We start from the raw sequence: 288,358 nt of genomic DNA, 5'->3' as shown, positions 1-288,358 counted from the left end.
TACGTGGGAACTGGTGGATTCTGTGTGATCCATGGCAACCCTATCTGCAGTAAGAGTCTATGGTTCAAGAGAACTTTGGCTCAGAGTTAATTCGCCAGAGTCCAAGCTACAGGCACTGCAATGCATCAGGAGGGAGAAAACATTCTAGTCACTTTGTTCCAGAGGGCAGCAACACCCTTTTGTCTCGAGACTTCTGATGTGGTCCATGGTCTGAGACAGAAGGGTGCGACTGCAAGTGAGGTATGGGGATCCAGAAGATAGAAGGGGAGAGGCCTCAGCCCTTGCCATTGTCCCATACAGGTTTGAGGTTCTTGCAGCCTATATGGACAAGAGCGGACCTGCATGTAGGGTGAGTGAACTGACCACGGCACCATGGTGTAGGGAGCCATTCAGGCTGCGGGGAGTAAATAGAAATGTAATGGTAATGGTGTAGAGTACAGTCACGGGACAGTTGCAGTTCACAGCAGAGAGCCTGAGTTCAGATAGAGATTGTGTTGCCTGTTCACTGCCAGAGTTTGAGACATTTTGGGCTGGATTCTCCAATAATGGGGCTATGTCCCCACGCCAGCTTAAAAACGCTGGCGTTTCACTCTGGACTTTTCTTAAGAAAGTTCTGAGTGATTCTTCCATCTGCAGGGGGCTAGCAGGGTCCCGGAGTGTTCCTCGCAGCTCCGACTGCAGATACGGCGCCCCGCACTTCCGGTCAGGACTCCGCGCACGCACGGCCTGCAGCGCCCGTGCCGTGAGCGATGGCGGACTCGGACCACGGACCGTCATCCAAAATGTAGGCCCTCCCCCGGGATCGCGTGCACCCGCAGATCCGCGCCACCCGATCGTTCTCCTGGCCATCCATGAGAACACCCCCTCCCCCCCGCCGGTGATCGATCCCCCCGCCCCCACCAGGGTGGCCGCGGACTGAGACCGATACGTGGTTAGAACCACACCGTCAGGAACTCGGCCAGTTTTGCGTGGAGAATCGCGGGGGGGGGGGCCTCTGTCAATTGCCCCTTAGCCACGCTGCATAGCTTGCGCGCGAGTGATTCCCGAGCGATTCTCCGGTGACCTGAATCGTTCAGCGGCGCCGGTCCCGATTTCCTCATAAACAGCCATTCTCAGCCCCCGCGCCAAACGTGATTTTGGCACGAGGCTGCGGAGAATCCAGCCACTGCTCGGGGATGGAGAGGAACTTGCAGTGGGAGAGGGCGAATTCAGGTGCCATGACCCATGTTGTACCAATGATATAGAAAGGATTAGGAGAGAGCAGCAAGGGCTAAATTTAAAAGCAGAACCATAAGGGTAATCAGCTCTGGCTTACTACCTGTACAAAAAGTGGTGGTAGAGAGTAAATCAGATCAAAGAGTTGAAAACATGCTCAAAGGTTGTTGTGGGAGAAATGGGTTTTGATTCATGGTGCATTGGTGTCAATACAGTGGAATAGAGGGAGCTGTACTGTTAGGATGATCTTCACCTCAATCCTGGGGAGACCGGTGTTCTGGCAAGTTGGATAACGAGGGCAGCAGTGATGGGTTTAAACTAAATGGTGGAGATGGGAGGGATCACGTGAGGTGAGATGTGGTAAAGTAAAGAAAAAGGACAAGGCAATAGAGCAGGGTAGTGATAAGGGTAATGATAACCAAAGTGTGACAGGAAAGGGCAAAGCCTATAACAGTGTCATCAGCAGATAAAGCCTGAGTTTGCAATAATTTTTTTAAATAATCTTTATTGTCACAAGTTGGCTTACATTAACACTGCAAGGACTTCCGGGTGCGGCGATGACCAGCTAAGTTGCACGTTTTGGCAGCTCCCGGTGGAACGGACTTCTGGGCTCTTAATAGGAGCCCCAACGGCAATTTTAACGGCTAAAAACACTGTGCGGTAAACCAGAAGGGAATCCCCCCTGGACATGGATGGAAAAAGGAGAGGAAAGTGGCCGGATTGCGGTGGATCCTCTAGAGCAGCGGCAAGGAAGGCAAGCACAAAGCAAGATGGCGTCGGAAGGTGGCCGTCTAGTATGGGGCCCTGACCAACAAGAGTTCCTGCGGCGCTGTGTGGAAGAACTGAAAAAGGAGACGAAGAAGGAGCTGCTGGCCCTGATATTACAGGCGATTGAAGGACTAAAGGAGGAGCAAAAGACCCAGGAGCAGGAGCTACGGGTCCTGAAGGCAAAGGCCGCTGAAAATGAAGACGAAATACAGGGCCTGGTGGTGAAGACAGAGATGCACAAGGCACAACACAAAAGGTGTGTGGAAAGGCTGGAGGTGCTGGAGAATAATGCGAGGAGGAAGAATTTAAGGATTCTTGGTCTTCCCGAAGGTGCAGAAGGGGCGAACGTCGGGGCATATGTGAGCACGATGCTTCACTCGTTAATGGGATCGGAGGCCCCAACGGGCCCGTTGGAGGTGGAGGGAGCTTATCGAGTTATGACGCGAAGACCGAGGGCTGGAGAAATACCTCGAGCCATAGTGGTGAGATTTCTCCGATATAATGACAGAGAGATGGTCCTCAGATGGGCGAAGAAAACTCGGAGCTGTAGGTGGGAGAACGCGGTGATCCGCGTATACCAGGATTGGAGTGCGGAGGTGGCGAGAAGGAGGGCAAGTTTTAATCGGGCCAAGGCGGTGCTTCACAAAAGGAAGGTCAAATTTGGAATGTTGCAACCGGCAAGATTGTGGGTCACACACCAAGGGAAGCACCACTACTTTGAGACGGCAGAAGAGACGTGGACATTTATTGTGGAGGAGAAGCTGGAATAGGCGGGCCAGAAAAAGAACTTTTGGGACAAAGTGGTGGGGTGACTACGTGGGGTGAAGGGGGGAAAAAGGGGGAAGGGATGATCTCTCAAGTTGTTAATCTTGCGACCCTGTAACTTTTCTCTCTTCCCCATGTCGTGGGTGAGAGGGGGGAGGGAGGATGAGGAATTGTGGGTGCCGGCCATTAGGGGTGGGGCCAAGTGGGAAACACGGGCTTTGTTCCCGCGCTATGGTAATCATGGCGGGAACAGGGAAGCAGGAAGGAGGGGGCCTCGCACAGTGGGGGCCGAGGTCACGGGGGGAAGCCGAAGTCAGCCAGAGTTTGCTGACTTCTGGGAGCAACATGGGGGGTGCAATTACGCTAGAAAAGGATCTAGCGGGGGGGGGGTGTTAACTGGGTTGCTGCTGCTGGGGAGAAGGGGGAGCTGGTGCGGGGTGGGGTGGTCGAGGCGGGAGGGCGCCGTCGGGGGGAGATACGGCTACGTGGGAACCGGGTGAGGAGCTGGATTAAAAAAAGGGGATGGCTAGTCGACAAGGGGGGGGGGGTAAAGAGCCCCCCAACCCGGCTGATCACGTGGAATGTGAGAGGGCTGAACGGGCCAATTAAAAGGGCACGGGTACTCGCTCACCTAAAGAAATTAAAGGCAGATGTGGTTATGTTGCAGGAGACACATTTGAAACTGATAGACCAGGTCAGACTACGCAAAGGATGGGTGGGGCAGGTGTTTCATTCGGGGTTAGACGCAAAGAACAGGGGGGTGGCTATATTAGTGGGGAAATGGGTACTGTTTGAGGCAAAGACCATAGTGGCGGATAGTGGGGGTAGATACGTGAAGGTGAGTGGCAGATTGCAAGGGGAGGCGGTGGTTCTAGTGAACGTATATGCCCCGAACTGGGATGATGGCAATTTTATGAGGCGTATGTTGGGACGTATCCCGGACCTAGAGGTGGGAAAGTTGGTAATGGGGGGAGACTTCAATACGGTGCTGGACCCAGGGCTGGACAGATCGAGGTCCAGGACCGGGAGGAGGCCGGCTGCAGCTAGGGTGCTCAAGGACTTTATGGAGCAGATGGGAGGAGTAGACCCCTGGAGATTTAGCAGGCCAAGGAGTAAGGAGTTCTCGTTTTTCTCCTATGTCCATAAAGTATATTCACGGATAGACTTTTTTGTTTTGGGAAGGGCGCTGATCCCGAAGGTGACAGGGACGGAGTACACGGCTATAGCTATCTCGGATCACGCTCCACATTGGGTGGACCTGGAGATAGGGGAGGAAAAAGAACAGCACCCGCCCTGGAGAATGGACATGGGATTATTGGCAGATGAGGGGGTATGTTTAAGGGTGAGGGGGTGTATTGAAAGGTACTTGGAGCTTAATGACAATGGGGAGGTTCAGGTGGGAGTGGTCTGGGAGGCGTTGAAGGCAGTGGTTAGAGGGGAGCTGATATCTATCAGGGCACATAAAGGAAAGCAGGAGGGTAGGGAAAGGGAGTGGTTGCTGAAAGAACTTTTGAGGGTGGACAGACAATATGCGGAGGCACCGGAGGAGGGACTGTACAGGGAAAGGCAAAGGCTGCATGTAGAATTTGACTTGTTGACTACAGGTAATGCAGAGGCACAATGGAGGAAGGCACAGGGTGTACAGTACGAATATGGGGAGAAGGCGAGCCGGTTGCTGGCCCACCAACTGAGGAAGAGGGGAGCAGCGAGGGAGATGGTGGGGGTGAGAGATGAGGAGGGAGAGATGGAACGGGGAGCGGAGAGAGTGAATGGGGTGTTCAAGGCATTCTACGAAAGATTATATAAAGCTCAGCCCCCGGAAGGGAAGGAGAGAATGATGTGCTTTCTGGATCAGCTGGAATTCCCTAAAGTGGAGGAGCAGGAGAGGGCGGGACTGGGAGCACAGATTGAGATGGAGGAGGTAGTGAAAGGGATTGGGAGCATGCAGGCGGGGAAGGCCCCGGGACCAGACGGATTCCCGGTGGAATTTTATAGGAAGTATATGGACTTGCTGGCCCCACTTCTGACGAGAACCTTTAATGAGGCTAGGGAAAGGGGGCAGTTGCCCCCGACTATGTCAGAGGCAACGATATCGCTCCTCCTAAAGAAGGAAAAAGACCCGCTGCAATGCGGGTCCTATAGGCCCATTTCTCTTTTAAATGTGGATGCTAAGATTCTGGCCAAGGTAATGGCGACGAGGATAGAGGACTGTGTCCCGGGGGTGGTTCATGAGGACCAAACTGGGTTTGTGAAGGGGAGACAGCTGAACACGAACATACGGAGGTTGCTAGGGGTAATGATGATGCCCCCACCAGAGGGGGAAGCGGAGATAGTGGTGGCGATGGATGCCGAGAAAGCATTTGATACAGTGGTGTGGGATTATCTGTGGGAGGTGCTGAGGAGATTTGGCTTTGGAGATGGGTATATCGGATGGGTACAGTTGCTGTATAGGGCACCGATGACGAGTGTGGTTACGAATGGACGGGGGTCTGATTATTTCCGGCTTTACAGAGGGACGAGACAGGGGTGTCCCCTGTCTCCGTTATTGTTTGCACTGGCGATTGAGCACCTGGCCATAGCACTGAGGGGTTCCAGGAAGTGGAGGGGAGTGTTTAGGGGAGGAGAAGAACACCGGGTATCTTTGTATGCGGATGATTTGTTGTTGTATGTGGCGGACCCGGTGGAGGGGATGCCAGAGATAATGCGGATACTTGGGGAGTTTGGGGACTTTTCGGGGTATAAATTGACCATGGGGAAAAGTGAGTTGTTTGTGGTGCATCCGGGGGAGCAGAGCAGGGAAATAGAGGATTTACCGCTGAGGAAGGTAACAAGAGACTTCCGGTACTTGGGGATTCAGATAGCCAAGAATTGGGGAACCTTACACCGGCTTAATTTAACACGATTGGTGGAACAGATGGAGGAGGACTTCAAGAGATGGGACATGGTGTCCCTGTCACTGGCAGGTAGGGTGCAGGCGGTTAAAATGGTGGTTCTCCCGAGATTCCTCTTTGTGTTTCAGTGCCTCCCGGTGATGGTCACGAAGGCTTTTTTTAAGAGAATCGAGAAAAGCATTATGAGTTTTGTGTGGGCCGGGAAGACCCCGAGAGTGAGGAGGGGGTTCTTGCAGCGTAGTAGGGATAGGGGGGGGGCTGGCACTACCGAGCCTAAATGATTATTACTGGGCCGCCAATATTTCAATGGTGTGTAAGTGGATGGGAGAAGGGGAGGGAGCGGCGTGAAAGGGATTGGAGAGGGCGTCCTGCAACGGACCAGCTTACAAGCAATGGTGACGGCACCGATGCTGTTCTCACCGAAGAAATACACTACAAGCCCGGTGGTGGTGGCAACATTAAAAATTTGGGGGCAGTGGAGACGGCATAGGGGAAGGACGGGAGCCTCGGTGCGGTCCCCGATAAGATATAACCATAGGTTTGTTCCGGGGAGAATGGATGGGGGATTTGGAGCATGTCAAAGAGCTGGGGTAGTACAATTGAGAGATCTGTTCGTAGATGGGACGTTTGCGAGTCTGGGAGCGCTGACGGAAAAATATGGGTTGTCCCAAGGGAATGCATTTCGGTATATGCAACTGAGGGCTTTTGCGAGGCAACAGGTGAGGGAATTCCCGCAGCTCCCGACGCAGGAGGTGCAGGATAGAGTGATCTCAGAGACATGGGTGGGGGATGGTAGGGTGTCGGACATATACAGGGAAATGAGGGACGAGGGGGAGATCATGGTAGATGAGCTGAAAGGGAAATGGGAAGAAGAGCTGGGGGAGGAGATTGAGGAGGGGCTGTGGGCTGATGCCCTACGTAGGGTAAACTCGTCGTCCTCGTGTGCCAGGCTAAGCCTGATACAATTCAAGGTTCTACACAGGGCGCATATGACTGGAGCACGGCTCAGTAAATTTTTCGGGGTAGAGGATAGGTGTGGGAGATGCTCGAGAAGCCCAGCGAATCACACCCACATGTTCTGGTCATGTCCGGCATTACAGGGGTTCTGGGTGGGGGTGGCGAAGGTGCTTTCGAAGGTGGTGGTGGTCCGGGTCGAGCCAAGCTGGGGGTTGGCTATATTCGGGGTTGCAGAAGAGCCGGGAGTGCAGGAGGCGAGAGGATTTACCGCGTCCCTAGTAGCCCGGCGCAGGATATTGCTTATGTGGAAGGAAGCCAAACCCCCGGGTGTGGAGACCTGGATAAACGACATGGCAGGGTTTATAAAGTTAGAACGGATCAAGTTCGTATTAAGGGGTTCGGCTCAAGGGTTCACCAGGCGGTGGCAACCGTTCGTCAACTACCTCACAGAACGATAGAGGGAATGGAAAAGAAATAAAGACAACAGCAGCAACACAGGGGGGAGGGGGGGAGGAGGAGGATCCGGGCGGGCTCTTAGGGATGTCATTGTATATGTATAGACATTTGTTATAGGTAATGTATATTGGACTGTTGGATTGTATCTTTGGAGAGTAACTATTTTTGACAAGGCAGTTGCCATTTAGTTTTGTTTCTGTTTATATATTATTTATTTATTTGTTTAAAACTGGCCACTGTTATTTATATTGCTTTATTGTTGTTTAAAAGAAAAACTATGTACTGTTATGTTTGGCCAAAAAATCTTGAATAAAATACATTTTTTTAAAAACACTGCAATGAAGTTACTGTGAAAAGCCCATGACAAGAAGTCAGAATTAAAGGCTGTGCATCTGAATGTCAGCAGCATTCATCACAAATGAATTAACAGCAATTAGAAATAAATATGTATGACCTGATTGAAGAGAAAGGTTGCAAAATGACCAAGGCTGAGATTTAAATATTCAAGGTTAGAACAAAGAGAACAAAGAACAATACAGCACAGGAACAGGCCCTTGGGCCCTCCAAGCCTGTACCGATCATGATACTAACTTTGGTCAAAACCTCAGCACTTCCTTGTGCCGTATCCCTCTATATATTTGACACTCTAGAAACATAGGAAGCAAGGAAAAGGAGTCTGTAAGTGAAGGATAACATTAGTATTGTAGTGAGAGATTACTTTAATTCAAAAGATTGAGATGTAAAATGAGTTTACATAGAGAAACAAAATAGCAAAGATAAAGGGCGCAATTCACAAAAAATGACTTTGAGTGTTATTTTGGGCGAGTTTGGCGGAATGTTTGCGCCGGCTGTAATGGCGAGATCATGACCTGTACTCAGCAGTTGGAGGTCAGCTGGATCCCAGGACTCAGCTGACTCCCTGGTCCTCCGGGTATGTCGAGTCTCTGGGCAAGGTTATCCCAATGCTGATGCAGATGCTAGGACACGGCCATGAGATTAAGGAGGGGTTGTCATCGACATTCCAGTGAATGCATAGCCAATTGGAGGAGTCACAAAGGCTATAATCGCAGGAGTGATGAATGCGTGGCACCAAGACCAATACTGCTAGGATTGTGGCCGCAGTGGAAAGCCTGCAGCGTGAGGTCAACATCTTGAGTGGTGGTGTCCAAGGCCTGGCTCAGTCTGTCATGACCAAGGCTGAGGGCCTGACATCATGTCCCAGTCGATGAGGGGCATTTCCCAGATGCAGGTGGACTTTGCCGAGGCACAACAAAGTACGTCCCATTCTCTGAGGACCATCGCTGAGGGCGTCAACATCATGAGCCAGGCAATGAGGAGTCGCTAGAAGTGGCAGAGCCAGATGGCACAGAGGCCTTTGGAGCTCACACCAGCTACCCCTCTGTCTCAGGGACTCCACCAGGGCCCTACGGCACCGTCTGGGAGAATGAAGCGCTGAGCCGACCTGGAGCATGCCACCAAGGAGGTGACAATCGGTTCCAGTTCATCTGAATCCCCCCTCCTGACACTAGCACATCTCAAGGCAGTGGGCAAAACATGGTGGAACAGCGATGCCAGTAAGTTGGCCAAGGCAGAGGACATCCAACAAGGGCATCAAAGGTCACAGGGCGCAGAAAGCAGCAGGCTGCCTCCATCTCTGATCCTGGAAAACACCTAGATGTAGCAGTAGACCGCGTAAGATCAAGAAGTTGAGGATCACTGAGTGGGCACTGGGCAGGGGGGGAATTGGTGGTGTCACAGTCTGTAGGTAGGGGGAATTGAAATGTCCAATATTCACCATTAAATCCTCTCTCACGTAATCTTCACAGAGGGCCTGCCTGCACCACTGCCCCCTGCCGTACTCCGCATTTCCCCCCCCCCCCCCCCACCACCCCTTTACATTGGTCTGCTGACAGTGCTGCATAGGCCCATACCCCTGGGATGATGTTACATAGTCCTAGTCCCTTGGGGCATGGAATACGGTACTCGGGAGAGGTGAGTGGGTTAGAGAATGGGGGAGAAGGAGGGGCATGGGGGCGAGGAGGGGATGGGGGTGCAGGGGGTGAGCTGTCGGACAAAACCATGTCCTATGAGAAGCGGATGAGGATAAGGGCCTCCCTGGTCCTCCGGGTATGCTAGACACTTACCATCACATGTCCTCCGCCCTCCTGATCCTCTTGCGGCTCCTCGCCCTCCTCCTCCAGCATGCTGCTCCACTGCTGTGCCAGGTTGTGGAGCGCACAGCAGACCACCACAAATTGGGAGACCCTCTGGGGGAATGTACTGTAGTCACAACCAGACCGGTCAAGGCATCGGAACCACATTTTGAGCAGTCCAAAGCACCACTTAATGATAGCACAGGTCTTGTTATATCAGGTCTCCACCTCGTTCTCCGGCCTCCACCCTTGCTTTATCAACCAGGACCTCAGCGGCTACCCCTTATCCTGGGGATGACGAAGGTGCCCGGGATTTCTCAGTGTCCCACGATGTAGCTGTCATGCACACTCCCTGGCAAATGTGCACACATGCACATGATCCGGAGGTGGTGATCACACACAATTTGTACATTCAGTGAGTTGAACACCTTCCTGTTAATGAAGGGCACTCCCTGATGCCCTGGTGTGCGTAAGGTGACATGTGTACCATCAATTACCCACTGGGCCTGGGGCACCTCGGTGATGGCAGAGAATCCTGCAGCCCAGGCACCTTGATGGGTTTGATCCAGCTCAAAGTTGATATAGTCAGCTGCCTGGGCATACAGGCATCTGTGACCTCACAGATACACTTGTGGGCTGTAGGTTGTGGAATGCTGCACAAGTCCCTGCTCGAGCCTGGAACGAACTGGTGGCATAGAGGTTCAGGGCTACGGTGACCTTCACGGCCAATGGGAGCGGGTGTCCTCCTCCACAGGGTGCCAACTCAATGAGGACATGGCACAGGGGCCGCACTGACTTTTTTTGTGATGGAGTCTCCTGCGGCACATGCTGTTTGTCATCTCCTCGAATGACCAACAATGCCTGTACACCTTGGGCCATCGCTGGCCTCCCCCTCTGGGATTCCCCTCAGCCTGATGGCTGATGTGTGGTGACCCCCTGCACATGGTGTGTGCCTCCAGTCTGCGTCAACGCTGTGGCCTTCTCCAGCCGCCTAGGCTGAAAGCATCACCGCAAGGGCATCCTCTGCGAGACCGACACCACCATCCATTTTGGTGTCTGTAAGGAATTGGAGAAGGAGAGAGACCAACAATCAGTTAGGGGTTCCACCCCAGGACCCTCAAATCCCCCAAGCCTCCCCACTCTGACGTGTCCCACCTGCTGTCAGATTGCCATCCAGTGAGTCAGTTGTGCTGGAGAACCTTGATGTTTACACTCACCTCCAGCCACATCAGGAGCCCCAAGACACCGGCCCCCTGTCAGGACAATTAAGGAGACTGTGCTCAGGTGCCTTCCCTTGATCCACACACCTACCCTTGGCCGATAGGATATCCCCAGTGCTGAAGCCCAGCTCTTGAGTGTTTGATTATTGGCTTCTGTCTGTATGGTTATGACGCTTCCAGAGGCCAGGCAAGCAATTACTTTGGATCTGTCTTCACTAAGGAGGACACAAATGACCTTCCGGAAATACTAGGGGACAGAGGGTCTGGCATGAAGGAGGAACTGAAGGAAATCTTTATTAGTCAGGACATTATATTGGGGAAATTGATGGGATTTAAAAAACAGATAAGTCCCCAGGGCCTGATGTTCTGCATCCCAGAGTACCTAAGGAAGTGACCCTAGAAATAGTGGGCACATTGGTGATTATTTTCCAGCATTCTATAGACTCTGGAGGAGTTCCAATGGATTGGAGGGTAACTAATGTAACCCACTTTTCAAAAATGGAGGGAGAGAGAAAGCAGGGAATTATAGACCAGTTAGCCTGACATCGGTAGTGGGGAAAATGCTGGATTCAATTATTAATGATGAAATAACTGAACATTTGGAAAGTGGGGACAGGATCGGTCCAAGTCAGCATGGATTCACTAAAGGGAAATCATGCTTGGCAAATCTTCTGGAATTTTTTGAGGATGTGCCCAGTAGAGTGGACAAGGGTGAACCAGTGGATGTTGTGTATCTGGACTTTCAAAAGGTTCACCAGACTAATTCTCGGACTGATATATGAAGAAAGACTGGATCGACTGGGATTGTGCTCACTGGAGTTTAGAAGAATGAGAGGAGATCTCATCGAAACATATAAAATCCTAATGGGACTGGACAGTCTATATGCGGGAAGATTGTTCCCGATGTTGGGATATCCAGAACTAAGGGTCACAACCTAAGAATAAAGAGTAAGCCATTCAGGACTGAGATGAGGAAGAGCTTCTTCTCACAGAGAGGTGGAAACTTGGGGAATTCTCTATCACTGAAAGCTATTGGGGCCAGTTCATTGGATATATTCAAGAGGGAGCTGGACGTGGCCCTTGTGGCTAAAGGGATCAATGGGATATGGAGAAAAAATGGGAGTGGGATACTGAATTTGCATGATTAGCCATGATCATATTGAATGGTGGTGCAGGTTCGAAGGGCCGAATGGCCTACAATTGGAATTGTTTTCCATGTTTCCAAACTGTTCAGATTTCAAAGTTTGAATTGGAATGTGGTGCAATTATCATTGTCTGAGACAAGGCAAGTGTACCCATGGGAATCCATTAGAGTAATATTTTATTGGCGAAAACGGTCAACATTAACTAAGATTTGAAAATCAACTCCGTAACATTCCATATATCACACTAACCAGTAAACAACAAGGAAAAGTCACCATTCCATATTGGTACCAATACAAAGCAATATCAGCTAATTTTCACAAAAATAAACAAACTCACGGCATCACCCCTCACAGGTTCCTCAACAGAAATGGAAGATAAGCCTGAGAATGTGTTATCATGTCCAAAACCATGTTGTAGAAATGGTCGGTCCATCAATGTGTTCCTTGTTCCACGTATCAGTGCCATTCTCCATCCAGGAGCCACAGCAGTGCAGCCCCTCCCACACGGCCCAATCTCACCAGAACCAAATCCTGGTATCCACATATTCCACTGGTGCTCAAGGTGCAGTTGAACATCCTTGACTTCCAGCGTGTTTAACCCTCGATGGCGTGCAGCACTCACCACACCAGCAACAAAAGCATCAGCAATCTGCAAAAGCATTTCTTCAACAGCGCCATCAGGTGGTCCATTTGGAACAATGTCACACATCAGGTCCCGCAGCATCTTCTTGCTTCAACCGGATTGCCGCTTGGACGCATATGTCCCCCAGAGCCTGGTGTTCCAAGACCCACGTACCTTTGAAAAAATTGTCCTTCTTTCCGGCTGCAGAAAAGGAAGAAAACAGCAACAGCAGCCTCCAAGCATTTGCAGGCACAAGCAGGAGCAAGCAGCAAACACAACCTGCAGCTGTGAAGTACTCTCACAACTAACAAGGTTAATTCCTTATCAGCAATAGCCTTCAGCTGTGAAACTAGTGCCACAGTCAAAGGGAGTTAAAGCGACATTCAGCATATAACCAAAAACAGAGCTCTTTCCTGGAAGGACAAACAGGCAGCCACTGTAGTTGCCTCAGAGATGAGAAGCCCCTCAATGACCTCACCCCTACCCCCCCCCCCCAGCCCAGGGCCAACCCCCGATCTGGAACGGTTCAGCTCCCCCGAACAAGCCTGATCCTCTCTGAGGGGTCCCCTTCACCCCTCCAAGCACTGGTGCAGCAGCTCCAGTGCTCCCGAGCTGCATTCCGGAAAATGGAAATGGTTCCTCACCTCAGTTCCCCTCAGCAGCCATTGCGCCAGTTTTATGTTTTTAAGACAGAGTCCTAAACGATGCAAACGTGATTTCTCATTGGGGCGAATTCCCGGGAGGCTGTTACATTCGACTTCAATCTCGCTAATGAGATGGAAATTGATGCATATTGGGGTCAACGATATGCTCGTCATATTTGGGTGTGATCCGGAACTCGCCATCGGGAACCAGTTAGGTAGCAAACTGATTTGCACTGGTGCGAATCTTGATTTTGCCCTTTCCCGCAATTTAACCAGTGCGCACAGATCCACGCCTAGAGCAACATGGTGATTAAACTGTGCCCAAGAGCTTCTACATTATTCAAAAAGAAGAGAGTAACAAGAGTGTGGGAGGCCGGGAACATTTCCAGTGCCCAGGATCAGCATGTGCAGTGGAAGTGTCTCCAGCTGCAGCTCCTGGAAGTCTAGGTTTCGGAGCTGGCCATTCCCCTGCAAAACAGATGTACCGCTTTGGATACTGTTAAGGGGAATAACCTCTCAGGGGAAAGCAGCAGCAGCTAAATTCGTTACACTGTGGTTGGTTCTACTGCAAAGTGGAGGAATAAAAAGTGTGAGAATGCAATAGTTATAGGGGATTCAAATGTAAGGGGAATATATAGACATTTTGTGGCCACAAACAAGACTCCAGGATGGTATGTTGCCTCCCTGGTGCTTGGGTCAAGGATGTCTCGGAGTGGTTACAGGACATTCTGGAGGAGGAGGGTGAACTGCCAATGGCCATGCTACACATCGGTACCAACGACATAGGTAAAATAAAATGAGGTCCTAAAAGCAAAATATAGGGAGTTAGGAAGAATGTTGAGATCTCTAAAGTAGTGATCGCAGGATTACTACCAGTGTCACGTGCCAGTCAGAGTAGAAATATCTGGATATATCGGATAAATACGTAGCTGAAGAGATGGTGTGAGGGGGAGGGTTTCAGATTCCTGGGCATTGGGACCGGTTCTGGGGGAGGTAGGACCACTATAAACTAGACAGGTTACAACTGGGCAGGATGAGGACTGATGACATGGGGGGGGGGGGAGTATTTGCTAGAGTGCTTGGGGAGGGTTTATTAATATGACAGGGGGATGGGGACCTATGCAAGGAGTCAGAGGAGGAGGAAATAAGGACAAAAACAAAAGTCAGAAAAGGGAATAAGGAAAGTGATAGGCAGATAAACCAAGAGCCAGATTCAAAGACACAGTGAAAAATATTGGGAGCGGGACTAGTAATGTTAAAAAGACAAGTGTAAAGGCTTTGTTCTTTAATGCATGAAGCATTTTCAATTAAGTGAATGAACCAATCGCACAAATTTACGTGAACAGATATGATATAGTCAGGACTACGGAGTCATAGCTGCAGGGTGACCAGGGATGTGTACTGAATATCCCGGGGTATTCAGTATTTAGGAATCACAGACAAAAAGGAAAAGGCAGTGGGGTTGCATTGCTGTCTGTGAGGAGTCTGCACATTCTCCCCGTGTCTGTGTGGGTCTCCTCCGGGTGCTCCAGTTTCATCCCATAAGTCCCGGAAGACGTGCTTGTTAGGTGAATTGGATATTCTGAATTCTACCTCTATGTATCCGAACAGGCACCGGAGTGTGGCAACCAGGAACGTTTCACAGTAACTTATTGCAGTGTTAATGTAAGCCTAATTGTGACACTAATGAAGATTATCGTTAAATATGGTCAAGGAGAAAATGAACACAATAGTGGGGGAGGATCTTAGATCCAACAATGCGGATTCTGTATGGGTAGAGCTGAGAAACAGCAAGGGGCAAAAAACATTAGTAAGCATCATATATAGACCCCCAAATTGCAGTGATATTGTGAATGGCATTAAAAAGGAAATTAGGGGTGCATGTGATAAAGGAATGATTATAATTATGGGTGATTTTAATCTGCATATAGATAGGGAAAATCAAATTAGTCACAATACCATAGAGGAGGAATTCCTGGAGTGTATGCGGGATGGTTTTCTGGATCAATATGTTGAGGAACCAACTAGAGAACAGGCCATCCTAGACTGGGTACTGTGTAATGAGAATGGAATCATTGGCAATCTAGTTGTGCGAGAACCCTTGGGATTGAGCAACCATAATATGGAGAATGACTGTAAAAGTTTCCATGGCTATATGAAGAGAAATGATTGGTGACGACAAATGTAGGTCCCTTACAGTCAGAAACAGGGGAATGTATAATAGGGGACAAAGAAATGAGGGAGCAACTAAATACATACTTTGGTTCTGTCTTCACAAATGTGGACACAGATAAGATACCAGAAATGTTGGGGAATGCAGGGTTTCATGAGAAGGAGGAACTGAAGGTGATCAATATCAGTAGAGAAATAGTGTTGGGGAAATTGATGGGATTGAAGGCTGATAAATCCCCAGGGCTTGATAATCTACATCCCAGGGTACTGAAGGAGGCGACTGTAGAAATAGTGGGGGTCATCTTCTAGGATTCTGTAGACTGCGGAAGAATTCCTGCAGATGGAGAGTGGCTGATGTAACTCCACTATTTAAAAGGGGAGGTAGAGATAAAGCAGGGAATTTTAGATCAATAAATCTGACGTCATTAGTGGGGAACATTCCCGAATCCATTATCAAAGATTTTATATCAGAGCAATTAGAAAACAGTGGCAGGATCGGACAGAGTCAGCATGGATTTATGAAGGGGAAATCATTCTTGACAAATCTACGCAATTCTTCGGGGATGTAACGAGTAGAATTGATCAAGGGGAACCAGCGTATTTGTTGTATTTGGACTATCAGAAGGCTTTTGACAAAGTCCCGCACAAAAGATAAGTGTGTAAAATTAAAGTGCATGGGATTGACGCTAGTGTATTGAGATGGATGGAAAACTGGTTGGCAGACAGGAAACAAAGAGTAGGAATTAACGGGTCTTTTTCAAATTGGCAGGCAGTGACTAATGGGGTACCGCAGGGATCGGTGCGAGGACCTTAGCAATTCACAATATATATTAATGATTTAGATATGGGAATAAAATGTCACATCTCCAAATTTGCAGATGAGACCAAGTTGGGTGGGAGGGGGATGCTATCCCCCTGCTATGTGAGGAGGATGCAGAAATCCTTCAGTGTGATGTGGATGCAGAAATCCTTCAGTGTGATGCAGATAAATGCCAGGTTATCCAGTTTGTAGCAGAAACAAGAAGGCAGACAATTATATGAATGGCCATAAATTAAGAGAGGGGAACATGCAGCGAGACCAGGGTGTCCTCGTACACCAGTCACTGAAGGTAAGCATGCAGGTGCAGTAGGTGGTAAAGAAGACAAATGGTATGCTGGCCTTCATTGCGAGAGGAATCGAGTACTGGAACAGGGATGCCTTGCTGCAATTATACAGGGCCTTGATGAGGCCACACCTGGAATATTGTGTGCAGTTTTGGTCTCCTTATCTGAGGAAGGATGTTCTTACTCTAGAGGGAGTGCAGCAAAGGTTTACCAGACTGATTCCTGGGATAGCAGTACTGACATACGAGGAGAGATTGAATCGATTAGGAGTGGATTCGCTGGAGTTCAGAAGAATGAGGGGGATCCTACAAAATTCTAACTGGTCTGGACAGGGTAAATGCAGGAACGATGTTCCCGAAAGTGGGTGTGTCCAGAACCAGGGGTCACAGTCTGAGGATGCAGAGTAGACCATTTAGGAAAGAGATGAGGAGAAATGTCTTCACCCAGAGCTGTGAGCCTGTGTAATTCATTACCAAAGGTAGTTGAATCCAAAACAATGTATGGTTTCAAGAAGCAGTTTGATATAACTTAGGGCGAAGGAGATCAAAAGATATGGGGGAAAGCAGGATTAGGCTATTGAGTTGGATGGTCAGCCTTGATCATAAAGAATCGCGGAGCTTGACTTGAAGGGCCGAATGGCCTCCTCCTGCTTCTATTTTTTTCCAAGTTTCTATGTGCTCATGACACAAAGATCGGTGGTAAGTAAGTCGACAAGAGGTATAAAAAGCTTACAAAGGAAGTTAGATGGGTTGTGAGTGGGCAAAATCTGCCAGATGGAGTATGATGTGGAAAAGCTGTGAGCTTGTTCACTTTGGCAGGAAGAATAGAAAAGTAGAATGCTAATCGAATGGGCAGACTGCAAAGTTCTACAGTCAAGAGGGATTTGCTTGTCCTGGTACATGAAGAACAAAACGTTAGCATGTAGGGCATAGCAAGTGAACAGAAAGACAAATGGGGCGGGATTCTCCTTCCCACCAGACCTGTTTTCTGGCAAGGGGCAGTTGTACCCTCCGTCCCTGCAGCCGGTGAATGGGGTTTCCCATTGTGGCCACCATTACGCCTTCGGGAAATCCATCGGCGTTAGTGCGCTGCAGGCGAAGTGGAGGATCCCACCAACGGAGAATCCTGCCCATGGTATTAGGTGCAAGGAGAATCAAGTATAAAAGTAGGGAAGTCTTGCTGCATCTGTGCAGGGCCTTAATTCGACTGAATCTGGAGTACTATGATATAATAGCATTGAAAGCAGTTCAGAGAAGGTTCCTTCAACTGATTCATGGGACGAAGGAGTTAGTTAACGAGGAAAGGTTAAGTTAATCAGTTTCTGCAGAATTCATTAAAGGATAAATATTGGCCAAGGCACAGGAAAAACTCTTCTCTTCATCAAAAGTGCCCTGGACTTCTTCACGTCCATCTAACAGGCTGGCAGGTCTTGGGTTAATGTCTCATCCAAAAGACAGCACCTTCAACAATACAGCACTCCCTCAGTGTTGCACTGGAGTGTCAAGCTTGATTTTTGTGCTCAAGTTTCAGAGTGAGACTTGAATCCAGAACTCTCTGGCTCAAAGGTTCAAATCTTACTCAAATGGCAAAAGGCTAGGAACAGTGGAGGTCCAAAGAGAATGGAGATCCAGGTACACAGATCACTAAAATGACATGAATAGGTACAGAAAATAATTTTTTTTCAAGGCTAATGGAATACTGGCCTACATATCCAGAGGAATAGGATGAGAAGTGGTAGAAGTCATGCTTCAGCTATTCAAAGCCCTGGTTATAACGCATCTGGAATACTGATAGTAGATCCAGTTACAACACCTTAGGAAGGATACACTGGCTTTGGAGAGAGTGCAGCATAGTTATACCTGAATCACACCAAGGGTTAAGTTATGAGGAGACATTAGATAAACCACTGGAAGCATTTTCCACCCAACCAGCCACATGTTATGCGGAGGCAGTCCACCATTGGCTGGTGGCAGGATTATCTGATCCCACTGTTTCAAGGGGAGGGGGAGGGGCCCCTCACTGCCAGGAAACCCTTGGCAGGTTAGCGTCGACGGTGAGACAGGAAGATCCCGCCAGCACGAACGGCTAGAAAATTCCCACCTATGGTTGGGTTATTTGGAATTGAGAAGATTGAGGGATGATTTAATTGAAGTTTTGAAGACATTAAGGGAAATAGTTAGGGTTGAGAACGAGGGAAACTAATGTTGCTGGTTGGGGAATTGAGGAATAGGGACATAGGATGGAATTTTCCACTAGTGGGATTTTTTCGAAGCTTATCGATCCGGATCTTGACCTCACTGGACGGGATCCATATTTGCATATTTAAGTGAGCAGTTAGCCTCACTTAAATATGTCTGCACAGGAGACCTCCAAAGCCCGGATCGAACACTCACGCTTGGGAGACCTCGCCGTGGCAGCATTTAATACTGGTCCACACAAACGTGGACCAGGTATAACGGTACCTGGGGGTGTCTCCCAGGCCATCAGAGGACCCCGGGTGGTCGGGTCCAGGCAGCATGGAAACCTGGCACTCCTGCTGCCACCTGGATACCTTGGCACTGCCAGCCCAGCACCTTGGCACTGCCACCCAGGCAGTCTCACCCTGGCACTGCTAGGGTACTTTGGTTGCACTGCCAGGGTTCTATGGTGGTGGTGGTGCCAGGCTGACAATGCCAAGGGTCCCCGGGTGCCAGGTTGGCACTGCTAAGGATCGAGCCTGGGGTTGCCCTGCCCTTTTGAGGTGGGGTGAGGGGGGCTCGAGGACTCCCTAGCAGATAACGTAGGGAGTTGGGGGAGGGGGAGACCGGAGGCCGCGGTGGGGGTGTTCAGAAATCAGGAAGAATGGGGCAGCATTTAAAAATCGTGCACGATCTCAATCATCAGTGCAGGAAATGAAGCTAAATGTGGCCGCAGCGGGATATTCCTCGCCATGGCCAAAAAAAGAGTCCCGCCTGACAGCGGGGTTGTTCTCGGCACAGCAGGGCAGCATGGTAGCATTGTGGATAGCACAATTGCTTCACAGCTCCAGGGTCCCAGGTTCGATTCCGGCTTGGGTCACTGTCTGTGCGGAGTCTGCACATCCTCCCGGTGTGTGCGTGGGTTTCCTCCGGGTTCTCCGGTTTCCTCCCACAGTCCAAAGATGTGCAGGTTAGGTGGATTGGCCATGGTAAATTGCCCTTAGTGTCCAAAATTGCCCTTAGTTGAGTGGGGTTACTGGGTTATGGGGATCGGGTGGAGGTGTTGACCTTGGGTAGGGTGCTCTTTCCGGTGCAGTCTCGATGGGCCGAATGGCCTCCTTCTGCACTGTAAATTCTATGTTATTCTATGTAAACACCCCGCTAAATGTGCCCAAAACACGACTCTGTTTTTTTGTTCGTTAAATCGCGCCTGCAGTGATTCCCTATTGTAGTTGGGAGAATAAAAACTAAATAATTTCCTTGTGAATTACTTACAATATTCTAAATTATTATGTTGTAATTTGTGAGTAAGGCCTCATAATTATGCCATTTTGTGAAGCCGTCTTCTACTGGGTCCTATTAATTGAACTGTGTAGTTTTAATTACGCATATCATTTCCATATGATTCCAAATGTGAGAAATTGTTGGAAGATCTATGTCCTACATTATAGAAAGTCAAATATAGTCAGCTTAACTTGTGTAGCCAGGCAGAGTAAATAAGATTTGCCACAAGTCTTGTGCCTATGGTTCCTGCAATGATGAATAAGGGTTACAAACCGTTGCTGCTATATTAGGTTACTTATTAGACTAGCAACGTAGACAATTTTTCTTAGAAAGTTCCTTAATTAATATCACAATATTATTTTTTCAGAGCAAGAGTTTGTTACTACAACACTTCAATTTGTATATATTGAAATGCAATTTACATATTGTTCCTAATTTGTGCTTCTATAATAAAGCTGTGGTCCAATGCAAGCTTGACTATATTATGGAAGATAACTATGGCAAGCTTTGGAATATAAAACTATTAATTTCCCATGTAAATGTCTAGTATCACAGTGGCACAGTGGTTAGCTATACTGCCTCACAGAGCCAGGAACCTGGGTTCGATTCTGGCCTTGGGTCACTGTCTGTGCAGGGTTTGCACATTCTCCCCGTGTCTGCGTTGGTTTCCTCCGGGTGCTCCGGTTTCCTCCCACAGTCCAAAGATGTGCAGTTAGGTGGGTGACTGTGCTACATTTTCCCTTAGTCTCCAAAGATGTGCAGGTTAGGTGGCCATGATCAAAGCTTCTGGTTACAGGGATAGGACGGGGGAGCGGGCATAGGGAGAGTGCAGTTTTGGAGCACCAATACATGCTCGATGGGCCAAATAGCCTCCTTCTGCACTGTAGGAAATCTATGGATTCCATGGATTATGTTACTTTACATAAATGGCCAATCGGGAGTCTGTTATGAATGACATATTTTAGTTACCTTTGCCACAAGAAATAATCTGTATTCATATGATTACTCAGGAGTCCTATCAGATAAGACAACATAAAGTTTAAATTTCTGTTGGGTATTTGTGGAGCTGCTTCATTTTTACTTCCAAGGCCTTCCTTTGGCTACTTCAGCTGAGAAGGTGAAGAGATCTGGACCATGGATTCACTGTTAATGCTCTTCCAAGATTAGCTGACAGTAAGCAAGCTTCTGACTGGTAATGGTGCACCTTTAACGACCAACCAAACCAATGGTGTTTTGTTTCCAACATTATTAAAACGTATGGGGCTGGATTCTCCGCAGCCCCGCCGCGAAATCACGGCCGGCGCGGGGGCAGAGAATCCACTTTAACGGCGTAATCGGACCTGGCGCCAGTTCGGCGATTCTTCGGGACCCGAAAATCGGTGTGACCGCTCAGTCGGCCACGCCGTCGGGGGGCCATTGCCAAGGCCAGCTCAGCAATCGTCCGCTCCCAACCGGCTGAGTTCCCGACGGCGTGGAACTAACCACCTATTGCCAGTCGGAATGCTGCCCTGATCAGAGGCGGGGGGGATTGGGGGGTCTCATTTTTCTGTCTGCCTCCACGGTCCGAATTCGCCATGGAGCTCTGCGTCGCCGTGCGCATGCGCGGACTCCGAACCGGAAGGTGCCCGTATCCGCAGCTAAAGCTGCGAGATTTACTCCGGGTCCCTGCTAGCCCCCTGCAGGGCATTGAATTAGGTCAACTTTTTTATAGGAATCTCTGGAGTAAAACTCTACCGTTTTTGTGCTGGCATGGGGACATAGTCTCATTTTGGGAGAATCCAGCCCATGGCCTCATATATAAATCAGAGTTACAGACCACACCAAACTCTAACATGTAATTGAGAAGGAAGGTCACTATTTGCACGCCCATACCTTTCCCATTTCAATTTGATATTCATGTTTGAAAATTTTATAGGCTGAATCCATTTATTACTATATCGTTATAATAAATGACTCCATAATTTGATAGGCTTGTTAGTTCTTACCTGACTGTAATGAAAGTTGTTCAAATGTACATGAAATGAATCATTACTCCAGTAGTCGTTTTTTCTCTGGATAAAATAGCTAGAGTTTCTTTTTGGTTGTCAATGTTTTGCTGATAACTGTTAATGATTTATAATCATTAAATAGACTTGCAGTGTAGTGAGACATGCTTTAACCCTATTTTTATGATATAAATATGGAAAAGGAAATTAAGAAAATTACATAAAGTGTTTGTCTAGGTGTAATTTGTATAGACAGATGGTGGCGCTGTCATGCCACATAGGTACTTTTTCCTGTGTCTTAAACCTCTGCAAAGTTAGAAAGAATTAAACTGCATTTAAATAAAAAAACAAACCAGGGAGATGTTAAGGCAGATTCTCGTCCTCTGACCCATTAATCTGTGGCTTGTGGAATATGGTGACACATTCACACAAATCTACAAGTTCAAGAAGACATCCCATCCACTCCCTCCACCAGTGATGCACAGTAGCAGCAGTGTGTACCATCTGCAAGGTGTACTGAGGAACTCGCCAAGACTCCTCATAAAAATCGATCCAAGCCCATGATCACCTTGAAAGACAAGGGCAGCAGATACATGGGAACACCAGCAACTGGATGTGCCCTCCAAGGCACTCACCATCCTGACTTGGGAATATATCGCTGTTTCTTCACTGCCGCTGGGTCAAAATCCTGGAACTCTCACCCTCACAGCACTGTGGGTATACCTACACCATATAGACTGCAGCGGTTCAAGAAGGCAGCTCAGAGGGCGGCACGTGGTTAGCACTGCTGCCTACGGCGCTGAGGACTCGGGTTCGAATCCCGGTCCTGGGTCACTGTCCGTGTGGAGTTTGCACATTCTCCCTGTGTTTGCGTGTGTTTCGCCCCCACAACCCAAAGATGTGCAGGTTAGGTGGATTGGCCACGCTAAAGTGCCCCTTAATTGAAAAAAAAATAAGTAGGTACTCTAAATTTATATAAAAATAAAGAAGACAGCTCACCCCCACCTTCCCAAGTGTAATTAGGGATGGGCAACAAATGCTGGCCTACCCGTCGAAGCCCACATCCCAAGAATGAATTTTCTTTGAGTTGGAAATGATTGAAAATACACAGAGGGTAATACAATGGCTGAAATTGTTAACTTGCTTGCCAACTCCTCACTTTATTTGTTTGATGGCAAGCTGACGCATATTGTAAATTGAATGCTTCCATTTAAATGTATCAATAACATTTTTATATATTCACAGCGCTCAAAAGGGTTAGCTGTGTTTTTCTCACTCTTGTAACAGTTAACATATTGTAATCATCTATTAGTCATTGTGATATTAATTAAACACATGTGCCATTGATAGAATGTCCTTCTGTTTCACATTTATCCTCCAACTTACAAATCACTTAAAACGCCCTGTTCCAGAAACCTCCATTAATTCCCTTACAGTCTTTATTAATACTCATAATGAAGAAATGTGTTTTTTATTACATATGTTTGGCAGAGCAGAAATTTCATGGCTTCCATCCAACCAGCTTGACTTTGAGGTTTATAAATGTAGAGAGAAATGGAGTAGAGTTAATTAATTCAAATTCAATTGATCCATACACTGATTTAATTTGCTGTAAAAATTAGATTTAAGACTCCAGGCTAATTTTAGAATGACTTCATAATGATGTTTGACATACATCTCACTTAATTACTACCATTTAGCATTTGTTTCAGAAGGAGACTCCTCACAGCTCTTACTCTAATCAATCACTTTACTGCTACTAACAAATTATTCTGGTTTAATTTGCTAAGAACAAGACCAACTTCTTAAGTAAGAATTTGATGCAAAACCGTGTTTGGTGCTCAAAAAGAAAATAGTATTCACGGGGTGAATGATGAGAGATGTGGCTCTGCAATGGTGACATGGGGCACCATTTATGAGCTGGAAGGGATACCACAGCCTCTCCGACTTTGAGGAAGAGCAACAGCTGGAGTCATGGCTCCTCGGAGACAAAGGATACCCACATGGAGGTGGCTGATGATGCCAGCCATGGCCAAAAACACCTGCTGAGACTCACTATAATGAGGCTCATGCAGCAATGTGTGCGTTGATTGAGCAGGCCAATTGGACTGCTCAAGATGCGGTTCTGGTGCCTGGTCCGGTCCGGGGGGTGGGGGTGGGGGGGAGGGGGGGGGCGTGGGGGGGGGGGGGGGGGGGGGGGTTGGCGTGGGGGGGGGGGGCTGGCCTGCAGTACAACCCCCAGAGGTGTCCCACATCATAGTGGTCTGCTGCACAACCTGGTACTGCAGCAGGGAGAGCAGCTGGATGAAGGGGAGATGGAGAAGCGTCACATCTCAGATAAGGAGGAGGGCAGCGAGGATCAATGAGCGGATAAGGAGGAGGAAGGACCTTGGATGATGGCCAGGGCCCTCATGGGGTGAAGGGCTAGGGATGTCCTCACAGCATCTCCCACCATGGGTTCTGACATCGCCCCACACTGGGCGGCACAGTAGCACAATATTTAGCACTGTCGCTCCACAACGCCAGGGATCCAGGCTCAATTCCCGGCTTGGATCACTGTCTGCGGAGTCTGCGCATTCTCCCCGTGTCTCGATCGCTTCCCTCCGGGTGCTCCGGTTTCCTCCCACAAGTCCCGAAAGATGAGCTTGTTAGGTAATTTGAACATTCTGAATTCTCCTCCGTGTACCCGAACAGGAGCTGGAATGTGGTGACTAGGGGCTTTTCTCAGGAACTTCATTGCAGTGTTAATGTGAGGCTACTTGTGATAATAAAGATTATTATATTATATATATATTATATATAATTTGGTGCCTGCGGGATGCTCTCCTGATGGTTCCTACATTTATGGGCAGAGTGCTAAAACCATTGGCCGCACGCTGCAGGAAAATGATTAATACTTGCATTGAGGACAGAGCTCCTCTCATCCTCAGCGATATGTCTGACTCCTGTCTGACAGAGAGCTGAACGTGTCTTGCCAATGAATGGGATTATCAGGAGGCTCACAGAATCAAAGTATCACAGATAAAAAAGGCAGAAGAGGCCTTTCCTATTATGTGACAACCAGAATTGCGTACAGTACCCCAGCTGTGGCCTCACCAATGTTCTGTCCAGCTCCATCATGACATCCCTGCTTTTGTAATCTATGTCTTTTTCACCACCCTATTAACTTGTCCTCCCGCCTTCAGAGATCCATGGACAAACCCGCTAAGGTCTCTTTGTTCCTCGGAATTTCCCAGTGTCAGGCCATTCATTGAATACTTCATTGTCACATTACTCCTTCCAAAGTGTATCACCTCACATTTTTCTGGATTAAATTCCATCTGCCACTTATCTGCCCGTTTGATCATCCCCTCGATATCTTCCTGTAACACAAGACACGGAACATCACTGTTAACCACCCGGCCAATCTTTGTGTCATTCACAAACTTACTGATCCTACCCTCCACATTGTCATCTATGTCGTTTGTATAAATTATGAATAATAGGGGACCCAGCACTGATCCCTGTGGTACACCATTGGACACTGGCTCTCAGTCACTAACGCAGCCACCTGTCATCACCCTCTGTCTCCTACAATTAAGCCAATTTTGAATTCACTTTATCATGTTACCCTGTATCCCATGTGCATTTGCCTTGTTTATAAGTCTCCCATGTGAGACCTTGTCAAAGACTTGGCTGAAATCCATATAAACTACATCAACTGCATCCCCTTCATCGACACTTCTGGTCACCTCCTCCAAAAATTCAATCAAATTTGTTAGGCATAACCTTACTATGACAAAGCCATACTGACTATCGCTGATCAAACCTTGCCTCTGTAAGTGGAGATAGTCTCCTTCAAAATTTCCTCCAATAGTTTCCCGGCCAATGACGTGAGACTCACAGGTCTGTAGTTCCCTGGCTTGGCTCGACAACCCTTCTTAAATAGTGGAACCACATTACTGTTCTCCAGTCCTCTGACACCTACCCTGTGGCCACAGCAGCCTGGGACACAATTCACCCGGACCTGGAGATTGTCCACTTTTAAGCCGACCAACACCTCAAATAACTTGTCACCCCCTATTTGTTCAAGGCCCTCAGTCTCTCACCCTAAGTTCTATAACTACCTCCTCATTCTCTTGGGGGAAGACAAATGTGAAGTATTTGTTCAACACCCTACCAGTGTCCTCTGGCTCCATCCACAGATTGCCCCACTCCTTTCCTGGTTATTCTCTTCCCATTGATATGTTTACAAAGAATCTTGGGATTTTCCCGACTTCACTGATGCTGAATGACAAGTCCCAGCTACTACTGCCCCCTCCGAGGTCAGGGGTCCAAGTGTTTTTCTCCACCTTGCGTACGTGGCCCTTGGCATCCTCATCATTAGGGATGAGTATATTCGGGGTGTCGGACCAGCCAGGGTTGGAAACTGGTGCGGAGGCAGATGTTGTAGACTTTGCCTCGTTGATCGCCCGAAGGCAGATCCTGATGGGATGGAGAGCAACCTCTCCACCCTGTGCCCTGGCGTGGTGGGGGGACCTGTCGGAATTCTTGGCTCCTGAGAAGGTTAAGTTGGAACTGAGGGCAAGGATGGAGGGGTTCTACAATTCATGGACATTATTCATCATGCACTTTCAAGAACTGGATAACATCGAACATTAGTTGGGGGGGGGGGGGGGTTGGGGCGGTGTGTGTTAATGGTGGCTAGGGTGATTCCTGATTCCTTTTTGTCATTTATGTGAGCATGCGGGCGAATGTTTGGGGTTTGGTGGGAGGATGGGATCGTTGTTATTGATATGGGGATTGCCATATTTGGTACTGGTTATTGTTTATTGTTGGTGGGTGTAAATTTGGGAGAAAATGTGAAAAAGGAGGGGAATAAAGAAATATATATATTTTTTTAAATCATTAGGGATGAGTGGCAAACATGAGAGGCCTGAGCATTGATGTTATGGGTGAAGGTGGTACCTTCCATGGATGGAGAGTTGAGGAAGAGGCTGGGGAGGAGGTGGGTGGGGGTCACTGCCAGTAGCAGAGTAGCTTCACCATCATCAGTGTGAGTGGTGGGAGAGACATAGAGCTGCCCTTCTCACACTCTACAGAGATGAAGCACTAAATGTGCACAGGCACCTTGCGGAGCATGGTACCATGAAATTGCAGTGTGGTAATTCTGTATGCATTAACAAAGTGATGTGTAGTGCAAGAGCAACATTACAATGGTGACTTATCTGTACTAGTGCCTAGGCTCACCTGTGCCCACTAAGTGCTGATAATTTCTTACTCTCACTCCTCCGCCCACTACGTATGGGTGCATCCCTAGGATCCACAGCTGAGGTTCAGGTGGCCTGCTGTCTTCCACGCCCTGTTGCCTGAGATGACCTTGGCTGGTGTTCCTGGGGGGCCTGGATATTGAGGGCCCGGGCCGATTTTATCCCCACCCTGTTTCCTGTTAGGTATCCAATCCTCTATCCATGCTAAAGTGTGATCCCCTGCATCATGAGCTTTGATTTTGTGTAGCAGCCTTTCAGGTGGCCCTGTTTATTTTCCATTTCTCTCATGTGCTGTCCATTTCTGGCATTACCGGTGCTGTTAACTGCAGTAGCTAGCTTTCACTGCCATGTTGGCCTTGGTATCAAAATCACAGGGAAATTCGGTATCCAAAATGAAAGCTGTGCATCTGGACGTTTAGTCCTGTCTGACCGAGTGGGCACAAACAAGCCTACAATGAGCACTGAACTTGATGCGCCTGGTTAATTTCCATTTAAGCAAATGTTTGATGAGGTACAGCATACCTTGGGAGTAGATAATGTAAATTTAGGGCTAAATAAATTCTTCTTCACACAAAGTGTAGTAAAGCTGTTTCATCAAGAGCAAGAGAAATTACAAAGGCCTGAATTTTCACAAATATTAAGAAGATGACTTGAACGTTGTTTCTTTTTGTACTGAAAGAGGAGACATAGTTCAACCACAATCAGTAATTTATGCACAAATACTGACCGATGAATCTTTGAACCCAACCAAATTACAGAGATGTTTCATTACCAAGCATGAAATGTCAGAGAAGCAACATATGTTTTTTGAGCAAAAGGCTAGTTACTCAGTGCGAAAGCAGTAATGAAATCCACAATTACTGCAGATTTAAAAAGATCCTACTGCATGGCACAGGTAATTCATGAAGTAAAATAGAAATACATACGATGATTGTTGAGGATAATGCTGTGCGACATTGAAGTCATAAGGAGAAATGTTTGGAGAGCAGAAGGCCAAAGAACTGAAAAGAAATATACTGCTGGTAAATGAAACTGTCAAATGACAGATGGATTCAATGACAGAAAACATAGTCTTACAGTGCATTGATCGGTTGTATAACAATGACTTTGCTATACAACTCGATGAAGCCACAGGCATTTCTAAAATGCCCGATTTACTCAGTATCTGTGGACTGAGCAAATAAGAGTATTTGGTTTGCAAAAAGCTCAATTCACTAGCAAGGTCAAATAACGGACGCGATTCGCCACTGATTTATATCCGGCATGGATCTGGGCATGCTGTGTAAATAATGGGAAAGGCCAAAATCTAGATTCACATCAGGAGCTAACCAGTTTGAAGTTCACCCGGCCTGCTCCCGATGGTGAGTTCTTGATCACACCCAAAAATGGCGGGCATATTGTTAACCCTCATTTGCATTCATTTCTATCTCATTAACGAGTCTGAAGTCGAATGCAGCGGCCTCCTGGGAATTACCTGACTGGCCAATGCAGGCGACGTTAAGTACTCCTTTTCAAAAATGTGAGAGGGAAGGATCAATTTGTCTGCGGCTGCCCTGGTTGGGGGAGATCATTCACCAGGGGGGCCTCCAGGATGGCCAGGCTATCGATCAGGGGCCACCGATCCACGAGCGCACGCGATCTGGCGGGGGGCCTAACCTCTTGGTGCCGGTCTGTGATGTGGGTCGGCCATGTCGTGCAGGGTGGCCGACATTGGCCGCCGCCATATGCATGCGCGGACCCCCGACCGGAAATGCGGGGCCCCTCCAGAGTGATTTGCGCGCGTTTCTTTGCGGGCGTGGGGACATAGCCCCATTATTGGAGAATCCCGCCCCAGGTGAGAGCACTAAAGCTAAACTGCCATCCTCTGCCCCATCAAAGGTTTTAGCAGAGCTCACTGACATTTCAACAGCTCCCTCAGAACTAGGTTCAGTGAAATATCACTGATGAGACATTTTGGCACAAATGCTCTGATGAATACAGCAGTGCTTCTTCTGCAGCACTGAAAGTGTTGGTCCAATTTAATACCACCTCCTAACATGAATTTTCAGCAATAGCGAATTAAATCAAGTGGCAAACCAGGGTGAACATTGAGCCCACATGCACATGTAATCATCAAAGATAACTTCACATTTTGACAGAATCGTTGCCCAGCAACAGCAGGTTTACTATTAATCAGGTAATCAATAATAAATGCATGCTTTGTTGTATAAATAGGTTTTATGTAAAAACACTTGTTACAGGATTTTTTTATAACAGGGAGGCCTCCAAAGCAAAATGATTGAGAATTTTCTTTTTATTCTTTCAGGGGATGTGGGCCAGCATTTATTGCACATCCATAATAGTTCTTGAGAAGCTGATGTTGAGCATCCTTCTTGAATAACTGTAGTCTATGTGGTTCGTGCAGGTCCACCCACAGTGCTGTTTTGGAGGGAGTTGCTGCTGTGCATCTTACAGATGGTACACACTGCTACTATTGTGCATCAGTGGTGGAGGGAGTGAATGTTGAAAGAGGTGGATGAGGTGCCAATAAGGTGAACTGCTTTATCCTGGATGGTGTCGAGCTTCGAGTGTTGTTGGAGTTCACTCATTCAGGCAAGTGAAAAGTATTCCATCACACCCCTGACTTGTGCCTTATAGATTGTGGACAGGCTTTGGGAAGGCAGCTGAGTTATTCGCCACAAAATCCTTATGGTCTGACCTGTTCTAGTAGTCACAGATTTACATGGCCGGTCTTGTTCAGTTTCTGGTCACTGGTGACCCCAGGATGTTGATGGTGGTGGATTCAGCGATGGTAATGCCATTTAATGCCAAGTGGAGATGGTGGATTCTCTCTTGTTGGAGATCGTCATTGCCAGGCACTTGCGTTGCATGAATATTACTTCCCATTATCCCAAGCCTGAATGCTGTCTATGTCTTACTACTTATGGCTATGGAATGCTTTTGTGTCTGAGGAGTCATAAGTGGTGTTGGCCAATCATCAATGAACATCCTCACTTCTGACTTTATGATGGAGTAAAAGACATTGATGAAACAGATGAAGATGATTGTGCTTGGGACATTACCTTCAGAAACGAAGATGATTGATCTCCAACAGCCAGAACCATGTTCCTTTTTGCTAGGTATGGTTTCAATCAGTGGAGAGTTTTCCCCATTTCCCATTTGAGTTTTGCTATGGATTCTTGATGCCACACTAATTAAATGCTGCCTTGATCGCAAAGGCAGATAATTTCATCTCAAATTCAGCTCTCTTGTCCATGTTTGGACTAAGGCTGTAATCTGGTCAGGAGCCAATTGCCCCTGACGGAACCCAAACTGTTCATCAGTGAGAAGGTCATTGCTAAGTGTGTACAAGTTGATAACACAGTTGATGATCCCTTCCATTACTTTGCTGATGAACGAGAGCAAACTATTGAGACAGTAATTGGCCAGGTTGGATTTGTCCTACTGCTTGTGCGCAGGGCATGTCTGGGCAATTTTCCACAGTGCCAGGTAGATGCCAATGCTGTAGCTGCACTGGTGCACAGATAGTTGTGGAGCAAAAGTCTTCAGTACGATTGCCAGAATGTGGTCAGGCCCATAGCCTTTGCGGAATGCAGTGCTTTCAGCCATTTCTTGATACCACATTGTGTGAATTGATTTGGCTGAAGATTGGGATCTTTGATGCTGAGAGCATCAGGAAGGGGCCGAGAGGAATCATCCACTCAACACTTCTGGCCAAGTGAACTGGGTAAAGCTACTATATAAGGAGCTGAGGGCGAGTGTCCGAACAAACAACATCAGCTCGAGATACTTTTCTCTCCACCGTGGGACTAGGCAAGGATGTCCTATGTCCCCCCTGCTGTTTGCACTCGCGATTGAGCCGTTGGCCATCGCATTAAGAAGTTTGGGGGTATGGAAAGGAATAGGGGGGGCTAGATCATGGGGTGTCCTTATATGCTGATGACTGGCTGTTATACGTGTCGGAACCGAGTGTGTCGATAGGGGGAATATTGGAGCTGCTTTGAGCGTTTGGGTCTTTCTCAGGGTACAAACTAAATTGAGACAGGAGTGAGTATTTTGTGGTGTCTTGGCCGGGGGTGGGGGCAGGGGTGGGGGGCTGCCATTCCGTCCGTAGGGCAGGGACTCACTTTAGATACCTGGGGGTGCCGGTTGCCCGGGAGTGGGGGGGCTCCACAGGTACAACATCTCTAGTTTGGTGGGGAGAGTGAAAGCGGATCTGGCAAGGTGGGATGGTCTCCCTCTGTCACTGGCGGGTCGGGTACAGGCGGTTAAAATGAACGTGTTGCCGCGATTTTTGTTTATTTTTCAATGCCTGCTGATTTTCCTGCTAAACGCTTTTTTCAGAGAGATTGAGGGAAGGATTACTTTGTTCCTATGGGGAGGGAAGGTGGCCAGAGTTCGAAAGGTGCTGCTACAGAGGGGAAGGCAGGCAAGGGGTTGGGGTCTTCTGAACCTAATGTATTATTACTGGGCGGCGAATGTGGAGAAGGTGCGGAGCTGGGTCAGAGGGGTTGATTCCCAGTGGGTCAGAATGGAGGAGAGTTTGTGCAGGGGGTCGGGATTGAAAACACTAGCAACAGCACCGTTCCCGATAGCCCTGGGGATGTACTCAGGGAGTCCGGTAATAATAGCTTCATTGAGAATTTGGAGGCAGTTTCGCCAACACTTCGGGTTGGGGCCAGGGTCAAGGGAAATGCCGATTCGGGGGAACCACAGATTTGAGCCAGGGAGGTGGGATGGAAATTTTGGAAATGGGAGGAGAAGGTGATTAAGACACTAAAAGATTTGTTTCTTAGGGGTCGGTTCGCAGAATTGAAGGAGCTGGAAGCGAAGTATGGGCTGGAGCAGGGGGAAATGTTTAGATACATGCAGGTTTGAGATTTTGCCAGAAAGGAGATACAGAGCTTCCCGGTGGAGCCGGCGTCCACATTGCTGGAGGAGGTGCTGACGACAGGGGGACTGGAGAAGGGAGTAGTGTCAGCAGTTTACGGAGCTATTTTGGAAGAGGAGAAGGCACCACTGGAACGGATCAAAGCAAAGTGGGAGGAAGAGTTGGGAGAGGATATGGAGGAGGGGTTCTGGTGTGAAATGCTCCGGAGAGTGAATGCCTCCACCTCGTGCGCGAGGTTGGGGCTGATACAGCTGAAGATGGTATACAGAGCACACCTCACGAGGGCGAGGATGAGCCGATTCTTTGAAGGAGTAGAAGATGTGTGTGAACGTTGCGGGGGGGCCCGCTAACCACGCTCATATGTTTTGGTCCTGTCCAAAGCTAGAGGATTACTGGAAGGAGGTTTTTAGGGTAATTTTTAAAGTGGTGCACGTGAAACTGGACCCGGGCCATCGGGGAGCCATATTCGGGGTGTCGGACCAGCCAGGGTTGGAAACGGGTGCGGAGGCAGATGTTGTAGCCTTCGCCTCGTTGATCGCCCGAAGGCGGATCCTGATAGGTTGGAGAGCAACTAGGATTTTGACCCTGTGACAATGAAGGAATGGCGATATATTTCCAAGTCAGGATGGCTTGGAAGGTGTTGCCTGAGGAATTTTGATGAGTTCCTGCAGTGCATCTTGTAGATGGTACACAGGATTGCCACTGTTCATCAGTGGTGGAGGAAGTGAGTGTTTGGGGAAGTGATACCAATCAAGGGGCTGCTTTGTCCTGGATGGTGTCGAGCTTCTTGAGTGTTATTGGAGCTGCATTCATCCAGGCAAACGGAGAGTATCCCATCACACTCCTGACTTGTGCCTTGTAGATGGTGAACTGGTTTTGGGGAGACGGAGGTGAATTACTTGCCTCAGGATTCCTACTCTCTGACCTGCTCTTGCAGCCACAGTATTTATATGGCTAGTCCAGTTCAGTTTCTGGTCAATGGTAACCCCCAGGATGTTGATAGTGGGGGGTTCGGCGATGGTAATGCCATTGAATGTCAAAGGGTAATGGTTAGATCCTCTCTTGTTGCAGCTGCCATTGCCTGTTACTTATGCGTCCCCTTATGCAGAGTACATTATTTGCCCTTGCCACCCAAAGAACTTCCTCCAAGTGGTGATCAACATGAAGGAACAACTGATTCATCATCTGAGGTGATGGAGGGAGGTTGGGGGGGGGGGGGTGCAGGCAGAAGTAGTGAGCAGGAGATTTCTTTGCCCATGTTTGACCTGATCCCATGTGACTTCATGAGATCAAGAGTTAATGATGAGAACTCCCATGCCATCTCCTTCCTTACTATATACCACTATGCCACCAACTCTGCTGTGTCCTGACAGTGGGAGAGCACATATCCAGGGATATTGATGTCTGGGACAGTGTGTGTAAGGTATGATTCCATAAGTATATGTCAGGCTGTTGCTTAACTAGTCTATGGAACAGCTCTCCCAATTTTGGCATAAGCGCCCAGACATTAGTAGTATGAACTTTGCAGGGTTGATAGAGCTTGAATCCTCCATTAAAAACAACTCATTTGACTCAGTGCCAGGTTTAACGTCAGCCACTTGAAGAGGATTGAGGATATAGCCTGGTGGTGGAACATATTAGTATGCTGCACCAGTATGACCAGGTGTGATATATTTGTAACTCACAGTAAACAAGTTGGGTCCTAAACTTGGCTAAGGCAGATGCACTCAGTGCCTCACTTCAGGGAAGATAGGAAGAAAATAGCCATCAGAAATTAGTCATCATATTTATTCATTCAATACTTATGAGAATAGCTAAAAAGCAGAGGAAAAGTGCATTATCGAACTACCTTTACAGCTGTGAATGCATCAAAGTGGGTTTAATGGAAGAAACGATTCCTGGTCAAAAGGGCGACAGCTGCTGCTAAACATCTCTGAAAAGCTTTGTTGTTAGGAGGATAAACTTACCCTACTGATCTTCCCTCAAAAGAAGTGCTCGAATTGATGCAGACACTTTGTTAGTATGGTTCAGATTTTGGGTAATTATGGATGTAGTTGTGCACCTTGTGCAATTTGGGGAAAATTTCACCCAGAGTGTTGGATCAGACGAGAAAAGCTGTGTGAAACTGGGCAGCTTCACAGCTGTCTTTCCAAGCCAGGTAAAAACAGCACTCTGTGCAATTTCAAAATGCTGGCGAGGATCGCAGCCAGCTAGTGAGAGGGAGCTAACCCCACCTGCAAAGCCGGGATTCAGAAATCAGGGTGCCGATATCAAAGTAAACCTAAAGTCCCCCTCCCCCACCAACCACCCAAGAAGATCGGGACACCCCCACAAACATCAGGACCCCCGGCCGACATGGGGCACTGATGCACGATCAATTGCACAAAGACTAAAGTTGGGTACAACTGTGGCTTTATTACAGTCAGATGCGTGGCCTCCTGCTGCAGCTGGCGAAATGGCAGTGCACTGGAGGTCATGCATATTTATACAGTTCTCCCTGGGCGGAGCCAGCCGGCAGGAGCTACCGGCGAACCTGTAGTGCAGGTCCTACCTTACATCTCCTATTACAGTGGTTCACCACATTCACCCCCTGTTAAAATGAGTCCGGCGGGGGTGACGTGAAACTATACACAATTAGTGCAATTATGTGCAGTGATAGGGAAAGAAAAGTCCATGTTGACGGTCCGGAGACCGTCAAAGGTTCAGCCGGTCCGGTGCTTTGGTGCTTCGTTGGGAGCGGCGTAATGGTGGCGGCGAAGTCGGTGCTGGCGGTGGTGGAGGTGGCACCGATGGCGGTGGTGGCGGTGCTGATGCCGGCCAGTCATCGGGGAACTCCGGGAGCGTGCCAAAGTCCTCTTCGTCCTCTTGTGCAGAAAAGGGGAGGGGTGGGTTGGTCTGGTGGGGTCAATATTGGCAGCGCGGTGGGAGGTGGGGGGGGGGGGGGCGGCGCATGGGGGGGGATGTGTGTTGGAGTGGAACCTGACGGTGCCAGGTCCCTGAGTGAGACAGTATCTTGGCGGCCGTCGGGGAACTCAACGTAGGCATATCGAGGGTTGGCGTGGAGCAGGTGAATCCTGTCCACCAAGGGGTCCGCGTTGTGGAGTCAGACGTGCCTATGGAGAAGGACCAGTCCTGGAGCAGCGAGCCAAGTCAGGAGCGACACCCCGGATGTGGACTTCCTGGGGAAGGTAAAAACACGTTCATGGGGTGTGTTAATAGTGGCGGTGCACAATAGTGACCTGATGGAGTGTAGAGCGTCAGGAAGGACCTCCTGCCAGCGAGAGGCTGGGAGGTTCCTGGACCGTAGGACCAGCTGGACAGCCCTCCAAACCGTCCCATTCTCCCGTTCTACTTGCCCGTTTCCCCGGGTGTTGTAGCTGGTCGTCCTGCTGGAGGCTCTACCCCTGCTGAGCAGGAACTGACACAGCTCATCGCTCATGAATGAGGATCCCCTCTCACTGTGGATGTAGGCGGGGAAACCGAACAGAGCGAAGATGGTGCTGAGGGCCTTGATGACGGTGGCAGACGTCATATCGGGGCATGGGATGGCGAAGGGGAATCTGGAGTACTCGTCGACCACACTGAGAATGTACGTGTTACGGTCGGTGGAGGGGAGGGGCCGTTTGAAATCCACGCTGAGGCGTTGAAAGGGCCGGGAAGCATTCACCAGGCGCGTGCGGTCTGGCCGGTAGAAGTGCGGCTTGCACTCCGCACAGACCTGGCAGTCCCTGGTGACTGTCCTTACTTCCTCGACGGAGGAGGGCAGATTGCGAACTTTGACCAGATGGTACAATCGAGTGACCCCCCCGGGTGACAAAGGCTGTCGTGTAGGGCCCGGAGTTGGTCCACTTGTGCGCTGGCACATGTACCTCGGGAGAGGGCGTCTGGGGGCTCGTTGAGTTTACCGGGGCGATACAAGATCTCGTAATTATAGGTGGAGAGCTCGATTCTCCACCGCAAGATTTTATCATTTTTGATCTTGCCCCGCTGTGTGTTATTGAACATGAAGGCTACCGACCGTTGGTCCGTAAGGAGAGTGAATCTCTTACTGGCCAGATAATGACTCCAATGCCGCACAGCTTCAACGATAGCTTGGGCCTCCTTTTCGACGGATGAGTGTTGAATTTCCGAGGCATGAAGGGTGCAGGAAAAGAATGCCACGGGTCTGCCTGCCTGGTTTAGAGTGGCGGCAAAGGCGACGTCTGAAGTGTCGCTTTCTACTTGGAAAGGCAGTGACTCATCCACTGCGCGAATCCCGGCCTTAGCGATGTCTCCTCTGATGCGGGCGAAAACGTGTAGTGCCTCGGCCGCGAGGGGGAATTGGGTGGACTGAATGAGTGGGCGGGCCTTGTCCGCATAGTTTGGGACCCACTGAGCATAGTAGGAAAAGAACCCCAGGCAGCGCATGAGGGCCTTGGGGCAGTGGGGGAGGGGAAGTTCCATGAAGGGGAGCATGCGGTCAGGGTCGGGCCCGAGAAGTCCGTTTTGAACTATATAGCCGAGAATGGCTAACTAGGTCGTGCTGAACACACACTTCTCTTTGTTATAGGTCAGGCTGAGAAGAGTGGCAGTGCGGAGGAATTTATCGAGGTTGGCATCGTGGTCCTGCTGGTCATGGCAGCAGATGGTGACATTATCTAAGTACGGAAAGGTGGCCCGCAAACCGTACTGGTCGACCATTCGGTCCATCTCTCTTTGGAAGACCGAGACCCCATTTGTGACACCGAAAGGTACCCTAAGGAAGTGGTAGAGACGACCGTCCGCCTCGAAGGCAGTGTATGGCTGGTCCGACTTCCGGATGGGGAGCTGGCGGTAGGCGGATTTCAGGTCAATTGTTGAGAAGACCCGGTACTGCGCAATCTGATTGACCATATCAGATATGCGTGGGAGGGGGTACGCGTTGAGCTGCGTGTACCGATTGATGGTCTGGCTGTAGTCCACGACCATCCTGTGTTTCTCCCCAGTTTTAACCACTACCACTTGGGCTCTCCAGGGGCTGTTGCTGGCCTCGATAATACCCTGCTTAAGCAACCGCTGGACTTCGGACCTGATGAAGGTCTTGTCCTGGGTGCTGTACCATCTGCTCCTAGTGGCAACGGGCTTGCAATCCGCAGTTAGATTGGCAAAAAGGGAGGGTGTCTCGACCTTGAGAGTCGCAAGGCTGAAAACGGTAAGGGGGGGGGGGGGGGGTAAGGGCCCGCCGAATATGAGGGTGAGGCTCTGGAGGTTGCACTGGAAGTCCAGGCCCAACAGGAGTGCAGTGCAGAGATTAGGAAGGACATAGAGGCGGAAGTTATTAAACTCTACGCCCTGGACCGTGAGGGTGACTGTACAAAAACCTCGGATCGGGACGGAGTGGGATCCGGATGCTAGGGAGATCCTTTGATTGGCAGAGTGGACCGCGAGGGAGCAGCGCCTTACTGTATCTGGGTGAACGAAGCTTTCGGTGCACCCGGAGTCCAGCAGGCACGAGGTTGTGTGGCCGTTGATTTTAATCGTCGTCGACGCGGTGGCCAGGTTGTGCGGGCGAGATTGGTCCAGCGTCATCGAAGCGAGCTGCGGGTAGCCATCAGATGCTTCAGGTGGCGAGTGTGTGTGGTTCCGATGTCGGGATGTCCGGAGACCCTGTGGGGGACAAGGTGGCGGCGCCCATGATGCGCACATTGAGGGGTCGGGACAGGATGGCGGCGCCCATGGGCGCACGTGGCTGAAGAGGGACACGATAGTGGCACCCATTGGTCGCACATGGACCCGGGAGGAGAGGATGGCAGCTCCCATTGTGCGTCTAGCGTAGGTGACGGGGCGATAGTGGGTGCAATCGCAGTGACTGCGCGGTCCTGGCACACAGCCGCGAAGTGGCCCTTTTTACTGCCCGCTTTACAAACTGCAGTGCGGGCCGGGCAGTGTCGGCGGTGGTGCTTCTGCTGACCACAGAAGTAGCAGCGGGGACCCCCGGGGTGCGCGGATCGGCAATGCGGCACAGGCATATTGGGAAGGCAGGGCCCCGGCTGAGGAGGTCGTCGCCGGGGTCCAGGAGGGGTAGGAAGGAGTAGAAGGGTGGGCAGCGCGGCGGGAGGGGTATGATTGTACATTACGGGATGCAACCGTCATGGAGAGCGCCATGGTTTTCATCTCCACCAATTCAAGCGTGGCCCCTTCCAGTAATTGTTCTCGGATGCGGTCCGACGCAATCCCCATCACGAAGGCATCGCGCATGAGGAGATTTGCATGTTCGGCTGCCGTAACGGCCTGACAGTCACAGTCCCGGATGAGTGGAATTAGGGCCCGCCAGAAGTCTTCGATGGACTCACCAGGTAGTTGCGAGCGGGTGGCGAGTACATGCCTGGCGAAGAGAGTGTTCGCCTTCTGCGCGTAGTGTTCCTGAAGGAGTTCCATTGCTTTTGTGTAATTTGTGGAATTTTGGATCAACGGGAACACGCTGGAGCTCAGTCTGGAGTACAGAACGTTTATCTTCTGAGCCTCCGTTGGCGCAGGGTCCGCCGCGTTGATGTAGGCCTCAAAACATGCTCGCCAGTGAGCAAAGTCTTTCCTGGCGTCGGGCGAGTGCGGATCCAGCTCCAGGCGATCGGGCTTAATTCGGATATCCATGCTGTGGAAAATCTGACTGTAATAAATTGATGCACAATCAATTGCACAAAGACTAAAGTTGGGTACAACTGTGGCTTTATTACAGTCAGATGCGTGGCCTCCTGCTGCAGCTGGCGAAATGGCAGGGCACTGGAGGTCATGCATAGTTATACAGTTCTCCGTGGGCGGAGCCAGCCGGCAGGAGCTACCGGCGAACCTGTAGTGCAGGTCCTACCTTACATCTCCTATTACAGTGGTTCACCACAGGCACACCCTGACCCTTGTTCTCAAGGGACTATCCTCACCCCCCCTCCCACCACTGGAAGATCAGCTACCCTCCCCCCCCCCCCCCCCCCCCCCCCCCCCCACCACACCAAGTAAGCATCGGGGTGACCCAACTCCCTCCCCCACCTCTGATGGCACCTCTGTACCCCCCTCCACATGTAAGGGAATCCTCCCCCCCCCCCCCACAATGGGGCTACATAGGGCCCTCCCCAGCACTGCACGGTCACGGCCCTCACCCCGGGGGCTATACCCACTTCCATGCCCCCAGTATGGTCATCCCAGTTGTGATTCCCACTGGTGTGACATCACGCCGGCTGGTGGGTGGGGGTGGGAAGACACAAATCTTTTTTAAAATACATGTAGAGTACCCAATTCATTTTTCCCAACTAAAGGACAATTTAGCGTTGCCAATCCATCTACCCTGCACATCTTTTGGGTTGTGAGGGCAAAACCCACGCAAACACGGGGAGAATGTGCAAACTCCACACGGACAGTGACCCAGAGCCGGGATCGAACCTGGGACCTTGGGCCGTGAGGCAGCAGTGCTATCCACTGCACCACCATGCTGCACGGGGAGACACACATCTAATGCATCTGGAAGCAATGGCATCAAGCCATTTAATGATATTCAAATACATTTAAATTCATGGAAATCAGGAGCATGCCCTCTCGTGAGATTTAGCAGCCATTATCTGTTTTGAGCCCGCAGGATATGGGCACTGAGAATTGCATCCCTTATCTCCATATGTCTCACTACACTGTAACAATAAAGCCATTTGAAACTTTTCTTTTTGAGACCATAAAACATAGGGGCAGATGTAAGCCATTCGGCCCATTGAGTCTGCTCTGCTATTCAATGGAATCATGACTGATCTGATCTGATTACCCCCAACTCCACTTTCCCACCTTATCCCCATAACTCTATTTCCTTATTGATTAAAAATCAGCCTATCTCAGCCGTGAACATACTTAACAATCCAGCCTCTACAGCTCTCTGCAGTAAAGAATTCCAAAGACTGACTACCCTCAAGAGTAGAAATTCCTCCTAATCTCAGTTTTAAATCAGCGACCCCTTACTCTGAGATTATGTCCTCTGGCCCTAGGCTCTCGCACAAGGGGAAACAATCTCTCAGCAGCTAGCCTGCCAAGCTCTCTGAGAATCCTATATGGCTCAATAAGGTCATCTCTCATTCCTCGAAACAACAGTGAGTTTTGGCCCAACCTACATAAACCCTCCTCTTAACAAACTCCCACCATGCCCAGGATCAACCTAAAGAACCTTCGCTGGACGGCCTCCAATGCCAGTATATCTTCCCTTAGATAAGGGGGCCAAAATTGTTCACAGTATTTCCAGATGTGGTCTATCTACCTTGGTTTGTTTTGGCAAGATTTCCTTACTTTTATACTCTATTCCCTTTAAAATAAAGGCCAACATTCCTTTTGCCTTCCCAATTACCTGCTGAACTTGCATGCTAGCTTTCTTTGTGATTTATGCATGAGGACCCCCAAATCCCTCTGTGCTGCTGTTTTCTGCAGTTTTCCTCAATTTGAATACTATTCAGCTCCCTTATTCTTCCTACCAAAGTGCATAACTTCACATTTTCCTTCCTTATATTCCACCTGCCACGTTTTTGCCCATTCACTTTACCTGTCTTTCACTCTCTGTAGACTCTTTGATCGCAATTTTACACCCGCGTACACTGGAAATGCAAATGACGATGTCGACGCAAAATATTGCAAGACTCAGAAATTAAGAATCGTGCTGGCTAGATCTCACTTTCCAATTCTTCCCACCCTTCACCAGCGACATAACGAGATTCCCACTCAGGAAGGTCAGGAACATCATTTCAATAAATTTTAAAATAATTAGAATGCTTCACCGCCACATTGTCCCCCACATTTGGAATTTTCCCCTTGCGATGTGATGCTTTTTAAAAACGTAAACCAGGTGAAGGAAACCCACTGGGGGTGCACAGGTAAGTATATCCACCGGGTGATGTGGGAAGAAAAGAGGACATGCCCAGGCAGTACCTGGGCACAGCCCCCTAATCGCGATGCCTCGCTAGATTCCTTTGGATCTCGAGACGCTTTGAATGTCGCAATTCTCAATGGAGGTCTCTCGTGAGATTCAAAGACCATGGATTGGATTCTCCATTATTGGGACTATGTCTCCCAAGCCGGAGTCAAAATGGTAGAGTTTTACGGCAGAAAAACTGGCATCAAAGGGACACAAATTCCTCGCCCTGTAGGGGGCTAGCAGGGACCTAGCATAGATCTAGCAGCTTTTGCTGCAGATACAGGCCACCGCACTTCCGGGTCGGAGGCCGCACATGTGCACGGCGGCGGCCTCGTCATGCTCCATGGAGGACTCGGACTGCGGAGCTGGACCCAAAAAAGAAACCCCCCGATCGGCTGTGCGCCCAACCCTCAACACCCGCACAAGCATTTACTGGTCGCCTATAAGGCCCCCCTCCCCCACCTCCGATCGGCCCGCCCCTGACCAGGGCAGCCACAGACTGAGTCCACAGCCGCCACGTGAGTATCCCGACCGGCTGGAGCACATTAGTTCTATGCCGTCGGGACTTTGGCCGGTCGGGGGCGGAGAATGGGGGTGCGGGTCTCTGGCAATGGCCCCAGAAAGGTCCCAGGGGCCTGTAGAATCAGGGTACCGGTGCCGGTCCCGATTTCTTGCGGGAAAATGTATTCTCCGCCCCCTCTCCAGCCGCGATTTGGCGTTGGGGTGCAGAGAATCCAGCCCCTCATCCCATGTCGGGTGCGACGAGAACTTTTATTTATTCAGTGAAACCATGTCTGATCACTGAATAATTATAAAAATAGGATAGAAAATTTAAGAATTTGAAAGCAAGTATTTACATTCAGAAGTAGATCATTACTAATTAATCAATGCATTCGATCAATCAATTATTTATATACAAGAAAATGAATTTTTCTTGAAATCCTAAAAAAATTAAATTCTTTATTGACCAGCTTTAGTATGAAAAGGGAAATAGAACTCTACTAGAGGTTGAAGAAAAACTGCTAAGTAGAATTCAAAGGAAAATTAAAATTAGAGACTAAAAATGGATTAAATTAGATTATGCTAAGTACCGATCGGACATAATTCCCAATTAAACACAAGCTGTAAATCCAAGACAATTTATCAGATGGCATTTCCTTGGATGTATAATGCATTTAATTGGAACCAAATTATCAAACAAAAAGCAATTTAAAAATACTACTTTGCTGTATATTTCAAATTGATGGCTTTGAAATGTGGCTGAAAATGTATAATTGAAAATGGTTCCTGAGCGCAAGAGCTTTACAAAACCGATAGACTCATTATCAAGAGCTGTGGCGAACAAGTCCAATTGTGGGGGCCAGTGTCCTTGATTCCAACATCCTTGAGCTATTTTATAGGAAATCAACTGGCTACCTAAAACAGGCATTAGATCCCTTAATGTAAATAAATAAGGGATCGAATGCCAATTTTAGGTCTCTCGCAGAAAATGGGCTGCAATGAAAAAGGAATTAGTCAACCTGCCAACTAAATACAGCAAGATCCCACAAACAGAGAGATGAATAGTCAGGTAATCTGTTTTTGCTGGTGTTAATTGAGGGATAAACATTCACCAGAACTTTTAAAAAAATGTTTTTATTGAGTTTTTTGTGGTATACAAACAGTGGATAAAGAAACCTATTTAGGTTGGTTTCAATTATTTACATACATACTGATGCACGATCAATTGCACAAAGACGAGAGTTGAATACAACTGAGGCTTTATTACACTAAGATGTGTGGCCTCCTACAGCAGCTGGCGAAATGGTTGCTGTATGGGGAGTACACATATTTATACTCTGCCTACTGGGCGGAGCCAGCAGGCAGGGACTACCCCCGTACCTGTAGTACAAGGCCTTACCACACATCTCCTTATATATACAACAATGGTGATTACCACATTCACCCCCTGTGAAAATTGAGTCACGCGGGGGTGGCGGAGAACTATATACAGAACAAGTTTTAATATACAGAGGCAAAAACATTTTTGGAGTCCCGTACATGGTGCTTTAACAGTCCCAAACCAATTACAGGTTTAGCCGGTCGGGGGTCTTGATCTGACGTTGGGAGCGACGCAGTTGTGGCAGCGATTCCGGTGCCGGTCTGGTCCTCGGTGACTCTGGGAGCGTGCCAAAATCCTCCTCATCCTCAGGCGTGGGCAGGGGGAGGACTGATGGTCCCGGGGGGGTTGTTGCTGGGTGAGCCGAGGGAGGGGAGGGTGGCGCCGGGCCGGAGGGGTGTGTGTGTGGGGAACCTGCTGGTGCCAGGTCCCTGAGGGAGACAGTTTCCTGGCGGCCGTCGGGGAACGCTACATAGGCATACTGGGGGTTAGCGTGGAGTAACTGCACCCTTTCAACCAACGGGTCCGCCTTGTAGAGTTGTACGTGCTTGCAGAGGAGTACGGATTCTGGATCTGCAAGCGACACCCCGGATGTGGACTTCTTGGGGAAGGCGAAGAGATGTTCATGGGGTGTGTTGTTAGTCGCAGTGCATAGGAGTGACCGAATGGAGTGCAGTGCATCGGGGAGGACCTCCTGCCAGGCAGCACGGTAGCACAAGTGGATAGCACTGTGGCTTCACAGTGCCAGGGTCCCAGGTTCAATTCCCCGCTGGGTCACTGTCTGTGTGGAGTCTGCACGTTCTCCCAGTGTCTGCGTGGGTTTCCTCTGGATGATCCGGTTTCCTCCCACAGTCCAAAGACGTGCAGGTTAGGTGGATTGCCAAGCTAAATTGCCCTTAGTGTCCAAAAAGGTCAGGAGGGGTTATTGGGTTATGGGGATAGGGTGGAAGTGAGGGCTTAATGTGAGTCGGTGCAGACTCGATGGGCCAAATGGCCTCCTTCTGCACTGTATGTTCTAAGTTCTATGTTCTATGTAGGGCCAGTTGGACGGCCCTCCAGACCGTCCCGTTCTCCCTCTCCACCTGCCCGTTTCCCCGGGGGTTATAGCAGGTCGCCCTCCTGGAGGCGATACCCCTGCTGAGCAGGAACTGACGCAGCTCATCACTCATGAATGAGGATCCCCGTCACTGTGGATGTAGGCGGGGAAGCCGAACAGAGCGAAGATGGTGTTGAGGGCTTTGATGACGGTGGCAGATGTCATGTCGGGGCATGGGATGGCGAAGGGGAATCTGGAGTATTCATCGACCACACTGAGTGTCATGATATTCAGGTAAACACCATGGTGCAAACATACATACTGATGGACAGATCAACGGACCACTCAATACACACACAACACCACAGCCAATCACAGGCAAGAGCATAAACACTATAAAACGGGGAACACGACACTTCCGGGGGATTCCAGCAGGACACAGCTCAGGGCACAGAGCTCACAGCAAGCGACTCAGACATTCACCATGTGCTGAGTGCTTCTCCAAGTTAGCGTTCGGGCTTGGTCCACAGATTCAAGGGTAATGAACGAACCACAGTAACCAGTTTATCATTGTAAATATTGTTGGTAATAAAACTGAGTTGTACTATCCGCAACCGTGTTGGTTCGTCTATGGAGCAGAGAACACAACACGACACTGAGGAAATGCGTGTTACGGTCGGTGGAGGGGAGGGGCCCTTTGAAATCCACGCTGAGGCGTTCAAAGGGGCGGGAGGTCTTCACCAGGCATGCGCGGTCCGGCTGGTAGAAGTGCGGTTTGCACTCCGCACAGACCTGGCAGTCTCTGGTGATTGCCCGTACTTCCTCGACGGAGTAGGGCAGATTGAGGGCCTTGATGAACTAGTACAACCATGTGACTCCCGGGTGACAAAGGTTGTCGTGCAGAGTCTGGAGTCGGTCCACCTGTGCGCTGGCACATGTACCTCAGGATAGGGCATCGGGGGGCTCGTTGAGCTTACCGGGGCGATACAAAATCTCGTAGTTGTAGGTGGAGAGCTCGATCCTCCACCGCAAAATGTTATCGTTTTTGATCTTGCCCCGCTGTGTGTTGTTAAACATGAAAGCTACCGACCGTTGGTCAGTGAGGAGAGTGAATCTCCTGCCGACCAGGTAATGCCTCCAATGCCGCACAGCTTCAACGATAGCCTGGGCCTCCTTTTCGATGGAGGAGTGTCGAATTTTGGAGGCATGAAGGTTTCGTGAAAAGAATGCCACGGGCCTGCCTGCCTGGTTGAGGGTGGCGGCTAGAATTACGTCTGATGCGTCGCTCTCCACTTGAAAGAGTAACGTCTCGTCGACTGCATGTATCGCGGCCTTGGCGATGTCAGCTCTAATACGGTTGAAGGCCTGTTGAGCCTCGGCCGTCAGGGGGAAAAGAATGGACTGGATGAGTGGGCGGGCCTTGTCCGCATAGTTTGGGACCCACTGGGCATAGTAAGAAGAGAACCCCAGGCAGCGTTTGAGGGCCTTGGGGCAGCGGGGAAGGGGGGGTTCTATGATGGGGCGCATGCGGTCGGGGTCGGGTCCCAGAACTCCGTTCTGGACCACATAGCCGAGGATGGCTGAATGGTTCGTGCTGAATAGGCACTTCTTCTTGTTATAGGTGAGGTTTAGGAGAGTGGCAGTGTGGAGAAATTTGGCAAGGTTGGCATCATGGTCCTGCTGATCGTGGCCGTAGATGGCGACATCGTCTAGGTACGGGAAAGTGGCCGCAGCCCGTACCGGTTGACCATTCGGTCCATCTCCCTTTGGAAGACCAAGGGGACGCCGAAGGGAACCCTAAGAAAATGGTAGAGGCGGTCATCTGCCTCGAAGGCAGTGTACGGGCTGTCCGCCTTACGGATGGGGAGCTGGTGGTAGGCGAATTTTAGGTCTACAGTTGAGAAGACCGGGTACTGTGCAATCTGATTGACCATAGCAGATGTGCGTGGGAGGGGGTACGCGTCGAGCTGCGTGTACCGATTGATGGTCTGGTGTAGTCCACGACCATGCGGTGTTTCTCCCCAGTTTTCAGCACTACCACTTGGGCTCTCCAGGCCTCGATGGTGCCTTCCCGAAGCAGCCGCTGGACCTCATTCCTGATGAAGGTCCTGTCCTGGGTGCTGTACCGTCTGCTCCTGGTGACGACGGGTTTGCTACCGGGGTTAGGTTTGGTGGGTCGACCTTTAGGGTTATAAGGCCGCACACAGTAAGGGGTGGTAGGGGCCCGCCGAATTTCAATGTTAGGCTCTGGAGGTTACACTGGAAGTCCAGGCCGAGTAGCAGGGCAGTGCAGAGATTGGAGAGGTCATAGAGGCGGAAGCCGCTGAATTCTACGCCCTGGATCATGAGCGTGGCTATACAGTACCCTCGGATCGCCACAGAGTGGGACCCGGAGGCCAGGGAGATTCTCTGATTGGCGGGGTGTACCACGAGGGAGCAGCGCCTTACCGTATCGGGATGGGTGAAGCTTCCGGTGCTCCCGGATTCCAGCAGACAGGAAATCTCGTGCCCATCGATCTTCACGCTTGTCGAGGCAGTGGCTAGATTGTGCAGGCGAGACTGGTCAATCGTGAGGCAAGTCGCGGCTGGTCGTCGCTGGTGTTGGATGATGGGGTGCCCGGGGGGGCATGGGTCCTGGTACGATGGTGGTGCCCATGTGCCGTGGGGGAGACAAGATGGCGGCGCCTGGAGATCCTGAGGTGGACAAGATGGTGGCGCCCACGGGCCGCACGTGGCGGGGGTTGAAAAAGATGGCGGCACCCATGGGCCACACGTGGTCCGAGGAGGGGAAGATGGCGGCGCCCACTAGCCGCGCGTGGTCTGAGGAGGGGAAGATGGCGGCGGCCACTGTCCATACGTGGGGGGGTCGGGGCGATTGCGGCGACTGAGCGGGCCTGGCACACCGCAGTGAAGTGCCCCTTCTTGCCGCTGGCCTTGCAAAGGGCGCTGCGGGCCGGGCAGCGTTTGCGGGGGTGTTTTTGCTACCCACAGAAGTAACATCTGGGGCCCCGGGGTTGATTGGCTGGCGGGTGGCACAGGCATAGGATTGGCTGAGTGGGGTCCCCAGTGGGGCGGCCATCTGCAGAGTCCACGATGCATAGGAATGGGCCGCGCGGCCGGGGGTGTAGGCCTGGATATTGCGCGAGGCGATTGTCATCGATAGCGCCAGCTTTTTGGTTTCCACGAGGTCGAGCGTGGCCCCCTCTAAAAGTCGCTGGCGGATGTGGTCTGACCCTATGCCCGTGACGAAAGCATCCCGGATGAGGAGGTTCGAAAGTTACATGACCGTGATGGCCTGACAGTCACAGTCTCTGACCAGAGGAATTAAAGCACGCCAGAAACCTTCTACGGACTCACCACGGAGCTGACTACGAGTAGAGAGTATGTGGCTGGCGAAGAGCGTGTTCGTCCGCTGGGCGTAGTTCTCTTTCAGTAGCACCATGGCTTCATCATAGGTCGGCGTGTCATGGATAAGCGGAAAAACGTTGGAGCTCAGCCGCGAGTAGAGGATCTGGGTCTTCTGAACTTCCAGAATTAGGTCTGGTGTAGACCTGATGTAAGCTTCGAAACAAGCTAGCCAATGTTCAAAGTCCTCTTTGGCGTTGCTTGATTATGGATCTAGCTGCAGGCGATCCGGCTTGATGAGGAGGTCCATCTGCTGAAAACTTTAGTGTAATAAATTGATGCACGATCAATTGCACAAAGACGAGAGTTGAATACAACTGAGGCTTTATTATACTAAGATGTGTGGCCTCCTACAGCAGCTGGCGAAGTGGCTGCTGTATGGGGAGCACACATATTTATACTCCGCCTACTGGGCAGAGCCAGCAGGCAGGGACTACCCCCGTACCTGTAGTACAGGGCCTTACCACACATCTCCTAAGATATACAACACTGGTGATTACCACACATACATCATCATTCTTCTTGTATTATTTGCAGTGGTGGTTGCGATTTCCCGTTTTTCGATCCCCATTAGTTATTTGATTCCGGCTGTTTCCTCTGCTCCTATCCTTTCCCGTCCCCCAACTGTATCATTTATTTGTACTTGTACCCTTCTCCTGTTATGTTGGTGTGATACTGCTTCTCATATTTCTTTTGTTGAGAATGGTTGGTTTCCGTGCTTCCCTGCCCTCCCTCCCATTCCCCTTTCCCCCACCACCCCTTCCTTACTTTGTCATGGCTACTCTCTCCTGTTCTTTGACTTCTTAGTTGTTGGCTACAAACAGATCTTGGAACAACCGAGTGAATGGCTCCTGCGTTTCGTGGAAGCCCTCCTCAGACCTTCCGGTGCAAATTTAATTTTCTCCATTTGGAGAAATTCCGATTGGTCAGACAGCCAGCCTACAGTTTTGCTGACTGCCAGCCAAGCAGGATTCTCCAGCGGGCAATTAGAGAGGCAAAGGCAAGGGCGGCGGCCCTCTTCCCTATGAAGAGATCTGACTGTTCTGATACCCCGAAGACCGCCATTCTCGGCTTCACCCTCACCCCCAACACTTTGGACATTGCCTCGAAGAAGGCTGTCCAAACCCAACAAGTCTGAGCAAGACCAGAACATGTGGGCATGGTTGGCCAAGCCTCCTTGGCATCATTCACATCTATTCTCCACCTCTGGGAAGAACCAGCTCATTCGGGTTCTGGTTAAGTGGGCTCTGTGTACTACTTTTAGCTGCATTAGGCTTATTTATCCTTGTGCATGTGGAGATAGAGTTGACCCTGTACAATGCTTTGCTCCAAAGTCCCCACCCTATTTCAAACCCCAAGTTCTCCTCCCATTTTTCCCTCATTTTGTCCAACTGTGTGTTGGCCCCCCTCAGCAGTCATCCATACATGTCACCACAGTTTCCATTCCCTAGGATGTCTACATTCAGCAGGTCCTCTAGCAGTGATTGTCGTGGTGGTCATGAGTACGTCTTTGTTTCCCTTCGTAGGATGCTTTTGATCAGTAGGTACCTTAGTTCATTTCCCCCCAGTCAACTGGAATCTTTGTGTCAGTTCCTCGAGTGTTGTCAGTCTGTTGTTGGTGTAACAGTCCCTAATTGGCAGTGTCCCCCCCCCCCCATCCTGTCTCCATCTTTGAAGCCACCATGAAGCTGGCGTCCATAGTCGCAGGCGTGAAACTGTGGTTGTCGCAGATGGGGGCTTTGTCAGACATTTTGGTTTGTTCGAAATGCTGTCGAAGTGTTGACCGGAGTGTTGCTAACACCACTGGGCCCGTTGAGTATTGGGAGGGACTGGGAGTGCCGCCGTGGCTAGGGCCAGGAGGGAGGTCCCTCTGCAGGAGCCCTCCTCCATAAGCACTCACTCGGATTCTGCTCCATTATCCACCCCTTTACTCTCTCCGCAGTCGCTGTCCAGTGGTAATATTGCAGGTTTGGGAGGGTAGGCCACCCATGGATCTCGTTTTCTGCAGTACTCTCTTTGGGATCCTTGCGTTCTTCCCTCCCCACACAAACACCATAATCAGTTTGCCCAGTGAACTGAAAAAGGCTTTGGGGCTGTAGATCGGGATGGATCTAAACAGGAAGAGGAACCTGGGCAGTACGTTCATTTTGCTCGTCTGCACTCTCCCTGCCAAGGAGAGTGGGAGCATGTTCCCTCTCTGCAGGTCCTTTTTAACTTCCTCCATCAGGCTGGTCAGGTTGTGATGTGCTGGTCCAGAGGAGGTTCACATGAATGATCCCTGGTATGACGAGCTTGCCATATGAGGAGCGTTTGAGGACTCTGGGTCTGTACTCATTGGAGTTTAGAAGGATGAAGTGGGATCTTATTGAAACTTACAGGATACTGCGAGCCCTGATTAGAGTTGGCATGAAGTGGATGCTCCTACTAGTAGGAAAAACTAGAACCTGAGGGCACAACCTCAGACTGAAGGAACGATCCTTTAAAACAGAGAGGAGGAGGAATTTCTTCAGCCAGAGGGTGGTGAATCTACAGAAACCTTTGCCGCAGAAGGCTGTGCGGGCCAAATCACTGAGTGTCTTTGAGACAGAGATGGATAGGTTCTTGATTAATAAGGGGATCAGGGGTTATGGGGAGAAGGCAGGAAAATGAGGATGAGAAAAATATCAGCCATGATTGAATGGCAGAGCAGACTCAAGGGGCCAAGTGGCCTAATTCTGCTCCTGTGTCTTTATGGTGTTATGGTCCATGATAATGCTGCTACTCTTTTTAGCAGGTGGAATTGGGAGGTGCAGCCGGAGTAAGTCAAGTGAGTCACTGCAGTGCAAGCTGTATTTCATACTGGAATCACACTGTGCTGTTGGTGAAGGGACGTTGAAAATAAAATAAAATGCTTGGGCTTGAGTGGTATCAAGCTGAAGTGTTTTGACAGCTGTGTCCATCCTGACATGGGCCTAGAAGATGTCAGAGTGAGGGTTTAAATACATCAGAGGAAAACCACAATGCACTCATCCCCAACCCCACTGTCTCCCACCCATTGTAAAATACCCTACCTCTAGTCTGCTCTCATTGTGTTGATATAACCACTCCAGTTAAGCTTCTGGTTAGTGGTGACCCCCCAAGGATTTTTGATAGTTAAAAACTTGAAGGCGTGGGCTTTCTCTTGAAAATTGTTAATGCCTGATTTCAAGTGGCCTGAATATTATCTTCAACTTATCAGCTTAAACTGGATATTATCTTAGTATTACTGTAAGCTAATGTTACCTTCACTGTTGTGAACCGAACTTAACATTGTATAAATTCTGACCGTCCAGTCATTTCTGTCTTCGTCTCCAGAAAAGGGCAAGCTGTCCAGCATCAATAGAATATTGTTCAATGTCATTCACAGTAGGGAGAAATCAATATTGAAATTAATTCGTACTGCACTACCCCATGTTGAAATGTAAAAGTCCTTACAAACCAGATGCTTGAGCTTGCAAATGAAAACAAATGCATAAGCTATGTCCCTTTATTTTTGAAAACATGCTGCGGGAGTCTCCGTCAGCGGGGTCCTCCGCTTCGCCGGCAACGCACCCACTCCCGCTGGTTACCCGACTGTGTGGGTTGGCCAAAATGGGAAACCTCACTGGCCGGCTCAGGGAACGGAGAATCCCGCTGCCAGCGGTGGCATGGCGTATGGGAAAACAGGGCTGGCCAGATGGAGAATCCTGCCCATGATTTTTCACCTGACTGTAAATTTTGCAATTTGAAGTGAGACAGAGCAAATTGTTTAAAATGCAAGACCACATTCCACAGTGAAGGTGAGAAACAACCAAATTCCCCCTGGGAAATGTGAAGACAGACATTTTCCAAAATCCAGACACCCATCAAAACTCATAATGGTCGAAGGAAGAGACATTAAAAAGTATTGGATATTGAAACAGTGGGCAGAATTTTGCTGCCAATTGACAGTGACAAGTTCTCCCCAGATACACAGCCATGTTTCCATTCCACATCTTCAGGCGTTCTGTCAAAAAAGATCAGTGGCCGTGCTTTATGCCTTCATTCTGGCGGGACAGGGACTGATAGAGCCCACACACATGGCTCCAGGGAGATCAGGGCACCATTTTTAAAGGGCACCCCGATCTCAAAGGGGCTGGATTTTCCGTTTTGGGGGTTATGTTCCCACGACATGGTGAAAACTGTGGTCTTTTACGCCAGGAAATCTGGCGTCAAAAGGCCACAGATTCACAGCCTTGCAGGGGGCTAGCAGGCAGCTGTCGTGGAGCTCACAGCTCCAGCTGCCGATACAGCCCCCTGCACTTCCGGGACAGAGGCTGCGCATGTGCACGGCGGCGGCCTCCCGCGGCTGCGCCGTGCTCCATGGTGGACTCAGACCGCGGACTTGGACCACGAAAATAGTGCCCCCGATCGGCCGCTCATCCGGCCCGGACCACCCGCTCACATAGCCCCTAGTCCCGAATGAGGCCCCCCCAGCCCTCCGATGGGCCCGCTCCCGACTGGCGGCCAGACCGAGTCCGCAGCAGCCTCGCGAGTTTCCCAAACGACAGGACATTAGAAATACGCCGTTGGGAATTCGGCCAGTTGGGTCAGAGAATGGGGGGGGGCCTCAGGTGCTTGGTTCTCAGCACGGCGTACTCCGAGTACACTGCTTTTCGGGGGACAGAGAATCGCGGAACCAGCGCCGGACCCGCTTTCAGGCTGGAAAGTGGATTCTCCGCCCCGTCGCCGAACCCGACTTCTGAATTGGGGTGCAGAGAATCCAGCCCCAGGTCTCCCTTCCCCGTCCCCATGGATTGAGGCCCATGGCAGACAAGGAGAACACCCCGAACCCCAGAAGACAGAGGGGTAACCTCCCCCTTCACCTCTCAATGTTTGGATAACCTCCCCCCCCCTCCCATGGTTCATCAGCGCTTATCCGCCCCCCACCCCACCCCAAATGGCGTTCACTAGAAGTCCTGCCCCGGAAATGCTAACCTGGTCCCGCAAAGTTGGCACTGCCTGACCATGTTCCTCACCACGCAGGGACTGTCCTCACCCACGAGCCCCCAGCATGGTCATTACAACTGGGTTCCATTTTTGGAAACCAGTAGTGAATTCCGCTGCCGTGGGTATCTGGTGATGCCGGAAGCAACGGCATTAAGCCATTTAAGAATATTAAAATTTAGTTAATATCATGGTAATAAGACCATAAGACATAGGAGCGGAAGTAAGGCCATTCGGCCCATCGAGTCCACTCCACCATTCAATCATGGCTGATTTCAACTCCATTTACCCGCTCTCTCTCCATAGCCCTTAATTCCTCGAGAAATCAAGAATTTATCAACTTCTGTCTTAAAGACACTCAACGTCCCGGCCTCCATCGCCCTCTGTGGCAATGAATTCCACAGACCCACCACTCTCTGGCTGAAGAAATTTCTCATCTCTGTTCTAAAGTGACTCCCTTTTATTCTAAGGCTGTGCCCCCGGGTCCTAGTCTCCCCTGCTAATGGAAACCACTTCCCTACGTCCACCCTATCTAAGCCATTCATTATCTTATAAGTTTCTATTAGATCTCCCTCAACCTCCTAAACTCCAATGAATATAATCCCAGGATCCTCAGATGTTCATCGTATGTTAGGCCTACCATTCCTGGGATCATCCGTGTGAATCTCCGCTGGACCCGCTCCAGCGCCAGTATGTCCTTCCTGAGGTGTGGGGCCCAAAATTGCTCACAGTATTCTAAATGGGGTCTAACTAATGCTTTATAAAGCTTCAGAAGTACATCCCTGCTTTTATATTCCAAGCCTCTTGAGATGAATGACAACATTGCATTTGCTTTCTTAATTACGGACTCAACCTGCAAGTTTACCTTTAGAGAATCCTAGACTAGGACTCCCAAGTCCCTTTGCACTTCAGCATTATGAATTTTGTCACCGTTTAGAAAATAGCCCATGCCTCTATTCTTTTTTCCAAAGTGCAAGATGTCATAACTCTCTGGGCATAAACCTGAACTTGCCGCCGCAAATCCCGTTATGTCCCTCATAACGGGATTTGTGCCCGCAGCAAACAGGCCCAGAAAATCACAGCCAATATCTGCCAAATCCAGCTACCCAGTCACTAGAGATAAATTGCAAGTAACACAGGCGGTGTCAAGAAAGGCTTCAACAGAGGAAACAGGCTGAAGACTGCTCTCCTCCTCTCTTCTTTGGAATAAACAAGTTGTCTGGTTTAAGAAACCAATCCTACCAACAAACCAAGATCTCGTAATGGTTACAACACAATCTACATCTGACCACATCCAACCCAATTCATCAGCAATGTGAAAATCTACACCACCACGACAATCAAGGACACTTAACCGTACATGTTTTTACCACTTTTTATTTGGACTCCAACTAGCTGTATTTCTGATACTTAGTGTGCATGTGTGTAGGCCCTAATGACTGCATGAGGGTCGAATGCTCGATGTCACGTTTTTATTATTTTTCTCAGGTTTGGTGGTTCACAAATTTGCTCTTTAGACTCAAGAAAGTTTTGTTTGTTTGGTATCTTACCTCTCGCAGTTTAAATGGTTAAATACATTCCGATTTGGAAATGGCATATCCTTGCTAAAAATGCACTTAAATCTCTGTTTCGACTGACCAAGCAGGTTGAATAGAGGAGGGCCAGCTCACCCCTTCTCACCTGGTAGTAACAGAATATTCAGTGGGATTTTCTGGCCCAACCCAGTCAGCATCATCCAGTCCCACTGAAAGTCAACCTTCGGCTGGCCAGCCATATCCCCCACAGTAGATCCCACCACGGTGGGGCTGGGAAATCCCAGCCATTATATCATTGAATCGACAAAAGAATAAGATGGTTTAGCAATTTTGGAAATTAAACCCAAAGCCCTAGTCATTGGATATAATGAAATTATAAAAGCATTTTTCAACTTCTTCTGGGTCACATTTAATGAGATCAAGGAAAGGTGACTGAATTAATTCAAAAATTTTCGTAATTTCTCCTGAGAACAAAGATAGTGTAGATCAATCACAAGAGCTCAATTTTCTAATAGTTATGATCCCCAAAACTATCACTGAAAGAGAAAAAAAAGCTAATTTTCAAAAGCTTCAAAGTTGGCACAAGAGATTTGAATCCAAGTGAAATGTTTTTTACATAATTTTGATGAGATTGGCACTACATGCTAATTATGAATTAGCAAAAGAAGGTTCACAAAGTGGTAGAGATTTGATGCAATGTCAGATTTTTACAAAGATACTGGAGAGTGAATTTCCACCTCAACAGGGACAGTATCTGATTGAACGTCCAATGTACACGTTCAATTTTGCTTTCCATTAAAGTTAAACGTCATGCCCATTATTTTCACATGTGGTGTATGAACCTATGGGATACAATTTGGAAGCAGAAAACAACTCTTTAGCAGACAACTTTACAAAATCATACACCATGGACCAGATCCAACATACACTAGAGGGATATGTCTGTGACACTAATTTTGCAAAATGGTTCTTGTATATCAGAAGTAGAAGATACAATGGTCTCCGGCATAAAAGGTGACGTTTGGATCTATTGGACTGGAAATTGGATAACCCCAGGACTCACAAGGCATGACTCGAGGTGGTCAACACACAAGTTTGGTGTGCCCACCTCATTTGAATGGTTGTAGCAATGGCCAGTGAAGCTTCTTTTATTTGTTTATGGGATGTGAGCATTGCTAGCTAGGTGAGTGTTTATTGCCCACCCCTAGTTTCCTTCGAGAAGCTGGTTGGGAGCTGCCTTCCTCAACCGCTAGCTAGGTACACCCACCCACAGTGCTGTTCCGGAGGGAGTTCCAAGATTTTGACCCTGCGACAATTATGGATCTGATAGTAACCTTAAATCTGCATCCCGCCTACCCCATTACCACCTTGCTTATCAAGAATCTATCTATCAATGCCTTAAAAATATTCAAAGACTCTACTTGCACCACCTTTTGAGGCAAAGAGGTCCAAAGACTCAGGACCTTGTGAGAAAAAAATTCCATCTGTTTTAAAGGAGCAACGCCTTATTTGTAAACAGTAATCCCTGGTTCTAGATTCTCGTACAAGATGAAACATCCTTTCCACAATCACCATCAAGGCCCTTCAAGTATAGTTTCAGTCAAGTATAGGACCCATATTGTAGTCTCACACCAGGGAGTGATAAACAAGTACCTACATGGTCGATTTGGAATCTGGGTGTCACATCAGAGTGCGAGGGCAGCATAGCACTGATTCAATCTTCCAGTGTATGTGGGGCACACAACTGAATGCTTTCTTCTGCTGCAACACTGTAGTGCGTGTGGCCAGTGGCATATTGCTGCAGTGGTATGCCTCTACAGCACATCTGCGACTGAACTTCTAGCACATTTCTTCCTCAATACTGAACACAAGTTTAGAAAAAAAAATGTTTTCCACACCAACAGCATAAAAGAAAATCTGTATTCTTATGCTGCAACAGGAAGTGACTTTAAAGTACCAGATTAGGTAAAGTACTATTAGGGAAACTGTAATCACCCAAGGTGTTTCTTCTCTCCCCACAGCCATAATAATCAACCTTCTCAACACTTTGCAGTAACCTTCCAAACATTTACTAACCACACCTCCCTTGACACTCACTGCTTCTGTTCCATCAGACTGCTCATGTGGTCTTGAATAAACCGCAATTTCCTCCATTTAACATTATAAAAAAAACAAAGCTGCTACTTTCATCCCCCATCATAAATTCTACTTCCTGAATTCTATTTCCCTCCTCAACCATGATCTCTGTTTGAACCAGACTGCTTCAAACATTCGCAACCTGAACTTCTGACCTCAGATTTTCTCCATCATCTGTCTCTATCTAAACCACAGCTCTTCTGCTGCTATAACTTTCATTCCTGCCTTTTTCATTCTGCTTTATCAATCCTGACTGGCTCCCGATCCTCCACGTCATAAACCACAGCTCATATCCTGCATTTTGTTTCCCATATCTTCTCCCAAACCAAGCCCTGCTCACCCTTGCTCTCGCTGACATCCAGTCTTCCAATTTAAACTTGGAATCTTCACGTCAAAATTCCTTTGCTGCCTCACGCTTTCTAATCTGAACCTCCAGCATTACAATTTTTTTCCATCTAATCAGAAAATTAGATGCATCGTTAAAGCATCACTTTATGTAAATTTATATATATATATATATATATATATATATATATATATTCAACATTCACAGAGCATGCAACCACTTCCTATTGCTGGCAATTTTATACTGAATTCTGGGCACTGTTGTTCAAAGTAACACATGTGCATTCAAGGCTTACTAACCCTACATATCAGCAGAAAAGTCATTACAAGTTCCCAAAACAATAGAATTTAAGTCCCAGCCCCTATAGAGTGCCAAGTCGGCAGAGAGAAATGTTCCTATGAAAATCTAATTCATGACACTGTTTAGAATTCATGTTCAAAAAGCCATTTTAGTGCTAAAAGGTTGTCATTATTATATTTTGAACTATACGAAAGGAGGATGAAGATGGCAGCAGTAGACACATTGAAAATATTTTTTGTGGTTTTGCAGGTTTTCAGTTTCCAGCTCATCAGATATTTCCAGGTATCGTTTTTGTTGTTTGTGTTCCTTGACTTGTAGACATTGGGCAGGATTCTGGTTGGGGTTCTCCAGAGTCCACGTCGCTACCACTGCCAGCAAGGAGGGAGAATTTGGAGCTCAGCCAAATCTCCATGGGCGAGATTCTCCGACCCCCCACGGGGCCGGAGAATCGCCGTGGGCCGTCGTGAATTCCGCCCCCGCCGCCCACCGAATTCTCCAAATGGAGAAAAGTCGGGGCGTCAATCGCGCCACACGCCTTGGAGAATGGCACGGGTGGGCGTAAATCAAAACACCTTTCAATCGGCATCAACCAGTGCTCAAGGTTGACGCCGACCAGCGTGGAGGTGGGTGACGGCCTGGGAGGTTGGCCGCTGGAGATGACGGCGTGGCCGCAGTCTGTATGTGTGGGGGAGAGGTGTGTGTAGGGTTGTGTGTGTGTGTGCGGCCGGTGGGGGGGAGGGGGGGGGGGGGTGTTTAGAGTGGGCTGGGCTCCGGGGTAGTGCCGGGAGGGGGATGAGTGCCGGGGACGGGAGGATGACTGCCGGGGAGGGGGACGGGAAGGGGGACGGGGTTTAGAGTGGGGTGGGCTCCGGGGGAGGGGGATGGGGAGATGCGTGCCGCGGAGGGGGACGGGGTCCGTGCCGGGGGGGGGGGGTCCGTGCCGGGGGAGGGGGTGGGGAGGTGTGTGCCGGGGAGGGGGACGGGGAGGTGCGTGCTGGGGAGGGGGGATGCGAGGGCAAGTGGGTTGGTCCACCTGGCGAGGTGCCAGCCTCCAACAGTCGGACCCATGTGGTCCATTCCACCTGGCTGGGGAAGGAGGGTGAGGGTGTATGGGCAATGACGACATGTCGTCGTTTCCCCCCCCCCCCCCCCCCCCCCCCCCAACCCGTCATGTTTTCCGGTCAGCCAGCGATGTTGGCCGCCCTGGCGGCAGCCGCTAATGTTCATGCTGCCCTGGATGAGGAGGAGGAGCGTACCAGAGAGGCGGCGCAGGCTGCCGCAGAGGGGCAGGCGGCAGCCGACCAGGCTGGAGGACACCCGCCCGACAGGACGTGGAGGGGAGGGGGACGCCGCGGCCCCACGGCAACGGAGGCACCCGAGGACGTCCCGTGTGTACCGGCCCCAGCTGTCGTACCAGGACCTCACGGACCGGGAATGCAGGAGACTCCGGATGAGCCGGGAAACCGTGGCACACATCTGCCACCTGCTGGCACACCTGTCACTGCGTGGCACTGGCGGGGGACACCCTCTCCCAGTGTCCGTCAAGGTTACGGTAGCCCTGAACCTTTCTGCAACGGGGTCATTCCAGGCACCGAGTGGGGACCTGTCCGGCATATCGCAGACATCGGTGCACCGGTGCATCCGGGCAGTGACAGACGCCCTATATGCCATTGCGCACCGCTACATCCGCTTCCCTGTGGACCGGGCCAGCCAAGATGCCAGAGCCGTGGGCATTTCTGCCGTGGCTCGGTTCCCCAGGGCGCGATTGATGGGATGCACGTCGCCGTGCGGCCACCTGCAGATAACAGGGCCGTGTTCACCAATAGGAAGGGGACCTATTCGATGAACATACAGGTGGTCTGCAACCACCGCATGATGATCCTGCACGTCTGCGCCCGTTACCCGGGCAGTGTACACAACTCATACATGTTGTCGCGATCATACATCCCCGGCATGTACGAGGGACGCCATCCCCGGCTGAGGGGCTGGTTGCTGGGCAACAGGGGCTACCCATTGCGATCGTGGCTGATGACGCCTATACGGAGGCCACGCAATGAGGCGGAGAACCGCTACAATGGTGCCCATGTAGCGACAAGGGGAGTGATAGAGAGGTGCTTTGGCGTGCTGAAGATGCGTTTCAGGTGCCTGGACCTCTCTGGGGGCGCCCTCGAGTATCGGTCAGATAGGGTTGGCCGCATCATTGTCGTGTGCTGCGTCCTGCACAACATAGCCCAGCAGAGGGGCGATGTGCCGCAGGCAGAGGAGGGCAGAGTGGAGGAGCAGCAGGAAGAGGCGCAGTCCTCCCAGATGAGGGGGATGGGGGCAATGGTCAGGGCAGACAGAGCTAGACATGGGCGGGTGGCTGTCCACCGTTAGCGGCTAGGCCAGCGGGCATGGGACAGGCTGATAGACACCCGCTTCACTGACTAGATGGGCGTGGGAATCGGGTAGTATGGCCACAGACCGCACACCATGGCAACACCCGACCACCCACCCAGCACCCTCACCCCCCTCCCCAACACCACCCCCCCATTACCGATCCACCTGCGGCACAACGGCCGGGCTCACACAGTTGCCGGTGGACGCGTGTCTATTGCAGGCCATGGAGGATGATGACAACCCGCCCTGCGATGAGCTCCTGGCCCCACATCGTTGGACGATGTCTGATCCATGGCCACAGTACCACCATCCACCCGGACCATCCCTGCATGCGGCTGTGACACTGCAGCGCACGGTCCTGTCCTCTGCCCGGGGGGGATGTTGATGGTGGCCCAGGGGGAAGGGGACAGACTCACCTGGGGCTGAGGTAAGACCACCCCTCACACACACTTGCGGTCAACATACATGACACCCCCGCACGCTTTGGACAGAGCACAAAGGCAGCTTCTGTAGGTGTAACATTGACTTTAATAACCAAAGGAGTTCATGCACGTGCCCTAGCCCCTAAAACTCATCTGTGCCCTGCACCCGTGCCAACTTACTCAGTGTCTAATTGTTTGGCCTTCCGGGCCCTTTGACTACGTCTACGTGGTTCCCCAGACGGTACAGCAGAACTGGAGGTGGACTCCTGCGATTCCCGCCCTCTGACACGGGATTCCTTTGGCGGCCGTTTCCTGGGGCGTCCTGGCCTAGGTGGGCCAGGCTGCGGCCTGGGCAACTGGGATGGTGAGCTGCCAGCCTGTCCTGCCTGTTGCCCACCCGATGCACTTGGGACGGAAGGGGGGGGAGCCCGAGGTGTTGAGGCGTTCCGGGACCTCCCCTACAATGGGACCCGGAACGGGCCCCAGCACCTCCTCCTCCCTCGGGGTGCCCAATGGCCCCCAGGCCTCTACATGGGTGGAGGATGCGAACGGACTGGCCATCCGACGCCCCCCCCGACATCTGGCGCTGCCAGTCCTGGAGGCCCGTGCTGGTATCGACAGGGGTCTGCAGGTTTGCAGCCATGGAGCTCAGGGGGTTGGCATACCCGGTCTGTGACTGTGCGACGCCGGGTCGCACATGGGCAATGGCGCCGATGCCCTCAGCGATGGCCTGAGACTGGGCCATGGCCTGCAGAGACTGGGCCATGGCCTGCAGAGACTGGGCCATGGCCTGCTGAGACTGGGCCATGGCCTTCAGAGACTGTGCCACGGAGTTGAGCCCCTCTGCCATCTGCCGCTGGCTCATGGCCTCATGTGAGAGGGCAGCCATGTCCTGGGCCACAGACGCCGCCTGCACGGAAAGCCCCAGGCCTCGCAAACCGCTCCTCATGTCCGACACCGTCGTACCCATTGCCTCCACCGCGGACGCCACCCGTGCGGTGTCGGCCTGGGTGGCACGCATAACCGGCACCACTGCCAGCTCCTGGACGCGGATGGACTCCTCCACCTGCGACTGCAGCCGCCGCAAGCCGGCCGTCACCCTCTTCGCTCGTCCCAGGTTCGGTGGTTGCATCGGACCTATGGGTGGGTGAGGTAACGTCAGGAACCCGGGATCCATCTGGGTGGCAGATGTTCACATGCGCCGGGCTGCCCTCCGACCGCCCGGCCCCTCTGCTGCTCCTACCTCCACCTGCTGTACCGGGACAGCTGTGTTGTGCACACCAGTGAGTGTACCAGACGCCTCATCACTAAAGTGCCCAACCGAGGTGAGCGTCTCTGCGATGGTGGAGGGTGTTGGTGACAGCAGTGGCGTTGTGTCGTGTGCATCGTCCGACTCTGAGTCCATGGCACTTTGCGGTGGCGGTTCGTCTCCGCCCATCCAATCGGTGTCACTGTCCTGTATTTCAGTTTCCGGGGTAGGGGTGTCCTGGGTAGGGGTGTCCTGGGTTGTGGTTTCATAGCTCGGCTGTGACGGGGGCCTGTGGCTGCCCCTCTCGTCGCTGGGTGGCACACGCCTGCGTCGCCATATCCGCATGAGACGGGGGCGCCGTCTCCCTGTTGCTCCAGATCTCTCCGTCTCCCGTGGTCTCCGAGGGGCATCGTGCGGGCGTCGCATGCCAGAGGGTCCGGGTCTCTCCGTCTCCCGTGGTCTCCGAGGGGCATCGTGCGGGCGTCACATGCTAGAGGGTCCGGGTCTCTCCGTCTCCCGTGGTCTCCGAGGGGCATCCTGCGGGCGTCGCATGCTGGAGGGTCCGGGTCTCTCCGTCTCCCGTGGTCTCCGAGGGGCATCCTGCGGGCGTCGCATGCTGGAGGGTCCGGGTCTCTCCGTCTCCTGTGGTCTCCGAGGGGCATCCTGCGGGCGTCGCATGCCAGAGGGTCCGGGTCTCTCCGTCTCCCGTGGTCTCCGAGGGGCATCGTGCGGGCGTCACATGCTAGAGGGTCCGGGTCTCTCAGTCTCCCGTGGTCTCCGAGGGGCATCGTGCGGGCGTCGCATGCCAGAGGGTCCGGGTCTCTCCGTCTCCCGTGGTCTCCGAGGGGCATCGTGCGGGCGTCACATGCTAGAGGGTCCGGGTCTCTCCGTCTCCCGTGGTCTCCGAGGGGCATCGTGCGGGCGTCGCATGCCAGAGGGTCCTGGTCTCTCCGTTTCCCGTGGTCTCCGAGGGGCATCATGCGGGCGGTCTGCATCTGCGGGGATGGGTGCCTCGACGTTTGCTCCTACGATACACAATGAAGCATGCATGGTTAGACACGCAGGCAGTGATCAGGTGATATGGGGGAGGGGGGATATGGGGGAGGGGGGATATGGGGGCGGGCTGTCGGTGGCTCACTTGTTGGTGGGCCCCCGACCTCTGCATCAGCAACCTCCCGGTCCTCAGGTCCGCCAGCCAGTTCCAAGGCCCTTTCCTCATGTTTTGTCAGTGGCCTCTCATCAGCTGGGCCTCCTCCAGTCCTCACATGCTCCCTGGTGTTGTGTGCGCGCTTCTCCTGTGGGGGCTGGTGGCAGGGGTAAAAGGCAACAGTGTTAGACAGGTATATGAATGCATGCCATCGGTTGCGCGTGTATCGCAGAGGTTAAGGTTAGGGCTGGATTCACTTGGGGATATGGGGGAGGGGGCTCACCCTGGCTGCCCTGACGAGGTCGTTCACCTTCTTGTGGCACTGGGTGCCTGAATGTGGTGTCAGGGCCACAGCGGTGACGGCCTCTGCCACCTCCCTCCACAGACGCCGGCTGTGGCGTGGGGCGACTCTCCGGCCGTGTCCGGGATACAGGGCCTCCTTCCTGTGCTCCACTGCGTCCAGGAGCGCCTCAATATCGCGGGACTGGAACCTCGGGGCTGAGTGGCGGGCGGCCATCCGGTCGGGTCTTCTGGTCGGGTGGGGGGGAGCAGCGCGTCCTTAATGAGCCGTCACACCGCGCGGCGTGCATCACGCAGCACGGCGTGAACCACGTGAGCCGGCGCGGATAGCGTCACTTCGCTGCTCGCCCATTCCAGGCCGGAGACTTTGCGACGTTTGGGGCGGCGCGATGCAGGTGGGATTTGCGCCGTTTTGGGCGCCAGTCGGCGGACATCGTGCCGATATCGGAGAATCCCGCCCCTTATCTCCATTCAGTGCAGCAGGAATGGAGAATCCCACCAACGTGAAGGAACGGAGAATCAAAATCATTACCTGTTAAATTTTTTTGTTTAATGACGTGCTCTTTCAAAATATGACCTGTCCCCATGCATTTGAGTTCATTATCTAAAGTATGTAATTTGCATTTTTACTTGCAGAACCAATGGAAGTATCTACAAAAAGAACAGAAGTTTAGGACATGAAACATGTGACTGGTGGCAAGGTGTGTCAAGGTGTCTTTTTGCACTGAACTGATTTACTCCCTTGCACAACCATGGTGAAAATCAGATACATGTCCCCCTGAGAGTTGGCAACAGTTACTAATGCTAAAAACGCCCAAGATATTGAGGAGAAAGTACTACCTTAAGGAGTTTTAATTAAGGATGTAAAATATAAATTATATATTCACAGCAAGAATAACATCCATAAATAATAGTTTCTAAAAATCATATTGGAATTGTTGCACTAATGTGGAGAACAAACCAGTATTTTTTATAAATGTGTTATAAAAACTGGTTAAAGTCTCATTTTACAAATGAGACATCTTAACTTTGCCACTGTACAGGATCCAATTCACACAAGAATCTCACTGAATATGGACAAGTCAGTTAAAAGGGGATTGTCTGATTGAATGTATACTGCATATTACATTTAATGTTAATTTAAAATGCAACACACGACTAGTTAACCAAAGGCTCAATGATAGCACAGGGCTTTGATAAGGAAAAGTTCCTCGCCATGGATTCTACAGATAGGAAATTTTCAATATATTCACATAAAGAGTTATTTATTTTTCAGTTTTGGAAATAATCGCGGTTAGCTTTGGGTATTGTCTTCACAGCATGTCTTACTGCGTTACAAAAGTTTGTACCAGAACACAGAACTCAAAAGACATCAATTTGCGAGATAATGACACCAACGTTGTCTTCTTTATCTGCAGTACTAAGAATGTTAATCTAAAGAGTTTTCATTGAAATTACTTCGACATAACAAGAAAAAGCATTATTTCAATTTCAGTTCTTGTGTGGTAAACATAGCTTCATTTAAAACAAAGTCAAATGCTTCATATATTTGAGTTGAACATTGCCTTGTCAAATACTGCCATATATTAGCCACAAGAATATGCAAAACTGAACGCCACACAAACTATTAAAAGTTTAGTTTTAACATTTATAGCAGGATACATGATCAGTTAAAGATTATTATTGTTTCACTGGTTGCACTGTGCACTCCTTCACTAGTTAAAATGTGACAGAGATATCATTCAGATATTTTAGCAGAATGCAATATTCCATTATCATCTATCCTGTAACTTTCAGTTATATTCAACCATGAGGCCTTATTCAACTTGAAGCTTTTTCGTAACACCAGAATAGATTATTTTTTCTGTGGATAAGTAATTTAACAAAGATTCCCAAATGATCACGATGAATTAAAATAAGAATTACAGCTAAATTTAGTAGAAACTCTGATAAATTGCTCAGCACTTCAACTAACTTGGTTATAGTTTTGAGCTAATTCATCTGACAGCAGGACTCTGTCAACAGGATTAACAATGTATGTTTTGCACAACCAAATGGGGACGAAAAAGTAAAGTGAAATTAAAATAAATTAGCAGTCAAAGGAAACATAAAACAGTAAAACAGGAAATGCAAAGAATGGAGGAACAAAAGAATATGAACTTTTATATAGGCCGATTACATATTCAAAAGTTTAAATTCAGTACATTGAAGAAACATAATAATCTTTACATAAATGTCATGAGTTGAATTATCAAAAGTTTCAGAGATTCACTTTAAATTGTGTTAGCATTTTGCTTCCACTTTCTTCACATTCAGCTCACTAACATATTTGGAATGCAATTGCATTAAAAATGATTGCGCTTGTAACATTGTTTATCTTCAGCTGGATTTATATTTGGGACACACGGGTACATTCACAGTTCCACTGTCCGTTAAATAATGTACAAATGATCAAAGCTTATTGAAACTACGCATTATATAGAGCAATTTTACTAATTTAACACATTTGGCAACATTTACTTTAAAGCAAACTTCACAGTAAAGGAGGGCATTTCTGCAACAACTAAATTAGTACATCATTCAGGGGCAGATTGGTTTAATGTACAAGACTTTTCCAAACAATGCTGTTCAGACTAGTTTTAGTTTCTCATACCTGAGCAAATTCCACATATCACATTCATAATAGAAGCCCTTTCTTTTCGTAAAAGATAAATGCAAGAAATATATGTTCTTCCAGATGGACTTTAAATTTAAAGTAACTGCATTTTATGAAGCTCATCAGAAAATAACACTTCAAAATGTAGCATGCTCAGAAATAGCCAAATTAAACGATTGCCTGGGTAAAGGATAGGCCAACTGTCTACTTAAATCTTTGTAAGGACCGACAAACAATGCAGTTTTATTCAGTAATGCAGATAACCTTTAAGTCACACTGGTTTATCCAAGAGCAAACGTTTTCCTTTTTAATGCTCCTAAACCGCAGTATGTAGAGTCAGACTATTTCCAGCAGTTCAGAGTTAGCAAACACAAACTCAAAAAACTTCAGAAATACATATCACTATTAAATTATGTCAAATACATGACAAAATCTTTGCACCAATAAAATGTTTAACAAATTTACAAAAGGCAAATGCATAAGCAGTCTACAAAAACAATTATGTGAAGCATGGGGCACCTAAAATGAACTCTTGTTCTTGTGCATCAGCTCTTTTTTCTGGAATATTTAACAGGGCTATGAGAACAAGCCAACTGCCACAGCTGCTTTTCAAGACTGCTTTAATTATAAAAGGCAACACAAAACATGCTTTGTATTTGAAGGAGCAGCAGCTTCAGAAAGATCCATTTCTCATACAGTGGGATACTGTGGGTTCATTGTCTTCACCCTGTTAAAAGAGAATGGGACATTCATGCCTGAGAAATTCCATAGGAGAAGGTTCACTCTGTTCATTTGACTGATCAGACATATGGCATAAGAAAACAGTTCCAACATATAAGTGGAGTTTACCACTGTACTATTCCTGTCTGACAAATTACTCAGTACAATAATTTTATCTTTGTGCAGCCGAACTGAGTTTGAAACAATCACTGTAATACAATACATAATTCGTATTGGGCAAGATTCTCTGGCCTCCCTGAGGAGTGTTTGTCGGAGGCGGGGGTCCACCCTTGGCCGGCGATGGGATTTTATGGTCCTGCTGCTGTCAATGGGATTTCCCATTGAATCCAACCCATGCAACTGGGAAACCTGCAGCAGTGGTGCGCCGCCAGCAGCACCAAAACATCCCGCTGGCATGAACAGCCAGACGATCTCGCCCATAGCATTCAGGAGCTATGCATCACATGGCGTGTCAACACTTCCCCATCAGCTATGGATAAAATGGACTTCCAGTGGCAGCCATGGAGTGAGTGGTTGCACACAGGACAGCTCCAGCTCGAAGGTGTGGATTTGAGCTCTTTTTACCTGAAAATGGGAGAATTTTGACGGGAATGTGCAGTTGAAGGTGTGTGGAGAAGTTCCCCCCGGGAGTGGCATGTCTGCTGGTCATCAGACCTGGCAGGTGAAAGACCTGGCCAAGGCATTGGAAGAGATCTGTGGTGCAGCAACAATTGGAAAGATGGCGGAGGGGGAAGGGTCGCCACATGTTGGAAAACCCCAGATGGAGCAGCTGATGCCGATTATCAAAGAAGAGTTCCGCCAACATAGAAAGGAAATGCAGGAGGATCGATCGAAGGCCATCGAAGGAGCGGTTGTACCCCTGAAAGGCTCGATGGAGAGAGTCGAGAAGTGCCTGGAGGGGCAGGGGTCGCAGATCGGGAGATGGAGAGGGTGATATCTGCCTACAGTGATCGGGTGGTGGCATTGGAGGTGGAGATGGGGCTCCTGGGGTCCTTTACAAGTCGTTAAGAACAAAGGTGGAGGAGCAGGAAAACAGATCTAGAAGGCAGAACCTGCATATCGTCAGCCTGTCTGAAGGTGTGGAAGGCACGAGTGCTACGAGATACTTCTCGAGGATGCTGGCGGGGCTGGTGGCGGAGAGGGCGTTGGACAAGGCCCGAGAGTTAGATAGAGCGCACAGGTATTTAAGGCAGAAGCCAAGAGCGGGGGAGCTGCCGCGGGCCGTGATTGTAAAGCTCCACAAGTATGTGGAGAAGGAAAAGATCCTGCAGTGGGCCAGGGAGAAACGGAACTATGAATGGGAGGGGAACAAGGTCCGAATACACCTGGACATTGTAGCTGAGCTGGCAAAAAGTGTTGGGTGTAACAAGGCCAAGACGGCTCTCTATCGTCGGCAGATCAGGTTTGGGCATCTGTGCCCAGTGAAACTGTAGGTGAGAGGGGTGGTCTTTCTGCAGGCGACGCCCCTCCGGGTGATGGGTCGGTTAGGTTGAGAAAGGGATGAGTGGGTCAGGCATTTCACTCGGGGTTTGTAAGTGCGTGACATGGGTGGGAGATACGTGATGATGAGCGGGGTGTTCAAGGGGACGTCAGTGGTGTTTGTGAATGTATACAGACTGAATTGGGACAACGTGAGGTTTGTGAGGGGGTTGCTGGGAAAGATTCCGAATTTGATCACGCATCAGTTGATTATGGGAGGGGACTTTAATTGTGTGCTGGAGCCAAGGGTGGACAGGTCGAGCACCAGGTCAATGGGAAGGCTGCAAATGGCCAAAGAGCTTGAAGGGTTTATGGAATGGATGGGTCTGGTGGACACCTGGAGATTTAGAACCCGGGGAGGGCGAGAGTACTCCTCCTTCTCATACGTGTATAAGGTATACTCCAGAATTGATTTTTTGTGGTAAGCCGTGAAGTGGCGGTGGGGGGGGGGGGGGGGGGGAATAGAGTACGCAGGAATTGTAATCTCAGACCGCACGCCGCACTAGTTGGAGGTTCGACGTAGCCCAGGGCGGGAGAAGATGCCAGGATGGAGGTTAGATTCGGGGCCGTTAGCGGAAGGGGGTTCTGCAATAAAGGTGCGGTCAATGATTAAGGAGTACGTGAAGTTGAACCAAAATGAGGAGGTATCGGCAGTCACATTCTGGGAGGCATTGAAGGTGGTGGTTCGGGGGAGATTATCTCATTCAAGGTCCACGGAGATACGAAAATGAGAGAGGAGTACGAAGGATTATTGGACAAGATAGTCGAGGTGGATAGGGAGTATTCGAGGGCCCCCACCGAGGAATTGGCAAAGAGAAAGAAGTTCCAGGGGCAGTTTGATAGATTGATGATGGGGAAGGCAATGGGGCAGCTACGAGAGCGAGGGGGGTGTAGTATGAATATGGAGAGAAGGCGAGCCACATGCTAGCCCACCAGCTATGCAGGCAGGCCATGTCCAGAGAAATCCTGAGAGTACAGACGGAGAGGGGAGGTACGTCGGAGCCAGGGAGGATAAATGATGTGTTTATGGAGTATTATGAGGAATTGTACAGGGCAGATCTGGGGGGTGAGGAAGGGAATAGGGGCGATTTTTGGATGGGCTGGAGTTCCCACGGCTGGAAGAGGAGAGGAGGCAGGCTCTAGAGGAGCCTTTAGGGCTGAGAGAGGTGATGGATCGCATAAGAGGGTAATTCGGGGAAGGCCCCGGGGCTGGAAGGTTACCTGACAGAATTTTACAAGAAGTTTGCGGCGGAGCTGGGACCACACCTGCTGGGGGAGTTTAGCAAGGCGTGGGAGAAGGGGGAGCTGCCGGAGACAATGACACGGGTGACGATTACGCTAATACCAAAGAAAGGGAAGGACTCGGTAGAGTGTGGGTCATACAGGCCCAAAATCGCTGTTGAAAGTGTTGGCTAAGTTAGTGGTGAGGAGGATAAAAGAATGCGTTCTGGGGTTGGTTGCAGAGGATCAAACGGGCTATGGATGCTGAGAAGGCACTTGATCGGGTAGAGTGGCGGTACCTGTTTGAGGTCCTGGGTTTGGGTCGAACCTTGAGGCATGGGTGTGTCTGCTGCCCATGGCTCCGGTGGCAAGCGTTCGGACCAATGAGTTGAGCTCACGGAATTTTGGGTTGCATAGGGGAATGAGGCAGGGGTGTGCGCTGTCGCCGCTGCTGTTTGTACTAGCAATAGAGCCCTTGGCAATGGCCCTTTGGGGGACAGCAGAGTGGCAGGGGATTAGGAGGGGGAGTAGGGAGCACCAGGTGGTGCTGTATGCGGGTGACCTACTGTTATATGTGTCAGACGTGCTGGAGAGTATGGGGAGAATTATGGGCTTATTAGGGAGGTTCGGGGCCTTCTCGGGTTATCATAGAATAAAGCATCAAATTTACAGTGCAGAAGGAGGCCATTTGGCCCATCGAGTCTGTACTGGCCCTTGGAAAGAGCACCCTACTTAAGCCCACACCTCCATTCTATCCATGTATCCCCACGTAACTTTGTTTTTGAACATTAAGGGCAATTTAGCATGGCCAATCCACCTAACCTGCACATCTTTGGACTGTGGGAGGAAACCGGAGCACCCGGAAGAAACCCACGCAGACACGAGGAAAAGTGCAAACTCCACACAGACAGTCACCCGAGGTCAGAATTGAACCTGGGTCCCTGGAGCTGTGAGGCAGCAGCGCTAACCACTGTGCCACCCCAGTCATAAGTTGAACGTGCTCAAACGCGAGGTGTTTCCGGTGAATGAGGCGAGTTGCAGAGATAATTTAGGAGTGTTGCCATTTATCTAGGGATCCAGGAGACGGGGGAGTGGGCAACGATGCACAAATAGAACTTAACAAAGTTGATGGAGGGGGATAAAGGAGGACAAAAGCAAATTACTGCGGATGCTGGAATCTGAAACGAAAGAGAAAATGCTGGAAAACCTTAGCAGTGATTGTAAGGCTCCACAAGTTTGTCAGGTATAAAGGAGGTCTATCAGGTATATCGGGATAAAGGAGGACTTTAGGAGGTGGGATACTTTGTACCCGAGGCTGGTGGGGGGAGTCCAAGTGGTGAAAATGAACGTCCTGACAAGGTTCCTATTTGTATTCCAGACACTCCCGATTTTTATTCCTGTGGCATTTTTCCGGAAGCTGGACGTAGTTATTTCGGATTTGGTGCCAAAGGTAAGGAGAACTCTGCTACGGAGAACTCTGCTACAGAGACAGAGCAGAAAAGGGAGCTGGCGTTACCGAATCTGCGACACCACTATTGGGCAGCGAGTGTGGAGGAAATGAGGCGATGGGAAGGAGAGGGGTCGGAATGGATTAGGATGGAGAAAGAGTCTTACGGGGGATCTAGCCTACGAGCCATGGTGACGGCAGTGCTACCGCTGGTATCGAGGAGATATATGGAGAGCCCAGTTGTACAGCCCACGATTAGGATGTGGGGAGATTAGCTGAGGAGATGCTTTAGGATGGAGGGGATGTCGGTGTTAACACCGTTGTGTGAGTACCACGGGTTCTGGTATGTACAGGAGATGGAGAGAGGTGGGGTTGGTGGCGACGAGGGATTTCTATGTGGAGGAGAGTTTTGCAAGTCTGGAAGAACTGCAGGAGAGGGTAGAGCTCCCGAAGGGAAGTGAATTTAGGTAGATATTTACAAGTGAGGGACTTTGCACGGAAGGTGTAAAAAGGGTTTCCCAGGCTGCCAAAGTATGCCCTATTAGAACGTGGAAGGGGAAAGTAGGATTGGGGACTTATGTGGGTGGCTGGGGGAGCAGGGGGAAACAGGAGTGGTGAAGATCAAGGAGAAATGGGAGGAGGAGTTCGGAGCGAGAGATAGGTTGGGAAGCGTGGAGTGAAGCACTGCGCAGGGTGCATTCGATTTCATGTGCGAGGATGAGATTGATACAATGTAAGGTGGTTCACAGGGTACACATGACTAAGGCGAGGGTGAATGAGTTCTTTCATGGGGTGATAGACGCGTGTGAGAAGTGTGGGCGAGGACCAGCAAACCACGCACATCTGTTGTGGGGTGTGAGAAGTTGGAGAGATACTGGAGGGAGTGTTCGGGACGCTCGCAAAGATCGTGGGGGCAGAGGCCGGGCCAGACCGTGTGGTGGCAATTTTTGGGGTATCGAAATTGCTGGAGCTGATGGAGGGGAGGAAAGCCAATGTTGTGGCCTTGACCTCTCTGGTTGCCTGGTGAAGAATTTAGCTGGAATGGTGGTCGACAACGCCACCGGGCGTGGCGGCCTGGCTAGGGGACCTGTATGACTTCCTCCGGTTGGAGAAGATTAAGTTTTTATTGAGGGGGTCAGCAGATGACTTTGAGGCACGGTGGGGATTTTTGGGGCCATGTTTGAGGAGCTGTTCATCAAGTGGGGGAGGGGGGGGAAAGAGAAGGAGAGGAGTGGTGAAAATGGATAAAAACTTGTACAGACTGTAAAACTGAGTTGAGGAGAATGTTCCCCAAATTATTTATGTTTTTGTATTTTTTGAATATGTTTGGATAACATACAGTTTTCTTTTTAGCTATGGATAAAATGCTGTTTTATCAGTAAAATTAAAATTCTAAAACATTTTTCTCGCTTTAAGGGCATAAGAGCAATCAGGGTTGAGAAATTAGTTCTAACAATATTAAGAGCCGACCGATTCAACCAATGATACCTAGGACATGATTCAGTGGGCTTGAGTTGAAGTCCGCTGAATGGCACATTTATTCAACAGCACGGTTTATTTTTTTGACTTTGCGGAGATTCTCTCCGCTGAGGCCTCACCTGGGGGGATTTCCCGCTGGCGAGCTGAAGACCCCCCTCCGTCTCTCTGACCCGCACAATCTGTTTTTAACCCCCCCCCCCCCACAACCTTGAACCTAGGGAAGGACCTCCGAGAATCCTCCCACTACCTGATAAGGCCCCCCATGTCCAATCCCTGGCAGTGCCAACTGCTAGGGTGCTAGGCTGGCAGTGCCAAGATGCCAGAGAGAGAGCCAGGGTACCGCCCTGCCCTGTCCACAATCACCCGGGGATCTCCAATGGCCTGGGTGACCCCGCAGGTGCCATTAAAGCTGGTCCAAATTTCTGTGGACCAGTACTAAACAGTTCCCTGGCGAGGTCTCGCAGCTGCAGCCGCCGAGTCCCTGGTGCCGGATGAACCCGTGGAATGTATATTTAAATGAGTCTAATGGATCATTTGAATATGCTGATCTAGGGCATGATTCAACTACCTCGTTGGAGCTGGACGTGCCATGTAAATAGCGGGAAAGGGCAAAAATCGAGATTCGCGCCGGGCATAAACCACTTCGCAATTCACCCTGCCTGCTCCCAATGGCAATTTACAGATCACACCCAAAAATGGGGACCATATTATTAACCCTTATTTGCATTCATTTCAATCTCATTAGTGAGAGTGAAGTCGAACGCTGCAGCCTGCGAGGAATTAACCATCTCACCAGCGAGAAATCACACGGGTGCCATTTAGTACTCTTATTTTTTTAAAGTGAAGCTGACGCAATGACAACCGAGGGGAAGCGAGGAGGGCGAGTAGCTATTTCCATTTTCTGGCATTCAGTTCAAGGGCTGCAGGCCCGTGGCAGGAGCACATGCCCGTCTGTCCGACTAAACACTTCCGGGACAGAGTCTTGCTGTGGTTCAATACTGAAATTCAATTTCACTCCCTTCGACTGTGACCAGTCTGGCTGCACAGCCGAAGGTTATTGCAAATGACAAATTAGCCTCGTTAGTTGCAAAAGCAGTTCACACTCCGTGTCTCTCAAGTGCCTACTCCAGGGTACACGTGCCAAGCCTCAGAGGATGATTAATGCATAGCACCTTAGGAAGCTTTGACGCCTGAATACTGTGCCTGAACTTTAGAAGCTTCAGCACCATAGAGACAGCAGCCAGCCATCAAACACTAAAGAGCTCGGCTTCAGCACTGTTGATCCTCTTCTGAAAAGGGTAAGTGTGTGGATCAGGAGAGGGCACTGGAGCACGGCCTCCCTAATGTTCCCCTCAAAGCTGAAATTTCCATCCAGCGACGCCAAAATCGTGAAGCGCGATTGGGTGGAAAATTATACGGGAGCCGAAAATAGTGGTTGGCGCCAAGCGCCCAACGACATGCCATGCTCTGGTTCATAGAACAACATAGAACATAGAAAATACAGCACAGAACAGGCCCTTCGGCCCACGATGTTGTGCCGAATCTTTGTCCTAGATTAATCATAGATTATCATTGAATTTACAGTGCAGAAGGAGGCCATTCGGCCCTTTGAGTCTGCACCGGCTCTTGGAAAGAGGGGACCCGGGTTCAATTCTGACCAGGGGTGACTGTGTGGAGTTTGCACTTCCTCTCAGTGTCTTTGCAGGTTTCCCCCGGGTGCTCCAGTTTCCCCCACAGTCCAAAGGTGTGCAGGTGAGGCCATGATAAAATAGCCCGTTAGTGTCCAGGGATGTACAGGTTAGGTGAGGTTAGGGGGATAGGGTGGGGGTAGGGTGCTCTTTCAGAGGGTTGGTGCAGACCCAATGGGCCAAGTGGCCTCCTTCGCACTGCAGAGATTCTATGATCCTATGAAAGGAGCTTCAATGCATTCTGCTCCGCACATACAGTAAACGCCATTTGCATATCAATAACAGGCCCAGCCCGGTATTCTCCGAGACCTTCGCGATGCTCCACGTATGCCAGGGGGAATGGTGAGATTCACCTTGGTTTTAACAATCAGGAAACAGGCACCATGGCTGAAGGAGACAGAGAAGAGGTAGGACATGTTCCCAGAGTCGGGACCGTGGGCTGCCCGAGGGAGGGGGGGGGGGGGGGGGGGGAAGAGAGAGAGTGGGCGTCTGCCACGGCCAAGGGGGAGTAGCAGGAGGTGATCAGGTTATGGGCCATAGGGTCAGGGTGAAGCCCCCCCCCCCACCCCCGCCCTGGGGTGTCCAGGCAAGCACCGCCATTGCCGCGGCCTGCGAGGCAACCATCCTGTTGCGCGCCCCACTGGCCGTCCACTGTGTCCCATGGTAGTGCAGAGTGACTTCAACCATGTGGGTGCCCCCACCAAACCACCCCTGCATTCCACCCCAACACCCCAGTTCTCCCACAACCGGGTGCCACCAATCGGCGGGGCATTGCGCAGCTCACCCAAGGGGGATGCCCACAGTAGCCCCTACAAGAGGGTGCCGGACAGGGGCCACGGAACGTACTGCTGGCATGGGTAACACCAGCCACCAATACCCCTGCTGGCAGCGATGGGTGCCAGGTGGAACAGCCATGCGATGGCATGGGTGCCTGTTGAACCTGGTTGGGCACACACCATATAAACAGGTCTGCCTTTCACCCCCTGCAGACAATGGACTTTGGGGTCCAACCAGGAACGGTTGCCTTCATCCTGTGGGATGCATGGAGGCTGTACAAGCAGGAGCTGTTCTGGGAGGACCTTGCAACCTGCCCCACAGGAACAGGAGCCAGCCGATGAGGATGAAGAGCTGGCCACCCAACAGGCTGAGGAGAAGGTGGGAAGGAGGCAATGCATTCAGCCTTGTGGGTACCGGCAGCGCCTGACATTTGAGGACCTGCCGGAGCGGGCATGCCATCGAAGACTCCAGCTGAGCAACTGACAGTACGACATATCTGCCAGACCATGGCACACCTGGCACTGCGGGGATTTAGGGGAGGGCACCCGCTCCTGGTAGCCATCAAGGTGACGGTCACCCTGAACTTAAACGCCACGGGATCCTTCCAAGCGCCGAATACGAAACTTTCCAGGATCTCAACAGGATGCATGACATACACGGCAGGCGATCAATGATAACTTGCTGCTCCTCAGTTTATGCCAAAGTTTGACTCGTGTCTTTATGCTTTCAGTGGGCTCACACCCGTCCTATGAACACTGTCTGCATTGGGGGCACTTGATCTTGGACCATTGTGGCCACAGATGGGGGGGGAGGGGGGGGGGGGGGGGGGGAAAGAGGGTTGGTCAGGGAGGCCCCCTGTGAAGATTATCTTTCGTGGTCTACTACGTCGTCTAGGCATGTTCCCAGGCTGCACATCAGAGGTGGAGGCAGCCTGCTGCTTTCCATGCCCTGGGGCCTTTGATCTCCTTAGCGGACCGTCTTCTGGAGGGCATGGAGCCTGGTGTGTGTGTGTGAGGGGGGCGAGGGGCGGCGGCGGTAGCCGACTTACTAGTCACTGGTGTCGCCGTGACACCCTGTTCTGCCCACTGCGCTTCTCCCGCGGATGGATATGGCTGGCACGAGGGGACATAACTTTAAACTGAGGGGTAATAGATATAGGACAGAGGTCAGAGGTAGGTTCTTTACGCAAAGAGTAGTGAGGCCGTGGAATGCCCTACCTGCTACAGTAGTGAACTCGCCAACATTGAGGGCATTTAAAAGTTTATTGGATAAACATATGGATGATAATGGCATAGTGTAGGTTAGATGGCTTTTGTTTTGGTGCAACATCGTGGGCCGAAGGGCCTGTACTGCGCTGTATTGTTCTATGTTCTATGTTCTATGTTCTATGTGTCGGTATCAGGAGGAAGGGGATTCAGTGGTACTGAAGACTACAATCATCTCCTTTGTGGAAAGCTCCGGTTTGGACTCCAGCGCTTCCCTCTCTGATGGTGCCCATGGGATGGATGGCAGCTGCGGTGATCTCCAGAGGCCTGAGTTATTTGGCTTTGCGAAACCTGGTGGCTCCCCTTTGTCTACGTCATGCTGTTGACGCCTGCAGTGATGCTCCTCTGTGACTGGGCCACGCTCTGCAGTGCCTCGGCAATGTCCACCAGCAACTGGGACATATAGAGGACCTCAGCCATGGTCGCAGGATCATAGAATATGACAGTGCAGGAGAGGCCCCGATGCTTGAAAGGCCCTGACCTGCCCACCTAATCCCACTTGCCAGCATTTGACCCATAGCTTCGTTATGGCATGCAAAGTACTCGTCCAGGTACTTTATAAAGGCATCCCGCCTCTAACACGCACCCAGGCATGGTCATCACAGACTGAGCAATGCCTTGGACACTACCACTCAAAGATGCAGACATCATGTTGCGGTCTTCCTTGGATATTCCTGCCTCCAGCTCAATTACATCAGCAACTGTGTGGTGCTCACCCAATTGTGCCCCAGAAGCCTGTCCACCAATGCTGCCCACCAAGGTGTGTGCATCTCTCCACTGGTGAAATGTGGGGGGTGAGAGCTGTGACTTCTCACTGGTGTTCTCATCGGAGCCCTCCTCCAAGGTGGTCTCTTGGGGGGGGGGGACACGTCAACTCCAGGTGACCTGGCCTGCCTCATCAGATAGAGGTCCTGCGAGACAATGGACACGAGGCCATTGAGAGGGAAGGATCATTTTGTCTGACATGAACGACTCACTTGAGACAGGTCCTTTATCAGCAATAGCGTGGGCATCATGAATTGTTTGACTTTAGTGAATTGTGCTTCTTGTTCTGGGTCCTAATAAAACTTTGGCATCGAGCTTTGAGCATTGAGCTTCTGCAATGGTTCACACCCAGATGAAAAATTAGGCAAACATGGATAATTAGTTCACAAATCCAACAAATCATTGCTTTCACATCTGTTGGTTGCGACTACAGATCCCACCCGTCCAGATGTAGACAAAACCGTTTTGCTATCAGTACATGGTCTTTGTACTCCAGGAATCTTCAATTGCAAATGTTTCTTGTTCAGCTTCATCTGGTAAGTTCTCTCTAGCAGTCATATTAACTTCTAATCATGGTCAGCTATGGCCTCTTCCATTGTGTTTCCACATCCACAGACTAGTTGATCATTCACTATGGCTTCCACTCCAGGAAGATCTCTGAGTATTCTCATGCTGTCTGAGTTGATACTCTTCTGGAGCCGTTGAAATGCCAAAGGACATGTGAGACCATCTTCAAGTCCCAGTGAGATCTCTACAGCGGGATTCTCCGTTTCTGAGACTAGAGGCTTAATTTTCCGTTATATGTACCCACGCATGAAAACGATAACTTCATGGCGGACGCAGCCCGCGGACCCGGACCGCAAAAATATACTCACCCTTCGGTCAGCTCACGTGCCCCGGACCCGCCCCCACCTCCATAGTGCCCTCAGCCCCAAATAGTGCCCCCCCTGCCCACAGATCGGCCCTCCCCCGACTGGTGGCGGCGCTGGACTGAGTCCTCAGCCGCCACGCTGAGTTCCCGACGGGTGAGACCACACATGTTCCACGCCGTCAGGAACTCGGCCGGTCGGGGACGGAGCATCGAGGGGCGGGCCTCAGCCAACGTTCGGAGGCTGTGGATACGGCGTGCGGCGTACTCTTAGACAATGCTGCTTTTCAGGGGGCGGAATATCGTGAAAGCGGCTGTGGTGATATGCATCACTGTATATACACAAGGGGTTCATGTAAATACACTACAACTAAGTAAACACTAGAGGGAGCACCAGAGATGTCATGATATGCAGACATACAGCTAATGAACACTTAGAATAGGACACAACCAATGAGCAGTCAAGATACCCAGAGGTGACACTACCACAAGGGGGCATTACAAAACCCATATATAAAAGGACAGGGCACACATGCTCTTTCTCTTTCTACAGGCAACACTTAGAGAGAAGGACAAGGTCAGATCAGAAGCATCACATCCACCACGTGGCTTAGAGCAGACTGGTTAGTTAGACTGAGTTACTATAGTAAGATTAGCAGGAGAGTCGAACTCAGAGAACTGTGCTAATGGTTCAATAAATCACATTGAAATTACTTCAACGTCTGGAGTATCTTTTGGTCAAAGCTGCATCGAGTTGCAGCCTGTGTTATCCCAGAGTACATAACACAGTAGTGCCTGTTGAATCTATATAGTTCAACTCAGCAAGATCCGTGACTACCAGCAACAGCACCCAGGCAAGATGTTTGAGATTCTGGTTCCTCAGCAGCTCAGGTACCACAGCAATCTCAGTGCCAACTGGCGTGCATTCAAGCAGAGATTTGAGATTTACATGGTAGCATCCGACCTAGATGGCGTGGCCAATTCGGAGAAGATAGATCTTCTACTCACCATTGCGGGTGAAAGTGCAACAGAAATCTTCAACTCCTACTCCAAAGGGCAGGACAAGAGAGACTTCCAGACCGTCCTGGACAAGTTTGAAAACTACTGCGAGGTGAACACAAAAATTTTTTTTTTATTTTTTTTTTAAAATGGTAAAACTGGAGCCTATACTCACTATGAGGCAAAGGTAGGCTTGCAGCAGAGGCAAACAGCAGTTTTGATTGGCAGCCATCTTGCGCAAGGAGCCGCACATGCGCAGTTCCCTAGAAGACGCAAACCAGCAAAACAATGTTTTACGCATGCTCGAGAAGCCGTGCATGCGCAGTTGCGCAAAGAGCGCACAGTAAAGGAAAAGCGATTCGCGCATGCGCAATCCATTCCTACGCTCTACGTCAGAAGCGTCATGATGTCAGAGGCCCTGGACCACGCCCACTTCAAGGGAAAATGTCTAAAAATAGTGAAAAACAGTTTCAAAGCCACAAAATACAATTCTTTCACCTGGAAAGACAGCACAATGCCTGAACTTCGACCTGTAGCTAAAACTAACCTCCACAGAACCCTGCAACAAGCAGTTAGCACCGCCCTAAGAGATGATTTAGTCCTTGAAGACTACGACTCAGACGATGATTTAATCATTGGACGTGGCAACTGACGTACCATCAATTGACGACAGACGAGGAGTCGGGAGAATAACTGTGGCTTTAATCTGCTTAAAAATACCTGCTGGCAGCCGGTCCAAGAATGAGGGCAGGGCTGGAGGTTGGCCACCTTTATACATGAGCCCGAGGGGAGGAGCCACAGGCGGAGCCAGCAGGGACAAGCCCAGGCATGTAACAATACAACAGTACAATACAATAGTGGATTACCATATTCGCCCCCTGTTAAAAAAAGAGTCCGGCGGGGATGAAGTGGACGGGTTGAGTTATAGATCGAATCTGTCGGGGGCTTTGACTTTCCGCTGTGACCGTCTCAATCCCGGCTGTGGAATGGATATTGGTGTCGGATGAGGTGTTGAGGCCTGCGTGTCCAAGAGCGTGTCGTCTTCTGCATCTTGTAGTAGATGAGTAGCAATGGGGGGGAAGACAGTGTAGGGTCGGGGGTAGTGGTGATGGTCACTGGGGAACCTGCGGGTGCCAAATCCCGAAGGGAGACTGCGTCCTCCCGCCCGTCATGGTGTGCCACGTAGGCATATTGGGGGTTAGCATGGAGAAGGACCTTTTCGACCAGTGGATCCGACTTATGGCTCCTCGCATGCTTCCGGAGGAAGACGGGCCCTGGGGCCATCAGCCAGGACGGGAGCGAGACCCCGGAGGTGGATTTCCTGGAGAAAACAAACATCCTCTCATGGGGGTCACATTGGGAAGGACCTCCTGCCAGCGGGAGACAGGGAGACTTATAGACCGTAGGGCAAGAAGGACGGCTTCCCAGACCGTCGTGTTCACCCTCTCCACCTGTCCGTTACCCAAGGGGTTGTAGCTGGAGTCCTGCTTGAGGCGATGCCCTTGCTAAGCAGGAAGTGACGCAGCTCATCACTCATGAAAGAGGAACCCCGATCACTATGGATATAAGTGGGGGAACCGAACAAGGTGAAGAGACTGTGTAGGGCCTTGATGACTGTGGCAGAGGTCATGTCAGGGCATGGGATGGCGAAAGGGAAACGTGAGTACTCATCAATGATGTTGAGGAAGTATACATTAAGGTCAGTGGAGGGGAGAGGCACTTTGAAATCGACGCTGAGGCACTCGAAGGGGCGGGAGGCCTTTATCAGGTGTGCTCTGTCTGGCGGATAGAAGTGCGGTTTGCACTCCGCGCAGACCTCCTGGCAGTCCCTGGTCATGGTCGTGACCTCCTCGATGGAGTAAGGCAGGTTGTGGGCCTTGATGAAGTGGAAGAACCGGGTGACCCCTGGGTGACAGAGGTCATTGTGGAGGGCCCACAGTCGTTCTACTTGTGCGCTGGCGCATGTACCGCGGGATAGGGCATCTGGGGGCTCATTGGGCTTCTCAGGTCGATACAAGATATCATAATTATAGGTGGAGATTTCGATCCTCCACCTTAGGATCTTGTCATTCTTGATCTTGCCCCGCTGTGTGTTATTGAACATGAAGGTAACCGACCATTGGTCAGTGAGGAGAGTGAATCGCCTGCCGACCAGGTAATGCCTCCAATGTCGCACAGCTTCCACAATGGCTTGGGCTTCCTTTTCGACGGAGGAGTGTCGAATTTCGGAGCCCAGGATGGTACGGGAGAAGAAAAAAAACACGGGCCTGCCCGCCTGGTTGAGGGTAGCAGCCAGGGCAAAGTCGGACGCATCGCTCTACACCTGGAACAGGATGGACTAGTCTACTGCGTGCATCGCAGCTTTAGCAATACCTGCTTTGATGCGGTTGAAGGCCAGGCGGACCTCAGCCATCAGGGGAAAAAGGGTGGATTTAATGAGTGGGCGGGCCTTGTCCGCATAATTGGGGACCCACTGGGCATAGTAGGAGAAGAACCCCAGGCATCTCTTCAGGGCCCTGGGGCAGTGTGGGAGAGGGAGTTCCAGGAGGTGGCGCAAGCCCTAGGTCTGCGTCGGGCCCTAGGACTCCGTATTCCACAACGTAGCCACCAAGGATGGCTAGGTGGGTTTTGCGGAAAACGCATTTCTCCTTATTGTACGTGAGGTTAAGGAGCTTGGCTGTGTGGAGGAATTTTTGGAGGTTGGCGTCATAGCCCTACTGGTCATGGTCGCAGATGGTGACATTATCTAAGTACAGGAACGTGGCCCGCAGCCCATACTGGTCAACCATTCGGTACATCTCCCGTTGGAAGACCGAGACCCCATTGGTGACGCCGAAGGGGACCCTGAGGAAGTGGTAGAGGCGGCCATCTGCCTCGAAGGCAGTGTACTGGCGGTCCTCCGGGCAGATAGGGAGCTGGTGGTACGCGGATTTCAAGTCGATGGTGGAGAAGACTCGGTACTGCGCAATCTGGTTGACCGTGTCAGATATGCGGGGAAGAGGGTACGCATCGAGCTGCGTGTACCGGTTTATGGTCTGACTGTAGTCGATGACCATCCGGTGCTTCTCCCCAGTTTTGACGACCACCACTTGGGCTCTCCAGGGGTTGGTACTGGCCTCTATGATCCCTTCCCGTAGGATTCACTGGACCTCTGACCTGATAAAGGCCTTGTCCTGAGCACTGTATCATCTACTCCTAGTGGCGACGGGCTTACAGTCCGGGGTGAGGTTAGCGAAGAGCGGGGGTGGGGCAGCTTTAAGGGTCGAGAGGCTACATACAGTGAGGGGGGGGGGGGGGGTGGGCAGGGGGTCCATCGAACTCCAGGATAAGACTTTTGAGGTGGCACTGGAAGTCAAGACCTAGTAGCACGGCAGCGCAGAGTTGCGGGAGGACGTCGAGTTTGAACCTTTTGAACTCAACGCCCCGTATTGTAAGGGTTGCAACTCAGTACCCAGGGACTTCCACGGAATGAGATTCGGAAGCCAGGGAGATTTTCTGGGTCACGGGCAAGATTGGGAGCGAGCAGCGCCGTACCGTATCTGGGCGAATAAAACTCTGTGCTCCCGGAGTCGAACAGGTAGGTTGTCTCGTAACCGTTGATCCGGACTGCCATCATGGATTTGGCGAGGTGATGAGGTAGAGACTGGTCGAGGGTGATGGAGGCGATCTTCGGAAGGTGGGCGGGTCGATCGGATGAACAAGGGTTCCGGGAGGCAGAAATTCGGCTTGCGATTCTCCGGGGCGCTGTCGCCTCGTGACAAGGAGATGCCTAGCATACACCTCGTTGACTCCCTTAACATACTGTCCTTTCAACAGCGTTATCGCATCCTCGTACGAGTCAGCGTCCCTGATGATAAGGAATACTTGCGGGCTCACCCGGGAGTTGAGGATTCGCAGCTGGTGGGTCTCAGCGATGGCGATCGTGGAGGACTCGACGTACGATTCGAAGCAGCGTAGCCAGTGTTCAAACGTAATAGTGGCATCGGCTGCTTGGGGGTCCAGCTCCAGACGATCAGATTTTAGCGATGGATCCATCTGAAAATTTTATGCTGATTAAATTGATGTACTATCAATTGACGACAGATGAGGAGTCGGGAGAAAAACTGTGGCTTTAATCAGCTTAAAGACACCTGCTGGCAGCCGGTCCCAGAATGAGGGCAGGGCTGGAGGTTGGCCACCTTTATACATGAGCCCGAGGGGAGGAGCCACAGGCGGAGCCAGCAGGGACAAACCCTGGCATGTAACAATACAACAATACAATACAATACACAGTGGTTTACAACAGCGATCTCAGTATCAAATCCGAACCGCTACGAGATGTGTTGTACATTGAAGAATCTGACACAGTCATGGACAAGTTTTTCGGTTTTGAGGATCCTCAGCCCAGCATAAACGACATCCCGACCCATGAGTACAGGATTCTGTCTCTTGGCATCAGGCCGCAGCAGAGAGCGTACATGCACCATGAAGAGTCCCTGACTCCACACAGAGAGTGGTCCACGCACCACGAAGAGTCCCCGACTCCGCACAGAAAGCGATGACAGACTCCACAGCGAGACCACAGCACGACTCCGTTGAGAGCGCACAGATCGACTCCACAGTGAGACCACTGCAAGACTCCACACAGAGAGCGAGCAATACAAGCCTCCACAGCGAGCTCATTGACAGACTCCACGATGGAAGCAACACAAGATTCCAGAGCGCAGTCCTTGCATGAACAAGACCATGAGGGTCTAGCAACCTTATCTGAGCAACCAGCAGCAGACGATGCAAGTCTGCCACGCTCAAGTGCACAGCAAGACGACTATGACAGACTATCACGCACACGTGAACAACAAAAAGACTATGACAGTCTACCCAGATTATTTGAGCCACCAGGAGACTCTGACCCTCTACCCCTCATCTAACAGACAAGAAGACACTGAAGGTCTACCCACTGTATGTGCGACAAGTAACAAAGGCTTCACAATTCCCATACAAGATGTGCGACATCTCAGCGAGACGGACAGATCTCAGCTAGTCTGTACAGAGGCACCCGACAATTAAAGTGAGGCTGCTAGTGACTCCAGTGACACCACGTTAATTCAAACCCCGTCTACTCGAGCCTCTCCATAAGAATCTGAAATGACTCCAGATGGGGAGCATCAAGAAACCATAGGTAATTCAGGTGAACCAGAAAGGGCTCCAGATGGGGAGCATCGACAAGCCAAAGATGATTCCAGTGAACCGGACATGACTCCAGATGGGGAGCGTCGAGGAATCAGAGACGGTACGCTCAATGAAACAGCAGATGCCACAAAGGACACGGACACAAGTAACTTTGTGAAGGACTTGAATTCTCCACTCAGAATGGTCATTGAGCGCAACAAGCACAACAACAAAACCTACAAAAATAACACCGACAACAACAACAAGCGTACCAGAAGGCACCAAAGTCAACAACAAGCGTGACAAAAACAACAACACTGGAACAACGACTGGTACGACATGGTACAACTCTGCTAACGCAGGACACTGTGACAGCACAGCTCAAGACCATGGTAAGTGTGCAGACATACCATGGCATTATAATGCATCCTACAAATTCACGTTTGCTACACTACAAACAAGCAGACCCGCTTTCAAGGCAGCTGACATCCGGCATCAATACCGCAAACAGAGACACCACTCCAGGTCAGACAGGAAAGATGACATCAAGAATCGTTACCACAAGCATCGAAAAAAAGAGTCCAAATCAGACAACGAAGTGATTTGACCATTTGAACACCTCCTGATGACTTCTTGGTTCCTTAAGCACAGGGACGCTGACGCCGTTCACAAGGGAATGACGACGTCAACATCAAAACTTCCATAACAGCACAAGACAGCCACTCGACCATATAAATTCATGAACTTTGGACTCAAATATTATTTGATATTGTATAATCATCACTGTCATCATGACTTATACATGTCATCACTTATCTACCTATTTTGTTCAATTTTCTTTAACCAAGTACAGAAAATATGTAACACGAAAAAAGGGGGGGGATGTAGTGATATGCATCACTGTATATACACAAGGGGTATGTAAATACACAACAACTAAGTAAATACTAGAGGGAGCACCGGAGAGGTCATGACATACAGACATACAGCTAATGAACACATAGAATAGGACACGACCAATGGGCAGTCAAGACACCCAGAGGTGACACTACCACATGGGGGCAACCCGTATACAAGGACAGGGCACACATGCTCTGTCTCTTTCCACAGGTGACACTTAGAGAGGACAGGGGCAGATTAGAAGCATCATATCCACCACGTGGCTTAGAGCAGACTGGTTAGTTAGACTGAGTTACTATAGCAAGATTAGCAGGAGAGTCGAACTCAGAGAACTGTGCTGAGGGTTCAATAAATTACATTGGAGTATGTTTTGGTCAAACTGCATCGAGTTGCAGCCTGTGTTATCCCAGGGTACATAACACATCAGCGGTGACACCCCCAATTTTGTCATCATCAGTGATTCTCCGCCCCATCGCCGAACACGATTTCAGCGTCGGGGATCGGAGAATTCAGCCGTAGGTGTTGACGCCAACACAATGGACTTTTACGACAGCAAAACTCAGGAGGCTGACAAGCTGCAGCCGCATATATACACTTCGCTCCCCACACACACCAACCCAGCCAACAAGATGGCATGCTTCACGGTCACTGAGCTGGAGACCCTCCTGGACGCCATGGAGGAGAGGAGGATGATCCTATATCCCAGCCCGGGAAGGAGGCAGCCAGCCACCACCGTTCATTTGTCTGGGCGCAGGTGGCAGAGGTGGTCAGAGCCTTGAGCAACGTAGTCCGGATCAGCCAGCAGTGAAGAAAAGAACTGCACAACCTCATCAGGGCGTCCAGGGTGACTAGGCAGCACTGGGACTAATCGTCATCCCACATACCCTAACCCCCCAACCCGGAAGGAGGCCAAACCCCCACACTGCCCCACATGCCAGTACCCATAATGGCCGCAAAGGCTGGCTGCCCTGGTCACTGAGGCCACCAGCTGGCCACCCCCTGGGCTGCATGAGTCAAACACTGTTGTTTTATGTTCCTCCCCCAGCCAGGAAAAGGTCATGCACAATTGCCGGGAGCGGGAAAAGATGGGCCGGGAACCCGGTCTTGCGGCCCCTCGCTGTGGTTGAGCAGAGGGCCCTGGACGCAGTTGGCAGCCTGGAGGAACAGGAAATTGCCAAGGTGGAGCTCGGCTGCGGGTGAGGAAGTGAGACCCCGTTTAGTTGCGGATCCCCCTGACGCGTGATCCCACGCGTGTCAACCTCACCTCCCCGCCATACCACCCTCATGAGCCGAGCAGTGACGGGGAGAGCAGCTCTGACACCAGCCTCCGCCCGAGACTCAGGAGACCCCGGATATCGGGACGGAGGATGACAGTAATTTGACGTCACAGCTGTCTCCCACACCCTCCACCATCTCAGAGACACTCAACTCAGTCGGGCACTTTAATGGAGAGGCTCCTGGGATGCTATCTGGTGCTCACCACACAGTTGCTCCGGTACAGCAGGTGGAGGTAGGAACTGCCGAAGTGGCGGATGGTCGGAGGACAGGCAGACCCGAGGAACTAGATGCCGTCCAGGCGGATCTCAGCAATACCTCGGGTGCACGGGGGGTTTGAGCAGACCCGGTGGGTGATCTGGTCAATTACACCAGAGACCTGCAGAGGGGAACCATTATTGTGTTCCCAGAGGCCAACCTGGCAATACGAGGAACCCAAAATGATAATTTAAAAATAGAATTTCAAGTAGGGGAGGAGTAGCAGGAGTGCACTTTTGGGCCCCACAAGGAAACCTTCGCATTTCCTGGCCTGTGCTTTCCACCCGTTCTCCCAAAGCCTTTAGAAACTCCCTCCCAAGTATCAACAATTGCACATCCCAGGCTACCACTTCTTGCCCTTTGACATCTCATTACCACCTACTGGGTTCAATTGGGAGATTAATGAGCCAATGCAGATAATGTCCAGCCTCTGCTGGCATGATGCATAAGTCCATGGGTAAAATTGAAGCTTCTAAACATTTACAATGGGAATCCCTTAGCAATGTTCCCATTAAATACCCTATCTGCGGACTTCCGGGTGCGGCGATGACCAGCTAAGTCGCACGTTTCGGCAGCTCCCGTTGGAATGGACTTTTGGGCTCTTGATAAGAGCCCCAACGGCAATTTTAAACGGCCAAAATCACTGTGCGGTGAAATAGAAGGGAATCCCCCCGGATATTGATGGAAAAAGGAGAGGATAGCGGCAGGATTGCAGTGGATCCTTCGGAGCAGCGGCAAGGAAGGGAAGCTCGAAGCAAGATGGCGTCGGAAGGTGGCCGTTCGATATGGGGCCCGGAGCAACAAGAGTTCCTGCGGCGCTGTGTGGAAGAGCTGAAGAAGGAGGTGTTGGCCCCGATGCTACAGGCGATTGAAGGGCTAAAGGAGGCGCAGAGGACCCAGGAGCTGGAGCGTCGGGTCGTGAAGGCAAAGGCTGCTGAAAATGAAGATGAAATTCAGGGCCTGGTGGTGAGGACAGAGACGCACGAGGCGCAGCACAAGGTGTGTGGAGAGGTTGGAAGCCCTGAAGAATAATTCGAGGAGGAAGAACCTAAGAGTCTTGGGTCTTCCCGAGGGCGCAGAGGGGGCGGACGTCGGGGCATATGTGAGCACGATGCTTCACTCGCTAATGGGATCGGAGGCCCCGACGGGCCCGTTAGAGGTGGAGGGAGCTTATCGAGTTATGGCGCGAAGACCAAGGGCAGGAGAAATACCTCGAGCCATAGTGGTGAGGTTTCACCGCTATAATGACAGAGAGATGGTCCTAAGATGGGTGAAGAAAACTCGGAGCTGCAGGTGGGAGAACGCGGTGATCGGCGTATACCAGGATTGGAGTGCGGAGGTGGCGAGAAGGAGGGCAAGTTTCAATCGGGCTAAGGCGGTGCTTCACAAAAAGGTGAAATTTGTAATGCTGCAACCGGCGAGACTGTGGGTCACATACCAAGGGAAGCACCACTACTTTGAGACGGCAGAAGAGGCGTGGACATTCATAGTGGACGAGAAGCTGGAATAGTCTGGTGATAGAAAGAGATTCTGGGACAAAGTGGTGGGGTGACTATGTGGGACGAGGAGGGTGGGGGGGGATGATTTCTTAATTGTTAACTCTTTAATCCTGTAAATTTTCTCTCTTCCCCTCGTTTGGGGGGGGGGGGGGGTATGAGGAACTGTGGGCGCCGGTTGGTAGGAAGCGGGGCTGAGTGGGAAACGTGGGACTCGTTCCCGCGCTATGGTAATTATGGCGGGAACAGGGACGCAGGAAGGTGGGGGCCTCGCACAGTGAGAGGCCGAGGGCAAACGGGGAAGCAGAGGTCAGCCAGAGTTCGCTGACTTCTGGGAGCAACATGGGGGGTGTAATTACGCTAGAGGGGGATCTAGCGGAGGGGGGGGGGGAGCTAACTGGGTTGCTGCTGCTAAGGGGAAGGGGGAGCTGTTATGGGGTGGGGTGGTCGAGGCGGGAGGGCACCGTCGGTGGGATATACGGGTACGTGGGAACCGGGTGAGGAGCTGGGGTAAAAAAAGGGGATGGCTAGTCGACAAAGGGGGGGGTAAAGAGCCCCCCAACCCGGTTGATCACGTGGAACGTGAGAGGGCTGAATGGGCCGATTAAGAGGGCGTGGGTACTCGCACAACTAAAGAAATTAAAGGCAGATGTGGTTAGGTTGCAGGAGACGCACCTGAAATTGACAGATCAGGTCAGACTACGTAAAGGATGGGTGGGACAGGTGTTTCATTCGGGTTTGGATGCGAAGAATAGGGGGGTGGCTATTTTAGTGGGGAAACGGGTACTGTTTGAGGCAAAGACCATAGTGGCGGACAGTGGGGGTAGATACGTGATGGTGAGTGGCTGACTGCAAGGGGAGGCGGTGGTTCTGGTGAACGTGTACGCCCCGAACTGGGGTGATGCAAACTTCATGAGGCGTATGTTGGGGCGTATCCCGGACCTGGAGGCGGGAAAGTTGGTAATGGGGGGAGATTTCAATACGGTGCTTGATCCAGGGCTGGACCGGTTGAGGTCCAGGACCGGGCGGAGGCCGGCAGCGGCCAAGGTGCTTAAGGACTTCATGGAGCAGATGGGAGGAGTAGACCCTTGGGAGATTTATTAGACCTAGGAGTAAGGAGTTCTCATTCTTCTCCCATGTTCACAAGGTATATTCACGGATAGACTTTTTTATCCTGGGTAGGGCACTGATTCCGAAGGTGACAGGGACGGAGTACACGGCCATAGCCATCTCGGACCACGCTCCACACTGGGTCGATCTGGAGGTGGGAGAGGAAAAGGAACAGCACCCACTCTGGAAAATGGATATGGGCCTGTTGGCGGATGAGGGGATATGTCTAAGGGTGAGGGCGTGTATCGAAAGGTACTTGGAGCTTAATGACAATGGAGAGGTTCAGGTGGGAGTGGTCTGGGAGGCGTTGGTTAGACGGGAACTGATATCCATAAGGGCACATAAAGGGAAGCAAGAGAGTAAAGAAAGGGAGCAATTGCTGAGAGAACTTCTGAGGGTGGACAGGCAATATGCAGAGGCACCGGAGGAGGGACTGTACAGGGAAAGACAAAGGTTACATGTGGAATTTGACCTGCTGACCACGGGTAAGGCAGAGGCACAGTGGAGGAGGGCACAGGGAGTGCAGTATGAGTATGGAGAGAAGGCGAGTCGGTTACTGGCCCAACAGTTGAGGAAGAGGGGAGCGGGCGAGGGAGATAGGTGGGGTGAGGGATGAGGAGGGAGAGATGGAACGAGGAGCGGAGAGATGAATGGGGTGTTTAAGACATTCTATGAGAGGTTGTATAAGGCTCAGCCCCCGGAAGGGAAGGAGGGAATGATGCATTTCCTGGATCAGCTGGAATTCCCGAAGGTGGAGGAGCAGGAGAGGGCGGGACTGGGAGCACAGATTGATGTGGAGGAGGTGGTAAAGGGGATTGGGAGCATGCAGGCGGGGAAGGCCCCGGGACCGGATGGGTTCCCGGTGGAATTTTAGAGGAAATATATAGACCTATTGGCCCCGCTTTTAACGAGAACCTTTAATGAGGCCAGGGAAAGGGGGAAGATGCCTCCGACTATGTCTAAGGCGACAATATCGTTACTTTTGAAGAAGGATAAAGACCCGCTGCAGTGTGGGTCCTACAGACCCATTTCCCTTTTGAATGTAGATGCTAAGCTCCTGGCCAAGGTAATGGCGACGAGGATAGAGGATTGTGTCCCGGGGGTGGTCCATGAGGATCAAACTGGGTTCGTTAAGGGGTGACAGCTGAACACGAACATACGGAGGCTGCTAGGGGTGATGATGATGCCCCCACCAGAGGGGGAGGCGGAGATAGTGGTGGCGATGGATGCCGAGAAAGCATTTGACAGGGTCGAGTGGGACTACCTGTGGGAAGTGTTGAGGAGATTTGGTTTCGGTGAAGGGTTCATTGGATGGGTACAGCTGCTATATAGGGCCCCGGTGGCAAGTGTGATCACGAACAGGCAGAGGTCTGACTACTTCCGTCTTTATAGAGGGACGAATCAGGGGTGTCCCCCGTCTCCGTTACTGTTTGCATTGGTAATTGAGCCCCTGGCCATAGCACTGAGGGGCTCCAGGAAGTGGAGGGGAGTACTCAGGAGAGGAGAAGAACACCGGGTATCATTGTATGCAGATGATTTACTGTTGTATGTTGCGGACCCGGTGGAGGGGATGCCTGAGATAATGCAGACACTCGGGGAGTTTGGGGAATTCTCGGGGTACAAATTGAACATGGGGAAGAGTGAGTTGTTTGTGGTACATCCGGGGGAGCAGAGCAGGGGAATAGAGGATTTACCGCTGAGGAGGGTAACAAGGGATTTCCGGTACTTGGGGATCTAGATAGCCAGGAGTTGAGGAACTTTACATAGGCTTAATTTAACACGATTGGTGGAACAGATGGAGGAGGATTTTAAGAGATGGGACATGGTGCCCCTGTTACTGGTGGAGAGGGTGCAGGTGGTCAAAATGGTAGTCCTCCCGAGATTCCTTTTTGTGTTTCAGTGCCTCCCGGTGTGATGGTCACGAAGGCTTTTTTCAAGAAGATCGAGAAAATGTTATGAGTTTTGTGTGGGCTGGGAAGACCCCGAGAGTGAGGAGGGGGTTCTTGCAGCGTAGCAGGGAGAGGGGGGGACTGGCACTACCGAGTTTAAGTGAGTACTATTGGGCCGCCAATATTTCAATGGTGTGTAAGTGGACGGGAGAAGGGGAGGGAGCGGCGTGGAAGAGATTGGAGATGGCGCCCTGCAAAGGAACCAGTCTACAAGCACTGGTGACGGCACCGCTGCCGTTCTCCCCGAAGAAATACACCACAAGTCCAGTGGTGGTAGCAACACTGAAAATTTGGGGGCAGTGGAGACGGCATAGGGGAGCGACGGGAGCCTCGGTGCGGTCCCCAATAAGAAATAATCATAGGTTTGTCCCGGGGAGAATAGATGGGGGATTTGGAGCATGGCAGAGAGCAGGGATTGTGCAACTGAGGGATCTGTTCTTGGACGGGACGTTTGCGAGTCTGGGAGCGCTGACGGAAAAATATGGGTTGCCCCAAGGGAATGAATTTCGATACATGTAACTGAGGGCTTTTGCGAGGCAACAGGTGAGGGAGTTCCCGCAGCTCCCGACGCAGGAGAGTCAGGATAGAGTGATCTCAGGGACATGGGTGGGGGATGGTAGGGTGTCAGATATATACAGGGAAATGAGAGACGAGGGGGAGAACATGGTGGATGAGCTGAAGGGAAAATGGGAGGAAGAGCTGGGGGAAGAGATCGAAGTGGGGCTGTGGGCAGATGCCCTACGTAGGGTAAACTCGTCGTCCTCGTGCGCCAGGCTTAGCCTGATACAATTTAAGGTTTTGCACAGGGCACATATGACCGGAGCACGGCTCAGTAAATTTTTCGGGGGAGAGGATAGGTGTGGGAGATGCTCGAGAAGCCCAGCAAACCACACCCACATGTTTTGGTCATGCCCGGCACTGCAGGGGTTCTGGGTGGGGGTGGCGAAGGTGCTTTCAAAGGTGGTGGGGGTCCGGGTCGAGCCAGGCTGGGGGCTGGCTATATTTGGGGTTGCAGAAGAGCCGGGAGTGCAGGAGGCGAGAGAGGCTGATGTTTTGGCCTTTGCGTCCCTAGTAGCCCGGCGAAGGATACTGCTTATGTGGAAGGAAGCCAAGCCTCCGGGCGTGGAGACCTGGATAAACGACATGGCAGGGTTTATAAAACTGAAACGGATAAAGTTTGCACTAAGGGGTTAGGCTCAGGGGTTCACCAGGCGGTGGCAACCGTTCATTAACTACCTCGCAGAACGATAAAGGAAACGGGAAGGTAGCAGCAGCAACCCAGGGGGGAGGGGGGGGCGGAAGGGCTCAGGTGGGTCCTCAGGGCTGTTTTTGTAAAGATATTGGTACTTGGTTATGTATATTGAAGTGCTGATTTCATTATTTGGGAGAGCTATTATTTTTGTTATAGCAGTTGCCATTTAGTTTATATATTATTTATTTATTTGTTAAAATACGGTCACGGTTATTTATATTGTTTTGCTGTTGTAAAAAGGGGAAAAACCTTTGTATTGTTTTGTATGGCCGAAAAAGTTGAATAAAATATATATATTTTTTAAAAATACCCTATCTGCCTGGCATACTTGTGATGATATGCCTGTGCACAGTTTTGTATATAGTTATTGATGCAACCTCCAACCAACTTGTGGCAATAGAGATCTACCATGTGACTCGAGATATCCGGCAGTATGAAATGCTATTGGGGGGCAGGTTAGCATAGTAGTTAGCAATGTTGCTTCACAGCTCCAGGATCCCAGGTTCGATTCCCGGCTTGGGTCACTGTCTGTGCGGAGTCTGCAAGTTCTCTCTGTGTCTGTGTGGGTTTCCTCCCACAGTCCAAAGATGTGGGATTGGCCATGCTAAATTGCTTTTAATGTCCAAAATGGCTAGGTCGGGTTATTGGGATATGGTAGAAGTGTGGGCTTTAAGTGGGGTGCTCTATTCAAGGGCCGGTGCAGACTCGATGGGCCAAATGGCCTCCTTCTGAACTGTAAATATTCTATTCAATTGTTTTTGCGATAGTGACGAGGTGGTTACAAGGGGCACCCAATGTGCGCAGGACAGTGATAAATGTGAAAGCTCCAAGATGAAGTGTGCAGAGGCAATGACAGGTCACTCAGATGAGAGCAAATCAGCTGTGAACGGACTGGTAACTGAAGAAATAATCCCCATTCTGGAGAAACTGACTCCAGAGACGTACGATGAATCATCCTATGCCCAAGAAATGGTTGCTGCAGTGGATTCCCCAATATTCGAGGCCAGTCTACCAGAAGACTTGCAGGAAGAACAGATGGATACATCTTCGTCCAGTTCTCCAACAAAAGACGAGGCATGTGTCGTCATATCAGATGAGGATGAGCCGCCAATTGAGGCTGAAATGCAAAGTGCAGAAGCAACGCTCAATGTTGAGGACATTTAAGACACAGGAATGCAAAGGTTTGCAGATGATTCCTGAAATCGCAGACTTGCCTGCAACAGTGAAAGCATCCAAATGTATGCCGACAGTGGATTGCCTATCAGTTGAGGAGCATCCTGCAGTGTTCGAGCGCAAGCACCATGGTCAACCAAAACGCCTCAATTCAGCAAAGGCCCCAGAATTAGCTATTGTCAGAAAAGATCCAGAAGCAACCATTGCAACAAGGCATCCAGAACCGGCTACTCCTATGGCAAAGTCCAACAGCAAGAAGGATACCACTCGACTCAAAAAGAAAAGGAGACGCATTCAGTGGATCATTCAAATGAGAAGGAAAGGGAAGAGAAGAAGAATTGAGGACACAACAATAATAATCTTTATTGTCACAAGTAGGCATACATTAACAGTGCAATGAAGTTACTGTGAAAAGCCCCTAGACGCCACATTTCGGCGCCTGTTTGGGAACACAGATGGAGAATTCAGAATGTTCAAACTACCTAACAGCACGTCTTTCGGGACCTGTGGGAGGAGACTGGAGCACCCAGAGGAAACCCATGCAGGCACAGGGAGAACATGCCGATTCCACACAGTGACCCAAGCAGAGAATCGAACCTGGCGCTGTGAAGCAACAGTGCTAACCGCTGTGCTACCGTGATGGTCGACCGGGCAGCACCCGCAACATTGAAGGCACAAGCTTGGCAAGAAGCCCAAAATGCAAGAACATACACGGAGATGGAGTAGGAAGCATCACTTCAAAATATTTTTAAAAATTGGTGACGCAAAAAAAGACCAGCCAGAAAACTGGGCCGGGATTCTTCGAGCCTCCTTGCCGCAATCGCGCTCGGCACGGGGGCGGAGAATGGGGGTCAGACCCGCAGTCGACACGGTGCCAGTCGAGGGCAATTGAAAGAGGCCCCCGCAGCGATTCTCAGCCGACAACTGGCCAGGTTCCTGCCGGCATGGTTCACTCATGGTTCCACCCGATGGGAGCTCGGAGTGGCAGCTGTGGACTCAGTCCGTGGCCGCCCTGGTTGGGGGGCGGGGGGATCTGTTACCCTGGGGGGCCTTCAGGACAGCCAGGCTAGCGATCGGGGACTACCGATCTGCGGACGCATGTGATCTCGGGGGGGGGGGGGGGGGGGGGGAAGAGAGGCTATATTGTCGGGGCTGGCCCGCGGTGTGGGTCTGCCATGTTGCGCAGGACCTCCGCCGCAGGCGACGGCCGTGCGCATACACGGACCCGCGGCCGGAATTGCAGGGTCCTGTATCGGCAGCCGGAGCTGCGAGGAGCACTCCGGCGTCCTGCTAGCTCCCTGCAAAACGAGAATCACCCTGGACTTTTTCCAGGAAAGTCCAGAGTGATTCGCGCCCGTTTTCTCGGGGGCACGTGGACATCGCCCCATTATCAGAGAATTCCGCTCCTGGTCTTCTGAATGTTGAAACAAGATAGAGTATCCGGTCAAGGCTCAGGAGACAAACAGGATGCTGTCATAGTGAACATGCACTAAGCGGTGCACAAGGGTCACGTTTAAAATTGGCAGGCATGTCATGTTTTGTAAAGCACAGTTACATTTGTACACTTGACCTGTTTAAAATCATAAATCAGTTCATGTTTTGTAAAGCACAACTAAATTTGTATGTAAACGTTAACACCTCCAAAGGAAGGGGGGGATGTGGTGATATGCCTGTGCACAGTTTTGTATATAGTTGTCTATCAATGTATGTTGTTATCGATGTGACCTTCAACAGCTGGTGGCGTTAGAGATCTACCATGTGACTCGATATATCCATCAGTTGGTAGTAAGTCTGACAAGAGGATGGTGTGCACTAAGAGTAGCTCCAGGAGCATTCACCAAATTCATTTATTTTGTTACTGTCTGTATTATAGTTTGTTAGTTGTCTTTCTACATGCTTGTTAATAAATCATTCTACTAGTTAAAGAACTAGATGTTGCGTGTGCATCTGTACTACAGCCACAACGTAAAACATAACATAGAACATAACAATACTGACTGATTTTACAGTCAGTGAAGGATTAGCATTGGAAGTTTATTCCCCAGCTACCCACCTGTTTTGCAGTCTTTTGAGCATAGACTTTCTCAAATCCAGTTTATGATCCAGCCTTCAACAGAGCTTTTGAGGTGACTTTGAGCAGAGGAAGAAGCAATGAGCCTCGCAATTACACTTTGCAAGCAACCAGTAGCCAACTAAGGCCAATTATTTCCAGTTAAGGGGCCTATTAAGACATTGTTCCCTTTGGGGAGAATCACGCACAAAGTCCCCTAGCGAACGCATTTCGGCACACGTTTCCCGGCGCTTGCAGTGCCATGAAACACATGGCTATTCAACACGACTCGCGTTGAATAAAGGAGCCTGAACAATATGCAGTCGAGCCGCACATAGTCCCATTTTGTACAGTGGGGGGTTCTGCTCACCAAAGCTCGCAGGGTAATGAGAGATCGGGGCATCATTTTTAAATGGCGTCCTGATCTCCAAGGCCCCCAAAGCGATCCCCAACCTCCTCTTCCCCCCCAACCCCCCAGCCAGAACACACAATGGGAGGGTTCCCGGCCCATTCCGCAGCTTCCCGCCCCCCAGAATCCCACGCCAGGCAACCCAGGCACACAGAAAATGTCAACCTAGCATACTGCCAGAGTCCATGCCAGCTGAGTACCTTGCTGTGCCAGGATGGCACCCAGGAGGCATTGCCAGAGTTCCCAGGTGGCACTGCCAGGGCACCGCACTGCCCAAAGGGCATGCAGCTGGGGGCCTCCAATCCCTTGGGGACCCCCACAAGTGCCAATTCCCTCTAGTCCCCGTTTGTGGGAACAAGTTTTTTTTATTCAAAAAAATATACTATATTCATAAAATTTATCATAAGCATTACAGAGCATTTCGAATTGTCTTGACTGTACATTTCCGTCAGAGTTACACATTGCCTTGACTTTCTTCCATTCAATTTTGAAAATATTATACACATATCACTCTTTACGTTTCAACTCCTTCTTAAATATTTACATTGTCATGTTTATTTTATACATTTGAGTGTTGGTGGCCCAGACCGAGGGGGGTTTACACTGTTACCTGCCCCTCGGCGTACATTTGCTGGAAAGACCTCACACAGTGGTTTTTCCCCATTGCGCCTTGGCGGCCACTGCCCCAAGCTTGAGTGCGTCCCTCAGCACGTAGTCCTGGACCTTGGAATGTGCCAGTCTGCAACACTCGGTCAAGGACAATTCTTTGTACTGGAAGATCAGCAAGTTTCGGGCAGACCAAAGAGCGTCTTTCACCGAGTTGATGATCTTCCAGCAGCAGTTGATATTCGTCTCGGTGTGTGTCCCTGGAAACAGTCCGTAGAGTACAGAGTCCTGTGTCACAGAGCTGTTCGGGATGAACCTTGACAAATACCACTGCATCTCTCTCCAGACCTTCTTTGCAAAGGCACATTCCACAAGAAGGTGTGTGACCGTCTCATTTCCCCCACAGCCACTCCGAGGGCAGCGTGCATTGGCGCAGAGCCTTCGGCTGTGCATGAAGAATCTGACAGGGAGGGACCTTCTCACCACCAGCCAAGCTAGGTCTTGGTGCTTGTTTGAAAGTTCTGGTGATGAGGCGTTCTGCCAGATGACTCTAGCAGTCTGCTCTGGGAACCATCCAATGTCCTCCACGGTCTCCTTTTCCCTGAGGGCCTCGAGGACATTACGTGCTGACCACTGTTTCATTGCCTTGTGGTCAAAGGTGTTTTCCTTCAAAAACTTTTCCACGAAGGACAGGTGGTACGGCACGGTCCAACTACTTGGAGCGTCCCGCGGCAATGAGGCCAGGCCCATCCTTCGTAACACCGGGGACAGGTAGAACCTCAGTATGTAGTGACACTTGGTGTTTGCATACTGGGGGTCCACACACAGCTTGATGCAGCTGGACACAAAGGTGGCCAACAGGATGAGGGAGGCGTTGGGTACGTTCCGCCCTCCCTTCTCCAGAGGTTTGTACATGGTGTCCCTTCGGACATGGTCCATCTTGCTGAATGGCGCTCGCCTTAAGTGTCTGAGGGCGAAGGGGATGAATCCCAAAGCCTCAGGTAGTTCGGGAATTTGCACATTGAAGTGAGGCTTACTGCCTCGCTCTATTATGTAGATTTGCCAAAAAGTGACCCTGCCCATTGTGGGTGGGATTTACATGGCAACATCTAGCAAAATCGTGTTGGATCTCACGAGGCATGGTGAGCCGGGTAGTCTCAGGAGCGGGGTCTCCAGGCTTTCATTAGCCAAGCTGCGCTGAGCTGCTTTTCAGGCACATTGTGCCAGAGAATTATGCTCATTGTTCCAGAGTCAACTGATTATCCAGTTGACTAATCATGCAGCGCACATGGGCACAATACATAATGGTCACTGGCATTCCCTGGAGGAGCGGCCTCTCTGGGATCATGTGGCTTTTTGAAACATCAGGTGAAATTTGTCTTCACTTGTCCCTGCACTTTAACTGGCTGAAGCTTTGAAAATCTCCACAAGCATGCCTAAAGCAATCAGTGCAGGATTGGACCCAGAACTAGTTTCCATGTCCGGTTCATAGCTCAAGTAAAAACCCAGTCCAGTTTAAGGAAAGATTAACAGCCTGTCTATGAGATCACAGCAGTGCTTAGTACGTGGATATAGAATGAGTGTAATAGTGTTATGTGCTGAATTGAAAAGAACTTGTGTTGAACAGAACAATTTACAGCAAAAAGGTCAATCTCGCGAGCAAGTACCCAAAGATCCCAAATTGCATCAAATCTCAGTGAACACGATTATAATGCATCTGTGGAGATCCAAGTATCTCTGACAGCAATTTACAGATTTCCTTGTAACAAGCAAAGTGAATAATGCCGATCCTGTAGATGTAGTGTATCTGGACTTCCGGAGATGTTGATAAGGTGCTGCACAGAAGGTCAATTCACAAGATTAGATCACATGGGATTAGGGGTAATTTATTAGCTTGGATAAAAGACTGGCTGACAGACAGAAGACAGAGTTGGGATAAATGGGTCTTTTCCTGGCAAGATGTAACTAGTGGGGTGTCACAGGGTTCAGTACTAAGGCCCCAGCTATTAACAACCTACATAAATGACTTGGATACTGGGATAGAACGTTCTATTTTTGCAGACAAAATAAGAATAGTTTGCAATGAGGAAATAAGAACCTTACAAATAGATATAGATAGGTAAAGAGAGTAGGCCAAAATGTGGCAGATGAAGTTGAACGAGGATAAGTGTGAGGTCATGCATTTTGGTGGGAAAAATGGGAAGGCAACTTATTATCTAAATGAGGAGAGACTTCGGGGTGCTCCGTTGCAGAGGGATCCAGGGGCCCTTGTTCATGAGTCGCAGAAAACTAGCATGCAGATACAGTAGGTAATAAAGAAAGCAAATGGGATGATGGTATTTATAGCTGAAGGAATAGAGTATAATGGTAGGAAGTGTTATTGCAACTGTACAAAGCATTGGTGAGGCCACACCTGGAGTATTGTGCACAGTTTTGATCCCCTTATTTAAGAAAAAATTTAGCGGCATTGGAAGCAGTTCAGGCGAAGTTCACTAGATTGATTCCAGAGATGAGGGGTTTGTCATATGAAGAGAGATTGAACAGTTTAGGCCTATACTCTCTAGAGTTTAAGAAGAATGAGGGGAGACCAAATTGAGGTATGCGAGATGATAAAAAATATGGATAACGTAGATGTGGAGTGAATGCTTCCTTTTGTGGGGCATTCTAGAACAAGAGGTCATAGCCTTCGGATAAGAGATAGCAACTTTAAAATGGAGTTGAGGAGAAATTACTTCTCCCAGTGCAATGGATGCTGGGACAGTGAGTACATTTGAGGAATTAGACAGATTTTTAATTGGGTTGAAGGGTTATGGAGAACAGGCAGGACAGTAGAGTTAAGGCCAGGATGAGATCTGCCGTGATTGAATGGCAGAGCCAGACTCGATGGGTCAAATGGCCTAATCCTGCTCCTATATCTTATGAATTTATGAAATGTGCACATGTGGAGGCTGAAGGTTTACCATCCTATTTTCTCTATGATGCACGATCAGTTACACTCAAGACGAAGTGATTTCATACCTGAAGGCTTTAATCGACTAGAACTTGTTCCCTAGCCGCTTCGGTACAGAAAGTGAAGGCTGCTGGGATGGCACCGGTTCTTATACTCCGCCTGTCAGGGCAGAGCTACGTATCAACAGCCAATGGTAAACTCCTAGGTTTAACCAATGGTCATCAGCCTCTTAGGTAGACCATATCAGATATGCGTGGGAGGGGGAGGGGTACGCGTCGAGCTGCATGTACCGATTGATGGTCTGGCTGTAGTCCACGACCATCCTGTGTTTCTCCCCAGTTTTAACCACTACCACTTGGGCTCTCCAGGGGCTGTTGCTGGCCTCGATAATACCCTCCTTAAGCAGCCGCTGGACTTCGGACCTGATGAAGATCTTGTCCTAGGTGCTGTACCGTCTGCTCCTCGTGGCAACTGGCTTGCAATCCGCAGTTAGATTGGCAAAAAGGGAGGGGGGATCGACGTTGAGGGTTGCGAGGCCACAAACGGTAAGGGGGGGGTAAGGGCCCGCCGAATTTGAGGGTGAGGCTCTGGAGGTTGAACTGGAAGTCCAGGCCCAACAGTAGTGCAGCGCAGACAATAGGAAGGACATAGAGGCGGAAGTTGCATAATTCTACACCCTGGACTGTGAGGGTGACTGTACAAAAGTCTTGGATCGGGACAGAGTGGGATCCGGATGCTAGGGAGATCCTTTGATTGGCAGGGTGAACCGCGAGGGAGCAGCGTCTTACCATATCTGGGTGAACAAAGCTTGTGTTGCTCCCGGAGTCCAGCAGGCACGAAGTCGCGTGGCCGTTGATTTTAACTGTCGTCGACGCGGTGGCGAGGTTGTGCGGGCGAGATTGGTCCAGCGTCATCGAAGCGAGCTGCGGGTAGCCATCGGATGCTTCGGGTGGCGAGCATGTGCGGTTCCAATGTCGGGATGTCCGGAGACCCTGTGGGGGACGAGATGGCGGCTCCCATGGGGCGCACGTGGCCGAAGGGGGACAAGAGGCGGCGCCCACTGGTCGCACATGGACCCGGGAGGAGAAGATGGCGGCTACCATTGTGCGTCTGGCGTGGGGGAGGGGCGATAGCGGGCGCGATCGCAGCGACTGCGCGGGCCTGGCACACAGCCGCGAAGTGGCCCTTTTTACTGCAAGCTTTACAAACTGCAGTGCAGGCCGGGCAGTGTTGACTGCAGAAGTAGCAGCGGGGACAAGAGCGCCAAGGTTTTCGTCTCCGCCAGTTCGAGCGTGGCCCCTTCCAGTAATCGTTCTCGGATGTGGTCCGACGCAATCCCCGTCACAAAGGCATTGCGCATGAGGAGATTCGTGTGTTCGGCGGCCGTAACGGCCTGACAGTCACAGTCCCGGACGAGTGGAATGAGGGCCCGCCAGAAGTCTTCGATGGACTCACTAGGTAGTTGCGAGCAGGTGGCGAGTCCATGCCTGGCGAAGAGCATGTTCGCCTTCTGCACGTAGTGTTCCTTGAGGAGTTCCATTGCTTTTGTGTCATTCGTGGTGTCTTGGATCAACGGGACACACTGGAGCTCAGTCTTGAGTACAGGGCATTTATCTTCTGAGCCTCCGTTGGCTCGGGGTCCTCAGCCTTGATGTTGGCCTCAAAACATGCTAGCCAGTGAGTAAAGTCTTTTCTGGCGTCGGGCGAATGCGGATCCAGCTGCAGGCGGTCGGGCTTAATTCTGATATCCATTCTGTGGAAAAGTTGACTGTAATAAATTGATGCACGATCAATTGCACAAAGACTAAAGTTGGTTACAACTGTGGCTTTATTGCAGTCAGATGCGTGGCCTCCTGCTGCAGCTGGCGAAATGGCAGGGCATTAGAGGTCATGCATATTTATACAGTTCTCGGTGGGCGGAGCCAGCCGGCAGGAGCTACCGGCGAACCTGTAGTGCAGGTCCTACCTTACATCTCCTATTAGTGGTTCACCACAGGGTGAAGGTGATCAAAGGATATTGGGGGGGGGGGGGGGGGGGAGAAGTGAGATTAAGCTATTGAATCGGATGATGAGCCAGGATCATAATGAATGGCGGAGCAGGCTCGAAGGGCCGAATGGCCTCCATCTCCTTTTTTCTATGTTTCCCTAATCTCAACTTCCCAGTCAGAGGAAACATTTTCTCACCATCTATCTTCCAAAGCCACTTTAGAATTCCATATGTTTCAATTAGATTTCTATCTTTTAAACTGCAGAGAACATAGATCTATTTACTCAATTCTCTGTTTATCATAAGAATTTGTCCAGTGAATCTTTGGTGCATTCCATGTAGGGCAATTATGTCCAGCTTTGGGCAAGAAGAAACAGCATATACTCGGGTATAGACTCAACAATGCCCTGTTTAAATTGTAGTGAGATTTCTTTACTGTTGCCTTCCAATCCCTTATTTTAAAAAGCTAACATAGTATTTTCCTTTTTAATTTCTGGCGATTTAACTTTGATACATCTGCAAGGACATTCATATCATCCAGAATGCAAATTCTCCTGGTAATTCACCATTCCAAAAAAATCTTGCGTTTCTATTTTTCCTACAAAAGTGGATAGCTTCACATTTTACCTTTATCACATTGTGGTGATCCACTGTAATAGGAGATGTAAGGTAGGACCTCGCTGGTAGCTCCTGCCGGCTGGCTCCGCCTACGGAGAACTGCATAAATGTGCATGACCTCCAGTGCCCTGCCATTTCGCCAGCTGCAGCAGGAGGCCACGCATCTGACTGTAATAAAGCCACAGTTGTACCCAACTTTAGTCTTTGTGCAATTGATCGTGCAACATGCCCCAAGTACTATATCTAACTACTTCTTGAAAACAAGTTTTGGCCTCAACTACTTCCTGTGGTAACGAATTCCACAGGCTGACAACTCTCCAGATGAAGAAATTTCTCCTCATCTATCCAAAGTCACAGATTTAGAATAAGGGATCGATACTGAGGAGGGAGATGAGAAATTTCTTCACTGAAAGGATTGTGAATCTTTGGAATTCTCTATCCCAGAGTCCGTAGATGTTCAATCGTTGCCCAGACGTCGATAATATTTTGATAACTGGAGGAATTAATGGATATGGAGATGATGTGGGAAGGTGGAGTTGAGGAAGAAGATCAGCCAAGATCTTATTGAAGAGCTCAAATGCTCATTGGCCAACTCCAGCTTATATTTCTTGTCTTGTGTGGGATGAAGGAGAAGAAAGAAAAACAGTATAGCACTCAAACAGAAAGCCATTCCTGTGCAACAGTTAGCTCCCTTGGATGACAATATCCAGCACCCCCCACCCCCCTGTGTGCCTCTGGGATAGTGGAAGATGTTGGAGACAGCTGTGACAGGAAATCAGTGGCCACATCGGAATCAGTGGCCCACATCGGGGGTGGGGGTGGGGGGGGGGGGGGGGGGGTGGCAGTGCTGCCTACTCACCCTGGCCGCCCTGAGGAGGTCATGCAGTTTCTTCCTGGACCGAACTCTGCCACCTGCCGCCAGGCATGGCGAACGGCAGGACTGGCAGCCTCCTTCCCCGGCCCGGGTACAGGATGGCCTGCCTCTCCTCCACGGCATCCAGGAGGGTCTCAAGCTCAGTGTCTGTAAAACATGGGGCCGCGCATCTTGCTGCCATCTTGTTGGCTGCAGCTTGTTAGCCTCCTGAGTGTCAATGGCGAACCCGGCGGATCCCGCACTGTTTCTCATTGGAATAGATTGTGTTCCATGTGGTGCTAGCCCCTTAACAGTCACTGATTCTGTCCAGGTGTGGTGCCGTGGAAGTCCACGTATCCTGCCTTGATGTCAACGTCACCACCTCACACCACCCTCACCCCCACTTGGCCCACGATCTAATCATTGTTCTGTGTCTTCCAGGAACGGAGAATCCCGAAGAAATTTTCAGGGCTTAGCTTAATTGTCGAATTGTCTTTCAAAAGCGATGATTGAATCCACCTCCACAACATTCCCAGGGAGTGCATCATGCAGTGTTACTTCTTCTGCCAATCATCTTAAATCAGTGCTCTTGGTTCTCGATCCTTTCTCCCAAGAGTTTCTCCCTTTCTACTCTGTCCAGATCCTTCACAATTTTTTAAAAACTCTTTCAAATCTCCTCTTATCCCAATTTTTCCAGGATATCCACGTAATTGAAGTTCCTCATGGGGCTGAGCAAAATGGATCACCATCCAGTGAGGGTCCAATGGCTACTCAAGGTCCAGACAGGAGCAGGATGAAACATCTGGTGAAGATAAGAATCCTCACACACCTAGGTGCTGCAGTTGACTTATTTCAACTATAAAAGGTGTTTATACTTGCCTTTCAGTTGTCCCAGCACTAGGTGGAGCAGCTGTACCTCCAAGCTCTGACTTGCCGGTTCATTTATGTTGGTGACAACAACAACAAAAACTTGTATTATATAGCACCTTTAACACAATAAAATGTCACAAGGTGCTTCACAAGAGTACCTGTTACAAAAGGAGATATTAGGTCAGACGCCCAAAGATTTGGTCAAAGAAACAGATTTTAAGGGTTGTCTTAAAAGAAAGCAAAGCAGAGAGCCAGAAAGATGGAAGGAGGGAGTTCGAGAATTTAGGACCGAACTAACAATGCACAGCCACCAATTTTACTGTGGTTAAAGTGAGTGATACGCAAGAGGCCAGGAGTAAGATGTGTGCAGTTTTCGGAGAGTTGTGGGACTGGAAGGGATTGCGGAAATTGGGAAGCATTAAGCCATTGAGATTGGAATACAAGAAATGGCACTGCATATTTAAATATAATAATTATTAATAATCTTTATTAGTGTCACAAATAGGCTTACATTAACACTACAATGAAGTTACTGTGAAAATCCCCTAGTCGCCACACTCCGGCGCCTGTCCGGGTACACCGAAGGAGAATTCAGAATGTCCAATTCACCTAACAAACACATCTATCTGGACTTGTGGGAGGAAACCGGAGCATCCGGGAGGAAGCCCCGCAGACACGGGGAGAATGTGCAGACTCACCCAAGCCGGGAATCAAACCCAGGTCCCTGGCGCTGTGAAGCAACAGTGCTATAACATGCTCCTATCATGTTTCTAATGATGATCCTGAATCTTTGACGCCTGGTTACTGATTCACAATGAAAACATTTCACTCCTAAACTATTTAAAAGCTTTCAGAACTCTGAAAACTTCTATGCTGTTAACGTTCTCCATTCCAATGAAAATAATCTTTCTTCATAACTATATTCACTGATATCTAACAAAAGGTTAGTCATTTTTCCTGCATGCTTTAGGTTTTTTTAAATTTAATAATCTAACACAGAAAACCCAGAGTCCCATTTTCCTCTCTGTGGCCTTTTTAAACCTGCACTCCCACCTTCAATTTTAACCCATGGCAACCAATATAAATGAAACAAATAGTGGCCCATCACCTATGCCTTATTATGCTGAAATTCTAGCCACTATCCTCTTGTGCAGGGTTCTACAATGTATGCCTAAGCTTATGTCTGTTTCAGGCAGGAGGATATTTGTAATGTTCAAACTGGGGTCCTATGACATACACTGAGTATTTTGAAAGGAAGCCCTATAGGCTACTCAAACAATGTGCACATTTATAGTTTGGTGGAGCCAGAGGGAGGAATACAAGACATTCGGGTTCATTACCAACTATCCATGTCCACACACTCCCCAAGGTTTTATCCACTCAATGTCGGGACAGCATGTTTTCGAAATAAAGAGATTAGAATAGTACAACAGAGAAGGAAGCCATTCAGCCCATCGAGTCTGTGCCAAAATGTGAGCACTTGTGCATTGCTACTTGGTTTCCTCCCCTTACACAAGTGGTGGGATGCATTGGAGTCCCGTTTGGCCCCTGTGGCTGGCTGGAGGCATGTAAATCAATTGCATGCTCCAATGCACTATTCCGCTCTGTTTTGCAATCTTCCTCATGGAAAATCAAAAAACCAAAAATTTAGAACATTTCAATACATTATGACAACTATAGGAATGTATAGAACAAACCAAGGAATATAAATAATTTCATTATATCACACTCGCAAACCCCTGACACGGTGTCTAAAAGGACCAGAGCCACAGGTGCATGGGAGCATCACCATTTCCAAGTTCTTTCCAAGTTACACACCATCATTTTAGACACATGAATGGAAACATTTCGAAGTGTCATTTTGGTCGCGATTGGCAGGGTGTCCCTCGAAGCATGCGGTGCGACATCGCGGCCTGTATTTAATGGCAGTTAGTGCCGAAAATGAGCCCCCACGAGCTTCTTGCAATTACTGATGTTTTGCCATCTGATTCTTCAGACTTCCTCCTCAGCATCTCGCCGCTAATTAGGGGGATTTATTTTTAAGTGCTCGCTCACCACTCACTCCCAGTTAAACTTGCAGACCTGCTCCTTGCTTTGGCGATGCCAACCTGGCCAGGTTCCTCGACACCAATGAGAGATGGGGCAGTCTATTCCTCCGAGGGTGTTGGAATTTGGTAGGAAGTGACAGTGGCTGTCAGTACGAGCAGCATCACAAGGTGCACCAGCGTGCCATATCGGAAGACCACCCAACGACCTCCACCGAGATAAGAGGGTAAGTTACCATCTCTCTCCTGGCATCAGTTCCTCCACCCCCACCACAAACAAATCACTGGCTGACACTGCGCACCCTTCCCACATCCTATCTTCGTGCTTGTTCCTCAGCACCCCCTGGCACCCAGCAGCACAACCCCTTCACATCCAATTGCAGCGTACACACAAGCCACCTGCTATAGACTCCCCCCAATCCATCAAGCGTGCAGCTCAGAATGCCAGAGGGAGATGGGATCCACAGATCAGAGTCCTCAGCCCCTGAAAACCGCGGGTTGTTCAAGAGAGTAGTCACTGACAGCGGAGTTGGCCTGTGCAACAGAGGTGAGTATCCACTGCCCCTTCACCCAGATGACCTGTCTCAAGTGAGTTGTTCATGTCAGGCAAAATGATCTTTCCCTCTCACTGACCACATATCCATCATCTCGCAGGGTCTCCATCTGATGAGGCCGGGCCATCCGGATTTGTCCCCCTCTCTTGCCACCCAGGAAACCACTTCAGAGGACAGGTCAGAGGAGACCACCAGCAAGGCGTCACCACTATAGCCCCCACCTTCTACCAGCACAGAGACACACACTTCGGTGAGCGACATTAGTGGATAGGTTTTCAGGGCACAATCTGGTGAGCAACACACAGTCGCTGATGGTGGAGGCAGGAACATCCAAGGGAGTCAGCAGTCAGAGGTCTGCTGGATCCCAGCCTCCTCCCCTCCCCTCCCCCTCCATTGCCCTCAAGCTGCATACCTGAAAATGCAAATGTTTACTGAACTCAGTTCCCCTCAGCCGCCATTGCATCAGCTTCATGTTTTTAAAAAGGAGTACGATACAACACCCATGTGACTTCTCGTTGCGTGGCCAGTTAATTCCCGAGAGGCCGTTGCATTCGGCGTCAATCTCACTAATGAGATTGAAATTAATGCAAATTGGGGTTAATGATATCCTCGCCATATTTGGGCGAGATCCGGAAATCGACAGCAGGAACGGACCGGTTAGATGGCAAACTGAAACACGCCCGGTGCAAATCTCACTTTTGGCCTTTCCCGCTATTTAACGAGCGTGACCAGATCCGCATCAGTCGCAATGTGGTTAAATCGTACCAATATTATTTCTTCTTCTAACTAGCAACCTCCATGTCACCGTAATTAAAATATAGTGCAAAGTCTCCAAAAATATTAAAGTACTTCATGTACAATATGGATTACTTTGAGTGGAGTGACTGTAACTAAAATAATTGGCACGATTTAATGAACAAAGCGAGTCCCGTTTTTGACACGTTTAGCAGGGTGTTTCCCAGTTGAGAACGATACTGCTATTAAACGGCTGCACTTAGATTAATTTCCTGCATGGAGGAGCTCAGTTCACCATTGCAGGAAGAGATCACGGTGCCATTTTTAAAAATGGTGCCCCGATATCTCGACTCCACACCACTGTCTCCGGATCCCTTGCCGCTCTCGCCCCCCCACCCCCCACCCCTCTCAAATGTCCCAACTTACCAATTAGGGGTCCTCTAACACCTCGACCCACCCCCTCCCACATCTCAATACGGCAGGGCACCTCTGGACCCAATCACTGGCAGAGACAACCTGGCACCTTGGCACTGCTAGCCTGCCACTGCCCATGTCAGCCTGGCAGTGCCACTTGGGCATCCTGGCAGTGCCACTTGGGCACTCAGATGGCATTAGGAGTGTTAGGGTACCACCCTGTCCAGAGCCCGACCACCTGGCATCTTCTGATCGCCTGGGCGAACCCCTCTCCCAGTGCCATATGCCATGTCCATGTTTGTGGAAACCAGTGCTGAATGGCACCATGGCAGGGTCTCCGAGACAAAGCCATTTGATCCCAACTCCTGCACAGATATATTCAAGTGAGACGAACTACTCATTTGAATATGCAAATCTGGATCATGCCCATTGAGAGCGATATCCAGATTGCGACGCCTCGCAAGATCTAGTAAGGTTTCGGGTCCCGAGTCGGGTGCAACAAGGCCGGTAGATTACACCCATTTTTTACATCTGTAAAATTGTTTTTGTAAGTGAGTCCAGTGGACACAAGGTTAACAAAAAAATCTAGAGAACAAAGTCCCCTAGTGTATTTGGGATTTCTATTCATTAATAATCACTTTTTCTATTTTAATAACAATGCCCTGCTTTCCAAAATTGGGTAACATTCCCTCAGGACTGAATTACCTATTTAGTAGATGGTGGCAAAGGGACAAAAGCAGTGTGCAATTTATGTGCTCGAGATAAAATGTTCATGCAGAATTTCATGGCCATGAGCATACAATTAGCATGAACAACTTATGTGTAATGTTACAAAAGGCATACTGCTGCTCCAGTGTGCATAAAAAATGATTAATTTCAATTTATTCATACTATTTTAACAAAAGAAATATGGATTCCAAACAACAACTTTAGTGTATTTAATTCAATGCAACATCCCAAGCTCTTTCGTCGAGCCATTATGAAGTAAAATTGGACACCAAACTACATGTGTTATTCCAGCAGACAGCCAAAGGGTTTTAAGAAGCATGTTAAAGGAAGCAAGAGAGAGGAGCCAGGAAATTTTCTGGAGGGAATTCCAGAGCTGACAGATCGGGAAAGATCAAGAGGAATAAGTTACCTTTGTCACAGTCATAGATAGTACATAATTTGACTTTGGTAAAAGCATTTTCAGTCCTGAGGCAGGAACGGAAACCTGACTGGGGGATTGTTGTTGAGGTTTTCAAACATGGGAGTTCTGGAACATATGGGCACAGATTTTGGGAGACAATGACAAAATGAAGGACTTTGAAAAGGAAAGTTGGATATGGGTGGCAGTTTGCAAGGAAGGTGGGCTCAAGGGTTGATTTTCTTTGAGGAGATGGGCGATCTTGGCAGATGTGGGAAAGAAACAGTATCAGAAGAGAGAGAGAGAACTGTCAGCAAAGATCGTCCAACACTGGGACCAGGTAGGGAGGGTGTGTGGTCAGCAGTTTCATGGGAAGAGAGTCAGGGGGAACAGGTGGTGGGTCTCATGGACGAGATGAGTTCAAAGATGGCATGAGGGGAGACCAAGAAACTGAGAAATATGCAAGTTCACGATAAGGGTCAGAGGGATCTGTTGTGGCAGTATGGCTAGGGGGGCTAATGGAAAGGAGGGAAGCAGCAAAGGTAGCTAATCACCTGGTCTTGAGGTGAGTGACCAAGAGCTCCAAGTGCTCTTTGCACTGAGGTAAGGATGGATGAGATTTGTATGGGGTGGGGTTTAAGAAATTAGTTGACAGCAAGAAAAGTAGCTGATGGATGGGGGGATTTATCCATGAGGCTATTCAAAGAAGAGGAGCTATCCTGGTGTCCCTTTATTTATGTAGCCAATTTTAGCATTTTATTTCAGTAATTATTTATCCCTCATTCAACATCACGAAATGCAAATTATCTCATCATTATCAGATAGTAGTTTCAAAGAGTTTGCGGAGGCAAATTAGCAACCGAGCAATGTAGAAATTAATGTCCCCCATTAAAACAGTAATTACACTTCAAAGTACTGCATTGACTGTAAAGCATCTGAGATATTTGCTGGTCGTGAAAAGTGCTGTAAAAATGTAAGTCTATTGTTTTTTTTCCCCACAGGGTGATCTTGAAATAAAATGTATTGTTGCTTAGTTTAAAAGCAATCACGTTTGCGGTATGTGCATTCAAACTCATCTAAAAGTGCAAATCTTTTCAAAAATTGCAATAAATCTATAGCACGGCAGCTGCCACTTGACAGTTACATATTTATATGATCCACAAATTTTATTATTAGTCTGTTCATACAGCAGAAAGAAACATTTGACTTTATGATTACCTTAAATTGACTCTGTTCACTATTATAGTTTCTTATTGAAATGCAGCTCTGACGATTCGATCACTGAGAGGCTGTGTCGGTCTAAAATTGTCTCCTAAAATCCCATCGCATCCTTCAGGTAGTTCTGCTCCTTTTATGTGGGACCGTACCCTTCTAAACTCTTCTATCTAGGATGCAAAATAAAATTAGATAAGAAAACACAACTTTTATAAATGACTGGGTTATTTTAGGTTTGTTTTAATTTGCTCAGGGGATGTAAGCTGGCAAGGCTAGCATTCATCGTTCATCGCCCAACTGCCTTTTGTGGGCCAGTTGTAGCCCATGTGGTGTCAGTGCAAGCACAGGACTGTTCGGTCAGGAATTCCAGGATTTTGACTTAATGACCATGAAGGAGAGGTGATATAATTCATAGGCGCAATGGTGTGAAGTGAAGTGCGGTTGGTGGTGTTCCCATGCATCTACTATCCTTGCCCTGCCAGGGGTAGAGATCAGGGGTTTGGAGGGTGCTATCAAAGGAAGCTTGGCAAGTTGCTGCAGTGCATCTTGTAGATAGTACACACTGCTGCCACTGTGTGGTGGTGGAGGAATGAATGTTCAATGAACGGTTAATCGTGTTGAGTTTCAAGTGCTGTTGCAGTGCTCCATCACCATCCTGATTATATTTATTTTAAATTGTTGAAGAAATTTTTTAATAACAAAATACCACACTACACCACCAATACATAAAGATACAGTGCAAAAATAACATAAAAATAACACAATCAATGCTCAACAACCCTACTAAACACAAATCTTCAAACATATAACTATAAAAAAAACCCTAACAGTTGACGGTGGCTAACTCTTTGAAAAAAGGAAATGAATGGTTGCCATCTTGAGTAAAACCCTTCCACCGACCCCCTAATGATGTACTTGCCATTCTCCAGATATAGGAACTCCATTAGGTTCCTCCGGGCTATCAACAAGGTAAAGATGGGGACATCTGCCTTCACCCCAAAGATGGCCACCAGCAGACAAGGCTCCAGATCAATACCAAGAATCTCTGACATTGTGTTAAAGGAGACCCAAAATCTTTCAAGTTTAGGTCACGATCAGAACATGTGGGTATGATTCACCGCACCCCCCCCCCCCAACCCAAGAACAATCCTCGCAACTATCCTCCACCTCCAAGAAAAAAAACACATCCTCGCCTTGGTCAGATTTGCCCTGTGCATCACCTTGAACTGAATCAAGCTGAGCCTAGCGCATGAGGAAGCAGAGTTAACCCTGTGAAGAGCCTCACTCCATGTCTCCCCCATCCAAAACCGCACCCAGTTCACCCTCCCACTTCCTCTTCACCTCATCCAATGGAGCCTGCTCGGCTGACAGGATCTGGCCGCACGAACATTGGCCAGCGATAAGATCCTATTCAAGAGAGAGAGGGAGCAACGATGCCAAGGGGATTGAAGAAAACACCTTCCACAAGAAAGCAGAAACCTTGAGATACCAAAATAAATTAGCCCTCGGGAGTTGGAATTTGTCCAACAGCTGCTCAAAACCGATAAAACTACTCTCCACAAACAGGTCCCCAAATCTCCCCAGGCCACCCCTCACACACACCCCATGACCAGAACGGTGCTTAATAATTGATGTATATTGGCCGACATTGGCATTCAACAATGAGATGGGGTCAACCGCATATTTCTAATATAGCTTGACGGGGGACCCATCCAGGCCCGGAGCTTTACCTGACTGCATTAAACCAATACATTTCATCATCTCCTCAGGACCTAACAGGAATTCCAACTCTTCCCTTCTCTCCCCCTCCACCACTGGGAAGGATACCCCATCCAAAAACTGCATGGGCAAACTCTCCTCCGGGGGCTCCGATCTATAGAGATTAGATACAAAGGCTTCAAATGCAGTGTTAACCTTCAATGGGGTAGAAACAAAACTGCCACCTGAGTCCTTTACCTGCACAATCTCCTGGGAGGCAGCCTGCCACCTCAGCTGGTGCGCTAACCTTCAATGGGGTAGAAACAAAACTGCCACCCGAGTCCCTTACCTGCGCAATCTCCTGGGAGGCAGCCTGCCACCTCAGCTGGTGCGCTAAAAGACGACTGGCTTTCTTCCAGTGTTAATACAATGTCCACCTAGAACATTGCAGCTGGCTCGCCACACTATATTGAGTGTAACTCAGATTGCGTCTGCGGTTTTTTCCTACTCACCATAACTCCAGTGTAGGGGCAAGCGAATACTGATGATCCACCTCAAGGATGGAATCCATTAGCCTCTGTCGCTCCACCCTCCCAATCCTTTCCTGGTGTGTTTTCTGGAGATTATGTTGCCCCTCCACCCCACCCCACTAATGACCACCTTAATGGCCTCCCACAACATAGAAGGTGAGATAGAATCACTCTTATTCAACGTAATGTACTCCCTAATGGCAGAGGAAATGTGCTCGCAAAACCCTTTGCCTGCCAACAATTCGTGTCAAATCTCCACGGAGGGCATGGAGGGGGACCCGGCTCAAATACCAAATCCACAAAATGTGGAGCATGGTCTAAGATCACAATGGCCGAGTACCCTGCCCTCTCCACCCAAGGAGAGGCCTACCCACGACAAAAAGTCAATCCGAGAACAAATCTGATATATATGGGAGAAAAAAGAAAAATCCTTATCACTCGGATGCAAAACTGCCACAGGTCTGCCCCCCGCCACCCCTAACCAAATCTGCCACGTGAAAGTCAATAATGTCTTTGCAACCCCAGATTGGATCAGAAACTCGGGTCTAGATCAGTCCAACTGAGGGCCCAAACATAATGCACAATCACCAGGCAGGAATATTCCCTTCCAGTCGGGGAACACTTCAGCTGTCAGGGGCATTCAGCCTCGGATCTTTCTCCAAGATGGCCTTCAGGACGCGCGACAATGCAGAATCGCCGAGCAGAAATTGATAGCCAAGTTACGCACGCATGAGTACGGCCTCAACCAGGATCTTGGATTCATGTCGCACTACATCCACCCCCCACCATCTGGCCTGGGCTTGCGAAATCCTACCAACTGTTCTGTCTCGAGACAATTCTCACCTCTTTAACCTGTGATTACCCCTCTCTCAAGTCGCACCGTCTGGCCCTGTAAAGACTCGCATTCAAAGTATCATCTTGCATCACTGACTTGGTCTATATATATGTGTTTATGGAACCCACCTCTTCACACACCGGATGCACTCCGAAAGCTAGTGATTCCAAACAAACCTGTTGGACTTTAACCTGGTGTTGTAAGACTTCTTACTGTACTACTTTTGTACTCCATTCCACTTACAATAATGGCTCACATTCTATTTGCCTTCCTAATTACTTGCTGTACCTCCATGCTAATCTTTTGTGATTCACATACGAAGATAACCAGGTCCCTATGCCACAGAATTCTACAGTTTCTTTCTCTATTCAAATAATATCCTGCTCGAGACGTCCAGTGGCGGCCATGGAGAGAGTAGTCATATTTGGTGACTCCCACTCGAGGCGGATACCTTTGGTCCTTCCCCATCCGATTTGAGTGGTATTTGATGGCAAAAGGTGCTGGAGTACTGACGGAATATAATACTCCTCTGGTAGGGCTGGTTTAAGGCTTATTGGATGAGGGGTGCAATGAACAAGAGGCAGCAGTTTGATGAGAGAGCAATAGAGGTGCGACACAGGAGAAGATGGTGGAGGACAGGAGGGCAGTGCTGCCCACCCAGTGGTCTACGGGAATTTCTCAACAGAAAGTTCCAGTAGCAACAGTAGGAGGCCTCAGGAGGACCTGCCTACTGTGGTGGAGCCGCTTAGGGCGTGATTGTGCTGAGGCGGGGACACAGGTTCAGGCAATCCAAAAGATGGAGCAGACTGTGGGGGAGCATGAGAATTGACTGACCTCGCTGGAGGCGGAGATGGGGATGGTGGCGTGCAGCCAAAAAAGGCTGAGGGAGAAGGTGGAGGACCTTGAAAACCACTCCAGGAGGCAAAATCTCCAGATCTTGGTGATACCTGAGGGTATTGAAGGAGCGCAGGCCGCCAAGTACGTGGGGAACATATTGGAGAAGCTGATGGGGTAGGGGTCCTTTGACCATCTTCTCGAGGTGGACTGAGCACACAGGGCCCCGAGGAGGCCATAAGTGGCAGAACTGCCGAGGGCGATGGTGGTGAGGCTGCATCGTTTTGTCGATAAAGAAAAGATTATGAGGTGGGCGAGGCAGACAAAGATGTGCACCTGGGGGGAGAACGAGCTGTGTATTTATCAGGACCTGGGAGCGGAGCTGGCCAACTGGAGGGCTGGTTACAACCGGATCAAGGCTGCCCTCTACAAGAAGGAGGTACGGTTTTGGGTTCTGCACCCTGCTCATCTGTGGGTTACGCACCAGAACCAAGACTTCTATTTTGACTCGCCGGAGGAGGTGAAGGACTTGTATGAGAGATAATGGACTGGGAGGAGTACGAGGACATTGAACTTCGGATTATGTATAGAATATGGGCACAGATTGGGTGGATAGGCGAAGGTTAAAGTGAGGGGAGCGGAGAGGGTGAGTGTGCCTTTTATTTTTCGTTTAAACATTTTTATTCGCCATATTTTCATCATTTTCACCATAAAGAAAAACAAGAAAATCCCAACAATATATAAAAAGAAACAGTCCCACACAAACGTAAGAAATCCCCCCTCTACCCGATCTCCCCCCCCCCCCCCACCCCCCCCCCCCCCCCCCACCCCAACAGTCAACGGTAGCCAACTCCCAAAAGTGCATCAGGAACAAACCCCAACAATTGTAGATCCCCCCCCCCCCCACCCACAGCTCAAATTTTGCCTTCTCCAGGGTCAGAAAGTCCAGCAGATTCCCCCCGCCATGCCGAGGCACAGGATGACCTCCACCCAACAGGACCCGCCTACGAACTATAAGCAAGGTGAAGGCTAAAACATTTGCCCCAGTCCCACCTGCAGCTCAGGCTGGTCAGACACCCCGAATATGGCTTCGAGGGCACCGGGCTCCACATCCATATACAAAACCCCCGTGATTGTGCTAAATACCGTCCTCCAAAACCTTTCCAGCTTCAGGCAGGACCAAACATATGAACATGGTTCACGGAGCACCTCCCACATTGCTCACAGGCATCCTCCACCCCTGGAACAACCGGCTCATCCTTGCCTTTGTGAAGTGCACCCTATGCACGACTTCCAGCTGCATCAGCCCCAACCTTGCACACGAGGTCATCCTCCGCAACACCTCACACCCCAGGCCCTCTTCCAACGCACTGTCCAGCTTATCCTCCCACTTGTCTTAATCCCCTCCATGGACACCCTGTCCTCCACCAGGATCCCCCCAAATAAACCCCCTTTTCCAGCTCTCCCGCTGACAGCACCGCCTCCAGCAACGAGGTCAGCAGAATCGGGAAGATCGGGATAACCTTTCTTGCGAAATCCCGAACCTGCAGGTACCTAAACCCTTCCTCTTGCGCCAACCCCTCTCCCAACTCCTCCAGGCTCGCGAATTGCCCCGCAAGGAATAAGCCCTTAATTTCCTTGATCCCCCTCTCAACCCATCTCCAAAACCTCGCATCCATCTTCCCTGGCTCAAGCCCATGACTCCCCTTAAAACGACATCCCCCCTCACCCGGCCCTTATCTTAAAATTCTGCCTAAAGTGCCTCCAAATCTTCAATGCGGCCACCACCACTGAACTCACCGAGTACTTTCCTGAAGCCATCAGAAGCGGTTGTCAGCACCCGCAACCCCCTGCATGAGCCCGATTCCATCTTAACCCACCGGGCATCCCTCTCCTTGCTCCAGCCCCGCACCTTCTCCGCATTCGCCGTCTAATAGTACAGCAAGTTTGGGAGGCCTAGCCCCCAGCTCCCCCCCACTTGTTGTCCTCTCTGCAGGACCATCCTCCTAATAATGGCCATCTTCCCCCCCAGATGAATAAGGAGATCAGATTGTCTACCCCCCCCGGAGAAGGACTTTGGTAAAAAAAAAAGCTGGCACCGGAATAGCAACAGGAATCGCGGCAAAACATAACTGCCTGCACCCGCCCATCCATGTTAGAGGGAGGTTGTCCCACCTCGACAGATTGGCCTTCACCCTCCCCACCAAACTAGTGGAATGATAGCTTTGGAGCCCTCCCCAATCTTGGGCCACCTGCACCCTCAAGTATCTAAAGTGTGTTGCCGCCAAACGGATTGGCAGCCTCCAACCCACCCACCCCTCCCCCGGCTGGGAGATCAAATTCAATTTATACCCAGAGAATGTCCCAAATCTCTGGAGCTTCATTAAACTCCCCACTGACGTGCTCGGTTCTAAGATATACAAAAGTGGATCATTGGCGTATATGGGGGAGCACGGTAGCACAGTTGCTTCACCGTTCCAGGGTCCCAGGTTCGATTCCCGGCTTGGGTCACTGTCTGTGCAGTGTCTGCACGTTCTCCCCGTGTCTGCGTGGGTTTTCTCCGGATGCTCCGGTATCCTCCCATAGTCCAAAGCTGTGCAGGTTAGATGGATTGGCCATGCTAAATTGCCCTTAGTGTCCAAAAAGGTTAGGTTGGGTTACGGGGATAAAGAGGATAGGGGGGAGCCCGGTGCCCTCAAGCCGCCACCATCTCCGCTTCCTGCGTCCTCCCAATTGCCTCCTTCACCTCCTGCTCCCCCACCGGCCCCTCCAGGCCTGCTCTATCCTCCTCACCCAGCCTCAGATACTCTGACACATCCAGGAACTCCCTCCATCTCCCACTCCTTCCCCGGTGGCGCGATCTATAAAACTCCAAATACTTTATTGATCTGCTCCAGGACCACCACCAGCTTCTCAATCTTATCCCGTACCCAAACTATCTCCCCCACCGCTGCCTCCCTCCAGAGTTGGCCTGCCAACATACACCCTGCCTTCTCCCGGTGCTCACAGGTAGGGTGCTCTTTCCAAGGGCCGGTGCCGACTCATGGGCTGAATGGCCTCCTTCTGCACTGTAAATTCTATGATTCTATGGGCTCCCTATGTTCCACCCCGCCCCCCCCCCCCACCCCACCCCACCCCCCATCCCCTTCCACAGCTCGAGCTCCTTAGCACGCTGGCCAAGGGCTCTACAGCCGATGCAAACCGGGGGGGGTGGGGGGGTTGGGCACCCCTGCCTCGTATCTCTGTACAGTGCAAAGCACCCTGAGTTCATGCTGTTAGTGCGAACACTCACCATTGGTTCCTTATACAATTTCTTATACAACAGCCGCACCCATGCCGTAAACCTCGACCCAATTCCAAATCTCTCCAATACTGCCATTAAGTAACTCCACTCTACCCGATCGAACACCTTCTCTGCGTCCAGTGCCACCATCACCTTTGTCTCCTTTCCCTCCACCAGGAACAAGATTACATTCAACAACCTCCTCATATTTGAGAACAGCTGCCTTCCCTTCACAAACTCGGTCTGATCCATCCCTCCAACCTTGATGCCAGTACCTTTGCCAATATCTTGGCATCTACATTGAATAGGGATATGGGTCTATACGAATCACACTCCATTGGATCCTTATTCTTCTTTAGCAGCAGCAAAATCGAAGCTTGAATCATCGTTTGCGGAAAGACCCCCACCCTACCTATTGCATCCTCAAACATTCCTACCATCAGTGGAGTCAACTTATCCTTCAATTTCTTATAGAATTGAACTGGGAACCAATCAGCCGCCACCATCTCCGCTTCCTGCGTCCTCCCAATTGCCTCTTTCACCTCCTGCTCCCCCAGGCCTGCTCTATCCTCCTCACCCACCCTCGGATACTCCGACACATCCAGGAACTCCCTCCATCTCCCACTCCTTCCCCGGTGGCTCCGATCTATAAAACTCCGAATACTTTATTGATCTGCTCCAGGACCACCACCAGCTTCTCCATCTTATCCCGTACCCAAACTATCTCCCCCACCGCTGCCTCCCTCCAGAGTTGGCCTGCCAACATACACCCTGCCTTCTCCCGGTGCTCATAGACCGCCCTCCTCACCCTTCTCAACTGGTGCACCACTTTCCCCATGGACAACTGTTTGAACCTCGCCTGCAACTCCTTCCTCTTGGTCAAGAGGCCCAGATCCAGGTCCCCTGCTTACCTCCCCTCCACCTCCAGAATCTCCTCTATCAGCCTTTGGCACTCCTCTAGCTCCTCCTTGTCCACCTTAGCTCTGAACGAGATCACCTCCCCTCTCACCACTGCCTTCAGAGCCTCCCAAATCACTGACTGCAAAACTTCCCCGTGCAATCCTCGATCACCTTCCTGACCTTATCACAAATGCTCCAGTCTGCTAACAACCCACGTCCATTCTCCAACCTAGCCCCTGGGCCCTCCCCTTCTTCGAAACCACATTCAACCAATGCAGAGCATGGTCCGAAATCACTATTGCTGAGTACTCCAACCTCCTAAGCCCAGCCAATAGCACCTTCCCCACCATGAAAAAGTCTATCCTCAAGTACACCTTGTGCACCAGGGAGCAAAATGAATATTCCAGTTTGCTCGTGTGTAAGAACCCCCACCGGTCCACTCCTCCAATCTTCCTCATGAGCCCAGCCAGCATCTTCACCACACTTGACTGGGCCAGCGAGCGCGGCTGAGACCTATCCACCTTCGATTCCTGCACCATATTCCAATACCTCCCCACTATCAACTCGTGGGTCCAAATCTGGGATGGCACCCAGCACCCTCTTCACAAACTCCGCATCACCCCAGTTGGGACCACAAACACTCACTAATGCCACCAACCTCCCCTCTAACTGCAACCCCCCCCCCCCCACCCCCGTCACTATCACTACCTGCACCCATGGTCCGCCCCACCTTCTCCATCTGAAGCCTCTTGCCCACCGAAACTGCTACATACACGCCCCCCGCTATCGACCCCCGAGCGGAAAACCGGACTCACCCAACCCTTCCTAAGCCTCACCTTATCCTTCACACTCAGGTGGATTTCCTGAAAAATCACCATGTCAGCCTTTAAGCTCGATCTCTTCAACGGTCCCCACTCACCCCTCACGTTCCATGTCACTATTCTGAACGGAGTCCTTCACCCTCCCACCCCTCCTACCCGCCATCATCATAGCCCCGTGCCCTGCCCTTCGGGCCTGACCCACCCCATCCCTTTATTACTGTCAAACCCTCCTCCCACTCACAGAATCCCCCTCATCCACTTCCTCTTGAAAACACCTCTCCCAGAATCAATCACATCCCCCACCTTTCACATCTCCGAGGCCCAAATTCAGTTCAACCTGGCTCCAATGATTGCTGCCCCTCCCCCAACCACACTCCTATTCACTAGCTAGTGAGGAGGCCCCTGCCCAGGCCCACCTCCTCCCAATACCCTCCTCATGACCCAGTCCCTGAAAACAAAGCCAAACAAGGAGTGTGGTTGGGGGAGGGGCATCAGTCATTGGAGCCAAACAAACAAAGCTAGTGCAAAAGCCTTGCATCAGAAAACCGCTATAACCCCAAAGCCCAATATAATTGTAAACAACTGTAGACCATAACAAAGGTAAACTACCCTTTCCCATTCAACCGACGGAAAAACACAGTTTTACCCCACAAACAACAAAATACAACCCAAAACTAGAGATAAAGGCTAAGCACAGCTCCCCTCCCTTCAGTCCAAGTCCCAATCCCAGACCCGCCCCTCATTTGAGTCCCAATCCTTCAGCCTCTGAATTCTCTGGCCATCACCTCGATCACTGTTTCCACTGTGAGGAGAGCGGCACCACCCAGCGATCCAGCCTCGGCCATCTGTCCTGCTGCCAGGTTGACCTGTTCACTGGACGGCAAACTTTTGCTCGCCGCCTTCTTCCCAGCGGCTTCCTTCTGGGTCTTACGTCCTCACGCCGTTATTGTACACCTGTCCGAAGCCCTCACTCATTCTCGCCAGCTCCACCGTCAAGTCCTGGCATGTTTGAATACCAACTCCTTCCCACTTCAAATCACGTTGCCCAACTCAGGACCTTCTGCTCGACATGAAACTTGTGAAAGCAAATTATAACCACCACTGGTGGCTCATTTGCTTTCGGCTTGGGCCTGAGACACTAATGAGCCCTGTCGAGCTCGTATCAAGAGTGTTCTTCCCACTCTCCCCAAAGCACTGTCAGCACCTTCACGATGTACTCAGTCGGCCTCGGGCCCTCCACCCCCTTAGGCAGGCCCACAATTTGTAAATTCTGCTGCCTCAACCTTTGTTTGCCTCCGCTGCTCTCCGCAGCTCCTCACCCATCGAGATGAACTGGTCACCATGCTGCAACAGAGCCTCCTCCACCCCCTTCAACTTTTCTTGCTCCCGTACCTCGGCTGTCTTCGGCATTGCCTTCTTCACCGGGGCAGTCGCCTCCTCCTCCCATTCTTCATCGAGCCATGATCTCCTTTTGCTACATCTCCATGTGCTTAGCGAACTGCCTCTGAATTCTCTGGCCATCACCGTGGTCAATGTTTTCACTATGAGGAGAGCGGCAACACCCAGCGATCCAGCCTCGGCCATCTCTCCTGCTGCCGGGTTGACTTGTTCACTTGACGGCAAAATTTTACTCGCCCCCTTCTTCCCAGCGGCTTTCTTCTGTGTCTTAGACATTGCCCAGCTTGCTTATGCTTTCCCGCATCAGCTTATTCAAAAACGGCCTCTGAAACAAGGCATTAAAATCCACAAACCAGAGCCTCGAGCAGGAGCCACCCAACATGAGACTTCCATCTACATGCCGTCACCAGAAGTCCCATACCCTTTGTTTTTTCTCATAGCTAGAGACCCCAGGCAAGGACCACCATGCAAACTAGTTGGGCTAGTTAATGGGGGTGGGGGGTTTGCTGATGTGGGTGTGGTTGGTGCGGCGCAGCTGGTTAAGGAGGGATGGCGGCGGCAGGCCAGCGGGAGCTGGCTAAAGGAGGATTTTGGCTGATCGACAGGGAAAGGGGAGCTCCCCAACCCAGTTGATTACATGGAAGGTGCGGGGGTTGATTGGGCTGGTTAAACGGTCACGTGTTTTTGCACACTTGAGGAGTTTGAAGGCCAACGGGGTAAACAAACAATTTTATTGAGGTATTTTTGGCATTGTAAACAGTGACAATATACATTAGTGTGCAAATATCAATTACAAAAACATAGTGCAAATGACAGTTCCTCTCTCACAAATAGACCCGCCTATTCTTCCCCCCTACTCTACACTATTCTACCCTCTCCCCCTCCCCACCCCTCCCCCCCCCCCCCCCCCCCCCCCCCCCCCCCGCCCCCGCTGACGATTAGTTCCCCGCGAAGAAGTCGATGAATGGTTGCCACCTCCGGGCGAACCCCGATAGTGATCCTCATAAGGCGAACTTGATTTTTTTCAAGCCGAGAAAACTTGCCATGTCTGACAGCCATAATTCGGTCTTTGGGGGCTTTGAGTCCCTCCAAGCCAACAGTATTCGTCACCGGGCTACCAGGGAAGAAAAGGCCACAACGTCGGCCTCTATCCCCTCCTGGACTCCAGGGTCCTCCGACACCCCAAATATCGCCACCTCTGGACTCATCGCCACCCTTGTTTTCAGTACCTGGGACATGACGTCTGCAAATCCCTGCCAGTACCCCCTGAGTTTTGGGCATGACGTCCACAAATCCCTGCCAGTACCCCGAGTTTTGGGCATGACGTCCGCAAATCCCTGCCAGTACCCCCTGAGTTTTGGGCATGACGTCCGCAAATCCCTGCCAGTACCCCGAGTTTTGGGCACGCCCAGAACATGTGGATATGGTTCACTGGTCCTCCTGCACATTTGTCCTCCAGCCCAAAGAATTTACTCATCCGGGCCACCATCATGTGGGCCCGGTGAACTACCTTGAACTGAATCAGGCCGAGCCTGGCACAGGTTGCGGTTGCATTTACCCTCCCTCACGCCAATACACCTCCCTCCAACGCCCCACCAAGCTCCTCCTCCCACTTGAGTTTCAGTTCCTCGGTCCCTGTGTCCTCCGCTCCCATAAGCTCCTTATAAATATCCGAGACTCTCCCCTCTCCTACCTCTCCCCTGGAAACTACCCTGTCCTGGATCCCCCTTGGTGGAAGGCGTGGAAAGGACGGGACTTGCCTACGTACGAAATCCCGCACCTGCAAGTCCCGAAAGTTATTTCCCCTTGCCAGCCCGAACTTCTCCACCAGCTCCCTCATGCTCGCAAAGCTCCCTTCCAGGATCAAGTCGCCCATCCTTCCCACCCCCCGCCACGCTCGAAACCCGCCTTCCATCTTCCCCGGGACAAATCGGTGGTTGTCGCATATTGGGGACCAGACCGACGTTCCCACTTCCCCCGCATGCTTCCTCCATTGGCCCCAAATCCGCAGAGCCGCCACCAATAAAGGGCTGGTGGAGTATCTGGCCGGCGGGAGCGGCAGAGGAGCCGTGACCAGGGCTGCCAAGCTGGTGCCCCTGCACGAAGCAGCCTAGTGGATGAGATTTTGAGGGTGGACCGGAGGTACTCGGTATGCCAGAGGAGGCACTATAAAGGAGAGACAGAGGCTCCAGATGGGGTTTGGATTGGTGTCCATGGGGAAGGCAGTAGAGCAATTGCGGAGGGCTAGAGGGGCAGTGTAGGAGCATGAGGAAAATGCGAGCAGGATGTTGGTGCACCAACTGAGGAAGCAAGCAGTGACGAGGAGGCTGGAGAAGTTAGGCACGAGAGAGGCAAGATGGTGACAGACCCAGAGGGGGCGAATGGGGTATTTGAGGTCTTTTTAAAAAAGGTTGTACGAGTCAGAGCCTCCGCCTGGGGAGGAGGGGATGAAGCAGTTCTTGGATGGGCTGAAGTTCCCAAGAGTGGAGAAAAAGGTGCAGGGGTTGGGGCCCCCCGATTGAGCTGAGGGAGGTGATGTACTGCATAGGCTCGATGCAGGCGGGGAAGGCTACGGGGGCAGATGGGTTTGCAGCCAAGTTCTTAAGATGCTTGGTGCGGTACTAAGGTCCCTGCTGGTGAGGATTTATGATGAGCCAAAGGGAGGGGGTTGCTCTCTTCTTCCCCCCCCCCCCTCCCATATTGTGGCAGGCATCCATTTCGTTGATTTTAACAAAGGATAAAGACCCTAATGGAATTTGGCCATTTCTCAGGGTATAAATTGAACATGGGGAAAAGTGAGGAGTTCTCAACTAATGCTAGAGGGCAGGAAAGGAGGCTAGGGGAATTGCTGTTCTAAGTGGTGGCCGTCAGCTTTCGGTATCTTGGGATACAAGTGGCGTGGAGCTGGGCCTAGCTACATAAATTGAATTTAGGCGACTGGTGGAGGGTATGAAATCGGATTTTAAGAGGTGGTATGTGTTGCTTTTGTCATTAGCTGGGCGCATGCAGGCGGCTAAAATGATAGTGCTGCCCGTGTTCCAGGACCTCCCCATCTTTGTTCCCAAGTTTTTTTGTGAGGATAATTGTGAGGTTTGTGTGGGCGGGGTAAATCCCAGGGATGAGGAGAGCATTTTTGGAGAGGGTTGGGGGGGTGGGAGCGCTGGCATTGTCGAGCTTGCTGAATTACTACTGAGCCACGACCATCGTAATGGTCAGGAAACGGGCAGTGGAGGAAGGGTCGGTTTGGGGTCGAATGGAAGCAGAGTCGTGTAGGGGGACGAATCCGAAGGCATTGTTGTTGGCACACCTCCCGTTCTCGCAAGCCCGGTACTCCGTGAGCCCAGCGGGTCTCCACGTTGGGAGTCTGGAACCAATGCAGGCAACATTTCGGGTTGGAAGGCATGTCTCTATGAGCGCCCATATGCGACAATCATAGGTTTGTGGTGGCGGGGTATATGCAAAGTTCCGCGGGTGGCAGCAGGTGGGGCTGGAATACTTCAGGGACTTGTTTGTAGGGGATAAGTTTGCAGGCTTGGAGGAGCTTGAGATATATCAGTTGCCTAAGGGGAATGGGTTCTGGGTCCTTCAGGTAACGAGAGAGGTGCTGTCCTTCCCGGGTGTGCCACCTCTGGTGCTGCAAGATAAGTTATCCGAAGATGACATTGGGAGGGGAGAGTGTTGGACATTATGGAGAACTGATGGAGAGGGAAGGCACACTGGTAGAGGAGATCAGGCGCACATGGGAGGAGGGGTTGGGTGAGGGTGCGAGGGCTAGGCGTAGGGCGAACGCATCCTCGTTGTGTGCGAGGTTAAGCCTCATCCAATTTAAAGTGGTGCATAGGGCCCACGGTCACTAGGATGAGTCGGTCCTTTGCAGGCGTGGAGGAGGGGGGGCCCTAATCACATTTGAGCGTGTCCAAAGCAGATGGGGTTCTGGCAGGGACTCTCAGATGTTACGTACGAGAGTCTAGGTGTAGGGGTGGCCCAGAGCCGGAGTGGGCGACATTCAGAGTGTCGGAAGAGCTGGGAGTCCAGGTGGGTAGAGAGGCCGATGTGTTGGTCTTTGCCTCCCTAATAGCCCGGACACAGATTCTGTTGAGCTTGGCAGGACTCAGCCGCCAAAGGTGGAGGTGTGGGTGAGCGACCTGACAGAATTCCTGCACTTTGAAAAGGTTAAGTTTGCCTCACGAGGAGCGGAGGAGGGGTTCGCCTGGAGGTGGAAGCTGTTTATCAACTTCTTTAAAGCGAATTAAGGGATCAGCGTGGTGGCGGTTTAGTTTTTTTTTTGTCTTTTTATGGTTTTGTTTTGGGTAGGGAACTAAGGGAACAGGCTGAGTTGTGGGCTTGGTATCAGTGGCCATGGTTGGCTTGTGTTTTTTGCATCTGTGGTTTTCTGATATTTTTATGTATATATACAAAATACCTTCAATAAAAATATTTTTTTAAATAACGTCCTGTTCTTCTATTCTTCCTACCAGACAACCTCACATTTTCCCATGTTATAATTCATCTGTCAAAATTTCACCCACTCACTTAACCTATCTATATATCCTTCTATAGACTATGCACCTTCCTCACAATTTGCTTTCCTACCTTTGTATTGTGAGCAAACTTGAATCACAGAATTGTTACGGCACAGAAGGAAACCATTCAGCCCATTGCGTCTGCTTCAGCTCTCTAATGAGCATTATGACATAGTGCCATTAGCCTGCCTTTTCCCCTCAACATGATTACTTGAATAGGAACAATCTAATGCTCTCTTGAATGTGTCGATTCAACCAACCTCCGTCACACACAGGCAATGCATTCAAGACCCGAGCCACTCTGGAAATGTCACATTTGCTTCTTTTGCAAATCACTTTAAATCTGCGCCCTCCCATGTTCGATCCTTTTACAAGCAGAAACAGTTTCTCCCCATCTGCTCTGCCCAGCCCACTCATGATTTTGAACATTAACATGAACATCCCAAGTCATTAATATGATTGTAAAAAGTCGAGGTTCCAGCACAGACCTCTGTGGCACTCCAGTAGTTAGTTTGCAAACCTGAGAATTACACATTTAGCCCGATTCGTTTCCTGTTAGTTAGACAGTCCTCAGTCTGTGTTAATATATTAATTATTACCATGAACTCTTACCATGTGAAATCACCTTTTATATGACACCCTATCAAATGCTTTTTGGAAATCCAAGCACGCTATACCTATTGATTCCCCTTTATCCATCCTGGTTGTTAAAGAACACCAAATAAATTTGTCAAACATAATTTCCCTTTCATAATACCATATTGATTGTGCTTGATTGTATATTGATTTTCTAGATGTCCTGCTACTACTTCCTTAATAATAGATTCCAGCATTTTCCCAATGGCCACTGAAAGGCTACAGCCTATAGTTTCCTGCTTTATGTCTCCCTCTTCTCTTGAATAATTGTGTTAGATTTGCAGTTGATCAGTCCGCTGGAACTTTTCTAAAATCTAAGGAATTTTTGAAGATTGCAACCAATGCATTCACCATCTCTGCAGCTACTTCTTTGAAGACCCTAGGATGCAGATCATCAGGTGCAGGGGACTCGTCAGTCTTTAATCCCATTAGTTTTCCTCATACTTTTCCTCCAGTGAAGTTTTAAATTCTTCCTTCCTTTTTGCCCCTTGATTTTATTGAAATATTTTTGTGTCTTCCACCGTGAAGACAGATACAAATAGTTGTTCAAAGTCTCTGCCATTTCCTTGGTTTCATTAGTACTTCCCCAGTCTCACCCTCCAAGGCAAAGATGTTCACTTCAGCCACTCTTCCTTTTTATATTCTTGTAGAAGCTTATACTTGCTAATTTTATATTTCTTGCTACTTTATTCTCATATTCCAATTACTCCCTCTGTTTTTTTAGACATCCTTTGCAGGTTTTTAAAATGTCCCCTATCTTCTGATCTACCACTAATCTTTGCAAATGCCTTTTCTTTCAATTTGAAATCATCCTTAGCTTCCTTTGTTTGCTTTGGATGGTGCATCTTTCTTTCTCAATCTTATACATCTTTGCTGAGAGTTACGAAATGTTTCCTTAAATATCTACCATCTTAACTTTTAACCTATTTTCCCAGTCTACTGTAGCCAACTCGGTCTCCATTCCTTTAGAAATGCCTTTAATGACCGTCCAATTCTTGAACCTCTAGCCAGAGGAAGTAGACTTGCAGCATCTGCCCTGTTAAGACATTCCAGAATCATAGTTTCCACAAGATCACCCCCTCATTCTTCTAAACCTAAAGGCCCATCCTGTTCAGTTTCCATTAAATTTCCTTAACCCCATTATAATATCCACCATTTTATATTCCAAGGAACCAACAATTAGTTTTGCTGTTCTCCCTTTACATACTTGTAGAAGCTCCTACAGGATGAAATCCAGTGAATTCCCTTGCACTAATTCCATCATTCAATGAAACACCGCCGTTAATCAATAACCTCAGCAGGTACAAGCACAATAACTGACATAGACCCTGATCCACCCTGTATTACTCTTCGTAAATCATCTCAAGGTGGTTAACATGGTAATTCCACTCAAATATATGTTATTATTGCCAATCTTCCTATGCACCATTATAGCCAAGCTTTCCACTATCACCACCTTGGGGGAACCATTGACCAGAAGATAAATGGAAACTGAATCAGCCATATCAACACAATGGCTTCAAAACACAGGAAACTGAATAGTTCACATCCTGACCACTACCAAGCTCAATCAAAGATTGAAATGGAATACATACTACTCAACCATCTCAATGGGTGCAACTGTAGCAACACTCCAGGACAGGGCAGTTGGTTTGATTGATGCTCCACTACTAGACCTGATGTCCATCCTTTCCATCACCACTGTGGTTTCAGAGCAACTAGGAAGGGCCTACTCTCCATCACCACATCTCGAGAACATTTAAAACGTGCTCTGGCGTGGAGCAACTGTCAGGAGTTATAGCATCGACAGCTTCAACCAAAACCAAATATCACCCCACAATTCAAGACAAGACAACTCCCTTACATGCTCTTGGATAGAAACACCAGAAGACAATGACCATGCTGGAACCTTTTTATGGAAAGGTTTTAGGGAGCACATATAATAATCATCTTTATTGTCACCAGTAGGCTTACATTAACACTACAATTAAGTTACTGTGAAAAGCCCCTATTCACCACATTCCAGCACCTGTCAGGGAACACCGAGGGAGAATTCAGAATGCCCAATTCACCTACCAGCACGTCTTTCGGGACTTGTGGGAGGAAACGGGAGCAGCCGGAGAAAACCCACGCAGACACAGGGAGAACATACAGACTCCGCACAAGACAGTGACCCAAGCCGGGAATCGAACCTGGGACCCTGGAGCTGTGAAGCAACAGCGCTACCCACTGTGCTACCGTGCTGCCCTATACATTCTCGAGACATCAAGCAGATAGGCCAGAAAAGTTAAATGCCATCTCTTTTATTAAAAAAGGAAAATAGCCTTCTGGCAGATATTCTGAAAACCTTAGAAAATATTAAATCCATGCCATCGGGACTTCGGCCGGTCAGGGGCGGAGAATGGCGGAGCAGACCTCCATCAATGGCCCCAGGTAGGTGCTGGGCGTTGCAGCGTACTCTTGAGTACTCAGCTTTACGGGGCCCGCAGATCGCGGAACCGACGCCGGTCCTGATTCAGTGCGGAGAAATGGATTCTCCGTCCCCGAACCGGCCACGATTTCGGCATCAAGGTGCGGAGAATCCAGCCCAGAATGTACCACTCACCTACCAGCATGTCTTTCGGAACTCGTGGGAGGAAATCCACGCAGACACAGGGAGAACATGCAGATTCCGCACAGACAGTAACCAAAGCTGGGAATCAAACCTGGTACCCTGGAGCTGTGAAGCAACAGTGCTGCCCACTGTGCTACCAAAACATCCATTGATGGTTGACTTCTAAAGTGCTATGATGTAATGCTAAGACAGATAATTAATTTTAGATTCCACAGGCAAAGAGTTGGCATAGATACGATGGGCCAAATACTTCCCATCTCTGTTGTAAACTTTTACAGTTTTCTTGGTAATTTTATTGATGTACAGTAAGTTAATGAGGGACTATGGTCGCATATTGTTTATTGATTTTCCTTACTGCCTTCCTACTGCCAAATTTCAGAACTCTTGTCATGCTTTACAGAAACCATCAATACTCTTTTCAAAACAAAACATTTTATAACCTGCCCTCCCCAAAGAACATAAAACTTGTGACAGTATTCAAAGAACAGCAAGAAAGTTACCCCCTGGTATCCAGGCCAATATTTACTCCACAACCAACTGTATTAAAACATATAGGCTGCGATCTTCCAGTCAGCAGCATAGCGGAAATGCCCATCACTGATTGTGATTTAAGCTGCCCACTTGACTTACCTATATATGCTGGATCCTTGAGAAGCTTCTGGTGCTTGGCCCCAGCTTTGATCCAGTGACAAGCAGAGTCAGAGATTGGGTGGCAAAGCGTAACTACAGCAGAGTGAAGACCCCTTTTTCATCATGAATATGCCTCTTATGGTCTGTCTTCAGTTCATTGATTTGCAGAGTGTTTAAATGGACCTGTCACCCACACACTGCATAGCCGTCCGCCTAACCCCTCGCTCCCCCAACAATGCTCATCCTATCTCGTGTACTCCTGACAATGCTCACCTCTCCCATGACCCCTCCCCCCAACAGCCACCCCGCCCTCACCCACCTGACATTGCTCCTACTCCCCAGACAATGCTTACCCCCCACCCCCAACAATGTTCTCCCCTTTCCTCCTCTCTCCACCCCCCCCCCCCCCCCCCCCCCCGCCAGACGATGCTTACACCTATCCCAGCTTACCCTCTCCTTACAAATAGCCACCTCCCTCCCCATATCGCTGACTATTTCTACATCAGCTGAATTGGAACCAGGAATTCCAGATGGTTTCAGGAGAGGGGGTGCTGAACAATCCCGTGGCAGAGTGCGGAGCAGTTTTGGAGGGGTTGTTGAACTATGCGTGCACAGGAATTTCTCAGGATGCCACGGCTCATCAATGATTTAAGTTGAGTAAATTCCCACTCCTCCCCATATCAGATCATTCACGTCAACATCCATTCATTATCTCATTGCTGTTTGCATAACTTTACCACGTGTAGAATTGGCTGTTATGCCGCCTAAATTATAACAGTTACTACAAAGTATTTAATTGAAGGAAAAGTAATTGGGATGTCCTGTGGTTGGGAAGCGCATTACATGAATGAGTGAATCAATGAATGAAAGTTCTTTCAAATGTGGATATATTTTACACCTGAATGTTGTGCATTTACATAATATTACATAGTTAAGCAAACTGTACTGAATTAATAATAAAATTAACCTGGATAAAATTGGACAACATAATAGTCGTATGACTATTTTTAGTTCAAATATCTAATTGTGTGTTTAAAATGTTCAGCTTGAACAACTTTTCTTTTTAAACTAAACAACTTCAAACCGTGGCATTTAACAGCTATACCAAAGTGGAAAATACATGTGGTTATTTATTCTCATATTGAGTTGGTTACCCGCACCCTGTTGATCTGTTTGTGATAGAAGCCAACTATCATTTCATCTTTGACCTTTTATTAGGTTTCTGCTGCCAGTATGGATTCAAAGGCTGTCACCTTGACTTAAAAGACATTAAAAACTGACATTCCAAGTTTCTCATGTTCAGAGACAAACTTTATGAAGTCCATTATGTACCTGCAGCTGAGAGATTGTTAAAGGGTATCGGAATAATATCCAGGTCACATTTTCACAGCATGGAGGAATGGTCAGAGAACCTTCATATACCCAGTAATCTCGAAGGAGTGGATCTAAAACATTGACAAAAATGATGAAATTAGAAACGTGAAAGGGACGCAAATATCCTGTTAAATTGTGTAACACCCCGAATGACACTGAGAATATGATGGAGGAAAAAATACTTACCAGGAAGGAGGGTATTAGGATTGAAACATGGTATGGTTTTCAATTTCCCCTAAACAAAACAAAAATAATAATAATAATAACAATAATCTTCATTGAAAGAATTGCAAGAAGAAAATCTTGATATCCATGAAGAATAATTACACAGTACAGCGAAAATTATAGATAGCCTTATATCGGGTGGGATTTACCGACCGGGATTTAACGCTGCGTGTTTTTCGGCCGCGGAGATGGACCGTCAGCAGGATTTACCAATCCCACCTGCATCCCTCATCGCCGAGAAATCCGTGCGCTGACGTGGGACCGGAATATCCTACCAGCGTGAACAGCGGGTAGATCGTGCCCATCATTTCAAACTTTTGACCTATTCTTTTCAAGCCAATTAAACTGGCATTCCAACAAAATTTCAGATTCAGATTAATAATTGGAAGTTAATCCAAGTAACTTCATAAAGCATTTTCCTCACTGAATCTCATATTGGGCGGAATTTGAATCAGTGGCATTCCGTTCCCGATGGCACAGCCAGAAATGGATGCCACTTCCACTTGTGTCAAGACCGAACGTTCATGAGTCATACAGAAAATTAAAGGAGTTGACAGAAGGCACTTGGACCACATGCGGTTGTGTGGCATGGCCAGTTTTCCATTGGAAGATCCTCCCTCCATGTACCTCTTTCTCCTCATGGTCTCAAGGAGGTGTTATTGTGCACACAGATGGAGGAGGAGCCCAGTTGCCCCCACAGCTTCCTCTCTGGACACTCTAGCAGCCTCATCTTCTGCTCTGCCACTGGCCCCATTGACTCCAGCAGGCACGACCAAGGAGGTTGCCCTCTGAACCTGTGCAGCACACGCTATGTAGGAGAGAGTCCCCAAGACCCCAGACCCCAGTGGATGCATGCCAAAGATAACACAATCAGCAGGGTGCTTTCAATTAAGCTGACGCTGTCAAGTTCACACCAAGGTGTTGTGGTAGGGAAAAATGTCTCAGAATTTGCCAGCGCTCGATGATACAGATGTGTTTACAAAATTCACTGTCACATGTAAATACTGCATGATACTGTATACACTGGTATAAATGTCGGGCTTCACGATCACATTTTTAGCCAAAAGGTAGGGAGTCGAATTACACACAAGTAATATTTGAGGGGTTGAAATCGACCCTCCCCCATCATCTCACTACCCAACAGTTCATGCCGGTACATCAGATGATTGTTGATTTGCCAGGTCGGCCCTGCCCTCAAAACTAGTGCAAAAGGAGCTTAGTGCTTTTTATTATTCTGTGCAGACACATGGAGCTGCCTTTGAATAAGGTCTGCACCAGTCCAAAAACAGGTACCGCGACAGGCACCGATCGGTTTCCAATCTAACCTGCCCGCTCCTGTTGGGGATATCAGGATCCTGCCACTGCATGCTGAGAAACCATGAATCATCAATTAATGCCAATCTTCATCCTAGTAACGGGAAGGACCTCCTGTCTACCAGCCTCCCGCAATCTAACCGGCTCCCCAGCAAGCGGTCACACGGGAGCCCTTCCAACACATCCATTTAAAAACACAAAGCAAGCAAAATGGCTGCTGTGGGGATCAGAAGAACTGATTAAACATCTTGGAAAAAGGGCAGTCAGCCCAGGGGCACCAACAGCCCAGGGAAACGCAGTCAGCCCCGGAGCACCGTTCATTGCCAGGAAGGGGTTCCATTCCCTGAACATCCAGCTTACATATTATTTCAAGCACGTATATGCATGCTTCCCAGCGACTGTGCACGACAGCTACATCCTGGGGCAGTCGGAGATCCCCAGCGCCTTTGAGGGACACCCCAGGATGATTGCTTGGCTCTTGGTGGATAAGATGTACCCACTGAGGTCCTGGCTCATGACGCCAGTATCAAGGCTGGAGACCAATGCGGAGACCCGATTAATGGGCCCCATGTGGCCACCTGGGCTGTCATTGATCGGTGCTTAAGACGGCTTAAAATGTGGTTCCGAAGCCTCGACTGCTCTGGTGGTGGTACACTGCACCACCGGAGGGTCACCCACTTTTGTGATGGTCTGCTGTGCCCTCCATAACCTGGCACAGCAGCGGAGTGACGTGCTGGAGATGGGGAGGAACATGCAACCTAGTTAGAGTAGGAGGACAAGGAGGAGCAGAACCAGGAGGGTTGGGGGTTGAGTGCAGGGACGACCCACGGAAGCAGCTCGAGGATAGGGGACAGGCAGCGGCACAGATCTGGCATGCCCAGAGGGACAGGGAGACTCTCATCCTCTCATAGGATGTGGCTTTGTCCACCATCTCACCACCTCTTCCCATCCCACCCACCGCCCCCCCACCATCCGTACCACCCCCCCCCCCCCCACATGATCCACCTCTCCTTCCCCACCTACCAATCATCCTGCTCCACCTTCCAGAGCCTATGTTATATCACTCCAGAGTGCTTGGCCTGTGTTGGGACTGTCAGCGGGTCAATCTCCAAGGCAGGAGAGTGATGATAACATGCTGTGAGCCGAGTACTGGTGCTCCTCGATCTGTGCCATCGTCGACTCCTGTCTGTCTGCTGATATCCATCATCTGCACATGGGAGTGGGTGGGAAAATCCAGGAGCACCATGCCTTAAGGGCTGGGGCCGTGGGAGGGTGGTGTAGGCCGGCCCACAGTGCGGAACAATGTGACACAGGCCTCACATGTCCCATTTTGTTAATGGCTTACAATCTCAATCCTAACTTCAGCTATCTAGTGATGGTGCTGCCCCCCCACCCAGTGCTCTCCGTCATCCTCAATCTTCCGTGCGCTGCTACTACATCGAAGTATGTCCCCAGGGTGCACATCAGAGGTGCCAGCCTGATGCTCACCACGCGTTGTGGCTTTTGATGACACTGGCGGGCATCGTCTGGAGAGCCTGGGGCACCCTAGCTGGACCGGCACTATCTGATGGAGATCCTGTGGGAGTGCCAGGAGGCCGACACCATCTCACTCGCGTGGCCCAGTGGAGGTAGTTTAGCTTCTTACTGGTGACAGTCCTCCTGATGACACTGCCTGCGCTGACCCCCGCTGCCGCTGCCTCCCTCGCGGCACTGGCTGCCCTGTGGCTAATCCTACGATCCCCTTGGGGGCCCACCGAGAAGTGTTATCTTCGATGGCGGAGGGGGGGGCGAAGAGAGAGAGAGAGAGAGAGAGAGACAGGATATCCCATCTGGACTCCAACACGTTGTCCAACAGTCTGGCCAGGTCAGCATCTCTGAATCATGGGGCTGGTATGTGCAGTGGCATGGCTGCATGTTGTCTGGTTTGCTCTGCGGGATCGGTTTAAGAGCTGCTCCCCCTCGTTAGCGGGGAGCTGCCGTGTGCGGTCCAGGTGAATCAGCTGGCCAGACAGTTTTTCCCGGAGTGAAGCCAGTGTTGCATCATTAAGTGCTCTAATCAACGTTAGATACTGGTGACGGCCTCACCAGATCGCCCTTCGGGAGACATCCAGCTGTTCCCGCTCGCTACCACACTTCGATCGTGCCAGATATCTCTGTATAGACGACTATGGTGTTGTGCGTTTATGATCAGTCTTCATTTAATGTTCGTTGCCAGTTTATGGGACAGATGGACATGCAGGCTCTGCAGATACTCTATGTAGTCAAGAAGATTGTACCAGATTAAGTTCCACATTATGTTAAGTCAAGGGCCTGTAACGATGGAATACATCGAGATCTCGGTCATGACAGACTTTTGACATGCCCACTTGACGTGCCCACTGACCAGTTATTATCCTGGGCTACAGTCATTTATAGTAAGTGCATTTGACTGATGTTCACTTCGCTTGCTATTCAAGGCGGTAGAGATTTAAATTTGTCACATATACAGAGGTACAATGAAAAGTATTGTTCTGCATACTGTAGCCACCTAAATTGGCCAACTCCCGATTTAAAATGGCCAACAGCAAAGGCTGATGGGAAAGTCAGCCAACATAGGCAGAAACCAGCAGCTGCAGGTTTGCTGTGTATTTACCTCTGCAAAGGCCAGACAACATCGATACCAGCGACCATCAGCATAACAATGTAGCAGCCATCTGCATACTGATGAGCAATCCCCGGGAACAATAAGTAACATTTTGGACACACAAAGCAAAGCCAGACTCCTCGGCGCCAGCAGGAGCCAACACAAAGGAGGTGATCGAGCACCTCAAGACCACCCATCGATCAGGGAACCGCTCCAGTATTGGAGAAATCGAACCAAGCGATTGGGAAAAAGTCCAATCACTTGGGACCAGGTACAGGGTCCGCCCCGAAAGGCGGGAAGCCCCTGGGGACTATAAGAGTTAAGCCCCAAGTTCAAATCTGTCTCTCTTCAGCTCTTTTCACCTCTTCGTCCAGCCCGGGTCACCCAGCAACACAAACCAACATTGACCGTGACCGGTGCAGTGACCACCGAACAAAGTAAGTCTTGATTCAACGCTCGCTACGAGATAGGCGCTCCTAGCTACCAATCCGTACCAACTTCGAATCCCGCAGACTCAGAACCTGAACGAAAGGCCATTTGTTCCCCTGACCTGATGGGCCAGTCCGAAGTTAAGTATAGGCCTGTTAGTTGTAGAAGTAGCTTAGACATAGAATTTGTGCATGAGTAGCGATTACGGTGTATAATAAATGTGCTTTGATTTGAATCTTACTAATCGGTGTATTGGGTCATTGATCATTACTCGGACTTGAACCTCGTGGCGGTATCATAAAGATACCTGGCGACTCAAGCGCAAAGGTAACAAAACAGAGCAATTGAACCAAGGAGAAAGTTATCAACAATACAGAGGATGCAGGCTCAGAGGTAGCTCTGTGGGAAGGGGTAGTAGAGGCTGGCAGAGGTTGGTAGACATTCCGAGCAGATCAAGCTGCCCTTGCAATGAAACAATGGTTCCAACAAGTGAACAGTGCGAAAAAGGCCATGGGTTTCATCCAAACTGTAGCTGATTTTCTACTCCATTGTCCACACCAAAAACTCCACCCACCCTTCATGGGCATCCTCACACTTCAACCTGCAATCTGGCAACTGCAAGCAAGTTTTTGGACATGGACAGTTGGATTTTGAGTGACGCTCTATTTGCAACCCATGGCCATACACTCTTCACTGTCACCTTCGACTTTGTTCCCAACACCCTCGAACCTCTCAAAATCACTGTGCACGTTTCTACTGTTTCCCTTTAAGCTTCTTCCATCACCCTGGACTCTGTCATCATGGACTTGTGCATGTCATCACACCCCATAGCCTATCACACTCCCCATCGAGTTCCCTCCGCTGATAGGAGACCACCCTGCATCATCTTTACCATTTGCATTAAATCTTGTGAACTACCCGACAAGACTTTCAAATACCTCAGCCTGTACCTCTCCCCATACCAAAAAGAAATCCCTCCGGTGACTGTGAATGTTTGCTCTGTTAGCCAGCACCAGGTTTGAGCAACAGGACCCAAATGTGAACAGCACTAACCCCACCCTTTAGACTCCTCATTTTGCTTATCTTCACTGACTGCCCCATACTCAAGGCAGCTTTGCACTGCACACTTCCCCACAGCCTGACACCCATTAACTAGAACAGACTCAAAGCAGTCTTGAATTCCTCCATATCCGCACCCAAAACCCCCATCCCCCAACTCGACCTTGCCAACCCCAGGCCCCCACAAAGCTGCCATTCACCCTCTCCCCTCCTTTGCGCCACAAGGATTAACAAAGACAACCGCTCACCTCAGACAGAACAGCACAAAGCTGAGTGGTGAATGTCACCATTAAATGAGCATGAAGCAGATGCCATAAGGTTCCCATGCTCTGTGGGCGTAATCGTGAAGGTAGAACTTAAATGTAATGCTTTCATTTCAAATGTAGTACAGGTAGGAATCCACCTTGGGATGGTGCGAGGCCTACCACACCACTGATTTAATTTTTCATTTTGAACCCAGCACTGTGATTAAGAGTTTCTCCCCGCCTGCTAAGTTTTCCACTCCCAAGATCTTCATTAAATTCTGTCCATTGAAATATATCATTTTCACAATTTAACTTCACTAATGCGTTTTTGCACTGTTGCCTAATTCTGATAACAGTGTATTTTTTCCAGTCAACTTTCACCTGGGTTCTTCCTTTCTGGACGGTGTCAATTGAATGCTGGAGTGCACACGCCTGCACCCTATTGGAATCACATATGATAGTCTAATTAGGAATGTCACTGCTTACAATTTACTGTCACTCACATTTACTTTTTTTTCACACAATAAGATCACAGGACTATAGAAAGAGGATGGAAAATTAAACTAATTGCTACCCAGTGGCACTGCTGGCAAATGTACATCTGCGGAGATCAAGGTGAAAGCTTTGTTGTGACATGTGCTATGATTAAACGTTCAATCGGCCCAGTGTTTTAACCAGAAGGATTATTCTCTTCAATACAGTTCAAACGAGTGAAGGATGTAAAATTGGCAGAATTTAAATTCTGCCAGCTTCCCACTGGGCTTGAATAGTGTTATTTTTCCAATTGACCTTTTACCACTGCACATCTTATTCTTTCATATAAAATCAATATTAAATTCTCCATCTTTTGAAGACCTTTTCCGGAGGACATTTTCCTAATTGGCCCAGTATTTATCCATTTATTTGCTTCTCCCAGGAGAGTACAACCAGGCGAGTACAAAGCTTTTAATGAGAAGTGTTACTTGTGACGGACAGGCTGAACAGATCAGAGGGTCTTGTCTGTTATTGTCATGTCACTTAATCGTATGTAAGCAACATCTTAAAGCTGAACAGCTGGAATTGAGATTACTGCAAACAAAATTGCGCAATGAATGTGACATTCTGTGCTCCGATATCACATAGCCTTGGAGGAGAAAGAAAGAAATACATCACAGTCAAACTGTCCCCAGTCCTTAAGCTGTTTAAACCCCCAGGCATAGCTACCAGAAAAAGGTAAGCTCAGTCCAAGGTGTCATAATATCCACTGTATATAATGAGATGCAGACAGGCAGTGATTGACACACAGGATAACCAATGAACACACACAACACATAACAACCAATCACCAGACAGGACACCACCACTATAAAGCACACAGGGCTTTAAGACTCTCCCTCTCTCTACAGGACACAGCTACTGAGATAGTAAGAGTGCACAAGCCAGTGAGCACTATCACCATGAGGTAGAGAGTTAGTCTGGTCAAGCCAGTAGGAGGTTATCAGTTAGATTGATAGAGTGTCAACTCACAGCAGACTATGTACAGCAATCAGGAAGTTCAATGAAACAGTGTTGGACCATCTTCTCCCATGTCAGGAGCCTGTTTCTAGTTTCACTGCACCCAGTTGCAGTCAATGTTGAACCAACTTACCTAACACATCACAAGATCATCAGGAAGAAAGTGACAGAACAAGCTAACCGGCAGATAATCTCAATCAAAATATAGCTTTGCTGGGTTAAGAGTCTTCAACTTCTACACCTCTTTCTAAATTAGTGCGGGGAATATCTATCAGGCAACCTACATACAGATTGATCCAGTGATGTTTTGTTTACCTGGTAAACACCTTAAATAATGTGTACCCTGGAAAACAACAGTGTAATGACAGGCATAGGAATTCTTCTGATTGATAGGAATCCGTGCAGCCCAGTATCTCCTGATATGATTGCATGCGGTCAAAGGTAACTCCAAACAAAAAGTGTTTCCACAAATCCAGTTGGTCATTAATCAGTAGCACAATCAGGTTAATGCGCATCTCCCATACAACAAGCACAATACTTTTATGTTCTGCCAACTTTCTGCACCCAGTTTATTTGAAGACGTATTTGGAAAATGTGTCCCAGGAGACCATTGTTAACTTCTACAGTTCTTGTTAATGAAAGGTCCCATGACTCTCATTCAAATAAGAACTGGGAAATTCTGGCTAACATTTGTCCCTCAAGCAACATTGAAATAGAAAAAAGGATTAGCTGGTGAATATCACACTGCTGTTTGCTAGACTCTGCTGTGTGCAAATCTGGCCGCTATATTTCCTGTATTGCGACAGTAACTGCATCTGAAGGGCACTTGTTAGCTGCGATGCACTTTGGAATATCCTGAGATTATGGAAGTTCTATAAAATGTCAGAAAGACTTGCATTCATATGAGCACTTGTCACAACCACCAGATGTCCTAAAGGACTAATGAAGTACTTCTAAAGCGTATTCACTGTTGTAATATCAGAGACGCAGCAGCATCTAGCAAGCTCCGCAACAGCAATGTGATAATGACCAAATAATTTGAGGGTTTTTTTTTTTTTTAAAGTTGTTGAAGGATACATATTGGCCAGGATACCAGAAATTACTCCCCTGCTCTTATTCAAAATAGTGCCATGGGATTTTTTGATATCCACCTGAGGGCAGATGGGGTCTCAACATCTTATCTGAAAGATGGCACCTCTGAAAATGTTGCACTCCCTCAGTACTCTGCTGGAACGTCAGCCATGACTTGTATACTCAAGCCCTGGGGTAGGACTTGAACTCAATCTGTAGGGTGGCACGGAGGCACAGTAGTTAGCACTGATGTCTCACAGCACGAGAGACCTGGGTTCAATTCCAGCCTTGGGTAACTCTTGTGTGGAGTTTGCATTTTCTCTGTGTCTGCGTGGGTTTCCTGCAGGTGCTCCGGTTTCCTCCCACAGTCCAAAGATTTGCAGGTTACATAGGATTATGAGGTTTAGGGATAGCACGGGGGAGTGGGCCCAGATAAGGTGCTCTTTCGGAGGATCGGTGCAAACTTGATGGGCCAAATGGCCTCCTTCTGCACTGTAGGGATTCAATGGATTAAGAGACAAAGTGATAGCAGCTGAACTACTGTCGTCAGTGAAATTTTGAATAGAGCTTTCAACAGATCGTATCTACTGATCTGTGGGGGAGCAGATGGCTGAAAAAGAGAGCTTACTATTATGTATATTAGTATCCTAGACATTCATTTAAGCTATGTGAACAATTATGGTAAGCCACTATACTTCACGTGCATGACAGGCCTTCTAATGTGAATCACCAGTGAAGCTGGATTTACTTGCAAAATTAATGTGTCAATCTCTTTTTATGTTATTTTTAGACCACCAAACGTTACTTTACTTTCTCGATCTAGGAATACAAATATAGGTAAAGCCAGTTTATGTCATCTTCTTTTGTCTTATTTATGTTATACAGATGTTGAATCGCTATAAGTGATGCAAATAAGTTTTGGTTTATTCCAGAGAAAAATGATTCATAGCTTACCTTGTACTGGATTTCCTGAAGGATTTCAGTGACAGCCTTTAAACCGAAGTGCTCCTTTCCGATCTGAGAGACACAAAAATAAGTATTTATGCACCGTTGCCATTTTGGCATCCAGGATATGAAAATAATTAGAAAAACTTAAAATTATTCATACAGCAACAATTAGGTAGCCTTATAATTCAATATTGATTTGATTAATAATATTTGAACATGTTACACAATGGCCTTGAATATTTTCCGGAACGTATACAGTAAGGCAGAACAGGAGGTCACTGACACAACTGAAGTATATTTTTTGAAGTTGACACAGAGCTCCTTTTTCAAACATTTACATTAAGACCAATAGTATTGGGAGTCAGATTCAGTAGATTCTCAAATGAATAACGTGTTTTTATAAAACTTATTTTATACCAAATATAAATTTAGATGCTTGATAGTATAAAATTTGAGTATTGCTGACAAAAAGATGTGCTGTTGAAGCTTTTCATCTTGAACTCAAGATAGATGCAAGAATACCAAAGGTTACAGCAATTTAGATTGCATGAGAAAAGGGTGCATATTAGTTGGAAAGTGGATTCTGGTCAAGGAGTTGCTGTGAAGAATGCCCCATGGAACATATAATCATAGAATCAGTACTGTGTAGAAGGAGATCAATCGGTCCATTGAGTCTACATCAACCCTCTGAAAGAGCATCCTATCCCCACAACCCTACCTTAATCTTTGGACACTAAGGGACATCATCTTCGTTTTCAAAATCGCTGGGTCGGTATTGTTAGCCAAGTTACATGACTTGTTTCTTTGTAAAACGCAAAATCGACTCATGCACATGAACATATGAGCAGCAGAAGACATTTCAGCCTCTCGGGCCACCTCTGCCATTCAAGATTAACCTATCGCGATACCCTTTGACTCCCTTGTCAATCAAGAAGTTAAAATAGGCTTAAAAGATATTCAATAATGCTGCCTCCACCACTGTGGGGAAGGATGTTCTACAGACTCACAATCCTCAGAAAAAAAAATTCTCCTCATCTCAGTCTTAAATGCAAGACCCTTATTTTTAAACTGTGTCCTCTAGTTCTCCCACAAGGGAAAACATCCTCCCTATCAAGTGTCTTCAGGATCATATATGTTTCAATAAAATTGCCTCTCACTCTTCTAAACTCCAACGGATACATGCCCAACCTATTCAATTTTTCCTCATGGGATAAACCCCTCATTCCAGGAATCAGTCGAGCAAACCTTCGCTGAACTGACTAATGCAATGTAGTTTCCTAAATTAGGAGACACAAACTATATACAGTACTCCAGATGTGGTCTCACCAAAACCTTAAGTTGTTTTTGTTCTAGAGCTCCTTATGCCACACACCATGCTCTGATTAAGAGGTCGAGCAAGCATTTTGCAGACATTTAGCCAAAGGTCTGATTTCTGCAGACATCTAAGCGAAGTTCTGATTCAGTCACTGTGATAGTCACCACTGATGTATATATAGGATGTTGATATAGGTGTTTTACTGTAAGGCCCCTGTACTACAGATACGGGGGTAGATCCCTGCCTGTTGACTCTGCCCAGTAGGTGGAGTATAAATGTGTGTGCTCCCAGTACAGCAGCCATTTTGTCAGCTGCTGTAGGAGGCCACACACCTCAGTGTAATAAAGCCTCAATTACATCCTACTCTCGTCTTTGTGTAATTGATCGTGCATCAATTTATTACACTGGGTTTTTCAGAAGATGGACCACCGCATCAAGCCGGATCGCCTGCAGCTGCATCTGCAAGCAGACAACGCCAAAAAGGACTTTGAACATTGGCTAGCCTGTTTTGAAGCGTACATCGGGTCGCGCCAGACGAAATTCCAGAAGCACAGAAGCTCCAGATCCTTTATATGCGGCTGAGCTCCAACGTCTTTCCACTTGTCCAGGACGCGCCGACCTATGCAGAGACCATGGCGCTACTGAAGGAAAACTACGCTCAGCGGACTAACACACACTACGCCAGGCACCTCCTCTCCACACGGCGTCAACTTCCTGGTGAGTCGGTGGACGATTTCTGGCACACCCTGCTCCCCCCAGTTAGGGACTGTGACTGTCAGGCCGTTTCGGCCACGGAACACTCGAAGTTGCTATTGAGACACACACATGTGTTACGGGCATAGGGTCTGACTACATCCGCCAGCGCCTCTTAGAGGGGGCCATGCTCGACCTCACGGCAACCAAAAAACTAGCGCTTTCACTTATGGTTGCATCACGCAACATTCAGGCCTATGCCCCCGACCGCGCGGTCCACCCCCCGTGCATCATGGACTCTGCAGATGGCCGCCCCATCGTGGACCCCATCAGCAACCGCCCTCAGCCAATCCCACACCTGTGCTGCGCGGCAGCCAACCAACCTCGGGGGGCCCAAATGCTACTTCTGTGGGCAGTCAAAACACCCCCAACAGCGCTGCCCGGCGCGGAGTGCCCTCTGCAAGGCCTGTGGCAAGAAGGGACATTTCGCTGCAGTGTGCCAGGTCCGCTCAATCGCCGCGGTTGTCCCGACACCCCCAACATGCAGCCAGTGGGCACCGCCATCTTCCCCTCCTAGGACCACGTGCAGCCAGTGGACGCCGCCATCTTGCTCGACTCGCAACACGTGCGGCCCGTGGGCACCGCCATCTTGTTCCTCCCAGGACCAACGGCCGCCGCCACCTTGCTTTCCCCACGACACGTGCGGCCCAAGGCGCCACCATCTTACCCGACTCAGGACCCATGTCCGTCAGGCCCCTCATCCGGCCGCTCATCACCTGCAACCGCCAACGACCAGCCGCGTCTCGCCTCGGTCACGATTGACCAGTCTCGACCACACAACCTCACGACTGCTTCAACTAAAGTGAAGGTCAACGGGCACGAGATCTCCTGCCTGCTGGACTCCGGGAGCACTGAGAGCTTCATTCACCCTGATAGGGAAAGGCGCTGCCCCCTCGCGGTACACCCCGCTAACCAGAGAATCTCCCTGGCCTCAGGTCCCACTCCGTGGCAATCCGGGGGAATGCATCACCACTCTCACTGTCCAGGGCGTGGAGTTCAGCGGCTTCCACCTCTACGTCCTCCCCACTCTCTGCACTGCCTTGCTACTCGGCCTGGACTTCCAGTGCAACCTCCAGAGCCTTACCCTGAAATTTGGCGGGCCCCTACCACCCCTTACCGTGTGCGGCCTCACGACCCTTAAGGTCGACCCACCTTCCCTTTTTGCAAACCTAACCCCGGATTGCAAACCCGTCGCCACCAGGAGCAGACGGTACAGCGCGCAGGACAGGACCTTCATCAAGTCTGAAGTCCAGCGGCTGCTTCGGGAAGGCATCATCGAGGCCAGCAACAGCCCCTGGAGTGCCGAAGTGATAGTGGTCAAAACTGGGGAGAAAAACAAGATGGTCGTTGACGACAGTCAAGACCATCAATCGGTACACGCAGCTCGACGCGCACCCCCTCCCACGCAAATCTGATATGGTCAATCAGATTGCACAGTACTGGGTCTTCTCGACAGTAGACCTGAAATCTGCCTACCACCAGCTCCCCATCCGCAAGGCGGACAGCCCATACACTGCGTTCGAGGCAGACGGCCGCCTTTACCACTGTCTTAGGGTTCCCTTCAGCGTCACCAGTCTTCCAACGGGAGATGGACCGAATGGTTGACCGGTACGGGCTGCGGGCCATTTTCCCGTACCTGGACAATGTCACCATCTGCGGCCACGATCAGCAGGACCATGACGCCAACCTTGCCAAATTTCTCAACACCGCCACTCTCCTCAACCTCACGTATAACAAGGAGAAGTGCGTGTTCAGCACGAACCACTTAGCCATCCTCGGACACGATCGCATGCGCCCCCTCATGGAACTCCCCCTCCCCCACTGCCTCAAGGACCTCAAACGTTGCCTGGGGTTCTTTTCGTATTATGCCCAATGGGTCCCAAACTATGCGGACAAGGCCCGTCCACTCATTCAATCCACTGTTTTTCCTCTGACGGTCGAGGCTCACCAGGCCTTTAACCGTATCAAGGCCGACATCGCCAAGGCCGCGATGCACGCGATCGACGAGACGCTCCCCTTCCAAGTCAAGAGCGATGCATCAGATGTCGCTCTGGCCGCCACCCTCAACCAGGCAGGCAGGCCTGTGGCATTCTTTTCCCGCACCCTCCATGCCTCCGGAATTCGGCACTCCTCCGTCGAAAAAGAAGCCCATGCCATCGTTGAAGCAGTGCGGCATTGGAAGCATGATCTGGCCGGCAGGAGATTCACTCTCCTCACGAACCACCGGTCGGTTGCCTTCATGTTTAATAACACACAGCGGGGCAAGATCAAAAACGATAAAATCTTGAGGTGGAGGATCGAGCTCTCCACCTACAATTACGAGATTTTGTATCGCCCCGGTAAGCTCAACAAGCCCCCCGATGCCCTATCACGAGGTATATGTGCCAGCGCACAAGTGGACCGACTCCGGACCCTGCACGACAACCTCTGTCACCCAGGGGGTCACACGATTTTACCATTTCATCAAGGCCCGCAATCTGCCCTACCCCATCGAGGATGTCAGGGCTATCAGCAGAGACTGCCAGGTCTGCGCGGAGTGTAAACCGCACTTCTACCGGCCAGACCGTGCGTGCCTGGTGAAGGCCTCCAGCCCCTTTGAAAGCCTCAGCGTGAACTTCAAAGGGCCCCTCCCCTCCACTGACCGCAACACGTACTTTCTCAGTGTGGTCGATGAATATTCCCGATTCCCCTTTGCCGTCCCATGCCCCGACGACGTCTGCCACCGTCATCAAAGCCCTCAACACCACCTTCGCTCTGTTCGGCTTCCCCGCCTACGTCCACAGCGATGTTCATTCATGAGCGATGAGCTGCATCAGTACCTGCTCAACAGGGGCATTGCCTCGAGCAGGACGACCAGCTACAACCCCAGGGGAAACAGGTGGGTGGAGAGGGAGAATAGGACGGTCTGGAGGGCCATCCAGCTGGCCCTACGGTCCAGAGATCTCCTGGCCTCCCTGACACGCTTCACTCCATTCGGTCGCTCCTGTGCACTGCGACTAATGAAACCCCCCATGAATATCTCTTTGCCTTCCCTAGGAAGTCCACCTCCAGGGTTTCACTCTTGACATGGCTGGCAGCTCCAGGACCCATTCTCCTCCGTAGACACGTTCGACCCCACAAGGCAGACCCGTTGGTTGAGAGGGTACAGCTACTTCACGCCAACCTGCAGGTAGGCGTACCCCGACGGCCGCCAAGACATAGTCTCCCTCAGGGATCTGGCACCAGCTGGTTCCACACTCCCCCCCCCCCCCCCCCCCCCCGCCCCAGAGCCACCCTCCCCTCCCCGGTGCACCCCACCGCAGCCCCGTTCCGGGACAATCCGTCCTCACCTTGCGCACACCCGGCGATGAAGAGGATTTCGATACTCTCCCGGAGTCACCGAAGCCCAAGCCGCCGCCGGAGTCACCACCAGCGCTGCGGCGCTCTTGACGACAGAACAAGTCACCGGACCGCCTGAATGTGTAATATTCTCTGTACTTTTAAAACACAACTTTCTCTATATAGTTCTCCACCACCCCCGCCGGACTCATTTTTTTAACAGGGCGTAAATGTGGTAGTCACCACTGATGTATATATTGTGTATATAGGATGTTGATATAGGTGCTTTACTAAGGCCCCTGTACTACAGGTACAGGGGTAGATCCCTGCCTGCTGGCTCCGCCCAGTAGGCAGAGTATAAATATGTGTGCTCCCAGTACAGCAGCCATTTCGTCAGCTACTGGAGGAGGCCACACATCTCAGTGTAATAAAGCCTCGATTACATGCTACTCTCGTCTTTGTGTAATTGATTGTGCTGGTGAAGGAGCAGAAAAAGTAATGTTTCCAGGTGATTTTCCATTCCTCTGGCTCGCCTCAGCTCTGCAGGTTCAGGCCTAAGGCAGTCTAAGTCTAACCAATCTGAATCCCTTCAGTGTAAGAAGCCATTCAGCCCATCAACACTACACTGACCCTCCAAAAGAGCACCCTAATCTTGGGCCCATTCCCCTGCCATATCCCCAAAACCCCCCTAAACAGTTGGACATTAAAGGAGCAATTTTAGCATGGCCAATCCACCTAACCTGCAAATCTTTGGACTGTGGGAGGAAACCCATGCAGAATGTGCAAACTCCACATGTCACCCAAGGTCGTATTTGACCCCGATCCCTATCGCTGTGAGGCAGCAATGATAACCACTGTGCCACTGAAAAGAGTTTCTCCTTATTTACTTGCACAAAACCTTTCAAGATTTTGAACATCTATCAAATTTCTCCTTCTCTGCTTTAAAGGAGAACAGCCTCAACTGCTCATCCTTGGTAAATCTCATCTAACACTCTCTCAGGCCTGGAGATCCTAAAGCATGATGCCAAGGAAAAGCCACAGTTTTCCTGCTGGAGCCTAACCAAGGTTTAGCATAACTTTGCTTTTTCACTCTACCAGCATGATTTTCCGTTCTGGAGGCTAAGTGCAGCGGCAGATGGGAAAGGTGGCCCAGCTCCCACTGGCTGGCAAGCTGGGTTAGAGTCAAGTGGTCTGCTTTTCGCTCATTACGTATGCATAAATGAACAACATATCGTGTGCTGGGGCAGACTGCGATTTGTCCACCTTGCTGTTATGTCACAGTTCCGGGCACCATATTTAAAAGGCACTCGGCCACGCATTCACTCTCTGTAGCCCAGGGCGTGATGGTGCCAGACAATTGTTGTGTCTCGAAGTTTTGTGACAAGTGCCAGGCAACACCTCCTTGCAGTCGAGGACCAGCAGGAGGTCCTTCACCTCCAGGATGGGAGCCAGGGGTCCTGCAATATCACCACCAAAGCTTGGGAGGAGATCGCCAATGTGGTCAGAGTGGGACCACACTCCAAGGCAGGAAGTGGATTATTAGTTACATCCAGTAGGGTAAATTTAAACTTCTCCTCACTCTGAGAATGCCATCAGGCATTCAGAGGGTTACAGTTCACAGGGATCTCTCACACAACCAGCACAAGGGACATCACATGCTCTCATACACACCTTTACATATTCATCTCTGGTCACATCCTATACAAGTCATGTCTTCAGCTGTTACATAGGTTCAGCTACACACACACAGAAGGCATGCATGATATTTGCTTTGGCAACTGTTCTGCTCGCAGCCTGTCCATCTATCTTTATGCAGGACAAGATCACCCACAACACCAGGTAGCGATCCCAGACAGGAGTGGGGGCGGATGCGTTAGAAAAACAAGGTAGTTTTAAAGGATTTATATTTGCATTGGTAAATGTGAGAAGGTATAGTTTTAGATGTGTTTAATTTAATGTTTCTGTGCCAGGTAGGGTAAAATCTATAGTTAGATTCATGCTGGACAAAGGTGCTGTGTATGTGTGGTGTTAATTACAGTTCCAACTAGGTTTCTATTGTGCTTAGAGAGGACTATGGTATGCAAAATAAAATTTAAAAAAACAGAAGCATGTGGTCTAGAGGTCCCCGTACAGTAAAAATTGTTTCAGTTTTAGTTTAGGTAATTTGAGAGCAGTTGGAGATATGTTGCAGAATGAGCCACATTGTACCTCTCCTCTGCAGCACTCTGGCCACCAAACGAGCATCATGAGCCATGTCTATTGGGGGTGGCCTTATCACCAATGAGCCAACCCTGAACCCTCGAGGATCTCTGCGAGTGACTCAAAAGATGCACAAGTTAGGCAAGCAGCCAGGGTATCTTACACAGATCTGCATAATCTATTTTTGGTGATCATAGGTCAGCTGCATATTGGGAGAGTGAAAATCTTTCTATTGATGAATCTGTTGCAAGGGAGCTCGTAATGCCATATTTATGCAGTCAATGGCACCTTGCACCTGTGGGAAGCTGGAGATCACTGTAAATCTCACTGTTCTGGCAGTCTGGCTGATTTCTTCCAGGGTGAACTGGGTATAATTGGGTGCCTTGCTGAATATTGTGAAGACCTCTTGGATGCAGTTATGAGCAGAGGATTGTGATATTCTGTAGAGGTCCACAGTGGAGTCCAGGAACGAGCCACCTTTAGAGCCACTGGCAATGGATGGCCTCCCAGGCTTTGCAGCATCAGGTATGGCAAGAATTTGGCGGATATGAGCAATGTGAGAGGGGTCTCCATTAAACCCTGGGTCATGTAAGACACCACGCCATGGAATTTGTCTCTCCTGCTCAGCTTCTGGGTTTTTATGGGGCCCCACTGGCCCCTGTTCTTTAAGGTGAGGCTCTTCCTGGTGGTGACAGGCCCTTCTCCTCAGTTGCATGCGACCCATGAAAAACGCAACATCGTCTGCTGCATCCATTCTGCATTCCTTCATGGAGCAGTGGAAAAATTGATCAGAGACATGATTGAACTGTAACTTTCCATTGCCAAGCTCGGGAGTCATTGTGAAGCCCTTGCAACTGTAACAAGCCTCAAGAGTCACGAGAAGCTGAGCACACACACCCCCCCCACCCTTCCCACGGCCATCACCCCAGACATGGCAGCAAATTCACAAAGGGACAAAGATTTGCTGCAATCTCCAGCTTCCCACAGGTGCAGGGTGTCATCAACTGCCGACATTAACAACTCCCTGGCAACAGCCACAACAATGGTATGATCAGCCTCAGTCAGGGCATTAATTATCAGGCTGCTTCCTTTGGCGCATATACAAGCCCAGTCTTGCACTAATGCAGTGATTGTAATTATTGAGCTATGTAAAGCCTGAACCTCTCAGCGATACTGCGTAGGAGGTCTTTGGAGCATTTTGTATATGTCCTTCAGCCCATGGTCCCAAGTTGGATCATTCTGACCTTTGCTCGTTCCAGCGATGACCTTTGGTCATTCAAACCTACTTAACATTTTGCCCCAAGGCATAATGGGTTCTCAGAAGTTATGGCTCCCAAATGTTTCAATTGTCATGCGTTTTCCTTTTATGTCTCAGCTGTCCCCTGCCCGACAATTTTTTTTCAATGGTATTTTTCAACTGCGCCATTCCATTGGCTGATAAATGGCAAATCTCCCTCCTTCCAATTACTCTCCTTCCTACGCCTCTAATCCTGAAGCTCAGTTATTCTTGTTGATATCCCAGTCCTCTGCTGGAATTGTTTTCTGTGAACATCCCCATGCCAACCTCACCCCTCCCCATTTTGAGGCACTATGCACAGTGACCTACCAAGAACCTGCCCATGAGACCACAGAGTCCCCCCTCTCACTTAGACATTCCTCATTTACAGGTTGCAGCTGCCTCCCCTGACTGTGACTGCACTATTTGTGGCTCGGTCCCAAGACTGACCACATCCTGCACACCACGCTCTGCACAACTCCCCTCCCTAGACTGGGACCCAAGACAGTCACATCAGGAATAGCCTTGTAGCATGGTGCACACTGCCCCAGATCTTCAGACTTACCCGCCTCTTCCTTTAATTCCACCCATCAACCCTGTCATGTGTGTCCAACCCTTCCCTCTCGGACACCAGTCATCACCCACATACCCAGTCAAGTGTGCGCCTTCCAGCACACGCTCCTCCACCTCCCCACCTCGCCCGTCTTGAAGCCTTGGCAGAGTCGAAGCAGCCGCAAGAGCAGCACAGTGAAGGGTAGGAAAATACTGCGTGCACAAACCTGAAGTCATGAGTGAGCTGCAGGTTGCCAGGTGCATGTCAGTTATATCCGGTCCTGATTCAGAATCAGCTGCAGGCATGGCCATCAGAATTGAGTGGGAGCGCAATTCCAGTGAGCTCATGGCCCTGTGTCAATCGCCTTCTTATCTGGAGTAAGTGAGGGTTGCCTGCAGCTTCACCGTCTCAGTAGATGGGTGAACAAATTGATCCATTTTAAGTACATCTTTGACAGGTGTTTCACCATCTCAAAGCCAGCACCATGTGATAAGCCTTTCACCTGGGCCTGCATACAGACATGGCATCTCCACGTCTTCCAAGTATATTGAAAATCTGGAGGACCAGAGTGGAGTGTTCCCTCCATTCAAACATGAACGCATATGAAGCCATTGCCCTTTGACCAGGATAATGAGAGCCATGTGAAAGAAGCCTTACGTGGACATTTTTCCGCTGGTCTCAACCATCCTCAAAACTCTACAGCAAGGTCATTGCCTTGGCAACATTGCAGATCCTAGTCAACCATGACCATTCACATAGGAGGATGTATATTTGGAGTCACAAGTTGGCTGCCGTCAACCAGCATGATTCTTGGGAGACATCACCTCCCTCTCTTTCTCCATCCCTACCTTTGGACTGCAGTTTATTGGCAATTGGCACAGAATGAATGGCAGCCCCTCACCTTGTTCGGATCTTGATGATGTTGGATTTTGATGTTATGAAACCCACGAGTCCCGTCCGTGTGGGGTTTACACAGTGTGTCTGCGTGGGCGAGGCCCCCACAACCCAAAAAGATGTGCAGGTAGGTGGATTGGTCACGCTAAGTTGCCCCTTAATTGGAAAAAAATAATTGGGTACTTTGTTTATTAAAAAAATGAAACCCATGAGTCGGGAACAAACTTGTTGCAATGCGGGCTTCACCATTGAGAGAAGAACCCAAGAGAGCTTTTTAGACATCCACTTGCCTCATAATTATTGGATGTCCCCTTAGTCGGCCACTTGCACGGACCTTGAACCGCAGCTAAGCAAAAGGGCCCTCCACCCATCTCAAGGCATCTCACTGACTTGCTGTGTGAGAAAGTCAGCTTGGAAAAATGGTGAGTGTCTCCTATGAAACTCATTCCACGACCATCCACCATCCCGATCACCCACTAACTTGCCCCTCCCCCACAAATCACCATAATCCCACCAAATGTCAACACGACTTCTCCCCCTCCGCCACCTTTAAACCACGCCCTCCCACCCCCATTACCCTGAACCCCAATCACCATCAAATGCCTTCCCTCCGAGCCAACACCCACTACCATCCACTTGTTCACCTTGACCCTGGCCCTTCCCATTATCCAATACATGTGTCTTGTATACTTCAGTGATCCACGAAATAAGATCTTCAGTTACCAGTCATCCAGGATGTGCCACCCTACCGCATTCCACTCCCAACTCTGACTATGAAAATTGCTTCTCATGACGAATACCCGGAGTTCCCCCCCCCCCGAGGACCACACTGTCAACACCGACCCTGCCCACTAAGAGACTCTCCTGACACTCATTCGGCATCACGGCTGGTACAAACCGCCCCCACCCCCTCCAACTTCCAGCCTTTGGCTACCTCCCTTGTCCAGAATTGGCACAGCATGTGCTAATTGCACTCAATAATGAGTGGTTATGGGAGGTCTCCAAGAAGAAACCCAACATCTATGGGCCTCAAGTGTCGGAAGGGGTGAATCTCGCCAGGTGCACGCTAGTGGTCCGAGGATGAATGTGCTAAATTGGGGGAAGGCTAATTATAACAATATTAGGCGGGAACTGAAGAACATAGATTGGGGGCGGATGTTTGAGGGCAAATCAACATCTGACATGTGGGAGGCTTTCAAGTGTCAGTTGAAAGGAATACAGGACCGGCATGTTCCTGTGAGAAAGAATTTTCGGGAACCTTGGATAACAAGAGATATTGTAGGCCTCGTCAAAAAGAAAAAGGAGGCATTTGTCAGGGCTAAAAGGCTGGGAACAGACGAAGCCTGCGTGGATTATAAGGAAAGTAGGAAGGAACTTAAGCAAGGAGTCAGGAGGGCTAGAAGGGGTCACGAAAAGTCATTGGTAAATAGGGTTAAGGAAAATCCCAAGGCTTTTTACACGTACATAAAAAGCAAGAGGGTAGCCAGGGAAAGGGTTGGCCCACTGAAGGATAGGCAAGGGAATCTATGTGTGGAGCCAGAGGAAATGGGCGAGGTACTAAATGAATACTTTGCCTCAGTATTCACCAAAGAGAAGGAATTGGTAGATGTTGAGTCTGGAGAAGGGGGTGTAGATAGCCTGGGTCACATTGAAATCCAAAAAGATGAGGTGTTGGGTGTCTTAAAAAATATTAAGCTAGATAAGTCCCCAGGGCCTGATGGGATCTACCCCAGAATACTGAAGGAGGCTGGAGAGGAAATTGCTGAGGCCTTGACAGAAATCTTTGGATCCTCGCTGTCTTCAGGGGATGTCCCGGAGGACTGGAGAATAGCCAATGTTGTTCCTCTGTTTACGAAGGGTAGCAAGGATAATCCCGGGAACTACAGGCCGGTGAGCCTTACTTCAGTGGTAGGGAAATTACTGGAGAGAATTCTTCGAGACAGGATCTACTCCCATTTGGAAGCAAATGGACGTATTAGTGAGAGGCAGCACGGTTTTGTGAAGGGGAGGTCGTATCTCACTAACTTGATAGAGTTTCGAGGAGGTCACTAAGATGATTGATGCAGGTAGGGCAGTAGATGTTGTCTATATGGACTTCAGTAAGGCCTTTGACAAGGTCCCTCATGGTAGACTAGTACAAAAGGTGAAGTCACACGGGATCAGGGGTGAGCTGGCAAGGTGGATACAGAACTGGCTAGGCCATAGAAGGCAGAGAGTAGCAATGGAGGGATGCTTTTCTAATTGGAGGGCTGTGACCAGTGGTGTTCCACAGGGATCAGTGCTGGGACCTTTGCTCTTTGTAGTATATATAAATGATTTGGAGGAAAATGTAACTGGTCTGATTAGTAAGTTTGCAGACGACACAAAGGTTGGTGGAATTGCGGATAGCGATGAGGACTGTCGGAGGATACAGCAGGATTTAGATTGTCTGGAGACTTGGGCGGAGAGATGGCAGATGGAGTTTAATCCGGACAAATGTGAGGTAATGCATTTTGGAAGGTCTAATGCAGGTAGGGAATATACAGTGAATGATAGAACCCTCAAGAGTATTGAAAGTCAAAGAGATCTAGGAGTACAGGTCCACAGGTCATTGAAAGGGGCAACACAGGTGGAGAAGGTAGTCAAGAAGGCATATGGCATGCTTGCCTTCATTGGCCGGGGCATTGAGTATAAGAATTGGCAAGTCATGTTGCAGCTGTATAGAACCTTAGTTAGGCCACACTTGGAGTATAGTGTTCAATTCTGGTCGCCACACTACCAGAAGGATGTGGAGGCTTTAGAGAGGGTGCAGAAGAGATTTACCAGAATGTTGCCTGGTATGGAGGGCATTAGCTATGAGGAGCGGTTGAATAAACTCGGTTTGTTCTCACTGGAACGAAGGAGGTTGAGGGGAGACCTGATAGAGGTATACAAAATTATGAGGGGCATAGACAGAGTGGATAGTCAGAGGCTTTTCCCCAGGGTAGAGGGGTCAATTACTAGGGGGCATAGGTTTAAGGTGAGAGGGGCAAGGTTTAGAGTAGATGTACGAGGCAAGTTTTTTACGCAGAGGGTAGTGGGTGCCTGGAACTCGCTACCGGAGGAGGTAGTGGAAGTAGGGACGATAGGGACATTTAAGGGGCATCTTGACAAATATATGAATAGGATGGGAATAGAAGGATACGGACCCAGGAAGTGTAGAAGATTGTAGTTTAGTCGGGCAGCATGGTCGGCACGGGCTTGGAGGGCCGAAGGGCCTGTTCCTGTGCTGTACATTTCTTTGTTCTTTGTTTGTTCTTTGTAGTATACAAGGGTAAAACTTAATGCTCTAAATTCTCACTGGCGGGGAACTCATTTGAGTGCAAACTTTATTCCATCAGCCTTTTCATTAGTATGCATGAGGTGCTAATGCATGCCAACTGGGTTCCCAACATTGATGTTTGGGAAGGTCTAATCACCTCACCCATCTTAAAACCAGGAGAACAAAAACACAACCATTCACCCTGTCAAAAAACAGATTTTTGCCTCCTCAACATAGATAGCCACTATGATATCCACTGCTGGCAGGAATGGAAAATTCCACCCATGTCTCTATTCTAAAGGGAAGGATACCATACGCTTCATTTTAAAAGTCTTCAACTTCTCCTCTCAATTTCAAAAATATGGACACCTCTAGGTCACTCTGCTCTTACAGCCTCTTTCAAAATAATGCCATTTAGCTCATATCACATCTACTCATTCTCCCTACCAAAATGCAGCACTTCATATTTTTCTGGAAATTTGGGGCAGAAAAATATGAAGTGCTGCAAGCATATACAAGATTAGAGACACTTTCCCCCGAGTTAACACCCGCATTTGTCAATGCAAATTTCTGGTCTTTTATAAAGGTGCGAACTAATTGAATAACGACTTTATCCACAAATATGCGGCTTTACCATGTTTTCATTTGGCATTTGAATCTGTTGTTTTTGATGTAGACAGCACTTGGGAGATACATCAGGTTGTGGGAATGGAATGGACCTCCTCAACTATCACCCAGTAAGAATTTGTACAGATACCCTGGGATTAGATTTATTGGGATTTTACTGTATTTGTTGTTACGCCCATGGTGTGTTTGGTCCTTTGAACTTGACGAAGGAACTCACCAAACACTTGTGTGATGGAATACTCCCCATTTGCCTGGATGAGTGCAGCTCCAAGAACACTCAACAAGCTCAACAGCACCAAAACAAAGCAGCCCACTTGATTACTACTGCTTTCACAAGCATTTAATCCCTCCACCACCGACACACAGTGGCAATCCTGTGTACCATCTACAAGATGCACTGCAGGAACTCACCAAGGTTCCTTAGGTAGCACATTCCAAACCCATCACCACAACCATCTAGAAGGTCATGGGCAGCAGATGCATGGGAACACCATCCCCTGGAAGTTCCCCTCCAAATCACTCACCATCCTGACTTGGAAATATATCACCATTCTTTCACTGTCGCTGGGTCAAATTCCTGGCACTCTCTCCCCAATAGCACAGTAGATGAACCTACACCACGGACCTCAGCAATTCAAGGTGGCAGCTCGCCCCCACCTTTTCACGGGCAAATAGGGAAGGGCAGCAAATACTGGCCTAGCCAGCGAAGCCCATATCCCTTAAAAAATAAATTTAAAGAACAGGACCCTAATATTTGGCTTCCAGAACATACAGATGCACCACACTGAGCCCTACCGATGATCATAAATTGGTTGTCAGCGTAATTCTTAGTACACTGGGGAATATTTAACAAATGTTGCTCAAGTCGCAAAAATTACACCTTTCAGCCAGCGGACTTAGCGCCGACACCTCCTCCGATGAGGGAAAACAAGACAAGAATCGGCCCCAAATAAAGAGGCAAAGCACCAATGTGGAACGGGAGGCACAGCCCCCCCAGACCACAGACCAGGAAGAAAATAAAACACGCCGAGACAATCAACCTCTGGCTCATGGGAACAGCAATATGACCAACGGCCACCAAACACCGGACATCGAAAACAAGGTCACAGACCAACCCCCGAAAGTAACAAGCAGCAACAACCCAGGCGAAGACCGGCCTGTAACCCCAACACCTACTGACTGCCACAACGAACGCCAGGGCTACACCACCCCCCCCCCCCAATGCATCTGCATCAAGTTCACGGGGCCAGTGCGGACCAGAACAGTTTTCTCAGCCCTGCAACTGTGCTAAAGTTTGCGAGCACCACCGGCATGCTGGGGAACATCCAACAGCTGGAACAGCCAACTGTATAGACTGGACTCTTGAGACTGGTAAATCTACCTTTTTTACAATGGGTTTAAAAATTGCATCCATAAATGCGTGAAGCATCAAAGATATTTTGCGGTGTGTAGCCACACTCATCTATTTAGCAAATGTGAAAGCTGACCTACTGTTCCTGCAGGAGTGCGGAATTCCGCACCTCAGCAACTACAGGCGCTGGTCGAGCTGGTGGTCCCACGGGCCATCCATCTGGTCAGGAGGAAACGACTGCCGCTCCTCCGGCCTGGGTATTCTGCTGTGGGGAGGCAGCTTCACCATCTCCGACGTTAAGGAGGTGGTGGGCGGGCGCCTCCTCGTAGCAGACGTCAAATACAAAAACATCCCTCTCAGACTTATTAATGTGTACGCCCCGGCCGTAAAAAAAGTGAGTGGCTGGCAGTCCTTCGGCAACTCCCACTGCTGTTGGCCACCTCCAAGCCAGTCATCCTGGGTGGTGACTTCAACTGCATCATCGATGCGGCTGGACAATCCGGCAGAGACGACAGCAAACTAGACGCTACGTCCAGACTCCTGATGGAAACGGTAAAAGACGCCAAGCTGCTCGAGGCCTGCAGCAACCCTGCAGAGGGAGCACAGCGTAGACACACATGGTCACGGCCAGACGGGTCCGTCTGCTCCAGGATAGACTTCTTCGTTGTGTCCAGAGCTTTCACGGTCAGGTCCACCGACGTAAGGCCGGTGTTCTTCTCTGCCCACTGCCTCCTACTGGCCGACTGCCACCTGCAGTAAGACCAGGGGGTAGGCAGGGGGACATGGAAGCTAAATGTAAAACTGCTGACCCCTGAGAACCTCGAGGAACTCAGGAGGGATTACAAGGGTTGGAGAACCGTGAAACCGCTCTTTGAGGCCCCACATCTCTGGTGGGAAGCAATCAAGGGGAATATCAAGAGGTTTTTCATCCTCAAGGGCGTTCAAAAGGTGAGAGAGAGAGACGAGGGGTCATGTCCAGGCTCCAGAAAAGTATGCAGAATTTGCTCCAGCTGCAGTCGATGGGGGTGGATGTCAAGGAGGATCTCCAAGAGGTGAAGAGCCAGCAAGCCTCGCTCTACACCTCGGAGGCCTCCAAGGTTATCTTCCGTTCCAGAGTCCGCTCCGTGGAGCAGGATGAAAAGTGCTCAAGCTTCTTCTTCCAAAAGGTGCACAGAGAGACCTCTGTGATCAGCAGCCTGAAGGAAGAAGATGGCTCTGAAAAGTCATCGCAGTCTGACATCCTGAGGATCAGCAAATCCTTTTATGCCGGACTGTATGACCTGAAGCCAACAGATAGCACTGTTTCCCAGACCTTCCTGTCGACTATCACGGAGGTCATAGGCGACAGCGAGCTGGAAAACCTGGACAAACCACTAACTCTGGATGAGCTGACAAAGGCCGTCAAGTCCTTCGAGACGAGTAAAACTCCCGGAAGCGACGGCTTACCGGTTGAGTTGTATTCGGCTCTGTGGGACTGGATGGGCCCAGACCTGCTGGAAGTGTACGAGAGTATGCTTCTGGAAGGCAGCATGTCAGAGTCCATGAGGAAAGGCATCATCACCCTCATCTACAAGCAGAAGGGGGAAAGGGAAGACATTTGAAATTGGCGACCCATTTCACTGTTGAATGTGGATTACAAAATTCTAGCCAAGGTCATCACCAATCGGGTCAGGTCTGCTCTGGAGTCGGTGATCCACCCTGACCAGAGCTGTGCTGTACCCGGCAGGAAGATCTCTGATAGCCTCGCGCTACTCAGGGATACGATCGCCTACGTGCAGGACAGGAGGGTGGACACCTGCCTCATCAGCCTTGACCAGGAGAAGGCTTCTGACAGAATATCGCACACCTACATGATGGATGTGCTCTCCAAAATGGAGTTTGGGGAGGGAATTCGCAATTGGATCAAACTGCTCTACACAAACATCTATAGCGCAGTCTCAATCAATGGGTGGGAATCAGAAAAGTTCCAGATCAAATCCGGAGTCAGGCAGGGCTGCCCTCTCTCCTCTGCCCTTTTTGTGTGCTGCATAGAACCTTTTGCCGAGTCCATCAGGAAGGATCCGGGTATAAGAGGAGTGACGATCCCAGGCAGTGGAGGCACGAAAGTCAAGGCCTCCCTGTACATGGACGACGTTGCCGTCTTCTGCTCGGATCCTGCGTCTGTACGCAGGCTCTTGACCACCTGCGACCAGTTTGAACTGGCCTCGGGAGCCAAGGTAAACCGTGGCAAGAGCGAGGCCATGTTCTTTGGGAACTGGGCCGACCAGTCCTTTGTCCCCTTCACTGTCAGGTCAGATTACCTGAAGGTGTTGGGGATATGGTTCGGAGCTGCTGGGGCGTGCACCAAAACCTGGGAGGAGCGCATAGCAAAGGCAAGGCAGAAACTGGGCTGGTGGGAGCAACGCTCCCTCTCCATTGCAGGCAAAACCCTGGTCATCAGGTGTGAGGTACTCTCGGTGGTACTGCACGTGGCGAAGGTCTGGCCCATAACCCGACCCTACGCCGCAGCAGTCACCCGAGCCATCTTCAAATTCATCTGGAGATCCAAGATGGACCGTGTCCGAAGGGACACCATGTACAAACCTCTGGAGAAGGGAGGGCGGAACGTACCCAACGCCTCCCTCATCCTGTTGGCCACCTTTGTGTCCAGCTGCATCAAGCTGTGCGTGGACCCCCAGTATGCAAACACCAAGTGTCACTACACACTGAGGTTCTACCTGTCCCCGGTGTTACGAAGGATGGGCCTGGCCTCATTGCCGCGGAACGCTCCAAGTAGTTGGACCGTACCGTACCACCTGTCCTTCGTGGAAAAGTTTTTGAAGAAAAACACCGTTGACCACAAGGCAATGAAGCAGTGGTCAGCACGTAATGTCCTCGAGGCCCTCAGGGAAAAGGAGACCGTGGAGGACGTTGGATGGTTCCCTGAGCAGACTGCCAGAGACATCTGGCAGAACACCTCATCACCAGAACTTTCAAACAAGCACCAAGACCTAGCTTGGCTGGTGGTGAGAAGGTCCCTCCCTGTCAGATTCTTCATGCACAGCCGAAGGCTCTGCGCCAATGCACGCTGCCCTCGGAGTGGCTGTGGGGGAAATGAGACGGTCACACACCTCCTTGTGGAATGTGCCTTTGCAAAGAAGGTCTGGCAAGAGATGCAGTGGTATTTGTCAAGGTTTATCCCGAACAGATCTGTGACACAGGACTCTGTGCTCTACGGACTGTTTCCAGGGACACACACCGAGACAAATATCAACTGCTGCTGGAAGGTCATTAACTCGGTGAAAGACACTCTTTGGTCTGCCCAAAACTTGCTGATCTTCCAGTGCAAAGAATTGTCCTTGACCGAGTGTTGCAGACTGGCACATTCCAAAGTCCAGGACTACGTGCTGAGGGACGCACTCAAGCTTGGGGCAGCTGCTGCCAAGGCGCAATGGGGAAAGACCACTGTGTAAGGCTTTTCCAGCAAATGTACGCCGAGGGGCAGGTAACAGTGTAAACCCCCCTCGGTCTGGGCCACCAACACTCAAATGTATAAAAATAAACATGACAACGTAAATATTTAAGAAGGAATTGAAACATAAAGAGTGATATGTGTATAACATTATCAAAATTGAATGGAAGAAAGTCAAGGCAATGTGTAACTCTGCTGGAAATGTACAGTCAAGACAATTTGAAATGTTCTGCAATGCTTATGATAAATTTTATGAATAAAATATATTTTTTTGAATATAAAAAAAAAATCTGCTCCTGCTCTTTGTCAAAGATCCATGGATCAAATTCTCAGTGGATTGAATGGAGTGCAATATTATTTAGATGACACAATCATCACTGATTAGAGTGAACAGGAACACTTGGGAAAATTTGGAAGTTAACCTGAAGCAGTTACAGAGCCACAACCTGAGAGTTAAGAGGGAAAAGTGTGACTTTTTCCAAGTCATTCATTAATTACCTTGATCATATTGTCGACAAAGACGATTTAGACGAAAAACAAAGGAAATGTCAGCGATCCTAGAAGAATCACGTCCTCAAAATGTGACACAATTAAGATTGTTTTTAGGGTAAATTAGTGTCAAATTTAGCAACACGATTGAAGAATTTACACATGTTGCTATGTGTCAAACAGGCATGGCACTGGTCAGAAGAATGTGAAAATGCAAACAATGAAGTGAAAAAAGCTTTCGTGAAATCAAAGCTGTTGCTTCCATTATAATCCAGAAATGAAGTTGCAGTTAGCTTGCGTGGCAAGTTGTAGTTAGAATCACAGACTCCTTACAGTGCAAAAAGAGGACACTCAGCCCATCAAGTCTGCACCGACCCTCAGAAGAGCCACCTACCTAAGTGCACGCCCTATCCCCGTTATCCCACCTATCATTTTGGATACAAGAGGAAATTTAGCATGACCAATCCACCTAACAGGCACATTTTTGGCCCGGAGAAAATCCACGTGGATACAGAGAGAATGTGCAAACTCCAGTCACTCTCGGTTGGAATCGAACCCGGATCCCTGGCTCTGTGAAGCAGCAGTACTAATCACTGTGCCTCCCCATGGGAAGTGGCCACAACCTTGATTTTAGTGTGTAGTATGGTAGAGGGGGAAAGAAGTAGTGTGTATGACTGAAAATTTTGATGAGTTTGGTGTATTTGTGCTGGTTACGTTGTATTGGTCCAGCTTCAATTATATTCTGCTACGTTTCAGTTAATTTCTTACTCCCTATAGAAAATGCTCATGAGACTTCCGGTGGTGGCCATGGAGGAGTAAGTCGCACATTTGACAGTTCCCGCCTGTAACGGACCTTTTGACCTTTATCCCCCCATTTTTTTTTCAGAATTTACGGGATAAATCAGTGAAGAGTGAGACAGTAAGGAGAAATCCCCCTCCGGTGTATGGAGAATTGGAGCAGAAGTGGCTGTGTGAGATGACAAAGTCCTATAAAGGGAGACGCAAGCAGAGCTGGTAACACGGGACAGCATGGCGGAGAGCAAGGGCCGTGGGGAGACGGCACAGTGGTCGACGGAGCAGCTGGTGAAGTTTTTCGAGGATTGCTTCGTCAAGCTGAAGGAGGACACGCTGGACCCGATTAAGGCTTTGATTGATCAAATGGTTCAGAATCAGGAAACCCATGGGAGAACGATCCAGGAGGTCGAACAAAATTGTCCGAGCACGAGGAGTATATAACAGTGCTGGAAAGCAAGGTGGGGATGGTGAATGGCCGCCAGAAAAGAATGCAATAGAAGCTGCAGGACCTGGAGGATAGGTCCAGGAGGCAGAATCTCAGAATTGTTGGCCTCCCTGAATGCAGTGAGGGATCGGATGCGAGGACCTATGTGACGGACATGTTGGAGAAGTTGATGGGGGCTGGGGCGTTCCCTCAGCCCCTGGAATTGGACAGAGCGCACAGAGCCCTCATGAGGAAGCCTAGAGCAAACGAGCTGCCGAGGGCCATGGTGGTAGATTTTCACCGTTTCATGGACAAGGAACACATTTTGCAGTGGGCCAAGAAAGAATGGAGTAGCAAGTGGGAGAACTATGAGTTGCGCATCTATCAGGACCTGGGAGCGGATTTGGCCAAGAGGCGAGCTGGGTTCAATCGGGCAAAAATGACCCTCTTTAAGAAGGGGGTGCAGTTCGGGATGCTGCACCCAGCCCGTCTGTGGTTCACACAGGAGGAACGAGACTTCGACTTTGAAACACCAGACGAAGTATGGACCTTTATTAAAGAAATGAAGCTGGAGGCGAATTAAAAGACACTTAAGCCTTGGAGAAGAACTGTGGCAGCGATTTGTGGTGCTGGATTGTATAAATTTAAGTATATCTTTGTGAAATAATGGGCTGTGTGGATGGTTAAAGGTTGATCTGTCTTGCAGGGACCTTGTTAAGGGGGTGGGATGGGCTTTGAATTTAGTTCTGCTTTTTGGGTGATTACTTTTCTCAAGTGACTGTTTCTTCACTGTTTTTTCTGTTTGTTTACTGGGGAATGTGATGCTTTTAAAGTTTTTTATTCATGTGGGGAGGGAGAGAGGAGAGTACAATAGGGAGACAGACTGCTTGGTTTCTAGTGTTGTTGTTAGGGGGGTAGGGAGGGGTGGGGGGTGGAAGCTGTTTTGCTGACAGGTGAGCAACTGTTACTAGGGGACAAATGGAAGGTCAGGAACGGCGACAGCCCGAGTGGGGACTCGAGGAAGCGGAGGGCGCGAGCTCGAGGCTGGCCTAAAAAGTGTGATGGCTAGTCGGCAGGGGGGCGGGGGTTGGAAGCCCCCCATCCAGGCTGATCACATGGAACGTGAGAGGACTGAATGGTCCGGTCGGTCCGGTCAAGCGGGCTCGCATGTTCACGCATTTGAGGGAACTGTAATTGGACGTGGCAATGCTACAAGAGACACACTTAAAGGTTACAGACCAGACGAGATTGAGGAAGGGGTGGGTTAGCCAAGTGTTCCACTCAGGACTGGACTCAAAGACCGGGGGGTAGTAATCTTGATCAGCAAACGAGTGGCATTCGAGGCAGGGAGAATCATGTCAGACAAGGGGGGTAGGTACATAATGGTGAGTGGGAAGTTGGCAGGGGTGCGAGTGGTACTTGTGAACATATATGCTCCAAATTGGGACGACGTGGAATTTATGAGGCGGGTGTTAGGTAATATCCCAGACTTAGAGACACATAACCTGATCATGGGAGGGGACTTCAACACAGTCATTGATCCGGAATTCGACCGGTCAAAATCCAGGACAAGGAGGAGGCCGGCTGCGGCAAGGGAATTGAAGGGTTTTATGGAACAGATGGGGGGAGTAGACCCATGGAGGTTTGCACGGCCGAGGACAAAGGAGTTTTCCTTTTTTTCCACATGTCCACAAGGTATACTCTCGCATCGACTTTTTTGTTCTGAGCAGGACGCTAATACCAAAGGTGGTGGATACTGAGTATTCGGCAATTGCAGTGTCGGATCATGCCCCGCACTGGGTGGATCTACGGTTTAGTGTGGAGAGAGGGCAACGACAGCTGTGGACACTGGAAGTGGGGTTGCTAGTGGACGAAGCGATCTGTGGGCAGGTTAACAAGTCCATCCAGAACTACCTGGAAACAAACGATACGGGGGAGGTCTCTGCAGCGGCCGTCTGGGAAGCTTTGAAGGCAGTAGTCAGAGGGGAATTAATCTCGATACAGGCCCACAGAGAAAAGGTGGAATGGGCTGAGAGGGATAGATTAGTGGAGGAGACACTCCAGGTGGACAGGAGATACTCGGAGGCCCCGGACGCAGGGCTACTGAGGGAACGGTGTAGGTTACAGGTGGAATTTGGGCTGTTGACCACAGGGAAAGCAGTGGAACAGTTGAGGAAGGCAAGGGGGGCGATCTACGAGCACGGGGGAAAAGGCAAGCAGAATATTGGTGCACCAGCTCAGGAAAAGAGAGGCGGCCAGGGAGATAGGTAAAGTAAAGAGTAGAGACGGTAATACTGACCTGGACCCAGCGGGGGTGAACGAGGTGTTTAAGGACTTTTATAGTAAATTATATGAGTTGGAACCCCTGCTGGGGTGGAGGGGGTGAGGTAATTTCTGGATCAGTTGAAGTTCCCGAGGGTGGAGGAGGACCTGGTGGAGGGGCTGCAATTGAGATTGAGGAAATAATTAAGGGGCTGGAGGGCATGCTGTCGGGCAAGGCTCCGGGGCCTGACGGCTACCCGGTGGATTTCTATAAGACGTTTTCAGAGATATTGAGCCCACTGCTGGTGAGGACATTTAACAAAGCAAGAGGGAAGGGAGTCCTTCCCCAACAATGTCACAGGCCTCGATTTCATTGATCCTGAAATGGGAGAAGGAGCAATACGGATCATACAGGCCGATTTCGCTACTGAATGTGGATGCCAAACTGCTGGCTAAGATACTGGCCACAAGGATAGAGGACTATGTCCCGGGGGTGATAGGGGAAGACAAGACAGGATTTGTTAAGGGCATGCAACTCAAGGCCAATGTTCGAAGGCTTCTAAATGTTATTATGATGCCCTCAGAAGGAAAGGAGGTGGAGGTGGTGGTACCGATGGATGCGGTGAAGGCTTTTGATCGGGTGGAGTGGAATTACCTGTGGGAGACGCTGGGAAGGTTTGGGTTTGATGAGGGTTTTATTGACTGGGTGCGGTTACTCTATCTGGCACCAGTAGGGAGTGTGCGTACGAACCGGCTGAGGTCGGGATATTTTGAACTACACCGAGGGACCAGTCAAGGGTGCCCCCTCTCCCCGTTACTGGTTGCTCTGGCCATAGAGCCATTGGCCATGGCGTTCAGAGCCTCTAGGAACTGGAAAGGGCTGGGGGGGTGGAGCACCGGGTCTCGCTCTACGCAGATGACCTGCTCTTGTACATTGCGGACCCGTTGGAGGGGATGGGAGAAGTAATGCGAATCTTGGGGAAATTTGGCAATTTTTCAGGGTATAAATTGAACAGCGAGATGTTTGCAATCCAGGCAAGAGGACAGGAGAAGAGACTGGGAGGGCTGCCGCTTAGAATGGTAGGGAAGAGCTTTTGATATCTGGGAATCCAGGTGGCCCAAAAATGGGAGGTACTACACAGGTTAAACCTATCCCAGTTGGTAGAACAAATGGAAGGGGACTAAGAGATGGGACATGCTCCCGCTACCACTGGCGGGGAGGGTGCAGACCGTGAAAATGACGGTCCTCCCCAGATTTCTGTTTGTCTTTCAGTGCCTCCCCATCTTTATCCCCAAGGCCTTTTTCAAGCAGGTGAATAAGATTATTTTGGGCTGTGTGTGGGCGGGAAAAACCCCACGAGTGAAGAAAGTGTTGCTGGAGTGCAGTCGGGGGGGGGGGACACTATTTATAGACGGGAGCTTTCCCAGCTTGAAAGCTTTGGAGGATAAATTTAAATTGCCAGCAGGGAATGGTTTTAAGTATTTGCAGGTGCGAGACTTCATGAGAAAACAGGTGCCGGCCTTTCCTCTGTTGCCACCACGGGGGATACAGGATAGAGTAGTTTCCAGTACCTGGGTGGGAGAGGGGAAGGTATCGGATATTTACCAGGAGCTTTCAGAGGCAGAGGAAACTCCGGTGGAGGAGCTTAAGGGCAAGTGGGAGGACGAGCTAGGAGAGATAGAGGCGGGACTATGGGCGGATGCCAAAAGCAGGGTTAATAACTCCTCATCATGCGCCAGGCTTAGCCTGATACAATTTAAGGTAGTCCACCGGGCACACATGACAGCGGCCAGGATGAGTACGTTTTTCAGGGTGGAGGATAGGTGTGCGGGAAGCCCAGCAAATCATGTCCACATGTTTAGGGCATGCCCGTAGCTTAGAGGGTTTGGGCAGGATTTTGCTGCGGCAATGTCCATGGTACTAAAAACACGGGTGGTGCCGAGTCCGGAGGTAGCGATCTTTGGAGTGTCGGAAGATCCGGGAGTTCAGGGGGCGAAAGAGGACGACGTCTTGGCCTTTGCCTCCCTGGCAGCCCGGAGACGGATCTTGTTAATGTGGAGGGACTCGAAGTCCCCGAGTGTAGAGACCTGGGTCAGTGACATGGCTGGGTTTCTCAGTCTCGAGAAAATAAAGTTTGCCTTAAGAGGGTCAATGTTAGGGTTCTCCCGGAGGTGCCAGCCATTCGTCGACTTTCTCGGGGAAAATTAAAATGTCAGCAGATGCAGTATTCTGGGTTGGGGGTTGGGGGAGTGGGGGGGAAGAGAGTGGATTGTTGTTGTTTGGTTGAGGTGTGTGAAGATTGGGCTGGGGGGGGGGGGGGGGGGGGGGGGGGGAGGAGGAGGAGAGAGGGGGTGGAGGGGGAGGAAATGTTTATTTGACCATGTTGATGTCATTGTTTATGTTACTGTTAGAAACATTTTCAAATACCTTAATAAAATTTTATTTTAAAAAAAGAAAATGGTCACGATTTATTTTGGGGTGTGCAAGTTAATTCTTCCACTGTGGCATTCTCATCACGTAGTGGCGTAGTGGATACTGACAGATTTATTTTTGTTTAGTGTTAGCTTGTGGTATTTAATTGTAAAATTCCTTTCAAATTTGTGTCCAATTCCTCTTTTGGACTAATGATGATCACTTCGGAAATTCTTGCAATTACACTTTTTTCTGTAAACATTTGTCCTTTTGCTCCAACTAGTTCTAATCTCCACACCTTCAAATCCTACTACCATGTAAATCACATGAATCTCTAGCCAAAAGAAATGGATTCCACTCACCAAAATCAAGGATTACTTCAGATTGCCTAAACCCAAATTTCAACAACTGTGTAGCAGAAAAAAAAAATCTGACTTTAAACCAGTTTTGTAAGGCATCCAAATCTTGATTTGCAATTATTAGGTTTGTTCTGTACAGCAGAGTTAATTGTGGTGCCTCCTTTGGTGCAGTCAATTCAGTTTTGTTTGGTAGTTTCCACAGAATAAACACCAGTAAGGACGGACATCTACTGTAGTACAAAACTAGTCTGTGCAAAAGTGAGCCTTAAAAAGAAAAATAAACTCTGGCAGCCCACTGTGCAACTATCTATATTCTAATGGTTAACATTTTAAAATTCTTATCCTTGCTTACAAATATGTCCATGACCTAGCCATCCCTGCATCTGTAATCTCCTTCCACTCCTACAACCCTTTGAGATAACTGTGCTTCTCCAATTCTAGCCTCCAAAACAACATTGTCGCCGTTTCTTTTGATACACAACTGCAATTTGTTTAAGCCTGCAGTCCCTTTAAACCTTTTTGTCTGGCTGCACTTACATGCCAATTTAGATGGGCCAATTTGTGCAGTGCCTGCACAGGAGCATTTGCCAATGGACTGTTGAAATTATGATACTTCGCAAATTTCATGCTCAGTTTTTCCCCTCATCCCAAACATTTTTACATTTCTATTTCCCACATTTTGCAGCATTTTCCAGCTGAAGCTGTCATCAGGTGATCTGTCACCATATGTCAAAAAAATGTCAAAGTAACTAAGTGCAGCCAAGCAATCTATCCTCTACTTCAGCTCACTATCTAGGCACGGGTAAATAGTATGCTGGTCTATAATGGAATAGTTACCTGGACAAACAAGGAAATGATTGCGATTCCATTTTTCTTCCCCAAAGCTTCATCAATATTTTTGAACAAAGTAGAATTCCAATGGATAAGATGGAGCTGAGAATATAAAAATTGCAGAAATATAAGTTAAAAAAATTATAAATTCAATGTCCATTTGCTTTTTTGAACCTAGATTGCTTAAAACAAAGGCTTTGCATATACTGAACTGAAGATAAAAGAAAATCAGAATCTTTAATCTTACATTGGAATGAAAAAATCTGACCTAATCGTATCACTATTGCAGCTGAAATGCAGCAGACTTCGACCTCCCAAGCACACCAGTGTTGACCCCACTGTTTCTGAAAGTGTGTCAAGCTTCAGCAGCTCAAAAGATCAGCCAACAAATAATTTAGTTGCATGTTCGCCTACCGCCACAACCGGTCCACAGCAGATATCATCTCCCTGACCCTACACTCATCCCCAGAGCATCTCGACAAGGACACCACATCAGACTCATATTCATAGACTCCAGCTCCGCCTTCAACACCATAATCCCAGCCAAGTTCAAATCCAAACTCCAAAACAGAGGACTTGGCTCCTCCCTCTGCAACTGGATTCTCACCTTCCACAATCAACAAGGATAAACAATGACACCTCCTCCATGATAGTCCTCAATATCGAGGCCCAACAAAGCTGTGTACTTAGCCCCCAACTATACTCCTTATACATACACGACTGTGTGGCAAAGTTTCGCTCCAACTCCATCTACAAGTTTGCTTATCACATGACCGTAGTGGATTAGATCTGAAACATTGACGAGTCAGAGTAGAGTGAGAGATAGAGAACTTAGTGGCATAGTGCAATGACAACAATCTCTCCCTCAATGTCAACAAAACAAAGGAACTGGTCATCGAGTTCAGGAAGCAAAGTGTCGTACGCGTGCCTGTCTGTATCAATGGTGCCGAGGTGGAGATGGTCGACAGCTTCAAGTTCCTAGGTATAAATATCACCAATCTGTCCTGGTCAACCCATGCAAATGTTGCGACAAAGAAAGCACAACAGCGCTTTTACTTCCTCAGAACATTTGACAGGTCCACAATGACTCTTATAAATTTTTATAGATGTATCACAGAAAGCATAAGTGTCTGCACATCTTATGGGTTGTGGGGGCGTAACCCACACTCACACGGGGAGAAATCCACATGGACAGTGACCCAGGGCCAGGATAGAAGTTCGGTCCTCGGTGCCGAGAGGCAGCAGTGCTAACCACTGGGCCACTGTGCTGCCCTTCTCTAGAATCTTTTAGGCATCGTAGCATTGCCCTCAATTGTCATCATCTCCAAAATCCATTCCCATCTTTCCTAGAACACCCATGTTTGAATATCTCCAATTAGGTTTTCTCCCTTGCCAGAGTACCAAAACGCCTCTCATCAACATCACAAACAACCTATGTGACTAAGAAAAATGGTAAACTTCCCCTCCTTGCCCTTCTCAATCAGTCTACAGATTTTGACACAATTGACCATACTATCCTCCTCCAACGCCTCTCCACTGTCATCCAGCTAGATAGAACTGATTTCATTCTTATCTGATCGCAGCCAGAGTATCACTTGCACTGGCGTCCCCTAAAGTATCTATTCATGACACCCTTCTATTTCGCATCTCCATCATCTGAAAGACACAGCATTTGTTTTCACACGTATTGTGATAACAGAGCTCTATCCCACCATCACCGCTCTCGACACCGCCACTGTTGCCAAATTCAGACTACTGATCCAACAAACAGTATTGGATGAGAACGGATTTCCTTAATTTAACTTTGCAAATACTGAAGCCATTGTTTTCAGGCCACAATCCAAATTCTGTTCATTAGCTACCAACTCCATCCCCGTCCCTGGCAACAATCTGACATCAAGCAAATATCTGCTTACAACTTTGCTGTCATAGATGAGCCAGATATGAACTTCGGACCATGTATTCCCAACATCACAACACCCGTCTATTTCCAACTCCCTACCATTGCCCAACTTTGCCCCAGTCTCAGCTCATCGGCCGAAACTCTCATTTGTACTTCGTTACCTCCAGATTTGACAACTCCAATGCACACCTGGCTGGTGTCCTCAACTCTATTCTCTATAGCCTTCACCCAAAACTCAGTTCCCATGTTTTAACTCATAGCAAATTTTATTTCCCCCATCATTCCAGAGCTCACTGGTTTATATAGCTTCCAGCCAAGCAATGTCTTCATTATACTCCTCGTTTTCAAATTCCTCCATGACCTTGCCCCTCCCGATCTGTAATCCCCTTTAGCCCCATAACCCTTTAATCCTGGCCTCCTTGTGCATTCACAATTATAGTTGTTCCACCATTGATGTCCATGCCTTCAGTTGCCTGAGCCCTGACCTCGACTCCCTCATGACCATGACCCATCTCTGCCTCTCTACATCACTTTCTTCCTTTAAGACTCTCCTTAAAACCTACCTCTACCTAGATTTGGTCATCTGATTTAATATCTTGGGATATGTTGTCATATTTTGCTTTATATTGCTCCTGTGAAGCACCTTGGGAAATATTCATTATTTAACAAATTGTTGGGGCAGCATGGTGGCGCAAGTTATTAGCATTGCTGCCTCACGGTGCCGAGGTCCCAGGTTCGATCCCAGCTCTGGATCACTGTCCGTGTGGAGTTTGCACATTCTCCCCATGTTTGCGTGTGTTTCGCCCCCACAACCCAAAGATGTGCAGGGTAGATGGATTGGCCAAGCTAAATTGCCCCTTAATTGGAAAAAAATGAATTGGGTACTTAATTTTTGTTTTTTAAATTAATAAGTTATTGTAGTATCTGGAAGAGGCATGGTATTCCTATCAGAAGGAACTTTAGGTACACCATGTTATATCACTTTCTCAAAAGAGGCTAATCAGGTTCTTCCCCTTCTCAATCCATATTTTACAGATTCTCATGTTTACTATCAACAATTAATTCCATTATTTTACATGTCATAGAGTTTGACTAATGATAGTCATTGCCCTGGCCTATTTTATTCATCTTTTAGACACAAACATGAACTTTTCTCATCTACTGGCCTGTCACAGCATCCATCGACTTCATCATAACGATTGTCAGTGCCTCCTCATAGATCTTCTTTCTACTCCTCACTAAGTAACATCTATCCTTGGGGACTTCACCTATCTAAAACTGATCATTTCACTTATATTGATGTCATCGCTTGTACTTGGGTTCATCTGTCTCAATCTTCGTCCCTCACCTGAAGTGTGGTGAAACCTTTTCCTAAGAGAGGCTCCTAAAAAAAATTAAATCAACATCTTGGTAATTGCTTTTGGAACTATTCCAGATTTGTAAGGTCAGTATGCCATCATAAAAATAGACCAGTATTTTCTTGCTGCACTTAAGAATGTCCTAGCCAGGTGCTGTGCAAAAAGACACAAATAACTACAATAGGGGCAATTACTTTTTCATGGCAGTCAGGTACTTCCTTGGAGTGCAGTGCCAGGAGGGCAAGATATCATTTTCAGGGATTCTCCCACAATGAAACCACTGCTCAGCTACCTTGCATTCAACATCCCGAGCTTGCAAATTAGCCAACACCATAGAATGGAATACTCAACAATCCACTCGCTTTGCATATTTTCAAGCAAAAATACAGATGGTAGTGTTGAAGTCTGAACTTGCATCAAATAAACTAGCCCAGGGAAACATGATCATCCTTACCATTCAATCAGTAGATGAATCACAAAACGTACCACTTATTTCGACGTGTTTCACAAACCCAGTGATCTTGTCACCCAATTCCAATATTCCAGCTACACAATTCATTGGCCCGATTTAAAAAAGAAAAAGTAATGTGATGTTCCCACCTTGCGAATTGTTTTGTTGAATAGATGGCTCGGATTAAAAAGGAACCAAATTAAGTGACTGACTCCTTGAAACTGAGAGAATGAGTGACTTTTTTTGATGTTCCATGGGGCCACTCCAAAACAAATTATTAATTCTAGCTGTCAAATAAAACAAGTACAAATTCAAGGCTACACATTCAAGGGCAGTCAGCAATGTAACTTTTTTTCTTTACTTCGTTGTTAAGAAAATATCTCGTGGCCATTAAGCTGTGATACTGAGTACAAAGACCCCACAGCTCCCTTCAACTCATCTCCTATCCAACATCCACCCCATACAAGAGCAGCAAGAACACAGAAAAAAGAGTCCAGTGGATAAACAGGCAAAAGTAGTGAACTAATGCCCGAGAATCTAAGAACATTTTGAGAGGGGGCAGGGTGGGAGCAAAGGAGATCGCCCAAAAGGTTTACAGCATTTTTTATTTGTTTTCTAAATTTGGAGTACCCAATTCTTTTTTTCCTCAATTAAGGAGCAATTTAGTGTGGCCAATTCACTACCCCACACATCTTTGGGTTGTGGAGGTAAGACCCACAGACACAGGGAGAATGATCAAACTCCACAAGGGACAGTGACCCGGGGCCAGGATCAAACCCGGGTCCTCTGTGCTGTGAGGCAGCAGTGCTGACCACTGAGCCACCGTGCTGCCCCCAGGTTTATAACATTCTACAAAGCTACCCAGAATTCAGTATCTAATTCCTCAAGACTAGTTGAGAAAACGTGCGCTCAGCACTAGTAACAAGCAAAGACATGGGGCTGGATTCTCCACCGGCGGGATGCTCTGTTGTGCTGGCAGCTCAGGGATTCCCGACGGCTTGGGTCTGCCCCACAATGGGAAATCCCATTGACCAGCCATCATAACAGAGCATCACGCCGGCGGAGTGGAACAGAAATGTGGCACGGCGGAGTGGAACAGAAATGTGGCACGACGGGGCGGAGAATCCAGCCCATGGTACTGACTCTTCACAATGTATGAAAAAACATTTGGGGATTTGATACTTCCATTTTCAACTGGGAAAACAATACGATTTCAAACTTCCAGCATTGCACTAAGAATTCACAAATACCTTTGATCAGCACTCACCTCCATGGGAAATGCTTTAAAATTAACAGTATGTTCAGAGCCACGCTGGTTCTCTTTACCCCAATGAAATCGAACTTCATGCAATTCATATTCATGATTGTTAAGCAATGGACCACCAGTTAAAACTGCAACAGATATAGATACTTTGCTGTTAATGTAAAATTTTAATTGTCCAGATATCAGATTATGCACAAAATATAAATAAATAAATAACTGAACTTCATTTACAGTAGTCATCCTTAGTGAACACAAATCAAAATACTTCAGAAACATTAATTGAACGAAATACATCAAAAGCATTCGATGTTGCATAAAAACACTCAAAATAAGCTACATTTTTCAGGTCATAAAGTGGCCTAGAAAGTAGGCTAGGACAAAGGGAAATGCAGTCCCTGCACTCATCCACATTAAATAGAGTTAAAAATAGCGCATTAATTAAGAACTTTAAAATCAAAATGTGACAAAAGTAGACCAGGTAATTAAGTTCGGAATTTAAACTGTAAATTGTACACCACTTTTCTCATTATGGAACTTTGTAAAGCCAGAACAAATTCTCTTCTGGTTTATCATGCCCCACTTTAATAAGTTTGGTTCCTCCGTTTGACAGCATAAAAATGAGAAATCTTGTGCGATAACTCAAACCTGTATGTATAGTAAGATAAGATAGGGAGTTATGTTTTGTACCAATTGGGGTCATAGAAACTGGATTTTTCATCTGCTGCCCATAATTAGTTTCCTTCTGATTGGATTCTGGAGAGCACCAGCAACTCAAACCCAAATGCTTGATGCTCCTTTAGGGAGTACTGCATCGTCAAGAGTCTTCTTCTGAATGAGACACTAAACCAAGGCCTAAGTGACAGCTCAGATGAACTTAGGAAACCACAGCATCATTTAAGGAAAAGCAGAGATAGTGTCTTCGTCAAGCAGTGGTCCATCAACTATCAAGGCCAGAAAGTCAGACATGATGTTTTTGAGCCCTTGCTTTGTGCAAACTGATTACAATGTTTGCCTCCATAAAAACAGTGAACACTCCATAGAAGTACTTAATTGAAAGTAACTTTGGAACACCTTGATAAGGTGTAAACATAAATGTAGTTAATAAGATTCAGTTCTTGATATTAGAAGGGAGACTTGGATTTAATAAGGAATTATTCCATTCTCACAGATGAAAGGTTATTAATAACGCTAGTGGTTCGGCATTGGAATCATTTTCCAGTGTAGGGAAATTGCTTTTCATTCTGGCTAAGTTTGCCGATGATACAAAGATAGGTGATGGGGCAGGTAGTATGGAGGAGGTGGGGAGGCTCCCGAAAGATTTAGACAGTTTAGGAGAGTGGTCCAAGAAATGACTGATGAAATTCAACGTGGGCAAGTGCGAGGTCTTGCACTTTGGAAAAAAGAATAGAGGCATGGACTATTTTCTAAACGGTGACAAAATTCATAATGCTGAAGTGCAAAGGGACTTGGGAGTCCTAGTCCAGGATTCTCTAAAGGTAAACTTGCAGGTGGAGTCTGTAATTAAGAAAGCAAATGCAATGTTGTCATTCATCTCAAGAGGCTTGGAATATAAAAGCAGGGATATACTTCTGAAGCTTTATAAAGCACTAGTTAGGCCCCATTTAGAATACTGTGAGCAATTTTGGGCCCCACACCTCAGGAAGGACATACTGGCACTGGAGCGGGTCCAGCGGAGATTCACACGGATGATCCCAGGAATGGTAGGCCTAACATACGATGAACGTCTGAGGATCCTGAAATTATATTAATTGGAGTTTAAGAGGTTGAGGGGAGATCTCATAGAAACTTACAAGATAATGAATGGCTTAGATAGGGAAGTTGTTTCCATTAGCAGGGGAGACTAGGACCCGGGGGCACAGCCTTAGAATAAAAGGGAGTCACTTTAGAACAGAGATGAGGAGAAATTTCTTCAGCCAGAGAGTGGTGGGTCTGTGGAATTCATTGCCACAGAGGGCGGTGGAGGCCGGGACGTTGAGTGTCTTTAAGGCAGAAGTTGATAAATTCTTGATTTCTCGAGGAATTAAGGGCTATGGAGAGAGAGCGGGTAAATGGAGTTGAAATCAGCCATGATTGAATGGTGGAGTGGACTCGATGGGCCGAATGGCCTCACTTCCGCTCCTATGTCTTATGGTCTCTCTTGTGGGCCCATGAATTGGATTCATTTTGGGTTGGTGTTTGGAGCGGGCAGGGAGATTGATTGGGGGTTTGCCCCTGTCCACTTAGCTATGGCTTTGTAACTCTGATAAAAGCATTTTAAAAATAAATTAAAAGGCAAGTTCTTTCTTTCCTGACTTACTTCTTACCAGGTGCTGTGACACAAAAGTAGATTTTCTTGCTTTTTACTATTTTTGGTGGCAACAGTTTGCAAACTGCTCATAATTCTTCTTTTAACGTGTAGGTTGAAATCAAATATGTATTCCTGACAGTCAATGAATCCATTCCATAAGTTGGAAAATTAAATAGCAAGGTGGTCTCGGATGCATCTCGGACATTTTTTTAAATTAATTTACCGGTGTAGCCATCTGGGATGGCCACGTCCCGATTACAAAATGGACATTTGCAAAGAACGCAGGGAAAATTGGACAATACTTAAAAAAGCAAGCAGGTGCAAAGTCTGTCTGTTGATTAGAGCCTTAGCTCTCAAACAGGACCGGTATTGCAGAGCCATCTACATACTAATGAGCCATCCCCAGGAACAAAAGGCAACATTTAGGTAAACAATGCTAAGCCAGACATCCCAGCGCCAGAGGAGACTAAAACAAAGCAAACCAACGGCCACCTAGGACACGCCCAGCAACCAGGGAACCCACCCCTCTATTGGAGGAAAATCGAGAAGGACAATTGGGAAACGGCCCAATTAATTGGGGCCAAGTTCAAGGCCCGCCCAAAAGCACAAGAAGCCCTTTTGGGGTATAAAAAGGACTCCCCAAGAGAGGATCTCTCTCTTGGCCTTGGCTCTTAGCGAGGAGAGACCTGCCTAGCAGCTACGCCAGACCAAATAAGTTCCAAGTCAACGCACGCTACGAAATAGACGCTCCTAGTTGCTATCCTGTAAACAGCTCAACTCAGCAGCTTCAGAACCGAGCAACGGCCATTGTTCCTCTGACTGAGTGAGCACCCAAAGCCAAGTATAAGCTTTTAGTAAGTGATATTTTAGGTTGTAGAGTTTTATGCATGAGTAGATTTGACGGTGTGTAAATAAATGAGCATTGCTTTTGAACTTACTAACTGGTGTGTCGCGTCTGATCAATATTCAGTTTTGAACCTTGTGGTGGTATCGAAAGATACCTGTCGACTCTTGAGCAAACGTAATTAAACAGAGCCAAATTAAGAGACAACAGCAAGTCAGCAACATTTACTGGCGACATCTAGAATCATAGAATACATCTAACGGGACTCGACTTAGAAGTGGCCTAACCACTCCGAGAGAACCCAAATCTGAATTGGGATCCAATTGGAAACAGAAAAACCACAAGCGTAAGAACAGTACTGATCAAGCCTCTGAGATTCGGAAGTGTGTTAATGCATGCGTACTAACAGAGATATAAGGTAAACCTGAGAGATTTTGTTGCGTAAAATTGTCGGGAGTTTTGTAGGCCGGAAATTAGCGTAAGCCGTACCCGTGTTTACATCACCACTTTATCACCCCCTGTTCCAAATTCAGTAGAGAACCTAGATAGAGAAAATGGCAATGAAGGCAATGGAACGCCTTATGAACCCCCAGGAATTCGAGGTCGCAGCGACCAGTAGAGTAGGACAGTGCCCCGTATGGGAAGAAGAGATCAGAAAATATCTCAAAGGGAAAGGATGGCCCCTTTGGAGTGAATTCTGCAATAATGAGGAAACAGGTCCCGGGAGTATAGGACATCCTTGGTGGGAGAACCTGTCAGAGATCCTCAAGAATTGCTTGGGGAAAGCTCGCAAGCCGATGGCAATCGTGTCCTGCTTGGCACAATTGCGAGGCACAGAGGAGGTCGTTAGGACGCTCCGTAGAGAGATAGAGGAGAGAGACAGAAGTAGTGGGGTAGACGTGAGTGAAGTAGAGAAGGACAATAGAAATTTAAAAGAGCAGTTAGCAGCAAGGGACAGAAAGGTGGATGATGTCAAGCTGGCACACCAGTCTTGTCTCGTGCATTTGAGTAGTTTTCAAATGCAATATGATAAGGCCTAACAGGACACGCAACGTGCGGTCTTGGTAAGACAAGAGACCGAGCAACAAGTTGAGAAATTGCAGAAACAGTGCAATGATCTGAAAGCAGCCCTACGAGCACTCCATACTTCCACGACGGAACAAAGGCAGAGCTCTGTAGACCACGCAAAGTGCCGGAAGCAAATTGCAGAATTGCAATCTCTGCTTTCTGTTCAAAATGGGTTTCAATGCACATTTGGACCACAATTAGACCAGGAAAACGACCCCGACTGGCAGGAATTGAATGAGACTGCCCATAGATACGTACATGGAACATGTACGCAGGAAAACCCCCAGAAAAGGAAAGCGCCCCAACCCCCAACCGAACAGGCAGATCACACCCCCATGAACCCTGTAACTAGCACGGTAGCATTGTGGATAGCACAATTGAGTCACAGCTCCAGGGTCCCAGGTTCGATTCCCCGCTGGGTCACTGTCTGTGCGGATTCTGCACGTTCTCCCCGTGTGCGCGTGGGTTTCCTCCGGGTGCTCCGGTTTCCTCCCACAGTCCAAAGATGTGCAGGTTAGGTGGATTGGCCATGATAAATTGCCCTTAGTGTCCAAAATTGCCCTTAGTGTTGGGTGGGGTTACTGGGTTATGGGGATAGGGCGGAGGTGTTGACCTTGGGTAGGGTGCTCTTTCCAAGAGCCGGTGCAAACTCGATGGACCGAATGGCCTCCTTCTGCACTGTAAATTCTATGAAAACCTCAGGGCCACAGCAGAAGAAGCAGATTTCCTTTATACAACCCCGTTAACCGTGTCCCAATTACGGGATGCGTGTGGAAAAGTTACACCGTTCCTTCCCACATCAGACCCCCACCAATTTTTCGCGAAAGTCAAACAGCAGGCAAGCATGTACGGCCTGACAAAAGGGAGCAAGTGAAGCTCACAGTTTTAAGCCTCGACCCTTCAGTCGTGGAAGCCCTTCCCGACCCACAGAATGTAGGAGGAGGCACACTCCAAGAGATGCACACAGCGATCCTTGATGCGATCGGCTTTAACAGAGGGGACCCCGTAGATGGCCTAAATAAGTGTAGGCAAAAGAAGACAGAGCATCCCACAGCGTTTCCTGGACGCTTGTGGATACACTTCACAGCAGTTTTCGGAGAGTTAGCCCACGCCCATTTGTCCCCAGATAATATGGCCAAATGGACCTGAATTCTAGTCTCCCACGCCACAGACGCAGGACGAAAAGCTTGCGCAAATTATGACCCCTCAGATAAGGCCCACAATGAAAAATGTGTTTTGAAGAGATTGTCCCGCGCTTGGGAGCAATCAATTGCAGGCAAAACCGCATTTATAACACCCGATGAAGAGCAGGCAGAGATGAACCCAGTTAAAGCGCACCAGAACCCCGCATGGGTAAATGAGGGGAGGAACAGCCCACCCCAGCCCAAAGCTCAAGAATGTTCCAACTGTGGACAGTTAGGACACTTTGCACGAGAGTGCAATGTGCCCCAAAAGCAGCAGAGAAGCCAACAGACAGGCACCCTAAACAGGAATAGGGCAAAGCCAATCCACAGCGTTAGCGCCCGTTCAGCAAATGCAGACATGAATGGCACCGACTGACGGTGTTCGGGCTCCCCAATTTGGGTCTGTAACACCCTTTGGGACAAGTCCGGTAGACCGGTAGTGGCAGGCAACGTTCGGGGACACCCCGTAGAATTTCTTTGGGACACAGGAGGGTCCCGCACCACACTCAATTCCTCCACGATGTTTCAACGAGACACGTGGCCCACAACAGACACCATCACACTCAGCGGCTTTACAGGTCATTTACAACAGGGACACATCACAGCCCCTGTAGCAATACAAATAGGAAACATCACAACTAAGCACCCCGTAGTTTTGGTTGATCTGCCCCAGACAGCAGAACATATTCTTGGGATCAATTTAATGAGCTCCCATAACCTCTCTTTCAACCCAGTTAACAAGTGTATATGGAAAATGACAAAGGCAGCACTAGCCCCCGCCACGCTCACAGTAGGAGAGTATGTAAACAGGATTAGCTCAGTAGGAGGCTTCTGGTTCGACCCTCAAGCCATTAGTGCAGACAAACAGGTTAGGGCAGTCCTGCAGGAACACAAAGCGGCATTTGCACAGCACAAGCACGACTGTGGCAATTTGGCTGGCTTTGCGAACATTACAGGTCCTGACCCCAAACCCCAGAAGCTGTACTGATTTTCCCAGGAAGCAGAGGGAGAAATTTCCAAAGTAATAAAGAGTTTGTTGGATCAAGGTGTACTCAGAACAGTAGCCTCCACAAACAACGCACCAATTTGGCCCGTCAGGAAACCCAATGGATCATGGCAACTGACCATTGATTACCGGGAACTGAACAAAGTAACCCCAGCAGCAGCCCCCACCGTAGCCACGAATCCCGAGACCATGCTCAAACAGGGACTCCAGTCAAAAATAAATTTGGTTTTGGACATTAGTAACGGCTTTTTGTCCATTCCATTGACTAAAGCGTGCCAGTACAAATTCGCCTTTACATTCCAAGGGCAACAGTGTACGTGGACGTGCCTTCCACAAAGCTTCCACAACTCCTCCTCCATTTTCCACCAACAGCTGGCAAATGGATTAGCAAATTTTCCCACCCCGATTCTCTGGTCCAGTATGTAGACGACTTGTTACTACAGACAGACACAAAGGGAGAGCACATTTCGCTTCTCGCCGAACTCCTAGCACTCCTAAAAGAAATTGGTTGTAAAGTCAACCCCAAGAAGGCCCAGATTTTGAAAGAAAAAGTGATTTACTTGGGAACAGTGATCACACATGGTAAACGCGAGATCGAGCAAAAGAGAATTGACTCGATCGTCAAATTGCCCCTTCCCCATAATGTCTCAGCCCTCCGGTCATTTTTAGGACTGGTTGGCTACTGCCGAAACCATATTGATGGTTTCGCCACAAAAGCAGCGGCCCTATCTGAACTTCTCAAGAAGCAGGCATCTTGGGAATGGCTTCCACAGCATACGGATGCCATGGATGCTTTAAAAAGAGCACTCAGCACAGCCCTGCACTACAAGTCCCAGATCCACTTTACCTGTACGCTATCGAAGTAGCAAGCACCGACCGAACCCTTTCAGCCGTGCTCCTCCAGGAACGCCATGACCAATTACGCCCCGTAGCATACGCCTCACGAGTGTTAGACCCCGTAGAACAAGGATTTTCTGCCTGTGAAAGGCACCTGCTCGCAGTTTTTTGGGCAGTACAATACTTCGCCTATATTACAGGACTCAACCCCATCACCATCCTCACAGAACACACCCCAACACAGCTATTGTTAGACGGCCGACTTAAGGATGGCACAGTCAGCCAAATCCACGCAGCCCGTTGGACCCTTCTTTTACAGGGACGGGACATCACAGTAAAACGAACCAAGACCCACGCCTTCCTTGCCGATAATTTGCAGTATGCAGGCAGCCCTCATGAATGTGAGATCATCACCACAAAACAGAACACAGGCCCATTTATTCCTAAAACACCTCCTAGGAAAACAGGTAGTACACCCCAGAGACCCCAGCCCACAGACACGTGCGCACCCCTGAAGATTTAGGTGGATGGCTCCTCCACAGTGTTACATGGAAAGAGAATTACCGGTTGTGGAATTTATGTAGAGGATGCGCAGGGACGCGCCCTAGATGAAATTTCATTAAAATTGTCAGGGCACTTAGGCTCGCAGGCAGCAGAGCTGGCAGCAATCGCTTACATTGTAGACCACCCTGACTCGTTCCCGACCCCAGCAGACATCTATTCAGACAGCCTGTATGTATGCAACAGTTTGACGGAATTCCTACCCCTGTGGGAAACAAGAGGATTTGTTTCCGCGGACGGTAAACCCCTACCCTCAGCCCCATTACTCCGCCAAATCTTAGAGACAGCGAAGGATAGAAAATATGGACTAATTAAGGTTCGCAGTCATCACTGTTCTTCCCCCCCTGGTAACATTAAAGCAGACGCCCGAGCAAAGGCAGGCTCCAGGCATGGTTATTTTTGGTACCCCTCCCCCCCCCTCCGAAAGCACCCCAGTACACGCAGTTCAGGTCTCACAGACTAATATTCAGGATCTAGCGAAGGCACAGAAAGAGGACGAGAAACTCAGGGAAGTTTTAAAGGGTACTTTCGCAGCCCCGTATGATAAATACAAAAACGCAATCACCACACACGACGGTGTGATTTTAAAGGATGGCATTTATATAGTTCCCAGCCCGGACAGGAACCAGATCATTTGTCAGTTCCATGGCAATCATGGACACCAAGGAATTGAACCCACCCTAGCCCACCTCAGACCGCTCTGCTGGTGGCCTGATTTAAAAACCGAAGAGAATTGCTTAATCTGTGCCCAGAACAATCCGGACAGATATGCGAAAAAGGCTCAACTTAGTCATAACCGCCCCGTTAATGGACCCTGGACCAATCTACAGATAGACTATATAGGACCCCTACCCCCTTGCAGAAATGGTTATAAGTATGTGTTGGTGGTCATCGACACCTTCACAAAATGGGTGGAAGCATTTCCATCGCGAACTAGACAACGGCTAAAATATTAACACACATCTTTACAAGATGGGGACTCCCTGCAGTATAGAGTCTGATCAAGGCTCCCATTTCACAAGACGTGTAATGAAAAATGTCCTCACGATTTTCGGCATTCGAAAGAAGTTTCATATTGCATACCACCCCCAGGCGAGTGGTATTGTAGACAGGATGAACAGGACATTAAAAGCCACCCTCTGGAAAATGGTTCAGCAGAATAACAGCACCTGGGATTCAGTTCTCCCATTTGCTTCAATGTTTATAAGAAACACGGTATCCACGTCCACAGGATACACCCCCCACACCCTCATGACCGGACACCCCATGAAAGGCACTGAGTATTTATTAGGACTAGATTTGGCCAGCCCCACAGTCACAGCCCTCACGCATGAAAATGCGGTTCAACAATTAATACCGAACATAAAGGCAGCCCAACTCGCAGCAGCTGTGAGACTTGGGACCAGGAAGAAACAGAGCAAGGCTTCTTTCGACAAAACAGTAAACGCCACTGAGTTTGCAGTAGGGCAGCAAGTCATGCTTTCCCTTTACAACCCCAGTTCATTCCTTTCCCCTAAAGTTACCGGACCGTACTCCATTTCGGACAAACTCAGCCCCTCAGTATACAAAATTACATATCCAAATGTTAAGTCTGCGTGGTTTCACATATACAAGCTCAAGGCTCGCAGAATAACCACACACACCACATCCTGCTCGCAGCAGCAGACGAGCACGCCCCACCCACAGATGACGTATTCCTACCCTCCCCCAACCAGTCCAGCCCGCCCTCAGACACTACTTCAACTCCACCTCCAGAGGCACAACTCTGCCTCTCCCTTCCTTCAACCAGCAGCAACATCGACAGTGATAGTGATCACGATGACGATAGCCACAGGACACCACGTTACAATTATCCCCCTGTACCAGGCCCATGAGCATGATTCCACTGCCCCCTTAGAGATTACATATATCAAAGCCCCTGACCCAGACCCACCGCCCGACGATTACGGATTGAAAACTAGTCGCTCCAACCTCGACACACGATTCTGGCACCGAGACAATTCATTCAGGCTCACCCGGAATGATGAGATGGACCCCAATTCGCCCAAAGCAGCTTTAACACGGTTACTACAGTCAAGAGTTTGGCAGCCGGGAGAAGATGATGACTTAGAGTCTGACTCCCACCAAACAAATCCTTTTGCGACCCTGTTCGCTATTGAGCAGTGAGGTGTCCAGATGATGGAGAAAAAGGAACCGATGGAGAGATATGGTGTCCTTTCTGATGGAACCTGCACCGTGTTTGTTGTATGTTTGTTCGTCAGTGTTAATGTTAAGTGTTGTTCGTAAATTTGAAAGTTTTCACGGCCCCACGTCACCACTCCTTTAACCCTGGCTGTTAATAGAACAAGTTTGTCCCCAGACAATAGCTCAGAGGAACTAGTTTATCAACGGAAACCAGTTTAGGAGGTACAAGTTTGTCGCCAGACAACCGTTCAGAGGAACTAGTTTGTCGACGACACGACTCATAGCTACTCTCCTAATTTGAGAGGCAGCCCCCCACGACGACCACATTCTTACCCGTTCTTGCCGGTTGCTCAGGCAGTGGAGAAATGGCATTGGTCCCCGCCCTGCCTGAGGATCCCCTCTGGTCAGCTACGCTCGGGTAGAGCACAAACGGCATTGATCACCGTCCTACCAGGGGATTCCACCCATTTCTTACCCGCCGCGGCCCATACACACCCCATTTTGGCTTGTTATGTTTAAAATTTCACCAGACCCCCGAACCTATTGAGACGAATTAAAGTGCATCCATTTCTCCTTATGTATTCTGTGAAATAAAGAGATGTAAACCTCGGTGTCTGACTGCCAGGCCAGAGAAATTTGTGTGCTGCTATTTTGTACATTTAAAATGTTGTAGATTATTTTTGATTGTTTGAATAAGGATAGTTTATTGAGGATAATTAGAAGTTCTAGTTTTTTTTATTTTTCTGTAATGCATGCATTAATGTCATTGCGCCCCGTAGAGTTTTATAATAATGTATGTATTTAGAATGATTTAGGTAAAATTGTGTTTCATAGGATAGGAGAGAGTCGAGCCTGATTATGGGCGCCCCCTTTGGTCAGAGGATGAAGACGACGCAGTAATGTTATTCTTCACGCTTCGCGTTGAGGATCACAAGGAGGGAGTGTAGCCATCTGGGATGGCCACATCCCGATTACAAAATGGACACTTGCAAAGAATGCAGGGAAAATTGGACAATACCAAAAAAGCAAGCAGGTGCAAGGTCTGTCTGTTGATTAGTGCCTTAGCTCTCAGACAGAACCGGTACTGCAGAGCCATCCCCAGGAACAAAAGGCAAGATTTAGGTAAACAATGCGAAGCCAGACATCCCGGCGCCAGAGGAGACTAAAACAAAGCAAACCAACGGCTACCTAGGACGCGCCCAGCAACCAGAGAACCCACCCCTCTATTGGAGGAAAATTGAGAAGGACAATTGGGAAACGGGTCAGTTCATTGGGGCCACGTTCAAAGCCCCCCAAAAGCGCACGAAGCCCTTTTGGGGTATAAAAAGGACTCCCCAAGAGAGGATCTCTACCTTGGCCTTGGCTCTCAGCGAGGAGAGACCGGTCTAGCATCTATGCCAGACCAAGTAAGTTCCAAGTCAACACACGCTACGAGAAAGACTCTCCTAGTTGCTATCCTGTAAACAGCTTAACCCAGCAGCTTCAGAACCGAGCAACGGCCATTGTTCCTCTGACTGAGTGGGCACCCGAAGCTAAGTGTGGGCTTTTAGTAATAGTGATATTTTAGGTTGTAGCGTTTTATGCACGAGTAGATTTTACTGTGTGTAAATTAATGAGCATTGCTTTTGAACTTACTAACTGGTGTATCGAGTCTTTGATCAGTGTTCGGTTTTGAACCTTGTGGCAGTGTCGAAAGATACCTGGCAACTCTTGAGCAAACGTAATTAAACAGAGCCAAATCAAGAGACAGCAAGTTAGCAACATGGATGTGGGCGTAGCTGACTGGAACAGCATTTATGCCCATCCCTAATTGCTCTTCAGAAGGAGATGGTGAGCTGCCTCCTTGAACAGCTGCAGTCTCAGAGGTGTAAGCACAGCCACAGTGCTGTTAGGGAGGGAGTTCCATGATTTTTACCTGGCAACAGTGAAGGAATGACAATATATTTCCAAATCAGGATGGCGAGGGACTTGGAGGGGAACCTCCAAATTGTGGCATTTCCCGTCCTTCTAGCTGGTAGCGGCCGTATGCTGAATCAAAAAACATAAGAATAATATTGGCTCCAAGCCTTTGGATTACTTCATCCTTGTGTATCACTTAGACATTCACTGTAGAGCCTCAGGGGCCACATAAAATGTAAATACATATTCTTATTTCATTTGCCTATATCTCAGGTCGTTGACACTAGCAGATCATAGCATTGTGATGTAGGGTTTGTTCATCAGTGAGGCAAGGTATGAGGGAGCGAGCCATTTCAAAATTTGCATGTCATTTAAACAGAACAAATCAAAAGCAAAAAATTCAAGTTGATTCACCTTAAATCGGTCTTGGTTTTGAAGGGATCATGATTAAGGCAAGGCTCAGAGAAGTCATGTTGGACATTCAAACATAAAGTACGGTTTCCAGTCATTTGATGATCCTTGCCAGAAGCAAATGTTAGGTATCATGAGTGCTGTTGTGAAGTGAAGAAAACTTGTAGTGGGGAAAAAATTGGCATGGAAACTATACACATTAACTGATGGGGAGGTTTGCAAAAGAACTCAAACCCAATAGATTTCCATCCATTATACAAAGATCACTTCAGAGAGATGGACAATGAAAGGCATCATGCATCTTGTGAGGGAAACCTGCCAGTCCCAAAGATCAGATTAATGGACCAATACCTCTTCTTGATGCAGTGAAGCTTGCCATACAACAGGCACAAGGTACACAACGTAATTTCCCAACAGCTGCAAATCTCAGACATCAACCTCCATTTAAAAAATGGCAATGACATCAATGACTAATTCAGAACAGGAAATTATTCTCAAGCCAGATCAGACTCTCCCTCCCACCCCACCCTTTCCCTATAGAGGGGCAAGGATTTTCAGATTCTCCGAGATTGAATACACAAGCACCCTAAATACTGTGGGCACCAGCCTCTTTAAATGCTAATAATGCTGCCTCCTGAGGAATTTGTATGATGTCAGTACAAGGCAGACTGAAAGGCAGAAATCGCAGCTTGTCCAATTCCTGTGGTAAAACAACAAGCATTTCCAGGCCTTGCGTTTTTTTTTATAACTACTGCAGTTGTACATTTCTTTTATTCTGTCATTACATATCAAGTGGTATCACTGGTGAAGTGATGCTGTGCACCTACAGTACATTGGTTGTGCATGGGCGGCACACTGGTTAGCACTGCTGCCTCATGGCGCCAATGACCCGAGTTCGATCCCGGTCCCGGGTCGCCGTCCATGTGGAGTTTGCATATTCTCCCCGTGTCTGTGTGGGTCTCACCCCCACAACCCAAAAAAGATGCGCAGGTCGGTGGATTGGCCACGCTAAATTGAATTGCAAAAAAAAGAATTGGGTACTCAAATTTTTTTTTCAAAAGTACATTGGGCTGAAGAGCTCACAACTAATGGCTAACAATGTATACAACCAACAGAAATGGCAATCTGTATGGAGAAACTCAACAAGCTTTGGCAATAATAAGGGTAATGTTAAATAGTAGAAGGTGAAAAGAATGAATTGATGAATCAGGTGTAGAGGCAAGAGCACCCAATTCACATGCTTCTGATTTTCCAATCAATATTTTTGTAGAACAAAAAATGGAGAGGACTGATCTGTGCTCCAAGCGACTGAGGCTAAGTGCCCATTTATAAATTGTGTACTTATTGTGTTAAAGATGCAAAGCACTAAGTGAATCTGGTTCAATTAACACCAAAAACCTTTGATTCATTTTTTGTCTTGGACCTTAGCAACAGTCACAGATGATCCTATTTATTTTCAGTTTATAGAGCAGGTTTGTTTTTTTCCCCTTCTATTATATCGTTCCAAATATTTTAATAGAGACTAAAAAGCCACAAGATGTGCCATAACAAGCCTAAGTACAATTTCATAGTCCAGATGCTTCTGAAAGCAATATTCACTTGACAAATCAAAAACTATATAAATTATACGTGCGGAGTCAGTGCCATCTTACAATACGGCAGCTTTAGATTAAGAGTCAAACGTGTCTGTTCAGATCAATTCTAGTATAAAAAGTTAGATGTAGACTCAAATTCACATGTAAAAGTAGTCGCCATAGTCCCAGATGATGATAGGCTGCACTCCCCGAGCTGACTAGTAGTGATTTAACATGAGGACCACCACACCTCAGGCGAGGGACAAGGTTGAGAAGGCGGGCAGTGAAGACCAAACTCAACCGGTATGGGAATTGAACCCACATTTGATCTGCATCACAAACTAGTTGTCCAGCCAACTGAGTGGCAATGTGGTTAGCACGGCTGTCCAACAGCGCCAGGAAGCCAGGTTCAATTCCAGCCTCGGGTAACTGTCTGTGGAGTGTGCACGTTCTCCCAGTGTCTCCGTAGGTTTCCTCCGGGTGCTCCAGTTTCGTTCTGCAGTCCAAAGATCTGCAGGTTAGGTGGATTGGCCATGCTAAATTACTCTTTCATGTCCAAAGGTTAGGCGGGGTTACAGGGATAGGGTGGGGGCCTGACCCTAGGTGGGATCCCCTTTCGGAGGGTCAGTGCAGACTCGATGGGCTGAATGGCCTCCTTCTGCACTGTAGGGATTCTTTGAAAAGGAGTAAATATTGTTATGACCTGATTACAAAGAGTATGCAAAGGAAGTTTCTGTTTATGTTGTGTCATAAACATCAGTTTAGGCTTCTGAACATCGGCACTACAAACAAGTGCTTATTCATTCAATCTGCCAGGAATAAACAATGCATTCAAGTGAGATAATACGCAAAAGCAAACATTTCATAATCCACTGCACAACTTACATATTTGTTTTACATACCCGATTTGGACTTCAGTAGTATCTGAATGGTATGACCATCATTAATTACTTCAGAATCCCGACAAACCACATAATTTGGTGATAAACGCAATTCCAATAATGAAGGGTCATATTTCGCCTCCCTTGAGTTCAAATTTATAGGAGACTGATACTCTCCATTAGCTTCAGGAAACAATAGTCCCCATTCCACGCCTAAAATAGAGCAATTGAAATGGTGTGTTTTGGTTTCCAGCTCAGCACTCTATACCATAATAACTCTTACAGCTTTTAAGAATATCAAACATGAAAAATTTTAATCAAAAAGCAAAGTTTAATTTCTGCAGGTTAAATTTCGAGTAGGTGACATGAAAAGCTTGCAAGCTGCCATATTATAATTAATCATTTCTTACATTAGTTGAGCATCTCAGATAGCTTTGGACTTGTGAATAAGCACGCCAACCTTCTCAACCGGATACCCTTGAAGGGGCCAACTACCAAATTGAAATTGATTTTTTAAAAAGACAATCATATCTGTTTGCAATAAATCCCTCGCCAAAAGAAACAAGCCTCAGGATTTTTAAAACTGGTATAACTATGTGGAAACTTTATTACTTATAGCTTCTTTAAGAAGATGCATATCAATCTTGCAAGAGAATCGTTTAAATGTTAAAAAGCTCACCCTCTTCGTACCCCCATTCCAATCCTTCCTTATACCCATAAAGGTGGGTTTCCTCAATGAAGGTGCTGTCAGCCATCTGGATGGGAGCAGTAATGAAGCGGGCTCGAGCTGCCGGCCGCTGTTCGCGCGCACGCGCGTGTGCGTGTCCGGCTCCTTCACTGATTGACAGGCACGCGCAGGAAACATGCACTTTGCAGACTGGCTCCAAGGTTCTGTGCTGTGCCCTAGCCAAAACATTTATGGTGATGTAAAACGGACGGCCCCAATCGAGATTTCAAACAAACTCACACAAATAACCAACTCAGCGGAAACAGCATTCCGGGCTAGTTGCAAAACAAACAGGGCCGCACATTATCTGTCACCTTGGGAGAAGCAGAAATGTCAGGCTTCCCGTTTCAGTCGCTAAACCGTTTCCAAGTACGGTGCAACTTAATGGGAAAGGAGTTTGTGTACTTTGAAACTGCACCCCCCTCCCCCCAGTAAGACAACAGCAAGCACAGATATGGCTCTTTTCCTCCCACTTTTCTCAGGTTGCATTTAAAGTAGGTGGAACCGTGCAACCACTCAAATCTGCCAAGTCTTCCGGCAGGTTAATGGGTTCAACCCGAGACTTCGTTGTCGGGCGATGTTAGTGGTGGGGGAACGAGTGTCACTGAACAGATTCCAGGCCATTGGAGTGAAACGAGAGTAAAATAGGTTGGATTGTGGTCGCTGATCAGATCGACCCATTTAGCTGGCAGATTCAGAATGTGGTAGTAAGTTTGCCCATCTTTCAATTTAATGTCGTTAATCTTAAAGCGAAGTTTAAAAAAAACAAAGATGCAACCAAATTCAACATCACTCTCCCAAGTATATATCCCCACCACAGGTCTTTTTTTTATAAACCAGCATATTTTATTAAGAAATATGATTGAATAATTACCCTTTACGGATTTCTAGCCCAATTAAAGAGCAACATTGTACAAGTCAAACGGCACTTGTTCACCTCGGGCTTACCTTCAGAAGACTTCCTCTTCGCTGCAAAACGTTAGATGAATAATTCCCCGGCAGGAAGTCTAGCAGTCACGTTATCAAACTGAAGTCTATACCTCGCAAAAGATTACCAAAAGTACTTAGAACGTATCAGAGATCTTTCCATAAACTGAATTAGCACTCAATAAATCAGCAAATGTCACAATTGTTAATCTTTCATCCGCTGTCGTACTATGATATCTTGCACTGAATTTACACAGAATCATAAACTCTGAAATTTTCAGCGTGCAGGCAAATGATTTTCTGATTTAACTACACTATACATAATCCACGTCAGTGACTGGTTCCACTCAAGAATCGCTGCTTCCAACAGCTAACGCGAAAAGGACTCGCAGAGCCCAATTGTGCCAGCATGATATGAAATTCATTGGAATTATCTCACTTACCAAGCCAATTCAACGAGGTGATGTGAATTTATTTAACTTGTTGTGGTGAACCACTGTAATAGGAGATGTAAGGTAGGACCTGCACTACAGGTTCGCCGGTAGCTCCTGCCGGCTGGCTCTGCCCACGGAGAACTGTATAACTATGCATGACCTCCAGTGCCCTGCCATTTCGCCAGCTGCAGCAGGAGGCCACGCATCTGATTGTAATAAAGCCACAGTTGTAACCAACTTTAGTCTTTGTGCAATTGATCGTGCATCAATTTATTACAGTCAGATTTTCCACAGAATGGATATCCGAATTAAGATCGATCGCCTGCAGCTGGATCTGCACTCGCCCGACGCCAGGAAAGACTTTGCTCACTGGCTAGCATGGTTTGAGGCCTACATCAACGCGGCAGACCCCGCACCAACGGAGGCTCAGAAGATAAACGTCCTGTACTCCAGACTGAGCTCCGGCTTGTTCCCGTTGATCCAAGACGCCACGAATTACACAAAAGCAATGGAACTCCTTAAGGAACACTACGCGCATAAGGCGAACACGCTCTTCGCCAGGCATGTACTCAACACTCGCTCGCAACTACCTGGTGAGTCCATCGAAGACTTCTGGCGGGCCCTAATTCCACTCATCCGGGACTGTGACTGTTAGGCCGTTACAGCCGCTGAACACGCGAATCTCCTCATGCGCGAGGCCTTCGTGACGGGGATTGCATCGGACTGCATCCGAGAACGATTACTGGAAGGGGCCACGCTCGAACTGGCGGAGACGGAAACCTTGTCGCTCTCCATGACGGTCGCATCCTGTAATGTACAATCGTACCCCTCCCACCACGCTGCCCACCCTTCTACTCCTTCCTACCCCTCCTGGACCCCGCCGATGACCTCCTCAGCCGGGGCCCTGCCTTCCCAATACGCCTGCGCCGCACGCCGATCCGCGCACCCCGGGGGTCCCTGCTGCTACTTCTGTGGTCAGCAGAAGCACCCCCGCCAACACTGCCCGGCCCACACTACAGTTTGTAAAGCCTGCAGTAAAAAGGGCCATTTCGCAGCTGTGTGCCAGGCCCGCGCAGTCGCTGCGATCGCGCCTGCTATCGCCCCCTCCCCCACGCCAGATGCACAATGGGACCCGCCATCTTGTCCCCCTTCGGCCATGGTCGCCGCCACCTTGTCCCGACCCCGCAATGTGCGCACCATGGGCGCCGCCATCTTGTCCCCCACAGGGTCTCTGGACGTCCCGACATCGGAACCGCACTCGCTCGCCACCCGAAGCATCCGATGGCTACCCGCAGCTCGCTTCGATGACGCTGGACCAATCTCGCCCGCACAACCTGGCCACCCCGTCGACGACGGTTAAAATCAACGGCCACGCGACCTCGTGCCTGCTGGACTCGGGAGCACCGAAAACTTCGTTCACCCACATACGGTAAGGCGCCGTTCCCTTTCGGTCCACCCTGCCAATCAGCAGCACGGTAGCATTGTGGATAGCACAATTGCTTCACAGCTCCAGGGTCCCAGGTTCGATTCCGGCTTGGGTCACTGTCTGTGCGGAGTCTGCACATCCTCCCCGTGTGTGCGTGGGTTTCCTCCGGGTGCTCCGGTTTCCTCCCACAGTCCAAAGATGTGCAGGTTAGATGGATTGGCCATGATAAATTGCCCTTAGTGTCCAAAATTGCCCTTGTTGGGTGGGGTTGCTGGGTTATGGGGATAGGGTGGAGGTGTTGACCTTGGGTAGGGTGCTCTTTCCAAGAGCCGGTGCGGACTCGATGGGCCGTATGGCATCCTTCTGCACTGTGAATTCTATGATAATCAAAGGATCTCCCTAGCCTCCGGATCCCACTCTGTCCCGATCCGAGGTTTTTGTACAGTCACCCTCACGGTCCAGGGCGTAGAATTTAGTAACTTCCGCCTCTATGTCCTTCCTAATCTCTGCGCTGCACTCCTGTTGGGCCTGGACTTCCAGTGCAACCTCCAGAGCCTCACCATCATATTTCGCGGGCCCTTACCCCCCCTTACCGTTTGCGGCCTCGCGACCCTCAAGGTCGATCCCCCCTCCTTTTTTGCCAATCTAACTGCGGATTGCAAGCCCGTTGCCACTAGGAGCAGATGGTATAGCACCCAGGACAAGACCTTCATCAGGTCCGAAGTCCAGAGGTTGCTTAAGGAGAGTATTATTGAGGCCAGCAACAGCCCCTGGAGAGCCCAAGTGGTAGTGGTTAAAACTGGGGAGAAACAGAGGATGGTCGTGGACTACAGCCAGACCATCAATCGGTACATGCAGCTCGACGCGTACTACCTCCCACGCATATCTGATGTGGTCAATCAGGTTGGGCAGTATTGGGTCTTCTCAACAATTGACCTGAAATCCGCCTACCACCAGCTCCCCATCCGGAAGTCGGACCGGCCATACACTGCCTTCGAGGCGGACGGCCGTCTCTACCACTTCCTTAGGGTCCCTTTCGGTGTCAAAAATGGGTTCACGGTCTTCCAAAGAGAGATGGACCGAATGGTCGACCAGTACGGTTTGCGGGCCCCCTTTCCATAATTAGATAATGTCACCATCTGCGGCCATGACCAGCAGGACCACGATGCCACCCTCGATAAATTCTTCCGCACTGCCACTGTTCTCAACCTGACCTTCAACAAAGAGAAGTGTGTGTTCAGCACGACCCGGTTAGCCATTCTCGGCTATATAGTCCAAAAAGGACTTCTCGGGCCCGACTCCGACCGCATGCGCCTGGTCATGGAACTTCCCCTCCCCACTGCCCCAAGGCCCTCAAACACTGCCTGGGGTTCTTTTCCTACTACGCTCAGTGGGTCCCAAACTATGCGGACAAGGCCCGCCCACTCATTCAGTCCACCCAATTCCCTCTCGCGGCCGAGGCACAACACGCTTTCGCCCGCATCAGAGCAGACATCATCAAGGCCGGGATGCGCGCAGTGGACGAGTCACTGCTTTTCCAAGTAGAAAGCGACGCTTCAGACGTCGCCCTTGCCGCCACTCTAAACCAGGCAGGCAGACCAGTGGCATTCTTTTCCCGCACCCTTCATGCCTCTGAAATTCGACACTCATCTGTCGAAAAGGAGGCCCAAGCTATCGTTGAAGCTGTGTGGCATTGGAGGCATTACCTGGCCGGTAAGAGATTCATTCTCCTTACGGACCAACGGTCGGTAGCCTTCATGTTCAATAACACACAGTGGGGCAAGATCAAAAATCATAAAATCTTGCGGTGGAGAATCGAGCTCTCCACCGATAATTACAAGATCTTGTATCGCCCCAGTAAACTCAATCAGCTCCCAGACGCCCTCTCCCGAGGTACATGTGCCAGCGCACAAGTGGACCAACTTCGGGCCTACACGACAGCCTTTGTCACCCGGGGGTCACTCGATTGTACCATCTGGTCAAAGCTCGCAATCTGCCCTACTCCGTCGAGGAAGTAAGGACAGTCACCAGGGTCTGTCAGATCTGTGCGGAGTGCAAGCCGCACTTTTACCGGCCAGACCGTGCGTGCCTGGTGAAGGCTTCCCGCCCCTTTGAACATCTCAGCGTGGATTTCAAAGGGCCACTCCCCTCCACCGACCGTAACACGTACATTCTCCGTGTGGTCAATGAGTACTCCAGATTCCCCTTCGCCATCCCATGCCCCGATATGACGTCTACCACCGTTATCAAGGCTCTCAGCACCATCTTCGCTCTGTTCGGATGCCCCGCCTACATCCACAGTGACAGGGGATCCTCATTCATGAGCGATGAGCTGCGTCAGTTCCTGCTCAGCAGGGGTATAGTCTCCAGCAGGACGACCAGCTACAACCCCCGGGGAAACGGGCAAGTAGAATGGGATGGTTTGGAGGGCCGTCCAGCTGACCCTATGGTCCAGGAACCTCCCAGCCTCTCGCTGGCAGGAGATCCTCCCTGACGCTCTGCACTCCATCCGGTCACTATTGTGCACCGCCACTAATAACACACCCCATGAACATGTTTTTACCTTCCCCAGGAAGTCCACATCCGGGGTGTCGCTCCCGACTTGGCTCGCTGCTCCAGGACCGGTCCTTCTCCGTAGGCACGTACGACTCCACAAGGCGGACCTCTTGGTGGACAGTGTTCACCTGCTCCACGCCAACCCTCAGTATGCCTACATTGAGTTCCCTGACGGCCGCCAAGATACTGTCTCACTCAGGGACCTGGCATCGTCAGGTTCCACCCCAACACCCCCCCTCCCCACCAATGCGCCCCCCCCACCTCCCGCTCTTTGGGGGGGTTTAAACTAATGCAGCAGGGGCATGGGAACCTGGATTGTAGTTTTAGGGTAAGGGAGAATGAGAGTATAGAGGTCAGGAGCACAGATTTGACATCGCAGGAGGGGGCCAGTGTTCAGGTAGGTGGTTTGAAGTGTGTCTACTTCAATGCCAGGAGTATACGAAACAAGGTAGGGGAACTGGCAGCGTGGGTTGGTACCTGGGACTTCGATGTTGTGGCCATTTCGGAGACATGGATAGAGCAGGGACAGGAATGGATGTTGCAGGTTCCGGGGTTTAGGTGTTTTAGTAAGCTCAGAGAAGGAGGCAAAAGAGGGGAGGTGTGGCGCTGCTAGTCAAGAGCAGTATTACGGTGGCGGAGAGGATGCTAGATGGGGACTCTTCTGCCGAGGTAGTATGGGCTGAAGTTAGAAACAGGAAAGGAGAGGTCACCCTGTTGGGAGTTTTTTATAGGCCTCCTAATAGTTCTAGGGATGTAGAGGAAAGGATGGCGAAGATGATTCTGGATATGAGCGAAAGTAACAGGGTAGTTATTATGGGAGATTTTAACTTTCCAAATATTGACTGGAAAAGATATAGTTCGAGTACAATAGATGGGTCGTTTTTTGTACAGTGTGTGCAGGAGGGTTTCCTGAAACAATATGTTGACAGGCCAACAAGAGGCGAGGCCACGTTGGATTTGGTTTTGGGTAATGAACCAGGCCAGGTGTTGGATTTGGAGGTAGGAGAGCACTTTGGGGACAGTGACCACAATTCGGTGACGTTTACGTTAATGATGGAAAGGGATAAGTATACACCGCAGGGCAAGAGTTATAGCTGGGGGAAGGGCAATTATGATGCCATTAGACTTGACTTGGGGGGGATAAGGTGGAGAAGTAGGCTGCAAGTGTTGGGCACACTGGATAAGTGGGGCTTGTTCAAGGATCAGCTACTGCGTGTTCTTGATAAGTATGTACCGGTCAGACAGGGAGGAAGGCGTCGAGCGAGGGAACCGTGGTTTACCAAGGAAGTGGAATCTCTTGTTAAGAGGAAGAAGGAGGCCTATGTGAAGATGAAGTGTGAAGTTTCGGTTGGGGCGATGGATAGTTACAAGGTAGCGAGGAAGGATCTAAAGAGAGAGCTAAGACGAGCAAGGAGGGGACATGAGAAGTATTTGGCAGGAAGGATCAAGGAAAACCCAAAAGCTTTCTATAGGTATGTCAGGAATAAGCGAATGACTAGGGAAAGAGTAGGACCAGTCAAGGGCAGGGATGGGAAATTGTGTGTGGAGTCTGAAGAGATAGGCGAGATACTAAATGAATATTTTTCATCAGTATTCACTCAGGAAAAAGATAATGTTGTGGAGGAGAATGCTGAGCCCCAGGCTAATAGAATAGATGGCATTGAGGTACGTAGGGAAGAGGTGTTGGCAATTCTGGACAGGCTGAAAATAGATAAGTCCCCGGGACCTGATGGGATTTATCCTAGGATTCTATGGGAGGCCAGGGAAGAGATTGCTGGACCTTTGGCTTTGATTTTTATGTCATCATTGGCTACAGGAATAGTGCCAGAGGACTGGAGGACAGCAAATGTGGTCCCTTTGTTCAAAAAGGGGAGCAGAGACAACCCCGGCAACTATAGGCCGGTGAGCCTCACGTCTGTAGTGGGTAAAGTCTTGGAGGGGATTATAAGGGACAAGATTTATAATCATCTAGATAGGAATAATATGATCAGGGATAGTCAGCATGGCTTTGTGAAGGGTAGGTCATGCCTCACAAACCTTATTGAGTTCTTTGATAAGGTGACTGAACAGGTAGACGAGGGTAGAGCAGTTGATGTGGTGTATATGGATTTCAGCAAAGCGTTTGATAAGGTTCCCCACGGTAGGCTATTGCAAAAAATACGGAGGCTGGGGATTGAGGGTGATTTAGAGATGTGGATCAGAAATTGGCTAGCTGAAAGAAGACAGAGGGTGGTGGTTGATGGGAAATGTTCAGAATGGAGTACAGTCACAAGTGGAGTACCACAAGGATCTGTTCTGGGGCCGTTGCTGTTTGTCATTTTTATCAATGACCTAGAGGAAGGCGCAGAAGGGTGGGTGAGTAAATTTGCAGACGATACTAAAGTCGGTGGTGTTGTCGATAGTGTGGAAGGATGTAGCAGATTACAGAGGGATATAGATAAGCTGCAGAGCTGGGCCGAGAGGTGGCAAATGGAGTTTAATGTAGAGAAGTGTGAGGTGATTCACTTTGGAAGGAATAACAGGAATGCGGAATATTTGGCTAATGGTAAAGTTCTTGAAAGTGTGGATGAGCAGAGGGATCTAGGTGTCCATGTACATAGATCCCTGAAAGTTGCCACCCAGGTTGATAGGGTTGTGAAGAAGGCCTATGGAGTGTTGGCCTTTATTGGTAGAGGGATTGAGTTCCGGAGTCGGGAGGTCATGTTGCAGCTGTACAGAACTCTGGTACGGCCGCATTTGGAGTATTGCGTACAGTTCTGGTCACCGCATTATAGGAAGGACGTGGAGGCTTTGGAGCGGGTGCAGAGGAGATTTACCAGGATGTTGCCTGGTATGGAGGGAAAATCTTATGAGGAAAGGCTGATGGACTTGAGGTTGTTTTCGTTGGAGAGAAGAAGGTTAAGAGGAGACTTAATAGAGGCATACAAAATGATCAGGGGGTTGGATAGGGTGGACAGTGAGAGCCTTCTCCCACGGATGGATATGGCTGGCACGAGGGGACATAACTTTAAACTGAGGGGTAATAGATATAGGACAGAGGTCAGAGGTAGGTTCTTTACGCAAAGAGTAGTGAGGCCGTGGAATGCCCTACCTGCTACAGTGGTGAACTCGCCAACATTGAGGGCATTTAAAAGTTTATTGGATAAACATATGGATGATAATGGCATAGTGTAGGTTGGATGGCTTTTGTTTCGGTGCAACATCGTGGGCCGAAGGGCCTGTACTGCGCTGTATTCTATGTTCTATGTTCTATCAGACCACCACCCCCCTCCCCTTTTCCGCACAAGAGGACGAAGAGGACTTTGGCACGCTCCCGGAGTTCCCCGATGACTGGCCAGCATCAGCACCGCCACCACCACCATCGGTGCCACCTCCACCACCACCAGCACCGACTTCGCCGCCACCGTTATGCCGCTCCCAACGAAGCACCAAAGCACCGGTGACCGGCCGAACCTTTGACGGACTCCGGACCGTCCACATGGACTTTTCTTTCCCTACCATTGTACATAATTGCACTAATTGTGTATAGTTTCACGTCACCCCCGCCAGACTCATTTTTAACAGGAGGTGAATGTGGTGAACCACTGTATTAGGAGATGTAAGGTAGGACCTGCACTACAGGTTCGCCAGTATCTCCTGCCGGCTGGCTCTGCCCACGGAGAACTGTATAAATATGCATGACCTCCAGTGCCCTGCCATTTCGCCAGCTGCAGCAGGAGGCCACGCATCTGATTGTAATAAAGCCACAGTTGTACCCAACTTCAGTCTTTGTGCAATTGATCGTGCATCACCTGTGCACCTGTTTCTGCCAACACTTGGCTTTTCCGGTATCAACTCAAACTATCTGTGCGCAAGCTCATTGATTTCCACAGTTAAGAGGAAGCTGAAACGTCCCGCTGTGAGGAATCTGCAATCTGGCTGTGCTGCCTAACATGTTATTCATTAAATGACTCCACCAGTAACCCAGGTAACGTATATGTAAACACTTGAACATCAATGATACTCCAGCAGTACCTTCTCTCTCCTTCATAGACATACACATATCTTAATTTCATGCACCATTGTGTTGCTGCCACCAAAAAGCACTTTGTTTATCTTCAGTACATAGCCAGAGAATTGGCTACTTTCTGACAAACCTCTTACCATTGGCTGATAATAATGAACTAAATTGCATTCTATTTGTATTAAATAGTGCTTTCCTGCTGCTTTGTCAGTTGAATTCCATAACTGAGTAATTATTCTGTGAAAAATGGAAATTAGAGGGCGGCATGAGGCACAGTGGTTAGCACTGGGACTGCGGCGCTGAGGACCCGGGTTTGAATCCCGGCCCTGGGTCACTGTCCGTGTGGAGTTTGCACATTCTCCCTGTGTCTGCGTGGGTTTCACCCCCACAACCCAAAGATGTCCCATGCTAAATTGCCCCTTAATTGTAAAAAAATATTTGGGTATTCTAAATTTTTTTTTTAATGGAAATTAGTGGCCTCTATCTTATTTTATTATTTTAATTGCGTATTTATTTTTATCCCTTGCCATTTAATAGCTGAGAATGCACAAAAAGATAGCATGTAATGTGCATCAATTGGAATTAGCAATACTGGAGAGGGGAATGAGGCAGAGGAACACTAGGCAGCAATCTGCTGGATGAAACTGGGCTTCAGTTACACTAGGAAATAGTCCAGGGTTTTAGCAAAATTGTTTGGGAAAACTGAAACTTGACAGCATTTCAGCGAATCTGCTGGTGTTTTTTGGCAGCATGGGTGAGTCCTTTAATCTTGTGTCAGTGTGATGGAGGAACCTTGGACTTGTCAGAACTTTGGAAGGCAAACCTGAGGTTTGGGACATTTAGCAGCTGAATATGAGGTTTGGCTAGCCAGTAGATTCCTGGGGCAGGATGTTATTGGGTTGGAACCCTAACATTATGATCAAATGAGCGTTGCACCCCACACTGTATGGGGAACAGTCATCCAGCAATGATTTTCCCTAAATTGGCCAGTTGAGGGTGGCTGGTGGATTCTCAAAGCTGGAGAGCCAATGAAAGGTTTTCCAACACAAATGGAGCTTCAGTCTGTCATTTCAGATAGGAGAGAGAGAGGGCACCTCCAGATGGAGGGCACCTCAACGTTTATAACTTTTAAATTAAAAATGGTCACAGCTGCTATGTACACATGGAGGGTGTATATTTAAGTAATTGGGGGTGGGCCTCAAAGCCTGTTTGGAGCATTGGGCCATTACCCAGTCTGCTCCCATGAAATCACACCCAGGCAACTGGCCTGTTTCCCATGTCATTAGGAGCCGGTAGGCACCACCTACCCACTTTCCTTCTTATCCATTTGAGGGCGAAGGCTCTGTCCCGGTGTCTGTTAACTGAGAACAGACATACAGGGAACAGGACAGACAGCAATGGATGTATGACAGCATATGTTTGAGTCTTTATAAAGAGATCTACGTTAATATTCAATTTGATGTTTTGTGATTGATTTCTGCATTTCCACACAGCCCGCCTGTAAGAAAATATAAATATTCTACCTGTCAACAAAACACACGTGATAATTAGAGCTTTTTATCTATACAACCCCACCACACTTATGGCCCGTTCACTTTGGTCAGGGCTGATTGCAGTTGTAGAACTTGCACCCACAGAACCCAGGTAATGTTTGGGAATCTAAAGCTGCAAGGTAGGAAGCCTTTTACAATGCTGCAGTTATATCACCACTGCCTCGCCTGAAATAAAAATGTTAACAGAGTAGAAGGAAAGGTTGCAATTTATTTCCTGCAGCAAATAGTCAGGACCTGGACTGCACTGCCTGAGAGGGTGATGAAGGCAGATTCAATTATGACTTTCAAAAAGGAGTTGACTAAGCACCTGAAGAGGAAAGCATTTGCAGGGCTCCAGGGAAATGATGGGGAGTGAGACTAGCTGAATTGCTCTTGCTGGCAAAGCTATGAGAGACCAAACAGCCTCCTTCTGTGCTGCGTGCATTTTATTATTCTACGACTACGACTGAGAATTAAAATGACAGATGACCTGAAGCTCAAGGTCACACTTGCAGATCGAGCAGAGGTGTTTGCACTGTTCCCACATCCTTATATCATTCATTATGTTTTTGTGTCTTGGCCCATTGCACGAGCTAGTTGAGACAACAACACTCACCATATAGTCTTCATACTAATCATTTGCGTTATGTTGAATTCCACTGGGCAACTCCCAAAGCTCTGGCAGCACGAACAACACTATAAAGCCGGCAGCTATGGCAGAATGCCCGAACATTATTGTCACTCCCTGGAATCAGTGTCCAAGGCTCCGCACAATCCGAACCTCTCAGGACAGCTTGCCTAATATCCATGTGTGTATCCAGCAGGTTAGATTTTCTAAATAGGATTTGGCTACCACCAGTGGAGCTTGGTTGACCAGGATCTAGGAAATTAGGCAGCCTGCATTTCCATCCGCTCCCCATTGCAAACATGCCTTAATGAGACCTCCATTAGCTTGTGTTGAAATTGAAGGCTTTTCTGGGAAATTCTTCAGGGTTTTTGCCACATTCCTAGCAAAATGACCCTAGGGGAGTGGAAGCAGCTCTCAGAAATTTCCTGGCCAAGGTTTCTGATGTTTGATATTTGCACCTATGAAAATCAGGCATAATAGGATTGAGCTCGGAGACCTATTTTAAGGATGAAAACAGCCAAAATTATTGTTTCTTTAAGAAATATTTTAAATAATTGTGAAATCTTTTGCCTCTGATGTAAGGTATATTAATTTATTTCTATCTTTGCAGCTAATATTTAATTTATTTTTCCTTATTTTCCATTGAACCACGCAGGAATGTTTGTGGAATAGGATACAGGGAAGGTTCATTGAGGATACTTTAAAGTTACCTCACCCAGCACGAAACTGAGTGGATCAGATCGCTCACCTGTCTATTGAAGTCAATGGAAAGTAAAGTCAACGGTAAAAACACCTTGTACTTAGATAGTACATTCAAAGTAGCAAAATAGGCAAGGTGCAGGAGAATTATCAAACAAATTTGATATTTTCAAGGAGACTTTAAAAAAAAGAGGAACGAGAGATGGGAATGTTAAGCAGGGAATTCTAGACTGTAGGGCATCAGCAGCTGAAGGCCCGGCCACCAATAGCTGAGTTATTAAAATTGGGGATACTCAAAAAAGTCCCAAAATGGATAACTGCATATATCTCAGGCCAGGCAGAGATTCTAGAGTTAGGCAGTGATGAGGCCATGAAGTGATTTGTTAACATTATTATGTACATGGGGAAATTGATGCTGTGGCCAGGATTTTCCAGCACTTCCCACCAGCCAGAGGTGGATTTACACTTTTGGGGGCCCTGCGCTCTCTCTTTTTGAGGGGCCTCATGTCACTCCCCACCCCCTGGTGACGTGGATATCCAACATGATCTTTCGAGACGTTGCAATGTAAATCCCCCCCATTTTGGCGGGATCACCTTTTGGCAAACCTGCATATTAGTTTCACTTTATTTTTTTTTTTTTAAATAATATTTTATTGAAAATTTTTGGTCAACCAACACAGTACATTGTGCATCCTTTACACAACATTGTAACAATACAGATAATAATGACCTTTTTAAATTTAAACAAAAACAACAACAAATAAATAAATATTAAATAACAAAAAATAAAAACTAGCCCTAATTGGCAACTGCCTTGTCTCAGGCCACACACCCCCCCCCCCATCCCCCCCCATCCCTCTCCCCCCCCCCCCAAGTCCTGGGCCGCTGCTGCTGCCTTCTTTGTTCTCCCCTATCTATCTTTCCGCAAGATATTCGACGAACGGTTGCCACCGCCTAGTAAACCCTTGAGCCGACCCCCTTAGGACGAACTTAATCCGCTCTAACTTTATGAACCCCGCCATATCATTTATCCAGGTCTCCACCCCCGGGGGCTTGGCTTCTTTCCACATTAGCAATATTCTGCGCCGGGCTACTAGGGACGCAAAGGCCAAAACATCGGCCTCTTTCGCCTCCTGCACTCCCGGCTCTTGTGCAACCCCAAATATAGCCAACCCCCAGCTTGGTTCGACCCGGACTCCTACTACTTTCGAAAGCACCTTTGTCACCCCCATCCAAAACCCCTGTAGTGCCGGGCATGACCAAAACATATGGGTATGATTCGCTGGGCTTCTCGAGCACCTCGCACACCTATCCTCCACCCCAAAAAATTTACTGAGCCGTGTTCCAGTCATATGTGCCCTGTGTAATACCTTAAACTGAATCAGGCTTAGCCTGGCGCACGAGGACGACGAGTTTACCCTGTTTAGGGCATCTGCCCACATCCCCTCCTCAATCTCCTCCCCTAGCTCTTCTTCCCATTTCCCTTTTAGTTCGTCCATCATAGTCTCCCCTTCGTCTCTCATTTCCCTATATATATCCGACACCTTACCGTCCCCCACCCATTTCTTTGAGATGACTCTGTCCTGCACCTCTTGTGTCGGGAGCTGCGGGAATTCCCTCACCTGTTGCCTCGCAAAAGCCCTCAATTGCATGTACCTGAATGCATTCCCTTGGGGCAACCCATATTTCTCGGTCTGCGCTCCCAGACTCGCAAACTTCCCATCCACAAATAGATCTTTCAATTGCGTTATACCTGCTCTTTGCCACATTCCATATCCCCCATCCATTCCCCCCCGGGGCAAACCTATGGTTGTTTCTTATCGGGGACCCCCCCCCAGTGCTCCGGTCTTTCCCCTATGTCGTCTCCACTGTCCCCAAATCTTCAGTGTAGCTACCACCACCGGACTCGTGGTATAGTTCCTTGGTGAGAATGGCAATGGGGCTGTCACCATAGCCTGCAGGCTGGTCCCCCTACAGGACGCCCTCTCTAATCTCTTCCACGCCGCTCCTTCCTCCTCTCCCATCCACTTACTCACCATTGAAATATTAGCGGCCCAATAATACTCACTTAGGCTCGGTAGCGCCAGCCCCCCCCTATCCCTACTACGCTGTAAGAATCCCTTCCTCTCTCTCGGAGTCTTCCCGGCCCAAACAAAACCCATGATACTCTTTTCTATCCTTTTGAAAAAAGCCTTCGTGATCACCACCGGGAGACACTGAAACACAAAAAGGAATCTCGGGAGGACCACCATCTTAACCGCCTGCACCCTCCCTGCCATTGACAATGCTACCATATCCCATCTCTTGAAATCTTCCTCCATCTGTTCCACCAACCGCGTCAAATTTAGCCTGTGCAATGTGCCCCAATTCTTAGCTATCTGGATCCCCAGGTAACGAAAGTCTCTTGTTACCTTCCTCAACGGTAGGTCTTCTATTTCTCTACTCTGCTCCCCTGGATGCACCACAAACAGCTCACTCTTCCCCATGTTCAATTTATACCCTGAAAAATCCCCAAACTCCCCAAGTATCCGCATTATTTCTGGCATCCCCTCCGCTGGATCCGCCACATATAGTAGCAGATCATCCGCATATAAAGATACCCGGTGTTCTTCTCCTCCCCTAAGTATTCCCCTCCATCCCTTGGAACCTCTCAGCGCTATCGCCAGGGGCTCAATCGCCAGTGCAAACAGTAATGGGGACAGAGGACATCCCTGCCTTGTCCCTCTATGGAGCCGAAAATATGCCGATCCCCGTCCATTCGTGACCACACTTGCCACTGGGGCCCTATACAACAGCTGCACCCATCTAACATACCCCTCTCCGAACCCAAATCTCCTCAACACCTCCCACAGATAATCCCACTCCACTCTATCAAATGCTTTCTCGGCATCCATCGCCACTACTATCTCCGTTTCACCCTCTGGTGGGGCCATCATCATTACCCCTAACAACCTCCGTATGTTCGTGTTCAGCTGTCTCCCCTTCACAAACCCAGTTTGGTCCTCATGAACCACCCCCGGGACACATTCCTCTATTCTCATTGCCATTACCTTGGCCAAGACCTTGGCATCTACATTGAGGAGGGAGATTGGTCTGTAGGACCCGCATTGTAGCGGATCCTTTTCCTTCTTTAAAAGAAGCGATATCGTTGCTTCTGACATAGTCGGGGGCAGTTGTCCCCTTTCCTTTGCCTCGTTGAAGGTCCTCGTCAGTAGCGGGGCGAGCAAGTCCAAATATTTTCTGTAAAATTCAACTGGGAATCCGTCCGGTCCCGGGGCCTTTCCCGTCTGCATGTTCCTAATTCCTTTCACCACTTCTTCTACCGTGATCTGTGCTCCCAATCCCATCCTTTCCTGCTCTTCCACCTTGGGAATTTCCAGCCGATCCAAAAACTCCATCATTCTCTCCCTCCCATCCGGGGGTTGAGCTTCATACAATTTTTTATAAAATGTCTTAAACACTTCATTCACTCTCTCCGCTCCCCGTTCCGTCTCTCCATCTTCGTCTCTCACCCCCCCTATTTCCCTCGCTGCTCCCCTTTTCCTCAATTGGTGTGCCAGCAATCTGCTCGCCTTCTCTCCATATTCATACTGTACACCCTGCGCCTTCCTCCATTGTGCCTCTGCAGTGCCTGTGGTCAGCAAGTCAAATTCCACATGCAGCCTTTGCCTTTCCCTATACAGTCCCTCCTCCGGTGCTTCCGCATACTGTCTGTCCACCCTCAAAAGTTCTTGCAACAACCGCTCCCGTTCCTTACTCTCCTGCTTCCCTTTATGTGTCCTTATTGATATCAGCTCCCCCCTAACCACCGCCTTCAACGCCTCCCAGACCACTCCCACCTGAACCTCCCCATTGTCATTGAGTTCCAAGTACTTTTCAATGCATCCCCTCACCCTTAAGCACACCCCCTCATCCGCCATTAGTCCCATGTCCATTCTCCAGGGTGGACGCCCTCTTGTTTCCTCCCCTATCTCCAAGTCTACCCAGTGTGGGGCATGATCCGAAATGGCTATAGCCGTATATTCCGTTCCCCTCACCCTCGGGATCAATGCCCTACCCAACACAAAAAAGTCTATGCGTGAATAGACTTTATGGACATAGGAGAAAAACGAGACCTCCTTACTCCTAGGTCTACTGAATCTCCACGGGTCCACCCCTCCCATCTGCTCCATAAAATCCTTAAGCACCTTGGCTGCTGCCGGCCTCCTACCAGTCCTGGACTTCGACCTATCCAGCCTTGGTTCCAACACCGTGTTAAAGTCTCCCCCCATTATCAGCTTTCCGGTCTCTAGGTCTGGGATGCGTCCTAGCATTCGCCTCATAAAATTGGCATCGTCCCAATTCGGGGCATACACGTTTACCAACACCACCATCTCTCCCTGTAATTTGCCACTCACCATCACGTATCTGCCCCCGTTATCCGCCACTATAGTCTTTGCCTCGAACATTACCCGCTTCCCCACTAATATAGCCACCCCCCTGTTTTTCGCATCCAGCCCCGAATGGAACACCTGCCCTACCCATCCTTTGCGCAACCTAACCTGATCTATCAGTTTCAGGTGCGTTTCCTGTAACATGACCACATCTGCTTTAAGTTTCTTAAGGTGTGCGAGTACTCGTGCCCTCTTTATCGGCCCGTTAAGCCCCCTCACGTTCCACGTGATCAGCCGAGTTGGGGGGCTTCCCACCCACCCCCCTTGCCGGTTAGCCATCATCTTTTTCCAGCTTCTCGCCCAGTTCCCACGCGGCTGTATTTCTCCCAGACGGTGCCCCCCCGCCCATCCTTTCCCGTACCCACTCCCCCCTTTCCCCAGCAGCAGCAACCCAGTAATTCCCCCCTCCCCCCCCCCCCCCCCCCCCGCTAGACCCCCCGCTAGCGTAATTACTCCCCCCATGTTGCTCCCAGAAGTCAGCAAACTCTGGCTGACCTCGGCTTCCCCTCGTGATCACGGCTCGCCCCGTGCGGCGCCCCCTCCTTCCTGCTTCTCTATTCCCGCCATAATTATCATAGCGTGGGAACCAAGCCCGTGCCTCTCCCTCGGCCCCGCCTCCCATGGCCAACGCCCCATCTCCTCTCCCTCCCCACCTCCCCCCATCACCACCTGTGGGAGAAAGAAAAGTTACCATACCGCAGGATTAATCATACAATCCCTCTTCGCCCCCCCCCCCACTCGTCCCGCCACTTTGTCCAAACGTTCATTTTCGTAGTCCAATCATTCCAATTTTTCTTCTACAATAAAAGTCCACGCTTCATCCGCCGTCTCAAAGTAGTGGTGCCTCCCTTGATATGTGACCCACAGTCTTGCCGGTTGCAGCATTCCAAACTTTATCTTTTTTTTGTGAAGTACCGCTTTGGCCCGATTAAAGCTCGCCCTCCTTCTCGCCACCTCCGCACTCCAATCTTGATAGACGCGGATCACCGCGTTCTCCCATTTACTACACCGAGTTTTCTTCGCCCATCTAAGGACCATTTCTCTATCCTTAAAACGGAGAAATCTCACCACTATGGCTCTGGGAGCTTCTCCTGCTCTCGATCCTCGCACCATAACTCGGTATGCTCCCTCCACCTCCAACGGACCCGTCGGGGCCTCCACTCCCATTAACGAGTGCAGCATCGTGCTCACATATGCCCCGACGTCCGCCCCCTCCACACCTTCAGGAAGGCCAAGAATCCTCAAGTTGTTCCTCCTTGCGTTATTTTCCAGTGCCTCCAACCTCTCCACAGATCGTTTCTGGTGTGCCTCCTGTATCTCCGACTTCACCACCAGGCCCTGTATGTCGTTTTCATTTTCTGCTGCTTTCGCCTTCACGACCCGAAGCTCCTGCTCCTGGGTCTTTTGTTCCTCTTTCAGCCCTTCAATCGCCTGTAATATCGGGGCCAACAACTCTTTCTTCATTTCCTTTTTTATCTCCTCCACGCAGCGTTTCAAAAACTCTTGTTGTTCAGGGCCCCATATGAAACTGCCACCTTCCGACGCCATCTTGGTTTCTGCTTGCCTTCCTTGCCGTTGTTCCAAAGGATCCGCTGCAATCCGGCCACTTTCCTCTCCTTTTTCCATCCGTGTCCAGGGGGAACACCCTTCTGGTTTACCACACGGTGTTTTCAGCCGTTAAAATTGCCGTTGGGGCTCCTATCAAGAGCCCAAAAGTCCGTTTCACAGGGAGCTGCCGAAACGTGCGACTCAGCTGGTCATCGCCGCACCCGGAAGTTCCATTGGTTTCACTTTAATGTGCAGATTGCTGAGGTACCTGAGGCTTTGGGATTCATCCCCTTCGTCTTGGAGAACTCGGATGAGCACTGGTCCCCACAAACGGAGACCAGGCGGAACAGCACTCATGGGGATCTTCCAGGGGATTGGAGCCTCCTGCTGCATGCCCTTTGGGGAGTGTGGTTCTCTGGCACTGCTGGTGCCACCTAGGCACCTTGGCAGTGCCATCTGGGTGCCAGTCTGGTGATGCCCAGGTAAGACTGCCAGCTGGCATAGTCCCTGCCAGGGTGCCAGATTGGGACAGCCAAGGTGCCAATCTGGCATTTTTTGTGTGTGCGCGATTGTGCAGGGGCTGGGGACCCTCCATAGTGCGTTTATACTGGGTGAGGGGGTTTGCAGGGATCACTTCGAGGGCCTCAGAGAATGGGATGCCATTTAGAAATGGCAGGCAGGAATCTACACCTGTACCGGTAGTACAGGAGCCTTACCGTATTACTTCTCATATACGTCATATGCACAAACAGTGGTGACTACCACATTCACCGCTTGTTAAAAAAGAGTCCAGCGGGGATGATGGAAAACTATTTACATGTATGTGAGCATTTTTAAAGTGTAGTTTGGGGAAAAGTTCACAAATTTAGCCGGTAGGGTGCCTTGATCCTCCGTTGTGAGCGTCGCAGTCCCAGTGGTGATGCAGGTGCCGGCTTGGTCGCCGGTGACTCCGGGAGCGTGTAGTCCTCATCTTCATCCCCGGGTGGAACCAATGGGAGGACAGATCGTCCTGGAGCGGGGGCTGTGGTGAGGTGCGCTGGGGGGAGGATGGGTGGCTTGTCAGCTTTGATACGGTTGAGGGCCTGGTGAGCCTCGGCCGTCAGGGGGAAAACTGTGGAGTGAATGAGTGGACGGGCCTTGTCCGCATAGTTAGGGACCCACTGGGCATAGTATGAGAAGAACCCTAGGCATCGTTTGAGGGCCTTGGGGCAGTGGGGGAGGGGGAGTTCCATGAGGGGGCGCATGCAGTCAGGGTCGGGCCCTAGAACTCCATTTTCCACCACATAGCCAAGGATGGCTAAGCGGTTGGTGCTGAACATGCACTTCTCCTTGTTATACGTTAGGTTCAGGAGTTTGGCGGTGTGAAGAAATTTGAAAAGTTTAGCGTCGTGGTCCTGCTGGTCGTGGCCGCAGATGGTGACGTTATCGAGGTACGGGAAGGTGGCCCGCAGTCCGTACCGGTCAACCATTCGGTCCATTTCCCATTGGAAGACCGTGCCCCCCCATTAGTGACGCCGAAGGGAGCCCTAAGGAAGTGGTAAAGGTGGCCATCTGCTTCGAACGCAGTGTATTGGCGGTCCGCCTTGCGGATGGGGAGCTGCTGGTAGGCAGATTTCAAGTCCACTGTAGAGAAGACCCAGTACTGTGCAATCTGATTGACCATATCAGATATCATGGGAGGGGGTACGCGTCGAGCTGGGGGTGCCGATTGATGGTCTGACTGTAGTCAATGACCATCCTGCGTTTCTCCCCAGTCTTTACAATTACCACTTGAGCTCTCCAGGGGCTGTTGCTGGCCTCAATAATGCCTTCCCGCAGTAGCCGCTGGACCTCCGATCTGATGAAGGTCCTGTCCTGGGCACTGTACCGTCTGCTCCTGGTGTCGACGATTTTGCAATTCGGGGTGAGGTTGGCAAACAGGGAAGGTGGGTCAACCTTCAGGGTCACGAGGCCGCATACAGTAAGGGGTGGTAGGGGCCCGCCGAATTTTAGAGTTAGACTTTGGAAGTTGCACTGGAAGTCCAGGCCGAGTAGCAAGGCAGCGCAGAGGTTGGGAAGGACGTAGAGCCGGAAGTTGCTGAAGTCTACGCCCTGGACGGTGAGAGTGGCGGTGCAGTACCCACGGATCTCCACAGAATGGGATCCGGAGATCAGAGAGATTCGTTGGGTAATAGGGTGCACCGCGAGGGAGCATCGCCTTACTGTATCGGGGTAGATGAAGTTCTCCTTGCTCCCGGAGTGGAGAAGACAAGGTGTCTTATGGCCATCGACCTTCACCGTCGTTGTCGCGGTTACGAGGTTGTGTGGCCGGGACTGGTCGAACTTAATCAAGGCGAGCGGCGGCTGGTGTTGGTGGGCCCCGTGACGGTCGGCGGTGGTTGCGGGCGATGAGCGGCCCGATGAGGTGCCCGATGAGCAGGGGTCCTGAGGCGCCGTCCAAAATTGCGCCGAAGATGGCGGCGCCCATGGGGCGCACGAGGTCTGATGGGGGGGGCGATGGTGACACCCACGGGCCGCACGTGGGTTGCGGGGACGAAAATGGCGGTGCCCACAGATCGCACATGGGGGATGCAGGAACAATGGGGCTGGTTACAGCGGCGATTGACCGGGCCTGGCACACCGCAGCGAAATGTCCTTTCTTCACGCAGGCCTTGCAGATTGCGCTCCGCGCCGTCAGCGCTGCCGGGGGTGCTTTGTCTGCCCGCAGAAATAACACTTGGCCCCCTGGGGTTGGTTGGCTGCCGTGCGGCGCAGGCTTGGGGTTGGCTGGGGGCGGTCGCTTTTGGGGTCCACGGTGTCCAGGAGGGGGGCACCGTGCTGTCGGGGGAGTGCGCTTGTACATTACGGGAGGCTACCTGTAGTGAGGTTGCGAGTTTCTTGATCACCGCAAGGTCGGATGTACGCCAACCCCATGCCCGTAACGAAAGCGTCCCTGATTAGGAGTTCGGAATGTTCAACGGCCGAAACTGCCTGGCAATCGCAGTTCCTCGCCATGGCGTGCAGGGCACGCCATAAATCGTCTAATGACTCACCGGGGAGTTGTTGCCGTGTGAACAGAGGTGCCTGGCATAGAGTTTGTTCATCGGCTAGGTGTAGTTCTCTTTCAGAAGCGCCATGGCCTCAGTGTAGTTGGGCGCGTCCCGGATACGGGGAAAAATATCGGAGCTCAACCGTGTGTACAGGATCTGGAGTTTCTGTGCTTCTGAGGGTTGTTCTGTTGCTGATCCGATGTAGGCTTCAAGCAAGCTAGCCAGTGGTCGAAGGCCGACGTGGCGTTGTTTGCTTGAGGGTGAAGCTGTAGGCGATCTGGGTTGATGCTTAGATCCATCGCTGTAAAATCTCTGCTTAATAAATTGATGCACTATCAATTACGACGAGTCGAGAGTAGAGAGTAATCAAGGCTTTATTAAGCAGAGATGTGTTGCCTCCTACAGCTGCTGCCAAAATGGTACAACGGAAACGTTGTTGGGGTTCTTTCTGTATCAAGTCCCTATCCATACTCCATAATCTTTGACTCCCTTGTCTATTGTTATGAAAGCTAACCTTGGGCGGCACGGTGGCACAGTGAATAGCACTGCTGACTCAAAGGGCTGAGGTCCCAGGTTCGATCATGGCTCTGGGTCACTGTCCGTGTGGAGTTTGCACATTCTCCCCGTGTTTCCGTGAGTTTCATCCACGCAACCCAAAGATGTGCAGGGTAGGTGGATTGGCCCGCTAAATTGTCTCATAATTGGAAAAAATGGATTGAGTACTCTAAATTTACAACAAAAAAAAAATGAAAGCTAATCTTTCCTGCTCATCCAGAACAGAGGTTGGGAACTCCAAGTCTGGACAGTCTTCAGAATTTCTGTTCATGTGCAGACCAGGAGTGGACTGCGTATGACCAGAGCTGCATCTTTAGGTTCCTTGGGCTGAGGACCAGCCCAGCTCACCTGCGCATAAAGAGACTAAATAAAAGGTGAGGTCAGGTGGCCAGGAGCAGCCCACCGTAGAATGTCCCAGGCAGGGGGCAGGGAGAGGTGCCAAAAGAAGAGTCCCAGAGAGGGGTGTGGGACAGGAAAAGGGCCAAGTCCAGTTGAAGAAAAGAGGAGCAGAGAAACAGGCTCGAAATGAGAATGGGGTTCAGGAGAAGCCATGAGGATCCAAGAAAGCAGCCAACGTTTGGTGACTCTGAGTTGCAGATCCTTGGGGCAGCGGTATACTGCTTGTGCTTGTGAGTTTTGTTTGAGTGCATACTCAGGGATACAGGGGAATAGAATCTCAGGAGGCAAGACTGAAACCTGCGAGGTGGGCTGTCGTTGAGCCATCAATGTTGGAGTGACTTTTGAAGAGAATTCCAAGGCAAGGTCTTTGAAAGTGAAGACTAGAATCCTTCATGAGTGTTGCTCTCTTTGGGGTTGGCTCTGAATATGGCGGTCAATATGGTCGCCTTCCTTAATCCTAATTATGTTTGCTTTAGAGTCGCCAGGTATCTTTCGATACCGCCACAAGGTTCAAACCCGAATACTGATCAAAGAGCCAGTACGCCAGTTAGTTAGTTCAAAGTCAATACTATTTATTTACACACACAGTAATATCTACTCATGCACAAAATACTACAGACTAAACTATCACTACTGCTAAAGCCTATACTTAGCTTCGGGTGCCCACTCAGTCAGAGGAACAATGGCCGTTGTTCGGTTCTGAGGCTGCTGGGGTCGAAGTGGTAGAGGGGAAACAGCTAAGGTCGTCCGTCTGGTAGCGAGCGTTGACCTTGGACTTACTTGCTTCTGGTGCAGCTGGTGGACGGGTCTCTCCGCTGTGAGAGCCAAGTCCAAGAGAGCGATACTCTCTTGGGGCCTTCTTCTTGTACCCGAAGGGGCTTCGAGCGCTTTTGGGAGGGCCTTGAACTTGGTCCCAATTAATTGGACCGCATCTTGATCATCTGCATTGATCCTGACCAATAAAGGGGTGGGTGCCCTGTGGCTGGGCATGTCCTAGGTGGCCGTTGCCCTGCTTTATTTTCTGCTTTTGGTTTGGGGAACTGGCGCCATGAGGTCTGGAGCCAGATCGGTTACTTAAGTATCACCCTTTGTTCCCGGAGATGGGCCATCCATATGCTAATGGGCCTCCAGTTTCAGTCTTGTCTGGGAGCTACGGCTCCAATATGTAGACAGGCTCTGTGCCTGCTTGCTTTCTTAACATTGTCCATTTTACCCTGCAATCTTTGCAAATGTCCATTTTGTATTCCAGATGGCTACACTCCCTCCTTGTGACCCTCAACGTGAAGCGTGAAGGATCAAATAACCGCATCGTCTTCGTTCCCCTCCCAAGTTGGGCACCCATAAACACTTCATAGGCTCGACACTGCTCTGTCCTATGAATTGCAACTTTTACCTAGATTATTTATGTACATACATCATTATAAAATTCTCCAGGGCGCTATGACATTCAGGCATGCATTACAAAATAAAAAAACTGGAACCTCTAACTATCCTTAATTAAACTATCCTTCCTCAAACAATCAAAAGAATTTACAACATTTTAAACTGTACCAATAGCAGCAACACAGGTCTCTCTGGCTTGACAGTCAAGCACATTTCTTTTCATTGGAACGAACAAAACACACACAAAAAAACGGATGCACTTTAATTCACTTAAAGGGGAAGGGGGGTTTGTTAAAGTCCGAAAATAGGGGATCTGAGGGTGTATATCGGAGTGCGAGTGCGGGAGGCTTTCCTCTGGAATCCCCGGGTAGGACGGTGACCAGTACCGTGTGTGCTCTACCCGAGTGTAGCTGACCAGAGGGGTGTCCTCAGGCAGGGCGGGGACCAGTGCCATTTCTCCACTGCCTGAGCGACCGGCAAGAACGGTAAGATTTTGTGGTCATCGTGGGGCTGCTTCTTATGATTACCTTCAAATCAGGAGAGTAGCTATGATTGGTTGTCTGTCGACAAACTTATTCCATTAACTGCAGTGGGTGTTAAAAGAGTGGTGGCGTGGGGCCGTGAAAAACATTAAATGAACAAAAAACATTTAACATTCATAATAACAAACAAACATTCATTACAAAAATGGTGCAGGTTCCATCAGAAAGGATACCGTATCTCTCCATCAGATCCTTTTTACCATCATCTGGACACCTCATTGCTCAGTAGCGAACAGAGTCGCAAAGGGATTCGTTTGGTGGGAGTCAGACTCTATGTCATCATCTTCTCCCCGTTGCCATACCCGTGACTGGAGTAGGTTTGCTTAAAGCTGCTTGGGGCGAATTGGGGTCCATCTCATCATTCCGGATGAGCCTGAACGAATTGTCTCGGTGCCAGAATCTTGTGTCGAGGTTGGAGCTGCTAGGTTTTAATCCATAATCATCGGGCGGTGGGTCTGGGTCAGGGGCTTTAATGTATGTTGTCTTGAAGGGGTCGCTGGAATCATGTCTGGAATCGCTGGGAGTGGGGTCTGGTGCAGGGGTGTAATCGTAGCGTGGTGTGCTGGGGCTGTCGCTGTCACTGCTGGTTGAAGGAAGGGAGAGGCGGAGTCGTGCCTCTGGGAGTGGGTCGCAATCTGAGGATGGGCTGGACTGGTTGGGGGAGGGTAGGAATACGTCATTCGTGGGCGGGGCGTGCTCGTCTGCTGCTGCGAGCGAGATGTGATGTGCATAGTTGTTCTTCGAGCCAGAAGCTTTAAGCTGGTTTATGTGAAACCACGTAGACTTGCCATTGGGATATGTGGGATATACAGAGGGGCTGACTTTGTCAAAGATGGAGTACAGTCCGGAAACTTTGGGGGAAAGGAATGAACTGGGGTTGTATAGGGATAGCATCACTTGCTGCCCTACTGCAAACTCAGTGGCGTGTACCGTTTTATCAAAACAAGCCTTGCTTTGTTTCTTCCATGTGCCAAGCCTGACAGCTGCTGTGAGCTGGGCTGCCTTTACATTATCAATAATCTGCTGTACTGCTTTTTCATGCGTGAGGGTGGTGACTGCGGGGCTGGCCAAATCCAGTCCTAATAAATACTGTCCCTTTCATGGGGCGTCCGGTCATGAGGGTGTGGGGGGTGTATCCTGTGGACGTGGATATCATGTTTCGTAGGAACATTAAAGCAAATGGGAAAACTGAGTCCCAGGTGCTGTTGTTCTGTTGCACCATTTTCCTGAGAGTGGCTTTTAGAGTTCTGTTCATCCTCTCTACAATGCTGCTTGACTGAAGGTGGTATGCAATCTGGAACTTTTGCTTCATGCCAAAAATTGTGAGGATGTTTTTCATCACTCGTCCTGTAAAATGGGAGCCTTGATCGGACTCTATACTGCGTGGGAGGCCCCATCTTGTAAAGATGTGCTGGGTTAGGATTTTAGCTGCCGTTTTGGAAGTGTTTGTTCTGGATGGAAAAGCTTCCACCCATTTTGTGAAGGTGTCGATGACCACCAACACATACTTAAAACCATTTCTGCAGGGGGGTAGTGGTCCTATATAATCTATTTGCAAATTCATCCAGGGGCCATTAATGGGGCGGGTGTGACTAGCTGGGCTTTTCTTGCATATCTGTCCGGATTGTTCTGGGCACAGATTAAGCAATTCTCGATGTAATGAGTAACAATGGCTTTTAAATCAGGCCACCGGCAGAGAGGTCTGAGGTGGGCTAGGGTGGGTTCAATGCCCTGGTGCCCATGATTGTCATGGAACTGACAAATAATTTGGTTCTTGTCCTGGCTGGGGACTACATAAATGCCGTCTTTTAAAATCACACCGTCATGTGTGGTTATTGAGTTTTTAAACTCATCATAAGGGGCTGGGAAGTTGCCTTTTAAAACTTCCCTGAGCTTCTCATCTTTTTGAGCCTTTGCCAAATCTTGAATGTTGGTCTGTGAGACCTGAACCGCGTGTACTGGGGCGCTTTTGGGGGGGGTTCTAAAAGTGACCATGTCTGGAACCTGCCTTCGCTAGGGCGTCTGCTTTACCGTAACCGGGGGGGGGGATGAACGATGATGATTACAAACTTTAATAATGCCATATTTCCTATCTTTAGCTGTCTCGAGGATATGCCGGAGTAATGGGGCTGAGGGTAGGGGCTTTCCGTCTGTGAAAACGAATCCTCTCGTTTCCCACAGGGATAGGAATTCGGTTAAACTGTTGCAGACATATAAACTGTCCGAATATATGACGGCTGGGGTCGGAAACGAGTCGGGGTGATCTACAATGTACGCTATGGCTGCCAGTTCTGCTGCCTGCGAGCCGAAGTGTCCTGGCAATTTTAACGGAATCTCTTCTACGGCGCATCCCTGCGTCCTCTAAAAAAATATTGCAACCGGTAATTCTTTTCCCATTTAAAACTGTGGTGGAGCCATCCACATAGATTCTATGTGTCTGTGGGCTGGGGTCTCTGGGGGTGTAGTACCTGCTTTCCAGGAGCTGACTTAGGTATAAATGGGCCTGAATTATGGTTTGTGGTGATGATCTCACACTCGTGTGGGTTACCTGCATATTGTAAATTATCGGCTAGGAAAGTGTGGGTCTTGGTTCGCTTAACTGTATTGTCCCGTCCCTGTAAAAGAAGGGTCCAAAGGGCTGCGCGGATTTGGCTGACTGTGCCATCCTTAAGTCTACCATCTAGTAGTCGCTGTGTTGGGGTGTGTTCAGTGAGAATGGTGATGGGGTTGAGTCCTGTAATGTAGGATAAGTATTGTACTGCCCAAAAAACTGCGAGCAGGTGCCTTTCGCAGGCAGAAAATCCTTGATCGACAGGATCTAACACGCGTGAGGCATATGCCACGGGGCCTAATCGGTCATGGCGTTCCTGGAGGAGCACGGCCGAAAGGGTTCGGTCGGTGCTTGCTACTTCGATTGCGTACGGGGAAAGTGGATCTGGGACCTGTAATGCGGGGCTATGCTGAGGGCTTGTTTTAATGCATCCATGGCATCCGTGTGCTGTGGAAGCCATTCCCAAGGTGCTTGTTTCTTGAGAAGTTCGGATGGGGCGCTGCTTTTGTGGCAAAACCGTCAATGTGGTTTCGGCAGTAGCCAACCATTCCTAGAAATGACCGGAGGGCTGTTACGTTATGGGGAAGGGGCAATTTGACGATCGAGTCAATTCTCTTTTGCTCGATCTCGCGTTTACCATGCGTGATTACTGTACCCAAGTAAATCACTTTTTCCTGCAAAATCTGGGCCTTCTTGAGGTTCACTTTACATCCAATCTGTTGTAGGAGTCCTAACGTTTCGGCGAGAAGCGAAATGTGCTCTCCTTTTGTGTCCGTCTGTAGTACCAGATCATCTACATATTGGACCAAACAATCGGGTCGGGAAAATTTTGCTAATCCATTTGCCAGCTGTCGGTGGAAAATGGAGGCGGAATTGTGGAAGCCTTGTGGAAGGCATGTCCACGTATATTGTTGTCCCTGGAATGTGAATGCGAATTTATATTGGCACGCTTAATCCAATGCAATGGACCAAAAGCCGTTGCTAATGTCCAAAACCGAAAAAAAATTTGACTGTAGTCCCTGTTTGAGCATGGTCTCGGGACTCGTGGTTATGGTGGGGGCTACTACTGGGGTTACTTTGTTCAGTTCCCGGTAATCAATGGTCAGTCGCCATGATCCATCGGGTTTCCCGACGGGCCAAATTGGTGCGTTATTCGTGGAGGCTACTGATCGGAGTACACCTTGATCAAGCAGACTCTGTATCACCCTTGGGATCTCTCCCTTTGCTTCTTGGGAAAAACTGTACTGCCTTTGGGGTCTGGGGTCGGGACCTGTAATATTCACTAAGCCAGCGATCTTGCCACAGTCGTGCTTGTGCTGTGCAAAAGCTGCCTTGTGTTGCTGCAGGACTTCCCTAACTTGTTTGTCCTGACTAATGGTTCGAGGGTCAACCCAGAAGTCTCCTACTGTGCTGATTCTATTTGTATACTCTCCAACTGTGAGCGTGGTGGGGGCTCGTGCTGCCTTTGCCATTCTCCACACACATTTATTTACCGGATCAAATGATAGATTGTGGGAGCTCATGAAGTCAATTCCTAAAATGTGTTTGGCTGTCTGGGGTAGATCGACCAGAACTACGGGGTGTTTAGATTTAATGTTCCCTATCTCAATTGCTACAGGGGCTGTGATGTGTCCCTGCTGTAAATGTCCTGTAAAACCGCTGAGCGTAATGGTGTCTGTCGTAGGCCACGTGTCTCGCTGAAACATCGTGGAGGAATTGAGTGTGGTGTGGGACCCTCCTGTGTCCCAAAGGAATTCTACGGGGTGTCCCCGAACTGTGCCTGCCACTACCGGTCCACCGGACTTGTCCCAAAGGGTGTCGCAGACCCAAGTTGGGGAGCCCGAACACCGTCAGTCGATGCCGTTCATATCTGCATTCTCAGAAAGGGCGCTAACGCTGTGGATTGGCTTTGCCCTATTCTTATTTAGGGTGCCTGTCTGTTGGTTTCTCTGCTGCTTCTGGGGCACATTGCACTCTCGTGCGTAGTGTCCTAATTGTCCACAATTGTAACACTCCTGGGATTTGGGTTGCTGTGGGCAGTTCCTGCCCTCATTTACCCATGCGGGGTTCTGATGAGTCCTAATTGGATGCATGTCTGCCTGTTCTTCCTCTGCTTTAACAAATGCTGTTTTGCCTTGGATGGACTGTTCCCAAGTGCGGGACAATCTTTTCAAAAGCCATTTCTCGTTGTGGGCCTCGTCTGAGGGGTTCTAATTTGCGCAAGCTCTCTGTCCTGCCTCTGTCGCATGAGAGAGTAGGATGCGGGTCCATTTGGCCATATTATCTGGGGGCAAATGGGCGTGGGCTAACTCTCCAAATACCGCTGTAAGATGATTCCACAAGCGTCCAGCAAACGCTGTGGGGTGCTCTGTCTTTCTCTCCCTACACTTGTTTATGCCTTCTACGGGGTCTCCTTTGTTTTAGCCGATCGCATCTAGGATCGCTGTGTGCATTTCTTGGAGTGTGCCTCCTCCTACATTCTGTGGATTGGGAAGGGCTTCCACGACTGAAGGGTCGAGGCTTAAAACTGTGAGCTTCACTTGCTCCTTTTCATCCAGGCCGTACATGGTCGCCTGCTGTTTTACTCTAGCAAAGAACTGGTGGGGGTTCGATGTGGGTAGGAACGGTATAATTTTATCACACGCGTCCCGTAATTGGGTTATGATTAACGGGGTCGTGTACAGGAAATCTGGGTCTCCTTCTGTTGTGGCCCTGCGCTGTCGGGTTACAGGGTTCATAAGGTGTGTTCTGCCTGTGCAGTCGGGGGTTGAGGTGCTTTTCGTTTCTGCTGTTTTTCCTGTGTACATGTCCCATGTACATATCTGTGGGCAGTCTCATTTAACTCCTGCCAATCGGAGCCGTTTTCCTGGTCTAACTGGGGTCCAAAAGTGCTCTGAAACCCATTCTGAACGGAAAGCAGAGATTGCAATTCTGAAATTTGCTTCCGGCACTTTGCGTGATCTACCGAGCTCTGCCTGTGTTCCGTCGTGGAAGTGTGGAGTGCTCGTAGGGCTGCTTTTAAGTCGTTGCACTGTTTCTGCAACTGCTCAACCTGTTGTTCGGTTTCCTGTCTTACCAAGACCATGCCACGTTGCATGTCTTGGTAGGCCTTATCATATTGGGCCTGAAAACTACTCAAATGGGCGAGACAAGACTGGTGTGCCAGCTTGGCATCAGCCACCTCCTTGTCCCTCGCCTCTAATTGCTCTCTCTCAATTCCCTGTTCTCCTTCTCAAATTTGCTCACATCTCCTTCACTATTCCTGTCTCTCTCTTCAATCTCTCTACAGAGCGTCCTAACGACCACCTCTGTGCCTCGCAATTGTGCCAAGCAGGACACGATTGCCATCGGCTTGCGAGCTTTCCCTAAGCTCTTCTTATGGATCTCTGTCAGGTTCTCCCACCAAGTGTGCCCTATACTTCCGGGACCTGCTTCATCATTGGCGCAGAATTCACTCCAAAGGGGCCATCCTTTCCCTTTGAGATATTTTCTGATCTCTTCTTCCCATACGGGACACTGTCCTACTCAACTGGTCGCTGCGACCTCGAATTCCTGGGGGTTCATAAGGAGTTCCATTGCCTTCATTGCCATTTTCTCTATCTAGGTTCTCTACTGAATTTGAAACAGGGGGTGATAAAGTGGTGATGTAAACACGGGTACGGCTTACGCTAATTTCCGGCCTACAAAACTCCCGACAATTTTACGCAACAAAATCTCTCAGGTTTACCTTATATCCCTGTTAGTACGCATGCATTAACACACTTCCGAATCTCAGAGGCTTGATCAGTACTGTTCTTACGCTTGTGGTTTTTCTGTTTCCAATTGGATTCCAATTCAAATTTGGGTTCTCTCGGAGTGACTAGGCCACTTCTAGGTCGAGTCCCACCAGAGCCGCCAGTAAATGTTGCTCTCTTTGGTTGGCTCTGAATATGGTGGTCAATATGGTCGCCTTCCATAATCCTAATTATGTTTGCTCTAGAGTCGCCAGGTATCTTTCGATACCGCCACAAGGTTCAAACCCGAATACTGATCAAAGAGCCAATACACAGTTAGTTAGTTCAAAGTCAATACTATATATTTACACACACAGTAATATCTACTCATGCACGAAATACTACAGACTAAACTATCACTACTGCTAAAGCCTATACTTAGCTTCGGGTGCCCACTCAGTCAGAGGAACAATGGCCGTTGTTCGGTTCTGAGGCTGCTGGGGTCGAAGTGGTAGAGGGGAAACAGCTAAGGTCGTCCGTCTGGTAGCGAGCGTTGACCTTGGACTTACTTGCAGCTGGTGGATGGGTCTCTCTGCTGTGAGAGCCAAGTCCAAGAGAGCGATACTCTCTTGGGTCCTTCTTCTTATACCCGAAGGGGCTTTGCGCGCTTTTGGGCGGGCCTTGAACTTGGCCTCAATTAATTGGACCGCATCTTGATCATCTGCATTGATCCTGACCAATAAAGGGGTGGGTGCCCTGATGGCTGGGCGTGTCCTAGGTGGCCGTTGGCCTGCTTTGTTTTCTGCTTTCGGTTTGGGGAAGAGGCGCCGCGAGGTCTGGAGCCAGATCGGTTACTTAAGTATCTCCCTTTGTTCCCGGAGATGGGCCATCCATATACTAATGGTCCTACAGTTTCAGTCTTGTCTGGGAGCTACGGCTCCAATATGCAGCCAGGCTCTGTGCCTGCTTGCTTTCTTAACAGTGTCCATTTTACGCTGCAATCTTTGCAAATGTTCATTTTGTATTCTGGAAGTGGCCATCCCAGATGGCTACATGAGAGAGACAGAGTTTTAGTGAGATTGGTTGACTCACAGTGTTACTGACGTCGGGGTGGTAGTTGAAAAATCTGTGGACTCTGTTTTGGTCACATTTGTTATTTCTTGTGGAGTGTATGATCGCAGTTGGCTTGTTCATTTGTATGTACCTTATCGCATTCAGAAGGCCGGAAGAAAAAAATAGATCTCTACTTCAACCTGGCTACATTATAAAATCAATATTTTATTCTTACAATGGAAGAAGGCTTTACCCTGACATGCCTGATTCGTCATGATTAATACTAAAGGAATTTCTGTGCTTCAGAAACCAGCAGGGGCTTGTTACCTTTAAAGATGTGCGAATGCCCCTTGTAAATGCAGAAAACCAAATTCCAACGACATGCACCGACACCCTTTACATTTCTTTTTAAAAATATTTGTAATCAAATAAGGATATACACAACATACAAACAATCAATCAATAACAAAATAAACAAAATACAATCCTCCTAATTTTTGAGATGTTTTCTCTTATTCCCATTAAACCTGCCCCTTTTTCCCTCCCCCTTATCCTATCTCCCCTACCCCCCTCACTTTACCCACTGGCAACAAATAGATCTGTAAACAGAGACAAGAACAGCTTCCACCTCCTCCAGAATTCCCCATCTGAGCCACAAAAGGTAAACTTAATTTTCTCAAGTTTAAGGAATTCTGCAAGATCCTCAACTTGTCGATGTCGATACTTTTGGCAGAACATCAGATTTCCGTTCAAATAAAATTCGCCTCCGAGCAATCAGTGCGGCAAAGGCCACCACATCCGTTCCTTTCCCTTCTATTAGTCCTGGTATTTCCGACATTCCAAAAATTACCTTAAGAGGCATTTCCACCACCACAATTTTTGATAATATTTCAAATATCGAGGTCCAAAATCCCACTAAACGTGGACATGGTTAGCTGGTCCTCCTTTACACCGCTCAGGGACAAAAAAGGGTCTACATCCTTTCGACACTAAATTAGGAGAAAATTGTGCTGTTCCAATGTATATGTATATTTAAAGCCAGGGAAGCACAAGTTGAGTATATAAAGTATTTCTATTCAAATGTTTTACATTTTAACAATTAAAAAACATTACAAAAGAAAAATAAACCCCACACAAAACCCCGGTCCCCCCCCCCCCCTCCCCCATCCCCCCAATCCACCTCCTCCCCTCCCCATCACCCTAACAGTTGACAGTAACTAGTTCTCCAAAAATGCAGAATAAACAAACCCATCTCTTGTGGAACCCCTCATTCGCCCCTCTTAGGGCAAATTTAACCTTCTCTAAATGCATGAACTCCATTAGATCCCCCAGCCACACCGGGGCACAGAGTGGAGAAGCTGACCTCCACCCCAACAGAACCCGCCTGTGAGCAAGCAGCGAGGCAAAGGCAAAAACATCTGTCCCTGCTCCCACCTGCAACTCCGGCAAGTCAGACACACTGAATATGACCCTCAGGGTACTCGGCACCAAATCCACATGCACGATCACCAACATGATGCTGAAGAACGACCTCCAAAATTTCTCCAACCTTGGGCAGGACCAGACCATGTACATGATTAGCTGGCTCCTTCCCACACCGCTCACAAATATCCTCTTCGTCTGGTATGCTCTGTGAACCACCTTTAGCTGTATCAACCCCAGCCTCGCACACAAGGTTGAGGCATTCACTCTGTGCAGCACATCACACCACGATCCCTCCTCTAGCACCATCCCCAGCTCTTCCTCCCATTTCACCTTAACCTCCTCCAGAGACATCTTATCTTTCTCCAAAATCTTTCCAGAAATCGGCGAGACGACCCCACTCTCCAACCCCATCACTGACAACAGCTCCTCCAGCAACGAGTAGAAGGTGCTACTGGAAAGGTCGGAAATACCTTTTACATAAAGTTCCGCACTTGCAGGTACCTAAAACCTTCCCCAAACTGGAATCTAAACTTCACCCCCCACTCCCCCAAACTGCAAACCACCCTTCCAAAAACAAGTCCTTCATCTCCATCATCCCTCTTTCCTCCCATCCCCAAATCCTCGCCTCCATCCTCCCAGGCTCAGACCCATGGTTCCCTCAGATTGGCATCAACTTTGACCCCACCCACAACCTAAAATGCTGCCAAAATTGCCTCCATATTTTCAGTGCGGCCACCACCACAGGACTCCCCGAATACCTACCTGGGGTAAACAGGAGCGGCGCCATTGCCAGGGCCTCAACTCCAACCCCCCTGCCTCCATCCTCACCCACAAACCTCTGTCTCCCTACCGCAACCGCACATCTTCTCCGCATTTGTTGGACAGTAATAGCACAACAAGTTCGGAAGGCCCAATCCCCCCTAACTTCCACCCTCTCTGAAGCACCATCTTCCGAGTCATAGCCACCTTACCTGCCCAAACAAACGACAAAACCAACCTATCCACCCCCTTAAGGAACAACTTTGGCATAAAAAACAGCGGGCACTGAAATAAAAATAAAAACCGTGGCAAAATATTAATCTTCAACGCCTGCACCTGACTGGCCAGTGACAGGGGAAGACTATCCCACCTCAGTAGATCCGCCTTAACCCTGCCGACCAGACTTGTAAAGTTCAACTTACGAAGCCGAGCCCAATCCTGGACCACTTGCTCTCCCAAATACCTGAAGTAGGCCATTGTCACCCGAAATGGCAACCCCCCACTCTGATTCCCACCCCTGGAGAAGACACCACAAAACAATCACTTTTACCCAAGTTCAGCTTGTAGCCCGAAAATGTCCCAAATCTCCTAAGGAGTCCTATTATATCCCCACAGAAGACTCGGGTCTGAAATATACGCAACAGATCATCAGCATGCAAGGGACACCCTTTGCTCCACCCCCCCCTCACTCTCTATCCTCTCCATTTATCCGAGCATCTCAATGCTACGGCCAAGGGTTCTATTGCCAGAGCAAAGGGGCTGGTTTAGCACAGGGCTAAATCGCTGGCTTTGAAAGCAGACCAAGGCAGGCCAGTAGCATGGTTCAATTCCCGTACCAGCCACCCCAAACAGGTGCCGGAATGTGGTGACTAGGGGCTTTTCACAGTAACTTCACTGAAGCTTACTTGTGACATTAAGCCATTTTCATTAATTTCATTTTCATTTCAAACAGAGAGGGGGGGGGGGGAATGGGACAGCCCTGCCTCATTCTCTTATGCAACTGAAAGTACCCTGAATTCATCTCATTTGTGCGCACACATGCCATCAGATCCATTATACAGCAATTTCACCCATGCCATAAACCTAGGCCCAATCCCACGCCTCTCCAACACTGCAAACAGATAGCTCCACTCCACCCCATCAAATGTCTTCTCCCCAACCATGCACCACCACCTCCACCTCCTTCCCTCCTGCCGGAGAAAGCATCACATTCAACAGCTGCCGCACATTCAACGATAATTGCTTACCCTTTACGAACACCGTCTGATCCTCCCCAATCACTTTCTGGAGGCACTCCTCCAACCTGAGCGCCAGCACCTTCGCCAATATCTTGGCATCCACATTCAACAGAGATATGAGCCTATATGACCCACACTCCACCGGATCCTTGTTCTTTTTTAAACAGCAATGAAATGGATGCCTGACCCATTGTCTCTGGCAATGCCCCCCTGGCCATCGCAGCCTCAAACATTTCCATCAACAACAGCGTTAACTTATTCTTAAATGTTTTATACATTTCCACCTAGAAACCATTCGGCCCCGGTGTCTTGCCCATCTGCAATCTCCCTATCGCCACCTGCACTTACTCCACCCCCACTGGCTCCTCCAATCCTGCCCTCTCCTCCTCTCCTACTTCAGGACACTCCAATCGCCCCCAAAACTCCCTCATACCTGACTCATCCTCCAAAGGCTCTGACTTATTCAAATCCCTGTACAACTTTTCAAAAATGTTGTTCACCTGCTCCAGTGTCACCACCAGCTCTCCCGCCCCATCCCTGACCCGAACAATCTCTCTTGCAGATGCTTGCCGGTGGAGCTGGCCCCAAAAAAGTGGCTGGCCTTCTCCCCATACTCATACACAACTCCCCTCGCTCAACTGCCAAACCGCCTTTACCGTGGACAGAAGTTCAAACCTCGCCTATAGCTCCTTCCTCCTCATCAGAAGACTAAGCGTTGGATCCTCCGTGCACCTTCCATCTAGCTCCGAAATCTCCTCTTTCAATCGCTGCTGTTCCTCCCTTGCCTCCCTGTCCACCTGTGCCTTAAATGGGATGACCTTGCCCCTCACTACCGCCTTCAATATTTTCCATACCACTGACGGCGAGACCTCTCCATTCCTCTTGAACCCTATGTAATCCTCAATCATCTTCCCCATTTTGATACAAAAATTTGGGTCTGTCTCTTCTGGTGGCGGCCATGGAGTGTGTGGTCACTTATATGGTAGCTCCCGCTCGTGGTGGACCTTTGGAACCCTTTTCCCCAATTTATGGGGGATTTGATCGACAAAACAGGAGGTGGTGAGGTAGAGGAGTAGGATTCCCCACCAGTGTATGGATTCGTGGACCAGAAGTGGTCTCAAAAGGAAAGATTATTGGTCGAAGAAGGGAGTGGAGACTGCAGCACAGGAGAATATAGCGGAGGGTCAAGGACCGAAATTGCCGGCCCAGTGGTCAATGGAGCAGCTGGTGGACTTTCTCCAGGAGAGCTTTGCTCAGCAAAGAAAAGAATACCTGGATCCGATTAAGACGGGGATTGACCATGTGGAGCAGAGATTGGAAGCCCAGGGACAGGCGATCCAGAAGGTGGAAGAGGCGGTTGCTGAGCATGATGACCAGCTAGCTGCGATGGCGGCGGAGATGGGGCTGTTGAAGGACCACCAGAAAAGGCTGCAAGACAAAGTGGAGGATTTGGAGAACAGGTCGCGCAAGCAGAACCTGAGGATCGTTGGCCTCCCGGAGGATAGCGAGCGATCGGATGCAGGGGCATATGTGGCGCGTATGTTCGAGAACCTACTGGGGGAAGGTGCATTTACTTGGCCTTTGGAGGTGGACAGTGCGCACAGAGCGCTGATGTGGAAGCCGTTGAAGAATGAGCCGCCGAGGGCAATGATGGTACGAATGCACCAGTTCCTGGACAAGGAACAGATCTTGAGGTGGGCCAGACAGACGAGGAGCTGCAAATGGGAAGCTAGCGAGCTGCGTATTTACCAGGACTTGGGTGCGGATCTGGTCAAAAGAAGGGCGGGTTTTAATAAAGTGAAATCGGCCCTCTTTAAGAAGGGGGTGAAGTTTGGCATGCTGTACCCAGCTCATTTGTGAGTCACTTTAGAGGGTCAAGAACTTTATTTTGGATCGCCAGATGAGGAGATGAACTTTGTTAAGGACAGGAAACTGGCAGGTGGTGAACTTGGGGGCGAGTAGCTGTGTTCTTATTATGCTGCTAAATTTCTTTTTTCTTTTTGGATTTTGTATGTGTTGTTTTGCACTAAGTTTTGAGCCGTGGCTCAGTTTTGTATTCGGGTTAACTTTGTCCTTAATGCGGGATGGTGGGTGGAATTTTCTTCTTTGTGTTTGTTGGGGATTGTAATGTTTGCATATGCATGTTTGAGCGTGGGGGAGGGAGATCAGCGGGGAGCAGGATGCTTGACACCATGGGCGGGGGCCACCAGGCTAGCTGGGCGGGCTAGCTCACAGAAGCGCAGAGAGGGGCAAACAGGTGACCAGTTTGTTGAGGGGGGTTGGGATGGTTATTTTGTTATTGGAGGGGGGAGGGAGGTGGGGTATTGATCTGCTGACAGGGGAGGGACTGGCACGTGGAGACAAATTGGAGATCGACGACGAGCGGCCATAGGCGGGTCTGAGGAGGCGTCGGACGCGTGCTGGACGCTGGCCTAAGAAGGGTGATGATTGATCAGCAGCGGGGGGCAGGGAGTGGGGGGGGTTGCCCCCTGACCAGGCTGATCACATGGTGCATGAGAGGGCTGAATGGGCCGGTCAAGAGGGCTCGCGTGTTCACGCATCTGAAGAGTTTGAAGGCAGATGTGGCAATGCTACAGGAGACACACCTGAGGGTGGTGGATCAGACTAGGCTGAGGAAGGGGTGGGTTGGGCAGGTATTTCATTCGGGCTGGACTCTAAAACTAGGGGGATAACGATTTTGATCAATAAGCGGGTGTCATTCGAAGTAGGGAGTATAGTGGCGGACTCGGGAGGTAGGTACATTATGGTGAGCGGGATGTTGGAGGGGAGGCCGGTGGTATTTGTAAATATTTATGCACCAAACAGGGACAATGTGGAGTTTATGTGGCATGTGCTGGGGAAGACTCACATAGGCTGATCATGGAGGGGGGACTTTAATACGGTAATAGATCCGAGGCTGGATCAGTCGAGTTCGAGGACAGGGAGGGTGCCAGCCACGACGAAAGAGCAAAAGGGGTTTATGGAACAGATGGGAGGGGTAGGTTCGTGGAGGTTCAGATGACCAATAGCGAAAGGAATTTTCTTTTTTTCTCCCACGTACACAAAGTGTACTCCCGGATTGATTTTTTTCGTTTTGGATAGGGCCTTGCTGGCGGGGGTGGTGGATGCCGAGTATTCAGTAATTGTTGTGCCGGACCATGCCCCACACTGGGTGGATTTACATGTAAGCAAGGAGGGGGGCCGGCGTCCGCACTGGAGATTAGATGTAGGACTGCTAGTGGATGAGGAGGTGCGCGGGCGGATGCGGGAGGCCATCCAAAATTATTTGGCAATAAATGACACAGGGGAGGTTTGGCAACAACGGTATGGGAGGCACTGAAGGCAGTAGGGGGGAACTGATTTCGATACGGGCTCATTGGGAGAAGGTGGAGCGGGCAGAGATGGATAGGCTGGTTAGGGAAATACACCAGGTGGACAGAAGGTATTCTGAAGCCCCGGAGGCGGGACTGTTGAATGAGCGGCAGAAGCTGCAGATGGAGTTTCATCTGATATCATAGGGAAGGCAGTGGGGCAGTTGAGAAAGGCAAGGAGGGTGATATATGAATATGGGGAGAAGGCCAGTAGGATGATAGTACACTAACTCAGGAAAAGGGAGGCGGCCAGGGAGATAGGAAGAGTGAAGGATAGAGGGGGCAACACGGTCTTGGACCCAGCGGGGGTGAATGGGGTGTTCAAGGAATTTTACAGTCGGTTGTATGAGTCAGAGTCTCCTGCTGGGGTGGAGGGGATGAGGCAATTCTTCGAGGGTTTGGAGTTTCCAAAGGTGGAGGAAGGGTTGGTGGAGGGCCTGGGTAATCCGACCGGGATTGTGGAAGTAGTGGCGGGATTGGAGGCTTGCAGTCGGGCAAGGCCCCCGGGATCGGGCGGTTACCCAGTAGAATTTTATGAGAAGGTTTCTGGGGTGCTGGGTCCACTGCTGGTGAGGGCATTTAATGAGGCAAGGGAGTGGGTATTCTTCCCCCAACAATGTCACAGGCCTCAATCTAATTGATCTTGAAGTGGGATAAGGACCCACAACAATGGGGGTCATACAGACCAATTTCCCTACTAAATGTTGGCGCCAAATTGCTGGCCAGGATTTTGGCCTCGAGAATGGAGGATTGTGTTCCGGGGGTGATCGGGGAGGACCAGTCGGGATTTGTCGAAGGCAGGCAGTTAACGGCCAACATCAGGAGGCTCTCGAATGTCATCATGATGCCCTCTGAGGGGAGGGGGTGGAGGTAGCGGTCGCTATGGACGCGCGGAAGGCCTTTGACCGGGTGGAGTGAGAGTATTTGTGGGAGGTCTTGGGGCGGTTTGGGTTTGGGCAGGGCTTTGTAGACTGGGTCCGGTTGCTGTACCAGGCGCCGGTGGCAATTGTGCAGCCACCCTTAAGGGGATTGTACTTGAATACTGACCAGGAGCGGCACAGCGGTTAGCACGGCTGCCTCACAGAGCCAGGGACTCGGGTTCAATTCCAGCCTCGGGTGACTGTCTGGTGTTTGCTTTTTTTATATATAAATTTATCCAATTAAGGGGAAATTTAGCGTGACCAATCCACCTACCCTGCACATCTTTTTTGGTTTATGGGGGTGAAACCCACGCAGACACGGGGAGAATGTGCAAACTCCACACGGACAATGACCCAGGGCCGGGGTCGAACCGCCCTGTGTGGAGTTTGCACGGTGTTTGAACTGTGCCTGTGTGGGTGCTCCGGTTTGCTCCCACAGTCCAAAGATGTGCAGGTTAGGCAGGGTTACAGGGGTGGTGGGGGGGCCTAGGTTAAGGTGCTCTATTGGAGGGTCGGTGCAGGCTCGAAGGGCCAAATGGCCTCCTGCATTGTACGGATTTGATGATTCTATGAAAGAAAATTATTCTTTACAGAGGGTAGTGAGTGCCTGGAACTCGCTGCCGGAGGAGGTGGTGGAAGCGGGGATGATAGTGACGTTTAAGGGGCATCTTGACAAATACATGAATAAGATGGGAATAGAGGGATGCGGACTCCGGAAGTGTAGACGATTTTAGTTTAGATGGGCAGCATGGTCGGCACGGGCTTGGAGGGCCGAAGGGCCTGTTTGTGTGCTGTACTTTTCTTTGTTCTTTGAACCAGGTGAGTTTGGACTACGTTAGACTACACCGGGAGACAAGACAGAGATATCCACTCTCCCCACTGTTGTTTGCCTTGGTCATAGATCCATTGGCGATGGCGCTGAGAGAGTCAAAGGACTGGAAGGGGCTAGTCCGGGGGGGGAGGAGAACAGATCTCGTTGTACACAGGCGACATACTCCTGTATATTTATGACCCATTAGGGGGGATGGGAGAGATGATGCGGATCTTAGGGGAATTTGGTATCAGATTGAAAGGAAATTAAGTGAGGTGAATTATGTGGCAAAAACACCAGATAGAAGGAAGACTCACCGAGTGTGTCATGTGAAAATGCTTAAAAGGTACTTTGAAAGGGAAGGAGAGAAAAAGGAGGTTTTAATGATTCTAACTCAAAGTGACAAACCAAATCCAGATGACTGGGAATTTGATATACCTCAAATTAAATTGGAAAATGAGGATGTTCTTAAAAATTGGGATGAATTGTTAAGTTACCTTCCAGAGGAAAAACAAACTGACCTGAAAGAGTTAGTGATATCACATGGGCAAGTTTGTAGAGATAAATTGGGAAGTACTAAAATGGCTATACATGATGTAGATGTGGGAAATGCTGTTCCTATCAAACAACATCCATATAGACTTAATCCTTTAAAATTAGCACAGATTAACAAAGAGGTTGAGAGTATGCTTAAAAATGGCATAATTTAAGTGGGTTGCAGTCAATGAAGCTCACCCATAGTGATGGTACCTAAACCAGACGATACCCAATGGTTGTTTGTCGACTATCGAAAGGTGAATGCAGTTACAGGAATGGACTCTTACCCTATCCCACATTTGAAGGATTGCATTGAGAAAGTGGGACAATCCGCTTTTATTTCCAAGTTCCAGACATGGAAAGAACATTTAAAACATCAGATGGAGTTCTTCTATCGACTACAGGCGGCGGGTTTGGTGATGAACCTAGCCGAAAGTGAATTTGGAGAAGCCCGAATCACTTTCCTTGAGCTGTTTCCGATACCCTCAAGACAAAGGGAAATAATGCAATCTCTTAGCATGAATGAATTTGATCAAACCTTTGTGCAAAAGATTTGTAGCGTGGTTGCTCCACTGATGGACTTGCTAAAGAAACGTCAAAAATTTCAATGGACAGCGGACTTTCAACAGGCATTTGACTGCCTGAAAGCTGTGGTAACCAATGATCCTGTATTGGAGAATTGCAAGGGACTCTGTGGTCAGATTGAACTAAAGTATCTGATTCTAAAGAGAAATGCCGAGGAGTGGAGGAATGGATGGATCGTGCAGAGACTTTCTTGTTCAAAGAGACTGTCAATTGAGAAGGATTTCGGTTGGAGGAAGAAGAGCAAAGAAAAATGGACTATATTATTATACCTGTTTGCATGCGTTTTAAAAAAAAAAAAGAAATGCTATATTTACTGTGTACATTTTTTAGTGGATGGTGCAAAAGTGAAACCATCTTGAAGTTGATGGGCTTTTTTTTCTTGGGGGGAGGTGCCATGTGAGAGTGCCTTTAAGAAATGGATGTTTAAGCAATGTACTTTTAAGAAATGCAGTGATGTCAGAGTGTGGGTGGAGCTGGGCTTCAGCTCGGACATTTTGAAGTTTTTAGTTTCAGTTTTGAGAGAGAGCAGCTGAAAAGTGCCTGGCTGGTTTGCTGTGAGATGCTTGAAAGGAGAAAGCCAGTTTGAGGAGAAAGCTGGGAGTGTCTGTGTGTTTTGCAAAGAGCTGCAGGAAGAAAACACAGAGCGGGTCTGTGGATATCTGCAAATCCAAAGACAGGGGCAGCACGGTAGCATTGTGGATAGCACAATTGCTTCACAGCTCTAGGGTCCCAGGTTCAATTCCGGCTTGGGTCACTGTCTGTGCGGAGTCTGCACATCCTCCCCGTGTGTATGTGGGTTTCCTCCGGGTGCTCCGGTTTCTTCCCACAGTCCAAAGATGTGCAGGTTAGGTGGATTGGCCATGATAAATTGCCCTTAGTGTCCAAAATTGCCCTTAGTGATGGGTGGGGTTACTGGGTTATGGGGATAAGGTGGAGGTGTTGACCTTGGGTAGGGTGCTCTTTCCAAGATAGGCGGAATGGCCTCCTTCTGCCCTGTAAATTCTATGATGATGATGATATAAATATATTGAATGTAACCTCATGTCTGTTGTTACAGGTGAAGTCTTGTGGATGTTTAAAGGGACAGTTTGAAGGATTGGTAGTGTTGTATTATTTTCGGGGTTGTCTTTGAAGTTAAGGGATCCAATGTTTAGTTAAAAGGTTAATTTGAGTTCATGGAATGAACATTGTTTTGTTTTAAAAACCACGTGATCATAAGTGTACTACCACACCTGGGGAAAAAGCCGTGTGCTTCAAAAGCAACAATCCATTAAAGGGGGAGGTTGGTTGAACTCCATGATACATTTTGGGGTTCTGAAAACACCTCTCCCATAACAGCTGTAACTTTTGAATAGCCACACAATCCCCGCTCGAGGCCTGGAAAGAACAGGTTGCATAGAGCTTCAGGACTGCGGTGACATTCATGGCCACTGGAAGCTGGTGTCCTTCTCCTCCGTGGGGTGCCAAGTCGGTGAGGAGGTGCCACACTGTATCTTTCTTGAGATGGAGTCACATGCTGTCCGTCATCTCCTCAAAAGGCAAACAAAGCCTGTACACCTTGGGCCTTCACTGCCGTCCCCCTCTGAGTTTCTCCTCAGCCTGATGGGCAGCCGGGTCTTCAGGGTGTACAAGAATACACGTGAGAATATTTTGTTTAATAATGGTCAACATTAACAAAGATTTGAAAATAAATTATATAACATTCCACATATCACACTAACCATTAACCAACAAGGAAACCTCACCTTTCCAGATTGGTACCAATCCAAAGCTATATCATCTAATTTTCCCGAAAATAACAAACACACGGTATCACCCCTCACAGGTTCCTCAACAGAAACGGAGGATAAGCCAGAGAATGTTTTATCATGTCCAGAACTTTGTCGTAGAAATTATCTGTCCATCAATGTGTTCCTTGTTCCACGTATCAGTGCCATTCTCCATCCGGATCCGCAGCTGTTCAGGTCCTCCCACACGGCCCAATCTCACTGGAACCAAATCCTGGCATCCACATATTCCACTGGCGCTCAAGGTGCGGTTGAACATCCTGGACTTCCAGAGTGTTTGACCCGCAGTGACATCCAGTTACATGCAGCACTCACCACACCAGCAACAAAAGCATCAGCAATCTGAAAAAGCAATTCTTCAACTGTGTCATCAGGTGGCGCATCTGGAACAATGTCGCGCACCATGTCCCCCAGCTTCCTCTTGCTCCAAACCGGATTGTCTTCTGGACTCATACGTTCCCCTGAGCCCGGTGTTCCAGGACACAGGTATCTTTTTCAAAATTGTCCTTCTCTCCAGATACAGAAAAAGAAGGAAACAGCAACAGCAGCCTCCAGGCATTTGCAGTGATCAGCAGGAGCAAGCAGCAAACACAACCTGCAAATATTTTAGTTTATTGACAGTATCAAAAGACAATACAATGAGGACACAAATCACCAGTTCCCAGAACACACTCACACCCCCTGACCTACATCAGCGGAAAGGCTCTCCGGAAAAGGTCACTCCAACACGGAGCACAGCAGAGGAGAGAGGGAAAACCATTCCACCCCTCCCAAGAGGGGTACAGTTCAGCCCACAACAGGTCTGGCACATTAAAAACCAAACCAAATCTAGAGCAACCAATGAAGGAAAACACAAACAGGCAGAGAGACAATAAAGTAACCAGCCATACAGCAAGGGCGGAAACCAAAACAAACAACAAATGAACAATGCCACAGACACCCCACCCCCTCCCGGCCCCAACGTCAGACCTACATCGGCGGGAGGGTGCTAAGAAGTGACTCAAACAACTAGAGTCCACAACAGGACAAAGCAGTGCTGGTGTGAGCTGTTCAGGAGAGTCCACAACAGGACAAAGCAGTGCTGGTGTGAGCTGTTCAGGAGAGTCCACAACAGGACAAAGCAGTGCTGGTGTGAACTGATCAGGAGGGACCACAACAGGACAAAGCAGTGCTGGTGTGCGCTGTTCGCGAGGGTCCACAACAGGACAAAGCAGTGCTGGTGTGAGCTGTTCAGGAGGGTCCACAACAGGACAAAGCAGTGCTGGTGTGAGCTGTTCAGGAGGGTCCACAACAGGACAAAGCAGTGCTGGTGTGAACAGTTCAGGAGAGTCCACAACAGGACAAAGCAGTGCTGGTGTGAACTGATCAGGAGAGTCCACAACAGGACAAAGCAGTGCTGGTGTGAGCTGTTCGCGAGGGTCCACAACAGGACAAAGCAGTGGTGGTGTGAGCTGTTCAGGAGAGTCCACAGCAGGACAAAGCAGTGCTGGTGTGAACTGATCAGGAGAGTCCACAACAGGACAAAGCAGTGCTGGTGTGAGCTGTTCGCGAGGGTCCACAACAGGACAAAGCAGTGGTGGTGTGAGCTGTTCAGGAGAGTCCATAACAGGACAAAGCAGTGGTGGTGTGAGCTGTTCAGGAGGGTCCACAACAGGACAAAGCAGTGCTGGTGTGAGCTGTTCAGGAGAGTCCACAACAGGACAAAGCAGTGCTGGTGTGAACTGATCAGGAGAGTCCATAACAGGACAAAGCAGTGGTGGTGTGAGCTGTTCAGGAGGGTCCACAACAGGACAAAGCAGTGCTGGTGTGAGCTGTTCAGGAGAGTCCACAACAGGACAAAGCAGTGCTGGTGTGAACAGTTCAGGAGAGTCCACAACAGGACAAAGCAGTGCTGGTGTGAGTTGTTCAGGAGAGTCCACAACAGGACAAAGCAGTGCTGGTGTGAACTGATCAGGAGAGTCCACAACAGGACAAAGCAGTGCTGGTGTGAACTGATCAGGAGAGTCAACAACAGGACAAAGCAGTGCTGGTGTGAGCTGTTCAGGAGAGTCCACAACAGGACAAAGCAGTGCTGGTGTGAACTGATCAGGAGAGTCAACAACAGGACAAAGCAGTGCTGGTGTGAGCTGTTCAGGAGAGTCCACAACAGGACAAAGCAGTGTTGGTGTGAGCTGTTCAGGAGGGTCCACAACAGGACAAAGCAGTGTTGGTGTGAACTGTTCAGGAGGGTCCACAACAGGACAAAGCAGTGCTGGTGTGAGCTGTTCAGGAGAGTCCACAACAGGACAAAGCAGTGCTGGTGTGAACTGATCAGGAGAGTCCACAACAGGACAAAGCAGTGCTGGTGTGAACTGTTCAGGAGGGTCCACAACAGGACAAAGAAGTGTTGGTGTGAACTGTTCAGGAGGGTCCACAACAGGACAAAGCAGTGCTGGTGTGAACAGTTCAGGAGGTTCCACAACAGGACAAAGCAGTGCTGGTGTGAACTGTTCAGGAGGGTCCACAACAGGAAAAAGCAGTGCTGGTGTGAGCTGTTCAGGAGGTTCCACAACAGGACAAAGCAGTGCTGGTGTGAACTGATCAGGAGAGTCCACAACAGGACAAAGCAGTGCTGGTGTGAACTGTTCAGGAGGGTCCACAACAGGACAAAGCAGTGCTGGTGTGAACAGTTCAGGAGGTTCCACAACAGGACAAAGCAGTGCTGGTGTGAACTGTTCAGGAGGGTCCACAACAGGAAAAAGCAGTGCTGGTGTGAGCTGTTCAGGAGGTTCCACAACAGGACAAAGCAGTGCTGGTGTGAACAGTTCAGGAGAGTCCACAACAGGACAAAGCAGTGCTGGTGTGAGCTGTTCAGGAGGTTCCACAACAGGACAAAGCAGTGCTGGTGTGAACAGTTCAGGAGAGTCCACAACAGGATAAAGCAGTGCTGGTATTGCGCTGTTCAGGAGAGTCCACAACAGGACAACGCAGTGCTGGTGTGAGCTGTTCAGGAGAGTCCACAACAGGACAAAGCAGTGCTGGTGTGAGCTGTTCAGGAGGGTCCACAACAGGACAAAGCAGTGCTGGTGTGAGCTGTTCAGAAGAGTCCACAACAGGACAAAGCAGTGCTGGTGTGAGCTGTTCAGGAGGGTCCACAACAGGACAAAGCAGTGCTGGTGTGAGCTGTTCAGGAGAATCCACAACAGGACAAAGCAGTGCTGGTGTGAGCTGTTCAGGAGAGTCCACAGCAGGTCAAAGCAGTGCTGGTGTGAGCTGTTCAGGAGAGTCCACAACAGGACAATGCAGTGCTGGTGTGTGCTGTTCAGGAGAGTCCACAACAGGACAAAGCAGTGCTGGTGTGAGCTGTTCAGGAGAGTCCACAACAGGACAACGCAGTGCTGGTGTGTGCTGTTCAGGAGAGTCCACAACAGGGCAAAGCAGTGCTGGTGTGAACTGATCAGGAGGGTCCACAACCGGACAAAGCAGTGCTGGTGTGAGCTGTTCAGGAGAGTCCACAACAGGACAAAGCAGGGGTGGTGTGAGCTGTTCAGGAGAGTCCACAACAGGACAAAGCAGTGCTGGTGTGAGCTGTTCAGGAGGGTCCACAACAGGACAAAGCAGTGCTGGTGTGAGCTGTTCAGGAGAGTCCACAACAGGACATGGCAGTGCTGGTTTGCGCTGTTCAGGAGAGTCCACAACAGGACAACGCAATGCTGGTGTGAACTGATCAGGAGAGTCCACAACAGGACAAAGCAGTGCTGGTGTGAGCTGTTCAGGAGGGTCCACAACAGGACAAAGCAGTGCTGGTGTGAACAGTTCAGGAGAGTCCACAACAGGACAAAGCAGTGCTGGTGTGAGCTGTTCAGGAGAGTCCACAACAGGACAAAGCAGTGCTGGTGTGAGCTGTTCGCGAGGGTCCACAACAGGACAAAGCAGTGCTGGTGTGAACAGTTCAGGAGAGTCCACAACAGGACAAAGCAGTGCTGGTGTGAGCTGTTCAGGAGAGTCCACAACAGGACAAAGCAGTGCTGGTGTGAGCTGTTCGCGAGGGTCCACAACAGGACAAAGCAGTGTTGGTGTGAGCTGTTCAGGAGGGTCCACAACAGGACAAAGCAGTGCTGGTGTGAGCTGTTCAGGAGGGTCCACAACAGGACAAAGCAGTGCTGGTGTGAACAGTTCAGGAGAGTCCACAACAGGACAAAGCAGTGCTGGTGTGAGCTGTTCAGGAGAGTCCACAACAGGACAAAGCAGTGCTGGTGTGAACAGTTCAGGAGAGTCCACAACAGGACAAAGCAGTGCTGGTGTGAACAGTTCAGGAGAGTCCACAACAGGACAAAGCAGTGCTGGTGTGAACTGTTCAGGAGGGTCCACAACAGGACAAAGCAGGGCCGGTGTGAGCTGTCCAGGAGAGTCCACAACAGGACAAAGCAGTGCTGGTGTGAACTGATCAGAAGAGTCCACAACAGGACAAAGCAGTGCTGGTGTGGGCTGTTCAGGAGGGTTCACAACAGGATAAAGCAGTGCTGGTGTGAGCTGTTCAGGAGAGTCCACAACAGGACAAAGCAGTGCTGGTGTGAGCTGTTCAGAAGGGTCCACAACAGGGCAAAGCAGTGCTGGTGTGAGCTGTTCAGGAGAGTCCACAACAGGACAAAGCAGTGCTGGTGTGAGCTGTTCAGGAGGGTCCACAACAGGACAAATCAGTGCTGGTGTGAGCTGTTCAGGAGGGTCCACAACAGGACAAAGCAGTGCTGGTGTGAGCTGTTCAGGAGAGTCCACAACAGGACAAAGCAGTGCTGGTGTGAGCTGTTCAGGAGGGTCCACAACAGGACAAAGCAGTGCTGGTGTGAACAGTTCAGGAGAGTCCACAACAGGACAAAGCAGTGCTGGTGTGAGCTGTTCAGGAGAGTCCACAACAGGACAAAGCAGTGCTGGTGTGAGCTGTTCAGGAGGGTCCACAACAGGACAAAGCAGTGCTGGTGTGAGCTGTTCAGGAGAGTCCACAACAGGACAAAGCAGTGCTGGTTTGCGGTGTTCAGGAGAGTCCACAACAGGACAACGCAATGCTGGTGTGAACTGATCAGGAGGGTCCACAACAGGACAAAGCAGTGCTGGTGTGAGCTGTTCAGGAGGGTCCACAACAGGACATGGCAGTGCTGGTTTGCGCTGTTCAGGAGAGTCCACAACAGGACAACGCAATGCTGGTGTGAACTGATCAGGAGAGTCCACAACAGGACAAAGCAGTGCTGGTGTGAGCTGTTCAGGAGGGTCCACAACAGGACAAAGCAGTGCTGGTGTGAGCTGTTCAGGAGAGTCCACAACAGGACAAAGCAGTGCTGGTGTGAGCTGTTCAGGAGGGTCCACAACAGGACATGGCAGTGCTGGTTTGCGCTGTTCAGGAGAGTCCACAACAGGACAACGCAATGCTGGTGTGAACTGATCAGGAGAGTCCACAACAGGACAAAGCAGTGCTGGTGTGAGCTGTTCAGGAGGGTCCACAACAGGACAAAGCAGTGCTGGTGTGAACTGATCAGGAGAGTCCACAACAGGACAAAGCAGTGTTGGTGTGAACTGTTCAGGAGGGTCCACAACAGGACAAAGCAGTGCTGGTGTGAGCTGTTCAGGAGAGTCCACAACAGGACAAAGCAGTGCTGGTGTGAGCTGTTCAGGAGAGTCCACAACAGGACAAAGCAGTGCTGGTGTGAGCTGTTCAGGAGAGTCCACAACAGGACAAAGCAGTGTTGGTGTGAGCTGTTCAGGAGGGTCCACAACAGGAAAAAGCAGTGCTGGTGTGAACAGTTCAGGAGAGTCCACAACAGGACAAAGCAGTGCTGGTGTGAGCTGTTCAGGAGAGTCCACAACAGGACAAAGCAGTGCTGGTGTGAGCTGTTCAGGAGAGTCCACAACAGGACAAAGCAGTGTTGGTGTGAGCTGTTCAGGAGGGTCCACAACAGGACAAAGCAGTGTTGGTGTGAACAGTTCAGGAGGGTCCACAACAGGACAAAGCAGTGCTTGTGTGAACTGATCAGGAAAGTCCACAACAGGACAAAGCAGTGTTGGTGTGAACTGTTCAGAAGGGTCCACAACAGGACAAAGCAGTGTTGGTGTGAACTGTTCAGGAGGGTCCACAACAGGAAAAAGCAGTGCTGGTGTGAGCTGTTCAGGAGAGTCCACAACAGGACAAAGCAGTGTTGGTGTGAACTGTTCAGAAGGGTCCACAACAGGACAAAGCAGTGCTGGTGTGAGCTGTTCAGGAGGGTCCACAACAGGACAAAGCAGTGCTGGTGTGAGCTGTTCAGGAGGTTCCACAACAGGACAAAGCAGTGCTGGTGTGAACAGTTCAGGAGAGTCCACAACAGGACAAAGCAGTGCTGGTGTGAGCTGTTCAGGAGAGTCCACAACAGGACAAAGCAGTGCTGGTGTGAGCTGTTCAGGAGAGTCCACAACAGGACAAAGCAGTGCTGGTGTGAGCTGTTCAGGAGAGTCCACAACAGGACAAAGCAGTGCTGGTGTGAGCTGTTCAGGAGGGTCCACAAAAGGACAAAGCAGTGCTGGTGTGAGCTGTTCAGGAGAGTCCACAACAGGACAAAGCAGTGCTGGTGTGAGCTGTTCAGGAGGGTCCACAAAAGGACAAAGCAGTGCTGGTTTGCGCTGTTCAGGAGAGTCCACAACAGGACAACGAAATGCTGGTGTGAACTGATCAGGAGAGTCCACAACAGGACAAAGCAGTGCTGGTGTGAGCTGTTCAGGAGGGTCCACAACAGGACAAAGCAGTGCTGGTGTGAGCTGTTCAGGAGGGTCCACAACAGGACAAAGCAGTGCTGGTGTGAACAGTTCAGGAGAGTCCACAACAGGACAAAGCAGTGCTGGTGTGAACTGATCAGGAGAGTCCACAACAGGACAAAGCAGTGCTGGTGTGAACTGTTCAGGAGGGTCCACAACAGGACAAAGCAGTGCTGGTGTGAGCTGTTCAGGAGAGTCCACAACAGGACAAAGCAGTGCTGGTGTGAGCTGTTCAGGAGAGTCCACAGCAGGACAAAGCAGTGCTGGTGTGAACTGATCAGGAGAGTCCACAGCAGGACAAAGCAGTGCTGGTGTGAGCTGTTCACGAGAGTCCACAGCAGGACAAAGCAGTGCTGGTGTGAGCTGTTCGCGAGGGTCCACAACAGGACAAAGCAGTGGTGGTGTGAGCTGTTCAGGAGGGTCCATAACAGGACAAAGCAGTGGTGGTGTGAGCTGTTCAGGAGGGTCCACAACAGGACAAAGCAGTGCTGGTTTGCGCTGTTCAGGAGAGTCCACAACAGGACAAAGCAGTGCTGGTGTGAGCTGTTCGCGAGGGTCCACAACAGGACAAAGCAGTGCTGGTGTGAGCTGTTCAGGAGAGTCCACAACAGGACAAAGCAGTGCTGGTGTGAACTGATCAGGAGAGTCCACAGCAGGACAAAGCAGTGCTGGTGTGAACTGATCAGGAGAGTCCACAGCAGGACAAAGCAGTGCTGGTGTGAGCTGTTCGCGAGGGTCCACAACAGGACAAAGCAGTGGTGGTGTGAGCTGTTCAGGAGGGTCCATAACAGGACAAAGCAGTGGTGGTGTGAGCTGTTCAGGAGGGTCCACAACAGGACAAAGCAGTGCTGGTTTGCGCTGTTCAGGAGAGTCCACAACAGGACAAAGCAGTGCTGGTGTGAGCTGTTCAGGAGGGTCCACAACAGGACAAAGCAGTGCTGGTGTGAACTGATCAGGAGAGTCAACAACAGGGCAAAGCAGTGCTGGTGTGAGCTGTTCAGGAGAGTCCACAACAGGACAAAGCAGTGCTGGTGTGAGCTGTTCAGGAGAGTCCACAACAGGACAAAGCAGTGCTGGTGTGAGCTGTTCAGGAGAGTCCACAACAGGACAAAGCAGTGCTAGTGTGAGCTGTTCAGGAGGTTCCACAACAGGACAAAGCAGTGCTGGTGTGAGCTGTTCGCGAGGGTCCACAACAGGACAAAGCAGTGCTGGTGTGAGTTGTTCAGGAGAGTCCACAACAGGACAAAGCAGTGCTGGTGTGAACTGATCAGGAGAGTCAACAACAGGGCAAAGCAGTGCTGGTGTGAGCTGTTCAGGAGAGTCCACAACAGGACAAAGCAGTGCTGGTGTGAGCTGTTCGCGAGGGTCCACAACAGGACAAAGCAGTGGTGGTGTGAGCTGTTCAGGAGGGTCCACAACAGGACAAAGCAGTGCTGGTGTAAGCTGTTCAGGAGAGTCCACAACAGGACAAAGCAGTGCTGGTGTGAGCTGTTCAGGAGAGTCCACAACAGGACAAAGCAGTGCTGGTGTGAGCTGTTCGCGAGGGTCCACAACAGGACAAAGCAGTGGTGGTGTGAGCTGTTCAGGAGGGTCCACAACAGGACAAAGCAGTGCTGGTGTAAGCTGTTCAGGAGAGTCCACAACAGGACAAAGCAGTGCTAGTGTGAGCTGTTCAGGAGGTTCCACAACAGGACAAAGCAGTGCTGGTGTGAACAGTTCAGGAGAGTCCACAACAGGATAAAGCAGTGCTGGTATTGCGCTGTTCAGAAGAGTCCACAACAGGACAAAGCAGTGCTGGTGTGAGCTGCTCAGGAGGGTCCACAACAGGACAAAGCAGTGCTGGTGTGAGCTGTTCAGGAGAATCCACAACAGGACAAAGCAGTGCTGGTGTGAGCTGTTCAGGAGAGTCCACAGCAGGTCAAAGCAGTGCTGGTGTGAGCTGTTCAGGAGAGTCCACAACAGGACAAAGCAGTGCTGGTGTGAGCTGTTCAGGAGGGTCCACAACAGGACAAAGCAGTGCTGGTGTGAGCTGTTCAGGAGGGTCCACAACAGGACAAAGCAGTGCTGGTGTGAGCTGTTCAGGAGGGTCCACAACAGGACAAAGCAGTGCTGGTGTGAGCTGTTCAGGAGGGTCCACAACAGGACAAAGCAGTGCTGGTGTGAGCTGTTCAGGAGGGTCCACAACAGGACAAAGCAGTGCTGGTGTGAGCTGTTCAGGAGGGTCCACAACAGGACAAAGCAGTGCTGGTGTGAGCTGTTCAGGAGAGTCCACAACAGGACAAAGCAGTGCTGGTGTGAGCTGTTCAGGAGGGTCCACAACAGGACAAAGCAGTGCTGGTGTGAGCTGTTCAGGAGAATCCACAACAGGACAAAGCAGTGCTGGTGTGAGCTGTTCAGGAGAGTCCACAGCAGGTCAAAGCAGTGCTGGTGTGAGCTGTTCAGGAGAGTCCACAACAGGACAATGCAGTGCTGGTGTGTGCTGTTCAGGAGAGTCCACAACAGGACAAAGCAGTGCTGGTGTGAGCTGTTCAGGAGAGTCCACAACAGGACAACGCAGTGCTGGTGTGTGCTGTTCAGGAGAGTCCACAACAGGACAAAGCAGTGCTGGTGTGAACTGATCAGGAGGGTCCACAACAGGACAAAGCAGTGCTGGTGTGAGCTGTTCAGGAGAGTCCACAACAGGACAAAGCAGTGCTGGTGTGAGCTGTTCAGGAGGGTCCACAACAGGACAAAGCAGTGCTGGTGTGAGCTGTTCAGGAGAGTCCACAACAGGACATGGCAGTGCTGGTTTGCGCTGTTCAGGAGAGTCCACAACAGGACAACGCAATGCTGGTGTGAACTGATCAGGAGAGTCCACAACAGGACAAAGCAGTGCTGGTGTGAGCTGTTCAGGAGGGTCCACAACAGGACAAAGCAGTGCTGGTGTGAGCTGTTCAGGAGAGTCCACAACAGGACAAAGCAGTGCTGGTGTGAGCTGTTCAGGAGAGTCCACAACAGGACAAAGCAGTGCTGGTGTGAGCTGTTCAGGAGAGTCCACAACAGGACAAAGCAGTGCTGGTGTGAGCTGTTTAGGAGGGTCCACAGCATGACAAAGCAGTGCTGGTGTGAGCTGTTCAGGAGGGTCCACAACAGGACAAAGCAGTGCTGGTGTGAACAGTTCAGGAGAGTCCACAACAGGACAAAGCAGTGCTGGTGTGAGCTGTTCAGGAGAGTCCACAACAGGACAAAGCAGTGCTGGTGTGAGCTGTTCGCGAGGGTCCACAACAGGACAAAGCAGTGCTGGTGTGAGCTGTTCAGGAGAGTCCACAACAGGACAAAGCAGTGCTGGTGTGAGCTGTTCAGGAGGGTCCACAACAGGACAAAGCAGTGCTGGTGTGAGCTGTTCGTGAGAGTCCACAACAGGACAAAGCAGTGCTGGTGTGAGCTGTTCAGGAGAGTCCACAACAGGACAAAGCAGTGCTGGTGTGAGCTGTTCAGGAGAGTCCACAACAGGACAAAGCAGTGCTGGTGTGAGCTGTTCAGGAGGTTCCACAACAGGACAAAGCAGTGCTGGTGTGAACAGTTCAGGAGAGTCCACAACAGGACAAAGCAGTGCTGGTGTGAGCTATTCAGGAGAGTCCACAACAGGACAAAGCAGTGCTGGTGTGAACAGTTCAGGAGAGTCCACAACAGGACAAAGCAGTGCTGGTGTGAACTGTTCAGGAGGGTCCACAACAGGACAAAGCAGGGCCGGTGTGAGCTGTCCAGGAGAGTCCACAACAGGACAAAGCAGTGCTGGTGTGAACTGATCAGAAGAGTCCACAACAGGACAAAGCAGTGCTGGTGTGGGCTGTTCAGGAGGGTTCACAACAGGATAAAGCAGTGCTGGTGTGAGCTGTTCAGGAGAGTCCACAACAGGACAAAGCAGTGCTGGTGTGAGCTGTTCAGAAGGGTCCACAACAGGGCAAAGCAGTGCTGGTGTGAGCTGTTCAGGAGAGTCCACAACAGGACAAAGCAGTGCTGGTGTGAGCTGTTCAGGAGGGTCCACAACAGGACAAATCAGTGCTGGTGTGAGCTGTTCAGGAGAGTCCACAACAGGACAAAGCAGTGCTGGTGTGAGCTGTTCAGAAGGGTCCACAACAGGGCAAAGCAGTGCTGGTGTGAGCTGTTCAGGAGAGTCCACAACAGGACAAAGCAGTGCTGGTGTGAGCTGTTCAGGAGGGTCCACAACAGGACAAAGCAGTGCTGGTGTGAACAGTTCAGGAGAGTCCACAACAGGACAAAGCAGTGCTGGTGTGAGCTGTTCAGGAGAGTCCACAACAGGACAAAGCAGTGCTGGTGTGAGCTGTTCAGGAGGGTCCACAACAGGACAAAGCAGTGCTGGTGTGAGCTGTTCAGGAGGGTCCACAACAGGACATGGCACTGCTGGTTTGCGCTGTTCAGGAGAGTCCACAACAGGACAAAGCAGTGCTGGTGTGAGCTGTTCAGGAGGGTCCACAACAGGAAAAAGCAGTGCTGGTGTGAACAGTTCAGGAGAGTCCACAACAGGACAAAGCAGTGCTGGTGTGAGCTGTTCAGGAGAGTCCACAACAGGACAAAGCAGTGCTGGTGTGAGCTGTTCGCGAGGGTCCACAACAGGACAAAGCAGTGCTGGTGTGAACAGTTCAGGAGAGTCCACAACAGGACAAAGCAGTGCTGGTGTGAGCTGTTCAGGAGAGTCCACAACAGGACAAAGCAGTGCTGGTGTGAGCTGTTCAGGAGAGTCCACAACAGGACAAAGCAGTGCTGGTGTGAGCTGTTCAGGAGAGTCCACAACAGGACAAAGCAGTGTTGGTGTGAGCTGTTCAGGAGGGTCCACAACAGGACAAAGCAGTGTTGGTGTGAACTGTTCAGGAGGGTCCACAACAGGACAAAGCAGTGCTGGTGTGAACTGAGCAGGAGAGTCCACAACAGGACAAAGCAGTGCTGGTGTGAGCTGTTCGCGAGGGTCCACAACAGGACAAAGCAGTGCTGGTGTGAACAGTTCAGGAGAGTCCACAACAGGACAAAGCAGTGCTGGTGTGAGCTGTTCAGGAGAGTCCACAACAGGACAAAGCAGTGCTGGTGTGAGCTGTTCAGGAGGGTCCACAACAGGACAAAGCAGTGCTGGTGTGAGCTGTTCAGGAGAGTCCACAACAGGACAAAGCAGTGCTGGTGTGAGCTGTTCAGGAGAGTCCACAACAGGACATGGCAGTGCTGGTGTGAGCTGTTCAGGAGAGTCCACAACAGGACAAAGCAGTGCTGGTGTGAACTGATCAGGAGAGTCCACAACAGGACAAAGCAGTGCTGGTGTGAGCTCTTCAGGAGGGTCCACAACAGGACAAAGCAGTGTTGGTGTGAACTGTTCAGGAGGGTCCACAACAGGAAAAAGCAGTGCTGGTGTGAACTGTTCAGGAGGGTCCACAACAGGAAAAAGCAGTGCTGGTGTGAGCTGTTCAGGAGAGTCCACAACAGGACAAAGCAGTGCTGGTGTGAGCTGTTCAGGAGGGTCCACAACAGGACAAAGCAGTGCTGGTGTGAGCTGTTCAGGAGGGTCCACAACAGGACAAAGCAGTGTTGGTGTGAACTGTTCAGGAGGGTCCACAACAGGAAAAAGCAGTGCTGGTGTGAGCTGTTCAGGAGAGTCCACAACAGGACAAAGCAGTGTTGGTGTGAACTGTTCAGAAGGGTCCACAACAGGACAAAGCAGTGCTGGTGTGAGCTGTTCAGGAGAGTCCACAACAGGACAAAGCAGTGCTGGTGTGAGCTGTTCAGGAGGGTCCACAACAGGACAAAGCAGTGCTGGTGTGAGCTGTTCAGGAGGTTCCACAACAGGACAAAGCAGTGCTGGTGTGAAAAGTTCAGGAGAGTCCACAACAGGACAAAGCAGTGCTGGTGTGAGCTGTTCAGGAGAGTCCACAACAGGACAAAGCAGTGCTGGTGTGAGCTGTTCAGGAGAGTCCACAACAGGACAAAGCAGTGCTGGTGTGAGCTGTTCAGGAGAGTCCACAACAGGACAAAGCAGTGCTGGTGTGAGCTGTTCAGGAGAGTCCACAACAGGACAAAGCAGTGCTGGTGTGAGCTGTTCAGGAGGGTCCACAACAGGACAAAGCAGTGCTGGTGTGAGCTGTTCAGGAGGGTCCACAACAGGACAAAGCAGTGCTGGTGTGAGCTGTTCAGGAGGGTCCACAACAGGACAAAGCAGTGCTGGTGTGAGCTGTTCAGGAGGGTCCACAAAAGGACAAAGCAGTGCTGGTGTGAGCTGTTCAGGAGAGTCCACAACAGGACAAAGCAGTGCTGGTTTGCGCTGTTCAGGAGAGTCCACAACAGGACAACGCAATGCTGGTGTGAACTGATCAGGAGAGTCCACAACAGGACAAAGCAGTGCTGGTGTGAGCTGTTCAGGAGGGTCCACAACAGGACAAAGCAGTGCTGGTGTGAGCTGTTCAGGAGAGTCCACAACAGGACAAAGCAGTGCTGGTGTGAGCTGTTCAGGAGAGTCCACAACAGGACAAAGCAGTGCTGGTGTGAGCTGTTCAGGAGAGTCCACAACAGGACAAAGCAGTGCTGGTGTGAACTGATCAGAAGAGTCCACAACAGGACAAAGCAGTGCTGGTGTGGGCTGTTCAGGAGGGTCCACAGCAGGACAAAGCAGTGCTGGTGTGAGCTGTTCAGGAGGGACCACAGCAGGACAAAGCAGTGCTGGTGTGAGCTGTTCAGGAGGGTCCACAGCAGGACAAAGCAGTGCTGGTGTGAGCTGTTCAGGAGGGACCACAGCAGGACAAAGCAGTGCTGGTGTGAGCTGTTCAGGAGAGCCCACAACAGGACAAAGCAGTGCTGGTGTGAGCTGTTCAGGAGGGTCCACAACAGGACAAAGCAGTGCTGGTGTGAACAGTTCAGGAGAGTCCACAACAGGACAAAGCAGTGCTGGTGTGAGCTGTTCAGGAGAGTCCACAACAGGACAAAGCAGTGCTGGTGTGAGCTGTTCGCGAGGGTCCACAACAGGACAAAGCAGTGCTGGTGTGAGCTGTTCAGGAGGGTCCACAACAGGACAAAGCAGTGCTGGTGTGAGCTGTTCAGGAGAGTCCACAACAGGACAAAGCAGTGCTGGTGTGAGCTGTTCAGGAGGGTCCACAGCAGGACAAAGCAGTGCTGGTGTGAACAGTTCAGGAGAGTCCACAACAGGACAAAGCAGTGCTGGTGTGAGCTGTTCAGGAGAGTCCACAACAGGGCAAAGCAGTGCTGGTGTGAGCTGTTCAGGAGAGTCCACAACAGGACAAAGCAGTGCTGGTGTGAACAGTTCAGGAGAGTCCACAACAGGACAAAGCAGTGCTGGTGTGAGCTGTTCGCGAGGGTCCACAACAGGACAAAGCAGTGCTGGTGTGAGCTGTTCAGTAGAGTCCACAACAGGACAAAGCAGTGCTGGTGTGAGCTGTTCAGGAGAGTCCACAACAGGACAAAGCAGTGCTGGTGTGAGCTGTTCAGGAGGGTCCACAACAGGACAAAGCAGTGCTGGTGTGATCTGTTCGCGAGGGTCCACAACAGGACAAAGCAGTGCTGGTGTGAGCTGTTCAGGAGAGTCCACAACAGGACAAAGCAGTGCCGGTGTGAGCTGTCCAGGAGAGTCCACAACAGGACAAAGCAGTGCTGGTGTGAACTGATCAGAAGAGTCCACAACAGGACAAAGCAGTGCTGGTGTGGGCTGTTCAGGAGGGTTCACAACAGGATAAAGCAGTGCTGGTGTGAGCTGTTCAGGAGAGTCCACAACAGGACAAAGCAGTGCTGGTGTGAGCTGTTCAGAAGGGTCCACAACAGGGCAAAGCAGTGCTGGTGTGAGCTGTTCAGGAGAGTCCACAACAGGACAAAGCAGTGCTGGTGTGATCTGTTCAGGAGGGACCACAACAGGACAAATCAGTGCTGGTGTGAGCTGTTCAGGAGGGTCCACAACAGGTCAAAGCAGTGCTGGTGTGAGCTGTTCAGGAGAGTCCACAACAGGACAATGCAGTGCTGGTGTGAGCTGTTCAGGAGAGTCCACAACAGGACAAAGCAGTGCTGGTGTGAGCTGTTCAGGAGGGTCCACAACAGGACAAAGCAGTGCTGGTGTGAACAGTTCAGGAGAGTCCACAACAGGACAAAGCAGAGCTGGTGTGAGCTGTTCGCGAGGGTCCACAACAGGACAAAGCAGTGCTGGTGTGAACAGTTCAGGAGAGTCCACAACAGGACAAAGCAGTGCTGGTGTGAGCTGTTCGCGAGGGTCCACAACAGGACAAAGCAGTGCTGGTGTGAGCTGTTCAGGAGGGTCCACAACAGGACAAAGCAGTGCTGGTGTGAACTGATCAGGAGAGTCCACAACAGGACAAAGCAGTGCTGGTGTGAACAGTTCAGGAGAGTCCACAACAGGACAAAGCAGTGCTGGTGTGAGCTGTTCAGGAGAGTCCACAACAGGACAAAGCAGTGCTGGTGTGAGCTGTTCAGGAGAGTCCACAACAGGACAAAGCAGTGCCGGTGTGAGCTGTCCAGGAGAGTCCACAACAGGACAAAGCAGTGCTGGTGTGAACTGATCAGAAGAGTCCACAACAGGACAAAGCAGTGCTGGTGTGGGCTGTTCAGGAGGGTTCACAACAGGATAAAGCAGTGCTGGTGTGAGCTGTTCAGGAGAGTCCACAACAGGACAAAGCAGTGCTGGTGTGAGCTGTTCAGACGGGTCCACAACAGGACAAAGCAGTGCTGGTGTGAGCTGTTCAGGAGAGTCCACAACAGGACAAAGCAGTGCTGGTGTGAGCTGTTCAGAAGGGTCCACAACAGGACAAAGCAGTGCTGGTGTGTGCTGTTCAGGAGGGTTCACAACAGGATAAAGCAGTGCTGGTGTGAGCTGTTCAGGAGAGTCTACAACAGGACAAAGCAGTGCTGGTGTGAGCTGTTCAGGAGAGTCCACAACAGGACATGGCAGTGCTGGTTTGCGCTGTTCAGGAGAGTCCACAACAGGACAACGCAATGCTGGTGTGAACTGATCAGGAGAGTCCACAACAGGACAAAGCAGTGCTGGTGTGAGCTGTTCAGGAGGGTCCACAACAGGACAAAGCAGTGCTGGTGTGAGCTGTTCAGGAGAGTCCACAACAGGACAAAGCAGTGCTGGTGTGAGCTGTTCAGGAGAGTCCACAACAGGACAAAGCAGTTCTGGTGTGAGCTGTTCAGGAGGGTCCACAGCACGACAAAGCAGTGCTGGTGTGAGCTGTTCAGGAGAGTCCACAACAGGACAAAGCAGTGCTGGTGTGAGCTGTTCAGGAGGGTCCACAGCACGACAAAGCAGTGCTGGTGTGAGCTGTTCAGGAGAGTCCACAACAGGAAAAAGCAGTGCTGGTGTGAGCTGTTCAGGAGGGTCCACAACAGGACAAAGCAGTGCTGGTGTGAGCTGTTCAGGAGAGTCCACAACAGGACAAAGCAGTGCTGGTGTGAGCTGTTCAGGAGGGTCCACAACAGGACAAAGCAGTGCTGGTGTGAACAGTTCAGGAGAGTCCACAACAGGACAAAGCAGTGCTGGTGTGAGCTGTTCAGGAGAGTCCACAACAGGACAAAGCAGTGCTGGTGTGAGCTGTTCGCGAGGGTCCACAACAGGACAAAGCAGTGCTGGTGTGAGCTGTTCAGGAGAGTCCACAACAGGACAAAGCAGTGCTGGTGTGAGCTGTTCGCGAGGGTCCACAACAGGACAAAGCAGTGCTGGTGTGAGCTGTTCAGGAGGGTCCACAACAGGAGAAAGCAGTGCTGGTGTGAGCTGTTCGCGAGGGTCCACAACAGGACAAAGCAGTGCTGGTGTGAGCTGTTCAGGAGAGTCCACAACAGGACAAAGCAGTGCTGGTGTGAGCTGTTCAGGAGAGTCCACAACAGGACAAAGCAGTGCTGGTGTGAACAGTTCAGGAGAGTCCACAACAGGACAAAGCAATGCTGGTGTGAGCTGTTCAGGAGGGTCCACAACAGGACAAAGCAGTGCTGGTGTGAGCTGTTCGCGAGGGTCCACAACAGGACAAAGCAGTGCTGGTGTGAACAGTTCAGGAGAGTCCACAACAGGACAAAGCAGTGCTGGTGTGAACAGTTCAGGAGAGTCCACAACAGGACAAAGCAGTGCTGGTGTGAACTGTTCAGGAGGGTCCACAACAGGACAAAGCAGGGCCGGTGTGAGCTGTCCAGGAGAGTCCACAACAGGACAAAGCAGTGTTGGTGTGAGCTGATCAGAAGAGTCCACAACAGGACAAAGCAGTGCTGGTGTGAACAGTTCAGGAGGGTCCACAACAGGACAAAGCAGTGCTGGTGTGAACAGTTCAGGAGAGTCCACAACAGGACAAAGCAGTGCTGGTGTGAGCTGTTCGCGAGGGTCCACAACAGGACAAAGCAGTGCTGGTGTGAACAGTTCAGGAGAGTCCACAACAGGACAAAGCAGAGCTGGTGTGAGCTGTTCAGGAGGGTCCACAACAGGACAAAGCAGTGCTGGTGTGAACTGATCAGGAGAGTCCACAACAGGACAAAGCAGTGCTGGTGTGAACAGTTCAGGAGAGTCCACAACAGGACAAAGCAGTGCTGGTGTGAGCTGTTCAGGAGAGTCCACAACAGGACAAAGCAGTGCTGGTGTGAACAGTTCAGGAGAGTCCACAACAGGACAAAGCAGTGCTGGTGTGAGCTGTTCAGGAGAGTCCACAACAGGACAAAGCAGTGCCGGTGTGAGCTGTCCAGGAGAGTCCACAACAGGACAAAGCAGTGCTGGTGTGGGCTGTTCAGGAGGGTTCACAACAGGATAAAGCAGTGCTGGTGTGAGCTGTTCAGGAGGGTCCACAACAGGACAAAGCAGTGCTGGTGTGAGCTGTTCAGACGGGTCCACAACAGGACAAAGCAGTGCTGGTGTGAGCTGTTCAGGAGAGTCCACAACAGGACAAAGCAGTGCTGGTGTGAGCTGTTCAGGAGAGTCCACAACAGGACAAAGCAGTGCTGGTGTGAGCTGTTCAGGAGAGTCCACAACAGGACAAAGCAGTGCGGGTGTGAGCTGTTCAGAAGGGTCCACAACAGGACAAAGCAGTGCTGGTGTGAACAGTTCAGGAGGGTCCACAACAGGACAAAGCAGTGCTGGTGTGAACAGTTCAGGAGAGTCCACAACAGGACAAAGCAGTGCTGGTGTGAGCTGTTCGCGAGGGTCCACAACAGGACAAAGCAGTGCTGGTGTGAGCTGTTCAGGAGGGTCCACAACAGGACATGGCAGTGCTGGTGTGAGCTGTTCAGGAGAGTCCACAACAGGACAAAGCAGTGCTGGTGTGAACAGTTCAGGAGAGTCCACAACAGGACAAAGCAGTGCTGGTGTGAGCTGTTCAGGAGAGTCCACAACAGGACAAAGCAGTGCTGGTGTGAGCTGTTCAGGAGAGTCCACAACAGGACAAAGCAGTGCCGGTGTGAGCTGTCCAGGAGAGTCCACAACAGGACAAAGCAGTGCTGGTGTGAACTGATCAGAAGAGTCCACAACAGGACAAAGCAGTGCTGGTGTGGGCTGTTCAGGAGGGTTCACTACAGGATAAAGCAGTGCTGGTGTGAGCTGTTCAGGAGAGTCCACAACAGGACAAAGCAGTGCTGGTGTGAGCTGTTCAGACGGGTCCACAACAGGACAAAGCAGTGCTGGTGTGAGCTGTTCAGGAGAGTCCACAACAGGACAAAGCAGTGCTGGTGTGAGCTGTTCAGGAGAGTCCACAACAGGACAAAGCAGTGCTGGTGTGAGCTGTTCAGGAGAGTCCACAACAGGACAAAGCAGTGCGGGTGTGAGCTGTTCAGAAGGGTCCACAACAGGACAAAGCAGTGCTGGTGTGTGCTGTTCAGGAGGGTTCACAACAGGATAAAGCAGTGCTGGTGTGAGCTGTTCAGGAGAGTCTACAACAGGACAAAGCAGTGCTGGTGTGAGCTGTTCAGGAGAGTCCACAACAGGACATGGCAGTGCTGGTTTGCGCTGTTCAGGAGAGTCCACAACAGGACAACGCAATGCTGGTGTGAGCTGTTCAGGAGAGTCCACAACAGGACAAAGCAGTGCTGGTGTGAACTGATCAGGAGAGTCCACAACAGGACAAAGCAGTGCTGGTGTGAGCTGTTCAGGAGGGTCCACAACAGGACAAAGCAGTGCTGGTGTGAGCTGTTCAGGAGAGTCCACAACAGGACAAAGCAGTGCTGGTGTGAACTGATCAGGAGAGTCCACAACAGGACAAAGCAGTGCTGGTGTGAGCTGTTCAGGAGGGTCCACAACAGGACAAAGCAGTGCTGGTGTGAACAGTTCAGGAGAGTCCACAACAGGACAAAGCAGTGCTGGTGTGAGCTGTTCAGGAGAGTCCACAACAGGACAAAGCAGTGCTGGTGTGAGCTGTTCAGGAGAGTCCACAACAGGACAAAGCAGTTCTGGTGTGAGCTGTTCAGGAGGGTCCACAGCAGGACAAAGCAGTGCTGGTGTGAGCTGTTCAGGAGGGTCCACAGCAGGACAAAGCAGTGCTGGTGTGAGCTGTTCAGGAGAGTCCACAACAGGACAAAGCAGTTCTGGTGTGAGCTGTTCAGGAGGGTCCACAGCAGGACAAAGCAGTGCTGGTGTGAGCTGTTCAGGAGGGTCCACAACAGGACAAAGCAGTGCTGGTGTGAGCTGTTCAGGAGAGTCCACAACAGGACAAAGCAGTGCTGGTTTGCGCTGTTCAGGAGAGTCCACAACAGGACAAAGCAGTGCTGGTGTGAGCTGTTCAGGAGGGTCCACAACAGGACAAAGCAGTGCTGGTGTGAACAGTTCAGGAGAGTCCACAACAGGACAAAGCAGTGCTGGTGTGAGCTGTTCAGGAGAGTCCACAACAGGACAAAGCAGTGCTGGTGTGAGCTGTTCGCGAGGGTCCACAACAGGACAAAGCAGTGCTGGTGTGAGCTGTTCAGGAGAGTCCACAACAGGACAAAGCAGTGCTGGTGTGAGCTGTTCAGGAGAGTCCACAACAGGACAAAGCAGTGCTGGTGTGAACAGTTCAGGAGAGTCCACAACAGGACAAAGCAGTGCTGGTGTGAGCTGTTCAGGAGAGTCCACAACAGGACAAAGCAGTTCTGGTGTGAGCTGTTCAGGAGGGTCCACAGCAGGACAAAGCAGTGCTGGTGTGAGCTGTTCAGGAGAGTCCACAACAGGACAAAGCAGTGCTGGTGTGAGCTGTTCAGGAGGGTCCACAACAGGACAAAGCAGTGCTGGTGTGAACAGTTCAGGAGAGTCCACAACAGGACAAAGCAGTGCTGGTGTGAGCTGTTCAGGAGAGTCCACAACAGGACAAAGCAGTGCTGGTGTGAGCTGTTCGCGAGGGTCCACAACAGGACAAAGCAGTGCTGGTGTGAGCTGTTCAGGAGAGTCCACAACAGGACAAAGCAGTGCTGGTGTGAGCTGTTCGCGAGGGTCCACAAGAGGACAAAGCAGTGCTGGTGTGAGCTGTTCAGGAGGGTCCACAACAGGAGAAAGCAGTGCTGGTGTGAGCTGTTCGCGAGGGTCCACAACAGGACAAAGCAGTGCTGGTGTGAGCTGTTCAGGAGAGTCCACAACAGGACAAAGCAGTGCTGGTGTGAGCTGTTCAGGAGAGTCCACAACAGGACAAAGCAGTGCTGGTGTGAGCTGTTCAGGAGAGTCCACAACAGGACAAAGCAGTGCTTGTGTGAACAGTTCAGGAGAGTCCACAACAGGACAAAGCAGTGCTGGTGTGAGCTGTTCAGGAGGGTCCACAACAGGACAAAGCAGTGCTGGTGTGAGCTGTTCGCGAGGGTCCACAACAGGACAAAGCAGTGCTGGTGTGAGCTGTTCAGGAGAGTCCACAACAGGACAAAGCAGTGCTGGTGTGAACAGTTCAGGAGAGTCCACAACAGGACAAAGCAGTGCTGGTGTGAACAGTTCAGGAGAGTCCACAACAGGACAAAGCAGTGCTGGTGTGAACTGTTCAGGAGGGTCCACAACAGGACAAAGCAGGGCCGGTGTGAGCTGTCCAGGAGAGTCCACAACAGGACAAAGCAGTGTTGGTGTGAGCTGATCAGAAGAGTCCACAACAGGACAAAGCAGTGCTGGTGTGAGCTGTTCAGGAGAGTCCACAACAGGACAAAGCAGTGCTGGTGTGAACAGTTCAGGAGGGTCCACAACAGGACAAAGCAGTGCTGGTGTGAGCTGTTCAGGAGAGTCCACAACAGGACAAAGCAGTGCTGGTGTGAGCTGTTCAGGAGGGTCCACAACAGGGCAAAGCAGTGCTGGTGTGAGCTGTTCAGGAGAGTCCACAACAGGACAAAGCAGTGCTGGTGTGAGCTGTTCAGGAGGGTCCACAACAGGACAAATCAGTGCTGGTGTGAGCTGTTCAGGAGGGTCCACAACAGGACAAAGCAGTGCTGGTGTGAGCTGTTCAGGAGAGTCCACAACAGGACAAAGCAGTGCTGGTGTGAGCTGTTCACGAGGGTCCACAACAGGACAAAGCAGTGCTGGTGTGAACAGTTCAGGAGAGTCCACAACAGGACAAAGCAGTGCTGGTGTGAGCTGTTCAGAAGGGTCCACAACAGGACAAAGCAGTGCTGGTGTGAACAGTTCAGGAGAGTCCACAACAGGACAAAGCAGTGCTGGTGTGAGCTGTTCAGGAGGGTCCACAACAGGACAAAGCAGTGCTGGTGTGAACAGTTCAGGAGAGTCCACAACAGGACAAAGCAGTGCTGGTGTGAGCTGTTCAGGAGAGTCCACAACAGGACAAAGCAGTGCTGGTGTGAGCTGTTCAGGAGGGTCCACAACAGGACAAATCAGTGCTGGTGTGAGCTGTTCAGGAGGGTCCACAACAGGACAAACCAGTGCTGGTGTGAGCTGTTCAGGAGGGTCCACAACAGGACAAAGCAGTGCTGGTGTGAGCTGTTCAGGAGGGTCCACAACAGGACAAAGCAGTGCTGGTGTGAGCTGTTCAGGAGAGTCCACAACAGGACAAAGCAGTGCTGGTGTGAGCTGTTCAGGAGGGTCCACAACAGGACAAAGCAGTGCTGGTGTGAACAGTTCAGGAGAGTCCACAACAGGACAAAGCAGTGCTGGTGTGAGCTGTTCAGGAGAGTCCACAACAGGACAAAGCAGTGTTGGTGTGAGCTGTTCAGGAGAGTCCACAACAGGACAAAGCAGTGCTGGTGTGAGCTGTTCAGGAGAGTCCACAACAGGACAAAGCAGTGCTGGTTTGCGCTGTTCAGGAGAGTCCACAACAGGACAAAGCAGTGCTGGTGTGAGCTGTTCAGGAGAGTCCACAACAGGACAAAGCAGTGCTGGTGTGAGCTGTTCAGGAGAGTCCACAACAGGACAAAGCAGTGCTGTTGTGAGCTGTTCAGGACGGTCCACAACAGGACATGGCAGTGCTGGTTTGCGCTGTTCAGGAGAGTCCACAACAGGACAAAGCAGTGCTGGTGTGAGCTGTTCAGGAGGGTCCACAACAGGACAAAGCAGTGCTGGTGTGAACTGATCAGGAGAGTCCACAACAGGACAAAGCAGTGTTGGTGTGAACTGTTCAGGAGGGTCCACAACAGGACAAAGCAGTGCTGGTGTGAGCTGTTCAGGAGAGTCCACAACAGGACAAAGCAGTGCTGGTGTGAGCTGTTCAGGAGAGTCCACAACAGGACAAAGCAGTGCTGGTGTGAACAGTTCAGGAGAGTCCACAACAGGACAAAGCAGTGTTGGTGTGAGCTGTTCAGGAGGGTCCACAACAGGAAAAAGCAGTGCTGGTGTGAACAGTTCAGGAGAGTCCACAACAGGACAAAGCAGTGCTGGTGTGAGCTGTTCAGGAGAGTCCACAACAGGACAAAGCAGTGCTGGTGTGAGCTGTTCGCGAGGGTCCACAACAGGACAAAGCAGTGCTGGTGTGAACAGTTCAGGAGAGTCCACAACAGGACAAAGCAGTGCTGGTGTGAGCTGTTCAGGAGAGTCCACAACAGGACAAAGCAGTGCTGGTGTGAGCTGTTCAGGAGGGTCCACAACAGGACAAAGCAGTGCTGGTGTGAGCTGTTCAGGAGAGTCCACAACAGGACAAAGCAGTGTTGGTGTGAGCTGTTCAGGAGGGTCCACAACAGGACAAAGCAGTGTTGGTGTGAACTGTTCAGGAGGGTCCACAATAGGACAAAGCAGTGCTGGTGTGAACTGAGCAGGAGAGTCCACAACAGGACAAAGCAGTGCTGGTGTGAGCTGTTCAGGAGGGTCCACAACAGGACAAATCAGTGCTGGTGTGAGCTGTTCAGGAGGGTCCACAACAGGACAAAGCAGTGCTGGTGTGAGCTGTTCAGGAGAGTCCACAACAGGACAAAGCAGTGCTGGTGTGAGCTGTTCAGGAGGGTCCACAACAGGACAAAGCAGTGCTGGTGTGAACAGTTCAGGAGAGTCCACAACAGGACAAAGCAGTGCTGGTGTGAGCTGTTCAGGAGAGTCCACAACAGGACAAAGCAGTGCTGGTGTGAGCTGTTCAGGAGGGTCCACAACAGGACAAAGCAGTGCTGGTGTGAGCTGTTCAGGAGAGTCCACAACAGGACAAAGCAGTGCTGGTTTGCGCTGTTCAGGAGAGTCCACAACAGGACAACGCAATGCTGGTGTGAACTGATCAGGAGGGTCCACAACAGGACAAAGCAGTGCTGGTGTGAGCTGTTCAGGAGAGTCCACAACAGGACAAAGCAGTGCTGTTGTGAGCTGTTCAGGAGGGTCCACAACAGGACATGGCAGTGCTGGTTTGCGCTGTTCAGGAGAATCCACAACAGGACAACGCAATGCTGGTGTGAACTGATCAGGAGAGTCCACAACAGGACAAAGCAGTGCTGGTGTGAGCTGTTCAGGAGGGTCCACAACAGGACAAAGCAGTGCTGGTGTGAACTGATCAGGAGAGTCCACAACAGGACAAAGCAGTGTTGGTGTGAACTGTTCAGGAGGGTCCACAACAGGACAAAGCAGTGCTGGTGTGAGCTGTTCAGGAGAGTCCACAACAGGACAAAGCAGTGCTGGTGTGAACAGTTCAGGAGAGTCCACAACAGGACAAAGCAGTGCTGGTGTGAGCTGTTCAGGAGAGTCCACAACAGGACAAAGCAGTGTTGGTGTGAGCTGTTCAGGAGGGTCCACAACAGGAAAAAGCAGTGCTGGTGTGAACAGTTCAGGAGAGTCCACAACAGGACAAAGCAGTGCTGGTGTGAGCTGTTCAGGAGAGTCCACAACAGGACAAAGCAGTGCTGGTGTGAGCTGTTCGCGAGGGTCCACAACAGGACAAAGCAGTGCTGGTGTGAACAGTTCAGGAGAGTCCACAACAGGACAAAGCAGTGCTGGTGTGAGCTGTTCAGGAGAGTCCACAACAGGACAAAGCAGTGCTGGTGTGAGCTGTTCAGGAGGGTCCACAACAGGACAAAGCAGTGCTGGTGTGAGCTGTTCAGGAGAGTCCACAACAGGACAAAGCAGTGTTGGTGTGAGCTGTTCAGGAGGGTCCACAACAGGACAAAGCAGTGCTGGTGTGAACTGTTCAGGAGGGTCCACAACAGGACAAAGCAGTGCTGGTGTGAACTGAGCAGGAAAGTCCACAACAGGACAAAGCAGTGCTGGTGTGAGCTGTTCAGGAGAGTCCACAACAGGACAAAGCAGTGTTGGTGTGAACTGTTAAGGAGGGTCCACAACAGGAAAAAGCAGTGCTGGTGTGAGCTGTTCAGGAGAGTCCACAACAGGACAAAGCAGTGCTGGTGTGAGCTGTTCAGGAGAGTCCACAACAGGACAAAGCAGTGCTGGTGTGAGCTGTTCAGGAGAGTCCACAACAGGACAAAGCAGTGCTGGTGTGAACTGATCAGGAGAGTCCACAACAGGACAAAGCAGTGCTGGTGTGAGCTGTTCAGGAGAGTCCACAACAGGACAAAGAAGTGCTGGTGTGAGCTGTTCAGGAGAGTCCACAACAGGACAAAGCAGTGCTGGTGTGAGCTGTTCAGGAGAGTCCACAACAGGACAAAGCAGTGCTGGTGTGAGCTGTTCAGGAGAGTCCACAACAGGACAAAGCAGTGCTGGTGTGAGCTGTTCAGGAGAGTCCACAACAGGACAAAGCAGTGCTGGTGTGAGCTGTTCAGGAGAGTCCACAACAGGACAAAGCAGTGCTGGTGTGAGCTGTTCAGGAGAGTCCACAACAGGACAAAGCAGTGCTGGTGTGAGCTGTTCAGGAGAGTCCACAACAGGACAAAGCAGTGCTGGTGTGAGCTGTTCAGGAGGGTCCACAACAGGACAAAGCAGTGCTGGTGTGAACAGTTCAGGAGAGTCCACAACAGGACAAAGCAGTGCTGGTGTGAGCTGTTCAGGAGAGTTCACAACAGGACAAAGCAGTGCTGGTGTGAGCTGTTCGCGAGGGTCCACAACAGGACAAAGCAGTGCTGGTGTGAGCTGTTCAGGAGAGTCCACAACAGGACAAAGCAGTGCTGGTGTGAGCTGTTCGCGAGGGTCCACAACAGGACAAAGCAGTGCTGGTGTGAGCTGTTCAGGAGAGTCCACAACAGGACAAAGCAGTGCTGGTGTGAGCTGTTCAGGAGAGTCCACAACAGGACAAAGCAGTGCTGGTGTGAGCTGTTAAGGAGGGTCCACAACAGGACAAAGCAGTGCTGGCGTGAGCTGTTCGCGAGGGTCCACAACAGGACAAAGCAGTGCTGGTGTGAGCTGTTCAGGAGAGTCCACAACAGGACAAAGCAGTGCTGGTGTGAACAGTTCAGGAGAGTCCACAACAGGACAAAGCAGTGCTGGTGTGAACAGTTCAGGAGAGTCCACAACAGGACAAAGCAGTGCTGGTGTGAACTGTTCAGGAGGGTCCACAACAGGACAAAGCAGGGCCGGTGTGAGCTGTCCAGGAGAGTCCACAACAGGACAAAGCAGTGCTGGTGTGAACTGATCAGAAGAGTCCACAACAGGACAAAGCAGTGCTGGTGTGAGCTGTTCAGGAGAGTCCACAACAGGACAAAGCAGTGCTGGTGTGGGCTGTTCAGGAGGGTTCACAACAGGATAAAGCAGTGCTGGTGTGAGCTGTTCAGGAGAGTCCACAACAGGACAAAGCAGTGCTGGTGTGAGCTGTTCAGAAGGGTCCACAACAGGGCAAAGCAGTGCTGGTGTGAGCTGTTCAGGAGAGTCCACAACAGGACAAAGCAGTGCTGGTGTGAGCTGTTCAGGAGGGTCCACAACAGGACAAATCAGTGCTGGTGTGAGCTGTTCAGGAGGGTCCACAACAGGACAAAGCAGTGCTGGTGTGAGCTGTTCAGGAGAGTCCACAACAGGACAAAGCAGTGCTGGTGTGAGCTGTTCAGGAGGGTCCACAACAGGACAAAGCAGTGCTGGTGTGAACAGTTCAGGAGAGTCCACAACAGGACAAAGCAGTGCTGGTGTGAGCTGTTCAGGAGAGTCCACAACAGGACAAAGCAGTGCTGGTGTGAGCTGTTCAGGAGGGTCAACAACAGGACAAAGCAGTGCTGGTGTGAGCTGTTCAGGAGAGTCCACAACAGGACAAAGCAGTGCTGGTGTGAGCTGTTCAGGAGAGTCCACAACAGGACAAAGCAGTGCTGGTGTGAGCTGTTCAGGAGAGTCCACAACAGGACAAAGCAGTGCTGGTGTGAGCTGTTCAGGAGAGTCCACAACAGGACAAAGCAGTGCTGGTGTGAGCTGTTCAGGAGGGTCCACAACAGGACAAAGCAGTGCTGGTGTGAACAGTTCAGGAGAGTCCACAACAGGACAAAGCAGTGCTGGTGTGAGCTGTTCAGGAGAGTTCACAACAGGACAAAGCAGTGCTGGTGTGAACAGTTCAGGAGAGTCCACAACAGGACAAAGCAGTGCTGGTGTGAGCTGTTCAGGAGAGTCCACAACAGGACAAAGCAGTGCTGGTGTGAGCTGTTCAGGAGAGTCCACAACAGGACAAAGCAGTGCTGGTGTGAGCTGTTCAGGAGAGTCCACAACAGGACAAAGCAGTGCTGGTGTGAGCTGTTCAGGAGAGTCCACAACAGGACAAAGCAGTGCTGGTGTGAGCTGTTCAGGAGAGTCCACAACAGGACAAAGCAGTGCTGGTGTGAGCTGTTCAGGAGAGTCCACAACAGGACAAAGCAGTGCTGGTGTGAGCTGTTCAGGAGGGTCCACAACAGGACAAAGCAGTGCTGGTGTGAACAGTTCAGGAGAGTCCACAACAGGACAAAGCAGTGCTGGTGTGAGCTGTTCAGGAGAGTTCACAACAGGACAAAGCAGTGCTGGTGTGAGCTGTTCGCGAGGGTCCACAACAGGACAAAGCAGTGCTGGTGTGAGCTGTTCAGGAGAGTCCACAACAGGACAAAGCAGTGCTGGTGTGAGCTGTTCAGGAGGGTCCACAACAGGAGAAAGCAGTGCTGGTGTGAGCTGTTCGCGAGGGTCCACAACAGGACAAAGCAGTGCTGGTGTGAGCTGTTCAGGAGAGTCCACAACAGGACAAAGCAGTGCTGGTGTGAGCTGTTCAGGAGAGTCCACAACAGGACAAAGCAGTGCTGGTGTGAGCTGTTAAGGAGGGTCCACAACAGGACAAAGCAGTGCTGGCGTGAGCTGTTCGCGAGGGTCCACAACAGGACAAAGCAGTGCTGGTGTGAGCTGTTCAGGAGAGTCCACAACAGGACAAAGCAGTGCTGGTGTGAAAAATTCAGGAGAGTCCACAACAGGACAAAGCAGTGCTGGTGTGAACAGTTCAGGAGAGTCCACAACAGGACAAAGCAGTGCTGGTGTGAACTGTTCAGGAGGGTCCACAACAGGACAAAGCAGGGCCGGTGTGAGCTGTCCAGGAGAGTCCACAACAGGACAAAGCAGTGCTGGTGTGAACTGATCAGAAGAGTCCACAACAGGACAAAGCAGTGCTGGTGTGGGCTGTTCAGGAGGGTTCACAACAGGATAAAGCAGTGCTGGTGTGAGCTGTTCAGGAGAGTCCACAACAGGACAAAGCAGTGCTGGTGTGAGCTGTTCAGAAGGGTCCACAACAGGGCAAAGCAGTGCTGGTGTGAGCTGTTCAGGAGAGTCCACAACAGGACAAAGCAGTGCTGGTGTGAGCTGTTCAGGAGGGTCCACAACAGGACAAATCAGTGCTGGTGTGAGCTGTTCAGGAGGGTCCACAACAGGACAAAGCAGTGCTGGTGTGAGCTGTTCAGGAGGGTCCACAACAGGACAAAGCAGTGCTGGTGTGAGCTGTTCAGGAGAGTCCACAACAGGACAAAGCAGTGCTGGTGTGAGCTGTTCAGGAGAGTCCACAACAGGACAAAGCAGTGCTGGTGTGAGCTGTTCAGGAGGGTCCACAACAGGACAAAGCAGTGCTGGTGTGAACAGTTCAGGAGAGTCCACAACAGGACAAAGCAGTGCTGGTGTGAGCTGTTCAGGAGAGTCCACAACAGGACAAAGCAGTGCTGGTGTGAGCTGTTCAGGAGGGTCAACAACAGGACAAAGCAGTGCTGGTGTGAGCTGTTCAGGAGAGTCCACAACAGGACAAAGCAGTGCTGGTTTGCGCTGTTCAGGAGAGTCCACAACAGGACAACGCAATGCTGGTGTGAACTGATCAGGAGGGTCCACAACAGGACAAAGCAGTGCTGGTGTGAGCTGTTCAGGAGAGTCCACAACAGGACAAAGCAGTGCTGGTGTGAGCTGTTCAGGAGAGTCCACAACAGGACAAAGCAGTGCTGGTGTGAGCTGTTCAGGAGGGTCCACAACAGGACAAAGCAGTGCTGGTGTGAACTGATCAGGAGAGTCCACAACAGGACAAAGCAGTGTTGGTGTGAACTGTTCAGGAGGGTCCACAACAGGACAAAGCAGTGCTGGTGTGAGCTGTTCAGGAGAGTCCACAACAGGACAAAGCAGTGCTGGTGTGAGCTGTTCAGGAGAGTCCACAACAGGACAAAGCAGTGCTGGTGTGAGCTGTTCAGGAGAGTCCACAACAGGACAAAGCAGTGTTGGTGTGAGCTGTTCAGGAGGGTCCACAACAGGACAAAGCAGTGTTGGTGTGAACTGTTCAGGAGGGTCCACAACAGGACAAAGCAGTGCTGGTGTGAGCTGTTCAGGAGAGTCCACAACAGGACAAAGCAGTGCTGGTGTGAGCTGTTCAGGAGAGTCCACAACAGGACAAAGCAGTGCTGGTGTGAGCTGTTCAGGAGAGTCCACAACAGGACAAAGCAGTGTTGGTGTGAGCTGTTCAGGAGGGTCCACAACAGGAAAAAGCAGTGCTGGTGTGAACAGTTCAGGAGAGTCCACAACAGGACAAAGCAGTGCTGGTGTGAGCTGTTCAGGAGAGTCCACAACAGGACAAAGCAGTGCTGGTGTGAGCTGTTCGCGAGGGTCCACAACAGGACAAAGCAGTGCTGGTGTGAACAGTTCAGGAGAGTCCACAACAGGACAAAGCAGTGTTGGTGTGAGCTGTTCAGGAGGGTCCACAACAGGACAAAGCAGTGTTGGTGTGAACTGTTCAGGAGGGTCCACAACAGGAAAAAGCAGTGCTGGTGTGAGCTGTTCAGGAGAGTCCACAACAGGACAAAGCAGTGCTGGTGTGAGCTGTTCAGGAGAGTCCACAACAGGACAAAGCAGTGCTGGTGTGAGCTGTTCAGGAGAGTCCACAACAGGACAAAGCAGTGCTGGTGTGAACTGATCAGGAGACTCCACAACAGGACAAAGCAGTGCTGGTGTGAGCTGTTCAGGAGAGTCCACAACAGGACAAAGCAGTGTTGGTGTGAACTGTTCAGAAGGGTCCACAACAGGACAAAGCAGTGCTGGTGTGAGCTGTTCAGGAGAGTCCACAACAGGACAAAGCAGTGCTGGTGTGAGCTGTTCAGGAGGGTCCACAACAGGACAAAGCAGTGCTGGTGTGAACTGTTCAGGAGGGTCCACAACAGGACAAAGCAGTGCTGGTGTGAGCTGTTCAGGAGAGTCCACAACAGGACAAAGCAGTGCTGGTGTGAGCTGTTCAGGAGGTTCCACAACAGGACAAAGCAGTGCTGGTGTGAACAGTTCAGGAGAGTCCACAACAGGACAAAGCAGTGCTGGTGTGAACAGTTCAGGAGAGTCCACAACAGGACAAAGCAGTGCTGGTGTGAGCTGTTCAGGAGAGTCCACAACAGGACAAAGCAGTGCTGGTGTGAGCTGTTCAGGAGAGTCCACAACAGGACAAAGCAGTGCTGGTGTGAGCTGTTCAGGAGAGTCCACAACAGGACAAAGCAGTGCTGGTGTGAGCTGTTCAGGAGGGTCCACAACAGGACAAAGCAGTGCTGGTGTGAGCTGTTCAGGAGAGTCCACAACAGGACAAAGCAGTGCTGGTGTGAGCTGTTCAGGAGGGTCCACAACAGGACAAAGCAGTGCTGGTGTGAGCTGTTCAGGAGAGTCCACAACAGGACATGGCAGTGCTGGTTTGCGCTGTTCAGGAGAGTCCACAACAGGACAACGCAATGCTGGTGTGAACTGATCAGGAGAGTCCACAACAGGACAAAGCAGTGCTGGTGTGAGCTGTTCAGGAGAGTCCACAACAGGACAAAGCAGTGCTGGTGTGAGCTGTTCAGGAGAGTCCACAAAAGGACAAAGCAGTGCTGGTGTGAGCTGTTCAGGAGAGTCCACAACAGGACAAAGCAGTGCTGGTGTGAGCTGTTCAGGAGGGTCCACAGCAGGACAAAGCAGTGCTGGTGTGAGCTGTTCAGGAGGGTCCACAGCAGGACAAAGCAGTGCTGGTGTGAGCTGTTCAGGAGGGTCCACAACAGGACAAAGCAGTGCTGGTGTGAACAGTTCAGGAGAGTCCACAACAGGACAAAGCAGTGCTGGTGTGAGCTGTTCAGGAGAGTCCACAACAGGACAAAGCAGTGCTGGTGTGAGCTGTTCGCGAGGGTCCACAACAGGACAAAGCAGTGCTGGTGTGAGCTGTTCAGGAGAGTCCACAACAGGACAAAGCAGTGCTGGTGTGAGCTGTTCAGGAGGGTCCACAACAGGACAAAGCAGTGCTGGTGTGAGCTGTTCGCGAGGGTCCACAACAGGACAAAGCAGTGCTGGTGTGAGCTGTTCAGGAGAGTCCACAACAGGACAAAGCAGTGCTGGTGTGAGCTGTTCAGGAGGGTCCACAACAGGACAAAGCAGTGCTGGTGTGAGCTGTTCGCGAGGGTCCACAACAGGACAAAGCAGTGCTGGTGTGAGCTGTTCAGGAGAGTCCACAACAGGACAAAGCAGTGCTGGTGTGAACAGTTCAGGAGAGTCCACAACAGGACAAAGCAGTGCTGGTGTGAGCTGTTCAGGAGAGTCCACAACAGGACAAAGCAGTGCTGGTGTGAGCTGTTCAGGAGGGTCCACAACAGGACAAAGCAGTGCCGGTGTGAACTGTCCAGGAGAGTCCACAACAGGACAAAGCAGTGCTGGTGTGAGCTGTTCAGGAGAGTCCACAACAGGACAAAGCAGTGCTGGTGTGAGCTGTTCAGGAGAGTCCACAACAGGACAAAGCAGTGCTGGTGTGAACTGATCAGAAGAGTCCACAACAGGACAAAGCAGTGCTGGTGTGGGCTGTTCAGGAGGGTTCACAACAGGATAAAGCAGTGCTGGTGTGAGCTGTTCAGGAGAGTCCACAACAGGACAAAGCAGTGCTGGTGTGATCTGTTCAGGAGGGTCCACAACAGGACAAATCAGTGCTGGTGTGAGCTGTTCAGGAGGGTCCACAACAGGACAAAGCAGTGCTGGTGTGAGCTGTTCAGGAGAGTCCACAACAGGACAAAGCAGTGCTGGTGTGAGATGTTCAGGAGAGTCCACAACAGGACAAAGCAGTGCTGGTGTGAGCTGTTCAGGAGGGTCCACAACAGGACAAAGCAGTGCTGGTGTGAGCTGTTCAGGAGAGTCCACAACAGGACAAAGCAGTGCTGGTGTGAGCTGTTCAGGAGGGTCCACAACAGGACAAAGCAGTGCTGGTGTGAGCTGTTCAGGAGAGTCCACAACAGGACATGGCAGTGCTGGTTTGCGCTGTTCAGGAGAGTCCACAACAGGACAACGCAATGCTGGTGTGAACTGATCAGGAGAGTCCACAACAGGACAAAGCAGTGCTGGTGTGAGCTGTTCAGGAGAGTCCACAACAGGACAAAGCAGTGCTGGTGTGAGCTGTTCAGGAGGGTCCACAACAGGACAAAGCAGTGCTGGTGTGAGCTGTTCAGGAGAGTCCACAACAGGACAAAGCAGTGCTGGTGTGAGCTGTTCAGGAGAGTCCACAAAAGGACAAAGCAGTGCTGGTGTGAGCTGTTCAGGAGGGTCCACAACAGGACAAAGCAGTGCTGGTGTGAGCTGTTCAGGAGGGTCCACAGCAGGACAAAGCAGTGCTGGTGTGAGCTGTTCAGGAGGGTCCACAACAGGACAAAGCAGTGCTGGTGTGAGCTGTTCAGGAGAGTCCACAACAGGACAAAGCAGTGCTGGTGTGAGCTGTTCGCGAGGGTCCACAACAGGACAAAGCAGTGCTGGTGTGAGCTGTTCAGGAGAGTCCACAACAGGACAAAGCAGTGCTGGTGTGAGCTGTTCAGGAGGGTCCACAACAGGACAAAGCAGTGCTGGTGTGAGCTGTTCGCGAGGGTCCACAACAGGACAAAGCAGTGCTGGTGTGAGCTGTTCAGGAGAGTCCACAACAGGACAAAGCAGTGCTGGTGTGAGCTGTTCAGGAGAGTCCACAACAGGACAAAGCAGTGCTGGTGTGAGCTGTTCAGGAGGGTCCACAACAGGACAAAGCAGTGCTGGTGTGAGCTGTTCGCGAGGGTCCACAACAGGACAAAGCAGTGCTGGTGTGAGCTGTTCAGGAGAGTCCACAACAGGACAAAGCAGTGCTGGTGTGAACAGTTCAGGAGAGTCCACAACAGGACAAAGCAGTGCTGGTGTGAGCTGTTCAGGAGAGTCCACAACAGGACAAAGCAGTGCTGGTGTGAACAGTTCAGGAGAGTCCACAACAGGACAAAGCAGTGCTGGTGTGAGCTGTTCAGGAGGGTCCACAACAGGACAAAGCAGTGCCGGTGTGGGCTGTTCAGGAGGGTTCACAACAGGATAAAGCAGTGCTGGTGTGAGCTGTTCAGGAGAGTCCACAACAGGACAAAGCAGTGCTGGTGTGATCTGTTCAGGAGGGTCCACAACAGGACAAATCAGTGCTGGTGTGAGCTGTTCAGGAGGGTCCACAACAGGACAAAGCAGTGCTGGTGTGAGCTGTTCAGGAGGGTCCACAACAGGACAAAGCAGTGCTGGTGTGAACAGTTCAGGAGAGTCCACAACAGGACAAAGCAGTGCTGGTGTGAACAGTTCAGGAGAGTCCACAACAGGACAAAGCAGTGCTGGTGTGAGCTGTTCAGGAGAGTCCACAACAGGACAAAGCAGTGCTGGTGTGAGCTGTTCGCGAGGGTCCACAACAGGACAAAGCAGTGCTGGTGTGAACAGTTCAGGAGAGTCCACAACAGGACAAAGCAGTGCTGGTGTGAGCTGTTCGCGAGGGTCCACAACAGGACAAAGCAGTGCTGGTGTGAGCTGTTCAGGAGGGTCCACAACAGGACATGGCAGTGCTGGTGTGAGCTGTTCAGGAGAGTCCACAACAGGACAAAGCAGTGCTGGTGTGAGCTGTTCAGGAGGGTCCACAACAGGACAAAGCAGTGCTGGTGTGAACAGTTCAGGAGAGTCCACAACAGGACAAAGCAGTGCTGGTGTGAGCTGTTCAGGAGAGTCCACAACAGGACAAAGCAGTGCTGGTGTGAGCTGTTCGCGAGGGTCCACAACAGGACAAAGCAGTGCTGGTGTGAACAGTTCAGGAGAGTCCACAACAGGACAAAGCAGTGGTGGTGTGAGCTGTTCAGGAGAGTCCACAACAGGACAAAGCAGTGCTGGTGTGAACAGTTCAGGAGAGTCCACAACAGGACAAAGCAGTGCTGGTGTGAGCTGTTCAGGAGAGTCCACAACAGGACAAAGCAGTGCTGGTGTGAGCTGTTCGCGAGGGTCCACAACAGGACAAAGCAGTGCTGGTGTGAGCTGTTCAGGAGGGTCCACAACAGGACATGGCAGTGCTGGTGTGAGCTGTTCAGGAGAGTCCACAACAGGACAAAGCAGTGCTGGTGTGAACAGTTCAGGAGAGTCCACAACAGGACAAAGCAGTGCTGGTGTGAGCTGTTCAGGAGAGTCCACAACAGGACAAAGCAGTGCTGGTGTGAGCTGTTCAGGAGGGTCCACAACAGGACAAAGCAGTGCTGGTGTGAGCTGTTCAGGAGAGTCCACAACAGGACAAAGCAGTGCTGGTGTGAGCTGTTCAGGAGAGTCCACAAAAGGACAAAGCAGTGCTGGTGTGAGCTGTTCAGGAGGGTCCACAACAGGACAAAGCAGTGCTGGTGTGAGCTGTTCAGGAGGGTCCACAGCAGGACAAAGCAGTGCTGGTGTGAGCTGTTCAGGAGGGTCCACAACAGGACAAAGCAGTGCTGGTGTGAGCTGTTCAGGAGAGTCCACAACAGGACAAAGCAGTGCTGGTGTGAGCTGTTCGCGAGGGTCCACAACAGGACAAAGCAGTGCTGGTGTGAGCTGTTCAGGAGAGTCCACAACAGGACAAAGCAGTGCTGGTGTGAGCTGTTCAGGAGGGTCCACAACAGGACAAAGCAGTGCTGGTGTGAGCTGTTCGCGAGGGTCCACAACAGGACAAAGCAGTGCTGGTGTGAGCTGTTCAGGAGAGTCCACAACAGGACAAAGCAGTGCTGGTGTGAGCTGTTCAGGAGAGTCCACAACAGGACAAAGCAGTGCTGGTGTGAGCTGTTCAGGAGGGTCCACAACAGGACAAAGCAGTGCTGGTGTGAGCTGTTCGCGAGGGTCCACAACAGGACAAAGCAGTGCTGGTGTGAGCTGTTCAGGAGAGTCCACAACAGGACAAAGCAGTGCTGGTGTGAACAGTTCAGGAGAGTCCACAACAGGACAAAGCAGTGCTGGTGTGAGCTGTTCAGGAGAGTCCACAACAGGACAAAGCAGTGCTGGTGTGAACAGTTCAGGAGAGTCCACAACAGGACAAAGCAGTGCTGGTGTGAGCTGTTCAGGAGGGTCCACAACAGGACAAAGCAGTGCCGGTGTGGGCTGTTCAGGAGGGTTCACAACAGGATAAAGCAGTGCTGGTGTGAGCTGTTCAGGAGAGTCCACAACAGGACAAAGCAGTGCTGGTGTGATCTGTTCAGGAGGGTCCACAACAGGACAAATCAGTGCTGGTGTGAGCTGTTCAGGAGGGTCCACAACAGGACAAAGCAGTGCTGGTGTGAGCTGTTCAGGAGGGTCCACAACAGGACAAAGCAGTGCTGGTGTGAACAGTTCAGGAGAGTCCACAACAGGACAAAGCAGTGCTGGTGTGAACAGTTCAGGAGAGTCCACAACAGGACAAAGCAGTGCTGGTGTGAGCTGTTCAGGAGAGTCCACAACAGGACAAAGCAGTGCTGGTGTGAGCTGTTCGCGAGGGTCCACAACAGGACAAAGCAGTGCTGGTGTGAACAGTTCAGGAGAGTCCACAACAGGACAAAGCAGTGCTGGTGTGAGCTGTTCGCGAGGGTCCACAACAGGACAAAGCAGTGCTGGTGTGAGCTGTTCAGGAGGGTCCACAACAGGACATGGCAGTGCTGGTGTGAGCTGTTCAGGAGAGTCCACAACAGGACAAAGCAGTGCTGGTGTGAGCTGTTCAGGAGGGTCCACAACAGGACAAAGCAGTGCTGGTGTGAACAGTTCAGGAGAGTCCACAACAGGACAAAGCAGTGCTGGTGTGAGCTGTTCAGGAGAGTCCACAACAGGACAAAGCAGTGCTGGTGTGAGCTGTTCGCGAGGGTCCACAACAGGACAAAGCAGTGCTGGTGTGAACAGTTCAGGAGAGTCCACAACAGGACAAAGCAGTGGTGGTGTGAGCTGTTCAGGAGAGTCCACAACAGGACAAAGCAGTGCTGGTGTGAACAGTTCAGGAGAGTCCACAACAGGACAAAGCAGTGCTGGTGTGAGCTGTTCAGGAGAGTCCACAACAGGACAAAGCAGTGCTGGTGTGAGCTGTTCGCGAGGGTCCACAACAGGACAAAGCAGTGCTGGTGTGAGCTGTTCAGGAGGGTCCACAACAGGACATGGCAGTGCTGGTGTGAGCTGTTCAGGAGAGTCCACAACAGGACAAAGCAGTGCTGGTGTGAACAGTTCAGGAGAGTCCACAACAGGACAAAGCAGTGCTGGTGTGAGCTGTTCAGGAGAGTCCACAACAGGACAAAGCAGTGCTGGTGTGAGCTGTTTGTGAGTGTCCACAACAGGACAAAGCAGTGCTGGTGTGAACAGTTCAGGAGAGTCCACAACAGGACAAAGCAGTGCTGGTGTGAGCTGTTTGTGAGTGTCCACAACAGGACAAAGCAGTGCTGGTGTGAACAGTTCAGGAGAGTCCACAACAGGACAAAGCAGTGCTGGTGTGAGCTGTTCAGAAGAGTCCACAACAGGACAAAGCAGTGCCGGTGTGAGCTGTCCAGGAGAGTCCACAACAGGACAAAGCAGTGCTGGTGTGAACTGATCAGAAGAGTCCACAACAGGACAAAGCAGTGCTGGTGTGGGCTGTTCAGGAGGGTTCACAACAGGATAAAGCAGTGCTGGTGTGAGCTGTTCAGGAGAGTCCACAACAGGACAAAGCAGTGCTGGTGTGAGCTGTTCAGAAGGGTCCACAACAGGACAAAGCAGTGCTGGTGTGAGCTGTTCAGGAGAGTCCACAACAGGACAAAGCAGTGCTGGTGTGAACAGTTCAGGAGAGTCCACAACAGGACAAAGCAGTGGTGGTGTGAGCTGTTCAGGAGGGTCCACAACAGCACAAAGCAGTGCTGGTTTGCGCTGTTCAGGAGAGTCCACAACAGGACAACGCAATGCTGGTGTGAGCTGTTCAGGAGAGTCCACAACAGGACAAAGCAGTGCTGGTGTGAGCTGTTCAGGAGGGTCCACAACAGGACATGGCAGTGCTGGTTTGCGCTGTTCAGGAGAGTCCACAACAGGAAAAAGCAGTGCTGGTGTGAGCTGTTCAGGAGGGTCCACAACAGGACAAAGCAGTGCTGGTGTGAGCTGTTCAGGAGAGTCCACAACAGGACAAAGCAGTGCTGGTGTGAACAGTTCAGGAGAGTCCACAACAGGACAAAGCAGTGCTGGTGTGAGCTGTTCGCGAGGGTCCACAACAGGACAAAGCAGTGCTGGTGTGAGCTGTTCAGGAGAGTCCACAACAGGACAAAGCAGTGCTGGTGTGAGCTGTTCAGGAGGGTCCACAACAGGTCAAAGCAGTGCTGGTGTGAGCTGTTCAGGAGAGTCCACAACAGGACAAAGCAGTGTTGGTGTGAACTGTTCAGGAGGGTCCACAACAGGAAAAAGCAGTGCTGGTGTGAGCTGTTCAGGAGAGTCCACAACAGGACAAAGCAGTGCTGGTGTGAACTGTTCAGGAGGGTCCACAACAGGACAAAGCAGTGCTGGTGTGAACTGAGCAGGAGAGTCCACAACAGGACAAAGCAGTGCTGGTGTGAGCTGTTCAGGAGAGTCCACAACAGGACAAAGCAGTGTTGGTGTGAACTGTTCAGGAGGGTCCACAACAGGAAAAAGCAGTGCTGGTGTGAGCTGTTCAGGAGAGTCCACAACAGGACAAAGCAGTGCTGGTGTGAGCTGTTCAGGAGAGTCCACAACAGGACAAAGCAGTGCTGGTGTGAGCTGTTCAGGAGAGTCCACAACAGGACAAAGCAGTGCTGGTGTGAACTGTTCAGGAGGGCCCACAACAGGAAAAAGCAGTGCTGGTGTGAGCTGTTCAGGAGAGTCCACAACAGGACAAAGCAGTGTTGGTGTGAACTGTTCAGAAGGGTCCACAACAGGACAAAGCAGTGCTGGTGTGAACTGATCAGGAGAGTCCACAACAGGACAAAGCAGTGCTGGTGTGAGCTGTTCAGGAGAGTCCACAACAGGACAAAGCAGTGTTGGTGTGAACTGTTCAGGAGGGCCCACAACAGGAAAAAGCAGTGCTGGTGTGAGCTGTTCAGGAGAGTCCACAACAGGACAAAGCAGTGTTGGTGTGAACTGTTCAGAAGGGTCCACAACAGGACAAAGCAGTGCTGCTGTGAGCTGTTCAGGAGAGTCCACAACAGGACAAAGCAGTGCTGGTGTGAGCTGATCAGGAGGGTCCACAACAGGACAAAGCAGTGCTGGTGTGAGCTGTTCAGGAGGTTCCACAACAGGACAAAGCAGTGCTGGTGTGAAAAGTTCAGGAGAGTCCACAACAGGACAAAGCAGTGCTGGTGTGAGCTGTTCAGGAGAGTCCACAACAGGACAAAGCAGTGCTGGTGTGAGCTGTTCAGGAGAGTCCACAACAGGACAAAGCAGTGCTGGTGTGAGCTGTTCAGGAGAGTCCACAACAGGACAAAGCAGTGCTGGTGTGAGCTGTTCAGGAGAGTCCACAACAGGACAAAGCAGTGCTGGTGTGAGCTGTTCAGGAGGGTCCACAAAAGGACAAAGCAGTGCTGGTGTGAGCTGTTCAGGAGAGTCCACAACAGGACATGGCAGTGCTGGTTTGCGCTGTTCAGGAGAGTCCACAACAGGACAACGCAATGCTGGTGTGAACTGATCAGGAGAGTCCACAACAGGACAAAGCAGTGCTGGTGTGAGCTGTTCAGGAGGGTCCACAACAGGACAAAGCAGTGCTGGTGTGAGCTGTTCAGGAGAGTCCACAACAGGACAAAGCAGTGCTGGTGTGAGCTGTTCAGGAGAGTCCACAACAGGACAAAGCAGTGCTGGTGTGAGCTGTTCAGGAGAGTCCACAACAGGACAAAGCAGAGCTGGTGTGAGCTGTTCAGGAGGGACCACAGCAGGACAAAGCAGTGCTGGTGTGAGCTGTTCAGGAGAGCCCACAACAGGACAAAGCCGTGCTGGTGTGAGCTGTTCAGGAGGGTCCACAACAGGACAAAGCAGTGCTGGTGTGAACAGTTCAGGAGAGTCCACAACAGGACAAAGCAGTGCTGGTGTGAGCTGTTCAGGAGAGTCCACAACAGGACAAAGCAGTGCTGGTGTGAGCTGTTCGCGAGGGTCCACAACAGGACAAAGCAGTGCTGGTGTGAGCTGTTCAGGAGAGTCCACAACAGGACAAAGCAGTGCTGGTGTGAGCTGTTCAGGAGGGTCCACAACAGGACAAAGCAGTGCTGGTGTGAGCTGTTCGCGAGGGTCCACAACAGGACAAAGCAGTGCTGGTGTGAGCTGTTCAGAAGGGTCCACAACAGGACAAAGCATTGCTGGTGTGAGCTGTTCAGGAGAGTCCACAACAGGACAAAGCAGTGCTGGTGTGAACAGTTCAGGAGAGTCCACAACAGGACAAAGCAGTGCTGGTGTGAACAGTTCAGGAGAGTCCACAACAGGACAAAGCAGTGCTGGTGTGAGCTGTTCAGGAGAGTCCACAACAGGACAAAGCAGTGCTGGTGTGAGCTGTTCAGGAGAGTCCACAACAGGACAAAGCAGTGCCGGTGTGAGCTGTCCAGGAGAGTCCACAACAGGACAAAGCAGTGCTGGTGTGAACTGATCAGAAGAGTCCACAACAGGACAAAGCAGTGCTGGTGTGGGCTGTTCAGGAGGGTTCACAACAGGATAAAGCAGTGCTGGTGTGAGCTGTTCAGGAGAGTCCACAACAGGACAAAGCAGTGCTGGTGTGAGCTGTTCAGAAGGGTCCACAACAGGGCAAAGCAGTGCTGGTGTGAGCTGTTCAGGAGAGTCCAAAACAGGAAAAAGCAGTGCTGGTGTGATCTGTTCAGGAGGGTCCACAACAGGACAAATCAGTGCTGGTGTGAGCTGTTCAGGAGGGTCCACAACAGGACAAAGCAGTGCTGGTGTGAGCTGTTCAGGAGAGTCCACAACAGGACAAAGCAGTGCTGGTGTGAGCTGTTCAGGAGAGTCCACAACAGGACAAAGCAGTGCTGGTGTGAACAGTTCAGGAGAGTCCACAACAGGACAAAGCAGTGCTGGTGTGAGCTGTTCAGGAGAGTCCACAACAGGACAAAGCAGTGCTGGTGTGAGCTGTTCAGGAGGGTCCACAACAGGACAAAGCAGTGCTGGTGTGAACAGTTCAGGAGAGTCCACAACAGGACAAAGCAGTGCTGGTGTGAGCTGTTCAGGAGAGTCCACAACAGGACAAAGCAGTGCTGGTGTGAGCTGTTCGCGAGGGTCCACAACAGGACAAAGCAGTGCTGGTGTGAACAGTTCAGGAGAGTCCACAACAGGACAAAGCAGTGCTGGTGTGAGCTGTTCGCGAGGGTCCACAACAGGACAAAGCAGTGCTGGTGTGAGCTGTTCAGGAGGGTCCACAACAGGACATGGCAGTGCTGGTGTGAGCTGTTCAGGAGAGTCCACAACAGGACAAAGCAGTGCTGGTGTGAACAGTTCAGGAGAGTCCACAACAGGACAAAGCAGTGCTGGTGTGAGCTGTTCAGGAGAGTCCACAACAGGACAAAGCAGTGCCGGTGTGAGCTGTCCAGGAGAGTCCACAACAGGACAAAGCAGTGCTGGTGTGAACTGATCAGAAGAGTCCACAACAGGACATAGCAGTGCTGGTGTGGGCTGTTCAGGAGGGTTCACAACAGGATAAAGCAGTGCTGGTGTGAGCTGTTCAGGAGAGTCCACAACAGGACAAAGCAGTGCTGGTGTGAGCTGTTCAGAAGGGTCCACAACAGGACAAAGCAGTGCTGGTGTGAGCTGTTCAGGAGAGTCCACAACAGGACAAAGCAGTGCTGGTGTGAGCTGTTCAGAAGGGTCCACAACAGGACAAAGCAGTGCTGGTGTGTGCTGTTCAGGAGGGTTCACAACAGGATAAAGCACTGCTGGTGTGAGCTGTTCAGGAGAGTCTACAACAGGACAAAGCAGTGCTGGTGTGAGCTGTTCAGGAGAGTCCACAACAGGACATGGCAGTGCTGGTTTGCGCTGTTCAGGAGAGTCCACAACAGGACAACGCAATGCTGGTGTGAACTGATCAGGAGAGTCCACAACAGGACAAAGCAGTGCTGGTGTGAGCTGTTCAGGAGGGTCCACAACAGGACAAAGCAGTGCTGGTGTGAGCTGTTCAGGAGAGTCCACAAGAGGACAAAGCAGTGCTGGTGTGAGCTGTTCAGGAGAGTCCACAGCAGGACAAAGCAGTGCTGGTGTGAGCTGTTCAGGAGGATCCACAGCACGACAAAGCAGTGCTGGTGTGAGCTGTTCAGGAGAGTCCACAACAGGACAAAGCAGTGCTGGTGTGAGCTGTTCAGGAGGGTCCACAACAGGACAAAGCAGTGCTGGTGTGAACAGTTCAGGAGAGTCCACAACAGGACAAAGCAGTGCTGGTGTGAGCTGTTCAGGAGAGTCCACAACAGGACAAAGCAGTGCTGGTGTGAGCTGTTCAGGAGGGTCCACAACAGGAGAAAGCAGTGCTGGTGTGAGCTGTTCGCGAGGGTCCACAACAGGACAAAGCAGTGCTGGTGTGAGCTGTTCAGGAGAGTCCACAACAGGACAAAGCAGTGCTGGTGTGAGCTGTTCAGGAGGGTCCACAACAGGACAAAGCAGTGCTGGTGTGAGCTGTTCGCGAGGGTCCACAACAGGACAAAGCAGTGCTGGTGTGAGCTGTTCAGGAGAGTCCACAACAGGACAAAGCAGTGCTGGTGTGAACAGTTCAGGAGAGTCCACAACAGGACAAAGCAGTGCTGGTGTGAACAGTTCAGGAGAGTCCACAACAGGACAAAGCAGTGCTGGTGTGAACTGTTCAGGAGGGTCCACAACAGGACAAAGCAGTGCTGGTGTGAACTGATCAGAAGAGTCCACAACAGGACAAAGCAGTGCTGGTGTGAGCTGTTCAGAAGGGTCCACAACAGGGCAAAGCAGTGCTGGTGTGAGCTGTTCAGGAGAGTCCACAACAGGACAAAGCAGTGCTGGTGTGAGCTGTTCAGGAGGGTCCACAACAGGACAAATCAGTGCTGGTGTGAGCTGTTCAGGAGGGTCCACAACAGGACAAAGCAGTGCTGGTGTGAGCTGTTCAGGAGGGTCCACAACAGGACAAAGCAGTGCTGGTGTGAGCTGTTCAGGAGAGTCCACAACAGGACAAAGCAGTGCTGGTGTGAGCTGTTCAGGAGAGTCCACAACAGGACAAAGCAGTGCTGGTGTGAGCTGTTCAGGAGGGTCCACAACAGGACAAAGCAGTGCTGGTGTGAGCTGTTCAGGAGAGTCCACAACAGGACAAAGCAGTGCTGGTGTGAGCTGTTCAGGAGAGTCCACAACAGGACAAAGCAGTGCTGGTTTGCGCTGTTCAGGAGAGTCCACAACAGGACAACGCAATGCTGGTGTGAACTGATCAGGTGGGTCCACAACAGGACAAAGCAGTGCTGGTGTGAGCTGTTCAGGAGAGTCCACAACAGGACAAAGCAGTGCTGTTGTGAGCTGTTCAGGAGGGTCCACAACAGGACATGGCAGTGCTGGTTTGCGCTGTTCAGGAGAGTCCACAACAGGACAACGCAATGCTGGTGTGAACTGATCAGGAGAGTCCACAACAGGACAAAGCAGTGCTGATGTGAGCTGTTCAGGAGGGTCCACAACAGGACAAAGCAGTGCTGGTGTGAACTGATCAGGAGAGTCCACAACAGGACAAAGCAGTGTTGGTGTGAACTGTTCAGGAGGGTCCACAACAGGACAAAGCAGTGCTGGTGTGAGCTGTTCAGGAGAGTCCACAACAGGACAAAGCAGTGCTGGTGTGAGCTGTTCAGGAGAGTCCACAACAGGACAAAGCAGTGCTGGTGTGAACAGTTCAGGAGAGTCCACAACAGTACAAAGCAGTGCTGGTGTGAGCTGTTCAGGAGAGTCCACAACAGGACAAAGCAGTGTTGGTGTGAGCTGTTCAGGAGGGTCCACAACAGGAAAAAGCAGTGCTGGTGTGAACAGTTCAGGAGAGTCCACAACAGGACAAAGCAGTGCTGGTGTGAGCTGTTCAGGAGAGTCCACAACAGGACAAAGCAGTGCTGGTGTGAGCTGTTCGCGAGGGTCCACAACAGGACAAAGCAGTGCTGGTGTGAACAGTTCAGGAGAGTCCACAACAGGACAAAGCAGTGCTGGTGTGAGCTGTTCAGGAGAGTCCACAACAGGACAAAGCAGTGCTGGTGTGAGCTGTTCAGGAGGGTCCACAACAGGACAAAGCAGTGTTGGTGTGAGCTGTTCAGGAGGGTCCACAACAGGACAAAGCAGTGTTGGTGTGAACTGTTCAGGAGGGTCCACAACAGGACAAAGCAGTGCTGGTGTGAACTGAGCAGGAGAGTCCACAACAGGACAAAGCAGTGCTGGTGTGAGCTGTTCAGGAGAGTCCACAACAGGACAAAGCAGTGTTGGTGTGAACTGTTCAGGAGGGTCCACAACAGGAAAAAGCAGTGCTGGTGTGAGCTGTTCAGGAGAGTCCACAACAGGACAAAGCAGTGCTGGTGTGAGCTGTTCAGGAGAGTCCACAACAGGACAAAGCAGTGCTGGTGTGAGCTGTTCAGGAGAGTCCACAACAGGACAAAGCAGTGCTGGTGTGAACTGATCAGGAGAGTCCACAACAGGACAAAGCAGTGCTGGTGTGAGCTGTTCAGGAGAGTCCACAACAGGACAAAGCAGTGCTGGTGTGAGCTGTTCAGGAGGGTCCACAACAGGACAACGCAGTGCTGGTGTGAGCTGTTCAGGAGAGTCCACAACAGGACAAAGCAGTGCTGGTGTGAGCTGTTCAGGAGAGTCCACAACAGGACAAAGCAGTGCTGGTGTGAGCTGTTCGCGAGGGTCCACAACAGGACAAAGCAGTGCTGGTGTGAGCTGTTCAGGAGAGTCCACAACAGGTCAAAGCAGTGCTGGTGTGAGCTGTTCAGGAGGGTCCACAACAGGAGAAAGCAGTGCTGGTGTGAGCTGTTCGCGAGGGTCCACAACAGGACAAAGCAGTGCTGGTGTGAGCTGTTCAGGAGAGTCCACAACAGGACAAAGCAGTGCTGGTGTGAGCTGTTCAGGAGGGTCCACAACAGGACAAAGCAGTGCTGGTGTGAGCTGTTCGCGAGGGTCCACAACAGGACAAAGCAGTGCTGGTGTGAGCTGTTCAGGAGAGTCCACAACAGGACAAAGCAGTGCTGGTGTGAACAGTTCAGGAGAGTCCACAACAGGACAAAGCAGTGCTGGTGTGAACAGTTCAGGAGAGTCCACAACAGGACAAAGCAGTGCTGGTGTGAACTGTTCAGGAGGGTCCACAACAGGACAAAGCAGTGCTGGTGTGAACTGATCAGAAGAGTCCACAACAGGACAAAGCAGTGCTGGTGTGGGCTGTTCAGGAGGGTTCACAACAGGATAAAGCAGTGCTGGTGTGAGCTGTTCAGGAGAGTCCACAACAGGACAAAGCAGTGCTGGTGTGAGCTGTTCAGAAGGGTCCACAACAGGGCAAAGCAGTGCTGGTGTGAGCTGTTCAGGAGAGTCCACAACAGGACAAAGCAGTGCTGGTGTGAGCTGTTCAGGAGGGTCCACAACAGGACAAAGCAGTGCTGGTGTGAGCTGTTCAGGAGAGTCCACAACAGGACAAAGCAGTGCTGGTGTGAGTTGTTCAGGAGGGTCCACAACAGGACAAAGCAGTGCTGGTGTGAACAGTTCAGGAGAGTCCACAACAGGACAAAGCAGTGCTGGTGTGAGCTGTTCAGGAGAGTCCACAACAGGACAAAGCAGTGCTGGTGTGAGCTGTTCAGGAGGGTCCACAACAGGACAAAGCAGTGCTGGTGTGAGCTGTTCAGGAGAGTCCACAACAGGACAAAGCAGTGCTGGTGTGAGCTGTTCAGGAGAGTCCACAACAGGACAAAGCAGTGCTGGTGTGAACAGTTCAGGAGAGTCCACAACAGGACAAAGCAGTGCTGGTGTGAGCTGTTCAGGAGAGTCCACAACAGGACAAAGCAGTGCTGGTGTGAGCTGTTCGCGAGGGTCCACAACAGGACAAAGCAGTGCTGGTGTGAACAGTTCAGGAGAGTCCACAACAGGACAAAGCAGTGCTGGTGTGAGCTGTTCAGGAGAGTCCACAACAGGACAAAGCAGTGCTGGTGTGAGCTGTTCAGGAGGGTCCACAACAGGACAAAGCAGTGCTGGTGTGAGCTGTTCAGGAGAGTCCACAACAGGACAAAGCAGTGCTGGTGTGAGCTGTTCAGGAGAGTCCACAACAGGACAAAGCAGTGTTGGTGTGAGCTGTTCAGGAAGGTCCACAACAGGACAAAGCAGTGTTGGTGTGAGCTGTTCAGGAGAGTCCACAACAGGACAAAGCAGTGTTGGTGTGAGCTGTTCAGGAGGGTCCACAACAGGAAAAAGCAGTGCTGGTGTGAGCTGTTCAGGAGGGTCCACAACAGGAAAAAGCAGTGCTGGTGTGAGCTGTTCAGGAGAGTCCACAACAGGACAAAGCAGTGTTGGTGTGAGCTGTTCAGGAGGGTCCACAACAGGACAAAGCAGTGTTGGTGTGAACTGTTCAGGAGGGTCCACAACAGGACAAAGCAGTGCTGGTGTGAACTGATCAGGAGAGTCCACAACAGGACAAAGCAGTGCTGGTGTGAGCTGTTCAGGAGAGTCCACAACAGGACAAAGCAGTGTTGGTGTGAACTGTTCAGGAGGGTCCACAACAGGAAAAAGCAGTGCTGGTGTGAGCTGTTCAGGAGAGTCCACAACAGGACAAAGCAGTGTTGGTGTGAACTGTTCAGAAGGGTCCACAACAGGACAAAGCAGTGCTGGTGTGAGCTGTTCAGGAGAGTCCACAACAGGACAAAGCAGTGCTGGTGTGAGCTGTTCAGGAGGGTCCACAACAGGACAAAGCAGTGCTGGTGTGAGCTGTTCAGGAGGTTCCACAACAGGACAAAGCAGTGCTGGTGTGAACAGTTCAGGAGAGTCCACAACAGGACAAAGCAGTGCTGGTGTGAGCTGTTCAGGAGAGTCCACAACAGGACAAAGCAGTGCTGGTGTGAGCTGTTCAGGAGGGTCCACAACAGGACAAAGCAGTGCTGGTGTGAGCTGTTCAGGAGAGTCCACAACAGGACAAAGCAGTGCTGGTGTGAGCTGTTCAGGAGGGTCCACAACAGGACAAAGCAGTGCTGGTGTGAGCTGTTCAGGAGAGTCCACAACAGGACATGGCAGTGCTGGTTTGCGCTGTTCAGGAGAGTCCACAACAGGACAACGCAATGCTGGTGTGAACTGATCAGGAGAGTCCACAACAGGACAAAGCAGTGCTGGTGTGAACTGTTCAGGAGGGTCCACAACAGGACAAAGCAGTGCTGGTGTGAGCTGTTCAGGAGAGTCCACAACAGGACAAAGCAGTGCTGGTGTGAGCTGTTCAGGAGAGTCCACAACAGGACAAAGCAGTGCTGGTGTGAGCTGTTCAGGAGAGTCCACAACAGGACAAAGCAGTGCTGGTGTGAGCTGTTCAGGAGGGTCCACAGCAGGACAAAGCAGTGCTGGTGTGAGCTGTTCAGGAGAGTCCACAACAGGACAAAGCAGTGCTGGTGTGAGCTGTTCAGGAGGGTCCACAACAGGACAAAGCAGTGCTGGTGTGAACAGTTCAGGAGAGTCCACAACAGGACAAAGCAGTGCTGGTGTGAGCTGTTCAGGAGAGTCCACAACAGGACAAAGCAGTGCTGGTGTGAGCTGTTCAGGAGAGTCCACAACAGGACAAAGCAGTGCTGGTGTGAGCTGTTCAGGAGGGTCCACAACAGGACAAAGCAGTGCTGGTGTGAGCTGTTCGCGAGGGTCCACAACAGGACAAAGCAGTGCTGGTGTGAGCTGTTCAGGAGAGTCCACAACAGGACAAAGCAGTGCTGGTGTGAACAGTTCAGGAGAGTCCACAACAGGACAAAGCAGTGCTGGTGTGAACAGTTCAGGAGAGTCCACAACAGGACAAAGCAGTGCTGGTGTGAGCTGTTCAGGAGAGTCCACAACAGGACAAAGCAGTGCTGGTGTGAGCTGTTCAGGAGAGTCCACAACAGGACAAAGCAGTGCTGGTGTGAACTGATCAGAAGAGTCCACAACAGGACAAAGCAGTGCTGGTGTGAGCTGTTCAGGAGAGTCCACAACAGGACAAAGCAGTGCTGGTGTGAGCTGTTCAGGAGAGTCCACAACAGGACAAAGCAGTGCTGGTGTGAGCTGTTCAGGAGAGTCCACAACAGGACAAAGCAGTGCCGGTGTGAGCTGTCCAGGAGAGTCCACAACAGGACAAAGCAGTGCTGGTGTGAACTGATCAGAAGAGTCCACAACAGGACAAAGCAGTGCTGGTGTGAGCTGTTCAGGAGAGTCCACAACAGGACAAAGCAGTGCTGGTGTGAGCTGTTCAGGAGGGTTCACAACAGGATAAAGCAGTGCTGGTGTGAGCTGTTCAGGAGAGTCCACAACAGGACAAAGCAGTGCTGGTGTGAGCTGTTCAGAAGGGTCCACAACAGGGCAAAGCAGTGCTGGTGTGAGCTGTTCAGGAGAGTCCACAACAGGACAAAGCAGTGCTGGTGTGATCTGTTCAGGAGGGTCCACAACAGGACAAATCAGTGCTGGTGTGAGCTGTTCAGGAGGGTCCACAACAGGACAAAGCAGTGCTGGTGTGAGCTGTTCAGGAGAGTCCACAACAGGACAAAGCAGTGCTGGTGTGAGATGTTCAGGAGAGTCCACAACAGGACAAAGCAGTGCTGGTGTGAACAGTTCAGGCGAGTCCACAACAGGACAAAGCAGTGCTGGTGTGAACAGTTCAGGAGAGTCCACAAAAGGACAAAGCAGTGCTGGTGTGAACAGTTCAGGAGAGTCCAAAACAGGACAAAGCAGTGCTGGTGTGAGCTGTTCAGGAGAGTCCAAAACAGGACAAAGCAGTGCTGGTGTGAACTGATCAGAAGAGTCCACAACAGGACAAAGCAGTGCTGGTGTGGGCTGTTCAGGAGGGTTCACAACAGGATAAAGCAGTGCTGGTGTGAGCTGTTCAGGAGAGTCCACAACAGGACAAAGCAGTGCTGGTGTGAGCTGTTCAGAACGGTCCACAACAGGACAAAGCAGTGCTGGTGTGAGCTGTTCAGGAGAGTCCACAACAGGACAAAGCAGGGCTGGTGTGAGCTGTTCAGGAGGGTCCACAACAGGACAAAGCAGTGCTGGTGTGAACAGTTCAGGAGAGTCCACAACAGGACAAAGCAGTGCTGGTGTGAGCTGTTCAGGAGAGTCCACAACAGGACAAAGCAGTGCTGGTTTGCGCTGTTCAGGAGAGTCCACAACAGGACAAAGCAGTGCTGGTGTGAGCTGTTCAGGAGGGTCCACAACAGGACATGGCAGTGCTGGTTTGCGCTGTTCAGGAGAGTCCACAACAGGACAAAGCAGTGCTGGTGTGAGCTGTTCAGGAGGGTCCACAACAGGACAAAGCAGTGCTGGTGTGAGCTGTTCAGGAGAGTCCACAACAGGACAAAGCAGTGCTGGTGTGAACAGTTCAGGAGAGTCCACAACAGGACAAAGCAGTGCTGGTGTGAGCTGTTCGCGAGGGTCCACAACAGGACAAAGCAGTGCTGGTGTGAGCTGTTCAGGAGAGTCCACAACAGGACAAAGCAGTGCTGGTGTGAGCTGTTCAGGAGGGTCCACAACAGGACATGGCAGTGCTGGTGTGAGCTGTTCAGGAGAGTCCACAACAGGACAAAGCAGTGCTGGTGTGAGCTGTTCGCGAGGGTCCACAACAGGACAAAGCAGTGCTGGTGTGAGCTGTTCAGGAGAGTCCACAACAGGACAAAGCAGTGCTGGTGTGAGCTGTTCAGGAGAGTCCACAACAGGACAAAGCAGTGCTGGTGTGAGCTGTTCGCGAGGGTCCACAACAGGACAAAGCAGTGCTGGTGTGAGCTGTTCAGGAGAGTCCACAACAGGACAAAGCAGTGCTGGTGTGAACAGTTCAGGAGAGTCCACAACAGGACAAAGCAGTGCTGGTGTGAGCTGTTCAGGAGAGTTCACAACAGGACAAAGCAGTGCCGATGTGAGCTGTTCAGGAGAGTCCACAACAGGACAAAGCAGTGCTGGTGTGAGCTGTTCAGGAGAGTCCACAACAGGACAAAGCAGTGCTGGTTTGCGCTGTTCAGGAGAGTCCACAACAGGACAATGCAATGCTGGTGTGAACTGATCAGGAGGGTCCACAACAGGACAAAGCAGTGCTGGTGTGAGCTGTTCAGCAGAGTCCACAACAGGACAACGCAGTGCTGGTGTGTGCTGTTCAGGAGAGTCCACAACAGGACAAAGCAGTGCTGGTGTGAACTGATCAGGAGGGTCCACAACAGGACAAAGCAGTGCTGGTGTGAGCTGTTCAGGAGAGTCCACAACAGGACAAAGCAGTGCTGGTGTGAGCTGTTCAGGAGGGTCCACAACAGGACAAAGCAGTGCTGGTGTGAGCTGTTCAGGAGAGTCCACAACAGGACATGGCAGTGCTGGTTTGCGCTGTTCAGGAGAGTCCACAACAGGACAACGCAATGCTGGTGTGAACTGATCAGGAGAGTCCACAACAGGACAAAGCAGTGCTGGTGTGAGCTGTTCAGGAGGGTCCACAACAGGACAAAGCAGTGCTGGTGTGAGCTGTTCAGGAGAGTCCACAACAGGACAAAGCAGTGCTGGTGTGAGCTGTTCAGAAGAGTCCACAACAGGACAAAGCAGTGCTGGTGTGAGCTGTTCAGGAGAGTCCACAACAGGACAAAGCAGTGCTGGTGTGAGCTGTTCAGGAGGGTCCACAGCAGGACAAAGCAGTGCTGGTGTGAGCTGTTCAGGAGGGTCCACAGCAGGACAAAGCAGTGCTGGTGTGAGCTGTTCAGGAGAGTCCACAACAGGACAAAGCAGTGCTGGTGTGAGCTGTTCAGGAGAGTCCACAACAGGACAACGCAGTGCTGGTGTGAGCTGTTCAGGAGGGTCCACAACAGGACAAAGCAGTGCTGGTGTGAACAGTTCAGGAGAGTCCACAACCGGACAAAGCAGTGCTGGTGTGAGCTGTTCAGGAGAGTCCACAACAGGACAAAGCAGTGCTGGTGTGAGCTGTTCGCGAGGGTCCACAACAGGACAAAGCAGTGCTGGTGTGAGCTGTTCAGGAGAGTCCACAACAGGACAAAGCAGTGCTGGTGTGAGCTGTTCAGGAGAGTCCACAACAGGACAAAGCAGTGCTGGTGTGAGCTGTTCGCGAGGGTCCACAACAGGACAAAGCAGTGCTGGTGTGAGCTGTTCAGGAGAGTCCACAACAGGACAAAGCAGTGCTGGTGTGAACAGTTCAGGAGAGTCCACAAAGCAGGACAAAGCAGTGCTGGTGTGAGCTGTTCAGGAGAGTTCACAACAGGACAAAGCAGTGCCGATGTGAGCTGTTCAGGAGAGTCCACAACAGGACAAAGCAGTGCTGGTTTGCGCTGTTCAGGAGAGTCCACAACAGGACAAAGCAGTGCTGGTGTGAGCTGTTCGCGAGGGTCCACAACAGGACAAAGCAGTGCTGGTGTGAACAGTTCAGGAGAGTCCACAACAGGACAAAGCAGTGCTGGTGTGAGCTGTTCGCGAGGGTCCACAACAGGACAAAGCAGTGCTGGTGTGAGCTGTTCAGGAGGGTCCACAACAGGACAAAGCAGTGCTGGTGTGAGCTGTTCGCGAGGGTCCACAACAGGACAAAGCAGTGCTGGTGTGAACTGTCCAGGAGAATCCATAACAGGACAAAGCAGTGCTGGTGTGAGCTGTTCAGGAGAGTCCACAACAGGACAAAGCAGTGTTGGTGTGAACTGTTCAGGAGGGTCCACAGCAGGACAAAGCAGTGCTGGTGTGAGCTGTTCAGGAGAGTCCACAACAGGACAAACCAGTGTTGGTGTGAGCTGTTCGCGAGGGTCCACAACAGGACAAAGCAGTGCTGGTGTGAGCTGTTCAGGAGAGTCCACAACAGGACAAAGCAATGCTGGTTTGCGCTGTTCAGGAGAGTCCACAACAGGACAACGCAATGCTGGTGTGAACTGATCAGGAGGGTCCACAACAGGACAAAGCAGTGCTGGTGTGAGCTGTTCAGGAGAGTCCACAACAGGACAAAGCAGTGCTGGTGTGAGCTGTTCAGGAGGGTCCACAACAGGACATGGCAGTGCTGGTTTGCGCTGTTCAGGAGAGTCCACAACAGGACAACGCAATGCTGGTGTGAACTGATCAGGAGGGTCCACAACAGGACAAAGCAGTGCTGGTGTGAGCTGTTCAGCAGAGTCCACAACAGGACAACGCAGTGCTGGTGTGAGCTGTTCAGGAGAGTCCACAACAGGACAAAGCAGTGCTGGTGTGAGCTGTTCAGAAGAGTCCACAACAGGACAAAGCAGTGCTGGTGTGAGCTGTTCAGGAGAGTCCACAACAGGACAAAGCAGTGCTGGTGTGAGCTGTTCAGGAGAGTCCACAACAGGACAACGCAGTGCTGGTGTGAGCTGTTCAGGAGGGTCCACAACAGGACAAAGCAGTGCTGGTGTGAGCTGTTCAGGAGAGTCCACAACAGGACAACGCAGTGCTGGTGTGAGCTGTTCAGGAGGGTCCACAACAGGACAAAGCAGTGCTGGTGTGAACAGTTCAGGAGAGTCCACAACAGGACAAAGCAGTGCTGGTGTGAGCTGTTCAGGAGAGTCCACAACAGGACAAAGCAGTGCTGGTGTGAGCTGTTCGCGAGGGTCCACAACAGGACAAAGCAGTGCTGGAGTGAGCTGTTCAGGAGAGTCCACAACAGGACAAAGCAGTGCTGGTGTGAGCTGTTCAGGAGGGTCCACAACAGGACAAAGCAGTGCTGGTGTGAGCTGTTCGCGAGGGTCCACAACAGGACAAAGCAGTGCTGGTGTGAGCTGTTCAGGAGAGTCCACAACAGGACAAAGCAGTGCTGGTGTGAGCTGTTCAGGAGAGTCCACAACAGGACAAAGCAGTGCTGGTGTGAGCTGTTCAGGAGGGTCCACAACAGGACAAAGCAGTGCTGGTGTGAGCTGTTCGCGAGGGTCCACAACAGGACAAAGCAGTGCTGGTGTGAGCTGTTCAGGAGAGTCCACAACAGGACAAAGCAGTGCTGGTGTGAACAGTTCAGGAGAGTCCACAACAGGACAAAGCAGTGCTGGTGTGAACAGTTCAGGAGAGTCCACAACAGGACAACGCAGTGCTGGTGTGAGCTGTTCAGGAGAGTCCACAACAGGACAAAGCAGTGCCGGTGTGAGCTGTCCAGGAGAGTCCACAACAGGACAAAGCAATGCTGGTGTGAACTGATCAGAAGAGTCCACAACAGGACAAAGCAGTGCTGGTGTGGGCTGTTCAGGAGGGTTCACAACAGGATAAAGCAGTGCTGGTGTGAGCTGTTCAGGAGAGTCCACAACAGGACAAAGCAGTGCTGGTGTGAGCTGTTCAGAAGGGTCCACAACAGGGCAAAGCAGTGCTGGTGTGAGCTGTTCAGGAGAGTCCACAACAGGACAAAGCAGTGCTGGTGTGAGCTGTTCAGGAGGTCCACAACAGGACAAATCAGTGCTGGTGTGAGCTGTTCAGGAGGGTCCACAACAGGACAAAGCAGTGCTGGTGTGAGCTGTTCAGGAGAGTCCACAACAGGACAAAGCAGTGCTGGTGTGAGCTGTTCAGGAGAGTCCACAACAGGACAAAGCAGTGCTGGTGTGAGCTGTTCAGGAGAGTCCACAACAGGACAAAGCAGTGCTGGTGTGAACAGTTCAGGAGAGTCCACAACAGGACAAAGCAGTGCTGGTGTGAGCTGTTCAGGAGAGTCCACAACAGGACAAAGCAGTGTTGGTGTGAGCTGTTCAGGAGGGTTCACAACAGGAAAAAGCAGTGCTGGTGTGAACAGTTCAGGAGAGTCCACAACAGGACAAAGCAGTGCTGGTGTGAGCTGTTCAGGAGAGTCCACAACAGGACAAAGCAGTGCTGGTGTGAGCTGTTCGCGAGGGTCCACAACAGGACAAAGCAGTGCTGGTGTGAACAGTTCAGGAGAGTCCACAACAGGACAAAGCAGTGCTGGTGTGAGCTGTTCGCGAGGGTCCACAACAGGACAAAGCAGTGCTGGTGTGAGCTGTTCAGGAGGGTCCACAACAGGACAAAGCAGTGCTGGTGTGAGCTGTTCGCGAGGGTCCACAACAGGACAAAGCAGTGCTGGTGTGAACTGTCCAGGAGAATCCATAACAGGACAAAGCAGTGCTGGTGTGAGCTGTTCAGGAGAGTCCACAACAGGACAAAGCAGTGTTGGTGTGAACTGTTCAGGAGGGTCCACAGCAGGACAAAGCAGTGCTGGTGTGAGCTGTTCAGGAGAGTCCACAACAGGACAAACCAGTGTTGGTGTGAGCTGTTCGCGAGGGTCCACAACAGGACAAAGCAGTGCTGGTGTGAGCTGTTCAGGAGAGTCCACAACAGGACAAAGCAATGCTGGTTTGCGCTGTTCAGGAGAGTCCACAACAGGACAACGCAATGCTGGTGTGAACTGATCAGGAGGGTCCACAACAGGACAAAGCAGTGCTGGTGTGAGCTGTTCAGGAGAGTCCACAACAGGACAAAGCAGTGCTGGTGTGAGCTGTTCAGGAGGGTCCACAACAGGACATGGCAGTGCTGGTTTGCGCTGTTCAGGAGAGTCCACAACAGGACAACGCAATGCTGGTGTGAACTGATCAGGAGAGTCCACAACAGGACAAAGCAGTGCTGGTGTGAGCTGTTCAGGAGGGTCCACAGAAGGACAAAGCAGTGCTGGTGTGAACTGTTCAGGAGGGTCCACAACAGGACAAAGCAGTGCTGGTGTGAGCTGTTCAGGAGGGTCCACAGCAGGACAAAGCAGTGCTGGTGTGAGCTGTTCAGGAGAGTCCACAGCAGGACAAAGCAGTGCTGGTGTGAGCTGTTCAGGAGGGTCCACAGCAGGACAAAGCAGTGCTGGTGTGAGCTGTTCAGGAGAGTCCACAACAGGACAAAGCAGTGCTGGTGTGAGCTGTTCAGGAGGGTCCACAACAGGACAAAGCAGTGCTGGTGTGAACAGTTCAGGAGAGTCCACAACAGGACAAAGCAGTGCTGGTGTGAGCTGTTCAGGAGAGTCCACAACAGGGCAAAGCAGTGCTGGTGTGAGCTGTTCGCGAGGGTCCACAACAGGACAACGCAGTGCTGGTGTGAGCTGTTCAGGAGAGTCCACAACAGGACAAAGCAGTGCTGGTGTGAGCTGTTCAGGAGGGTCCACAACAGGACAAAGCAGTGCTGGTGTGAACAGTTCAGGAGAGTCCACAACAGGACAAAGCAGTGCTGGTGTGAGCTGTTCAGGAGAGTCCACAACAGGACAAAGCAGTGCTGGTGTGAACTGTTCAGGAGAGTCCACAACAGGACAAAGCAGTGCTGGTGTGAGCTGTTCAGGAGAGTCCACAGCAGGACAAAGCAGTGCTGGTGTGAGCTGTTCAGGAGGGTCCACAACAGGACAAAGCAGTGCTGGTGTGAACAGTTCAGGAGAGTCCACAACAGGACAAAGCAGTGCTGGTGTGAGCTGTTCAGGAGGGTCCACAACAGGACAAAGCAGTGCTGGTGTGAACAGTTCAGGAGAGTCCACAACAGGACAAAGCAGTGCTGGTGTGAACTGTTCAGGAGAGGCCACAACAGGACAAAGCAGTGCTGGTGTGAGCTGTTCAGGAGAGTCCACAGCAGGACAAAGCAGTGCTGGTGTGAGCTGTTTGTGAGTGTCCACAACAGGACAAAGCAGTGCTGGTGTGAACAGTTCAGGAGAGTCCACAACAGGACAAAGCAGTGCTGGTGTGAACAGTTCAGGAGAGTCCACAACAGGACAAAGCAGTGCTGGTGTGAGCTGTTCAGGAGAGTCCACAACAGGACAAAGCAGTGCCGGTGTGAGCTGTCCAGGAGAGTCCACAACAGGACAAAGCAGTGCTGGTGTGAACTGATCAGAAGAGTCCACAACAGGACAAAGCAGTGCTGGTGTGAGCTGTTCAGGAGAGTCCACAACAGGACAAAGCAGTGCTGGTGTGAGCTGTTCAGGAGGGTTCACAACAGGATAAAGCAGTGCTGGTGTGAGCTGTTCAGGAGAGTCCACAACAGGACAAAGCAGTGCTGGTGTGAGCTGTTCAGGAGGGTTCACAACAGGACAAAGCAGTGCTGGTGTGAACAGTTCAGGAGAGTCCACAACAGGACAAAGCAGTGCTGGTGTGAGCTGTTCAGGAGGGTCCACAACCGGACAAAGCAGTGCTGGTGTGAGCTGTTCAGGAGAGTCCACAACAGGACAAAGCAGTGCTGGTGTGAACAGTTCAGGAGAGTCCACAACAGGACAAAGCAGTGCTGGTGTGAGCTGTTCGCGAGGGTCCACAACAGGACAAAGCAGTGCTGGTGTGAGCTGTTCAGGAGAGTCCACAACAGGACAAAGCAGTGCTGGTGTGAGCTGTTCAGGAGGGTCCACAACAGGACATGGCAGTGCTGGTGTGAGCTGTTCAGGAGAGTCCACAACAGGACAAAGCAGTGCTGGTGTGAGCTGTTCGCGAGGGTCCACAACAGGACAAAGCAGTGCTGGTGTGAGCTGTTCAGGAGAGTCCACAACAGGACAAAGCAGTGCTGCTGTGAACAGTTCAGGAGAGTCCACAACAGGACAAAGCAGTGCTGGTGTGAGCTGTTCAGGAGAGTCCACAACAGGACAAAGCAGTGCCGATGTGAGCTGTTCAGGAGAGTCCACAACAGGACAAAGCAGTCCTGGTGTGAGCTGTTCAGGAGAGTTCACAACAGGACAAAGCAGTGCTGGTGTGAGCTGTTCAGGAGAATCCACAACAGGACAAAGCAGTGCTGGTGTGAGCTGTTCAGGAGAATCCACAACAGGACAAAGCAGTGCTGGTGTGAACTGTTCAGGAGGGTCCACAGCAGGTCAAAGCAGTGCTGGTGTGAGCTGTTCAGGAGGGTCCACAACAGGACAAAGCAGTGCTGGTGTGAGCTGTTCAGGAGGTTCCACAACAGGACAAAGCAGTGCTGGTGTGAACAGTTCAGGAGAGTCCACAACAGGACAAAGCAGTGCTGGTGTGAGCTGTTCAGGAGAGTCCACAACAGGACAAAGCAGTGCTGGTGTGAGCTGTTCAGGAGAGTCCACAACAGGACAAAGCAGTGCTGGTGTGAGCTGTTCAGGAGGGTCCACAACAGGACAAAGCAGTGCTGGTGTGAGCTGTTCAGGAGAGTCCACAACAGGGCAAAGCAGTGCTGGTGTGTGCTGTTCAGGAGAGTCCACAACAGGACAAAGCAGTGCTGGTGTGAACTGATCAGGAGGGTCCACAACAGGACAAAGCAGTGCTGGTGTGAGCTGTTCAGGAGAGTCCACAACAGGACAAAGCAGTGCTGGTGTGAGCTGTTCAGGAGGGTCCACAACAGGACAGAGCAGTGCTGGTGTGAGCTGTTCAGGAGGGTCCACAACAGGACAAAGCAGTGCTGGTGTGAACTGATCAGGAGAGTCCACAACAGGACAAAGCAGTGCTGGTGTGAGCTGTTCAGGAGAGTCCACAACAGGACAAAGCAGTGCTGGTGTGAGCTGTTCAGGAGGGTCCACAACAGGACAAAGCAGTGCTGGTGTGAGCTGTTCAGGAGAGTCCACAACAGGACATGGCAGTGCTGGTTTGCGCTGTTCAGGAGAGTCCACAACAGGACAACGCAATGCTGGTGTGAACTGATCAGGAGAGTCCACAACAGGACAAAGCAGTGCTGGTGTGAGCTGTTCAGGAGGGTCCACAACAGGACAAAGCAGTGCTGGTGTGAGCTGTTCAGGAGAGTCCACAACAGGACAAAGCAGTGCTGGTGTGAGCTGTTCAGAAGAGTCCACAACAGGACAAAGCAGTGCTGGTGTGAGCTGTTCAGGAGAGTCCACAACAGGACAAAGCAGTGCTGGTGTGAGCTGTTCAGGAGGGTCCACAGCAGGACAAAGCAGTGCTGGTGTGAGCTGTTCAGGAGAGTCCACAACAGGACAACGCAGTGCTGGTGTGAGCTGTTCAGGAGGGTCCACAACAGGACAAAGCAGTGCTGGTGTGAACAGTTCAGGAGAGTCCACAACAGGACAAAGCAGTGCTGGTGTGAGCTGTTCAGGAGAGTCCACAACAGGACAAAGCAGTGCTGGTGTGAGCTGTTCGCGAGGGTCCACAACAGGACAAAGCAGTGCTGGTGTGAGCTGTTCAGGAGAGTCCACAACAGGACAAAGCAGTGCTGGTGTGAGCTGTTCAGGAGGGTCCACAACAGGACAAAGCAGTGCTGGTGTGAGCTGTTCGCGAGGGTCCACAACAGGACAAAGCAGTGCTGGTGTGAGCTGTTCAGGAGAGTCCACAACAGGACAAAGCAGTGCTGGTGTGAGCTGTTCAGGAGAGTCCACAACAGGACAAAGCAGTGCTGGTGTGAGCTGTTCAGGAGGGTCCACAACAGGACAAAGCAGTGCTGGTGTGAGCTGTTCGCGAGGGTCCACAACAGGACAAAGCAGTGCTGGTGTGAGCTGTTCAGGAGAGTCCACAACAGGACAAAGCAGTGCTGGTGTGAACAGTTCAGGAGAGTCCACAACAGGACAAAGCAGTGCTGGTGTGAACAGTTCAGGAGAGTCCACAACAGGACAAAGCAGTGCTGGTGTGAGCTGTTCAGGAGAGTCCACAACAGGACAAAGCAGTGCCGGTGTGAGCTGTCCAGGAGAGTCCACAACAGGACAAAGCAATGCTGGTGTGAACTGATCAGAAGAGTCCACAACAGGACAAAGCAGTGCTGGTGTGGGCTGTTCAGGAGGGTTCACAACAGGATAAAGCAGTGCTGGTGTGAGCTGTTCAGGAGGGTCCACAACAGGGCAAAGCAGTGCTGGTGTGAGCTGTTCAGGAGAGTCCACAACAGGACAACGCAGTGCTGGTGTGAGCTGTTCAGGAGGTCCACAACAGGACAAATCAGTGCTGGTGTGAGCTGTTCAGGAGGGTCCACAACAGGACAAAGCAGTGCTGGTGTGAGCTGTTCAGGAGAGTCCACAACAGGACAAAGCAGTGCTGGTGTGAGCTGTTCAGGAGGCTCCACAACAGGACAAAGCAGTGCTGGTGTGAACAGTTCAGGAGAGTCCACAACAGGACAAAGCAGTGCTGGTGTGAGCTGTTCAGGAGAGTCCACAACAGGACAAAGCAGTGCTGGTGTGAACAGTTCAGGAGAGTCCACAACAGGACAAAGAAGTGCTGGTGTGAGCTGTTCAGGAGAGTCCACAACAGGACAAAGCAGTGTTGGTGTGAGCTGTTCAGGAGGGTCCACAACAGGAAAAAGCAGTGCTGGTGTGAACAGTTCAGGAGAGTCCACAACAGGACAAAGCAGTGCTGGTGTGAACAGTTCAGGAGAGTCCACAACAGGACAAAGCAGTGCTGGTGTGAGCTGTTCAGGAGAGTCCACAACAGGACAAAGCAGTGCTGGTGTGAGCTGTTCGCGAGGGTCCACAACAGGACAAAGCAGTGCTGGTGTGAGCTGTTCAGGAGAGTCCACAACAGGACAAAGCAGTGCTGGTGTGAGCTGTTCGCGAGGGTCCACAACAGGACAAAGCAGTGCTGGTGTGAACTGTCCAGGAGAATCCACAACAGGACAAAGCAGTGCTGGTGTGAGCTGTTCAGGAGAGTCCACAACAGGACAAAGCAGTGTTGGTGTGAACTGTTCAGGAGGGTCCACAACAGGACAAAGCAGTGGTGGTGTGAGCTGTTCAGGAGAGTCCACAACAGGACAAAGCAGTGCTGGTGTGAGCTGTTCAGGAGAGTCCACAACAGGACAAAGCAGTGTTGGTGTGAGCTGTTCGCGAGGGTCCACAACAGGACAAAGCAGTGCTGGTGTGAGCTGTTCAGGAGAGTCCACAACAGGACAAAGCAATGCTGGTTTGCGCTTTTCAGGAGAGTCCACAACAGGACAACGCAATGCTGGTGTGAACTGATCAGGAGGGTCCACAACAGGACAAAGCAGTGCTGGTGTGAGCTGTTCAGGAGAGTCCACAACAGGACAAAGCAGTGCTGGTGTGAGCTGTTCAGGAGGGTCCACAACAGGACATGGCAGTGCTGGTTTGCGCTGTTCAGGAGAGTCCACAACAGGACAACGCAATGCTGGTGTGAACTGATCAGGAGAGTCCACAACAGGACAAAGCAGTGCTGGTGTGAGCTGTTCAGGAGGGTCCACAACAGGACAAAGCAGTGCTGGTGTGAACTGTTCAGGAGAGTCCACAACAGGACAAAGCAGTGCTGGTGTGAGCTGTTCAGGAGAGTCCACAACAGGACAAAGCAGTGCTGGTGTGAGCTGTTTGTGAGTGTCCACAACAGGACAAAGCAGTGCTGGTGTGAACAGTTCAGGAGAGTCCACAACAGGACAAAGCAGTGCTGGTGTGAACAGTTCAGGAGAGTCCACAACAGGACAAAGCAGTGCTGGTGTGAGCTGTTCAGGAGAGTCCACAACAGGACAAAGCAGTGCCGGTGTGAGCTGTCCAGGAGAGTCCACAACAGGACAAAGCAGTGCTGGTGTGAGCTGTTCAGGAGAGTCCACAACAGGACAAAGCAGTGCTGGTGTGAGCTGTTCAGGAGAGTCCACAACAGGACAAAGCAGTGCTGGTGTGAACAGTTCAGGAGAGTCCACAACAGGACAAAGCAGTGCTGGTGTGAGCTGTTCAGGAGAGTCCACAACAGGACAAAGCAGTGCTGGTGTGACCTGTTCGCGAGGGTCCACAACAGGACAAAGCAGTGCTGGTGTGAACAGTTCAGGAGAGTCCACAACAGGACAAAGCAGTGCTGGTGTGAGCTGTTCAGGAGAGTCCACAGCAGGACAAAGCAGTGCTGGTGTGAGCTGTGAGCTGTTCAGGAGAGTCCACAACAGGACAACGCAGTGCTGGTGTGAACAGTTCAGGAGAGTCCACAACAGGACAAAGCAGTGCTGGTGTGAGCTGTTCAGGAGGGTCCACAACAGGACAAAGCAGTGCTGGTGTGAACAGTTCTGAAGAGTCCACAACAGGACAAAGCAGTGCTGGTGTGAGCTGTTCAGGAGAGTCCACAACAGGACAAAGCAGTGCTGGTGTGAACAGTTCAGGAGAGTCCACAACAGGACAAAGCAGTGCTGGTGTGAACAGTTCTGAAGAGTCCACAACAGGACAAAGCAGTGCTGGTGTGAGCTGTTCAGGAGGGTCCACAACAGGACAAAGCAGTGCTGGTGTGAACAGTTCAGGAGAGTCCACAACAGGACAAAGCAGTGCTGGTGTGAGCTGTTCAGGAGAGTCCACAGCAGGACAAAGCAGTGCTGGTGTGAGCTGTGAGCTGTTCAGGAGAGTCCACAACAGGACAACGCAGTGCTGGTGTGAACAGTTCAGGAGAGTCCACAACAGGACAAAGCAGTGCTGGTGTGAGCTGTTCAGGAGAGTCCACAACAGGACAAAGCAGTGCTGGTGTGAGCTGTTCAGGAGGGTCCACAACAGGACAAAGCAGTGCTGGTGTGAACAGTTCTGAAGAGTCCACAACAGGACAAAGCAGTGCTGGTGTGAACAGTTCTGAAGAGTCCACAACAGGACAAAGCAGTGCTGGTGTGAACAGTTCAGGAGAGTCCACAACAGGACAAAGCAGTGCTGGTGTGAACAGTTCAGGAGAGTCCACAACAGGACAAAGCAGTGCTGGTGTGAACAGTTCTGAAGAGTCCACAACAGGACAAAGCAGTGCTGGTGTGAACAGTTCAGGAGAGTCCACAACAGGACAAAGCAGTGCTGGTGTGAGCTGTTCAGGAGAGTCCACAACAGGACAAAGCAGTGCTGGTGTGTGCTGTTCAGGAGGGTCCACAACAGGACAAAGCAGTGCTGGTGTGAACAGTTCAGGAGGGTCCACAACAGGACAAAGCAGTGCTGGTGTGAACTGATCAGAAGAGTCCACAACAGGACAAAGCAGTGCTGGTGTGAACTGATCAGAAGAGTCCACAACAGGACAAAGCAGTGCTGGTGTGAGCTGTTCAGGAGAGTTCACAACAGGATAAAGCAGTGCTGGTGTGAGCTGTTCAGGAGAGTCCACAACAGGACAAAGCAGTGCTGGTGTGAGCTGTTCAGAAGGGTCCACAACAGGACAAAGCAGTGCTGGTGTGAGCTGTTCAGGAGAGTCCACAACAGGACAAAGCAGTGTTGGTGTGAACTGTTCAGGAGGGTCCACAACAGGACAAAG

The 288,358-nt window shown here is 50.1% G+C and overlaps 1 protein-coding gene across 2 annotated transcripts; it reads right to left on the bottom strand.

The window, feature by feature from the left end:
• Positions 1-63,842: 63,842 nt before the first annotated feature.
• Positions 63,843-186,068, bottom strand: ca8 (carbonic anhydrase VIII). Of its 2 annotated transcripts, XM_072467714.1 has the most exons (11): positions 185,988-186,005; positions 185,566-185,651; positions 184,570-184,793; positions 183,912-184,103; positions 169,137-169,261; positions 164,164-164,259; positions 137,574-137,636; positions 128,346-128,394; positions 128,118-128,230; positions 108,087-108,253; positions 63,843-65,088 (listed from the first exon to the last, which is right to left on the bottom strand). In XM_072467714.1, exons 3-10 carry the CDS (start codon positions 184,643-184,645, stop codon positions 108,119-108,121), a joined length of 849 nt encoding a protein of 282 aa, XP_072323815.1. In that variant the 5' UTR covers positions 184,646-184,793; positions 185,566-185,651; positions 185,988-186,005; the 3' UTR covers positions 63,843-65,088; positions 108,087-108,118. The 2 variants fall into 2 exon arrangements, with proteins under 2 accessions (XP_072323815.1, XP_072323816.1); XM_072467715.1 differs by lacking the exon at positions 183,912-184,103 and having other exon boundaries at positions 185,988-186,068.
• Positions 186,069-288,358: the final 102,290 nt, after the last annotated feature.

This window comes from Scyliorhinus torazame, chromosome 11, assembly GCF_047496885.1.
Source record: "Scyliorhinus torazame isolate Kashiwa2021f chromosome 11, sScyTor2.1, whole genome shotgun sequence".
Taxonomy (NCBI): Eukaryota; Metazoa; Chordata; class Chondrichthyes; order Carcharhiniformes; family Scyliorhinidae; genus Scyliorhinus; species Scyliorhinus torazame.
Note: the sequence above shows the minus strand (reverse complement) of the source record. Positions and strands in the feature narration are given on the sequence as shown.

What these genes read in the sequence shown, in the direction of transcription:
- ca8 (XM_072467714.1), bottom strand. Translation starts at nt 184,645, where the DNA reads ATGGCTGACAGCACCTTCATTGAGGAAACCCACCTTTATGGGTATAAG. An exon ending in ACTACTGAAGTCCAAATCGG is followed by an intron (nt 169,262 to 183,911) that starts GTATGTAAAACA and finishes TATCTGTTGCAG; the next exon opens with TTTTAACTGGTGGTCCATTG. An exon ending in TCATTTCCTTGTTTGTCCAG is followed by an intron (nt 137,637 to 164,163) that starts GTAACTATTCCA and finishes TGTGTCTCTCAG; the next exon opens with ATCGGAAAGGAGCACTTCGG.